At 40.2% G+C, this 277441-nt stretch overlaps 4 protein-coding genes and 1 long non-coding RNA gene across 15 annotated transcripts; 2 read left to right on the forward strand and 3 right to left on the reverse strand.

Annotated features, from left to right (window-relative positions):
• Positions 1-3116: 3116 nt before the first annotated feature.
• LOC139447663 (monocarboxylate transporter 14-like) lies at positions 3117-26336 on the reverse strand. 2 transcript variants are annotated; one of them, XM_071229090.1, is made up of 9 exons: positions 26249-26336; positions 20741-20839; positions 9534-9597; positions 8964-9187; positions 7941-8084; positions 6724-7653; positions 6260-6310; positions 4953-5079; positions 3117-4754 (listed from the first exon to the last, which is right to left on the reverse strand). In XM_071229090.1, the coding sequence occupies exons 4-9, from the start codon at positions 9154-9156 to the stop codon at positions 4724-4726; spliced, it is 1476 nt and encodes a 491-aa protein (XP_071085191.1). In that variant the 5' UTR covers positions 9157-9187; positions 9534-9597; positions 20741-20839; positions 26249-26336; the 3' UTR covers positions 3117-4723. The 2 variants fall into 2 exon arrangements, with proteins under 2 accessions (XP_071085191.1, XP_071085192.1); XM_071229091.1 differs by lacking the exons at positions 9534-9597; positions 20741-20839; positions 26249-26336 and having other exon boundaries at positions 8964-9292.
• Positions 26337-60326: 33990 nt separating this feature from the next.
• On the forward strand, positions 60327-167884 carry LOC139447451 (tyrosine-protein kinase Fgr-like). 7 transcript variants are annotated; one of them, XM_071228804.1, is made up of 9 exons: positions 60327-60412; positions 147955-148375; positions 156660-156763; positions 159939-160103; positions 160627-160791; positions 161255-161514; positions 162586-162751; positions 163576-163707; positions 164885-167884. In XM_071228804.1, the coding sequence occupies exons 2-9, from the start codon at positions 147966-147968 to the stop codon at positions 165055-165057; spliced, it is 1575 nt and encodes a 524-aa protein (XP_071084905.1). In that variant the 5' UTR covers positions 60327-60412; positions 147955-147965; the 3' UTR covers positions 165058-167884. The 7 variants fall into 7 exon arrangements, with proteins under 7 accessions (XP_071084905.1, XP_071084904.1, XP_071084902.1 ...); XM_071228803.1 differs by lacking the exon at positions 60327-60412 and adding an exon at positions 76437-76549; XM_071228801.1 differs by lacking the exon at positions 60327-60412 and adding an exon at positions 100280-100639.
• Positions 167885-174551: 6667 nt separating this feature from the next.
• Positions 174552-182932, reverse strand: LOC139447505 (opine dehydrogenase-like). Of its 4 annotated transcripts, none has more exons than XR_011652026.1 (5): positions 182674-182932; positions 182142-182200; positions 180902-180980; positions 179682-180153; positions 174552-177120 (listed from the first exon to the last, which is right to left on the reverse strand). XR_011652026.1 is itself a non-coding variant. In XM_071228908.1 (5 exons), exons 4-5 carry the CDS (start codon positions 179921-179923, stop codon positions 175937-175939), a joined length of 1245 nt encoding a protein of 414 aa, XP_071085009.1. In that variant the 5' UTR covers positions 179924-180153; positions 180902-180942; positions 182142-182200; positions 182674-182932; the 3' UTR covers positions 174552-175936. The 4 variants fall into 4 exon arrangements, 3 of the variants coding, with proteins under 3 accessions (XP_071085009.1, XP_071085008.1, XP_071085007.1); XM_071228908.1 differs by having other exon boundaries at positions 179863-180153; positions 180902-180942; XM_071228907.1 differs by having other exon boundaries at positions 179863-180153; positions 180909-180980.
• A 72-nt stretch (positions 182933-183004) lies between these two features.
• Positions 183005-189350, forward strand: LOC139447506 (uncharacterized). Its single transcript, XR_011652027.1, has 3 exons — positions 183005-183263; positions 183518-183599; positions 188854-189350. It is a non-coding gene; the product is annotated as an uncharacterized lncRNA (long non-coding RNA).
• A 16615-nt stretch (positions 189351-205965) lies between these two features.
• LOC139448735 (opine dehydrogenase-like) lies at positions 205966-207144 on the reverse strand. Its single transcript, XM_071230276.1, has one exon. It carries the CDS (start codon positions 207142-207144, stop codon positions 205966-205968), a length of 1179 nt encoding a protein of 392 aa, XP_071086377.1.
• Between the last annotated feature and the right edge of the window lie 70297 nt (positions 207145-277441).

Genomic DNA, 277441 nt, shown 5'->3' on the forward strand with positions numbered 1-277441 from the left:
TGCTCCATTACGTATTAAATAGATCGTCAAGCTCTCTATGATACCCTTCGTACAGAACCTTCAACACAGACCTTAAACGAGCACTCCAATGCAAACGCTTTCTTTGTTGTTACGGCCAACACACGTGGCAAACACCGAAACACTGAAGTCCAATAGTAGCTGAAAGTGTGACATCACGTGGCTGTCCAAACTGGCATTGATGCTGAGGGTGATTGTCAAATAACGTTATGTAATTAAGAACAGGAAACAGTCAAGTACAAACATGTTTACTAAAATATATGGGAATCTTAGTGAAAAAAGTATATGATACAACAACAATGATTACTGTGTCCAGAAAACAACAACCTCAAACAAACACAAAATGAGATTCATACTGATCCAGTTAGGTAACATAAAGACTAATCTCAAGATGAGCAGGGAGATAATTCTGTAAAAAAACAAGGTGCAACCAAGGCGTATTTCAGGCGTCACAGAAATTATACACTCAGCGTCATTTTTGAAGGGTAATCAAGGTTTGTAGGGTGTCAAACATGAACATTTGCCAACATGTGTCTATGTAGACAATGTGATTAACTGTTGAGTGAGTGAGTTTGATTTTACCCTGCTTTTGCTATATTCCACAAATACCACAGCGTGTGACACCAGAAAAAGGTGATTAGCTGTTCAAAAACATTTTGTTTGTGCCCCCGTCATACTGATTGGATGCTGGACAAATCGATGACTATTAAACACAATGAAAAGTGCAAGATTGAAGGTGATTGAAAAAGCTACCCAGAGCACACGTCTGAACACAACCAGCGGTTTAGCCCATGCACGTGCAATACATAAGAAACAGTCAATGTGGGAATTAGATGGATCATTCCAGATGCAACTGAACTTCACTCTTAGAAGTTGAAAATGCGACGTTTTTTAATACTTTAATCCCTCATAATCTGCGTGACCCATCAATTACGACGCTGTGTATAGATATTCTGCTACTCGCCTACGGGATAAGATTATATGTGGCACTTAATAATTCAAACACAACAAATAACTATTAAAACAGCCGACCCATAGAAAAGACAGCGGAATAAATCCGTGTACTATTCATAGGTTCAACAGACATTTTGATATAAAAACAGATGAGGTAATATGACTTTGAGCCTAAACGATAATTGGGATATATTTCATGATACGACTTGATGATTTACAGACCGCCGTCATGTCATCGTTGCAAGAACCTTTGTGGATCAGCTTCCAACTGTACTAGATAACCACAAGACATTTTGTGTCTGGTGCCTTTTTGAACAGATGTCAGAAGATCGGGTGGTCAGGCTCGCTGAGTTGGTTGAAGCATGTAATCGATTCCAATTGTGTGGATCGATGCTCATGATATTGGATTGTCTGGTCCAGTCTCGATTATTTACAGACCGCAGTCATGTAGCTGGAATATTGCTGAGTGTGGCGTAAAACAACAAACAAACAATCCCACCATGCCAGGAAATCGAGATGAGATCATAAAGGTACCAGGTGATGTTGTATCTAAAACAGCAGGTACACCATTACACTTCATACACACACTTGAATATAACAAACGATCACAACCAACATACTCTAGAGTATTAATTCAAACACCAAAAGAAACAAACAACACTAATGGTCCCTTTGGTTTGGGATATCGTACCAGGGATTCCTTCTGATACACTACGACACACCGACAACCATGCCTGATTGGTCATAGTATCCCTCTTATAATATCATAAGGTCACACAGATCACAGATCCAGATGATTCTGACGTCATCACGAATCTGTAAATATCTAAATATAGGTTAACGCAAAAGAAACAAATTAAATCCAGCCACACACTTCGCAAAATATCAGGAGACGCTCTTTTTAACTTGCTTTACGAATTTACTTAACTGTAAATTTCATTGAATCAAAACAATATTCTGAATTTGCTCTTTGTTTATCCCGCCGATAAGTTGATAGCCTATAGTACACTCAAAATCGAAAAAGGTTTGGGTCTTTGAGTGAGTGAGTGAGTGAGTATGGTTTTACGCCGCTTTTAGCAATATTCCAACAATATCACGGCGGGGGACACCACAAATGGGCTTCACACATTGTACCCATGTCGGGAATCGAACCCGGGTCTTCGGCATGACGAGCGAACGCTTTAACCACTAGGCTACCCGACCGCCCCTTTGGGTCTTTGAAAGGCATTTAGAAGTGATACAGAATTTATGGAGGTCAATTTCTTTATTATGAGGAACACAACGTTTCGGAGTATATGACTGACTGACTGATATAGAAGATTTAACGTGCGCTTTCCGACTGCAGCGTATTTCGCACACGGGCCTGGTCAGACCATTTAGTGTATTCCGAAAAGGGTGAAAGTGGTGTGTGCAACCCAAGAGGGGGCTTTTGGGGGTTGCTTATATTGATTTTTTGAAATTTTTAAATTTGGAATAAATGCCGAGGTGGGTGGGGGAGGGAACTAAGGGAGCCGGGTGAGGTGGGTGTTTGTATGTTTATTGGATTTTGGATTGGTAGAGTATATGCTTATGTTACTCCTTTATCAGGTGAATGAATGACATATATATGTACATGTAAGAACAACAAAAGTAATAAGATAACAAATGGTGGAAACTAACAAGAGAAGCCAACAGATGATTGGCTCTGAGAGGTGATTAGCAATAGACAATAGAGGCCAACACTTTACAGTAATTAGCGCTGATGGTATTGTGTAGAAGCAGTACTTAAGTTATCATAGATAGGTTACAGGCAATGGACAATGGGCAAACGGGAGGTCGGGTAATTAGAACTGATAGGTGAAGAATGCAATGGGTAGGTGGAAGCCAGCTAGATAATTAGCAGTGACATTGATAAGATGCATAGATGCACTTAGGCGTATTCTTAATAAAAACGGAACTAATAATACGCATCTAAAAACACAATAACCTACCAAATCAAAATCACATAAACAAACAAACATCTACCATACCCAGCTCCCTTAGTTCTCCTCCCCAACCCCATATCAATCTATTCCAAATCTAAAAATTCCCCAATTCTATATAAGCAACCCCTAAACCCCCCTCTTGGGTTGCACAGACCACTTTAGCCCCTTTCGGAAACACATTAAATAGCCTGGCCGGGCCCGTGTGCGAAATACGCATCAGTCGGAAAGCGCACGTTAAATCTCCAAAGTAAGTAAGTAAGTAAGTACTGCAGTGTTCCCGCCTGATTCGTCAGGTGTACATTGCTCAAAGCAAAAGCAGTGTTGCAAGTTTTCCTCACACACATAAAAAACATTTTCACTATTTTACCAGCCTATGTTTGCATTTTTTCCTCACCTACCGACTCGAGTTACGTTCCTGTAAAAATCCGTAAAGCAAGTTAAAGAAGTTTGGCCTAAAGTCAATGATACTTTCATCCACAAAAATGCAATCCTCCAACAAAGGGAACGCACATCATGTTCAGTCAACAACATGACACCTCTGACATAAACCTTGTCCAAGCTGTTAGTTTGTCTGATGGAGACTTGGCATCGATAATCACAGACATCACTTCTGGTAAAATATAATCTGTCCATTATCACAAGCATACGTGGATGCATTCATAAGGCTACTTGTGGCGTCTTTGGCACTGACGTGATTCCGTCTGGAATTTGGCGGGCTGCACTTTACTATTACTATGACACCCAATACTATGTCTGCATTTGTCCGTGGGTAAATGAGGGAAGGAGTTGAGCTTAACGCCGCTGTTAACAGGTAAGATGTGATGACGGTCTCAGACGTTGACCACTTCGGTGAAACCCATGAGCATGGGTATGGTGCTGACAAACCTAGAAACAAACTCGGGGCAAGCCAGGATTTGAAACCACAATCTTAGGTTTCTGGCTTGCCTAAGGGACGCAATTCTGCACAGCGAATTAGACGAGTGAGGAGGAACCATACATGGCTGTACATGCGTGGGAGTTCTTGACATATGTGTAGTTCCGTTTGTTTATGTGAACAAACCTATGCTACTCAACGTTTATTAGGGATAAACATATCGCATTCTATTTAAATATACACTTGACATATAATGAGAATCTGTTTTGTGTATCATGGAGATGAAAATATATATGAAAAGTGAAGTAGGATATTCATGGTTCTGCTTGTGGCATTCTGACAAACCTAGAAACATAACCGGGGCGAACCGGGATTCGAACCCACAATCATAGGTTTCTGGCGCCTTGGACGACTGAACCAACCGTAACTCAGCCGCAATCAGCAATATTCCAGCTATATGACGGCGGTCTGTAAAATAATCGAGTCCGGACCAGACAACCCAGTGATTGACATAATAAGCATCGATCAACCCAATTGAGATCGATGACATGCATCAACCAAGTCAGAGAGCCTGACCACCCGATCCCGTTAGTCGCCTCTTACGACTCGCATTGTCGCCTTTTACGACAAGCATGAGTTGCTGAAGACCTATTCTACCCCGGATCTTCACGTGTCGATACACCGTTAATACCACGCAACATCATCTTCCTCAACACCACCAGGCTAATGCCGGCACTCGTAACTACAGATAAGTCGACTATTTTCCATTGTCAAGAGGACTTGGAGTTATCAAGGTTTCAGGGGCCAGACCTTTGTATTATAACCTTGAAATACTCCGTCGTCAAGAAATTATGAGCCGTACAAGTGTAGCACACTCACAAGTACGGGATTGTAAGGCGGATGAAGGCAATGATCAATCTACCTCCCTTGTATGCATCTCAGTACTGAAATACAACGGAAAGACGTTTTATCTCCATTAAGTTTCCCTGCATACGTAATCAAGACTTGGTAAAACAATAACAAGAATTGTTACTACATGTACTTATATTCATTTTCCTTATTACATCTTAAATATTTTGTCATGAAGCAATTGATAGAAATGGGTAAAATCTGACTCGCGTAAGAAAATGATACAAATTTACCCTTCATCATTTTTCTCCGCATCCTCAATGACAACTGAGTGGTCTCTTCGAATATGGTACTCGTTCTTAGACTTGATTAGTTGTGGCACCACCAACCCCAGAAGAACAGACAGGAACATCAAGACACCTTGAAAGGAACATAAAACATCAACGTCAGAGAATAGCCAATCAGGAGTATCCGCGGAATAAACGTCTTTGGGCGTTAAAGGCAAAATTGCGGTCCAAAATTCTATGAATGATCACTGAAAATCTGCGATGACCCCGAGTGTGTACGAACACATTAAACATTAGTTTGGAGAACAACATTTATCTTGTGTACAAGTATCTAAAATATATCCATTGCACTTAATTGCAGAGTATCGCAAACACTAATGCCTACACACCATCTTTGATTGCACTATTTTTTTAAATGAATAAATATTCCCGTGTCTGAAACTACTTTAACTATACTGTTAATTTTAATAAGTGACAGAAAGTTGGTTGGTTGCTTTGTTGTTTTACGCCGCACTCAGCAATATTCTAGTTATATGACGGCGGTCTGTAAATAATCGAGTCTGGACCAGGCAAGCCAGTGATTAATATCATGAGCATCGATCCACGCAATTGGGATCGATGACATGCATCGTCAAGTCTGACCACCCGATCCCGTTAGTCGCCATTTACGACAAGCATAGTCACCTTTTAAGGCAAGTGAGTGAGTGAAAATGGTTTTACGCCGCTTTTAGAAATATTCCAGCAATATCACGGCGGGGGACACCAGAAATGGGCTTCACACATTGTACCCAAGTCGAGAATCGAACCCGGGTCTTCGGCGTGACGAGCGAACGCTTTCACCACTAGGCTACCCGACCGCCCCTCTTTACGGCAAGCATGGGTTGCTGAAGACCTATTCTACCCCGGAATCTTCACGGGTCGAGTGCAGAAAGACACCAATTGTGTATTCAGATGTATTATCCCGTTTTGTTGCGTGGACTTTGTGATATACAATGTTTGTTCGTCTGTTCTTTAACGGCGCACTCAGCAAATATTCCAGCTATATGACGTCGGTTTGTAAATAATCGAATCTGGACCAGACAATCCATTGAGCATCTTGAGCATTGGTCTACGCAAATGGGATATGATGGCTTGCTTCAACCAAGTCGGAGGGCCTGACCAGTCGATCTCGTCAGTCGCCTCTTGCTACAAGTAGAGTTGCTGAAAACAATTCTAACCGCGGTTATGTGCGTTAAGTAATCAACATGATAATATGAAACCGACATTTCAAGATAAGTGTACACTATCTGTGAACACTATGTGCGATGTCTCACCTGCTAGATACATACTGTAGTCGTACGAGCCTGTTAAGTCGACAAACCACCCTGAAACAGACACGTGTTGTATTGAAAACGTCGTGAGTATACTTCGTTCTGAATCTTCTGGGGGAGATTTGACGTTAGAATATCACATGTAAACAATAAAGACAAATTCACAACACAGATCAGCGACATTGGTCGAGGGGGATTATTCTTATGAACTAGTGAGTGAATATGGTTTTACGCCGCTTTTAGAAATATTCCAGCAATATCACGACGGGGGACACCAGAAATGGGCTTCACACACTGTATCCATGTCGGGAATCGAACCCGGGTCTTCGACGTGACGAGCGAACGCTTTAACCACTAGGCTACCCGACCGCCCCTTATAACTAACAACTAAAACGTGTTCTGTACTATTTAGCAAATTCCATCTTGGTCAACATATGTAAATATCGGATATTTTGTAATGGTCGTACCTGCTATAGGCGGCGCCACCAGCCACCCAGACCCAGCGCAGATCATGGTTACACCAAACGCTGACGCAAGCTTCTTCAGACCAACACATTCTATTGTCAGGACAGGCGGTAGAGAATACGAACCCCCAAGATATGTTCCTATGAGAATTACAGCTATCAGCTGAGTGACGTATGTCTTCGCAAAGAGCGGCATTAAACAGAATATTGTACCGGAAGTCAACAGAACTCCATAATATAGGACCCACACATCCCTCTCGCTGGCGTGTGCAAACGCCCCCAGCAGGATTCGCGACACAATGTTGGCTGGGCCGTTAACCGAGAGGACCCAGGAAACCCGCTGAGCGCTGGTACCGTAGGATTCACAGAAAGCCGGCAAATGGATGTTGAACACGCCACATGCTGCGTTCACCATTATCTGATTCACACAAAACACAACAAAAGCCACATTCTTGAATATATCCAACTGACTTTCTGAAGTCCGATTTCCTTCGGTAAACAATCCATTCTCGGTTGCTTCGAAGTCGTCTTTGAGAATTATACTTCCATACTTATCCGTCTCATATGACGTAATCCTGGAATGATTAATGTCATTATCTACAGCTCCATTGAGCAGCTGGCTAGATGCGAGATCTTCTGGCAGATCAATTGGCCTCTGTTTCCGGCACTTGGAGAAAACCCGGCCATCCTTTCGTTCGTGTATCGGAAACATAAGGGCCCCGAAAAGCGTGACATGAACACAGATTCCGGCCAATATGACCAGGCATTGTTGCCATGCATAGTTGTCCAGTAGATATCGGAACAGTAATGGCGCGATCAAGAGTCCAGTGCCGGCGGCTGAAAGGGCTACACTCGTCACAAGCGTCCGTTTCTTTTCAAAGTAGTAGCTGACAATGACGATAGAGGGCGTGTAACTTAAACCTAACCCAAGACCTGTGGGGAAATAAAGAGCATCATGTTGGATTATGGCCATCAAACAATGATTACAATGAACACCGTCTGTCCGTTCATTCGTCCGTGCAAGATGTCGTTTACCGAACAGATATTAAAACCCGTACAATATCCCTTCACCTAAATTGGCACAAAGATAGCTCTGGTGAACTGGTGCCTTTTTTTAGTTTTTGATTTTCCGAAAAAAACATCTTTCCATGGCAACAACTTTGATTGGAAATGGGGGTATGCAGTTTAATAGGTGGTCAAGAAATGCCTTAAATAATCACCTGCAATAATACCAAAGGACACGAATAGGGAGCTCAAGGATGTTGCAAAACTACTTCCGGCCAGACCCCCTGCGAGCAGCAGACCGCCGAGCATCACGGACGTCCGGCAGTCGAAGTAGGAAGTGATGACACTCGCTAGAGGTCCTGGAAGTAAACACGGTCATCAGTGAACAAGAAACAATACCGAAGATTCCCTACATCCTAGGTCACACCTATTGCAGTAGATAATAACATATGTCCATGATTATTATTCCGAGAAGCTTGGATTGCCTTGTGGCTAAAGCTTTGGCTCGCCAGACCGAAGATCTGGGTTCATGTCCCCCCAAAGGCTATTCTTTGTGTTCACGGCTGTGAATATAGCTGCACTACTGCTACAGCGATTCATATTCTTTCGAATAATTAGCTTTTACGTCGTTCGTGGATGTTTTCAAAAACCGTTTCTGGTTTTCGTTTTTGATATTGAATCCTTATTCAAATTATGCGTATTGTTCATACATGTATAGAAACGACGAACATTGTTGAAAAAGAAAATCGAGCGAGACCTCGTGGGATCGGCAGGTTGCGTTTATGAACAACAGGCTTTTTGTTCTTGATTTGGAATCGTAAACGAAGTTTCCTTTAAATAACGTTTACATATAAAGAGGTTTGTGATAAACCAAAGCAGTTTTCCAATGAGTGAGTGAGTTGGGTTAAACGCCACTTTTAACAGCATTACAGTTATATCGCGACGAGTCAGCTTAATGTGGGAGGAAAGCCCGAAGTGATGCAGATCTCAGACGTTTACCACTTCGAACCCACAATCATAGGTGCCCAAGGGACGCAACTCTGCACGGCGACTGGGCCATCCGTGCCCCCAGTTTTCCAGTGAGTCACAAATGTAGACCCCAGTAGTTAAAAATGACCAGCGGACAATAAAGAATGAATAAATGTAGGGATATGATAATTGCAGCTATATGTCAGTCATAAAGACACACCTACATGTATATACATTGGTGAATGGTGAAGACACTCCAGTAGACTCACCTGCAAACAACATGAGTGAAGCGTACACTGACGTGACCCAGGCTGTGAGACCCACGCTCTGCTTGAAGTGCTCCAACAGAACGACCTGGAACATCCCTCCCATGTAACACACTCCCGACAGCAGGAACCCGTTCATATAGGACGCCACCAGGACCACCCACGCCCAGCCTTCGTCTACGTCCTTCTTCGTCATCACGTCAACGGCGTCGATCTGAACGTCACGTCTGGAAATAGGATGCACCTTAAGCACCAACGTTCACTCGTCACCAATACTCGGGCTTTCGTCGAGGTGAAAGGAGGCGGGGTGGGGTTCAAGGTCAAGTTCAAGAAACTAGACGAACACTGCGATTCCAAGATCGCGGAAAGAATTTAAAAAAATGTGACTCAACGCAGAATTGCAGGAAAATCGCGGAATTTGACATTTTTTATCAAACAATACAATTTGTCATTATTTTCAAGCTTTATTTTCGCATTTTGCATTCCAATGATGCCCTAATATTTAACATGCAAATCAAACATACAAAATATGAATGCTACAATAAAACGGAATTTGAAATAAATTATTCTCACCTTAAAAAGTTCTTGTGGTATTTTGACGATCAAAAGTTGACATGCTAAACCAAACCTGAAATGTCTAAAGACAAGAGATTGAAATTAGTAAAGATAAAAATGAGTTTGTATTAATTTTCGAGTGAACAGCCTTTTGGTAAGTTTACCTCAGCAGTTTGATCAAGTTTACTGCAGAGTTCACCTGGGACTGCTCTATGCATGGATTAATTGGACAGACAGAAAGACAGACAGAGACAGACAGACAGACAGACAGGTCTATTCAGTATTATGGCCATATGGCCTAAATTAATATTGATACTAACTCCTAATATGATGTCACGTACATATACAGAAACTACATCTTCTTGAATCTAATAGTAACAACAAGCTTTATATAAGTAGCCACTGAAAAGATAACATGTTAATTTTGTGAGTTGATAACATTTATCATTAACATTTCAGATTTATAGTCATTATTCAAGAAAGGAAGAAATGTAGATCTTAACTCTTAATACTTGTTACACTTAAATAAGACATGGAATTCATCTTCAATTTCACCTCTGTCACAAATGGTACAAGCACTGTTAACAGCATCAACATCTTTCGATTTACGACACATATTTAAATTGAAATTATATGATCAGATTCTAAATATACCAAACGTTTTTATTAATGACTTGTCTGGTAAGACAGATAGATACATTTCCTGTTGAAGATGTGACTTTAGTTCACTATAATTGCTAGGGTAATGCGAAGATGAAACAGTTTCAAACCGGTTTTGTGCAAATATATCTTTCCCTCGCTGCTTAAATATTCCCATAAACACTTGAATGTTACCAATTTCCTGTGCGATTAACAACAACAAAAAAACCACATGTAAATAACAGATTTCTTACTTCAGATACCCCAACTGCTTTAACGGTTTATAACATTGAAGAGGAGATCTGCATTCTTCCATTCTTAGTAACTTTATCCAGTATTTAACTACTCTTACTTGGCTATGCACAAACATATTGCAGCGTCCAGTTTCACCAAGAATTCCTTTATTTGAGGCATATTTACCATTTCCAAAAAAACGTTTGAAGTATGAAGCATAATATTTTGTTTCCCATATTTCCGAACCATATAATAATACAGGTGCAATTTTACAATCACAAATATTGCCTTCTGTTGAAAGTGATATACACTTATTTTGTTTAAACAATTTATACACAGACACACATGCTCTTGAAGCTTCAATAGCAAGTTGTTTACATGCTACTGACCACATTAATATAGAAGAAAACATGATACACAAATATTTATAGTAAGTTTTGACCTTCTCGGAAGTCCATTTTTCCCCTTTTCAAAAGCCAATTATGTTTGTTTTATTTTAATTTACCTCCAACCCCCATCGAAAACATAACAATATCATCAGCAAACAATAGAATCATAATATCAACGATATCCTGATGCACAAATATACCATAATTACATGGTTTATGAATTTCAATAACAAGTTCATTGATAAAGAAATGAACAAAACAGGATTCGAAAGACATGCCTATCTTACACCTCTGGACGTTGAAAAACAGTTTGTTTTACCCTTTTCAGTTATTACACATGCTTTTACTGCTGAATACATACTTTGCAGAACATTAAACATTTTCCCACGACAACCCAAGTAAATACAATAACTTTTGTCTATTCTCAAAATCGAAGGCTTTCTTAAAATCAACGATAGCACAGTAAAATCGGCCCTTCGATTTGCATATATATTTCGAGCACAATGACAGTAAAACGTACTCATTATCTATGGTAAAATAGTTACAGCGAAAACCAGCATGAGATTGCGATATAAAATCATTAATTTCCATCCATGTTCTCAACCTTTTTTCTAACACAAAAGTGAATAACTTGTTCTGTAATTATTTGGTTCCACCTTTTTTCCAGATTTGTATAACGGGATAATCATACCTAAGTTCCACGAAGAAAGGAAAATACCAGAATCTAATACTTTGTTACATAGTAATTTCGAAAAAGTAATGAGAAAAGGTCTCCCGCACTTAAAAAGCCCTTGAGGTAATCCGTCCTCTCCAGGTGCTTTGCCGGGTTTTAGATTGGAAATGGCTTCTTATATTTCGTATGAAGTGATTTCGGCCGATAAATGATCAATAAAATATATACTACAATTTTCACAAGAATGGTTATCAGGGAATTGGGAAACCGAATGATCAAATTCAGAACAATCTTCTGCAGTTGCAGGGTTCAATAAGTTTTTGAAATAGGATGCCCAAACGTCAGGTGATATTGTATTACTAGAGTTCTTGTATTGTAGGGCACGTTTAAGTGTATCCCAGAATCTCTTACAGCCATCGTCCTTTGCTGCTGCATTTATCTCATCAGTCATTTCATATTACAGATGTTCTTCTTTCTTTCACAGCACATTCAAAATCTGCCTTTGTTTCAATATATTTTTTGCACTGTTATATTTTCTGAACTTGTTCAGAAGTCTATATTTCTCAGATTTGAATTGGACACAGTCATCATCAACCAAGGAGGTTGTGATCTTTTTGTTTGCTCAGATGCTGTATCATAAGCTCTTCCATTTAGAGCAGTATCAATCATAATTTCAGATAATTATTCAACGGCTTTGTTAACGTTTTCATCTATTATCACGGAGATTGTTCAGATATAATCTGACTTGTAGTATTCCGAAGACATTGTAAGTATGACCCCAAGTTTTCATCTGGTAGAATATATCTAGGAACAGTCTCCACTATACCATCTGTGGTTTCTGGTGATTCCATGACTTGACTGTATATTACATTTTTAATTGTACACATGACGGGTATATGATCTGAATCTGTAGGCTGGATAACTGGCATATCAATGACATTTGGGAAAAGATCAGTGGAAGCTATGAAATAGTTTACAGTACTACAGCCTGTATGTGACACACATGTGAAGTTGCTCGGGATATCCTATGGGGCTCTGCCATTTACAATAGTCCAGGAAAGCTCTACCAAAGTGATTTGTTTTGTAGTCACGAACACTTCTTGTAACTGAAAAAATATCTCTAACATAGTGTGGATCGATTGGTAAATATTTTACATCATCATCAAGGATAAAATCCCGGTCACATCCCGTTCTTGCATTAAAATCACCACATAAGATGAATATACAGGACTCACCCTAATCATGTTTGATATATACTGATTTTCCAATCTATCTGTACCATTTTCTGCACACTTATTGTACAACGGAGATGATTCAGGATGAAAATAGACAAAGGCAATGAAAACGTGCATTAGACTATCAGCATTCACAATCCTGAAAAAGATAACATTTTCCCCATTGGAGTAAACTCTCTCGAAAGATACTGCCAAACAGTGTTTAATGCAAACTGGAATTCCACAAGATAACCTCACACGGTCGGAGAGACGGTCTGGATCACAAACATAATTATCATAGTTACTGAATACTTTCGTTAATACATCACAAGAATCTGTACACATAGTTTCAACAAAACAGAATATTTCAAGATCCCAGCAGAATGAAATAAAGTCACCAAACTCAATTTTGGAGTTTAGTCCTTACACAGATGTACACGATGAAGATGATGACCCAGCAGCAGACGTCGATGATGTCTCAGTAGGATTGGGTGATGATCTTGTCCAGTTCCTACGCTGTCCAACTTGTCTGATTTTTGTGTCGTCGTCTCCCAGAACAAAAATAGAACCATCAACTACCAGTTTATCGTAGCTCAAATAGGCAACTTTGTTCTCTTGTCTGGCCCTCATCATAAGGGGAAACAACTCTGACAACTCTGGAATCAGGGTACAGCCGTTGCCCTGACAGCTATCATATTTCTGCGTCAGTGCCGTGTTTATTGACCTCGATAATCTGTACGCTCATGGCCTTGGATGCTATACTGGTCAGGCCCAGTCACAGGTGCTCCAAATATAGATTGATCCGAATGGACAAACGCTCCTATTTGTATACTCACACGCAAAAGAAACGCAAGTCGAGTATGCACTATACATGTTATTTATTTTCAACAGTAAAGACAAGAAATACTAATAAGGCAAGATTGACAAAGAATTGACTGAAGACAGTTTAATGGATTAAAAGGCAGATGACATAATTGTTTTTTTCAAATGTTAAGGGCTTACAGAGTTTCGGGTCAATACCCCAAATGTCAGTCAATACCTGGTGTGACCACCATTAGCATTGATCACTGCCACACATCTCCTGTACATTGAGTGGATCAGACGATTTGTGGAGGCCCTAGGGATCCTCCTGCACACATGCAGAGCAGCTGTGCGTAGTTCATCGGCAGGTTCAGGGACTGGTCGCACATTGTGCAGACGCCTTTGAACCTCATCCCACAAGTGTTCGATGGGGTTCAGATGAGGACTGAGGGCTTGCCACGGTAGAACACAGATGTTGTGTTGTTGCAGAAAGGCCATGGTAGCTCTGACAACATGGGGACGAGCGTTGTCCTGCTGGAAAATGTGTTGTTGATGTTGTGCAAAAAATGGAACAACGTGGGGTCTGATCACTTGGTCGATATACCGCTGAGCAGTGACGCCGTGTCCCCGACCTTGACCTACATTCAGAAAGCACATGGGTCCAAGTCTCGCATTAAGTCCAATCACTGCCCATATCATGACGCTAGGTCCACCCCATGGATACCTTTCCACAACGTTTCTGTCAGCGAAACGATCACCTCGACGCCGCCAAATTCTGACTCTTCCCTCTGCATGGGAGACACAAAAGCGACTTTCATCAGAGAAGATGACATGCCTCCCCTCACGGTGACGCCAATTGCGATGACCCTGTGCCCACTGAATGAGTGAGTGAGTATGGTCTTACGCCGCTTTTAGCAATATTCCAGCAATATCACGGCGGTGGACACCAGAAATGGGCTTCACACATTGTACCCATGTCGGGAATCGAACCCGGGTCTTCGGCGTGACGAGCGAACGCTTTAACCCCTAGGCTACCCGACCGCCCCTTGTGCCCACTGAAGTCGTACTTGTCGATGCCGTGGTTGAAGAACAGGACGACGTGCTGGTCGCCGACATCTGAGGTTGTTGGAACGGAGACGTCGGATCACAGTGTCCCGTCTAATGTGTCGATTATGTGTTCCCATGGTCTGTCGAGCACTTCCACTTGCAGTTAGGAACGGATGTCGCTGGTGTTGACGGGTAATCTGCCGATCTTGTCGAGGTGTGGTGACCATAGGAAGACCGCTCCGAGGAAGGTCATCTGTGGTCTGTGTAGTATTGTATCGATGCAGGAGACGGTAAATTGTGGTCATGTTAACGTTGAAATGACGGGCAACATCTTGGACAGACTCTCCAGCTTCCAAACGTCCGATAGCCTGGTTTCTATGAATTTGAGCTAAGCGTGGCATTGTTGACCAAGGAGTGGTCGGTCCAAGAATCGGCCACAGTTATATACCCACCTGAGTTCGTGACAGTTCGTGCATTTTCGATTTCGCGAGAAATGGGTGCATGATACCCACATATTCATTAAAAAGGTGCGTTTTTGGCGATTCGTTTTTTATGTTCCGTTTTCACTCGGGGCTTCCAAAATGCAACCAAAAATATTGATAACACCATCAGGCTTCACGACATGCTAAAACACGTATCAATTTATGGTTCCGTGTTTGTTACCTATTTGCTTAAAACACTTGCGTTTCTTTTGCCTGTGAGTATAATTACATCATGGTCAACCGTGAAGATATAGGGTACAAAAGGTCTTCAGCAACCCATGCTTGTCGTGAGAGGCGATTATGCCTGTCGTAAAAGGCGACTAACGGGATCGGGTGGTCAGGCTCGCTGACTTGGTTGATGCATGTCATCGTATCCCAATTGCGTGGATCGATGCTCATGATATCAATCAATGGATTGTCTGGTCCAGACTCGAATATTTACAGACCGCCGTCATATAGCTGGAATATTGATGAGTGCGACATACAACGTACAAACAAACAAACATCATAGTTCGAACCGTCAGTGTTTTGAAAATGCTTGTGCAAAAATATAGAGAGTAACAATCACTTTTTAACTTCTCTCCAACACAACTTAAAAGAAACGTTCATCATGTACATACCAAAATTGATGAAATAAGAATGGTAGGTGATCAAATGTTTGCAGTAATTGATTAATTAACGTAACTGGTAATGAGCATGAGTTTGGTTATGCAATTGGCTGTAATGTCATTGTTTCCAATAACACCTTTTCGTAATAAATTTGATTTTTAGAACACAATATTGTGGCACCTATTCCAACAAATATTTTTTGAGGAAATTATCACCTTATACTCGTATATGCAAATGGGTCGGCGTATGGTTCTCAGTAGGAAGTGACAACTTGGAGACGATGGCTTGCGGTATATACAATTTTACTTTATACAGGTAGATAGATATATACATACAAAAGACACTATGTGCCAGATCAGCACATAGAGGTGGTGGTTGTTGTCTAGGTGCCCCGGAGCACCCAGCCTAACCCTAGCTAGGCTAAGGGTAAGACTCTGTCTGTCTGTCTGCCTGTCCCGTGTCTCTCTGTCTGTCTGTCTATCTCGTTGTAGCTCTCGCTCTCTCCTTCCTTCACTTTCATCTCTGGACCAAGGCTTATATAGCCAAGGTCACCTGACATTTAGTAAGTCATAAATATAAACAACCGTATTTCATCAGCGACATACTTGCACATTTCGTTCATGATGGCAGACGGTCGATATACAATACAGTGGGGATTAGCAATTGGGATTAGCATCTTATAAATAACGTCAATTAAGTGTTTCAAGGCATATAGATGTCATGTCTCCAATTAGCCTTGGAATTAAATGTTTATTCAGACAATTTTTGTCGTAAATCGGTCGCTATGACAACTTCCCTCCGTTCCGTGAAGCTTGGACCCCAAGCTTACATGAGTCTAAATTGATGTGGTTGATGTTTTACACCAACGGAAACAACAGTGCAAATGTGAACATAATCAGTTCGATGAGTTCATGTTGTCGTTGAAATCGCTGTGTACCAAATGTATATATTGAAGTGATCATCTAGCCAGTTTTATTTAGTGACAGTTTAAAAATTAACCAAGTGATATTTGTAATATTCTATTTCACTACCAGGTAAATACCACTTTGCGCAGATTCAATAAATATATCACTGAAGGTTCTTTGAATTCAGGAGTCTCACGGTGCGACTCAGTACCGAATAATGACAATGATAATCAGTAATGTGATTAAAAGTACAAATTAAACATCTCAACAAATATTTCTCATAAAGAAATTTGAAGCGAGTCTAACTTTACCGCGCGAGTAAAATGGTACTTGTGGGAGCTCTTCCCGTGTCTTTGACGGAACTTGCCCATATATTGTGGGTGCTATGCCCCAGAAAAATAATAATCCTTAATTCCGACATCAAAACTCTGAAATCCTTAATATTGCTTTGCTGTTAATTATTTAATACTGACATATAATACACACATGTGTGGGGTGGCTCACCCAAGAATAGCCCCAATCTGAATCCAAAGTCCTAGACAATACATTCAATTTTGTACCAGACTGTGCACATTAATAACTTGTAACAACTTGTAACAAATGACAAATTATGTTGTCTAGATTTTATAAATTACGAGTCGAGCTTTAAATTTGACTCTGTATCTATATGTCTGGCGTAGCCTAAAGACATTTCAAAGATTCCCTGCACAATAACTTCAAAGATGTAGCTTGACTAAAGATGCAATTTGGATTAAATTGCACATATACAAAAAAAAAATTTGGAAAGACCCATTTGGCATTAATATACTGGCTTTGATCAAACATACCTCGTTGCACTTATAAACAGTCACACATATATCCTGGATTGCGTAAGTACAGTAAACTACGGTTATAACGAACTCAAAGGGACCACTAATTTTAGTTCGTTATAACCGTAGTTCGTTATACGCATATATACAGCATAACTACAGCAAATTTAGGGACAAAAAAGTAAGTTCGTTATATCCGTCAGTTCGTTATAAGCGTGTTCGTTATAACCGTAGTTTACTGTACACACAAATTAGTAAGTCCCAATGAGATATATTGTACACAGTGTCCATCTCGTAGGTGCCCGTGAGGCGGCTTCTGTATTGTGCAGGGTCTGCATGATGATGGCTGTGGTCGCATCTCTGTTTCATGCCAGCCTTGTCCGATTTGTGGTATATATAATTATGCAGCTTATGTCTTTCATTCTGCCACGCAAAAGCATCGTGGAGTATATTAGAGCTACATTTTCTCCGGCTGACTTGCATAAACATGTAATTCCTTACCTCAGAATCGTTCACGATTATGCATTTCTGAGTCATAACATATGGCATGGAACTTTTATGCTCGTAATATGTATGGATGACGGATAAATATTCCTGGTTTGAAAATGGAGTGTGAGCGACGCTGACATCCCTCACATACAGCTGTTACACTCTATTCAAAGGGTTAATTGGATCCCATGCATAACATAAACCTCCAAACTCATATACCACAATGTGTCGCTGTTAAAGCAGTAAGTTAATATTATCTCCAATGATACTGTTACCGAATTACACAAACTCGATTAATCCTTTCCTATAACACTTGAACCTGCTTCACGACCAACGTATAGCCCTGTTGGTTACGTCAGCGACTTGTCAGATTAGATTAAGCTCTTGATGCTGGCATAGTGCGGTGTATACAAGGGGATATAATATGGGGAAATTCAATCCTCGGAGGAGCCGTACGATTTAAATATGTTTAACAACACATTAAAGGATAAATACAGAGGCGACAAAGTGGGTCGGGTGGTCAGACCCGGTGTCTTGGTTGATTACATGCCACCTGATCCCGAATGCGTGGATCCGTTCTCATGAGTGAGTGAGTATGGTTTTACGCCGCATTTAGCAATATTCAAGCAATATCACGGCGGGGGACACCAGAAATGGGCTTCACACTTTAAACCCATGTCGGGAATCGAACCCGGGTCTTCGGCGTGACGAGCGAACGCTTTAACCACTAGGCTACCCGACCACCCTCCGTGCTCATGACGATTATTATTAGGCCGCGTTAAAGAACAAACAAACACAACACACAAACCTATGAACTAGTACCTATATAAGTAGGAGTTTGTAGTTGACTAGACAGTTGTGCATACGCATCTGTCAGCGAGTTCAAGTTGATCAAGGGTTTCAGCTGATTGAGAGAGTGACACGCCGAGAACCCGAGAGTGGGTTAAACGCCGCTTTTAACAGTAATCCAGTTCTATCACGGCGTGTCAGCTTGATGTGGGAAGAGAGTCCGAAGTGATGCAAGAAACCCACGAGCACATGAATTGTGCTGACAAACCTAGAAACATAATCGGGGCGAACCGGGATTCGAACCCACGATCATAGCTTTTTGGCGCGCTCTAAGGACTCTGAAAATGTCACCACAATCAAGGCAGATGAAACAGTGATTCAAGTGCGAAACGTGTCGTTACACACTACCACAGCAAAAACTGTCAACTAGAATTTCGTAAGGAGACAAGACATTTTATCAGTGAGTGAGTTAGTTTGGTTTTACGCCGCTTTTAGTAATATTCCAGCAATATCACGGCGGGGGACACAAGAAATTGGCTTCAAACAGTGTACCCATGTCGGGTATCGAACCCGGGTCTTCGAACGCTTTAACCACTAGGCGACCCGACCGTCCCACATTTTATCAGCTACAGCTGCCAAACCAGTATATTTGTAATCAAAACTATTAGCCTCAATGTCTTTTTTTTCTACAGTCTGAAGCATAGTTTTTTGTTCGAGCGTTTTCGGGGCCAACTCGTTTATTTTTTATAAAACCCTAGCGATGTCTGAGCCTCATATTGCTAGTTCGCGGCGCATCTCACAGTAGAGACCACATTCCATTGCAACAGATACGTCAGCAAAGAAGACAATATCAGCTTGTTGGTTTGGTTTGGTTTGGTTTGTTGTTTTACGCCGCACTCAGCAATATTCCAGCTATGTGACGGCGGTCTCTAAATAAAAGAGTCTGGACCAGACAACCCTGTGATTGATATCATGAGCATCGATCCACGCAATTGGAATCGATGACATGCCTCAACCAAGATAGCGAGCCTGACGACCCGATCTTCTGACATCTGTTCAAAAGGCACCATACACAAAATGTCTTGTGATTATCCAGTACTGTTGGAAGCTGATCCACAAAGGTTCTTGCAACGATTTGAGACTACGAAACCTGGGTTCGCCACTTCCAAAGAAGGCGACGACTGTCCCATTATCTGGACAGGTTATGACCTCCGTGTCTGGGATACCGAGGGTCTCATCATGGGGAGGGAGGGGGGGGGGGGGGCATCTTCCAAAAGGTCAGACAATAAACAGAACATATTATGCTTCACTTCTAAGGCAAGTAAGACTAAGAGACGTGGGAAGCACAAATCAGTCATTGACATGCCTACAATCCACTCATGTGGCTTTGAACTCCCTTCATAACCCATCTTATTCTCATGGTAGCCTATTCACGAAGCTGTCTTAGCGCCGAGATAGACGTCAAGGTGTCGTAGCGAAACACATCTTAGCTGAGCCCATTCTCGCTGTATTGGCGCGAAGTTATCTCTTAAGACAGGGTTGCACCTTTCTTATGAACTTATACTTATACAAATAAAATGACTGCCCAAAGACGACATGTTGAAGAAATGGATTCGATAGTATGGGTCAATTAAATCATATCTGACCACAATCTCAAGCGGTTTCTACTTTCACTTTCAAAACATGAACAACAGATCCTAGCAAACACCGCTAACACATCGTAATACCGGTTATGATGTATGCAGCGCGTCGATAACAGTTGAAAGCTGACAATAGTTCCATACAAAATGTTACGTGAAACAACATACCTTTTTCGTTTGTTTTGGTTTTTCAGTGAGTATGGTTTTACGCCGCTTTTAGCAATATTCCAGCAATATCACGGCGGGGGACACCAGAAATGGGCTTCACACATTGTACCCATGTCGGGAATCGAACCCGGGTCTTCGGCGTGACGAGCGAACGCTTTAACAACTAGGCTGGCTACCCGACCGCCCCGTAACTTTTTCATGTCAAGGGCAGTAATATTAACATTTATGTTAAATTTGGGCGTGAGGCATTTGAACGCACGCACGCCACAAGCATGCACGCGACGCTAGTCCTGGCTCTACCTTGTGTTTTATAGTGGAAACACGCACCTGCACTTACCCGCGGCTGGTGATGATGACGTTGCTGTCTAGGCTGTGGTTGTGGGACGGACGTTGTGTGTCAGCTGGCTAGCTGCTGCTGGTGAACCAAGGGCTGCATCTGAAAATCATGTTATCAGTATAACAGCCTATTGCTGAGGTCATTTGGTGAGGTCGAAAATGTAGGTTTTGGGTCATGTTCCGATGTTTGACCTTGTGTCAACAAAATCCAAATACTCAGAGTGCGACAAGGTTTAGCATGTGTCATCATTTCGAAAGGTATATATACCCTATTATATCGTGCGGAAAATTTAATGAGTAGTGTAGTCTAAGCTAATCCCAGCGTGGTTGAGAGAGAGATAGAGGCAGACAGACAGTGAGGAAGGGAGAGACGGACAGAGAGAGACAGACAGGCAGACAGAGAGAGAGAGAAACAGAGAGAGAGAGAGAGAGAGGTGAGGTGAAATTGGGTTTAACGTCGCGTCCAAAATTATTGCACTGCACGTGTCTGTGTGTCTGTGTGTGTGTGGCTGCTTGTACTAGACCGGACTGATGCCGATTTATAGTGCTAGCTCACTGAGATAGAATGCCGCAGTTTAACATGAATACCCAACTCAGACACTGTATACTGACTCCGAGCCGACAAGTCCTTGTTTTAGCGTCTTTTGGTATGACGAGGCCGGGCATTGAACCCGGGACCTTCCCTCTCCGGGCGGACGCTCTACCACAAGACCACGGAGGCGGCCAGAGAGAGACAGAGATGTAAGATGTGATCACTGTGCTTGTTTAGAACAATAACACGTCACTCTATCCATTCAACTAAGTTGAAAAAATAATGAAAGGGTTTTAGAAATTGACAACCTGATTTGTGCCTCACCCACATAAACGTTACATTTATTTATAAACAACGTGGTTAGAAAATGATATACAGAAGGACAGGTGAAAATAAAAACAATGTTGAGGATTTAGCATGAGTGAGTGAGTGAGTTGGGTTTAACGCCGCTTTTAACAGTATTCCAGTTATATCACGGCGTGTCAGCTCAATGTGAGAGGAAAGCCCGAAGTGATGCAGGGTTCATATGTTTACCACTTCAGTGAAACCCAGGATCACGGGTATGGTGCTGACGAACCTAGAACATAATTGGGGCGAACCGGGATTCGAACCCACAACCATAGGTTTCTGGCGTGCCAAAGGGACGCAACTCTGCACAGCGAATCGCGGCGCCTTAGACGACTGGGCCACCCGTGCCCCCGGATTTATGATATGATAATAACTGGGGACAGTTTTACTACTCACACTATCCTTCAGTAACAAAATCGCACGAACAACGGCGAGCACAATCTTGACTGTGAATCGTTGATTTGGATAGGCCCTAAGACCCGTAAAGATCCGGGGTAGAATAGGTCTTCAGCAACCCATGCTTTCCGTAAAAGGCAACTATGCTTGTCGTAAGAGGCGACTAACAGGATCGGGTGGTCAGGCTCGCTGACTTGGTTGATGCATGCCATCGATCCCTATTGCGTGGATCGATGCTCATGATGTCAATAACTGGATTATCTGGTGCAGACTCGATTATTTACAGACCGCCGTCATATAGCTGGAATATTGCTGAGTGCGGCGTTAGACAACAAACAAACAAACATTTCCTATAACAGTTACTGTTGTTCAGATGCGACAGGCACATGAGCAACACTTCAAGTAGACACAATTTTATGGATAACAACTTCGTTTAATTCTGTAAAGGCGACGTTTCGGTATAGATCCTTATACCGTTGCCACGCAAGTCTTGCTTGTCATTCGTCAACTTCTAAGTAATCATGCCTATCAAACAATTCAACTTCAAGTTCTAGTTAGGTACGGGCACATGTTGATGTCACCGAGTATAGTCTCGAATAGCCGACTTGTAACACGGAAGTGTGCAAAAAAGTCGTCGAAGTGCTCTGATAAGTCAAACAAACGAATGGCATTTGCCATGTACATTCGAACCTTTGGTATCCAGTTTCTCGGTTCAAAACGTTCACTAACTGCTATCAAACTCCAATTCTTCCTGTTCTCAGTCAAAAGCAGCTTGGGTGATTTGGACAGGTCAAACGGACGCCCTACATGCCTCATGGACTGGGCATTTCCAATATAACAGAGTGCAACCGGTAACTGTTTTTTTATTCTTGGACTTTGGGATTCCCTTCTAAAAGTTAGTCTCTTGCTGATTTTTCACAGCTTGTTCTAATGCCTAGGATCTGTAGGGATATGATATACATAAGAACTGATGCAAAGTAAATGTAAGTGTATTTATCAGCAGTTATAATAGTTTGTATATGGTCACATTTAATGAAATGGTATGATATGATATTACAGTAAGCGTATATTTATGTTATGTCTAATGAATGTTTTACAATTGTTTCACGGTTTAATTTATAAGTAATCAGCGAGTAAAACCTGTGTCGGTTCATAATGTAGGGAGTGACGCAGGAAGGCGAACTAGCCTGAGACCTTAGTCTCACGAGGGTGTTTTGAGTCACGAGACCTTAGTCTCACGAGAGCGCCATAAAGTCACCAGGCCTTAGTCTCACGAGAGCGCAATAAAGACACGAGACCTTAGTCTCACGATTACGCCATAAAGTCACGAGAGCGCCATAAAGTCACGAGACCTAAGTCTCACGAGAGCGTCATAAAGTCACGAGGCCTTGGTCTCACGAGTGCGCCACAAAGTCACGAAACCCTTAGTCTCATGAGAGCGCCATAAAGTCACGAGACCTTAGTCTCACGAGAGCGCCATAAAGTCACGAGACCCTTAGTCTCATGAGAGCGCCATAAAGTCACGAGACCTTAGTCTCACGAGAGCGCCATAAAGTCACGAGAGCGCCAAAAAGTCACGACACCTTAGTCTCACGAGAGCGCCACAAAAACACGAAGCCTTAGTCTTACGAGTGCGCCATAAAGTCACCAGACCCTAGTCTCACGAGAGCGCCATAAAGTCACGAGGGTGCTATAAAGTCATGATGGCTTCATGACTGGGGACCCAGCACGGCGAGTTGCGTCCGGTACACCTCATGGCAACCTGAGCCATGTTCAAGTGAGTGAGTGAGTGAGTGAGTATGGTTTTACGTCGCTTTTAGCAACATTCCAGCTAAAAATCACGGCGGGGGACACCAGAAATGGGCTTCACACATTGTACCCATGTCGGGAATCGAACCCGGGTCTTCGGCGTGACGAGCGTACCATGTTAAAGAAAAATACACATAATGTTGATTTCATTATCATACATGCAACACACACTACACTAAATTTAAACTTCCCTCAAGTAACTAAATGCGGTCTTGTCAAGGTAAACACGATTGAGTGGAACAATTATGCCTTTGATGACCTTGATTTTCTTTATCCTATTAATCCGCTACAGATTACTTAGACTTGTTTACGACTTAGTCCATGATGACATCCTCGTTAGGGTCTGAAGGAAAGTGATTAGGCAGCCCTGCTCATGTATATAAAACACTGACCACTAAACCTTATGCACGTAAAAGTACGTAAACGTCAAACGGCACACTGTATCAGTCGAAACACTAAACATTCGGGTCAATTCGGCTTAATCCGTTACCTGTACATAATATCTTCGGAAAGCAACGAAGTTATGACATTGCATGTTGTCCGTGTAATCATGTAACGCCAGATCCAGCTACATGAAGTTTGTACAAAGGGCGTGTTTGAGAAAAGCCCTTATATTAGAGTATACTATAGGTACGACTGCCGCCAGATTTTGTTGCATCACGTGACAGTCAGGAGAACATAAGATATATACTTGCGAATTCAGTTCCAAGATGGTGGTGGTGGTGAAATGGGGTTTAACGTCGCGTCCAAGATTATTGCACTTATATAGCGACGTGCATGTACGTGTGTGTATTTGTGTGGCTACTTGTACTAGTTCGGACTGATGCCGATTTAGTGCTAACCCACTGAGATACCATGCCGCAGTTTAACATGAATATACCACTCAGACACAGTATACAGACTCCGAGCCGACCAGTCCTTGTTTTAGCCCCTTAATGCCGAGCGCCAGACAGGGTAACAACAAGTACCATCTTTTACCGTCTTTTGGTATGACGCGGCCGGGGATCGAACCCCGGACCTTCTGCTCTCCGGGCGGACGCTTTACCACTAGACCACGGAGGCGGTCAGTTCCAAGATGGAGTCTCGTGGACTCGTCCATAAAAAGCTGAGTTCGAACCCTCGAGGAAATACACATTTTTTTTCAATAAACGCAAATACGTTTTTGAAATGGCGAAACAAGAATAACTGCCTTTTTGCTGCAAGATAATTAACCTATCTTAAACATAAAACATCAACGCCAAAGAAGAAGCAATCGATTATCCGCCGAGGGGACACCAGAAATAGGCTTCACACATTGCACCCGTGTGGGGAATCGAACCCGGGCCTTCGGTGTGACGAGCGAACGCTTTAACCACTTCCCGATACACTCACCGTACGATGGGAAGCTGGGAGGGTGTCTCGACATACAAGATTGTGTTGATACGCTGCGGATGTGCGCGGCAGTTGTTGCTTGAGTATATCATATTCATGAAATGATGGTCATAAAGATAGTATGTAATGTACTTTTCAATTGGTAACATCTGCTCTCCCATAACCACACATTGTCATACTCAGTGTCGTTTCGGAGTTAATGCCACTTAAAAAAGAGCCGTGTGACATCCGTGCGACAATATAATAACTTACAATATAACAGGATGATTCTGATTGGATAAGGTTGTGACACAAGAACAGAGTTATATTTCTATAGAAAAACTGCCTGCTTATAAATGTGTATATTAATTGCTTACATTTAAGCTTTATTTTGACAAAACGTATTTTCTACTTTTTATAATTCTCTTTGGACATATCTCTCGAAACATTGTCAGATGCAGTTTTTAAGTGTATCGTTTCCAAGGCAACAGAACATTTTGCAGCAGCGCAGATAACATCCATATTCATAACACACTGATACGAATATTAATTTGTATTCAGACTTAATGTAATTTTTCTGTGCTTTTGGGTTTGGAAAATATTATATAATCTTATGATACAAACTGCTTCTTTTGAGATTTTCGGATTAAAATGCGAACTAATTTGTAAAACGTGTGATATTAAACTATACTACAGTTTCAAAATACCAGATTTCACGGGCGGGTAACAACGCATGCACCGTTCTAATAATACTCCTGCAACGCGCGTGTGCCAGGCCCTTGTTTTCAAACGACAGCAGAGATTCTAAGACGTCCCCAAGACTACAAGAAGTTGATTACATGTTTATAACACGATGCTGAATTGGATTGGTATCAGAATCTACTCATCCCGCGCGCATATTCAGTCATCCGTAAGATAAGCCTTCTCAATAACAGTCGTATTGTGCATGTACGCTTCCCACAAGAAAAATTAGGTTCACGAATCATACTGTTTTACTTGCTATCATTAGTATCAACACCTGTGAAAATTTAGTGTTTGATTGTTACAATGGCGCATAGAAACACTAACACTCACCCAGATTGTGAGGGTTGCTGGACTGTTGTATTCCAGCCACAAGCAGCTCGCAAGTGATCCACTGTATTCCGGCTGCAGTCGACCGGTGTTATGGGGATTTAGTACCTCTGAGAAACCGTGTATTGATCGTGCCGCGTGGTCATAGCCTTGATTCAAGCCTCCTAGGATTTCGGTACATCCGCTGTTCGTCTTTTCAAAGCAGATAGTACTTGGACTTGGACGGGACGGGGAACTCGGGTCAGGTGGGTACTGAGTAGGACCCGGGTACCCACAGGACTACCCGGACCCGTGGTTAGACAAGTGATATATTGTTTAATGTCAAAAATTAACTAGGACTCTATGTATGGTTACACTAGAAGTGAGTGAGTGAGTGAGTGAGTGTGGCTTTACGCCGCTTTTAGCAATATTCCAGCAATATCACGGCGGGGGACACCAGAAATGGGCTTCACACATTGTACCCATGTCCGGAATCGAACCTGAGTCTTCGGCGTGACGAACGAATACACTAGAAGTGACCCATGTTTGCATTTCTTTCTGACAATGCACGCATTCTTTCTGACTTGACTCAGTATATGTCTGAATAAAGATAAAACTTCAGTCATCTTCCGTGCAGGCATGACCAGATCGTTATATATACGTGTATCTAAATACATTTTGCCAGGGATACTAAAACTTATTCCTGTGTATATCATACCGAAGATGCTCTACACTTCTTGTTTGTGTGTACAAATTACTATGCTCTCCGAAATAAAATGTATTTTTACCAACATAGTTATTCTGTACAAACAGTACCATGTGGAAATTCGAATTTGAGTAAGGAAGAACAAATCCAAACATTAGATTCTATTCAAAACTTCATATTAAAAACTGGCAGATTTTCAATGAAGTAAATGAATTGTTTAATATAAACTGCAAATATATTTTTTTATATACACATCTAGCTTGGCATGAACAATTCATGTGTTTCATCTAACCTTCATTGATGTATTTATTGTATCATGTCTCCTGTGTAATGGCGCGGTATTAACATAAGCGTTGTTGTTTACCAATCCATTTTCACACTTTTGTGAAAATAAATATGTTTAAATAATTTTACCAGGGATACGGTCAAACTGTTCCCAATAGGACATTTTGTACGTATCTCTTGAGACCTACAGCGGGTACCTGGGTAGGGTCGGGAAATAGGAGGGTGGATACCCGGGTAGTAAATTTGGACTCAGCCCTACTCTGTATATTCCGACACTGCTGGGGTCCGGGGGAAATCGGATTAGACAGGTGTCGGAATGTACAGTTCCATTGCTGATGTCACCCGCCGTTCCTTAAACTTGTAAATGTGTGCCTATACAGTACATATATACATTGTATGCAGGGGAAAAACATACATTGTATGCGGGGAAAAACAACAGTATTATATGAATACATGTATAACAGTCAGAATTTTTTCATCATCAAAAGCATTGTACCATATATGTATTAAACAACAATTCAGGAACTCGGACTAGCTTGGCGTCTCATATTGTTTCTCTGGGGCGGTCGGGTAGCCTAGTGGTTAAAGCGTTCGCTCGTCACGCCGTAGACCCGGGTTCGATTCCCGACATGGGTACAATGTGTGAAGCCCATTTGTGGTGTCCCCCGCCGTGATATTGCTGGAATATTGCTAAAAGCGGCGTAAAACCATACTAACTCACTCATGTTGTTTCTCTCTAATCATTGTACTGTGAACTGGCATGATTCACTCCACTAACTCCAGCCTGTTAATTAAGGAAACCATTATGGATTCACCCTGTGTTGAACGAAACATGAATAAACATTTTTTAATAGCTACTCATGGTTCACGCACGGATACCTGAAAGTTAATATAGGCATATACAAACTGCAGTATGTGATGCGTGTATACCTGGGGCAGTGTGTTCATGCATTTATTCGACTGTCACGGGGAATGTTAATAATATAACACAAATAATGTGCCTTTTTCTTGCAGACTAGGTTAAAGTGTCCCAGGAACACGGCTTGTTATTTCTTTATACTAGAATTTGTTTTGTTTTTATTAAGCAACGGTTTTTGATTTAAAGACTAACTGATCTGCTTATCAACAAAAGAATGCCGATCACACACACACACACACACACACACACACACACACACACACACACACACACACACACACACACACACACACAAGTATTCATGATCTTTTTGTTCAGTAAATATACGGCCGCATCGCAGCGGAGTCTCTTGTTTAAGACCACGGCCTGGGCCCACTTGCACAAAGCGATCTTAGCGCTAAGACTATCGTAAGCCTATGTTTAAGTATGGGAGTTACGATCATCTTAGCTCTAAGATCGCTTTGTACAAGGGGGCCCTGGATCTGGAGAGAGGCAATTTAGCGAGTGCTCTGACCAATAACCGCTGATGTTTACATCACACAAACGGCAATATATTGCAATTAATATTTCTCGTGTGATATTCAGCCGGCTTGCCGCCATCGAAACTACATTTTGATTCTTGTCGGGCAGCGGTATAGGATTCGCACGAAATTGATGCATGGGGTACGGAGCTTAACGTACGTGTGTGTGTTTCTGGTCGGCTCGGAGTCAGTATACTGTGTCTGAGTGGGGTATTCATGTTAAACTGCGGCATGGTATCTCAGTGGGCTAGCACCATAAATCGGCATCAGTCCGGACTAGTACAAGCAGCCACACACACACACACACACACACACACACACAGACACACACGTGCATGCACGTCGCTATATAAGTGCAATAATCTTGGACGCGAAGTTAAACCCAATTTCACCTCCCCTCACTAACCTATAGGATGATCATTGTCACATCATGATCACAGCAGCTGTGCCCCGTCCACGACACCCACACGCTACAACCCATAAAATTAATTTCCATGTTTGCAATTACAGGTTTATTTCCCGTCCTGACACTCGTATTGTCGGATCTGATAGAAATAAACAAGTGTGTATGTATTAACATCACGTTGACCCGTATTTAGTCCATATTGTGTCCATCGTGATGTGCCCAGTATAAAATATCATATCATTGATATTTTGTCCAGATTCCTGTATCTGTTTTGAATGTACGATTGTAGATGCAATTTCCATGTACGTGAATTAATTATCATATATTGTTCTTTGAGAATGGAAATGAAAGTTTAGACAAGAGGTAGAATCTCGAGCACGGATATAATCACTGAAGAGTCCTCTATCAAGTCTATGTGTATCGGGACACGGAGACATGCACCGCTCGACTGTGGAGAGGTCGTAGCCGTGACAATGCATAGAGACTGCTCGCCTGTCACAAAGCAGAGCATCACGAGTTCATTCGGAACAAATCGTGAGCCTCCGTATTCTTTATTCAGGGTGCTATTTTGATGCAGATAGTGCAGGGTATATTATATATCATAGTTGTGATTAGTATACAAGAATATAATGACGTATGATTACATATATTGTGGTTGTGGATGTTCCTTGTCGGGATGACAAGGACGGGGACGGGCAATCACCTCACGGTGCCCTCGCCTTAGTGTTCTCAGGTACATATGAAGTTAGAGGTGTTTGACGGGCAATCACCCCACGGTGCCCTCGCCTTAGTGTTCTCAGGTACATATGAAGTTAGAGGTGTTTGACGGGGACATATATGTCACAAAGTCCATCACAAGGTGACGTCAAACACTCGAAAAATCTGCTCGTTTTCAATTTCATATAGATTCCTTTTCAGAAAGAAATCGGCTTTCCTGCCACATTAAGCTAACACCCGTGATATAACTGGAATACTGTTCAAAGCGGCGTACGTTAAATCCAACTCACTCACTCTTTGCCAGGAAGATGGGCCCAGTGGTTAATGCGCTCGTTTGATCGATGATCCGGGTTCGATTCCCCATGTGGTTCCGTGTTTTGGTGTCCCCCGCCTTACTGGATTACTGCTTAAAGCAGCGTTAAACCCAACTCACTCACTCATAGTGGGTAGCACAGTGGTTAAAGTGGTCGCTCAACGCTGGTTCGATTCCCCACAAGGTGCTCTGTGGCAGTTATTCGTTGCCGGATACAAACAGTGGTACCAGTTAAACTCACGGTTCAAATCCAGTGCTTGCGTTCTTTTTGAAAACCCATGACGACCCAGGTGAACCCGTGTTGAGCTAGGTATAACCCAGGTTAACCTTGGTTGACCAATATTAGCTAATGTTAACCGATAAACTTTCTTTGTTTGTTGTTTAACGACGCACTCAGCAATATTCCAGCTATATGACAGCGGTCTGTAAAATAATCGAGTCTGGACCAGACAATCCAGTGATTGTCATCATGAGCATCGCCCCACCCAATTGGGATCGATGACATGCATCAACCAAGTCAGCAGGTCTGACCACCCGATCCCGTTAGCCACCTTTTACAGCAAGTATGGGTTGCCCGGAATCTAAACCGATTAACCGGTTGACCTAAGTTGTCCATACCTCGTGAACCCCTGGGGTGCCGAACTGTAGTCGGGGGCACGGGTGGCCCTGTCGTCTAAGGCGCCGCAATTCGCTGTGCAGAGTTGCGTCCCTTGGACACACCAGAAACCTATGGTTGTGGGTTCGCCCCTATTATGTTTCGAGGTTTGTCAGCACCATACCCGTGCTCGTGGGTTTCACCGAAGTGGTAAACGTCTAAGGCCTGCATCAATTCGGGCTTTCCTCTCACATTAAGCTGACACGCCGTGATATAAGTGGAATACTGTTAAAAGCGGCATTTAATCCAACTCACTCACTCACGCACTCATTCACTGAACTGTGGCATCCACGTGACGTCATCTGTAAAGCTAAATAATGTGTTTGTTTGTTGTTTAACGCCGCACTCAGCAATATACCAGTTATATGACGGTGGCCTGTAAATAATCGAGTCTGGACCAGACAATCCAGTGATTGACATCATGAGCATCGATCTACGCAATTGGGATACGATGAATCAATCACGAACAAAAACAGTTTGATGGATAAAATTAACTAGGTCTTGATGGTATACGTGTATTCTGAAAACCGTCTTGGAAATGTAACTTTCGTTTGTGCTACAAATACTTTAGAATCAATAATGCAACTTTGATAAGGATTTTGGATCGTGTTTAGCAATATTCCAGCAATATCACGGCGGGGGACGCCAGATATGGGCATCAGACACTGTAGCCATGTCGGGAATTGAACCCGGGTCTACGGCGTGACGAGCGAACGCTTTAACCGCTAGGCTACCCGACCGTCCCTTTAAATAGAAAAGGTTACCATGGCTGTTGTGTTTCTCCTTCTCCTGGCCTACATCGTTGTATCTAAGGTTCAATTGTATGCGTTTTATTTCGTTTGCTGCCCTAAGTTGTCCTTCATTAAGACTGGTCAACCCAGGTTGAATCTAGTCATCCCTGGTTGCCAGGAATGTGGTAACTCAGGTTGTCTCAGGTTTTGATAATTGAACACACGTACTGACAACCGGCAGCCGAGATGACTGGGCTCATGTCTGTGAAAAATTATATGTTCATAGCTGGCTGAGCAAAGCAACAGTGGGACCAGTTTATCAGCCGACCAATAGTGTTTTACGATTCTCGTTTAGAGTAGCATGAGTTATGCCCCTTGAAACTCGCTTCTGAGGGTTTTGGGATAAGGCTCTTCAAGCGAGTTGTTCAATATAATAATATTGACATGCATTTCGGTAAACACGGTAAAGTATATTGTCTGTGTATTTAATGAATGATTTGTAAGCAATATGCTGTGATATAGAGATTGACCGTATATTTTAGAGACGCTTCATTCAATCTCACCCCGCCCTTACACACCGATACGATACCGCTTTGAGTGGAGAAGCTCCGAGGACACCTCCATAAGAAGTGGCGTCGAGTGATCTTTCTAAATTCTCGCTGGTGGTATTTTACCTGCGTTACGATCAGTAGGTAGGACGCCAACTCTAAGGTAGTTTGTTTGTTTGTTGTTTAACGCCGCACTCAGCAATATTCCATCTATATGCGGTCTGTAAATAATCGAGTCTGGACCAGACAATCCAGTGATTGACATCATGAACGTCGATCCAAGCAATTTGGATCGATGACATGCACCAACCAAGTCAGCGAGCCTATCCTCCACATTGCCCACTCTCCCAGCTGCAACTCAATCCCGACCTCCTCAGCTACACATAGCCCGCTCTCCCAGCTGCAACTCAACCCCACCCTCCTCAGCTCCACATTGCCCACTCTCCCAGCTGCAACTCAACCTCACTCTCGCTAACTCCACATAGCCCGCTCTCCCAGCTGCAACTCAACCTCAACCTCGCTAACTCCAAATAGCCCGCTCTCCCAGCTGCAACTCAACTTCAACCTCGCTAACTCCAAATAGCCCACTCTCCCAGCTGCAACTCAACCCCGACCTCCTCAGCTCCACATTGCCCACTCTCCCAGCTGCAACTCAACCCCGACCTCCTCAGCTACACATAGCCCGCTCTCCCAGCTGCAACTCAACCTCATCCTCGCTAACTCCACATAGCCCGCTCTCCCAGCTGCAACTCAACTCAACCTCGCTAACTCCAAATAGCCCGCTCTCCCAGCTGCAACTTAACCCCACCCTCCTCAGCTCCCCATAGCCCGCTCTCCCAGCTGCAACTCAACCTCACCCTCGCTAACTCCACATAGCCCGCTCTCCCAGCTGCAACTCAACCCCACCCTCCTCAGCTCCCCATAGCCCGCTCTCCCAGCTGCAACTCAACCTCACCCTCGCTAATTCCACATAGCCCGCTGTCCCAGGCGCAACTCAACCCCACCCTCCTCAGCTCCACATAGCCCACTCTCCCAGCTGCAACTCAACCCCACCCTCCTCAGCTCCACATAGCCCGCTCTCCCAGCTGCAACTCAACCTCACCCTCGCTAACTCCACATTGCCCACTCTCCCAGCTGCAACTCAACCCCACCCTCCTCAGCTCCACATAGCCCGCTGTCCCAGCTGCAACTCAACCCCACCCTCCTCAGCTCCTCATAGCCTGCTCTCCCAGCTGCAACTCAACCCCACCCTCCTCAGCTCCACATAGCCCGCTCTCCCAGCTGCAACTCAACCTCACCCTCGCTAACTCCACATTGCCCACTCTCCCAGCTGCAACTTAACCCCACCCTCCTCAGCTCCCCATAGCCCGCTCTCCCAGCTGCAACTCAACCTCACCCTCGCTAACTCCACATAGCCCGCTCTCCCAGCTGCAACTCAACCTCACCCTCGCTAACTCCACATAGCCTGCTCTCCCAGCTGCAACTCAACCCCACCCTCGCTAACTCCACATAGCCTGCTCTCCCAGCTGCAACTTAACCCCACCCTCCTCAGCTCTACATAGCCCGCTGTCCCAGCTGCAACTCAACCCCACCCTCCCAAACTCCTCGTTGCCCGCTGTCCCAGGCGCAATTTAACCCGACGCTCGCTGACTTGCCCACTCAGCAATTATACAAATAGACTGACTATAGTTAATGTGTCAAATACTGACAAAGGTTAAAATTAATGTTCTTTCTATTGAGGGAGTATTGTTCCATCGCCGGACTCCAATAGGAAGACGAGGACTGACAGTACGAAACTGTGTCAACAGAAAAAAATACAACATTTATTTGCGCTAAACTGACCAGTGAACCACTGAAGCCTCTTGTTTTGTTTGTTAGTTAGGTGTTTGACGCCACACTCAGTAATTTCACTATATCTTCCGTTGCCAGGCCTTTTCACATTATATAGTCCAACAAACTATCTAACGCGGTCCAATATCCACTGTCTTAAACGTTGATTCTGTTTTAACTTCTTAAAGGATCTTAAACCTTTAGCAAAATGTGTCACGATTATTATGCAATCTATTAAGCAATAGCTGCGTAAACACCATCTTGATGTACATATATGTATTATATGAATAATCTTGTTAACACTTGTACCACCGTGGGTGGTTTATAGAGAAAAACAATTAATTGAATTGAAAAATATATTCCAGCTATATTACGGCGGTCTGTAAATAATAGAGTCTGGACCAGACAATCCAGTGGTTGACATCATGAGCATTAATCTACTCAATTGGGATAAGATGAGATGTAAATCAACCAAGCCCAAACACCCGATCCCGTCAGATGCCTCTCACGACAAGTACGGGTGGCTGAAAATCAATCAACTAACCCGGATCTTCACGGGTCGAAGCCTCTTGTACATCTGTACATTTTTTGTGTTAACGATTTCAATTATGTTTACGTGTTTTATCTATGAGACAACGCACTTCCCCCAGTAATAACATCCACGTGTTTGGGGCGTTACCTTTGAATACAGAGACCCAAGAGGAGTTTAGCGAGAGGTTTAACTTCCTCGAGTACGCATATCAGGTTGTCAGTTTGAAATATCTGGCTGACAAACACGAATAATCATTTAATATTCCTGCCTTGTACTTATGCAATGGCCCCTCGATGACATGCAACAGTAAACCACAGCCATCTGTATACCAACCATCCGTATTGGCGTATGTGGCGCGTATTTGGTAAGAGGGGTCGTATCATTGAGAACAAAGTCGATATATAACATGTCAGATGTCAGACTGGAAGCTTGGAGTTAGGTATGAAAATGGAAACCAATTATTAATCAGTTAATAATCCGTTGTACATTTTGAATTTATCTCTGTGCGTAGTGTTCATCATCATTTTTTTATCGTTTCTGCCATCTTTCAGATTGAATTCTGAATGAAAAGTAATAATGATGGGTCTTCAGCAACCCATGCTTGCCGTAAAAGGTAAAGATGCGACTAACGGGATCGGGTGGTCAGGCTCGCTGACTTGGTTGATGCATGTCATCGTATCTCAATTGTGTGGATAGATGCTCATGTGTTAAAAATCAACATCACTTCGGGCTTTTCTCCCACATCAAGGCGACCCGCCGATACGTAACAGAAATACTGTACAAAGTTCACTCATTACGATTGGCTATCAAAGTAAATCGATTCATCGTTTGAGATCGCCCCCAGGAAAACAGCAAACGCACCGGAGCGGAGTATGTTTAATATATCATCAAAAAAGGGCGTTTCACACAAGTGCCAAGGGAGTGTAATCCATTTCTATTTATTATGTAAACCATTTATATCCAGACGATGTAATGCTGTAATCTCAATGGCAATATAATCGCTGGTTAGTGTGAAGCGAGACAGATCATTTGTGAACATATGTTCCTATCAACGTGATAAGACATCCAGTCTGATACATCTCCCGGGGAGCGAGTCAAGATCTGTTGACAGGATTACATATATCTGAAATGGATGCTCCACTTGAGTCGTCACTAGGCCTGGGCATACAGGTGTTCTGTTCTCTAAACATGGGATGAACGACTTCTCCATGCGTGGTGTGACTGACATTGTCTTCATTTCACCATTCGTCACAGTTCGCATCTTTCCGGAACCAATCGGGGTCCACGTAGACTAACACTTAGTCCCAGAAATAAATGTATCTTATTTAAAAATATATATCTGGACTAACGGGATCGGGTGGTCAGGCTCGCTGTCTTGGATGATGCACGATATTAATCCCAATTGCGTGGATCGATGCTCATGATGCCTCGATTATTTACAGACCGCCGTCATACAGCTGGAATATTGCAGAGTGCGGCGTTAAACCACAAACAAACAAACAAAACAAAATAAAAAAATCCAAATGGAGCCCAGAACAAAAAAGATTGTTAAGGGACTTAGGTCTGAACATGAAACTTCAACACTAAGGCTTGTGCCGGAACGACTAGACTGACATCTAGTCTCAGAAATGAAAATATTTTACAGACAAAAACAGTTGTTAAATCATCGTATAGAATATAATAAAAAGGAGCCAAGACTTTGCTCATTTTCAGATACTGCAGTATTCTAGACTTGCCAAATATTATAGACTTGCATGGGCTGTATCTGATATATTTGTTTCAGGGTCTGTATGGCAGACTACGGAACGACACGAGGAGTAACGAATGTACAGATTATGGAAGCCATTATTGAATTTGGAACAAAGGTGAGTGAGAATATTTTTATCACTGATTATTTGACAAATATAACACCTCGCTAAAGTAAACTTTGTAAACATTGTAAACATTACTTTGAGATGTATGAAATCTGAATTTGTTTTCTAGTGAACAGCTCTTTCGCACACGCACGCATGCATGCACACACACACACTCACGCACGCACACTAAACATTATACGAGTACATTGCGCACACATTGTGTGCGCGTGGGGGGGGGGGGGGGGGGGGGGGGTGCGTGCGTCGTGTGTGTAAAATGATTGCCGGGAGAGTACTGTAAACTAGAGAACAGCCGTCTAATATTATTAGAAAATCATAAGCTGGATACAGGGCTCAATACCCACTACTGACCACATATTTTTTTATTACCGACGCTAATCCAGAAATACATTGGAAAGACGAGAGGTAGATTTTACTGTCTCTTCAGCCACTTTCCCAAGGCCATTGACTCATGTTCGCTTGAAATATTTGTTTGCTTTTTTTTCTCAGCCGCTATAGCTATATGATGGCTGCCCGTACATAATCTAGTTTGGACCAGACAATCCAATGATCGATATTGCAAGCAACGCTCTCTAAACAAGTCACAACAACCCTGACCACCTGGTCCAGTTTGTCGCCTCCTACGACCAGCCCACTTGCACAAAGCGATCTTAGCTCTAAGACTATCGTAAGCCTATGTTAAAGTATGAGAGTTACGATTATCTTAGCGCTAAGATCACTTTGTGCAAGTGGGTTGCGGGGGACCAATTCTCACCCGGGATCACCGCAGAGATTCCTGGAAATGACTATATGAAGTTATTTCAGTGTTTTAATCGTAACATCGACAGCAGCCAACCAGTTATGTCCTGGCATTGGAAGGTGGCCAAGGTATTACTGTTACATCTGCCCATAATGATTGAGCTCCCGTCAGTTTGCTGATGATGTCTGTTTGAAACCAACACTTTCCAGAGACAGACACACGGCACCTTCCAGCATGATAAGAGGTGTCTGTTTTATAAATGTTCCTGTGCCAATGCCTGTGCCAGTGCCTGTTCCTGTGCCTTAGCCTGTGTCTTTACTACAGACAGTCTCTCATACACCCCCTGAACAAGCATGACTGTGGGGAGATACGGGTATAAAGTCCCCAAGTAAGCTGTACCTATCGTCAGAGGCGACTTAATGGATCGGTGATCTGGCTTGCTGACATGGTTGATGCATGTCATCGTATCTCAATGCATGGATCTGATGCTCGTGGTGTCAATCACTGGATTGTCTGGTCCAGGTTCGATTATTTAGCTGGAATAGTGCTAAGTGTGGCGTTAAACAAACAAACAAACTGAACAACAATTCCGAAAACTCCAATGTGTCAGTTTCTGAAATTAAAGACAAACTTTGGGCTCCTATTTAAGCTTAACCCATGCAAAAAATCTCGTTTTCATTTCAGAAGCTTAATAACTCATCCCCAGACTAAAATACTTAAAATACATATTCATTGACATCAACTAAATCCCCTCCCACAGGATCTACAATATGGCTGGGGGTGGGGGTGGGGTGGCTGGGGTAATCATTATGTATGGTTATGAAATATCATCGCGGAATGTGTGTTTTCAAGAGCAATAGTGATATTGCAGGGGTTAGTGAAGAAAGCACTTGGCGACTCCTACCCAGATGTCGTGGATCGGAACCGTTCTTCATGACGCACGAACTCGCCCTTCCTATACCGCCCCGACCTACAGCTACAAACTCAGGCAATCACAATTTACTCGAACTGGAACAAATTACCTCAAAGCATCCAGACGGCGACTTCGAGGACACAAGCCCCATGGAACAGACATTATCGTGGTGGCAGATCCCCTCTAATGGCGGATGTCGCCAAAGGTCATCTGATATGACCTCGGAAAATGAGGATGCGTTTACTCAATTCAATTTGACCACCTGTTGATAAATGTCAGATAAAAACCGTCTGGTATTATTTATTTCCCATCCACTGTGCAAGCTGATGATTTGATGAGGCGGTGCGAGGTGGGTGCTGTTTAAAAGGTCTGCACTGGTCTGGGTTGTTGTGTGTGAACTGTTAAAGGTTCACTGTTAACTGTTTGTTTGTTTGTTGTTTAATAGAGAATCTCACCCAAGTGTCTTTTGATATCGGGGGCACGGGTGGCCCAGTCGTCTAAGGCGCCGCGATTCGCTGGGCAGAGATGCCCTTGGGCACGCCAGAAACCTATGATCGTGGGTTCGAATCCCGGTTCGCCCCAATTATGTTTCTAGGTTTGTCAGCACCATACCCGTGCTCGTGGGTTTCACCGAAGTGGTAAACGTTCGAGACCTGCATCACTTCGGGCTTTCCTTCGACATTAAGCTGACACGCCGTGATATAACTGGAATAATGTAAAAGCGGCGTTAAATCTCTCTCTCTCTCTCTCTCTCTCTCTCTCTTTTGATATCAAATATATCAACACAAGTTGAAAAACTCCGAGGCTTGCCACAATCATCTAAAGGTTACCGTCTTGTTTAATAAAAACACAGGGCATACAAAAAAATTCACAGTTAGGCCTTTGCGAAAGACGTGTGCAGAAATAGAATGCCATTGTGACGTATATACTTAGACCATTGTTTTTTTATGTCTTCCAGAGGTACGGGTGACCCAGTCCTTGCGTCCCTAGGGCACGCCAGAAACCTATGATAGTGGGTTCGAATCTCGGTTCGACAATATTACGTTTCTAGGTTTGTCAGCACAATACCCTTGCTGGTGGGTTTCACCGAAGTGGTAAACGTCTGAGGCCTGCATCACTTCGGGCTTTCCTCCCACATTAAATTGACACGCCGTTATATTACTGGAATGTTATTCAAAGCGGCTTTAAACCCAACTCACCTACTTATGTCTTCCAGTCTTTTGTCATGGCTCGATGACTACCTTTACTTTGTCGGACCGTTATTACAGTGGGCCTCGTTCCACGAGAATCTTAGCGCTACGACTGTAGTAAATCAATGATGATATATGGGAGTTACCGCCTTCTAAGCTCTAACATCACTTTGTGAGAGTGAGTGAGTTGTGTTAACGCCGCTTTTAACAGTATTCCAGTAAAATCACGGCGTGTCAGCTTAATGTGGGAGGAAAGCCCGAAGTGATGCAGGTCTCAGACGTTTACCACGAGCACGGGTATGGTGCTGACAAACCTAGAAACATAATTGGGGTGAACCGGGATTCGAACCCACAATCATAGGTTTCTGGCGTGCCCATGGGACGCAACTCTGCACAGCGAATCGCGGCGCCTTAGACGACTGGGCCACCCGTGACCTCCACTTTGTGAGAAGGTTCCCTGGTCACTATATATGTGACTGCAGAATTACTGACGTTACGTCCCACTCGGAATGAGTGAGTATGATTTTACGCCGCTTTTAGCAATATATATCACGGCAGGGGGCATCGGAAATGAGCTTCACCCATTATACCAATGTGGGGAATCGAACCTGGGTCTTACATGGAACACGAATCGCTTTGAAATGCATATACATTTTTTATACCCTGGGTAATTATTGAAAAGCTGTAGGATATTATGGCGGATTATATTCTTCACCAAACATATCGCTTTCGTTCATTTTATAAGAAAAGGGTGAAAAAGGTGGGTTTTTTCTCTGGATAACTTGTCAAAGCTATTTCACGCTGAAGGATTTGGATAACTTACACACACTTACAAACCGCCCGAGTGACTTCGACAGAAATGTGATAAATGTGCACAGAAAACGTCAAACCATTTCAGTGAACGTTACAGCAGTTAAGATGCATGTTAATCTATCTATTCTCCTTACGAACACAGTAAAAAACGCCAAGAGCCGATTGTTGTGGAAACATATCCAAAAAGCGACTTTTAAAAAGACATATTTGGGATTATCTAATCCCCGACCCATCGTGCCATGAGATAATCACAGCGGGCGGGGATTAAGTTAATCCACCACGACATCCACTCCAACTCGGAGATACAAGATGGCGGCCAACTTCAAAGGTTGACGTGGATGGTGAAGCATGCAAGGTGTCAAAGTTCAGATTTGGTGGACTTGTACTTCGGTGACGATTTTGTCGAGTTTTAAGCCGTGAATGGGTGAAACACATTGCCTAATCCCCCCCTTCACGTTCCTGCAGCCCCCCTGCCGTCGCCATCATCGGGACATAAAGGCGTTTTAGGGACATATACAAGTAAATAGTCTCCGAGAAAACTTGACAGTCATGGTTACGGGTAGGATTTCGCTTATGACAAGACTTGAGTGACATTTTTTTCTACACCTCTCATACACATTGCATATTGCTTCACAGACTGCCAGTTATATCGACGCAGCCGCTGACTTTCCAGCGTTAAATATACTTGTTTGTGAGTGAGAGAATGAGAGAATGCTGTTTAATGCCGCATCCAGTTCTATTCAAAATGAATAATCGAAACTTGGCGAGGAATCCATGGTCGCCCAGGTAAAATGACACACAATCAACCAAGTCAACCACATTGATATCACTGATCATCATTTACGTCGGTATTTCGTGAAGATCCGGGTACAATAGGTCTTCAGCAACCCATGCCATAAAAGGCGACAATGCTTGTTGTAAGAGGCGACTAACGGGATCGAGTCGTCAGGCTCGCTGACTTGGTTGATGCATGTCATTGATCCCAATTGCGTGGATCGATGCTCATGATGTCAATCACTGGATTGTCTGGTCCAGACTCGATTATTTACAGACCGCCGTCATATAGCTGGAATATTGCTGAGTGCGGCGTTAAACAAACAAACAAACAAACATACACTATCATTATTATCAGTTTTATCAATACGTATATATAATCATAGCTCCCTTTCGCTTATATTTGTTAAACATTAGGCAAAAAGTCTAATAATTTTTTTTTTCGATTTTCCAAATCTAGCATTCCAAATTTAATCCAATAAATAAAAATAATGACGTAAAAATAATTATGTTACTGTGGTACATTTTCAGGTGATTTCTTTTTCTCTCAGGTGTGTTTGCAATGGGTGCCAGTGATGAGGCAAGACACGCTCACCTATTCGCAAATATCTGGTATTATCACTATTTGATAGTGATTCATAAACACATGCTTATGATATAGTCGGATTCATAAATCGACTCTGCTGTCAGCAGATATTTCTTATAAAAGTGGAAAAGGGGTTGTCGCTTATATTTACGTGTATATTTAGTTTCATTTTTCTAAATAGAATGTATCTGAGCTGGCTCGCATCATGAAGTCGCAGCGAAGTATGTGTCATATGTTCATGTCAAATGTCAAATGGCTATGTGTCTAGCCATTAACTTGAGAAAGCCATCCTAAATAGCATCATTCTAATCCTGTCTCCACGATGTTCTAACATCACTGCTGGTTTTTTTGTACGTTCATATTATTTAAAGGTCAATCAACAGATATACAATCAGTTGCAGTAAAAGTGTTCGAATGTTCAATAATATTGGTCTCTGCAGACAGATATTTTTTCTTGTGTTTGTTTGTTTTTTAAAGCCACACTCTGTATATTCGGGCGTGTTGACGGCCCCTTTAAATAATTGAGCCTGTAAACACCGCCGGTACAATGACACCCAATCAACAAAATCACCGAGCCCCAGCGTCCAACCCATTGAGTTGCCTCGTAGATATACACATAGACTTACACATAGTCTCTGAAAATATACACTTCTGATGGAAACAAACAACTCCATTTATATTAAAACGGGGCCCCAGTGAAATGGGAGAGGGTTAACATGTGGACAATTGAAGGCTCCAGCATTGCAGTAAGGGCTGGGCGGAAAAGAAGTGAGTGAGTATGGTTTTACGCCGCTTTTAGCAATATTCCAGCAATATCACGGCGGGGGACACCAGAAATGGGCTTCACACATTGTACCCATGTCGGGAATCGAACCCGGGTCTTCGGCTTGACGAGCGAACGCTTTAACCACTAGGCTACCCGACCGCCCCAGGGCGGAAAATATAATAATATGGTTCAGGGACTGTGAGACAGTCTAGCGTGCAGAGGTTGCCAATAAAATATATAACTGTTTATATTCTCCATTAGAGATTAAAACATTTTGAAAGGAAAAGAAAAGTTTAGGTGTGACTTATTTTTGATCCCACTAGTTTTAAAATGATGGGCGAGTGAGTTGGGTTTGACGCCGCTTTTAACAGTATTCCAGTTATATCACGGCGTGTCAGCTTAATGTGGGAGGAAAGCCCGATGTGATGCAGGTCTCAGATGTTTACCACTTCGGTGAAACCCTTGAGCAAGGGTAGGTGCTGACAAACCTAGAAACATAATTGGGGCGAACCGGGATTCGAACCCACAACCAATTCGTGACCAACTCGTGTTATTCCGGGACAAGCCGAAAAGCGACTCGTGCCCGTCTCGTGGCCATTTTTGCGGCCGGGTTCCGTCTTAGCGCAAACGGGCGTACCTAAAACAATTGTCAACTCGTTGCGTAATCGTTCACACATTTTCCCAATATATTTATATATCCCAGATGCAATTTAAAGCATATCGGGACGTGCGGAATTATACAGTATAATTGAACACATTTAACTGTGTCTTTGGTATACTTTTAGATGCAAGACATATGTAAAATCAAAAAATATTTCTGAGGGATTCTTTGGCGAAGAATTTGAAATCATACGCGCATTCTGATTGGTTTGTCGTATTTTCTCACATAACATTCATCGATAGGGGGACGAGTCTTCTTGCAGGTTACGGAAAGGGGCGAGTGGGGACGAATGACCCACAACCATTGGTTTCTGGCGAGCCCAAGGGACGCAACTCTGCACAACGAATCGCGGCGCGCATCAAAATGGCATGAAGCAACCATTGGGTGTCTTGCTTGACAAGTGGTATGTGGGTAAATGGACGTGTTTATAAAACCATATAGTCCAAATTATCATTATTGTTATTATAAGTTTTGATTTCTCAATACTTATATATATAATCATAGATACCTTTAGCTTATATTTGTAAAACTTTGGGCAAATAAGTCTAATTATATTTTGTTTTCGATTTTCCAAATCTTGCCTTCCAAATTTTAACCAGTAAATGAAAGCAATGAGGTAAAGATGTAGAGAGTAGGTTTAGCAATAAATCACGAACGACATTGCTATCCACCAGACAGTGCCACTTCGGAAACGAAATTAACTTTATAAAACTGAGCATAAAAATAACTTTAGGGTCTGGCCCATCTTAGGTCGGTCTGTGACGAGAAAAGCAAGCTACACGTTCTAGTATTCAGCGACAGAGGGAATACCCAAAGGATACATCCAGACCCCTATGTATTACATGGACCCGTGAAGATCTGGGGTAGAATAGGTCTCCAGCAACCCATGCTTGTCGTAAAAGGCGACTAACGGGATCAGGTTGTCCGTCTCGCTGACTTGGTTGATGCATGTCATCGTATCCCAATTGCGTGGATCGATGTTCATGATGTCAATCACTGGATTGTCTAGTCCAGACTCGATTATTTACAGACCACCGTCATATAGCTGGCATATTGCTGAGTGCGGCGTTAAACAACAAACCTACCAACCAACATTTTTAGATGCAAACAGTGCATGTTCTGGCAATAACCACTGACGGCGTTTTTAGCCTTGCTTGACTTGAGTTCACAAAGGCTTGTCAGATAGATTTCCGGAAACGAATGTCATCGTGCATGTAAGTATATTTGATATTTGCCCTGAGAACACATAATGAGTTTGTGAAATGCTTAGTTGAAATAGGAATACATTCAGCCCTCGGTTGATATTCGTGCATTAAGATATTTGAAAGTATTTTTTCATATATTTTAAACGTTTGGCTCCGGAAACGAAGAATGGCTGATGGGCGGAAATAGGTTTTTAACAACTTTGTCTTGGCGGGAATAAAATAAAAATATAACTTTTTAACATGAAAACCAAGTCATCTATATCGCCCACCACTACAGAGTTATTTTAGTGTTATTAAGGCATCTCAAACTGTTTTTCAGCTGTGCTTCGGGGATGAAGTTTGACGTTTTGAAGAGACGGAAGGAACTAACATCATGTAAAGTCGAGTGCATGCTTACTACGAACTATTAAAACGATTCATACACTCACAAGTGAGTGGGTGAATGAATGTTGTTTAGTGACACAGCAACACCACAGTAGCCTGTCAGTAACCAATGCCATTCAACTGTGACTGTTTGTTGTTTAACGCCGCACTCAGCAATATTCCAGCGATATGACATGTCTCAACAAGTCAGCGAGCCTGACCACCCAATCCCGTTAGTCGCCTCTTACGACAAACATAGTCAGCTTTTAAGGCAAGCATGGGTTGCTGAAGACCTATTTTACCCCGGATCTTCACGGGTCTAAGCCCGCTTTGAATACAATGTCCATCATGGAACAGCACGTGAGCTTCATGAACAAGAAAGCGGCAGGTATTTGACGTTAAGCACTTTGGGCGACCCACAATCGGCGGATCCTGGTACAGAGGGACACCGCTTCCGTTGTCTAGTGGAAAGGGGGTTGGTGGAAAGTCGGAGTTTTGATACCTGGCCGCGTCATAGTGAGTGAGCGAGTGTGTTGGGTTTAACGCCGCTTTTAACAATATTCCAGTTATATCGCGGCGTGTCAGCTTAATGTGGGAGGAAAGCCCGAAGCGATGCAGGTCCCAGACGTTTACCACTTCGGTGAAACCCATGAGCACGGGTATGGTGCTGACAAACCTCGAAACATAATTGGGGCGAACCGGGATTCGAACCCACAGTCATAGGTTTCTGGCGTGCCCAAGGGACGCAACTCTGCACAGCGAATTGCGGCGCCTTAGACATCTGGGCCACCGGTGCCCCCGGCCGCGTCATAACAAAAGATTTGTTAAAAATGGAACTTTATTTACTCTGCCTGGCGCTCGGCATTAAGTGGATATACAAGGACAGGTCGGCTAGGAGTCAATATACTGTGTCTGAGTAGGATATCCGTGTTAAACTGTAGCATAGCATCTCAGCGAACTAGCACACCCACGCACGTACGCACGCATGCCATAAACTGCGATAATCTTGAACGTGACGTTTTATCTCACAACCCCATTTCACCTCACCTTACCTCACCTTACCTCATCAAGGCACATAATTTTCCCATTTCGGTGAAAAATAACAAACATCAAGGGTCAAGGACAATAGTTCAAGAGAGTGCAACATCCGAACCGGCAACATCTGATCCGAGCAGGCAAGGGAAGCGCTGTTGACCAACAGTAGCATTCGGCTCGTCGCAGTCAAATTTTGTAGCAAGCAAAATGATCCAAGTGTACCAGATAGCAATAGCTGGGCCGCCATCCTGTGCACCCGTTCCTTTCCGAATCTACATCAGATTACGAAAACTGTCGAATGTGGTCTGTCGGCTAAAGCAATGTGGCGATTCGCCACCACTCGCCCGTTTCCGTAACTTGCAAGAAGTCTCGTCCCCCTATCGATGAATATTATGTGCGACAAACCAATCAGAATGCGCGTATGATTTAAAGTTCTTCGTCAAAGAATCCCTCAGAAAAAGTTTTTGATTTTACATACGTCTTGCATCTTAAAATATACCCAAGAAACAGTTAAATGTGTTCAATCATACTGTATAATTTCGCATGTCCCGATGTGCTTTATCTGCATCTGAAATATATATAATATATGGGGAAATATATGTGCACCTTTACCCAACGAGTTGACAATTGCTTTAGGTATGCAAGTTTGCGCTAAGACGGAACCCGGTCGCAAAAATGGCAATGAGAGGCACGAGTCGCTATTCGGCTTGTCCTAGAATAACACGAGTTGGTCACGAATGCAATACTGCAAACTGGCAGCCGACACGGGTCCCTCTGTTGGATCGCGCAGCAGGCTTTAGACCCGTTTAGTTCGACAAGGAGACCAGTCAAGTATTAATCTTATAATCGATTAATCGATTTTGTGTTTGTTTGCTGTCGTACATATGTGATTTGTTTGTTTGTTTGTTTGTTTGTCTTTTAACGCAGCACTCAACGATATTCGAGCTTTATGACGGCGGTCTGTAAATAATTGAGTCTGGACCAGAAAATCCAGTGTTTGACATCATGAACATCGATCTAAGCAATTGAGATACGATAACATGCATCAACCAAGTCAGCGAGGCTGACCACCCGATCCCGTTAGAGTCGCCTCTTACGACAAGCATGGGTTGCTGAAGACCTATTGTAACCCGGATCTTCACGGGTCCGTACGTATGTGAAGACCGAATTAACAGTAAAGTCAAAATCTAGCACTTGAAACGCAGAATCGGTCAAAATCAAGTTGTAATCCCCGTTTTGAACATTCCAGGATCCAACATTGCTGTTGTCGAAAACAATGCAACGCGAAGCCATTGGCGAAGGCCTTAATACCTTTTTCTTCAAGTACGACCAAATGTCACATTTTGCACGGACTGCACGTGCAGCATACAATCATGTGGAATTTATCAGGATAAATGTAACTCACGTGATCAAATAGCCGATTGTTCATTGGACATGAGCTTTATGAGGCGTGCTTTAAATCGTAGAAGGTGTTTCTTTCAGTGCCATGCTTTTCAAGTGCATGAACGGGAAAACCCAGCGGGGCTTATCCAATATAAAAGGGCATGTACCGAAGTGGTGCGGTTTAATCCCATTGCAGACAGTTATCGCAAAGTTAGACATACGTATGTACAGTGTCTTTGTGTTTGTTCATAAATACGATAAATATAAACCCACGCCACCAAGCACCAACACAATACAAAAAATACCATGTTTTATACCTTGTCTGGGAAATATTAAAAAATCACATTCACGTTCAGCGCAAACACATACAAATCTAACAATCACGTGCAGCTACCACAATCTAGATGTCATTAAATCCGACAGTTTTACCAAGGGAGTCGACGAGAGATTAAATGCTTGAAAATACGGGTGTATTGACAAAAGAAAATAAAGTGGTAATTAACCCTTAGGCGGAAACGGGTTCAGCGTAAAGCTCATTTAGGCGAAGAACCCTTCGGGCTGTAGAAAGGCCAATATCCTGACAGGTGCGCCAGCGAGGAGATCGTGAGCCCGTGCACTGCGTGCGAGATCTTGCCCAGTAATTGGATCGAGAAGAACATGCAAACGTGTATGTGAATTATAACGGATATTTCGAAAATAAACATGTTTTATGATAGCCAGTCATTCAACTAATGCTCCTCATTGATAAATTTTCGAAAGAGGCAAGTCTGGTTGGATTAATTTATTTGGAAACATCCGGCAGTTTATTTGTACACATGTTTCCTGCAATTGAAAGTTTTCGACACGCATGTTGTGGATTGTTTTGACTTTGAAAAATCTCACGGAATGCCCTTTGAGGAAAGAATATTCTCGTGTTTCACACTCAACGAAAACTTCCCAAACGTATTCAGTATATTTATAACAATTGTTTGAAGAATCGTGTGTGTTTTTCACCTGGGGTAAAACATTGTATTAGGTAAGCCTGTCCTGATAGCGACTATAAGAGACTCCAGTGGGAACAGTGTTTTGTGTAACATATGATTATTGTCAGTGTTTAATTTATGTTAGAGGAAGTAAATGTTTTAGATTATGAAGAAAACAAAAGTATGTATTTTAAGTAGTACAACTCATCATATCCCAGCCTACCTCTTTAAAACTCCACTAGACCGCCTCCGTCGTAGAGCGTCCGACGGGGCAGCGGAAGGTCCGGGGTTCGATCCCAAAAGACGTTAAAAGATGGTACTCGTTATTACCCTGTCTGGCGCTATAGCAAGGACTGGTCGGCTCGGAGTCAGTATACTGTGTCTGAGCGGGGTATTCGTGTTGAACTGCAGCATGGTATCTCAGTGAGCTGGCACAATAAATCGGCATCAGTCCGGACAAGCACAAGCTAGTCACACACACAAACACACACACACACACACACACACACACACACGTGCATGCACGTCGCTGTATAAAAGAAATAATCTTAAACGCGACGTAAAACCCCATTTCACATCACCTTAACTCCACTATAAGTAACGAATGTATGAAAAAAAATTATATTCGAGAGGACGCAGTATATTTTTTATTTAAAATGTCCAGACTACACTCACTTCCGCAAGTCCAAACATACTCTCTCTCTCTCTCTCTCTCTCTCTCTCTCTCTCTCTCTCTCTCTCACGCACGCACCGAAAGAAAACACAATATATATATAGCCCTTAGTGTGTGATTTATAAAAGAAGATGTGTCATTTTTCATCTTTCTTCGTATACTATTAAAATATACACATACGCCCTCAAAATGTTAAAATAATATTTTTCAAAATAATTCCGTAATTGAAATACAAACATATCGTGTGAGAACGTCCTTATTCACTCAGATTACATTTCTGAACGTGTTTACAGAACCCCAAGTCACAAGCAGCAACACAAGGTCTAGATTCTCCTATATTTTTCCTCCCCTCGATGGACACAAAAAATCTCATAGCTTACTTCCACGTTGATTTCAAGAAAAGCGCCAACAGTGCCACTCGACCGCAGTCCGTGTATACAGTATCAGCGAGACGAGTCCACCTCAGTCTGAACGATATCCGCCAAAGCCAAGGTAAAAACAAGCTTTTCTGATAAACTGGAAGTCGGACAGATTGTTCAGTTAGCAGTTCTGAGCGCGAGCTAAGGAAGTTTGTCGGCCAGCTAATTAAACCATGCCTTGTCACTCCTCACATCAAAGGGAATATTCGGGAATCGACTTTGCCGTTTCCGCGGATAGGCCTCGCCATGCGGTAGACACGAAAGGTGAAATGCATTGCTTAGTACTGAAGTCGAGGTGAAAGGGGTTAGGCTGTAAAGAGATCGCCATGCAGAGTGCACTTCCGACATGCTCGGTGGCCGGTGGGCTGATTTATAAAACATTTCCAGAATCTGTTGGTAGGTGTGGTCTACATGTATGTTACTTATAGTGTAATAATGTATGTGTATATAGCTGTAAAATAGGTTTGTGCATACTTGTACGTGCTCTATGCTTTTGGTTGAGGACTGAGTGATTTGGGTTTAACGCCGCTTTTAACAGTATTCCAGTTATATCACGGCGTGTCAGCTTAATGTGGGAGGAAAGCCCGAAGAGATGCAGGTCTTAGACGTTTACCACTTCGGTGAAACCCACGAGCACGGGCACGGGACATCGCACGTTGAAGCCATGTGGGGGTTCGAACCCGGAGCTACGGCGTACGTGGCCAGCGAATCTTTCACCCACTAGCCTACCCAACTTCCCCCGCAAGTTAAACCCATAAACCCATGTGGTGGTGGTGGTGGGGAGGATCTGGCGTGACTAGCGAATCCTTCTGCCACTAGCCTACCAAACTGTCCCCACACATTGAACCTATGTTTGGCATCAAACTCGGGTCTTCCGCATAACGTGTGGAAACTCTTCAACTATTGGGCCGGTGGGGTAGCCAGGTGGTTAAAGCGTTCGCTCGTTACGCCGAAGTCCCGGATTCGATTCTCCAAATGGTACAATTTGTGAAGCCCATTTCTGGTGTCCCCGCCGTGATATTGCTGGAATATTGCTAAAAGCGTCGTTTAAACCATGCTCACTCATTTACTCACTCTTTCAATTCGTGTCCCTTACTCAATCACTCATTCAAAAACTATTTCTTCTGAAGAATGACAGATTATTGTATTTGGTGTGATGACTTGCCACATTCCAAGCAGTGACTGATGAAGCGCACCTGCATGAATCTTCACACCGGGTGTGATTGCTCCTGTCATCTTTGACCCAAATATGTTTTATGATGATTTGGCAAGGAGAGATACATTTACCCACTAGCAAACAGAATGGGTTTGTGTGCGGTTTTATTCCGCTTTCGGCAATATTCCAGACATGTCACTTATATGAACACACAAAGGGAAAAAAAGAAACTATTCATTGAAAATACCATTCAGTCTTCCACTTTCTGTTAACTGACTGTAACAGTTCAATTTCCTTGCCGAACTGGGCTGGAATTTCTGGGTTCGATTGTAGCGCCAACAGTGACTATTACGAGTTATGTCCCTTCTATGTCCCTTCTATGTCCCTCTTATTGACCAATCAGATTCCACCTCTCACATCACTTGCCTTTGTTTCAAACAAAATGGCGGCGATCTGCTCGATAATCAAGATCTAGATTGTAACAAAACGGTTCTTACTGCGCGAAGTGCACCAAATCACGTCAGCACCTCCATTAAAAACATGAAAAGATTTGGAAAATATCTGTAAACGCTAAGTTGACGGTACACATGTTTTTTTCAAATCCTGCAATCGACCGAAACCTGCAGGGGAGTTTACGAACCTGGGTGCCGTTGTACAAAACAACCTTAGCACTACGACTGTCGTAAGTCTATGTTAAGATATAGGAGTTAGCCTTAGCGCTAAGATCGCTCTGTGCAACGGTACCCAGATGTTTCGTTACGCGATTTTGATTTATGCATAGACTCGTTAGTCCAGCCAAAATATAACTCCATAATTAACACCCACTCACCAACACACCCACGTATCTCTCACTCACCAACACACCCACCCATCTCTCACTCACCCACTCACCAACACACCCACGTATCTCTCACTCACTCACTCACCAACACACCCACGTATCTCTCACTCACTCACCCACTCGGGGGCACGGGTGGCCTAGTCGTCTAAGGCGCCGCGATTCGCTGTGCAGAGTTGCGTCCCTTGGGCACACCAGAAACCTATGATTGTGGGTTCGAATCCCAGTTCGCCCCGATTATGTTTCTAGGTTTGTCAGGACCATACCCGTGCTCGTGGGTTTTACAGAAGTGGTAAACGTCTGGGACCTGCATCTCTTCGGGCTTTCCTCCCACATTAAGCTGACACGCCGTGATATAACTGGAATACTGTTAAAAGCGGCGTTAAACCCAACTCACTCACTCACCCACTCACCAACATACCAACGTATCTCTCACTCTCTCACTCACCAACACACCCACGTATCTCTCACTCACCCACTCACCAACATACCCACGTATCTCTCTCACCCACTCACCAACACACCCATGTATCTCTCACTCACTCACTCACCAACACACCCACGTATCTCTCACTCACCGACTCACCAACATACCCACGTATCTCTCACTCACCCACTCACCAACACACCCATATATCTCTCACTCACTCACTCACCAGCACATCCATGTATCTCTCACTCACTCACTAACCAACATACCCACGTATCTTTAACTCACTCACTAACCAACACACCCACGTATCTCTCACTCACTCACCAGCACATCCACGTATCTCTCACTCACTCACACACCAACACACCCACGTATCTCTCACTCACTCACTCGCCAACATACCCACGTATCTCTCACTCACTCACCCACTCGCCAACATACCCACGTGTCTCTCACTCACTCACCCACCCACTCGCCAACATACCCACGTATCTCTCACTCACTCACTAACCAACATACCCACGTATCTCACTCACCAACATACCCACGTATCTCTCACTCACTCACTCACCAACACACCCATGTATCTCTCACTCACTCACTCACCAGCACATCCATGTATCTCTCACTCACTCACTAACCAACATACCCACGTATCTTTAACTCACTCACTAACCAACACAACCACGTATCTCTCACTCACTCACCAGCACATCCACGTATCTCTCACTCACTCACACACCAACACACCCACGTATCTCTCACTCACCCACTCACCAACACACCAACGTTTCTCTCACTCACCCACTCACCAACATACCCACGCATCTTTCACTCACTCACTCACCAACACACCCACGTATCTCTCACTCACCCACTCACCAGCACACCCACGTATCTCTCACTCACCCACTCACCAACACACCCACCTATCTCTAACTCACTCACTCACTCACTCACTTTCCCATCCACTCCGACGATACAACCAGTTCCTTTAACGCGTCCTCCCAGGGTCCATGAACGCCAAATGATTGATAACCCCCAAGAGATACAGTTTAATATAGGTATATGATCCTTTAGAACAACATCGACAAGCGAGACAACATACGTGCATGTGGCCACAAGCGTTGGAGGTTTGAACACACACGACGCACGCTATGAAGCAGGCCGTCACTCCGGATCACGGAATTCCCAAATGTCACAGGTCCTCACAGTGAATGCAAGTCATGATAACAAAAACACAGAAAAAACTAGTGACATTTACCGCACGGCGCAAAGGAATGTCGGAAATATACAACGGTGGTGTTATTTTTCCAAACAAATAAACAAACGGTATATTAAGTCCAGTTTGGATAAAAATTTGTAAAATTTCAAGATTTGTTGAATGGACATCGTGTCTATGTAGGAGATATTAGAGATTGTATGTAACCTAAAAGAGAAGAAAAGAAAGTATACCGAGTTTGTTTTTTATGTAATTGAAAACTGAAGGAACTGTTGTTAAATTGTAACATTTCTATTTAACCATCACTCATTCCTGAAACAGTTTATAAAAAGTAATCTGTGTCTGCGTCATTTTGTGTTAAATAAATTGTTTCAGTGAAGACCGGGGTAAGAATTTGCCACCACATGATGCCTAACATGTTTTAAATGTTGTAAAATTGTGCAAATGTAATACAAAACAGTTTTTCCAAAGATAAGATGGCTAAGATACGCATCAGCAGTTGTGTATTATACGAATTTCTTTTAATTTAACAAAAATCAAATCAAATTATATTTAAAAAATAAAACCATGTAGCAAGCACAGGTCATTTATTTTCAAATACCGTATTCGACGTAATAAGCACCCCCCTCTAATAAGCGCCTACGGCGATATTTCTTTATGTTTTCGTTGGTGAACAATCCCAATTACCACCCCTTTCGATTGATCAATGTACACTTATTTATTCGTGTATAATACGCACTCGTGTGTTATATGCACCCTTAATCATGGGCAATTAAATTCTGGAAAATATATGTCGTGTATAACACGCACAGATTTTTCTTTTGTATTATTTCAGGCTGTTAGCATAAACCACGAAATTAACGACCTTTCAGCTCTCTTTTTTTCTCTCACCAAAATAATATTCTAAAAAGAGCCCCCAATTTCTAATTTTGAAAGCGCCCTGGGCGCTTAGTACGTCGAATACGGTAATGTCGCTATTCAGTTGAAAATCAAACATGATGCAATCAACTGAGATGTTTAGTTTTTTTTACTCCTCAGTATATTGGGAATAAATTGGATTGTTCAGAGAGACTACACGTGTTTTTGGAATTACATCTGTATGTGAAGTATTAAAAAGCGTTAAGACGGATCGCAGCGAATGTATATGACTTTAAAATGATTAAGCAATATTCTATATGACACTACAACTGTCTAAGCAAGCTGTAAAAGGGGTGACAACATAGGTTAGAGTGACGTTTGTTGACAAATGTACATGTTTACGGTGTATTGTCGCTGTCACACGTAATACCCTGCAGGTGTGAATGTCGGATGTCGGAAGCTCCGACACGTGGGATTAACGTGTATGAAAACTGTCCCAACGGTAAAAAAGCCGACAGGCTTTTTCATGAAAACGTGAAATGGGGATAAAAAGATAAAAAGAGAATGAATGTTTTGACTGACATGTATAGGCCACTCGTTGTCTACTAAATAATAGTCCATGTAAGCTTTAGTCTGTCTTACAGACCCTGATACAAATATATCAAATACAGCCCATGCAAGTCTGAAATGTTTGGCAAGTCTAGATTACTGCAGTAACAGGAAACTTCAGAAGTCTCAAGGCTCCTTTTTATTATATTTATATTAAGATAATTTAACAACTGTTTTCTTCTGTACGATATGTTCATTTCAGAGACTAGATGTTGGTCTATGTGAGCTTGTTATTTATTTTATATGCTGTGTTTTGCAATGTACGTAAAAAAAAGGAGGGTATATTGTTGTTTGTTGACGTCCTAGTACTCGCAGTCTACATACGTAGATTATTAATTTTGTCTCATTAACAGTCCATCTCAGAACTAACATTTCCACTGCCTAAAAACACACACACTTCATATATAACAAATCATATAAGTAATAAAGTCATGGTTACGAAAAGAAATGATGAAAACAAAAACATATATTTATCCCCAAAACCGCAACCTAATTTAAACACAAAGGATAACAGAGAGTATTTCTTTCATTTGTCCTAAACACTAGCCAAACAGTTTTAACAGCTTTCGATAATTTCATTTAATAATATCGAAAATAAAAATAATATGCGACGATGAAAATACAGTTTTCAAATGTGACAAATGCCATAACGGGTAAATCCACAAACGAAAATAATGATGCGCACAATTCAATTCATCGTTAACGTAATGTTAACACTTCAAACGGAATCACATCGCATGCACAAACAAAAATATATATATTTCCATTATACCTAAATAAATATACATAGAGTAATAGGGAAAAGATAGATTTTTTTCCGTGGATTTAATGTAATTGTTCAGCTCAAGCGAGACAGTTAATATTTTCTGTGTTAAAGTGAAGTACACAGCCAGGGTCTGGAGCATGTGTTTTGAATGACATTTTGTGACATATTTCTCTTGACATGGTGTCGTCAACGAACCCTCACGTGCCACGCACAATAGCTACATCCGGCGTGCTTCGTGATGGCCTGCTCGTGATGAAAAATAATCAATTTATGACTGACAAAAGCATATTAAAGCGAGTAATTTAATACTCTGTCAAACACCTGGGCTGGAAATTTATATCTTACACAATAGGCGTTCTGTTATTTGTGAAAGCTGGATTATGAAGGGACATTTAGTAATGATTAAAACTCACCTCGTTAAAACACTTCCGTTTATCGGTAATTTAAGCAAAACTAAAACCCGTTAAACGGTTAAAGGATCGAATGAAAAACTTAAGAAGGCTTGGAAACCTCCCCGACCGCATTCTCAAATTGAACCCTGAAACTATTGAGATGTCAAAGTGCCTTGTTCTATTGCTATCGCTGACACTAATTAAATAAAATGTTTAATAGTTTAGAAGACAACACAAAAATATACTTGACAACCGTATTGTTAAAAATGGTCGAAATGCTTTTGTAAAAAATGTCTTATAAAAATGGGGAAATGTAATCATCGAGACAGCAAATATTTCACACAAAAGCATATAATCTTGATGAGCTCGCAAGCGGGGAACTATTGACATATAGCTGAATATTTTTGCTGGCATGCATTTCTAATATCCTTTCTTCAAGTCTAAGATACTGAATTAAGTGCACGCGATGGCATGCTGTTGGGTGTGTCGCTCGCCTTCTCTCCACAGATCGAGTGACATTCAATGTGATTTGAACCCAATAACCTTGAACATATCGCACTGATTGCAAAAGGTGTATTTCGCCCTATTGAGCTCAAATGAAGGCAGTATTTCAAGCCCTTTGATCGTGATCAGTCTGTGTGCATGTCGAGGGAGGGTGGGACCGACAGAGTTAATCATACACATCAACTTAACAGATGAGTGCAGTGCTAGATCTGTGTTTAATAAAGTAAAAACATTTGCAGATGAAATCACAAAAAGGCTCCTCCCAATGTGCATATGACTGTGATTGTGTGGATAGATGCGGCGGTCTGCATGTTAAACAGGTTATGTCAATGTTACTACCTCATTAACCTTTAGGCCTAGTCCAGTTGTTGATGTTACTACTACAGTAGTTGATGTTACTACTACAGTAGTTGATGTTACTACTACAGTTGTTGGTGTTACTACTACAGTTGTTGGTGTCACTACTACAGTTGTTGGTGTCACTACTACAGTTGTTGATGTTACTACTACAGTTGTTGGTGTCACTACTACAGTTGTTGGTGTCACTACTACAGTTGTTGGTTTCACGACTACAGTTGTAGATGTCACTACTACAGTTGTTAATGTCACTACTACAGTTGTTAATGTCACTACTACAGTTGTTGGTGTCACTACTACAGTTGTTGATGTCACTACTACAGTTGTTGATGTTATGACTACAGTTGTTAATGTCACTACTACAGTTGTAGATGTCACTACTACAGTTGTTGATGTCACTACTACAGTTGTTGATGTTACTACTACAGTTGTTGATGTTACTACTACAGCTGTTAATGTCACTACTACAGTTGTTGATGTTACTACTACAGTTGTTGGTGTCACTACTACAGTTGTTGATGTTTCCACTTCAGTTGGTGATGTTACTACTACAATTGGTGATGTTACTACTACAGCTGTTAATGTCACTACTACAGTTGTTGGTGTCACTACTACAGTTGTTGATGCTACTACTACAGTTGTTGATGTTACTACTACAGCTGTTAATGTCACTACTACAGTTGTTGGTGTTACTACTACAGTTGTTGGTGTCACTACTACAGTTGTTGATGTTACTACTACAGTTGTTGATGTTACTACTACAGCTGTTAATGTCACTACTACAGTTGTTGATGTTACTACTACAGTTGTTGGTGTCACTACTACAGTTGTTGATGTTTCCACTTCAGTTGGTGATGTTACTATTACAATTGGTAATGTTACCAGCCATCTTTCGATGCTACCTCTTAACTCTACTCGCGGTCACCAAATGTTACCGTTACATTTGCCCGTTCATCATTCTTTCAGACATAGGGATACCGAGTGACTTGAGGGTCGCTGACTTGACTGCGTGTCATCACACACCGACGGCGTGAATCATTCCTAACAATTTTAGTTGTTGGAGTGCCTGGTCCACTCTGGATTATGTACAGACCGCCGTCATACAGCTAGAATATTGCCGAGTGCGGCGTTACACAACATACCTGTGTTGTTACTGATGCACGTACATCACAGTTCAAGCAACCTTTCTACTTTAACTGGTTTAGGAGAAGTGTTTCTATAAAACGATGCTTTTTCTGGCGCCCGTTATTTTCTCTCCAAATAACTCTTAAATTTGAACACACAATGTCATTTAGAAAGTGGTCAAATGTAACAAGTGTTATATTTGGGATAACACTTTCTTGGTAAAGTACAGATTTTCGTACTTTGTTAAGGTTGAGTCCCAACTTGGATTCGAACCCACACTGCCAGAGTGAGGCACCTAATCGCCAGCACACAAAGTCAGGGTTCTAAGTGGGTTCGAATCCCGGGTGGGACTCAACCAATTAACATGTACGAGAATCTGTACTTTACCAAGAAAGCGTTATCCCAAGTATAACCTTTGTACTCTTAAATAGTAATTACAACACTGATTTCATATGCATAACGGGAATTTCATTGTGACGCAGTGAGGTCACGTGTTACTTCGGGTCTTTCAGTCTTTGGAGGTCCCTCGATGGCTTCCTTTGACAGCCAGTTTCAGTGCATGGAGATCATAGTAGAAATTAGGGGACGGGGAAATGACGATACAGTGAAGCCCCGTTACTCCGGACAGGAGTACCCCCACTGAAATTGTCAGGATTAACATATTTCCGGAATAACGAGTCATTGTTCTGGGGAAATATCACTACATTTGTTCTCACGTAATTAAGCGTCAGCAGCGGTAGTCGTCCGGAAGATTGGGTTTCCAGATTAACAGGGTCCGTAATAACGAGGTTTCACTGTATATTACTTGCTAATTGTTGTAAAGATGTTTTTTTTATACAACATCCCATCATCGAGAATTAATTTTAAATTTTCATTTTTTTAAAAACACAAAAAAACACGTATCCCCAACTTTCTTAATTAGCCATGATGCGACGAAGCAGCAATGATTCTAATTACATGCCAAATAAATAAATCAGTGTTTTTTCGGTATGTGAGCATATCACAAAAATTAAAACTAATACATCCAGGTGTTATTAGGCGGTTTTTTGGTTATTAAGGGAAATGCGCATGTGTTAGCCAATTAAAAAAATAATTGTTTTTTTTTTATTGAAAACGTGTCACAAACTGATAAAATTATGTGTTTTTTTTAGTCAAAATGATAGCATGCTACAAAAAATGGTGTATGTATGACGGTTCCCAGTTTCCACGATGCATCTTCCCCGACAGGTGCACCCAGCAACTCCACGTGCACGCTACTGCAGCCCCTACCGCCGTGACCATGCACAGGTGTTACAGAGAGTGGCTTCTAACATTACCTTGTATTGTGTGTCTATGATTAGTGTAGCTCGATATGTGCTTTCTTACAAAGCGGGTATTTAAATTCGGAAACTGAATTTCCGTGCCCGCCTGAAATATTGTGATGTCGCATTATTTTCGTAATTATAACAGTCGACTGGTATTGATATTTCCCTTGAGTTCTGGTTATATTTCGTCCTTTCTTTATTGAGGGAAATAATGTATAGTAAATTAATATTATGAAAAAATCTATAAAACAAAATTATCTTAAAATGTCCCAATGAAGGGTTTCAGCTTTAATATGCTATTCTTTTAAATCAAACATCACTTGCTCAGAAATAATACTTCGTCTTTCTTGGATGGGGGGGGGGGGGGGGGGGGGGGGGGTTGTTGTCGGTTGTGTAGCCTAGTGGTTAAAGCGTTCACTCGTCACGCCGAAGACCCGGGTTCAATTCGCCAAATGGGTACAATGTTTGAAGCCCATTTCTGGTGTCCCCCGCGGTGATATTACTGGAATATTGCTAAAAGCGGCGTAAAACCATACTCACTCACTCACTTTCTTAGAGCGCAATGACATCTATATTCATTCATCAGCTTTGACCCAACTCTGGCGTGCGTACGACAGGCTGCCCAAATGTCACCTGATCTGTGAATGAAGTGCTTGTGTTCCTGGTGTCCTACTAGCTGATTTATTGGGCCATATTGGTTCCCGCTGAAGTAAACATTCCTTGCCTATGAACCGGAAGCGAGAGATAATAAATTTGCTAAAATTAAATCTATCTGAAAGTTTAGTGCAAAGGGCAGTGGAGGTAACACACATTCCCTGTCCCACGTACTGAGTCATCGTGACGACATTCTTATCACCCGTCACCCCCACCTCTCCCTTTCGACCGCGACACAATAAGTCTAAAAGTGGGTATATTTTCTACAATGTTTAATCGTTTTCCCCCAAATAATTTTGTTCGATTTTTGTCGCATTCGTCAGTATTCCAGCTTTATATGTGGCGGGCTGTAGATAATCAATTCCGAACCGGACAGTCTAGTGATTGATATTATGAACAACGCCTACGAGGTGAACTACGATTAAACAAATCACCAAACACGACCACCATATCTATAAGTCCGTTGCCTCCTACGACGAGTGACCCGTGAAGATTCCGGGATAGAATAGGTCTTCAGCAACCCATGCTTGCCGTAAAAGGCGACTAACGGGATCGGGTGGTCAGGCTCGCTGACTTGGTTGATATGTATACATGTCACCGATCCCAATTGCGTGGATCGATGCTCATGATGTCAATCACTGGATTGTCTGGTCCAGACTCGATTATTTTACAGACCGCCGTCATATAGCTGGAATATTGCTGAGTGCGGCGTTAAACAACAAACAAACAAACAAAATCCTACGACGAGCATGTGTATGGCAGGAACTATAATGGCTGGTCGGTGATGTTCGCGGATACTAGGGTGACGTCATAATGGACAGTTATGACGTCATATACAACACACACCTGTCTGAGAATGATCGTGTGTGTGTGTGTGTGTGTGTGTGTGAGAGAGAGAGAGAGAGAGAGAGAGAGAGAGAGAGAGAGAGAGAGAGCATTCATGCACTCAATGTAGATCGTTGTTGAAAATGCTGCATTGTTCTTATATGATTAAAATGAATAATCAGGTATTTATGTAATGTCACCTCAGATTTCTTGTGTTGTAAATGTCGAATACGACACTTGACTAACATGTAGATATTTATAGCTCAATGCTGAGACGATGACTCGATCCCTGGTGATCGGGTAATGCAAACGCTGTGACCATTCGTTTACGTGAAGTTTCGATTTGGTTAATTGCTTATTACAAAACACTGAAAAAATAACAGTGAATCCTATAACAAACGTCTTCCGTGATAAATTCGACATTTCCACTTGTCGGAATGTCAAGCGTTTTGGAGTATTTTCGCGGGAACCCCCAAAGAAAGGAAATACATGACGTCATAGGGGATACCCCACTTTTGCGACCTTGACCCGTAATTTACATCTCTCGCCAACTTACACGAGTTCATGGACTCGACTTAATGGAGTCCGGGATGCTTATAACAGAACGTAATGGCGTGTATTCGGAGGTAAGAATTGACTATGTACACATCTTGTCACCTCACGTTTTGCTTCAGTGCAATTCATTTCAGGACTAAATGACACATGATTTCTTTTTTTGCGCGAGAACCCAAATATGTCAAGCTCAAGATGGCGAACATGACTTCCTGTCCCACGATGGGACTTATATTCATGTGCGAACTTAGCAGAGGTGTCCCTCACAGGAATGTCTTACATCGCTGACATATATCCAGTGCTTATCCATCATTTACCGAAATAATATGGCAGATTCATGGGTTAATAATGGCGGGAGCTATTCCTTAGTGCGTACATCAGTCGCAAGGAAATGTGACACACTTGTCAATGTCAGACGAAGCTTAAGATGTGACACGATACTCGTCAGTTCAGTGACAGCGATATTTACAATGTATTTTCACGACACAAGGGTGTTTTTATGTGTTCACAAGCACTGCTACTTAGAAATATTCGCGTGTTCGATCTCTTTTCAAAATTGCAATTGAATGTCACTCTCGAACGAATACACGTGGTCGAGGGATTGGAAGGTGTGGCCACTGGTCCGGTGTTGTAATATCTTGTGTACATACTCCTGAGTAGGCGGGGAGATTTGGCGGGTATATTTAACTATTAACCACATCCTACCACGTGTGCAACGTGCACATTTTTTGGATTTTGAATAAATTGATATGAATAAAATATGAACGTTATCTGATGCAGATTACAAGATGACAATGGCAAATAGGGATTTCATCATTTTTGATTCACGAATCTGTTGAATAGTGGATATATAGCCTTCAGCTATTATTCCAGCTGAGTAAATATTTTTTTTATTATTGCTGGGTGTAAATTTACCGTATTCACCGTAATAAGAGTCTAGAAAATTGACTGAGGGGGTTGCTTGTTAAAAAGTACACATGTTAAATTTGTTATCAGTGATCGTGTTGTTTCTGATGGCCGCGCTTGCTGGTAATATTTTGTTTTCATTTCCGAGAGTCTAATGGCATAACTTTGATGTATATTGACATTTTAGAATAGCTTCTGATAAATCTGATAACCAATAATTAAAAGTCATGTATAATTGGGCCAGTCATATGTATCTAAGATTGTACTAAATTATGCAGAAATAAACATGCTGAGAAGAGGAAGTGCCCAGTGTACATTGTTAAGTCGTAAACCATATACTGTATTCAACGTAATAAGCGCCCCGCTCTAATAAGCGCCCACTGCCATATTTGCTGATATATGGGCTAGTGAACAATCCCAATTAGCACCCCTTCCGATTGATCCATGTACACAAGACTTATTTATTCATGTATAATACGCACTCGTGTGTTATATGCACCCTTAAATATGGGCAATTAAATTCTTGAAAAATATATGTGTTGTGTATAATACGCACAGACTTTAATTACCAGTTGATTGACTGAGACCCGTCCAGGTTGGTCAAACGACCCCCCCCCTCCCCGTATCTCAGGTGACCATCCTGGACAGATCGGGAGGTATCACATGTTTGTACACAGGAAAATACAGCCTGTCATGTAATTTACCATATTCGAAGTAATAAGCGCCCAGGGCGCTCTCAAAATTAGAAATATGGGGCTCGATTTAGAATATAATTTTGGTGAGAAAAAAACCCAGAGTTGAAAGACTGTAAATTTTGTTGTTTATGCTGACAGCCTGATATGTTTCCAAAGAAAACTCTGTGCATATTATACACGACAGATATATTTTCCAGAATTTAATTGCCCATAATTTAGGTTGCCTGTAGCACACGTGTGCATATTACACACGAATATATAAGTCTTGTGTACATTGATCAATCGGTAAGGGGTGCTAATTGGGATTGTTCACTAACCAATATATTAGCAAATATCGCTGTGGGCGCTTATTATGTCTTAGTAGGAAGCACTTGTTAGAATTACTTACAGACTGGTATACTGGTATAGAAGTTGGTCTCGGGGCAATTATTGGAACAGGTGTGCTAAATACGGGAAATAAAGTAACTTGACCAATGGTGACACGGTATAGAGTATTAGCCTTAATCACGTATAGGGCCTATGTATGGAAACTCTTTAGGGCTTTCAGCGCTACTATTAGCTGCCATGTTAGGAACTGGAGCAAACATTGGATTATTGCTGTGAGTTGAGTTAGCCTCCCAAAGGGCTGATGTTCAGCAGTAATCCTTAGCTGTGTCATTTTACATTCTCAGTTTGTGTTTAAAGACTGTTTAGGCATGCTAGGAATGTTGTCATCTTTTTCACGTAATTTAAACTTCAAATAATGAAGGTCAGTTCATGTGCAGAATAAAAAAACTAGAATTAAAAGACATTAAATTCATGTGTTAATTTCTCTAAATGTTATTTATTGTTTAGGGTTCATAAAATATCGCTATATATACACAGTAGGGCTGTGCGATCCGATTTGTATCACGATAACTTGCTCACGAGACGTATCGCGATACTTGCATGTGCACTTATCTGTGGTGCGTAAGCCACCTTTTTCATGCACGGGATTGCCAAACACCTGGCACACTGATGTCTCACAGTTGGCAGTGTCAGGTATGGGGCAATGGATGAACATATTTACATCTAGTTTCACTACTCAGTTTCACTACTAATTAGTGTTTGGTGTTATACTTATTCAAGAAAACATTTATGTTAAGAATCGATACTTGTAACCATGGTTACTTGTGTAACTGTGATCGATCGATACTTGTATTGAGAAGTAAAAAAATCGCGATGCATCGGTGTATCGTCCCACCACTAATACACAGTGTTCAAAATTAAACATAATAAGCCAGGGGTCTTTGTTATGAAACTGATATTAAAATGTCACGATTTAGGGGCTCCTTAGATTCAAATACTGAAGACCTAAGGGCATCAGGTTGCTTGGTTTATTGTTTCACGTAATATTCCAGCTATATGACAACGGTTTGTAAATAATCAAGTCTGGACCAGACAATCCACGCAATTGGGAACAATGACATGCTTCAACCAAGTCACTGAGCCTGAGCACCTGATCCTGTTAATCGCCTTTACTATTCTAACCCGAATCTTCACAGGTCAAAGGCATCAGGACTCCCCTTAATTAGAATTTTGCTGAGTAGGGCCTTCGTCAACAAACAATTGAATACTGCATAGTCATTACCTTTGAATGACACACGGCAGCTTAATTGGTACAGCTTATGGTATACAATCAATATATTATGTGTATTCAAGATTGTCTATTCACTGACATATGATTGTTATGTGTTTGTGATGACAACCTGTTGCGTAAAAGGCGACTACGCTTGTCGTAAGAGGCTACTAACGGGATCAGGTGGTCAGACTCGCTGACTTGGTTGATGCATGTCAACGACCCCAATTGCGTGGATCGATGCTCATGATATCAGTCACTGGATTGTCTGGCCCAGGCACAATTATTTACAGACTGCTGTCATATAGCTGGAATATTGCTGTGTGCGACATCTGCTCAAAGTACTTGTCATGACTGTGTTTGATAAATATTTTGAAATACCTGGCATTACAGTGGTTATTATACAGATGGCCGTGATTAATCACCCAGATTGATGATCCCTGACAGCAGATCCCCGAAGAGCTGTCGATACCACTGTTGACACTGTAGTCCCTATCTGGGGCTTGTGTTTTTCGGGTGACATTATCAATAACAAGGTGGGCTCACCGGATATTCCTCATCACCCTGCCAAGTGGGGTTGACAAGCGTCTGTGGCTCAGGCCGTAGTGTTTACAGCACGGTGATAACATTGTGCCGCTATCTGTCCCCAGTGTTAAAAGTCTCTCCCACACTAAGTGGAAATGAAAATGTCCTGTACATACGATTTGTTTCGCCTGCTGAAATGATAAGGGTCCTAGTTGGGAAGACATTCCTTTTGTCATCTTTGACAGATGTCATGTCTGCATGGCATTGGTGTCATGAGCACGATGAGTGACGTGTATTTTATTGAAGAAATGGACTCTGTGATAATGACGATATCACATCTTCCCAAGAATGGTACAATCCGTTTTATTACAATATAGATCTTGATTTTTGGTCGGATCGTCTTGACTGGGCGGCACATTTTACTTGAAGCAAAGGCAAGTGATATGAGAGGTTGAATCTGATTGGTCAATTGGAAGGACATAGAAGGGACATTACTTATAAAAGCCACTGGTGGCGCTATGATCGAACCCAGGAATTCCAGCCTAGTTCGGCAAGGGTGGAAACTGTACTTTTGTAGTCAGTTAACTCCCTTGCCTCGGGAAGATGAAATATGACATACTGGGGTTCACTGTCCAAATAGTGATACCACAAAAGGACACCTCCTAATAACTCTAAAATGTCTCGCGGAGTTGCCCTGGGGGCACAGGTGGTCTAAGGCACTGCACTTCATTGTGCAGAGTTGCTTCCCTTGGGCAAGCCAGAAACCTATGATTGTGGGTTCAAATCCCAATATGCCCTGATTATGTTTCTAGGTTTGTCAGCACCATTACCGTGCTTGTGGGTTTCACCAAAGTGGTAAACGTCTAAGACCTGTATTACTTTGGGCTTTCCTCCCACATTAAGCTGACACGCCGTGATATGACTGGAATACTGTCCAAAGCCATGTTAAACCCAACTCACTTACTCAATCCCATATTCCTCTTTCCTGATAGCATTTGGTGTGGTTAGAGAGAATTTCAGGATGGTGTCATGTTTTGTTAGTACAGTGATCGCTCGCTATAACGCTACCAATGGGGTCCAAATAATTGGTGGGCGTTATAGACGATGAGCCGTTTAACCGAGGCCGAGGCGCGCGCTCGGAAAATCGCAGATCATCAATATGTGTTTATCTCACGTCACATCAAAATGGTATATATTTTTATGGACCTAGATCTACCTGTAATATCATTCATTTATTAAATCTGTCACATTTCACAATGTCTGAAATACGTATTCCATTTAAATTTATCATTTTTAATCGATAAATTAAAAAATTATTCACTATTTCCCGCGATGTTATTGAAAATAAAATTCTCGGACACACATTTCGACAACGGGTCCACATCAAAGAGCAAAATAAAGACGTTTTAAACAAATCTTTCAATATATTATACAAAGTGATAAATAAAATCAACAAAAATATATCTAAAAGTAATCAAACTTACATCTAAGTTATTATTTCCATCGTTTCGTGCGATCGCGTGTAATGTAAGTCAAATGACATCTCGGCTTTCGTCGCCTTGAATTATCGGCACGGACACAATGTTTAATGCAAAAATATATGCATGAAAAATCTTTGTCACAGCTCGTAACCTAGCACGATACATTCGCGAAGTTCCATATTTTTAATATATATCGTGATTTCCTGCTTAAAACGTTCAGATTAACACGATTTAACAAAAAATCTTTCGCCAACTTCTGAAATTTATCAAACACGAGCTTGGTATCACAGCTATAATTTGATTGGCTGCCTGAGGTCACGTGCTCAAAATTGACCAATCACGAAACTTGTAGTAGATTTCGGCAAGAAAGCGTCATTAGAAACAAATTTTAATCCAATGAAATCGCTTGTTATAACTACGGAAAAAACCAGGCGATGTTACGAAAGCGCGATTACGAAATGAATGACCGCCGTGTTGTGACAGCAACTACATGTGTGTGACAGTGTCGCCTCAAATTGGATTGCCCACTAATTAAGAATATAAACTTCGCTTGTGGTTCTCTTTTATTGCATGCATGCGCTTCTAAGATCAAAGGTCGATAGTGTGAAAAGTTAACTAGTTGAACAATCGTATTTCCGGGACTTGCCGCGGATGTTTTCAAACAGATTATTAGAACTCCATTCAGCGATAAACGGTTGATTATGCAATGAGAAGCGTTATGTGCAAATGAACAACGAACAACAATACAAATATGTCTGTGTAAAACTATCAGTAATAAAAGTGTACATAAATTTTGGGAGCCATGCGTTACTGCGCGTAGTAACCGAAGTAGCGCTTTATCGAAGAGCGCAATAGCGAGCGATCACTGTATTATCAGTGAAAGTTATATGTACATGCAATGATTGATGCATATATCTAGCTGTCACGATTATCTCAAGTCAAGATAAATGTATCATAATGTCTATATACCTGGCATCTTGCTCCCGATAACATGGTTGTTCCATGTAACCAGTTGATGACGCTCACGCCCGGCATGAAGCATGTGGATACTGATATCATTGTCGGCCATGCACCAGATGCCGCTTGTGCATGCCGTATTCGACGTAATAAGCACCCAGGGCGCTCTCAAAATTAGAAATAGGGGGCTCTTATTAGAATATTATTTTGGTGGAAAAAAACTGTTGAAAGATAAATTTCATGGATTATGCTGACAGCCTGAACTGTTTATATACGACAGATATATTTTCCAGAATTTAATTGCCCATAATTAAGGATGCATATAACACACAAGTGCGTATTATAAATAAGTCTTGTGTACATGGATCAATCAGAAAGGGTGCTAATTGGGATTGTTCACTTGCCAACATATTAGCAAATATTGCTGTGGGCGCCTATGAGGGCGGAGCGCTTATTACGTCGAATACGGTAATAATATACTTGACAGTGGGTTCACTCCTACTTTGCAGCTTTCATCAATTATGTATTTCACACATTGATCAAAGGCATTGTTTGAATTAGCTGCATGCACCAGCAGTGGAATCGCAAGTGCAGCTGCACACACCAGCAGTGGCGTCACAAGTGCAGCTGCACACACCAGCAGTGGAACTGCAAGTGGGATAGTTTTGTGAAAATTCTACACCATGTCCAACTATAGAAACATTTTTCTTTATCTTTAAGATGACATATATAGCAAAACCCTTAAATGCAAATGCCTTAAATGTTAACCAGTGGGCAGTTTGGCAAGGCTAGTTCCAGTCCTGTATCAGTCATTGACACATCCTGGACAGATGGCGATGAAGGCTATGACAACAGCCTTGAACTTGTCGAAGGCTGGAATGAGACTCGGATAGTTTGAATGGAGGCTTGTCTGAAGTTTCGATGCAACACTTTTTGTGAAGAAAACTTGTTTCCACCTTGTAATTGTAAATCTCCGAGGCAAAAAATATTTTATTTTTCTGATTATTAGACTCTTATACCAATCTAGAAGAATGACAAACTGATTTCTTATGTCACATTTCACCTGAATTGTCTTTAAAATTCCATATAAAAACCAACAAGTGAAAATCTGTTTGAAAGTCTTGAAATGAAATTCATGACTTTTTTTTTTTATAACCTCTCCATTCTTTACAACTTTCTGCCAAGAAAAATGGGATATTTTTATCCACAGCCGAAAAGAAATCTGTTCTATTCCTGAGTTCGTTCATATGTTCCTTAGAGAAATGTTTACAAAAGCGTATCCGTGCTCCCGGATTGTGTGGAAGGTTGGACGAGTGCCTACCGTGTATTCACATTCTGTGTTTTCAATCACTTACATGCACAAGGCCAGCATGTGGGATTACTTCGTAGAAGAAACAAAAATGTCATTCTTGGCATGGGGAAGTAGGCTTGTGTATTCCGCCTTGTCAGAAACACAGGGAAGGCAAATTATCGGGAGACGGAGATGAATTCAAACTTACCTCACAGGAAGTTGGGAGTGGGAGCCTACCTCACTCTCATCCCTCTCCCCCTCACTCCCTTCCTCGTCCCCGTCCCTCCCTCATCCCCATCCCTCCCTCAACCCCTCCCCCCCCTCTTGCTGGTGCTGTTGATTGATGCTCTCCTACCTGTGGCTTTGCCATCATCAATGGTGTACCCCTCCAGATTTCTTCTTGGGAGTCGGTGTTGGTTGTAATTATTGTCTGCCTCGTTACGAGTAATGAAGAAATTGTGGAAGATTTTCATTATGTTTATGGTATGATGGAATGTGTTGATGTTTATTTGAACTATGTTGGAATGTGGGCTGTTAATGTATCTGGGTTTGTTTTCTGTTCGTTCCAACTTTATGTAATGTGAAGTATGTTGCTTGGTAAGAAGGTAATGTCAGCGGATTGCGGTACTTTGTTCTTTATTTTACAAAACAGATAACAAGCCAAGTATAAGGTCACTTGTGATATAAGAGGATTAAGAATGAAAAAGTAGAAGAGCTTAAGTGGTTTTCATATAGATTTTTTTAATATGATTTTGTAGTTAAAACCATGTTAATTTTCAAACAGAGTGTGTATTTATTATAGAGGCAAAATAAATCCTTTTTTTTTTCTTGATTTGTCTTGCTGATTTATGTTGACTATTCCAAATGGTCATAGGGGCGGTCGGGTAGCCTTGTGGTTAAAGCGTTCGCTTGTCACGCCGAAGACCCGGGTTTGATTCCCGACATGGGTACAATGTGAAGCCCATTTGTGGTGTCCCCCGCCGTGATATTGCTGGAATATTGCTAAAAGTGGCGTAAAACCATACTCACACACTCGCTCCAAATGGTCATATGATCAAAACAGATGAGCTTAATGATCAGTGTGGGGTGGATAAGAACCACCAGTTTTCAGTGTGTTCTGTTATGTTGGTCTGTTTTGTTTGACGCCACTCAGCTATGTTCCAGCTTTTACAATGTTTAAGATAGTGGCCTGTAAAAATTTGAGTCTGGATCAGCAGCAGTGGTGCATGGTGGTGATGATGATGATGATGATGACGACGATGATGATGATGATGATGATGATGATGTTGGTGGTGGCAGCACTAGTGATGATGATGATGATGATGATGACGATGATCTTCTCCTTTTCCCAGAGACAAATATTTAACTTATATTCTTCTAGTTCAATAGTGGATACTCCTCTATAACTTTTGAAATTCAACATTTTGAACATAAGTTAATCATATCACGTGAAGGTTGGAATCTGAGCTTGACCACCAAACAATATGGACTGCCTAAATTACTGAAGACATCCGACCCAGTAGGCAAACATAGTAATTTAGGTTGATTTACATGTGCAAGTAGACTCTCGTGAATAAACATATCTTAAACATTGACAGTGAAACCAATTCTCCCCAGGGGAAGAGAGGTGTATTTCTAGGTATATATATTCCTACCATGTACATGTGTATGTAGGGAAGGGATCAGATGGTTGCTTGGAAAGGTTCTGAGGAGAGGTTCCACTAGGGGTGTCGCTATAAATCAAAATATCGATATATAGAGAATCTCACCCGAGTGTCTTTTGATATCAAATATATCAACACGAGTTGATAAAAGTGGAAAAATTGGCTTGCCGAGGATTTTTGCCACTTTTATCAACGAGTGTTGATATATTTGATATCAAAAGACACGAGGGTGAGATTTTATTTATCATCCAACATCATTCTTTCAACTTTTTCAATTTGTAGACAGTAATTAGCAGTGTCTTCAGTGTAAAAAGTACTGCAAACAGCTTCAGTAGCAGAGCCATTAGTGATGTCATTTGATTGTGACGTCATGGTAACCAGTGATGTCACAATGGTCTGCAAAGCATTGTGATGTAATTTCATTGCAGCGATATCTACAGTGGGAGCCAGTTTTGGATGATAAATTGCTATTGGTAAGCACTTAAAGTCAATACATCGATTGTAAAATCAGTTTCCAATCATTTGCCAATCAATAGTATTGATATCAGTTAGGAATATCGATAGTTTCGATTGTATTTACCATATCATTAAAATACATGCAATGCTGTTCAAATTTGTTTTTCTTTAGATCATGAGTGGTAGTAATTTACACATGGTAATGTGGTAGTTTCTTTTTCTTAAATTATTAGGGTAAAGAAAATACAAATCAGCAGCGTTTTAAATTGGCACTAGTCCTGTAGTCCTTGTCAATCTGCCCAATAGTTAAGGAATCGTAAGGACTAGTAGAAATTTGCAATTTTTAAGGGTCTTGCTGTATGCATGGTATGTTATCATTATTAAAAACTAGTGGACTAAAAATGTTAGTTTCTACCGCTGATCAGTCATATCTCAAACTTTACTTTTTATTTGTTGTTATGGTTATCACATTCAAAGGAAACTTCAGTTCCAAGGTTTAATTCAACTCTAAAATCCATCTAAAAATGACACACTGAAAACTATTGAAATTAATCGCAATAGTTGCTTGCAATGTCAATAGTTATCGCAATAGTCTCTTTCAATAGCAATGGTTATCGCAATAGTGATTTCCAGACCAATATAGTCACCCCTAGGTTCCACGTGGTGCAAAGGTTTGATTTGATAAGGTCAAGAATCACAAGCCTGTCTGGTGTCGTACACAGTGCAGTATCCTATGGAAATATAAGCATGGATGGAGGTAAACCCAACTGTAACAGGAGAAAATCTCTGTTTGCTCTGTCAACAAATACATGTTTTCATAGAAGTGGTATCTCCCAAGTTGAAACAATCTGAAGATTAGGTTTATTGTGATGTCGTTTCCCAGTCTTTTCCTGGCTTACGACCAGGGCAAAAACTAGGGAGAATAATGAAGGTTTTACTCAATTACACAAGCTCATTTTTTCGGCTTTGAAACGGGACTCCTCGTCTCGGTGGAGGGATGGCATGGAGAATGTTGATGTTGGTTTCCTGGAAATAACGTTTTGCTGATTAATGGTCCATTTATATACTAAGCATGCCAATATGGATGTGTGTTTTTTATGTAGGATAGTTTTTGTATATTTTGCAAGAAGTGTATTATATGTGTGTTATATATTTAGTTGAGTGCTTGAGGAGTTATGGGTTGTTATATACAGTCACACAGTGAGAACGCATAATCAACTTTCGAGGGACAAGAAAATGATTTAGGCAGTAAATATTTACTCGCATGACAAAGAATGATGGCTGTGACTAAATGACATGTGTTTGATGATCTTATGTCTAAATACAATAACAAAAAATGCAGCAAAGAGGGTTTGGGTGATCCTGGCACAGTCAGGATGGTTAGGCCCATCATCAACTCAGAGCCCTTGCCCCCTCTACACGCAGCCATTATTATTATTATTGTTGTTGTTGTTGTTATTATTTCTGAGCTTACTTTGAACATCATGCCAGATTTGTTTCATTGTGTGCTTTTTGACGCAGCACTCAGCAATATGACCACGTCCTGTAAATATAAATAACTGCACCAGGACTAGACAATCCAGTGGTTAAAATTATGAGTAACGATCCCTTTGCTGGTGGGAAACGATGACTCAAGACCTGTGAAGATCCGGGTAGAGAATAGGTCTTCAGCAACCCATGCCTGCCGTGAAAGCTGACTATGCTTGTCGTAAGAGGCAACTTACGGGATCGGGTGATCAGGCTCGCTGACTGGGTTGATGCATGTCATTGTATCCCAATTGCAGAGATCGATGTTCATGATGTCAGTCACTGGATTGTCTGGTCCAGAATTGGTTATTTACAGACCGCCGTCATATAGCTGTAATATTGCTGAGTGCAAGCAAAACAAACAAACAATGACCCACCCAATCAATTAAGTTGCTTCGTACAACAATCATAGGTTGTTAGGAACATCTTATCAGAGTGAAGGTGGAGCATCGTCATTGTTGCCATGGAGTGCAGTGTTGCTGGCAGCTGAAGCAAGCCTCAGTGTGTAGTACCTCTACAGAAAGATCAGACTTTTAATACAAGAAGATCTTGTTTCGGAGAAGGGTCTTTCAGCATTTAAAAAAAACATAGCCGTGAAAAGATGACTTTCACCAGAAGAAGCCTCTTTCTGATTGCCTAAAATACCCACGAACCGTCTCCAAGTTTTAAAGCCAAGTATACACCTGGTGGCCTATTCACAAAGCTGTCTCAGCTGAGACAAAGCTTACCGACTTACAACCTAAGTTACGATTGCCGTAAGAGCTATTCTTGAAGCTTTCGTAAACCTATCACAGCCTAGCCTTCTGACGATTTTTAGCTATGACAATGAGTTCATTGTGATGGAGGTAAAAAATAAGCTGGGGTAGGGGGGTCCCCAATGATGTGATCGATTTGTCCGGGATTTCCTTTGATATCTTATGAGCATCCTGCTTTTAACTGTCACTTTGTAGGACCTCGCATGTTTTTACACGGAAACATCTACCAGGACAAGGAATATGAGCATAATATCAGTTTTTGTTTGTTTGTTGTTTAACGCAGCACTCGGCAATATTCCAGCTATATGGCGGCGGCTGTAAATAATCAAGTCTGTACCAGACAATCCAGTGATTGTAGGGACACAACAGGAAGGATATATAATTGCCAGGGGGCTGTAACTGGAAACGTTTTGGTTTGATCAACATGTAATCTGAAAACACATGTGACTTGCATATGGTTTTAATAAGCGTCTCCTTTTGTCATGGCAATTACCGTGATTACAGTAAATGTTTTTCAAACAGCATGCTGTCCATTTAGACATAATTGACATTGTAATGCTATCATCTGTTATTGACTCGCTGTTAGGCACAAGTCATCTGTAAATGGGATGTTTGTGGTATTTGCTTGGATCTGTTGTTCATGTTTTGTAAGGGCAAGAGGAAAACACTTGGTTTTGTAGTCAGAAAGGATACAGTAGACCCACGCTGTCCGTTGTCCACCATCTTACCTGTTGTAGGCTCCTAAGACAGGTCGGGGGCACGGGTGGCCCAGTCGTCTAAGGCGCCGCGATTCGCTATGCAGAGTTGCGTCCCTTGGACATGCCAGAAACCTCTGATTGTGGGGTCGAATCCCGCTTCGCCCCCGATTATGTTTCTAGGTTTGTTAGCACCATACCCGTGCTTGTGGGTTTCACCGAAGCGGTAAATGTTTGAGACCTGCATCACTTCGAGCTTTCCTCCCACATTAAGCTGACACGCTGCGATATAACTGGAATACAGTTAAAAGCAGCATTAAACCCAACTCACTCGAACCTAAGACATCTTAATTTTTGTCGTATACTTAAGGTAACTTTGAGAATAGACTTGGCTAAGATCTTTTTTACTATGACTCCTTTAGGACAATCCCATTGCTAAGACAGCTTCAAGAATAGACTTGGCTAAGATCTTTTTTACTATGACTCCTTTAGGACAATCCCATTGCTATGACAGCTTCAAGAATAGACTTGACTAAGATCTTTTTCGCCTCGACAACTTTACGACAATCCTAGAGCTAAGACAGCTTCGAGAATAGACTTGGCTAAGATCTTTTTCCTAATGATATCTTTATGACAATCTTAGAGCTAAGAAAGCTTAGTGAAAGCTGGGTAGGAAGTAAGAGACCGTCCATTCTCCATTTCCATCTGTTTCATGATGTTGATGTATAGCCTTCCATAGTAATACCATTAACATGATGGAACAGTTACAAAACCTGTCATCTGGTAATCGGTTTCAGTTACTTTGTTTAAGTATGTCACTTTGTAAACAAAAACAACTTTGTCTCATCTGAAAATCAATAGGATAGGATTTAAACAAATGGCTATCGTATAAATATTCAGTGATGCTTAATATTTTTTCAAGTGTATATTTAGAATTTAGAATTTAATATTTGACATGAAAGTGACTATATTTCTCATATTAGACCATATCAGAGTATGAAAACATTTGAATGTTATAGTCTGAACTCTATTCTCAGAACCATGGCAATGATGTTATGATTACATGAATATATGCATATACACTGAACAACCTTTCAATGATTTCTTCTGATCCATGACTTTCCACGTCATAGAATGATTACTCTATCAATAATTCCAGTCCAGTCCCTACCAAAATATTATGTGGCAATATTGGTCATAAAAATACAAAAAAGCCAATCAATATGATGAAATCAATACTTTCATACGCAGATTTCTCAAAAAGCGTAATAAACCGACCACATGGTACCTCCTCAAGTCAGGGGTTGTCTTTTGGCTTCTTGTGCCAAAATTACCAATAACGAAGGATAGGCCTGCCACAGAGTCGAGCAGCGCCCCCTATGATATCCTATTGATTCATGGAAATAAATACTTGCAACATCGCTGACTGCGATAATGTAGGTTGTTACTTCCAGCATGGTCGGATCATAATCATAGTGGTACGGAGATGGGGAGGATGACGTCGGATGGAGTTGGATGGAGCCGCATCACGGCGTGACTCAAATTATCTTCGTTTTTTTAATGTTTGGTTGAAGGGTTTATCAGTAATGCTCCTGTGAATGACGTTCCCCCTCCTCAGCGCTAGGTCGGGTATAGAATTGTGCCGTATTAGTGTAATTGTTTGAAATGTATGTGCTTGAAAGGTAAATTCAACTTAATGGTGAGCGTAACAATGGCTATTATGGAAGGAGGGGATGCTATGTGCCAGGACGATGTTCTCATGGGAATCGTTAAGTGGGGTATTATGGCTGTTATCTCTGGAGTGGATGACACACACAGTTTAACCCAGTTGTTTTCAAGTTGAGTTTCGATAAAGGAAATATGTAAACAGCTCGTTATCATAGGTTCTCAGTTCATGCGGAACTATCTAGGATGTTTGTGATGAGCACTGATTATTGATTTGGGTTAATTATTTAGTTTTATGTCTGAAAATGGGAGATAGACTTTAGGAAGTCATAGATTACAGTAGTCGGGGAGACAGCTGGCCCATGAAAAGTGTTTTCCAGACGACTGACAACAAGTATTGTTATCATAATTGATTGTTCAATTGACTAATCCTATTTTTAACAAGCCCGTAATAACAGGTGTTGCACACTTGCCATTTTTTTCTAATTTTACAAACTATACCGTTACTACAAATGTTTTTGCCAGTCAACGGATCTTGATTTTGAAAGTGTGTGTACTTGGAATTATATAATGATGATAATTGAGACTTTTAAGCCTGACAGTTTGTATTGGATATGGAAGTTTAACAAGGTGTGATAACACTCAACGATTGATGATATGACAAAACCGTGAACTAATTTCACATCATTGAACGGGAGTACTGTTGGGCTTGCTTTGTAAAAAACATCAATTCTATTAAGTTATTCTGCATTCAGTAATAGTCACGCTGATTATCTGGGTGTGTGTCCATGTTACATTGGTAATTATGAAACAGAAATTACTCACTAGAAAGACTTGTAGTCTGCCCATTGTACAGCAACACGTAGCAGTAATTTGCTCGCTCATTACGAATTGATTCGTGTTCATTATGACGATTCAGGAATTATTAGTGGTTAATTATGACGGTGTTCTGGAAAATGGTAGTTAGGCGGCATTTTTATAAAAAGTATGAATTAAATGCCTCTTAAAGAAACTGCTGATTATATAATCTTAAATAAATGTTGTACAAGTTGTCAATTCTTGTTCTTCGAAATGTGTCGCGTAACGGGATCAATTTCACAGTTGGAGATTTCAAATGTGTTATCCTTTCATTAAGGTTTCATGAGTTTGTTTTTAGTTTGCGCGCCAAAGTTGGTGATTCAGAATGAAACTATTGCAAGTTATGACAGAAATTTGATCAATCACTCACCTAAAATGAATCATTTATTTTGTCATGCAAATACATGCAGAATATGTCCTGGGTGGCGTCTCCAATTTTGCTCGGAGAATTCCGGTTAATAATTGATCGAAAGAATATGAATGCATTGATGACAGCTATTAAGACGACTGAAAGTAGGGTTTCAATTTCCTTGATTAAAATTCACAAATCAATCAAGTGTCATTTTCAATGAATACAGGACAAGAACCATGCTGTAACTTTCACACCTGAATAACAATACCTGCAATTAACACCTTAATTAATTCTGGCATTATCCCACCTTTTCCAATAATGACATATTGGGAATAAAAATTTAAATTTGAATAAATTAATGCCCACATGTAACCATTTATCGATTCAGTGCCACTGCGAATGTTTAAAGTTTCAGAAAGTCCTTGTATATTAAAATGAGTAGCACTGTGGGGTATAATCGATCTACAGAGTTCACAATGCTCACCTGAATTTGAAAGTAGCGTGAGGCTGATATTAATGCGTGTTTTGTCCGGACAATTCATTATCCAGCCATACAGCTGTGGTTATGCAATTGAGAGTTGATTGACTCTTTCTGTATTGATTGGATCACAATACTGGGAATACGCAGTAGAGAGCGTTACGAGGCTAGCGTCAGCATCAGCATCAGCTATGGTTTGGGTTACCTCGCTTGTCAAACACCCACTGTCAAGTGAAGGATGTACTCCTGTGTATTGTAATCTCTCGTCTTGAGCTCACGTCAATGGATATATGGCTGCGATTTGGTGTGGTAAGCAGTTTCTCTGTTGATGAAGTATTTTGCTTTGTTAAGCTGTTTTGATCTTAATGGGCAATACATTAGTGTTTTTCATGCCATGTTTTGAACTCTTGCTTTTCGTCAGCCCTATGTTGAAGTGACTTCAGCTTATTGATATGAGTTGGTAAGATGAGCTGTTTACTGTTGATAGAACAATAAGCTTGTTATAATTGTCATTTTCTTGTATTGGTTATTTTTATGAATTTTTCACGTGAACTTTTTTGTGTTTGTGTATGTGGGCTATAACAATTTGAAAAATACAGCCTTTCTACAAAGACATGCTTAAGGTGACATTTTCGGTTTCTTGTTGTCGTTGGTGCTGAGAAACTGTTATTTTCCATCAAAATATGATATTGTCCATCATGACATGATTTATTAATCTGACGTGTTCTTTGAAGTAGCCGGTGTGGGGAGTGTTCTGATTAGCTTCTCTTCTCTGTTAGCTGTAATTGCCTGAAGGAAGCCAGCTACTTGTGATTATCTTCATAGTACTTGTGGGGCTCATGTTTGTCATGAATTTACAATATTTATCTGTGTTGTTTTACCCAGGCTGTCTCAGCACCATGTTCAGGAGACGGGATTATCTTTTTGTCACCTGTTCAAAACACACAAATATTGCTGTGAAAGGAGACTAACAATTATGCAACTCAAAGAAATAAGGGCTACTCCATTCTATCATGTATGGTGAATCATGCCATGACATATTAACTATATCTATATGAAAGAATCAGGTGGTCCTAAACTTATTTTGAGTAGTTTTTGCCATGACACATTAACTATAATAATATGAAAGAATCGAGAGGTCATTAACTTATTTTGTGTAGCATACCACAGGCCTCAAAGTTTAAATTTTTACCAAGTAGCCATATGGCTACAAGCATTTAAATAAACAAAAAAATCAAGCCAATATTGTAGGTAGCCAAAAGCATTTGAAATTGTCTTTTATCAGATAACTATTATAATATGTACAAGTCGTAGCACTAGTCTTGGATTTGTATGTTAGTGGAAGCTGTTCTAGATTTTTGTAACTTGTGACTCGAACAATGATGCAATTTATGTTTCTAGATCATATAGGTATATCCTTACTTATCCAATGAGCATTGTCAGCTAAAGTAAAATACTAATTACATTTATATTTATGTATTTTGGTTCATTGTCGTCTTTATGAGGATATATTTGTGAGTACAATTATTAGCAGACATGTTTTCCACGATCAGCTTATTTATTTTTGTGTCTACATATGTGTAGCAATAGAATTTAATCGCCACAAAATATTTTTCAAGGTAGTCATTTGGCTACCTCTGAGTTTTCGACAGCAGACAATTTGAAATTTAGGTTGCAGTAGTCGCAACTTTGAGGCCTGTACAATAAAATGCTCACACTTTGTCATCTTTCCATTTCCTGCTGCTTTCAGGGGTGGTCGGGTAGTCTAGTGGTTAAAGCGTTCGCTCGTCACGCCGAAGACCTGGGTTCGATTCCCGACATGGGTACAATGTGTGAAGCCCATTTCTGGTGTCCCCCGCCGTGATATTGCTGGAATATTGCTTAAAGTGGCATAAAACCATACTCACTCACTCACTCCTGTTGCTTTCAGCAAGTTCTTTGTAATCTTGTCTACAGGTTTTTGTTCGATGCCACTGACATAGTTCTCCCCGGCTGGTCAGGTGATTGTGTCACTGTGTAGTCGTCACTGTGTCGTCATGGTCGGTGATACCCTACCAGGACAATGACCCCTTCAAGGTGGTTCATGCTATTATGTGTCTAAGATTACCAAAAGAGGCATTTTTAAAAAATGTGGACACTATTGTTGGTGGTCCTGCTGGGATATGATGCAAGGTTGATTTATTTTTTTTAAAATCCTGTTAAAAAAATGGAATTGCTTCTCGCTCTGTCACTCTTGGATAATGGACAGTTTACACTGACAGTCAGTAGCCAGACATGAGGTGCAGAATTGGATGTGACATTCTGGTGGTTGGAAGTTATTAATAAAAATAATCTATCCTGAAATCATGGGAAAGGTGGGTTTTAGAGAATGAAAATTTGCTTGCTGGATGTTAGGGAAATTATTTTGTTAAACTTGACAAAATATGTTTGATTTTTCTTTTCTTCTGATGAATGGAATATATTCATAATTCTGAGTGTTGTGTTACTTAGAATAGGTCTACAGTAACCCATTGCCAAGTAACGGGATCGGGTGGTCAGGCTCACCGACTCCGTTGATGCATTACGTTGTATCCCAATTGTGTGGATCGATGCTCATGATGTCAACCACTGGATTGTCTGGTCCAGACTCGATTATTTACAGACCGCCATCATAAAGCTGGAACATTGCTGAGTGCGGCGTTAAACAACAAACAAATATGTGTTTCTAAACATGAGGATCTGAACACGTGGGTCTGAACACATGGATCTGAAACGTGAGGGTCTGGACATGTTGGTCTCCACATGTAGGTCTGAATGTGAGGGTCTGAACACGATCTGAATGTGAGGGTCTGAACACGATCTGAATGTGAGGGTCTGAACATGTGGATCTGAATGTGAGGGTCTGAACACGTTCTGAATGTGAGGGTCTGAACATGTGGGTCTAAACAGGTTGGTCTGAATGTGAGGGTCTGAACATGTGGGCCTTAACAGGTTGATCTGAACATGTGGGTCTTAACAGGTTGGTCTGAATGTGAAGGTCTGAACATGTGCATCTGAAACGTGAGGGTCTGAACATGTGGGTCTGAATGTGAGGGTCTGAACATGTGGGTCTGAATGTGAGGGTCTAAACATGTGGGTCTGAATGTGAGGGTCTGAACATGTGGGTCTAAACAGGTTGGTCTGAATGTGACTGTCTGAACACCTGCATCTGAAACGTGAGGGTCTGTACATGTTGCTTTCCACACATGGATCTGAACGTGAGGGTCTCAGCAAGTGGATCTATAAATTTGAATATTTCCTTATGACTCAGGTTATGGCTCCGAGTTCTGTGGTTGAGTGGCCTGATATTTACATGTCTGAAATGGCCACACAATAAATCTGATAAAGAACTGGGGTACAACATACAGTGTATTATCATTGTTGACAGTAGGATAGACATGTCATATTGTCCTACCAGCCAGTCCATTGTGATTTTGTAACACAAAGCAGGTAATCTGTTTGATTCCGATAAACGGTAAATTTGGAGACCAATAAAGTTGTAGTGTATGTTTGTTGATGGGGACGATGGATAAGACCTGATTAATGACAGCCAAAATGTGGCTGTATTTGTCTTCCCGGGGGAAAATGATTAACGATGCAAACATTTCCTATCTGTATTCAATAAACCTTGATGTGAACATTTGATATTGGAAAAGTCTGTGGATGCTGAATTGATGGTATCTTGAAATGTCATGCAACACAAACAGTGCCATTTCACTGTAGTGCAAATATGTAGGTTGTTATGAATATATGATGATATGCAAATAGGAGATGTGTGAATAGGTGACATGAATAGGTGATGAATTGTGAATAAATGATGATTTCTGAATAGGTAATGATTTCTGAATAGGTGATGTGTGAATAAGTGATGAAAAAATGAATAGATGATATGTGAATAGTAGATGATATATGAATAAGTGATAAAATATGAATAGGAGATGATATATGGATAAGTGATATGAATAGTAGATGATATATGAATAAGTGATAGGAGATGATATATGGATAAGTGATATGAATAGTAGATGATATATGAATAAGTGATAGGAGATGATATATGGATAAGTGATAAGATATGAATAGTACATCATACTAGATGATATATGAATAAGTGATAAGATATGAATTGGAGATGATATATGAATAAGTGATAGGATATGTATAGTAGATGATATATGAATAAGTGATAGGATATTAATAGTAGATGATATATGAATAAGTGATAGGATATGAATAGTAGATGATATATGGATAAGTGATAGGATATGAATAGTAGATGATATATGGATAGGTGATAAGATATGAATAAGGGATGATTTATGGACTAGTGATATGATTAGGTGATGATATATAAGTGGTGAGATATGAATAGTAGATGATATATGGATAAGTGATATGTGAATAGGTGGTGATATATATCAGAAGAGTATTAATATGTGTAACATCATTTATACAAGGTATTTCAGTCAGCTTGAAGTAGATGGGCCACATGGTCTCTGACTTGGTTTAAACCCTGGGCTACTAATACATTGATCGCAGTATAATACCACTGGCATCTGTGAATAAGACCACTGTCGGCTACCTTCAGCAGCCGGCATCTGGGCAGTGTTTGAGATTAAAAAAAGTGTCTGGCTGCCATCAGGACCCTCATCAGAAGCTGCAGGCCATGACTGTAATCTTCAGGCTCTAATTTAAAAACACTGCAGCTTAGTGTGACAAATAAATTGACATGTAAATTTACTGCAGGCCATAAGGACCCATACACATTTCAAACTATGGCTCAACATGAGATAAATCTACCTGCCACTGCCTATGGGGAGATGTGAATTTCTAAGACAGCATCTGTGTATAAGACCACTGTCAGTTATCCTGTGCAGTTGGCATCAGGGTATAAGACCATTGACAGTTTGCCTTAACAGTTAGCATCTAAGTATAAGAACACTGTCAGTTATCCTCTGCAGTTGGCATCTGTGTATAAGACCACTCTCAGTTATTCTGGGCAGTTGGCATCTTGGTATAAGACCACTGCCTGTTATCCTGTGCAGTTGACATCTGGGTATAAGACCACTGCCTGTTATTCTAACCAGTTGACATCTGGGTATAAGACCACTGTCAGTTATCCTGTGCAGTTGGCATCTGTGTATATGACCACTGTCAGTTATCCTGTGCAGTTGGCATCTGGGTATAAGACCACTGCCAGTTAAGTGCAGTTGACATCTGGGTATAAGACCACTTTCAGTTATACAATGCATTTGGCATCTGGGTATAAGACCACTTCCAGTTATCCTGTGCAGTTGACATCTGGGTATAAGAACACTGTCAGTTATCATGTGCAGTTGACATCTGGGTATAAGACCACTGTCAGTTATCCTGTGCAGTTGGCATCTGGGTATAAGACCACTGCCAGTTATCCTCTGCAGTTGGCTTCTGGGTATAAGACCACTGCCAGTTATCCTGTGCAATTGACATCTGAGTATAAGACCACTGCCAGTTATCCTGTGCAATTGACATCTGAGTATAAGACCACTGCCAGTTATCCTGTGCAGTTGACATCTGGGTATAAGACCACTGTCAGTTATCCTGTGCAGTTGACATCTGGGTATAAGCCCACTGTCAGTTATCCTGTGCAGTTGACATCTGGGTATAAGACCACTGTCAGTTATCCTGTGCAATTGACATCTGGGTATAAGACCATTGACAGTTTGCCTTAACAGTTCTTATCTGGCTATAAGCCTACTGCTAATTAGCCTCATCTGTTAGGTCATAGCTGTAGAAAGTCTGTCTCCACAACCCTAGAGATAAATTAAAAAAGGAGTCCAACTGAAGTCTAGAATGATTTGGCAAGTCTAGATTGCCTTATTGAAATTAAGGGTTGCTCTGTGATTTTAATTGTTTTATTTTGTAGATATATATTTTTAAATAAGATAACTTTATTTCAGGGACTAATTTAAGTCAATCTACACAAATGGATAAAATTGAAATATGAGAAGTGTGCTTGAGTTTGCACCTTGAATGTGTCATCGACAAGGTCATGTTTGCCATCACTAGGGCTGGCTATCGATGTGGATCATAGATCATAGAGGTTGATAATCGTTAGCTATCGATCAAGTGTCAATTAATATCAGAGAAGTAACTTTGAGCAAATATACAAAAAGCTGAAAGAGAAAACGAACATATTTCACACCACTGGTAAGCAACATGGTGAGTGGTGACGCAAATTTGCATGGATCACTTTGTGGACATTTAAGGTATAACAAAATCAGTTGCTTTCCACCTTCAGCAAAGAACAATAAAAAGCATGCTTCGGTCTATTCAAACTTTATTTCATCACAATAGTTTAACTTGTTTATCGATGACACATCTTTCATGTCAAGCAGACCCGTGAAGATCCGGGGTAGAATAGGTCTTCAGCAACCCATGCTTGCCGCAAAAGGTGACTATGCTTGTCGTAAGAGACGACTAACACGATCGGGTGGTCAGGCTTGCTGATTTTGTTGAAGCATATTATCTATCCCAATTGCGTGGATCGATGCTCATGATATCAGTCACTGGATTGTCTGGTCCACACTCGATTATTTAGAGATCAGCGTCGTATAACTGGAATATTGCCGAATGCGGTGTAAAACAACCAACCAGCCAATCATGTCGATCATTGTTGTTGTTTCTTCCCATTGATGATGGGGCGGTCGGGTAGCCTAGTGGTTAAAGCGTTCGTTCGTCACGCCGAAGACCCGGGTTCTATTCCCAACATGGGTACAATGTGTGAAGCCCATTTCTGGTGTCACCCGCCATGATATTGCTGGAATATTTCTAAAAGCGGCTCACTCAAAGCACTCTTCCCATTGATGATAATTCCCATTTTCAATCTTTTTAGCCAGCCCTAATTCGGGTTAGTAGATGTTTTGAGTTTACTTTCCATCCTTGACTACCTGGTGGCAATAGTCGGAGTCAGTATGTCTTATGGTGGAGGTATAGGACTGTTGATATTGCAGGCTTTTCAGATGCCGTCCTTATGTTTCCGTTCGCACTAACCATCATTTTGCCTGAGGGGGGCAGGGGTGGCCCAGTCGTCTAAGGCGCTGCGATTCCCTGTGCAGAGTTGCGTCCCTTGAACACGCCAGAAACCTATGATTGTGGGTTCGAATCCCGGTTCGCCCTGATTATGTTTCTAGGTTTGTCAGCACCATTCCCGTGCTCGTGGGTTTCACCGAAGTGGTAAACTTCTGAGACCTGCATCACTTCGGGCTTTCCTCCCACATTAAGCTGACACGCCGTGATATAACTGGAATATTGGTAAAAGCGGCGTTAAACCAACTCACTCACTCACTCTGCCTGAGACTTCCTGCTGCTGGAGAAGCACCATCTACAAGCACTCTCTACAAGGGACTTACTCTGATTTGTAGGAGGACCAGTGGGAAGATGAGATGAAGCCCACTCCGGGAGGGGGGAACATCAACTCACATCACTGAAATGGTGGACGTAGCACTGATTAGTTGAAAAATATAATCCTTTAATGTTTTTGTGCATTCTGGATCGAAAAAATCACTTTAGTAACAGTTTTCTATTTGTTTGAAAATGTAAACTATGATGTAATGTGAAATACAGCTAATTAAATTCGACTGTTGGAATGTGGTTTGGTAAGCGATCAGACCAATATTTCTTTTAAACAATGTATCTATTGGAGTGAGCAATATTAAGGCTATATTTTCAATTCAAAAGAAGTTAAACAGACTCTGATTTTTTTCCATATGATTGCAATTGGTCTCCTTCTATCATGATTAATATTATCATTTTATATACGATAATGAAGTTTATAGTTTGTAATTGGATGTTTTTTAACTTCTTTTGAGTAGTTAGGCAAAACTCACTCACTCACTCACTCACTCACTCACTCATCCATATGGTTTCCCAGACACGATGTAATGTGAGCCTTGTTACTCCCTAAGATAGACTGTGTGATCAGGTAAGCAGACAGTGATTTTGGTGTCAGTTGAATTGTGAAGATTGCTGAAGACTGTGGGCGAAACTAACGATGATGAAGATGAAACAAGCGTGATATTGATCACGCTAATGGCGCTCGTGTATGTAATTTCACCTTGGACAAGTATGTAATCTGACTGCTATTAACGAGGGGACAATCTGCCATGTCTGCTTTGTATCAGGTGAGTTTACATGCAAGGGTGGTATGTTGTGCTTGTGAATGCTTTTATGGCTACTATTTCAGTAGCATACACAGTAATTTGATGACCGAGCCCTGATGCTTTGTAACATAGCAAATACAGTGACAGTACGTGGCAGTGTCGTGTGTGGAAGCATACAGTGGACTGATGCAGAGATGGTCAGACGATGGTGGGGGATCATAAGGATCAGGATGGATCATGACTATCATAGACGTATTGATCATCATAGACTTATCAATCATGATAGACTTATTAATCGCCATAGACATACTAATCTTAGTTTGTTGTGTTGTTTCTGTTTCTTCATGCGGAAGTCACGACTATGTTTGTCGTAAGTGGATCGGTGGTCTGGCTTGCTGACTTTCTTGATACATGTCATCGTATCCCAATTGCTTGGATCGATGCACATGATGTCAATCACTTGACCCTCTGGTCCAGACTCAGTTATTTACAGACCGCCATCATATAGCTGGAATATTGCTGAGTGCGGCGTTAAACAACAAACAAACAAATGTGGTGCCTGATGTCGCAGACGACTTAGCTTCTGTCACATTCATGTGTAATGTGATTGTCAAGGTTGTGTGTCAAGTGTCCTGTGTCTCCGGACTCTTCCAAGCAGAGATGGGGGCACGGGTTGCCCAGTTGTCTAAGGCGCTGCAATTCGCTGTGCAGAGTTGCGTCCCTTGGGTACGCCAGTAACCTATGATTTTGGGTTCGAATCCCAGTTCGCCTCGATTATGTTTCTAGGTTTGTCAGCACCATACCTGTGCTCGTGGGTTTCATCGAAGTGGTAAACATCTTAGACCAGCGTCACTGCGGGCTTTCCTCCTACATGAAGCTGACACGCCGTGATATAACTGGAATAATGTTAAAAGCGGCATTAAACCCAACTCACTCACTCACTCACTCACTCAAAGCAGAGATTAGTTTCTGATAGGCTCAGTGATTTTGAGTAAGGGATCTATTTGTTGTTGCTCACTTGAGTTGTGCTGAGGTTGCCCGGAACAGTTTTGTTAATGTTTTGTTTGTTTGTTGTTTAACGCCGCACTCAGCAGTATTCCAGCTATATGACGGCGGTCTGTAAATAATCGAGTCTGACACAGACAATCCAATGATTGATATCATGAACATCCATCCACGCACTTGGAATACGATGACATGCATCAACCAAGTCAGCAGGCCTGACCACCTGCTCTCATTAGTCGCCTCTTACGACAAGCATAGTTGCCTTTTATGGCAAGCATGGGTTGCTGAAGACCTATTCTACCCTGGGTTCCTCTTGGTACCTTAATCATATGATGTTTGGCTAGGGCTATTGAATTGGACAAGATTTTTGTGTTACAGTGAGTGAGTATGGTTTTACGCTGCTTTTAGCAATATTTCAGCAATATCACGGCGGGGGACACCAGAAATGGGCTTCACACAATGTACCCATGTCGGGAATCGAACCCGGGTCTTTGGCGTGCAACCGAACTTATGTTTTATAAGGTAACAGGTTTGTTATCGTGCTTTCATAGGTCTTTGTGCCCCTGCTTATACACCTGGAGAAATTCAATATGATCTATTCATGGGTAACCTTTATCTTCTTAAATTGTTCATGTGTATAATGTAACAGGATATTCTATATGATAGTTCCGAGTTATGTGACAGAGCGCAGCATAATGTCAATCTATATGGATGAGCGCTCACACAAAAATATTCCTCGTGTTACGGTTGAATAAAAAGAAGTTTCAAAGTGCACTCCAAGCTGCCATCTTCATCAAATGTAATTATAGCCTAATCATGTTTGTAAAGGAATTACAGTTCTATGTGCAACACTCGTAACGTGATGCGATATCACGATGCCAAGATATTAACATGAACTGTCCATGATAGGGATGCAGGGTTCATCGGGAGTGCATGTTCTGATAACGGCCATCTTTAATTTAAGCTGGCATGGATTTAGACTTTCTAATTTTAGCCTTTCCTTATTACAGATAGCATGAATGAGTTTCCATGTATCTTATATCTCCCCAAGGACTTCATCGCTACCCGACTGGCATGTTTTGGATGAAGCTGTGTCAGTGGTGCATTTAGTGGAGCGTGAGGATGGGAAATTATGGAATTTGGTGGGAATGATCATAAAGGAAAAGGTGGAAATTCATAGGTTTGAATGGGAAATGTAATGACTTCATCGTCAAATTGATTGAAAGTCTTGAAGAACTCCCTCATGAAAAGGAGTGTAGTTCTTGTGAAAGGGTTCGTTAAGATTTTTGCTGTCAGGCTCAATTTGTTTAATCACACGCCTATAGCGATTGACATCAGTCCACGTCAAAATGGTCTGTCGAAGATAGATTGAATTTCCCTGGAGTAATAGTTATTGTTTGGGGACTTTCTTCCTTTCCCAGTATTTTGTATCATATGCGGGCATCAAACATACTGGGTTTCGGATTGCTTCCCTTGAGTGTGCAAGGATCCTAAGATTGTGGGGTTGAATCGAGATTTGCCCTGAGGAGGATTGGTAAGGATCATTCCCCGAGCTTGTGGGTTTCACTAAAGTGGTAGATGTCTAAGACATGCATTAGTTCAAGTTTTCCTCCCTCATTAGGCTGACATGGCATGACTAGAATGCTAATGAGGTGTTAAACTCTCTCTCAATTATACTATCTCATCATGAAGTGAGTCGGTCTGTAATGACCAAGTTACCGTGGTTCTACACGGTCTGTGACACAAAATGTTTAAATGTAACAAACTGAATTTGTGTCTGAATTAATTACCCAAACAATCTAATGAAGCTAGAATATTTAGGAAATATTTGGAAATCCTTTCAACATAAGCCAGTGTATCTGCAAGTGTATTGCCGTGTAGTATCACAATACAGTTCGTGGCTTTTCAATATTTAGAAAATTGGAAATGGACGTAAATCTGCTTGTCCAAAACGGGTTTAATTCAGGAAGGACTCGTAAGATTTTCTTATGTATTTTACCCAGGGCCTGCAGCTTCTAAAGTATTTGGACCCTGAAGGCAGGGTGCTGTTTCTTTCTTATTTCAAACACTGGTTACAATTTTGATAAATTTCTATGGTACTTGTCATATGTGTCGCCTGACCAGATTTGTTTGAAAAATGTACTGTCCTGTCATATTACGACTAGCGGTGTAACGATATGGCGATATAGTATTCCATGATACAGTACATCGATTTAGAACCCCTGCATCACGATACTGCAGTACATTACGTTATGAGTGATACAGGAGTAAAAATAGGTGAATAACAACAGTCTAAGGCACCGCGATTCGCTGTGCAGAGTTGGGTCCCTTTGGTACACCAGAAACCTATGATTGTGGGTTCGAATCCCGGTTCGCCCTGATTATGTTTCTAGGTTCGTCAGCACCATACCTGTGCTCGTGGGTTTCACCGAAGTGGTAAAAGTCTGAGACCTGCATCACTTCGGGCTTTCCTCCCACATTAAGCTGACACGCCGTGATATAACTGGAATACTGGTAAAAGCGGCGTTAAACCCAACTCACTCACTCAAGAACTAGCTAACGCAGATTCTCTTGTATTTCTCGGTTGGCTATTAATAGCATAACATTCACAGTGCCCTCTAGTGTATATCTTTCTGCCCTACAATATCCCATCTTCGATCTCTGATACTTAAAAACAAATGATTCAGGGTTGGGATTTACCTGTAAAAAGAAAGAATATTAACTTATGAAATATAAGTAGTGAATCAGGATATGCATCGGGATATGCATCGGGATATGAATCATATCGCACCCATAGTATTGAGATACGTATCGTATCGCGGCACCACCGTATCGTTACACCTCTAATTATGACTGGTCACATGGCCAGGTGAAACACTGGATGCTGATAGTAAAACCTCTGGCTGGCCAACACCCGAGCGATGATGTCACATTAGCCGTCTCAGTGTCAGCTACATCCTATAAGCCGATTGTCAGCGCAATACAAACCGCTCTGACAACGCAGCACAATGACAGTCGCCCTTGACAGTAAGTGGGATCAGAAGGCTGCATGAATTTGAAAGAAACACATTCTAGTGTTTGAAGTGTCCTCTGTCACGGGTTGTTTGCTCAGGTATTCAAATGAGGAAGTGAGGTCGGGATGGCATGGCGGACAATAGGGGAACAATTAATACCAGCACAGACAATTGTTTACCTGCGGAACATGTCCCTAGAGATAGGTCTCGGGTAGGGCTGGGAAGTAGGGCAAACATATCTGTCGGACAATATTGTCCTTGTTTTTCAAAGTGAAAGTTGATGATAAGGGTTTAGCGAGGGTTGGAACATAACACTGGGGTTGTGTAGCTTGCATTTTGGATCATGTGTCAGATATGGGAGCCCCTGAAGATTCCGGGGTAGAATAGGTCTTCAGCAACCCATACTTGCCGTTAAAGGCGACTATGCTTGTCGTAAAAGGCGGGATCGAGTGGTCAGGCTCACTGACTTGGTTGATACATGTCATCGATCCCAATTGCGTGGATCGATGCTCATGATATTAATCACTGGATTGTCTGGTCCAGACTCGATTATTTTACAGACCGCCGTCATATAGCTGGAATATTGCGGCGTTAAACAACAAACGAACAAACAGATATAGGACCGGATAATTAAGAACTTTCGCTTACTGTAATGACATGCTTGATGATGAGTTGACAATTTTCTTAAAAGTTCATTCTTTGTTGGTAGTAGGGTAATTCCTGTCTGATAGCTTGTCGAAGATTAGATTAGTTTGGGGGAAGACCACAGCATGGGGAAAACATTTGACATTTGCCCACGGAATGGGTCTGTCCAGTGTCCTCAGGGCAAGGAGAAAATTAAGTTTATCTTTGGCTTTCCTGCGGTAATTAATCGGTCATGTTGTTTTTATTGAACCTGTTTTCAAACATTGTTGCGTGAAGTAAATGTAAGACCCCTTTTTTCAAATTTTTGTTCAACGACGTACCCAAGAATGGCAACAAAGAGCGTTTAATGATGACCAGCTTCGTGTTCCTGCTTCATTTGCGGAGACTACAAGACGTGTTTGTGTAATACAGGATAGGGTTGACATGAACCGAGGAGAGTGTTCTGACAGTATCTTTCACTGCCAAGATAACCCAGGCCGGGGCAACCTCTTCAGTGACCTCACGTGTTGATTTTACTCATGGGAAGATGTTCATGGATTCTCATTGCAGATGCGGACTGGTATTCTGAAACAAATTTAAGTCAATTTATATAAATATAATTTTGTTTCTGATTCTAATGACGGAGCTAAATATGTCGACTAGATTCAGAGTCTCCAAGGCGTGTACAGTGTTGTTAAATGTTGTATTTTTGACATCAAATAATGAAATTCTAATATTTGAATTTAAACCCCACACAGGAGATACTGAGACGGGGATGTTTATGCTGCATTAGTTCGGCACCGTGCAGCCTCTCCGTACACGTTTGCCAAGTTAGCGTACTCAATAGTGCACTCGCTAACCGCACAGGGACAATCTCTTGTTGTTCTAACACATTTACTTTGTTTAAGGTGTGTAATTGTTAAATGTTTAATCTGGGAGAGGAAGCTGTCCACATCGACAGTCCCATCCGCATGAAGCTGCAGTCTCTGGCAAGGTGCTGATGAATGGAGGGCCATTGTCCAAAGCCAGACCCTTATAGCAACAGGTGGCCCCCTCACAATTTCGAGGACTTGAGTAATTTTACGGAGAGTTTAATTGGATTGTGAGGAATCACTGGTATTTGTCCACGTTTGGGGTGTCCCCTATATGGACATGCCTGTACTAGCCACTGGCAATACCACTGGTCATCCTTTGAATGAAGTGGGGCCCTCAAGGACGTAGGTGCTCGCACAGACAGACACTTTTTACAATTTGAAGGATATATGTATTTCCCACAGTTTTATGTGCGGTGAGGAAGCACAAACATCGTCTTCATTCATGAGATGAAGGATTTTCTCATTTGTGTTCTTAATGACGGCCGTGGCGGTTCGTTCCTAATGACTCCTCCCAGAACTGCATAGTCAGGTAATATTTGATCAGCCTCTTCCAAAGTGTTAACGATTTGGATTTTTCTTGCCGTGTTGTGACAAGTTGTGCCATTTTTATTGAGGAAACAATACTTGTGTGATTTGAGACTTGTTGAGGTTGTCAGATTTCCACACCTGAAAAACAATAGATTGCAAGGTGCAGGCCTACTTGTGTTTGCATTATTTACAGTTGATGAGTAATCCAAACCTGAAGGTGAGTGTATAATCCCCTGAAGCCTAATTAAACATGGTCGATCGGATTTGAGAAATGGTTTTGTACCAAGTTGCCAGAGCTCAGGTGAAATATTAAGCCATAAACTGAAACCCTGCAAGCTAAAGTTTGGACTTTAAGGGAGGCCATTAACATCCGAGCATGTTGTTCAAGTTGTAACAAATGCAGACTGTTGGAAACCAGTGATATAAAAGAAGTATCTCTGACGTCATAACGTTGATTAATTGTGACACAATTTACCTGTGTGGAAAGTGAGGTGCTTTTTCATCAACAGATGGGGATGATATACTAATACCCTCATGACAGTTTGCGTTTTGAAAAGTGACATCAGACTTTGAACGTCCGTGCAGAGTGTGTTAGAATCTGATTTGTGTGGATTACATTATTACGAGGCAGGAAAGACTTTTGAATTTATCGCCATGTCTTACTTTTCAAAGACCAAGAAGCTCCGCCTGCCAGAGAAGATAAAAAAGTCCATTATATGGGGTGAGTAAGGATTCAGGTGAAGGTGTCTGTGTTTTGGTGATAAGTTGTTTGGAAAATAGGTTTGGTCACCAGAATTAATGGGACATGGCGTAGCTTAGAGGTTTACATGTGTCTGTGAGATGAAGCATTTTCCTTCATTTTCGCCTTGTTATCTGTTATGTTACCTTTAAACAGGTCATTCTTAATCAAGATGCGGTAGGTGTCTGTTCTGACTGTGAGCCTTGAGATTAAAGGATTTCTATTAAATGGCTTTGTTACTAGAATCCTCATCTATTTGTGATGCTTTTAAGTCATTATTAGATATACAAACCTGATATGCTCTTGAAGAACATCAAAAAGGATAAATGTGATAATACATTCACCCAGGCAGACCAATTTGTGTCTTGTACGATGGATGAGGACTCGTAATTTCAGAAGAGGTTTGTAGACTTTCAACATGATCAAGGCTTTCTCTTATCCACTGAATAAAGTTATTAAGTGGTGGGAAGTTATTAAGTGCAAACTTCCATTACATACAAAAAGTATCTTGTCTGATTTGTAGAAGGAATGAAACATTTGGTGGATGATATTAATTAAAGCTGCATTGAACATAACATCACTCAATGATCTAAATGGACTGAGCCTGACTATATTTTATATTATGGCTAGTCTGAGACTGTATTTTATATTATAGCTAGTCTGAGACAGACTGTTTTATAACATGGCTAGTCTGAGTGACACAGTGACAGTGTTTTACCACGTCTAGTCCTAGACTGACACAGTCATAAGTGTCAGTGTTTTATATCATGTCTAGTCTTAGACTGACTGTTTTATAACATGGCTAGTCTGAGTGACACAGTGACAGTGTTTTTACATGTCTAGTCTTAGACTGACACAGTGACAGTGTTTTATATCATGTTTTGTCTGAGACTGTCTGTTTTATATGATGGTTAGTCCAAAACTAGAGAATATGTAATATTATTTGTACATGTAGTCCATGATCTTCTAGTTTGTTCCTAATGATGGTCAGTAAAAATAACAACAATTAGGGGATTGTCATTCCACTGAATCATTCTTAAACTGGATCAATTTTTTTTACAAAGGAATTTTTTTATTATTATCATTGGATAGATCCACAAAGACTTTTTAACATACTAAGGTTGACGACCCGTGAAGATTCCCGGGTAGAATAGGTCTTCAGCAACCCATGCTTGCCGTAAAAGGTGACTATGCTTGTCGTAAAAGGCGACTAACGGGATCGGGTGGTCAGGCTCGCTGACTTGGTTGATGCATGTCATCGATCCCAATTGCGTGGATTGATGCACATGATATTAATCACTGGATTGTCTGGTCCAGACTCGATTATTTACAGACCGGCGTCATATAGCTGTAATATTGCTGAGTACTGCGTTAAACAACAAACCAACCAACCAACCAACCAACTGTTAAAAATACTATAGTAGACTATTAAAACAGCCATGTTTCTGTGTTAAGACTTTGTTGCATTACTTTGCTGTCCTAAGCACAAGTAAAACACAGCACTCTTGTTCAAACTGCTGCACAGACATGCTGACTCAGTGTGTGGATGTATCTGATTCAGCAATCTAATTCTTCATCCGTTGATCAGTTTAACTGGGGCCAAATTACACACAAGTAGCCTGAAAAGTATGCTGTCAGTCACATTTGTGTTGTCCCCATTTATTTACCTGTAATTAGAATACAGGTGGCAATAAATCTCAGGTGATGTGTCAATGTGCAGAGTTGGCAAAAACTCAGGGTAAATATTTAGGTATGTTTAGGGGAAAGGAAACACTGGTGAAGTCGGAAAAAGATGAACGTGGGAACGTGATTACAGAAATGTTGTCACAAAATCCCTCACAGTATAATCCAGCATCGTGACGGACATTATTGTCCTGTTTTGTATCTGCGCCTCTGGTTGTATATGTTATGTTTTAATGTTAACAAGAGTGTATTGTCTCTTTTTTTTATTGATCCATGAGGATCTGGGGTAGAATAGGTCTTCAGCAACCCATGCTTACCGTAAAAGGTGACTATGCTTGTCGGGAGAGGCGACTAACGGGATCGGTTGGTCAGGCTCACTGACTTGGTTGATGCATGTCATCGTAGCCCAATTACGTTGATCGATGCTCATGATGTCAATCCCTGGATTGTCTGGTTCAGACTGGATTATTTACAGACCGGCGTCATACAGCTGGAATATTGCTGAGTGTGGCGTTAAACAACAAACAAACAAACATGCGAACAAATCTTTTTTTATTGTTGTTTTGTTGAAAGTGTTTTAATGTTTTCCATTCAGTGTTGGTACAGAAATCTTTTTGGTCACCCACTCACTCACTCACTCACTCAATCACCCACCCACCCACCCATCCACCCACCCACCCACCCACTCACTCACTCACTCACTCACTCACTCACTCACTCACTCACTCTTTAGGAAGTTCTGATGTCTCCAGCATGGGTCCTTAGATGTCCAGCTAATATGTTTGGTTACATAGCACTTTCTGATAATATTTTTGAAGCTATCGGTTCCTGTTGTTGTTAATCATTCTTCTTTTGCCCTTCCTTTAGAATCCTGATAGCCGGCAGGAAAAGTCAATCTCATGATAGGGCTGTGCTTTGGCCCAAAAATTCTATTGCAATATATTGTGATACAGGTATCTGAATTGCAATATGTATTGCGATATATATTAGGACCTATAGTGTTTTACAGTGCTTGACACTGAATGTAAATGCAGACCCTATTTTCTACATCCAGATGGCCAGTTAACTAAAAATGACTGTGTGACTGTGTGACAATCTACTGTGGACTAGGGCTAGGATGAGTCCAAATTTACTACCTGGGTACTCACACCCCTATTACCCGACCCCACCCGGGTACCCACTGTTGGTGTCAAAATAGAGGTACAAAATGTCCGATTGGGAATAGTTTGACAGTAGCCTGATCAAAATGTATGTAGATACACATATAAAATGATCTGGTCATGCATACACTGAAGATTTATCTTTATTCGAACATATATAAGTCAGAAGGAATGCAAACACTTGTGACTTGTGTAACCATGTGGTTACAGAGAATTTTTGTCATTAAACAATATATTACATGACTAACCATGGGTCCGGGTAGTCCTGTGGGTCCCCGGGTCCTTCTCAGTACCCACCCTGCCCGAGTACCTGAGCTACCTGTCCCCGCCCCCGCCCCCGCCCTACTATGGACATATGTGTCTTTCTTCACTATGACCGGAGCTATGGAATAAGTGCCAGTTTCTAAACTCGACATCAGGATTAGAAACTAACAGTTTTTGTCCACTAGTCCTAACAATGATAACATATAGCAAAACCCTTAAAATGGGTCAATTTCTACTGGTCCTTAGGATAACATTACTATTGGGCAGTTTGGTAAGGACTACAGGACTAGTGCCAATTTCTAACGCTGGACATGTTGTGATACCCTAAGATTCTTGTGTCTGAGACCGGCACTATATAGAGACGCCAGTGTTGACACTGTTATCAGAGTGTTCACCCATCCTGCCAGCCCATCTTGCCTCCGTCTCCCATTGTCAAACACCAGCGTATTTTCAGAACAATGTTACAGTGACGTCTTTGTACTGACGGTGGTAAAACTGTCCAAATGTTGATTTTCCACAGTTTGAGTACTGGGATCGGGAATTCATTCTGAATTCGGATTCAGTATAGGTTGAGAAGGTATGAATTACTTTGTGTTGTTGGTGGCCATATTGAAATATTAGATTTGTGCTTTTTAATTTCCTGTTGTTGTAAAATTGATCAATGGGTATTCCATGAGTTATATTACTAGAATTAGATTGCGTTTCTGGCCATGCTGACAGATTGAACTATTAGTTCACTAGATTGTCTAGTTGAGGGTTGACTACACTCTGTTATGATATAGCTCTAGTATGCAGAGTGAGTGAGTGAGTTTTAATGCAGCTTTGAACAGTATTCCAGTTATATCACAGAGTGTCAGCTTAATGGGAGGAAAGCCCCAAGTGATGCAGGCCTCAGACGTTTACCACTTTGGTGGAACCCACAAGCATAGGAATTATGCTGACAAACCTGGCGATCATAGGTTTCTGGCGCACCCATAGGTGCACCTCTGCACAGCAAATTTCAGAGTTGTGGCGTTAAACCCAACTTACTCACTCCATCTCAATGCTAATCAAGCAGATCAAAATTGCATTCCTCACTCATCAAACGGAAGATAGTCTCTGACATGATTTCATCTAAAGGATGATAGGGGCGGTCGGGTAGCCTGGTGGTTAAAGCGTTCGCTTGTCGCGCCGAAGACCCCGGTTCGATTCCCAATGTGGGTACATTGTGTGAAGCCCATTTCTGTTGTCCCCCGCCGTGATATTGCTGGAATATTGCTAAAAGCGGCGTAAAACATACTCACTCACTCACTCACTCACTCACTCACTCACTCACTCACTCACTCACCCACCCACCCACCCACTCACTCACTCACTCACTCACTCACTCACTCACCACCCACCCACCCACTCACTCACTCACTCACTCACTCACTCACTCACTCAAGGATGATAAATTAAAAGTTTGATTCCCAAATGCAGAAAGCCATGGTGATACTGTGGACATGTTATGCCGAAAACTGTCTAAATTTTGTCCTGTCATTCTCACATGATTTGGCTGTGTACCTTTAAATGTTTTGAGAAATGAAGGGTTTGCCATGTGGTTGCATGACAAAGTGACATTGACTACATCATGACCTAGATGTGGTTTCCCATCCTGTGTCATCGAGGTGCAACACTTCCTTTGATAACCACTGCAAAATACGTTACCACAATGTCATTTTTTCAATTCAAATGACCCCATGTTGTCTAATAAAATACCTATTTCTGGTGCCCGGTTTCACACTTGATGATTTCAACAGCAATTGTCGTGGCCTCTATCCAGGCCTATTTCATCTCAGTATGTAAACAGGAAACCAGAGGTCACTGTTAAAGAAATGAGGCTGCATTAAATTGTCTTCTACTCACCCCTTGAAGGCTCATCTGACTATCTGTGGACATACATGCATAAACGCAGAAGGGCATCGCTTTCCTTTGAGGGGTCGTCGCTTAGATAATACCCAATGTAGCTTGAATAATACATCCTATAGAATCTTTACAATATATTCGTAATCACATTCTCTCTGTCAATAAAGGTTGATAACTCTGGCCAGCCCTTGTGGTGTTAGTCACTGCAGCCCGTCATAACAGTCGTTACATTAGCCATGGTCACTGGAGCTCTAGTGTTTATTAATGGATAAATATGGCCACCTCGTTGCCATGGTGACTGGACAGTGATGAAGGTAGGCCCAGTGGTCATCCAGGAAATGCCTAGGGTTGCTGTGCACTCGGTAATTTGTGGCGTCCAGTTGTCTATTGACTTGAATTAAATGTTTCAGAAGTTTTCAATTGCAGCCCATCAAAACCCTGATGAAGGAAATGGGATGGTTTTAATGGAAGCTGGCTAATGGATTAGGTAATGCAACCTTGAGTCTTAAAAGGTTTTGCTTATAGAAATATTATATTATATGGAGAGAAAACTAAAAGAGTTTGCCTTTTAAGTATTTAGTAACACATGATAGGTCTTAATTATAGAATGTATTGATTTTTTAGGTTAATCAGTGCTAATACTTCCATATACTTTGAATGTTGAACATCATCAATATTATGAGATGAGGCTTTTTAAGAGACTGTGCTTAGTACTTTTCTATAGTTAGAGATGGTGTTTGAGGTTAAAAATCTGTGAGATGGTGTCATTACAAGTGATGATGGGTTTTATCATTGGTCATAAATGACTCACAATTCTATCTTCACATAATGGGCCTTGGATTTTCTTCAAGACAAATGTTGATTTCTTTCATAAACTTTTGAGCTCATGCAATTTTTTTCCTGTCAGTTAGTTTTATTTTGAATCATCCCTAAAAAACTGGTATGAAATAAGTTTGAAAACAGAAACGTGCGAACTTAAAATGTTGTGTTGATATCACAGCTAACATGGCTAATGGTATTGAAATGTGTACTGATAAAAATTTACTTGTACTCAAAAGAAGTTATAGAACACCCTATTCTTTTGTCTTTCTATAGTTAATCTGGCATGCCACGATAGATCACTGCAGTTATATGAAAGAATTGGGTGTCCTTTAACTACTTTTGGATAGTATGCATGTTTGTAAACCTCAATATCCTTTAGTTATCATACCTCCTTGCAGTGTGTATCTGCTATTGTGATATTTGTTCATAATACACCTCCAGTATTGATATACCTACTTGATTGCATCGTATCTTGTAAGCACGTAGGACACTTCATATTCCATGTGACACTTTGTTCTTGTTGAGGGCTTTAATACTGGTACTACATTTGATCCCTGATAGTTACATCATGTGGTGACATTTTGATGTGACTGAACATAAACACAGATAAGGATACATGTTCTGGAATTTGTTAACACCCACCTTGAATAGGGAGTTTTTACCAGCCAGAGTTAATGGACCATTATCAGGTCTATTTGGAAGGATAAGAGATTGCATAAGTAGCTGGATAGTGTCAGAATATAATCAGATACCTCAATATTTAGCCAGAGGTCTTTGATTCCGATATGTAGGCTGTTAATCAGTTTATCTGACAGGGTGTGTAACACTGCCTCACAGGATATCCTGTGGGGGACCGAACCACTGTGTGTGGAGGAAGATGTAGGGGAGGGGGTGGGGATGCGAGCTGTGTAATGAGGGCTGTTGTAAGGAAATTGCCACCTATTGTGATGGACAGCCTGGATTAATGACATAAACATTGATGGCATCCATTTCCTGGATGTAGGGGGGTGAGGGATGAGGTGAGGGTTGGGGGATGGGGGTGGGGGTGAGATGAGGGTGGGGTTGGGGTGAGGTGTGGGGTTGGGGTGAGGTGTGGGGTTGGGGTCTGAGGATGGGGTTGGGGACGCGGATGTAGGGGAGGGGGTGGGGATGCGAGCTGTGTAATGAGGGCTGTTGTAAGGAAATTGCCACCTATTGTGATGGACAGCCTGGATTAATGACATAAACATTGATGGCATCCATTTCCTGGATGTAGGGGGGGTGAGGGTTGGGGAATGGGGGTGAGGTGAGGGTGGGGTTGGGGTGAGGATGGGTGTAAGGGTGGGGTTGGGTGTAAAGATGGGGTTGAGGTGGGGGCTGGTGTAAAGATTGGGTTGAGGTGGGGGTGGGGGTAAGGGTGAAGGTGGAAATGTGGTGGTTTTGAGGAGCCTTGTATCAGTCCTGAAGGGAGGGGTATTTGACTAGGTGGGACTCCAGGCTGTTGGTTTTTCTTGGTTTTCCATGAAGCAAAAATGTATACAATGGACGCAGAAAATATATGTATGGTAACCCATGGAAAACACAAACATAGTCATTTTGCCAAAGTCTTGACAAGAAATATAAAGGTCAAGTAATTAATTTAATTATCAAATCTTGCAATACAGTACATGACACTACACCATTTCATCATTTAACAGGACCCTCATACTTCCTGTCAGGACCCTTGAAATTAATCATTGGAGGTCTCCCGGGCTTCTAGTTTGACTGATTGTCATCCAAAATGATCTATTTGTTTCAAATTTGGTAATGTTACAGGAGAATGTCATTTAGAAAGTCATGTTGTCTCCAGCAGTGTACCAGAGGAGAATGAATAGAGGTTCCTGGGGGGTAATGGGGTCTTGTGGATGTGGGGGCATTTTGTTTTGAAAGTTGGTGCAAATGAAATTGGATAATTGTTATGTAGAAAAGAAAGTGGGCTGTGTTTTGGATGAGTGCCCCAGAGGATTAGTATGGATATGGGTTTGGGATAAACTAACAATAAATATTCATTTGTCAATTTTCATTAAACGCCCACCCAAATTTGTAGAGCAAATACTTCTAAAGCTGCCGAAAGCTCTCTGTTTAACGTTATCATAATCTGGTAAAGCTTGTCCGAAGCCAGACAATTGCTTGACAAACATGTAAAAAATGCCCACAATTTTGCAGGTAACTGTGGTATTCCGTCTTCCAAGGGTTATTTGTACTTTAAATGAGGGAATCAAATCTCATGAAAAACAACAGACACAGACGAAGTGCTTCTGCATCCTTGATAAGGAGGGGAGGGGGGGTGAGGAAGGGGGGAGGGAGCCATTGTGTGGGCCCACCTGTGCCGGACTGTTTGTATCTGGCCTTTGCCTCTAGTTGGCTCCGTCTCTCAAGACAGGAAGTTTTCCCCCCGCATCCTGTGAGATGTTTGGGGGGAAGTAGACTCGTATGGATACAGCTCTGTAGACGAGTGTTTGAATCGGTGGTGGCTGATGGGTGATCGTATTCATGGCATGGAGTAATGTGTAGGATTAGCTTGGTGTTCTTCTGCGCAGGAACTTAGCCAAATTTTTTGAAAGTTCTGTCAAGGATTATTCCATTTTTCAGGATGACTGATTGTGATACATATCTTTGTTTATGATGGCGGACTTCAGTGTGGATTTAACAAAACTTGGACTGATAGTTGGACTGACGTTTGTGTGATTCGTGTTGCAAATGTGGACTTTTTTAAAAGAACAATTTGTATTTGAAGTCATTCATCTTTAATCGTTAGGTGTGACATAATGTTGGCACAGTTTCCTCTTTGTGAAAGTACACGTCACCTGAACAAATATTAAGGAATTTGGCAAATTGTTTACAGAAAGAAGGTGCACTTTTCTCCAACAGTGAAAAAACAAACCGGCTTCAATGTTAGAATAGAAAAACTCAACGTCATCTTTGAACAACTTTGTGACTTCGTAACAAGATCCTTATTAATGAGATCTTGCTCAACAGTCAGCCGGCAAATTGTTTGAAATCAGCCTCAGTTCCTGTCGGGCGATGTAACTATCTAATCTAGATAAGTGTAAAGTCGAGATAGCTGTGTTATGTAATTTCCCTTCCTCTTGAGAGGACAGACAGAAGCTAGGGGGATTTCCACCTGGTAGCATCCTTAAACATTTCAGTCTGGACTGGTCAGAAAACTCGAGGATTCTGACAAACTTACTGACACTATTGTATATTCAGTCCTTTTGTGGCACCCTCTGTTTGTGTGGACCGTAAGATTTAATTCAAACGTCCAGGACAAGTTCTATAAAAATAGCTTGACAACTGATTCAAGAATCGGATCAAGATCAATGGGGCTCAATCTGGAAAAACTTGTCTTTAAATTGTGTAAACTGGATTGTGAATTGACAACTTTTGAGAAAAACAATTGATCCTAATTCGTTGAAGACATCAGTTCAAGAGAACCATCGTCTAGAATGCTCAAGACCACAATGCGTACAATTTGATCACCTTGTGCTGATGTTGTAAGTTACCCTCAGGATCATTAGTCTGTGAAACAAGTCCTGGGAGCTGGGGGCACTGAAACAATGCCGTGTCTCGGCCTCAAGATGAAGCAGCAAGATCACCTGGAGGGCATCAACATCATGTCAGGTACGTTCTCACTCTGACGTGTTCCATGGAATTCCGCTCGGGGATTATTTCATGTCGTGAGGAGAGTACCTCCAAGCTGATCATGCTCAGTACTTCGTACGTCTGTGTCTTTATCCAGTACTCTTTGAAACTGCATTGAAGACTTTGAAACCCTGTATACTTCGCGTCCACTTTGGATCGTACAATGATCTTTTCAGGGTTAGAAATTAACACCAGCCTGCAAGCCTGAGGCTGGTACAAATTCATTAGTAGAAATTTCCAAATTTCCCCATTGTTTTAACATAACAAGGTCATTTTATCTTGACCCGGGCTGGTAAATCTTTTCCGTTTAGTTCTAACTGGGCTTTTTTATCTGCTTTTTTGTTTGAATTTTGTATCTGGAGGGCTTGAGAGTCTGTTACACTAATATTTAGTCTCTGAAATCTTATATTACACAATAGCCTTCTTGACTCTAAAAATATGAAAAAAATCCCTATGCTGATTTCAGAGCTAGCTTGAGCTGGCTAGACTTGCTTTTGTATGCATTTCAAGATTTTGTTTTTTCATACAATGAATATATTCCACGGTCATGGTGCAGGACTAGGAGTCTGTAAGGTCATTGTTAAGTAAGTAGCATGGGCCCAGTGGTATGTGTGTTCACTTGTCATTATCAAACATAGGTTTGAACCTTATTCTCTACTTTGACATGGCTTCTGTATTGTGAAAGTGTCTCAAATCCAATATTTCTCACACTGGTATCTTATTTTGCGTTATGTAATTTTGCATCATGGAGTTGTATCAGTGAATTATTGTGGTTTAAAATGGATGATGTCAGTTCAGTACTTTATTGGAAACTTGGCATCTTGACAGGGTATCTTTTCAGTTATTAAGTAATTAGTTTCCTTTACTTTCAAAACACAATAAAAACTTTCTTTCTTTTGATTATATTTCATGATTGGTTGTTAGTGTTTGAAATTAAGGACAAATGTCAGTTGGATCCTGTCTTACTTCATTATGGTAATTTAGAATGAATTAATACCCCCCTCGATTCCTCGCATGGAAAATTTTCAGGAAAGACAAATTGATCATGGACCAATTAAATTAAGAAAGATGGACTTCTGTTAAACATCATGTAAATAAATTAAAAATATTGTGATTATTTCCCATGCAGACCATTTGAAGTAATCACAGATGTATTCTGTTATCCAGAGGATGTTGGAGGAATGTATATTATTTAGTAGACAGGGATCTTACGGTGGATTTGCATCTGTGTTTTTGGTGGCTAATTGAGCTGACTTCCCATATCCTGTCTTCAAGCAGGGCGCATCTTGGAGGTATGCTTGTTAGAAGGCTGCCTGCTTCCTCTCCATAGGCTGGGTAGATGATTTACCTTCCGACTTCGGCCGACATTACACTCAGGTGAAGCTGCAGCTTTGGATTCAAACTGAAGTTATGCGGAAATACTGATATTTTCCAAATGCATCATTTGCAGGTTTAGACATAGCCACTTGTCCATTGAGAGACTTGGAAAATCTAGAGGAACTTGTTATTTTGTACCTAAATGTGGTTATTTTCTCCCTAATTGTAGTTATTGTACATGAAGAACTGGTCCAACAGTTGCTGTGGAATAGTTGGATATGACTCATAGTGTTTCCCCTGTATATTGTGTGAATATTGTTAGTGAAATGTGGACTTTTGAAACATTTTGTTGAAATCGGACGAACCTTAGGTAATGTGTGCATATTGTTTGTGAAATGTGTACTGTTGAAATATATTGTTGAAATCGGAGGACCCTTAGGGTTTGTATCAATGTGATAGTATGGTGAATATATATACATGCATATATAATGATACTCTTTCGGGATGGGTGGGGTAGTTTTGTGGTTAGGGCATTGACTGGTCTCACTGAAGACCCGGTTTGATTTCCAATATGGTTATGCATGGAATCCACTGATGGTGTCTTCCTAGATTGACACTTAATCAAGGAAAACATTTCTTTCAATATTTTTTTTGTTCTCAATAGAACTTTAGCTCCTCTACTGTTTTCATGTGGAATCAAGGAAACTAGACTTCACTTGGTTTAGTTCGATCTAGACTTGCCTTGGCATTCAGTAAAATATATTTTTAAAAATAAGAACTCCATAGTCAGAATGCAGGACTGGGGACTCCTCGGAGGATGTGGATGGATAGATGCCCCAGCAGGCTAAAAGCAAACTCATTCCCACTCGCTGGTTCTTGTTCTGCTCCATTAAAGACCCATGCCTGAATCGCCTGACCTCCAGGTCGTACAGTTTAGTCCGCTGACCCATGTTTTATGTTGAAGATGATATTCTTAACTCAATGAATTTAAAATACAGAATATTTTTGTTATGTGATAGAAATTATTATATCCATAATTTGAGGTGAGGTGAGGTGAAATGGGGTTTAACGTCTACCTGACCCGTGGTTTGTCATATGATATATTGTTTAATGACCACAAAAATGATCTAGAAGTCACTAATGTTCGCATTTCTTTCTGACTATGTACACATTCCTTCTGACTATCATATGTTTGATGAAAGATAAAGCTTCAGTCATCTTCTGTGTATGCATGACCAGATCTAGTCTGTCTTACAGACCTTGATACATTTATATCAACTACAGCCCATGCAAGTCTATAATGTTTGGCAAGTCTAGATTACTGCAGTATCAGGTGAAGAGAATCACTGGGCTCCCTTTTTATTAGATTTTTATTTTCTGTATGATATGTTCATTTCAGAGACTATATGTTAGTCTAGACCAGATCATTAATGTAGGTGTATCTAAATACATTTTGCTAGGGCTACGGTCAAATTTTCCCAATCAGACATTTTGTACCCATCTCTTCAGACCTACAGCGGATACCCGGTTGGGGTCAGGTAATAGGGGGATGGGTAGTCTGGCAGTAAATTTGGACTCGTCCCAGCACTAGTATTTAAACATTTTGTTTTGCAAATAGACATGGTAGATGTTCGCTTGATAAACGTATAGTGTTGGCCAGACAGGTAATTTTAGCCTGTGTTCTCTAACATGGAACCAGTGTCCCTGGCTATACATACCTATTTATCTAGGTCTCAAATGTCCACGATGATGTAGTTACCATGTAATAATGTTAGCTGTTGCAGACACAGTGGATTTAGAGACATTTGTTCAGCATCGCTGTATGTTAGATAACAACCTTGAAGGAAGACAAGAGATGGATTGCATCTGCTGAGATATGATTGTGTAGGTAATGGATGCTGGTATTGCTGGAGGTGTCTGTGGCTGCATTGTGGGGGACAGTGATATAGAGTGATGGTGTCGTACAGATTCTTTCTGCTTTTTTAGGTATGCCGGACATAGATATAAAAGTACAAATCATATCTCACCCTGAAGTGCTTCTAATTCTGTTGTTTTTAGAAATGTTTGACTTGAAGTTCATGTCATTGTTAAAGGCAAACCAGTATTATTTCTTGTCGATCAATTTCTGTTCCAGTATGCCAAGATGTAGAAGGAATATTAATATACCGTATTCGACGTAATAAGCGCCCAGCTCTTATAAGCGCCTACGGCGATATTTGATAATTTATTGTCTAGTGAACAATCCCAATTAACATCCCTTCCGATTGATAAATGTATACAAGACATATATTCGTGTGTAATACGTTTGTTATATGCACCCTAAATTATGGGCAATTAAATTCTGGAAAAATATATCTGTCGCATATAAACATTTCAGGCTGTCAGCAGAAACCACAAAATTTACGATCTTTCAACTCTGTTGTTTTTCACCAAAATAATATTCTAATAAGACCCCCCTATTTCTAATTTTGGGAGCGCCCTAGGCGCTTATTATGTGGAATACAGTACCAGGGCATAAAGTGGAACGGTGTAATTGTTAGTCTGTGTGGAAAATGTTGAATCTACTAGCTCCAACTTGGTTCCTAGCATCATTTTCAGTTTGCCTGTTTGTTTGTTTGTTTGTTTGTTTGTTTGTTGTTTAACGCCGCACTCAGCAATATTCCAGCTATATGACGGCGGTCTGTAAATGATCGAGTCTGGACCAGACAATCCAGTGATTGACATATGAGCATCGATCCACGCAATTGTGATCGATGACATGCATCAAGTCAGCAAGCCTGACCACCCGATGCCGTTAGTCGCCTCGTACGACAAGCATAGTCGCCTTTTACGGCAAGCATGGGTTGCTGAAGACCTATTCTACCCCGGATCTTCACAGGTCTCATTTTCAGTAGATTTGTGAGTTATTATGTAGACTATTATCAGTGCTTATTAGTCAAGCTTAATTTTATATGTCTCTGGCTATGGACTGTGGCCTAGGCCCCCCACCCACCCCAAAAGGTATAATGTTTGTTGTCTTTTTTGTTTGGCCTGAAATGACACGACAGTCTTTTTTATTTTCTTCTTTACTTTTCTTTTAACAAGCTGGTTTGTATTACTCTGGCAGTAGTCTTCACATTGAGGAGGAAAAACTGTGTTGTCTCCTGTCTTTGAGGGTCGGTCGGGCAGCCTAGTGGTTAAAGCGTTCGCTCGTCAAGCCGAAGACCCGGTTTCATTTCCCGACATGGGTACAATGTGTGAAGCCCATTTCTGGTGTCCCCCGCCGTGATATTGCTAGAATATTGCTAAATGCGTAAAACCATACTCACTCACTCACTCACTCACCTGTCTTGGAATGCCCTTTGAACAGCGATTCATAACATTTCAGTAGAATGATTTCAAAACTGCCCTTGTGGAACCCAAAAGGCTTTATAATCTTCCCACCCCATCAACACACATTAACCTTGCACATATGACATACCTAATGTGTCAGCTTCAGTTTGTACTTTCATATTTGGGATATCACCTGAGCGTTACATACGTTTGGTTAAACATCCAGACAGTAAAAAGCCCAGTGTTTTTTTGTTTGGGCCTTAAGCCACAGACTGATGGAACTTACCCTCCCTGACTCTAGAATGATGTCAAAGAAGTTTTGTAAGTATTTAAAAAGAACAACGAATAAAAATGGAGTGTTTTCTACAAAGTATGGACAATGAAAGATTCTTGAATGCTAAATAAGATTCTCATCAGATAATTAATTTGGTTATTTTGTAAGGATTCACAAGTGAAACACAAGTTTGTCTTTGATAAACAGATGAATGCAGTTGATCAGACGCCGTCTAGATTCGACTCGACAGAGGCAGATTTCTGTAGCAGAATGTGATTACGGATTTGATAAAACTCAACCAAACTTGTCAGTGTTAATCATATTGTGAGTGACTATGAATCAGGAATCGTCTTATATTTTTTATGATTTCATCAGAGTTTGAACCTTCATTGAAGGACAAATTGTATGACCATGAGGCTGTGTAAAAAAACGGAAAGATGTTTCTTGAAACGATAATTAATGTTTGAAATTCAGTTGCCATGTTGCGTTGCAGAGCTCACAGGTAATCAAATTATGCACCATGTTATGAGATGAATCAATAGGTTTATTTCTGTATGATGACTGAAAGGGGAAGGTGGATTATGTTGGATGGTTTAATGAACAGTGTTAGGACGTCTCAGAAAAACCATCAATACTGTTTTGTCACCTGATACGTTTTTATACATTGATTCATAAATTAATAATTCTTATATAAGGGGGTCCTGGGGGTCGGATTTCTCGTTCCTATGGTGTCCTCTAGACTAATGCTAGTCTCTGAAAATCTATAATTTTGATAGGGACAAGCAACTACTTTAAATTGAAAAGGAGCCCCAGTGCTAGTAGATGTGAGAACCTGTGGAAATCTAGACTTGCTTCATTTACGGCTGTAGTGTTACAGTAAGAGCTGGGGGAAGGGACAATAATGTGGTTCAGGACTGTGAGACAGACAAAGGTGTTCTATACTGCAGAATAAAATGTTGGCTATAGTCTGTCATACAGACCCTGAAACAAATATACCCAATACAGCACATGTAAGTCTATAATATTTCGCAAGTCTAGATTACTGCATTATCAGGAAAATCTGAAAATGAAGAGTCTCTGGCCTCCCTTTTATCATGTTTCATTACTATAATTTAACAACTTTTTATCCGTAAAATATGTTCATTTCAGAGACTAGATATTAGTCTATGTTAGCCCTGTGTTTGGGGAATGTGAGACAGTCTAGGTGTTCTCTGCTGAATGAAATGTTGGCTGCAGTATGGGATAAATCAGTGGCAATGTTTCCTCCATAATGGAATGTCAGAAACCATGATTGGGAACTCTTTTACCTGGAGACTCTATGAACAGGACAGTTCTCTGTGGCCTTACTCTGTTTTGAACGGCTATGGGTGGCCCAGTCGTCTAAGGCACTGTGATTCGCTGTGCAGAGTTGCGTCCCTTGGGCACGCCAGAAACCTATGATTGTGGGTACGAATCCTGGTTCACCCCAATTATGTTTCGGGGTTTGTCAGCACCATACCCGTGCTCCTGGGTTTCACCGAAGTGGTAAACGTCTGAGTGCATCACTTCGGGCTTTCCTCCCATATTAAGTTGATACGCCGTGATATAACTGGAATACTGTTAAAGTTGGCGTTAAACCCAACTCACTCACTCATTTGAACGGCTGTGATGATGAATACTTTGTGTGTCTATTGTTTAGCCTCCCACTCTGCTGTATTCCAGTTATATCATGGCACCCTGTTAATAATCTGGACCACACAATCCAGTGATTGCAGCGATAGAAATTGGCACTAATCCTGTAGTCCTTGCCAAACTGCCCAGTAGTTAAGGTATCATAAGGACCAGTAGAAATTTGCCATTGTTAAGGGCTTTGCTATATGTTATCATTATAAGGATGAGTAGACTAAAAATGTTAGTTTCTAACAGTGTGATTGATGTTATGAGCAACGATCCCCACTGTTGGGCTGCCTTGACACACCATCATCAAAGTCCCTGAACCTGACCACTCAATCCATTAGTAGTCTCTAATGAACACTTTGTGACGAACGCCTTCTTTTTAGGGGGGCAGTTCTGATGCTGAGGCAATCTATACTTGCCAAATCATTCTAGACTTGCCTTGGATTCCTTTCTTAATATATTCACAACAGTCTGGGAGACAGGCTACACTTGGAGCTGCGATGTTTCTGTAAGTTGAAAGATCCTTCAGATTACGTCACCCAAGTCCATCCATGTTTCACAGACTAGGCCTTCTTCAAATGTAGGGTTCCTGTCTTGAAAAGCAGTGCCAGTAAACTTGAAGTGGCTAGCATAATTTGAGCTGCTGAAATGTTGGTTGTCTTGTCTTGATGGGAAAATTAAACTTGTAGGTAGCAATATTTTTTTTTTGATACCCAAAACTTACTTGAAGTTATGACTATTGCACATATCGCCCTTTATCATGTTTATGCTTGTGATCTGCCCCCGACAGTGTTGAGAGTTTATATCCCCTAATGGTGTTGTGAGTTTGTGATCTGCTCCGACAGTATTGAGAGTTTGTGATCTTCCCCAACAATGTTGAGAGCTTGTGATCTGCCCCCAACAGTGTTGCGAGTTGGTGATCTGTCCCAATGGTGTTGCGAGTTTGTGATCTCCCCTAATGGTGTTGCGAGTTTGTGATCTCCCAAAATGGTGTAGCGAGTTTGTGATCTGCCCCGACAGTGTTGCGAGTTTGTGATCTGCCCCGACAGTTTGGTGAGTTTGTGATCTGCCCCAACAGTGTTGCGTGTTTGTGATCTGCCCCAACAGTGTTGCGAGTTTGTGATCTGCCCCCAATGGTGTTGCGAGTTTGTGATCTCCCCCAAATGGTGTTGCGAGTTAGAGATCTGCCCCCCAACAGTGTTGCGAGTTTGTGATCTGCCCCGACAGTGTTGAGAGTTTGTGATCTGCCCCCCAATAGTGTTGAGAGTTTGTAATCTGCCCCCCAACAGTGTTGCGAGTTTGTGATCTCCCCTAATGATGTTGCCAGTCGGTGATCTGCCCCGAAAGTGTTGTGAGTTTCTGATCTGCCACGCCAGTGTTGAGAGTTTGTGATCTGCCTCGACAGTGTTGAGAGTTTGTGATCTGCCCCGACAGTGTTGTGAGTTTACGATGCTTTATGCAGCTTCAGCATGTTTTTGCTGTCGTTACTATCTAATCACAGCATACACGGCTGTGATGTTGCCAATATTATAGGAAACTTAATTTTCTTTTATATCTCATCAGCGTCAGACTTCTAATATTTTCTGACATTACGATGTACTGTTTTGGCGTCTGGGATTCTACATATAGACATGTATGGAACTTTTTATGCTTTGGTGAAACATTATGTGTGTGGTGATGATATTTTGGAAATTTTCATTAACGAAATATGAGGAAGAGTTTTTTAGGAGGTAGTTTCAGTAACAGATGTAGTATGATAAGTCTGTTTCCAGATTGTGAGAAGCACTATCGTGTTGGCAAGTTTCTTAACTGGTTTTCATTTTGTTGACATGATTTATGTCATGTTAATAAATAAAAACTCAGCAAAGTGTAAAGCTTAGACCGTAAATAAACATCAAGTTAAAGATATGAAATACCTTTAAGAAAATAGTCAGTTGAACATAACAGCAGGCATCCTCTCCCCCCAAACAGTCTTGCTTATTATTGAGGCAAGTACTGAGAAAATTCATTTTCTCTCCCTTAGACTAACATCTAGTCTCTGAAATGAACATATCTTTGTACAATGCTAAATTTGTAAAAAAAATATAATAAAAAGGAGCCCAGAGACTTTCTTCATTTTCAGAATACAGTAATCTAGACTTGTCCACTAATATAGACTTGCATGGGCTGTATTGGATATAATTGTATCAGACTCTGTATGACAAACTAAATGTCCCTGTACACTTAGAGAAATTAAAATATCCATTCTAAAGGAATTGAACATGTTGTTAAACGTGAGTATAGGTTTGCCTTAAACATGTTAAAAGGTTAAAAAAACCCAGAAAAAAACATTTTACTGCGATCACCAAGGTGATGGAGAAATTAGCTCAGCTCTTTTGGGGTTTATTTTGAAATCAAAGTCAGACGAAAATTCACCCTCGACTTTCCTATTCCGTCTCCAGAAGATACAATGTCTTCCTACAAAGCATTAAAAGTTGAAATGGCATTTTCACCTCGCCATTGTCCCATCAATCTTGTGAAGGATGTTATCGATGCAGCATTAGCAGTGTGAGATAAGGTTAGCCGATGTACAAGAACGATACACTTGGACAACTGGGGTCAATGGTAATGCTGCGGCTACTGAGATTCCTTTGGTAATTGACATCCATACATGTAGATTGCAGTGTTGCTTATATCATAACTGATTGCAGGCTCGCTGGTCAGTGACAGGAGAAATGGCATCCTGCTTGCATGCAGATTTCTGTCCATCTCACAGTGTAGGTACTAATTTTGCTAAGTGCACATCTTCTGAAATTGGGAATGTAATGCTAAGACTAGTAACAGCAATGTAGATGTAGAATTTCGGGGCACATTCATTTCTTCTGCTTTCTGTCACTGCAGGTTTTGTTGCATCTGTGCTTTAAATAAATGCAGGGCTTGATTTGGCAATGTGAAGCATGCATCGGTGCAAGCTATTATTGAAAAATGCAACCTAGAATTGATGTCTACTTGCACCAAGTGCATGTAAAAAAGCCCTTACTGTAAAACCTGTCCGATCTTTGAACATACTCAATACATGTAAGCTTTACAGTAATCTACGGTTATAACGAACTCAAAGGGACCACTAATTTCTGTTCATTATAACCGTAGTTTGTAATAACCATATATGCCGCATATATACAGCAATTGGACGGACCACAAGATAAATTTGTTATGTCCGTCGGTTCGTTGTAGGCTAGACTAACATATAGCCTCTGAAATGAACATATCGTACATAAAAAAACAGTTGTTCAGTTATCTTAATAAAAATATAATAAAAAGGAGCCCAGTGACTCTCTTCATTTTCCTGATACTGCAGTGATCTAGACTTGCCAAACATTATAGACTTGCATGGGCTGTATTTGATATATATTTGTATCAGGGTCTGTAAGACAGACTAGTTGTAGGCCTGTTTGTTATAAACGTAGTTTACTGTATTTACCATACAACATTAACCCCTGTGTTTTGTGTAATTCATGACACATGGCACAATTTTTCCAAGACCTGAGGTTTTACTTTTTTAGTATTGTTGTATGCATGAGTTTCAACTTTGATAAGTTTATGGGACCAGGGTGCAACCAGGTTTTGTCTGGTGCAACCAGGTTTTGTCCGGTGCAACCAGGTTTTGTCCAGGGCAACTAGGTTTTCATGTCACCCCCACTTGGTGCAAGTTAAATCAAGTTCCTTAATCGAGCCCTGATATGTATTGATACGTGCTGCGTGAGGGGTGCAAAAAGGTTGAGAAGACTAATTTTTTGTTAGATTGAAATCCATCATGTATTTGAGAGTTGTATTTTTCTAGTTAAAACTAGTGCAATCAGTTGATTCGTTGCATAGAACATGGCAATGAATTCTTGTGGTCGTTCAGATTTTCTTTTTTACCTGATACAGTTTTCTCTATCAGTGACCAACACTTTAACATGGGGGTGCTATAAACTGAGCTTGCTCATTAGAAAGGAATTGAACTACAGACCATGGACAAAAGGCACATATGTCTATGCAAATCTAGCCATTGAATGAAGTCATGAAGGAAGGAAGAATGAAAAGTTGTAGAAGAAGAAGAAAATGTTTTGTACATAAACACCATGGGGGCAGAGTACAAAACATGTGCATGACTCGTTAAATTAAAAGTTATAAACACTGATACACACAATGGAATACAAATATTGCTATGCAGATTTTCTTTGCATGAACATTTTATAAATGAAATAGGAGGTAATTTTTGCATAAGGCCCTGGTGGATTTAGTAGTATTTTCAGTGATACTGGGTGCATAGCTAAGGTGATGAATTTACCTGAAATCTCATACAAAATCGACAAATACAGTAAGAATGATGCTATGTTGTCAAAGGTGTTGGTTGATTCAAGAAGGTATGACTGTTAACCTCAGTACAAAATCCCATTAAATTCCTAACACTATTAATGTTTCTACATGATAAAAGTCCCATGCAATGTTAGTGAGTCAGTGTGGCCTCTTATTTCCCGCGCAAAGCCCTGAGATGATCATCTCGGCGATCGAGTGTCTCGACACGTTGTTACATCACTTATCTATGGTGATTGTGGGGGCCTAATCCCAAAGTCAATAGAGCAGAGAAGCAGGACAATACAAGGTGTCGGAGACACGCCCCCACCTCCCCGCCGTATACGAGTCTGTACGGGAGACACTCCACATCCCGCTTTGGATCACTATCAGCCCCCTGAATAGGGACAGGAAGTGGAAGGTGAGGTCACCCATTGTTGCCGTGTCACGGGCAGGGCTCACAACCAAAATGATGGGACCCGTGGCAAGTTTTCCGTTAGTACTTCGCTGTGTGATTTTTCAATAAAGGTTTGGGCGTTGGCTCTTTTGGTATAAAATTATCGTCGGATATTCTTTGAATTTGTTTTGATTTTCGGGGTGGTGATTGATGTAGAGTATGATCATTTTGAATTATTACTTTTTCCTGTAAATGTTTTTTTTTATGGAAGACAGCCTGTTGTCCAGGAAATTGAGTTGTCTCATTGCGAAATGATGCAAGAAAAAGGATTGTTTTTGAGAAATTTGGTAGTATTTGATGTGTTTGATCACAGTGATATTGTTTTATTGTCTCTGCTAAATGATGGGTAGTGGTTAAATGAGGATCTCCTATTTGCATATTTTTTACCTGGAATGTAGTTACCAGCGTATGTGCTGTGTGATCAATGGGAAATGACAGCCCTTTATGCTGACTTAACCACATCCTGTCCACCAACTTCACCTTATAGTGAGGAGATCCCCTTTATAGCGCAATAAACAAACCTAACCGAACACAACAAAAGAAAAATCATGGAAAATTACTAAAAATTATTCTTAATGATACTGCAAAGAATGAGTGCATAAAATATTGTTGTTCAGCGGAGAAGTGTGGTTATAACGTTCAGCGTTATAAAGGGATTGGTTGCTATTCCCCCTTTAGATACCGGGAGTTGGGTGAGCATGTATAGGAAGGAGCCTGCGAGCTATGATTGTAAAGCCGGGTTAGAGCCAAGAAGACTGGTGTTCAGACTGGAGAGACTTGGATAATCTTTTGATACTCTCTCACCCTCTAAGTCCCAACTGCGATGAGACAATGCATGGTTTTGTTTTGAGGAAAGGATAAACACTGTCTATTCCATGGGATGGGGGATGAGTTGAAGAGAGAGAGAAGGACGAAGGATTCCCTCCGTTACCACGATGAGGATTTGCTGGAGAACTAGGTAAGAGGCAAAACCCAATCCCTTTTCCCCTCAGGGCTCTGAGTTCCTTACTGGGGTTAACTTTGATCTTACTTTATTTTCTTACACGATTTGCATTCAAGGTTTTGTTTTCGGAGATACCATCTTGAGAACTACGCTTGTTTAGATGAGTTAGGGGAATCTCGGTGACTTTTATTGAGCTTTTACAGCGGAAATGATCTAATTTCAGGGATTTTTTTGAAAAGGCAATTATAATGTGTATTGTGTACGTTGCTTGTGTGTGGCATTGTCAGCCAGGCAATGGTGTTTTTATTTAGGGATTAAGTATTGTGACATTCTTAAAATGATGGGTTTAATGTGAGAGCTAAGTCATGTTGGTATTTAGGAGAGGGAGCATTGTTTTCGGGTTGGTTTGATTTGGGAAACAAGTGTAATGCATTCAAGTTTGTGTGAAATTATTTTACATTTAGATAAAGTGATTTGTCTTCTTTTTAATATTTTACTTTGGTTGGTTGGTTGCTAAGGTCCTTGTATTCCTTTAGGGTTATCCCCATGGTATTTGTATGTAGGGTCACTCCAACTCTTACCTTTAACAATGGGGTTATAAGGACGACCCCTCTCCTTTCATGCCTAGTTTCGAAGCAATCATATGACTTAAATCAGGGTAAGGATTACCGTAGAACAGAATGAACAAGGGGTAGGGACGTAGCTGGAGGTGAATTTTGGAAATGCCTGCTGTTCATTTCCTGATTAATTGCAGCCATCCGCTCACTGTGATGGGAGCCATTGATTGTGTGAAGTACACGCCACTGAAATCAATTGGGATATTGATGACCCCCTTGACCTGTGGTCAGTGATCTCTGGTGACACATTGGTCAGCTGTTTTGAAATCAAGTGTTTATGCATAGCAATGGCTTGATGACACCATGATTCTGACATAGAAGTTACTAAGACCATTACAATGAGAGCAAGCTTGGGGTTATAAGGGTTGTAATTGATTTATATTACCAGGAATGACAACTCTTTTGGGGCTAGTGGTCTTAGTACTGACTCAAACTGTCTGTCTGTCTGTCTGTCTGAAGCAGCCTTTGTCTCTTGTCAGTTCACATTTTTTAATACCTCCTCAAAATTATCTCACAAAGTACTGTACGGACTGTACAGCATATCCGAATTATGCTTCTTTATGAGACTTTTGACTTCTTTTATCTTAAACTTGCTTGTGATTCTTAAAATTGCTTGAGTCATGATGGTCGGCATGGTAGAAACTTGCTGTATAAGGATCTAAGTGTTCTTTCATAACCCTAAGTGATTACAATAGACGATTTAGAGGGTCCATACACCGAAGTACTATAGCAGATAACCTTGAAGTCACAGGTCTTCCGGGGCGGTCGGGTAGCCTAGTGGTTAAAGCGTTCGCTCGTCACGCCGAAGACCCGGGTTCGATTCCCGACATGGGTACAAAGTGTGAAGCCCATTTCTGGTGTCCCCCGTCGTGATATTGCTGGAATATTGCTAAAAGCGGCATAAAACCGTACTCACTCACTCACAGGTCTTCCTTTCTTTCTGAACACCAGTTTCACCTGACCATTTTGTTGCACTTTGTGACAGACACCCTTGTATGCATAGGTCTCAACTGTTTGATGGTGAGAGTGCAACGACTGTCTGTTATAGTTGAAACTAGCACTGTTTATAACATGCCAGATGTATAGCCAAACGGGTAACCAAATATGCCTTTTGTTTGGCAGTAAACCATATTGACAATCCTTATTACCCCTGTTGATGTCATGGATGGGAGAATTAACATGGTAATGAGAAATGCTCTTTTAAACATGTTAAAGATTCAATTATGCTAATCCAGTTTGTTTGGTATTCCTGGCAGTGACTAAGACTAAATCTAATCAGCATGGGTAATGAAATGAATACCAGGAAATCCATACCAGCACAGATGATGACCGCTGATGGCTGTATGACCACTGACTAACTGTCTCTAATGAACAATAATACTGTGTACTGGTCAGTGAATGGTCAAAATACTGCAGTAAACTGACTTTGTTATTCACCAGTGGGTTGATATAGACGTGTGATATGTGACAGCTGTCATACTGATATTGACATGTGATATGTGGTTGGTGGCCTGAAATGGACAATATTCAATTTGATGATTAATTGGTATTTACATGGCTCATTGGTAATTGTGAAGTGGACACCAAGTTAATCAATTTGGAGTTAAAATGACCTGAGGCTATCCAGACTGTTTAATGGTCAGTAACGCCTTGTTATTTGTACCTTACTGCCCATCAAGAGGAGATAATCATGCCCTGGCAGCACACTGCGTCCAAAAATAGCACCGTATACAATTTCAAGTTATTTGTAATTGATATTTGATAACTAGTCATATACCAACAGTATTCTTGACATTGCATGTAAATTTCGCTTTTGATTGATGCGAAATCAACATCAACCGTCTTTTGATACAAGCGATCATAACAGTGGGTTGTCAGCGCTAATGAACAAAGGAGACGTTATTTGTAGATGCGTGCTAATTAATAGCCAGTGGTCAGCTTGAAGCTGTAAGTGACATTTTGGCCAGGCTGTGATGCTGGTTTGGTCAGTTGATTGACACGAACTGGACCATACTGGTCACATCTGGTCACATCTGGTCACATCTGGTAACAAGGATTCTCGCTGGATTTGTCCTTTGATAATGGATCAAGCTTGATTAAGTTTGGTTGGGTTTAACGAGAATTAATTTTCGTTAAGTGTTTCTGTATCAGTGTTTAGTGTGGAATGTTGTTTCTTGGTGTGATACATACTGAACAAGATAAGTTAGGGATCATGGATATTTTTCGGTATATTTTTAATTTTTTTAAGTGAAGGCTGAGCGCAATTTCCAGTGTTAGAAAGTAACATTTTTGGTCCACGAGTTCTTATGATGTTAACATATAGCAAAATACTTAAGAGGCAAATTTCTGCTAGTCCTTATGATAACTTAACTTGTGGGCAGTTTGGCAAGAACTACAGGACTAGTGCCAATTTCTAACACTGATTTCATAAAGGTATCCCCCAAAATATTCATGGTCCCTAACTCTTTTTTTGTTTGTTCCGTATAGAAATGAAAGATAACTCAGCTACGATGCTACTGTTGATATTGATTAACTATGTGTGAGCAGAACTACCTTGACAGGGCAAGACACAGCCACCCGTCTGTGACTCCCAGCCCAGTGAAAACCTGTCAGGGTTAACTGTCTTCTCGGTATGCTGTAATGATAAATAAAAATAAGAAGTGGCAGAAAACTTTCCATCATCAATAGAAATCTCCACTATAAGCAGAGTGTATTGTACAATTCCGACTACATCATGAGCATGTGTTTATGAATCGCAACCAACTGTTGGCAATACCAGGTGTTCGTGAAAAACTAATCTGAAAGGAATTGTTGACAAGTTGGATTAAACGGATGGTTTGTACTTGTACTCGATGCTGTCAATGCTAATACCCCTGATTTTCAAAGCAAGTTTGTCTTCATGAGGATTAAGCAGTAAGAAGCGTTGCTTTGAAAGCACTTGTTATGTTGACCATATAAGGGTCTTACATTGTCCGTTATGTTTTTCTTTAAGGGTGACATAAAACCAGATGGAATTTCTTCGATTGTATGGAGCTCATGGTTTCCACTACCGACCCCTATATAATCAATTCTGCCTATTATCACCCTCGAGCCTGCAGCTATATTAAGCCCCTGATCAATGGGGATGATAATGGTATTGACCATGAATAAGATGAATACCACTTGCATAGGTACCACTGTGATAAGACTCTTACAGGCAGTGTCCAGAAGTGGTCAGTATAAACCTAATCTGGCCAGACCATTGAGCTGCCCACTCCAGACTTCTTCGGTGTAAACCATCAATAAAATGCCCGGAATGTCCTGAATGGGGGAATAAAGCCGACCTTGTGGTAGATAGGTGATACTGTGATCATAAAAGTTCTATAGTTGGAGACGGCTGGGGGTTGAGGGCTGGGGGGGAGGTTGTGGGGTAGTGAGAAGTAGGAGAGTGGGAACTGGTAGTGTGATGTAGGTAAAGTTTAAGGGAGAAGTTGAGATTTGGTGGGTGGAGAGCATAGGTGGGTAGTAGGCTCAGACAGTTGGGGTTTGGGAGAGGTTTGAGAAATAGGGCACGGGTGTTTAGAGCAGGGTGGCAATGTTAGCAAGTTGTGGGGTTGGGGTGGGTAGTTTTGTGGTTAGGAGGGGTAGAGTGTTAGGAGCAGGTTGAGGACATCTTCCTGAGGCAAGGGAGTGAACCGGCTATGAAAGTCCATTTTCTCCCCTATGCCGAACTAGGCTGAAATTTCATGGCTCTATCGTTTCGTCACCAGTGGCTATTATGAGTTCCGTCACTTCTATGTCCTTCCTGATCACCAATCAGATTCCACCTCTCCTATCACTTGCATTTGCTTCAAACAAAATGGTGGCACCCGTTCAAGATGATCTGATCGATAACCAAGTAGACCTTTGTTGTAGTAAAACGGATCTTATCTTGCGAAGTGCATCACATCACTTGAGCACGTTGATAAAAAACTAGAAAACATTTTGAAAATATCTGTTGAGGCCAAGTTGACCGTACATGTGCTTTGCAAATCTGCAGTTGACCGTAATCAGCATGTTAAAATCCATGTTGTTTACAAACCGGATGTCTAGTTCGTTGGATTTAACTATGCATAGACTCGTTAGTCCAGCCAAACTATAACTCCCTAATTCCAGTCCAGTTGGGCAAGGGTGGAAGCTGGACTTTAATAGTCAGTTAATGCCCTTGCCTTGGGAGGATGGTTGAGGATGGTGGTTGAAGGGACATGTTCAGGAGTGTGTGACTGGGAGTAGTTTTGGGGATTTGGGATCAAACCCTAGTTGTGGGGTGTGGTGGGAAGAGATTGGAGGTAGATCTGGAAGGGCACTGTGGAGGCGTGGCTAGGTAATGTGCAGTTGTGGGCAGTGTTGAGGACGTCTGGAGGATGGTAAAGCATTTTAGCCACATATATCTTGACAACCGATGTGAAACAGATGAACCTGAAATTATATCATGTTTAGAACTATCATTACACCAGAAAAATCACTAAAACCGGTTGCTTTGAAGTTCCAAATCTCTCCCAAAAAATATTTGACTAAGAACTTAATCTGTCAAGATAAACATCATGCTGCCAGTTTTACAGAATGTGTTTAACAATTTTGGAATAAAATTATTACCTGTGTCATAACAACCCGCAGACTGCAATATTTTAAAAATGTAGGCAAGCAGCGAGCCAACCAATGAAACGCCTGTCAGCTTCAGCCATGGTCGACGTTAACAGCTAACAGGTGAAGCCTAGCCTATTATAACCTTCCATGCTTGTTCCAAAAATTCTGTATAATTTGATTTCCGAATATTGGAATTGAGCTTATGAAAGGTTTTCTTGTGAAAGTCCCGAAGTGCCTCTATTGTAACGGTAGGGTTCGTCAATATGTTGCGGTCGATTTCTCCACGATAAAAAATCTCTCAGAGTTGATTGTAGCTTGTCAGGAAGTCAATGTGAAATTTGAGACATCTGAAGATGTTGTTATTTATTTTTTTGTACCTGATGCAAGAATTAGGTAGAGCGGAAAAGTTGTGTATTTTTGTTATTTAAATTTTTATTCAGTATTTCTCCCTGGGTCATATTACAGAGGCAATTCCAATTTTGAAAGCAAACATTTCATGGACAACTTGTTGGGCTGTCTTGTGAGCCCATCAAAACTGACATGCTGTACAATGCCTAAAGAACAAAATGCAGATTCATTCTCGCTTAGCGAGAACCACTTGCTTATCACTATGAGAAAGTGAGTCAATCTGGGGCAAAAACAGTGTTGTAATCCTGATTAATCCTGAAACATTAATGGGAGAAGTTGGATGATTCACACTTTTTGTTGTTTGTTACGGATGAACGGTTCGTGGGACCGCCATGAGAGTGTTGATTCCTGCTGAGTAACAAATCGTCTTTCTGTGAAATCGTTAACGTTTTAGAAAAATCTGTTGCCGTGTTTTAATTGAGGACCTGTAAGTCACTGTTACTGTTGCATAAATCTGTTGGTATTCGTAATGTATAATCTTTAACAAACGAAGGAAAATATGATACACTTTGTCACTTGAAACTAGAAAAAAGCATGACAATTTTTAAAAAAAAACACCAGACCATATTTCAATGTGTTAAACATCCAAGTTGATATCTTCTCTTTGTCAAACCTGTTAGCGTTCGGTTCTCCCCGATTATGTTTCTAGGTTTGTCAGCACCATGGAGTTTCAGGCATCCATTTATATTATTTTCACCACTAGTTTACCTTTTACGTCCAATGGAATCTGTTTGGAAGATAATCAAGACTGATTATTCTCTGTCATTGACAATTTGTTAAAGAGCATAATATATTTTCATGACTAATATTTTCCTTTAAACGTGTTAAAAGTCTAACCTTCAATGGTATTTCTCAAAATACGAATGTCTGTGAAATGGACTTGGCATGAAACACTTCAGTCATTTACTAATTGAACGCTTCAACAAGTGTCGGTGATGCAAGTGGCTGCAGCAGCCCTTTGTCTCTCCCAACTGTTCGGAATGACTCAGATGACTTGGCTCTCACTCTTGGTCATGGTTCTCTGTTCCTGTTGCAAGACAGCCGCAGAATTTCAAGGATGAGGAAGCCGAGGGAACGAGACTTTGATGATGACTGTAAGATTTCCCCCTGGGAAAAGCCACTAGAATTACTAGGACCAGCTTGTGCTCCCAATGGCCTGAGATACATAACCCTGTAAAGACGAGGTCGCCCGCTATAAAAGTCAGACTTGTTAAAACTCTGGGGCATATTATGTCATCTGATATCTTGATTTGTGTTTATTTGAGTTTTCAATGTGTGCTGTGAAATTGTGTTGATAAGGCAGAGAAGAAATAAGCACAATTTGTGAGATGATTTGATATTTGGTTGTGCAGTGTTTCCACGGGACTCTCTTCCGTTGCTTGATGGTTGAATGTTATGCTGATAACTGCAAACTGGAAGTGATCGCCTGAGATAAGGAAATTGAACAGATTGTTGGAGATATAGTTTACTATATGATAAATGCCCTCTTATTCCTAAAGGTAACATGCTCCGAACATTTTGAATCCATTAGTATATCCTCTCTGGCATTCTGCCGTTTTACATAACGTATTTCGACGTAATAAGCGCCCCGCTCTAACAAGCGCCCACGGCGATATTTGCTAATATATTGGCTGGTGAACAATCCCAATTAGCACCCTTTCCGATTGATCAATATACACAAGACTTATTTATTCGTGTATAATATGCACTCGTGTGTTATATGCAAATAAATCTGTCGTGTATGATACTCGCAGATTCTTTCTTTTGTATCACTTCAGGCTGTCAGCATAAACAACAAAAGTTACAATCTTTCAACTGTTTTTATCTCACCAAAATTATATTCTAATAAGAGACCCCTATTTCTAATTTTAAGAACGCCCTGAGCGGTTATTACGTTGAATACGGTATCTCAAAACGTCTCTCTGTCTCTCTGGGGTGTCTGTGGACATTCCAATCCCATCCCTTGGTTACTCTTCCAACCAACTCTAAATCAGTACCTGTCCATCCCTATTCTTCAATCCCCAACCTCTGACCCCACCTCTTATACCTCCCCTCTTATACCACCCTAACTTGGTCCCTAAATCCCATACCTCCCTCCCCATCTCTCGAAGCCCACCCCTCCATACCACACTAACTTGGTCCCGAAATCCCACACCTCCCTCCCCATCTCTCGAAGCCCATCCCTCCATACCACACTAACTTGGTCCCTAAATCTCACACCTCCCTCCCCATCTCTCGAAGCCCACCCCTCCATACCACTCTAACTTGGTCCCTAAATCCCACACCTCCCTCCCCATCTCTCGAAGCCCACCCCTCCATACCACCCTAACTTAGTCCCTAAATCCGACCCTTGGCCGAACCTAAGGAATCCTTTTCACTCCAGCCCTTTGCCCCACTTGATATCGTCAGCCCAATCCAAATTTACCTAAAAGTGACCCGTTTCATTGATTCAGATATCTGTAGTCGCCACCTAATTAACCTAAGATGACCTTGTCTTGCCTGTAGAGCCACCTATCCCCCCACCCTAACCATTCATGAAAACTGACTCCAGTCCTCCCCTCGCTTGTGGATCCCCACCCCCCATTCATCAGACCTGACCCCTCCCTCCCATCTCCCTTCACCCCCAGCACAGTTCAGCATCATGCCATATGCCACGACCTATTGTCCTGCCTCAGCTTCAGACTTCACACCTTGCCCACTGCCTCCGGACCCCCCCCCCCCCCCCCCCCGTAAAGGTCATTACATACCTGGCCAGCCCAGTCGTCCTCCTCCACACCCCACCTCTACCCTTCACACTTGATCAACCAATTATTTCCTATAAAATCATCCGCATGGACAAGCCCATGGCAGCGAGTTATGAATTGGGATATGCTTGAATTTGGGGAAATCATTTACATTTGCTTGGAAAGAGTCGATAGCACTCACGGTTGGCACCTTATCTGTTCCACTTGACCTGCAGGTATCGTGTGTCTGTGTATGTAGGGAAATCAACAATGATAACTTATCTTTCTTTCCTCCCCTCCACCTCCCCTCCACCTCCATCCCACATCAGCGGCAGAAACTAACTGTTTTTAGTACACTTGTCCTTACTGTCATTGATCCCAATTGCGTGGATCGATGCTCATGATATCAATCATGGATTGTCTGGTCCAGACTCGATTATTTACAGGCCGCCATCATATAGCTGGAGTATTGCTGAGTGCGGCGTTAAACAACAAACAAACAAACAAAATATAATGATAACATAGCAAAACTCTTAGAAATGGCAAGTTTCTAATAGTCCTTATGATACCTTATCTATTGGGCAGTTTGGCAAGGACTATAGGACGAGTGCCAATTTCTAAGGCTGCTCATCATGTGTATTTGAAATCTGGTTGTTTATTAATGAGCTGCCATGTGTGTTACGCCATCCCATAGCAAGGCAGGTTTGATTCCCCAGTACAATCATTCTAAGTGGCCCGCCCATTGCTCTGTTCTAAAAAATAACATAAATCCTTAACTTTAATGTATTCCATGAGTGAAAGAATCCCAATTATTAACTTATCTGATCAGACTATCCGTAAAAGGTTATTTTCTAATAGCTTTGTCAACTACCCAAGTATGTTTCCTTTAACAATGACCATACTCGTGTGTTCATCCCCATCCTTTCATCAGTGAAACATCAAACTAACATCATATAGAGCCTTTGCCTTTAGACCTTGTTGAAACTCAAGTCAATCCATAGTCCATTCATCTTAGAAACAGCTACCAAAACACATGCCATATGTAGATATGACCTTTCTCATCTGGGCCACGATTGGCTGACAAAACCCCATGAGCACCTGCTGTGAAATGGTGTCTTGCTTTGCTGCGGTCTGATTGGCTTGAGTGTCAGAGGTCAGGAGGTGTCTTCTCATCCCACCCCTGTCAGTGATTGGCCGAGGTTGATGCCCAGGTTCTGGTTGAAGGATACCACGACTGTCTTGATGGAAGATAACATGGGCATGAATGAGTTCTAGGCTATAGTAAAGCTAAGGCAGATGGTCCCTTAATGAGGGGTGAAGCCGGGCATTTAGGCTTTTGTGGGAGCCCTGTTGTTAAGTGTTATCGGTTACATCTTGTTGAATAATTTCTGAAATTTGAGATTGTCGGGGCACACTGCTGTGAGGGAACACAGGACATGTAAATGAGTTTGAAGGTGTAGGAAAATCTTATACATTGGTTGGAACAGTGTTATGGGAAAGACTGACACGTGCAATGAGTATTTGGAGAAAATCAGAGATAAGAGCTCTTTTGTGCCAGACATTAGACTAATATTTAGTCTCTGAAACCTTATATAACACAATATCCTTCTTGACTCTAAAAATAAAATAAAATTCCCTATGCTGATTTCTCGGAAAAGAGCTAGCTTGTGCTGGCTAGACTTCTTTTGTATGCATTTCTAGATTATTTTTTTTCATGAAATAAATATATTCCACGGTCATGGTGCAGGACTAGCCAGACATGAGCGAGAACAAATACAGACCATTCCTGAAACCTGAGGAGACAGAGGGTGGACTTCCATGTTCCATGTCCAGAACACTTACGTCCTCCGATTCTTTAGGAGTAATCTTTTTGATCAGTATCCGAACTGGAGAATTACGATTGTTGAGAAAGTATTTGAACACAGTCTCAGGTTGAAATCAATTACTGAGAGGGCAAGATATAATAGGGGTTTATTGCCACCATAATTAACCAAACGGTTGTTGGAAATCAGACCAGGGCCCCGTTCCACAAAGCGATCTTAGGGCTAAGTTGATTGTAACTCACTAAGTATGCGATCTTAAATTTTTGTTACGATCAGCCGCCCGTTCCACAAAGCAATCTTAACTAAGAGAGTTGTAAGTTAAGATCAAAATGCTAAGTTGCTCCGGACCAACTTAGGATTGCTAAAATCGATCTTAAATATTGTACCATAACAACAAAGATGGCGACTTTTATTATGGTGTGCAAGGAAATGCGTCGTCTGCTAAACATGACCAAGGGAGGCCACTCCAAGGGAAAATTTCGTATCTTCATGGCTGAAGATTCCGATCTTTGTTAAGATTGGCTACTTAAGAACTTGTAAAGTTACAATCGCCCTAAGATCGCTTTGTGGAACGGTTGTAAACTTTAGCTAAGACAATTTTAGAATCGATGTAAGTCTCCAAGATTGATTGTAGTTAAGATCGCTTTGTGGAACGGGGCCCAGGAGCTTGACATTGGGGCCTAGCCGGTCCTTCCCCACCCTACCACATTCCAGGCACCCAGCCCCATATCATTCCTATTGGCCATGTCAAACAGGTTATGTTTGTACGGTGCGATATGGTGAAATACAAGTACTTGACTCCAACATGGAGGCCCTCCCCAGGAGAGGAAGTTCTGATCCACACTTCCCCTTCACCTTTGACCTAATCAACATCAAAAGTAACATGGAGGCTAGATGCTTCTACCCAGCATGCCTTGTGCTGTCAGCTGGTCAAATGGAAGGAGCAGACGGACAGCAGCCATTGATGTGGCAGGCTGTGCACATGGAGGTGCATTATCTGGCATGTGCATGCGTTATTGTTGGGTGCAGTAGACTGGTCATGCAGGTGTGCATGCATCTGCTTTGAGAGTTGCTCCATATGTGTTTTTCAAATAGAGCCCTGTTGAGTTAATTTACATTTTGATATTTTTTCTGATACATTTTATGGAGTTTGTGTTTCTATGCAAATACAACCAGTTTTGAACTTTTTGGCTGCTTCATTTGTTTTTGACATTTTGGGAATATAGACGGTTGAATTTCGTTATTGAAGGAGAGAATTTGTCAGTTGTATAAATTGTGTGTGGGAGTTGGCTTAACATATGTAAGTGAAATACTTTGAAACTGTATCAAAAAGATTTCATTAGAAAGCCCAATTTGTTGCTTTTGAAATGAAAGCACACATTTGACTTTGTGGTGTTTGTGATTCCCAGTTTGAATGTTATTACGGAAGCGAATGTATGAAGTACATTTGGAGGGGGGAGTTGACACAGGTGTAGGGGCAATTCATCGGAGGACTTCAGGGTGGGGCCGCAACATGCTGCGGCGTTTTTGAAAGAAAGTGTCAAATATCTGCGCCATGACAGGAAAATGTTTGACTCATTTATACAGGTTGTCGTATTTGTATGCAGCAAACACTATTTCCCTATTTCACACCATCAATGCAAGGCATAGGTATCACTCATGTATTCTGTAATTAGTACGGGGCGGTCGGGTAGCCTAGTGGTTAAAGCCTTCGCTCGTCAGGCCGAAGACCCGAGTTTGATTCCCGACATGCGTACAATGTGTTAAGCCCATTTCTGGTGTCCCCCGCCATGATATTGCTGGAATATTGCTAAAAGCGGCGTAAAACCATACTCACTCACTCACTCACCCATTATTTCAGCAGGAGGATAATTAAGTCTAACTGTCAATTAAAAAAGTGAAGCGGTCCAATCTGAAAGTCTCCACAGATATCTGGAATACCCTGCAGATGTCTGGGAAAGCTCTCTCAGATGTCTGACATCCGCTAGGCAGCTCGGTATTGCACTGGATGACTCGCCCCACGGGGAATACAGCTCCTTGCAGATGGCAGACGCATCTGGAAACCTAGACACTGTTTGTTTGACAGTTTGCAGATGATGAGGGACATTTTGAGTGTCTAGTGCTGACAGCCATATGTATGGTATTCAGCCATAACACTGATTCACAGAAGCTGCTCAAGCCTGCATGTTCGCCAGACTGTGTTTGAAAATATTACCCCCATTTCAAGATTACACCATTCTCCAAGGGATTGCACTGCAATGTTTTATGTGTTGACATCAAACCATTAATAGCTTTTGGTATGTTCTGTGTTCAGATGCAACCATGTGATGTTTCGAGCACAACTGTTTCCAAACTGTCCATATCTTTTATTAGTTTCAAGGGTACACATGTGTGTTGTAAGAATAAACAGTATCTGTCTGTTTGTTGATTAATACCACACTCAGCAATATTCCAGCTATATGACGGTCGTCTGTTAATAATCAAGCCTTGACCAGACAGTCCAGTGATTGACATTATGAGCATCGATCTACCAGTTGGGATACGACAACAAGGATCAACAAAGCCTGGACACCTGATCCCATTAGTCACCTCTTATGACAAACATAGTCGCCTCTTAGGGCAAGCATGGGTTCCTAATCTAACCCTGATCTTCATGGGTCGACTAAACAGTGACTGAAATTAGTCTCTGAGGTCTTCATGCCCTAAAATAACTCAGATCGGTGACTGAAGCCGAGGGAATGACATAGCTCTGGCTTTGTGTCTCATTGAGCCCTAATGCCATTGGTCATTTCCTTGGTCAGTTTCTGGCCTCTGGTCTGGCTGGTCCAGAACCGACAATAATATGAAGGCTGCTTATGTGTCATGTGAAATATTTGAGAATATGGTTGACAAGGGTGTACAATCCATTAACACTCTGATTGATGGGTGCTGAACAGAGCTTTACATTTCTGGCACTGTTCTCACCTTTAAATGAGTTTCTGCTGAAATAATAAGTCACTAAGAATCTGACCCGATGACATTATATTCATTAATACTCCCTCTGGAATGCGTAATGGCCTTGGTCTCTTAGTCCAAAGGTCACAATTTTCGAATCAGTTCATGCAATTATCCCAGTATGTCGTCATAACCAACATATCTGTGGCCAGTAGTCGCATTAATTGCAATTAGGGGACCTCCGCGTTTGCCTATTACCAGGATATTCCTGGAAGCCGGGCCCGGATTAAGAGACTGATGTAACTTGTCCATCTCCTGTGTGGATGCTGTTACACCGTCACCATCAGTAAGTGCAGGGGAGGTGTTGCGTAAGGAGAGGCTGTAGACTCAATAGACTGGATAAGGTGTGACATAATCGACCACAAGCCATTACACATCACAGGATGTCTCAGTGTTGTAACTGATGCTGCTGGACTGGTGATAATTGACTGCGGTTGGTGTGGATTAGTGGGATGATGATGCTGATTAGTGGGCAGTGGATGAATTATTTGTCTGTTCCTGAGGCCGGGGTGGCCAGTGTCTCCATCAAAGGCTCCTGCCGATGAGGGTGGCAGGAAGTAGAGAGTTGCTGGAGATGATGCCCACGGAATGCCTACTAAAGGCCAGGGAGAGTAGATCTACAGCCTCTCTGGTCAGATCGAGATGACTGTTTGCAGAGCACAGGTATGCTCCTTTTTACCCACAAATTGAAATGTTGGTCCAGTTCCGCATATTTCTAGTGATTGAAAGTAAGCTTGAAAGTCAAGGGGTCATTGTTATTAACCTTATAATAAAGCTGTAGAATTGACAATGCCCCTATATACCTAGGTGTAATTACTTTACAGTTGAAAACTACATGATCCCTCGAGGCCATCCTTTATTTCCGACTTCATCACAGTACTGATCTTCCAGCTTCTGTCTGTCACGCCGAAGACCCGGGTTCGATTCCCGACATGGGTACAATGTGTGAAGCCCATTTCTGGTGTCCCCCGCCGTGATATTGCTGGAATATTGCTAACCATACTCACTCACTCACTCACTCCAGCTTCTGTCCCAACCAAAAAACACTTGTTGCAACAGTTTGAACAGCTCCTTTCCGTGTTTGATAATATTTGACCACTCACATTTACCAACAACAGACAATTCTCCCCAGTTATGTTTCTTGGTTTGTCAGCACTATACCCGTGCTGGTAGGTGTCGTCCAAATGGTAAACTTGTAAGATCTTCATCACCTCCATCTTTCCTCCCACATGAAGCTGAGCAGTGACATGACTGAAATACTGTTCAAAGTTGGTTGGTTGGTTGGTTCTTTAACGCCACACTCAGCAATATTCCAGCTATATGATGGCAGGCTTTAAACAATCCAGGATGGTCCGGACAATCCAGTGATTGATATCATGAGCATTGATCCACGCAATTGGGATAGGTGACATGCATCAACCAAGTCAGCGATCCTGACCACCCGATCCTGTTAGCCGCCTCTTACGACAAAGTTAAACAAATGCACTCACTGAACAAGAAAACAAATTTGTCAATCTAGTGTTCTTCAGGATCTCTATCATATTGAAGTAGATTCCTTCACAATACCGAAGAGAGTGTTCGAATGTCTGCTACGAATGTGTTCGTCATGACCGGTCCATTTCATTGTCCTCTGCGTCCTCTGCATCTGCATGATGGATGTGAAGGTCAAGAGGAACAATTAATGTTGTCACCGTGAGGTCAAGTTCATGACCTCAATTGATATATATATTTGTTATATCAAGTGAATTGTTGAGATGGCCACCAATGGTCACTTTCAAACGATGCAGAGGTCAGCCAGATTGGATAAACGGGAATTGAGTTACTCACAAGGAAATGGATGTGAGGGACGAGTGTCCTCTTGTCATTTTCGGATGCCGATTATAGCAATATGATCAGATAATGTGTCCACTGAACTCGGGGAACAATGCCTCAGGTGACTTATTTTTAATTATCAAGGGACGGTGATGGATGGATACAGCACAAATTAAATGGAAAGGACCAATGGCTTGAGTTAATGCTGTGATGTCTGTTGAATATGAGCGCCTGGAAATATGTTTAAAATGTCTGAAAATAGGCCATAAAACATGTAATCGACTGTTTAACGTTCTGAGTAATGTGAAGACCAGTAATTAATAAAAAGGAAACATTGTAAACAACCATTTAGGGAAAAGCGTAATTTGAGCATGACTGAACAACTAATGGTTAAAATGTGGATGGAGAGTTTGAGCCAGAGTAAATGATATTTAATCACCAACCTACATGAAAAAACAATTAACAGTTAAGAAAGTGAAAATGACCGTTTTGCACGAGTCTCCGTTACAATGTTCCTTTGGAGAGAGGTTCTCTTACCGCATCTGTTAAAGCCGATAATGATAGCGGAGAGACAGCCGAACATTCCCCTCAGGATTTATCTTATATAATGTGTGGTTTGACCTGTGCATTCTTGTGTATTGCCTCGGCACTAACACCCCCCGATAAGTTGCTTACTGTATGGTATTTGTATACTTAGCATGCTGATTTTGTGTTACGAGTTAATGAACTGGCGTAGTAGGGGAGAGGGAAGTTAATTGTGAAGGGAAGGTAATATGGCTTTCGGGAGCTTTCAACGTCATTTTAACCGGCAAATGTTCTTCTAAATGAGTTATCAGAATAATAGCTGCTGAAAAGTTGCATTGTAAGTCTGTATTTACCATGTTTACTTTAAATGATTGGCCGAATTAGCATGATGTATTTCCAAGCGGACCATTGAGTTAAATTAGCTCATGTTTAAATTTGACTACGGGTTCTAATACCTGCCAGACACCAACTGCACAAAGAAGTTACAACGTTGGTTGGTTTGTTGGTTGGTTTGTTGCTTTACCCAGCACTTAGCAATATTCAGCTATATGACGGCGGTCTGTAAATAATTGTGTAAATAATTATCAATATCATAAGCCGGAGTTGAGATTATCGTAATGTTCCTTGGATCTCGTGAAGATCCTGGTTGGAATTGGTCTTCAGCCACTCATGCTAGTTGTAAGAGGCAACTAACAGGCTCAATGACATGGTTGATGCATGTCACTATCCAAATTGTGTAGATGGATGCTCATGATGTCAATCACTAGATTGTCTAGTCCAGGCTTGATTATTTACAGCCTGCCTTCATATAGCTGGAATACTGCTGAGTGGGCCAACTTCTTTTCAGTTTTGGTGTCAATTCTGACATCTTAAACATAGCTGATGTTTTAAAAGTGTCTGTCACGACACCTTAAGCAACGTAGTACCACCAAATTGAAATTGACCAAAGACCAGGTAATCCCTCCAGCATATTTACATTATTACCTACATCCAGGTCCTCACATGTCTGTAAAGGATTCCCCCATGGCTGGATAATAGAGGTGATATGAGCATTTAACTTGGATTGTTTACCAGTCACAAAAGGATTGAATTTCATCCAACAAGCTCCGACATTGTCAGTAATGAGAGAAGTATTCCCTCCTGGCGTATCATTTCGCGGACAACACATATAAATTCCAGCTCATTTCAGCAGAAATCCCATGATGCAGTTCTATTCTGGCTCTTTCGTTGAAAATAGATTTGAATGGGATTCCCTTGAAGTGATAGAATTTTGACTTTACGCACATGTTGAAATGCTAAAGTAGGGGTCATCTCAAATCTGTTTACAAGATAATTGTATTTTCTGTTGTTCTTTATAGACTTCAATGAAAAGATTGTACGTATGTAATAAATGGATATGTCATTGTGTCATAAAAAATCTTTGTTCAGTAATAATTAGGATTGGAAAAAAGATCGCAAAACTTTAACCGAGACAGCCACTGAATCTTCCAACAAATATTAATGAGAAATAGGACTGGTCAGGACACGCAATCACACTGTGTTGAAACACATATTCATCTGTAGGGTAGCATGGTAAAGTTGATTAATGGCTACTCCTGTTTGGCTGAAGACGAACATTTATCAAAGAGAATGAAATGAGAACATAATGCGTTAATGAACTAAGTTGGATGCATCACTGGGTAGAGAACCGATATTTCTATGAAACGAAATTATTCCTTCATTTCAGAGGTTGTTGGTTATCAGATGAAAACAAGGTTAAACCATGACAATTTCAGAAATGCTAAGTATGTTATGAATCTGAGTAATGTTTATGAACATAGGTCCTTCTTAGTTAGAAAATAACACCTTTAATGTGTAGCAGTGTTGAGTCACTGAGTGGATCGTAAATACAGCCAATAAGGGTTATCCAGTATTTTGGCTTGCAAGACACAGAAATGGAATACTTCCAAACAGGTGATGAAAACCTGAGCCTCTCTTTCATGTCACATAGAAATATCAATGGCTATTCCCCCAGTCAATGATGCATTATGCTTGGGCCATTTTGATGATGTCTCATGGCCGACTGAACCTATTCAGTGTCAAAATCAGGATTTTTTTCGCCATTTATTCACTGTATATGAAATAATTCGACATATTCGACCAACCAAATCCATACCGCCTCCACAAAATTTTGAAAATCAGTTCGTGTTGTTTCTTTGATGTTTTCGACTGAGTGTGGCTGACACATGGGAATTTCTGTAGCCATTTGGTTTTGTAGAGATTTCTTTTAAATTGGTCTACCCTTTGAACTCGGTTGGGTTTGTTTACGAGGCTCTCCGAGTCAAAAGGCTCAGGAGATTAGGACGGGGTTGGTGTTTATTTGTTTCTGTTTGTGTGTTTATGAAGGGAAGTTTTGTCTTGGCCCTAGGTCTGTATGCATCTGTATACATCGTAAGATCTATGTAGATTAAAGGGAATGAATGGACGAGAGAAGGAAATATCACGTGAAGATATACGTTGCTGACGCGGATATCAGCCCTTTGAAAGTTGTGAATGGCTTCTGTACACCTAGTGCTGCACGTGGTCAAGATGTTTTGATAATTTGTGTGTTTCCATCATGTCAGTTTGATGAGTTTTTTTATTATTTAATTTTTTATTAAGAAAGCAGTGCTATCATCTTGAATGGAAACAACTTTGTGGCTTCACGGACAGGTGACGATGACGCAGCGTGTTGATATGGTCAGCCCGATCTGGTGTAAAATGAAGTAATTGAAGTCTCATGGGGTAATTTCTACAGGAAGGAAATCAGAAAAAAACCAACATTTTTCTTTTTCTTTATTTTGTCAGAAAACAATACATGACAAGGTTCAAGCATGTTTAGGAAAATGTGCAACTCTTTGAAAAGCACATTTGTTTCTCTGCAGATTTTGATGAGGGAAGGGAAAAAGCTGTTTTGAAACGAACATGATTTGCAAAGTTATGCTTCAATTTAAGAACAGTGTAGAATGCTAGTTGTAGGCTTCACAATAGTGCTCTAAGTGTCACATGTCTTGGGCAGTCGGGTAGCCTAGTTGTTTAAGTGTTTGCTCATCATGCCAAAGGCCTGGGTTTCATTACCCACATGGGTACAATGTGTGAAGCCCATTTTTGGTGTCACCGGTCGTGATATTGCTAGAATATTTATAAAAGCGGAGTAAAACCATACTCACTCACTGGAGTGTTTACAAGGTTTGGTGTAATATTACTCACTACTGGAGTCTTAAGGTTGGGGATGGGTAGTCGGGTAGCCTAGTGGTTAAAGCTGGAATATTGCAAAAAGCGGCTTAAAACCAAACTCACTCACTCACTCACTCACTTAAGGTTGGGTATGGGTAGTCCTGTGGGTAGGAAGCTTTGGCTTGTCATAGTGAAGTCCAGGTTTGATGCTCCATTTAAACAGAACATGTTAAGCTCTATGCGTCCCCAGTGGTGATAGTGCTGTGATAGTGCTGTGATAGTGCTCAATGCCTACATAAACACTCGCTCACTGAACACGCTATGCTGACATTGTCTAGCTGCAACTTGAAAAGATCCCCACGAGCCAGAGAGCTTCACTAGTGTAAAGAAGCCTTCATAACAGACAGGTTCCATGCACATGAAGTGGTAGCTTTGAAAGCTGAAATAGTTGGCTGTGGCTCCCAAACCACTTTCTTCAATGTAAAGAAGGTATCACAGAAGCCAGACTTTTCTATCAATGATGGGCCTCCAAATTGTGGATACAAACTTAGAGCTTTCTATACCACTCAAAGGAAGATAAGGGACACCCGATTCTTTAACATGATGACAGTTGATCTGTCATGGCGGGACAGATAAGTTACTGTAATAGGAAAGAACCTGTTGTTCTGCAACTTCTTGTTAGTTGTATATGTTGTGTGTACATCGATTATAATGGTAACATCGTCACATACATGGCTTCAAAGTTGAGTATCCGCTGTCATGTATATCATTGTTTGACAATCAAACAAATGTCTCTTCATTGAGAAAAACTTCTCGTCAGCTTCAAAGTTACAGTGACCATTCGATATTGTATTTTCATGACTTAATAACCAATTGACAATTCGATGACGTGTTTGTCCATCTCTTGGTTGACTCTGGCACTGCGCTGAAATACACGGCACATTGTCTTGGGTCCATCTCTTGGTTGACTCTGCCACTGAGCTGAAATACACGGTACATTGTCTTGGGTTCATCTCATGGTTGACTCTGCGACTGAGCTGAAATACACGGCACATTGTCTTCGGTCCATCTCTTGGTTGACTCTGCCACTGAGCTGAAATACACGGCACATTGTCATCAGTCCGTCTCTTGGTTGACTCTGCCACTGCGCTGAAATGCACGGTACATTGTCTTCAGCAACCTAAATGAGGCACAGCCTCATGTAATTCATAGGAATTCCAAGACTGCGGCAGTTAATGAGCCACATGCTAATGGGATGGGAAGAGGGGGTGATAGAGGGGGTTGTTGAACGTCCTGGCTTGTCTGGACTTTGATGACAAAGTTGACCAGAGCTGTGTAGGATTCGGTCTGTTCTAATGTAGCCTACTGTGTATGTCAGGACACATCAGACAGTTTGTCCTTGTGAGGAGAGGATGGACCAAAGTGGGTCACGATATGGACAGCGTTGACAGTTAGGGTGTACAGCATTGATTTAGTTACAGTTTAATTAAGTTTCGGAATATTACTTTTCAGAAAAGCTCTTTTTGATCTTCTATATATCATGAAAGCTGTTGAAATGGTAAATATTTAAGTAATATTAACTTGGAATTCTGTCACACTTTCAACGCAAGCAGCACTTCAAACAGCCACTAGAACTTGCTGTTTAATTCCTGTATGATTGATTTTAAGGTATCTGGCTTTCTCTGTGGAAATGATATCTGAAATTCTTGTGAAACTACCGTAGTGCTACCGTTTTCTAAGTGCTTCATATTTTTATGAGTGGAACTAAATACAAGCATGTGAACGAACATTCCCAAGATAGATACGAGTTGCGAGATAGTCCACAGAGTCGGCCAAGGGAACTGGTCCACGGTATGGGGCTCATACCAACAGGGTCACAGTGTCATGGGGTTCGGTACACATCCTCTCTATACGGAGGGCACGGGGAAACATCCTCGTTATAAGGGGTTACCTGGACGCAGCAACAGTTGTAATGTTGTGGATGGAAGGGGATTACTCGGGGGGAGAGGTGGAAGGTATAATGCCAGCAGGTAAGGGATGCTTCAGTGTTTTAATTCAACATGTAGTCGACCTTGATGGTTGGAAAACCAAGAACATCCATGTAAGATCCAGATAGGGACTAGTTCCTGGTGTAAAGGGGGCCTGAGATTGCAGTGTAGACTGTAGTCATTGATAAACTAAGGTCTCAGAACACATTGAAGGACCCGCTGACGAGTCATGTGCTGCTCTTTCTGGTTCTGTGTTTCTATGTGCCTGTAGTTTTGTTTTTTTGGTGTTTAACGTCAAACTCAGCTGTAAGATAATATTTATTGCAGAAACGTTCCATTACGGATAGATGCAATTTTAAAAGACAAGACATTATGATTCATATATACATATATACAGACATACATAATTTACATTCCTGTAGACACATACCGCCGCTGTATGATGGCAGTCTGTAAATAGTCATGTCTGGACCAGACAATCCAGTGATTGACTTTATCAGCATTGATCTATGCAATTTGGATATGATGACATGCTTCTGGAAAGTCAGCGAGTCCGACCGCCCAATCCCGTTAATCACCTCACTGTAGAGATTGATGTACATTCTGACAGGGATATCAACAGTATGACTGAAGCATCTTAATTTTTCTGTGGCCTGTTACGTAGTTTGTGGGGATATGATTAACCCAAGCCTGACGTACCTGAAGCAGTCTACCCACATTGTATGCTTCAGCCAAGTTAATCTCTGACTTCAACTAGTTTCTATATGGATATGTAGTGTTATTGCTGTAGTAGGGATGCATGTCATCGTATCCCAATTGCATGGATCGATGCTCGTGATATTAATCACCGGATTGTCTGGTCCAGACTCGATTAATCACAGACCGCTGTCATATAGCTGGAATATTGCTGAGTGCGGCATTAAACAACAAACCAACCAACCCTTCCATGGATACTAACTGGCTGGTTCACTTACCCTGTGATCTAACAAGAGAGTGTCTCCAACTAACATCCCCTCCACCTCCCTTCCATGGATGCTACCTGGCTGGTTCACTTACCCTGTGATCTAACAAGAGGGGGGGTGGGAATTAATGGGTCTGTAGCTGTATGACATGCCTTATTGCTTCTGGGTCTCTGCCTGACATATCTTGGTCTCTGCATGGTCGTGTTTGAGGAACTGTTCTGGCTGTTGGAGATACCTATTGTCTTGTCACATCTCATCATTGTAGGTTTAATGTTCGTAATTCAGCATAGTGATGATATTGTACTCGTCCTAGTTTCCAAGATGTACTGCACAGGATGCTATCAATATTAGACCAAGTGAACCAAGATGATAAGGTTTGGGTTCAAATGTTCCGAGTGGCGGTCGGGTAGCCTGGAGGTTAAAGCGTTCGCTCGTCACGCCGAAGACCCAGGTTTGATCCCCGACATGGGTACAAAGTGTGTAGCCAATTTCTGGTGCCCCCGCCGTGATATTACTGGAATATTGCTAAAAGCGGCGTAAAACCAAACTCACTTACTCACTCCCCAAATGTTCTGGGGTCAAAATGATCCGGGTTCAACCAGGGAAAGGTTTCCAAGAGGAGAAAGTTTCCATTGAACACCGGCTTATGAGCAAGCCATGCATCGAGAGTTGTGATCCAGTTGTCCTGAGGATCTGCCACTAATGGTGGAGTGGGTGTAATGGAAGTGGACTGTGATATGTAGTTAGTGGTGACTTTACATTAGGGAGGTCGGTGACTTAAACATCTGTTGCTATGATACTAGTGCTTGGGGCTGTTGGAGAGGGCACTCCTGTTGGTCCCTTCTCTCTCTCCATCCTACACATTCCTTCTCTCTTTTCTGTGGTTGAAAAGCCAGCCTATCCTTGATGCACTGTACATGGTTACATTCCTTTATCCATGTACTTTACTTATATGTTTTAATGGTAGGACATGTCGGTATTCCTTGATTAGACTACATCTAGTCTCTGAAATGAGGTGTGGTGAAATGGGGTTTAACGTCGCGTCCAAGATTATTGTGCACGTGTATGTGTGTTTGTGTGTTTGTGTGTGTGTGTGTGTGTGTGTGGCTGGCTGCTTGTACTAGTCCAGACTGATACCGATTTATAGTGCTAGCACACTGAGATATCATGCCTTTTAACAACAAGTACCATCTTTTAACGTCTTTTGGTATGACGCGTCTCCGGGCAGACACTCTACTACTTGACCACGGAGGCGGTCTCTCTGAAATGAACGTATTTAACAGAAATGAGATATTCCTCTGCTATTCCATGCAATTGTGATATGATGACATGCTGTTGGGATTCGATGACATGCTGTTGGGATTCGATGACATTAACTCATTCATGTTAATACAATTAGATTAATACAATTACATTGGGAGGTATGTGCAGAAATGTTTTTTTCATAATTATCATAAAGCCTATTGCCCAAGGAAGAAAACCAGCTTGCTCCAGGTAATTTATTTGATCAAATATTCTCCTATTTACTCTGCCACTGAGTGAATGAAGAATATGATCTCTACAAAATCCTTGTTGCAGAGAATGAACCTGCGTGAACCCTGTTGACGTTCACGTTTCTAATTTGTGTACCTTTCCCTTCCCATTGCCTCTGCAGCCAAAGCTATTCTAAGTCCAGGGCAGAGATGTGGAGGTACTGTGTGGTAGTACATCCTTGTCATGGAAGCCTTCCAAGAAGTGAAAGCCGGGTAAACCACTCACTGAGTTGTTTAGTATTGATAGGAGCCAGGCGAGGTGTGCTTGTTTGTATAAGATCTACCGGATGTGATCACCCGCAAATGATGCTTCAAGTTATGAACTAGACTGCATGCTCTTGACTTGCTGAGACTCCTCCACTGTGTTGGGCTCCCATGATAAATGTCTGTGTCCTCCTGGGAGAAATTATATTAGGCTACATTTTTCACCTGTGGTTATCATTCACAGGTTTCAAATGGAGGGGGATTTATTGATAAGGTATCTTAAAGGGTTTTAAATGATGTAAGGTTGATATATGGAATTGCTTAAAACTAGTTCACCACTGGAAGCAGAATCTGGGAAGTACAACCTGTACATCATGGTCAATAAAACCTGTTTATCATGGAAAATACAACGTGTGCATCATGTACAATAAAACCTGTGCATCATGTACAATAAAACCTGTGCCTCATGGTCAATAAAACCTAAGCATCAGTGTCATTAAAACCTGTGCATCATGGACAATAAAACCTGTGTATCATGGTCAATAAAACCTGTGCATCATGGTCAATAAAACCTGTTTATCATGGACAAGAAAACCCGAGCATCATGGTCAATAAAACCTGTGCATCTTGTACAATAAAACCTGTGCATCGTGGACAATAAAACCTGTGCATCGTGGACAATAAAACCTGTGCATCGTGGACAAAAAAACCTGTGCATCATGGTCAATAAAACCTGTGGATCATGGTCAATAAAACCTGTGCATTGTGTACAATAAAACCTGTGCATCGTGGACAATAAACCCTGTGCATCATGGTCAATAAAACCTGTGCATCATGGTCAATAAAACCTGTGCATCGTGTACAATAAAACCTGTGCATCATGTACAATAAAACAAACCTGTATTGAACAGGAAAAATAACCTGCATCCCACAGTCAGTACACTCATGAATCCACAGTCAGTACAACCTGGATCTTGTTCACAGCACAGACAATACATTGATTTAATGACAGACTATAAAATCTTGTTTTGTGCTCATCACTGATCCCAATCTATCTCTAGAACAGACCAGAACAAGTGTATCTATTCAAACCTGGATATCCAAAAAACAAAATCTTTGTTGAGACTGTATGGATCTGTAATCTGGCCGTAATGAAGCGACTCAAAGCGCACAAAGCGGTGAGGCTGGCGACAGCTTTATGGCCACCCACACAACAGCGCCTACTACTGCTACCTGCTGCTGCAGGAACAGTTGGCAAAGACTGTGGTTGGAAGCTCTGTGATGGAGGCTACCTGCATGGTGTTCCCCTTGGCACCGGGGCTGAGTCGGAGCAAGGATTAACGCTGGCTGAAATCACACCCTCACCCCTGGGTCAGTGTCAGGGACTAATGGTGTTCTTCTTGGCAAAGGGCCGAATCGGAGAGCACGGAGAGCAAGGATTAACGCCTGCTGAAATCGCATCTTCACCCCTTGGTCAGTGTCAGGGACGAATTGTTCTTGACAGGAAGATTGGATGGGTTTTATGTTTGTCTGTGCGGTAAATGTTCACGAATCAGAAATGAAACAACCCAAATTCCTCTGATTGTATTATATTAGTTCTAGATTTGTTTGAAGCAGTTCGTCGGAGTGTTAATACTGTTATGTATTCCCGTTATATTAAAGATTTCAAGAGCCGCTGCTGATATTCAATGGGGCAAAGGTAATTTTGTGTGCTTATTCTGGAGTGAGTGAGTTAGGCGATTTTGTCCTGAAATTGTATCACCTTGGTGTTTCTCCGTCTCTGTCTGAAATATCGGAATAGTTCTGGAAGTGGAATGGTCGCTAGAAGTGGAACCATACAAGAAGCTGAGTAAAACTGGACTGATATACTCACTCACCTGTAACATTGGGGGTTGGGGGGTTGATCATGAAGGTTTTTCAATATACCGTATTCAACGTAATAAGCGCAGAGGGCGCTCTCAAAATTAGAATATTATTTTGGTGAAAAAAAGTTGAGTTGAAAGATGAATTTCGTGGTTTATGCTGACAGCCTGAAATGTTTATGTACGACAGATATATTTTTCCCGAATTTAATTGCCCATAATTAAGTGTGCATATAACGAGTGCGTATTATACGCGAATAAATAAGTCTTGTATACATTAATCAATTGGAAGGGGTGCTAATTGGGATTGTTCACTAGCCAATATATTAGCAAATATTGCCATGGGCGTTTATTAGAGCGGGGCGCTTATTACGTCGAATATGGTAACAATAAGAATATTCCTTGGTGTGGAATAAACAAGAAGTAGTGCCAAATATTAAACTGTAGTTGTATGTTTATACGTTTATGGGGTTAACATTGGGACATTTTAGGCTCCCTGTTTGATCCTTATGGGGATACCTTAACTGAAATTCTCATATGGATCTGAAGCCTGCTTGAAATTTTCCCCAATTTTGCGGCCCCTGGGGACATGTTAAATGTATAAGTTTTCTTTCGATTTACGTGATTGACTTATCATGTGGCTCTCTGTCAGTGAGGCAATATTAGAGATTGTATGCACCAAACTGGCAGCTGTCATGGGGTTATTTTGGGTGAGCTAAGAAATGTAAAAAATATGATGTGAAAACTGCAAGCTAGAAATCATTGGTTGGATGGGGGAATGAGGAAGAGCAACATGGGGAAATGGATTAGCATGTATTGCAGTCGGAGAATATGCTGAAATAATTGTCTGTATAGTCAAGGAGGAAAACATTAGGTTCTTGTACGTTTTGAGATTGCCTCCGTGGTCTCGTGGATAGGGCATCTGCCCGGAGAGCGGAAGGTTTATGGTTCGATCCCCGGCCACGTCAAACCAAAAATTACGCCACAAATTGGGGTTACCAGTTTGCGAGGTCAGAGTTCACCCCCGTCATAATATTTGACTCATGATTCGCAATTTGGGTTTTTATTCATAACTTCGCAGAATCAAAATTCTGAAAAAAGTAAACTGTGAGATATTTAGCTCGCGAAATTTGAAACTGGCTAGTAACATTTAACGTCAAGAAACAGTTGTGTTTTCTCCGTGTAGGCTACGTTTGTACCTGTCAAAGGATACAAGAAGATAGCGATCCAAGATGGTTGGGAAAACTGAAACCTCTAAAAGTTGGAAGTTTTGTAGATGAATATTTTGATCACATGTTTGGCTTAGTTCAAGTCACCTTCACTTAGAACACACACATGGCACAGCTTGAGAAAAAAAATGGTAAAAAAATTCTGAAAAATGTTGTATGCATCTGTTCCCAGCCATACACAGGCAATGAATGCTGCATTTCAGAGAATTTTTTTTTATGGGTTTAGATCTGGTACGCTTCAGATTTCCCTTCCAAGGTTGTTCCTCATGGATAATCTAAGCCCGAATTTGTCCGCAAAAAATATCTGTGAGAATAGCCAATGTTGATAATGTTATCTTTTGACAGGATGTAATTCAAGGAATGATGGGTAATTAAGGCTGCTTGGTCCTTGGTGGGTGTTAGAGCACAACATTATGTGGGAGAGCCCCTGAGACTGTTCGGCTGTCATCATCGTGATAATGGGGATCTGAGCAAGATTTAGGAAGGTCTGGATCATATCTTGAACAAGATTTGGCAAGTGCAGACGTTGAGTCCTCTGTGTGTATATTGGGCACGTTATGAGTGGAGCAGGTCTGACAGGCACTACTAGAGGGCTTGAAGTCGGCGGAAGATAGCATGGAGCTTGAAATGAGCTAGTTACAAGTTTGTGTCTGGAAACTTTGGCAGATGGTCATTTTTACGTATGATGCATATGTCTTTTGTGGATCCTGGAAGAGATGTCGGTTGCGTCATGTTTTCATGATGGAGTGATGGAAACAGATGTTGGGTGGAGCCATAGCAGACATCTTAGACTGTCGTCTTACCTTATGAAGCTTAATCTTGATGAGGAGTGATTGAGGATTAGTGGCGATGATTTCTGTTTGTGAATGGCTTTAGGAGTTTAGGATGTGTACATCTGAATAATGTTGGAAGGACATGGATCAACTAATGAGCTGATGAAGTGTTTCTTTGACCTTGATACAGAGATGAATATTGGAAGTTCTTTATGATAGACAGTTGCATACTTGACAGTCTAATTTGTCAGATCCTTTGGGTGAAGATGTTTTGAAATGCAGTCAAGGGCTTTGGATAGGTGACTTTTGAATGTACACTTCTTGGTGAGATACTGCTCAGATGCAAGTCTTTTCATGAGAGTTTTTGTCAACTTGCACAATATTCGTATTGTCTTATAGAAATTTAGAATGCATCAATGGCACATGTTAATTCACACATAACAGAGGACTTTTACAGTACAGAACGCCATTTTGTGATGGAATTTCTTACAAGAAATTGTCACTTGGTATTTTTAGATAGGGTTTCGGCTTTGTTTATTTCACGGCATTATCTTGAACAACAATCTCTTTTGGTTGTGTCTGTAATGCTTACATTAAGAATCACCTGATTTATTGCCTTGATAAGTGACATTTACATTGCAGAACACTGCAGTTTATTTATAAACCCCACACAGAAATGGTTGACAATGAGTATTGATCAACACAGAAACTTTCTTTGCCTTTGTTCAAACATTAATAAACATGGACCGTGGGTATCAGCTGGGAGAACATGTTCATATTTGATGTGACATTTTAAATTTGACATGAGTCAGTGATAGAAGCTCCAGTGCCAGGACACTGACACAGTGTATATGGATTCCTTGGTCCCCAGATGCGAAGTACACGATCTGGTCGATTGTGTCCAAATTGTTGTGTTTCATTCAAGCTTGTCATAGTGTCCTATAGTTCACTTGTTCCGGCTCTGTTTCTGTACATGTGTGATGTGGCCAGGATTGACCTGAATGTCAGGTGGTGCACAGTGGCTATCAGATGGCTGGCAGACGGTATAGACACAGTGACCCTGGACTACTTACAGGTAAGGGGCGGTCGGGTAGCATAGTGGTTAAAGCGTTCGCTCGTCACGCCGAAGACCCGGGTTCGATTCCCGACATGGGTAAAATGTGTGAAGCCCATTTCTGGTGTCCCCCGCTGTGATATTGCTGGAATATTGCTAAAAGCGGCGTAAAACCATACTTACTCACTCACTTACAGGTAAGACTTGCCAGGTGCGTCACTACGATGACCATTTTCTGGTCTCAAGACTTGCAGTTTTAAGCAAACGATCTGTCCACATGTGGCAATGTGATGTCATAGGATATATGATACCGAGGTATATATAGAGAACAAAATCATGACTATTGGGGGGATCTTGTTATTAGCTTGTGCTCAAACTTCACTACAAAACAATATCCCCCAAAATATACAGGATCCCTAACTTTTTTGTTCACTACATTTATGCTGATTCATACCAAGTCAAAATCACCTAGCATTCCTTCGTTAGGGACTTGTTGTTATCATATCGACCACTAGTTTGTGTGATGAGGATTGGTTGATTTGTTGCAAGACTGCTAGGATATAACTGTCATATTGCTCATGACAGTGAAACAACCCTTTCATTCAGTCACCCTTTGAAACTATTTCTTCAAACAGAAATTCTCACCTCAAACCCACAAAAAGAGCTGATGTCTTTTCATATAATTGTTCTATTTTATCACCACATAATTATAATGTGCTCAACTATTACATACAACTGGGACATTTAAAAGCAATAAAAATGCACATATCACATTGATGTAATTCAAAACCAGACGCCACAACTCAAAAGTTTCCAGAATGGGGAGGCAAGCTTTTCTTCCCATTTTCAAGTCAATCAAATCGAAAGATATAATTGGGAAGAGAGGTCAGCTGTGTTCAAGGTCATTGAAAGCTAATTGCCCAGTTTCTGATCTGCTTATTTGGGGTCCATTCTGACTTTTCTCCGACTTGGCGCCAGGAGTGATAGAAGCTCCTGCTGGTGCTGGAATTCATTGAGAATGGTGCATGTGTTCTGCATTTCCTCACTGCCCAACATGTAGCCTCATTCTTCCCTACTAGGGCGATACTGTAGTTATACACTTGGTGATAGTTGGTCAAGAATTTGAAAAGTATACATGTGTACAGATATTTGTTTGATTACATCTGTACTGCTCTACATGTGCTAGGGGTGTACTGACTAGTAATAGTAAGGCCACGCTGATAACATTTAATGCGTGTTAATAATGTAAAATATCTTAGTTGTGTTAATATCTCTATAAAACAAATTAGTACTTGGAGAGGTATATGATTCAAACCAAAATAACTACAGAATACTATCGGTTGAAGTGTATGGCATGGTGACAAGGACGAAGGGAACCTTCTTGTTATGAATTCATCGCGATGCATTCAGAGGTATTTGTTTTTAGTGGATGTGATTTTTGTTATTGCTGTGGTTGAATGGGGAGATATGTAAAGGCAGGGGGTGGGTTAACTTTACCGAATGGGGAGATATGTAAAGGCAGGGGGTGGGTTAACTTCACAGGATGGGGAGATATGTAAAGGCAGCGGGTGGGTTAACTTCACAGGATTGGGAGCTACCGTACGTAAAGGCAGGGGTGGGTTAACTTCACAGGATGGGGAGATATGTAAAGGCAGGGGTGGGTTAACTTTACAGGATGATGAGATATGTAAAGGCAGGGGGTGGGTTAACTTCACAGGATTGGGAGCTATGTAAAGGCAGGGGGTGGGTTAACTTCACGGGATGGGGAGATACGTAAAGGCAAGGGTGGGTTAACTTCACAGTATGGGGAGGTAAGTAAAGGCAAAGGTAGGTTAACTTCACGGGATGGGGAGATACGTAAAGGCAAAGGTGGGTTAACTTCACAGGATGGGGAGATATGTAAAGGCAGGGGGTGGGTTAACTTCACAGGATGGGGAGATACGTAAAGGCAGGGGGTGGGTTAACTTCACAGGATGGGGAGATATGTAAAGGCAGGGGTGGGTTAACTTTACAGGATGGGGAGATATGTAAAGGCAGGGGGTGGGTTAACTTCACAGGATTGGGAGCTATGTAAAGGCAGGGGGTGGGTTAACTTCACGGGATGGGGAGATACGTAAAGGCAAGGGTGGGTTAACTTCACAGTATGGGGAGATAAATAAAGGCAAAGGTAGGTTAACTTCACGGGATGGGGAGATACGTAAAGGCAAGGGTGGGTTAACTTCACAGGATGGGGAGATATGTAAAGGCAGGGGGTGGGTTAACTTTACAGGATGGGGAGATATGTAAAGGCAGGGGGTGGGTTAACTTCACAGGATGGGGAGATATGTAAAGGCAGGGGGTGGGTTAACTTTACCGGATGGGGAGATATGTAAAGGCAGGGGGTGGGTTAACTTTACCGGATGGGGAGATATGTAAAGGCAGGGGGTGGGTTAACTTCACAGGATTGGGAGCTATGTAAAGGCAGGGGGTGGGTTAACTTCACAGTATGGGGAGATAAGTAAAGGCAAAGGTAGGTTAACCTCACGGGATGGGGAGATACGTAAAGGCAAGGGTGGGTTAACTTCACAGGATGGGGAGATATGTAAAGGCAGGGGGTGGGTTAACTTCACAGGATGGGGAGATATGTAAAGGCAGGGGGTGGGTTAACTTCATGGGATGGGGACATATGAAACAGAGCTCGGAGGTGGAGTAGATTCCCAGGTACTAACTGTGTATAACAATGCTGGAGGGTCAGGTGGTGAGCCTGCCAACAGCTCTAGGTCACACAGGTAACCTGAAGCTATCACAGGCTCCATTCATAATGCTGGAGCACCTGTACCAAACATGTTCTAATAAAGTCACATGGATAGGGAAATGATTACGGACATGAGTGGAAGACATTGACAGGTGGGTGTAATGTTTTATATAGAAGTCATCATACATCTTGTGCCTCATCTGCCAGGGCCTTCTTCAAGACAGTGAAACTAGTTCTGTGACTTTGTTTCTTCAATTCACCCCAGTTAGGATTCTTGGTCTGCATCTCCGACCTGCCCCACTTCAGCCTCAGACTGCATCTCTGTCCTGCCCCACTTCAGCCTCAGACTGCATCTCTGTCCTGCCCCACTTCAGCCTCAGACTGCATCTCCGTCCTGCCCCACTTCAGCCTCAGACTGCATCTCTGTCCTGCCCCACTTCAGCCTCAGACTGCATCTCCGTCCTGCCCCACTTCAGCCTCAGACGGCATCTCTGTCCTGCCCCACTTCAGCCTCAGACTGCATCTCCGACCTGCCCCACTTCAGCCTCAGACTGCATCTCCGACCTGCCCCACTTCAGCCTCAGACTGCATCTCCGGCCTGCCCCACTTCAGCCTCAGACTGCATCTCCGTCCTGCCCCAATTCAGGCTTTTCTCCCACATTTAGCTAACACTTTGTTAAAATCATAATACTGTCCAAAGCATCACAATATATCGTATTTTACAGGAGAACTACGGTATGTGTGACCGGCACACAGATAGACCCTGCAAACGGATATACACCCCATTTTTCAAATTACCTTGAGGCTTGTAGCCTAGGAAAGTTGATCCGATTTTGGTCCAGTGCAATGTTGACTTTATTTGTGTGGGGGGCGATGGGTTGTGTAATGTAGTGCTTGTCATAAATGTCAGCATTCATTGAAAGACTTTATCCTCTTTCTCCTGGTTGTGTTCTCATCCAAGTCAAATGTTTGCGAAATGCTCTCCAGGAGAAACCCCACAGCTCCTCAGCTGGAGGTCTGAAACAGACTGGCTTATTAACTGTGATGTTTCCCTTAAAACTAATGTGGTATATTATTTATCGATGGTCTACCCGTGAAGATCGTGGTAGAATAAGTCTTCAGCAACCCATGTTTGCCATAAAAGGCGACTATGCTTGTCGTAAAAGGCGGCTAACAGGATCGGGTGGTCATTGCAGGCTCGCTGACTTGGTTGATGCAGGTCATCGTATCCAAATTGCGTGGATCGATGCTCATGATGTCAATCACTGGATTGTCTGGTCCAGACTCGATTATTTACAGACCGCCGTCATACAGCTAGAATATTGCTGAGTGTGGCGTTAAACAACAAGTAAACAAACAAACAAAATTTATCGAAGGTCAATATTTAGAAACTCTGTGACAAATATGTCCATTGTTTTGAATGGATTAGAATGGAATACAAGTTTATTGTACAGAATGTCGTCATAGGACAGGGTACAAGCATATCTTTAATATCTGTAATATATTTGGTACAATAATACTTGATACGTTGATACATACAGAAGTGACATGTATCATGTTACATTTAGTTTTTTCTAAATCGGTAACTAATGCTTGCATTACATTTTACCGATGCCCTAAACAAACATCTGGTATATATGGCATTTGAAACACTCGTACAAAAACAGAGGCAGGATTGGGGATATATGTTAGAGATGTTACTGAATCCAGACTTTTGAGTGATTGTGGGTTCCAGCTTGAGGAATAATATGGGGACGTCATGGTAGAAACTGTCCAAGAAGAAACATAGGACATTGCCCTCATTCCTTTCTTTAAAATACCTTTACATAAACATCATACAATAGCAAGCCATGAGACATTTTTACATGGTGTGATCTTTTGTATCTAAACAGGGCACAAGTATGTATTATCCTGGTCGTAACTATCCTCATATTTATTTTACACACAGACGAATAATAACTTTGTACCCTTGGCAAACAAGATGAGAATAGACGATCATGCTGGTGTCATCTTCTGTCGTGATTTGGTCTTTAAGAGCCTTAGATTCATTCAATCTGTACGCTATATCTACTAAAATATCTACTAAAATATCTACTAAATATCATGCCCCACTCCGAGGCATGTGTATCTGGGCAAGCACTATCAGTTTATGTTGTTTGGAGATGAAATTTATGGTGTTATGACTGATACCATGTTCCATAGGGCTCCCTATAATGAACGTCTTTCCATGGAGGACAGCTTGAGTTTCACATCATAAATATTGCCCTGTCAACCAGCTGGTGTTTTTTGTGAAATATACGTATATATAATGTTCTTGTTTAGATGCTTACTTCCTACATCGGCTAAGAAACAAGCCGGTATCCAGTTCGCCTCATTTCAGTGCGTTGAGTTGACATTCTTGTGAATTGTTTTCTTTAAATTGTATCTATTTCATACCCTGATACTTGTTGCAGGGGAATAGTATGTGAACTGTTGAACTGTTGAACCCAGTTAAGCACTGCTTCAGTTACAAACTGTTTTCTTCCATTCATAGGGCGATGGGATTTTATGGTGATCTGTAGCTATTTAAAATGTCATTAGCTTGTTTAAAGACAGCAAAGCAAATATATGATGCAGTTATATAAGTTAGTATCAGTTATTAAATTGAAGAATAAGAATACTACTTTCCTAAATAGTTTGACATTGACAGTATGTCGACTTCTTGGCCAATGGTGATGATGATTAATTCAGCCTTGGCATGCCTCAGAATTTGAGTGTTGAGTGAATAGGCTACGCTTTGGGTTATTGTGTAACCATCCATTAATAATTCATCACTGTCATAAGCATAATTGATTCTTAATTGTTGTGACAACAGATGCCTGACAACCTCTCGGTACGAAGCAGTAAGCGCTGGTCTGACTTTGGTTATTATGTCAGGTCCTGAACGAGATGTTACTCCTGTAGATCATGTTTTCACGCCACCGGACCAGTGTCAGGTGGAGGTAGTCAGTTCGAGCCAGGGTCTCTGTCAGTGATGCAGGCCCAATTGTTTAGTCATTCATGGGGAAGTACGACATTGCATGAAATGGAAACATATGTTTTGAAAGGTTAGTTGAATTTGTGAAGTTTTGTATTATTCCAAAACTTTCGAATTGATGTGGCATATCTTGGAAATTTGTGCCAAGGCTGGGTACTGTAACTACAGACCAGGAGATCTATCTATATCATGCTATATATCCTATCTATTTATCCATGCATCCATCCATCTATCCATGTGTACCAAGCATAGGCTGTGTACTGGTAAAATAGGACCTGGAGATCTATCTATATCATGCTATATATCCTATCTATTTATCCATCCATCCATCCATCCATCCATCCATCCATCCATCCATCCATGTGTACCAAGCATAGGCTGTGTACTGGTAACATAGGACCTGGAGATCAACCGCTGATTTCAAAAGTCGTACAAACTTATAGATTACCTTGTTTGTCCCCAAAATAACACAAGACCACCGGACCTGCATTTAATTCATTTTACTGGTCCTTAAGGAATCTACTGACTGGGGCAATACTGATCTTGTTCAGGAATGAAGGGTCATTTGTTGTTGTAGGCTTCAATGATTGAGGCCCTCTTCCAATTGAAAGCACTGAATATTCTTCTTTTTCATATGTTTAGATGTGTTATACAATGTGTGTATCAGTACTGTAAACAGTTGTAGGAAATATTGATTTTCAGGTAGGAGTATTTGAGCGTGATTTTGTTATATCCGTTGTGTAGATTCTAGACCTATTATTTTTTATTTGGGACCAAGTTCTGATGGGTTTTGGCAGCCCTTTATTTTTTTTGATACAGGGGCTTTTGATGTATTTATCATGTTTATATGCACATTGTGTGAAAAGGTTTTATTTGGAGGTATTTGATACCTCATTTTAGCCAATCTGAATCAAGCATTCATGGTAGAATTCTGTTCTAATTCCAAACTTCTTGTCTTCCAGAATGGCTAAACATGGCCAAATCGACGACTCCAACGCCGACCAACCGCGGCTCCAATAGTACTCTGAAAGAGAAACTTCAGGAAGAGTTCCTCTCCTGCAAGATATGCCTTGATCCCATTCGCCGCCCCAAGGCCCTACCGTGCCTCCATAGTTTCTGTGAACACTGCCTCAAGGATTATGTGCGACGGACTCCAGGGGGACGCCCCGGATACTTCCCCTGTCCGATGTGTCGGAAAGAAACGTATATTCCGGAGCGAGGGGTGGAGGACTTTCAGGACAATTTCCTGTTGATGAGTTTATCGGATACCCTAGATGAAGAAATTTGGGAACCTCCTGGATTGAATAATATAAATCATCAGTTGTCTCCCCCTAGACATTTGTGTCCGCCTTCACCGCGGGAAGTGAACCTACGAAATCATGAGTAAGTATTGTCTGTGTATATAACCACATGTACTATGCCTACTGTTTGAATGTGTTCAAGAATGCCGAAGAGATCATACTGTCCACTTTACCATGATAGCCTTGACTGTTTTTGGAGTATTTTAATATAGTTGACATTTCTCAATCATTTTCTCCGTGAAAGTTGAGATGCTTGTATCTAAAGTAATGTATATCCACAGTGATATATATATTACTAGAAGCTAAAGAGCACCTCAATCTTTCCTATTACTATACAGCTTTACCCACTGGCAGTAGTGACCTGTGCAGAGTAGTTTCCCTTGGTTATCAGGATTGTGCTGATTGTGGATTTGAATGCATATTTACTTATGTCCTGAACGTTGAGATGCTTGTATCCTAAGCAGGATCTGCTGATTGTGGATTTGGATCCAGATTTGCTTATGTCCTGCTGTCTAGTATCACCGTTGCAAGTGTTTCAACAACATGCTCAGGGGTAGAAACTAACAGCTTCAGTCCACCAGTCCTTATAATGATAACATATAGCAAAACCTCTAACAATGGCAAATTTCTACTAGTCCTTATGATACAATTACTAGTGGGCAGTTTGGCAAGGACTGCAGGACTAGTGCTGAATGCTGAATGTCTACAGTCTACATCTCTTGCTGTTTCCCCCTGCAGTGAGCTGACATGCCTGAATCCTGGTGAAAGAGGCGCCCAGCCCCATTCCATCCACTCCGTCAATGTTTCGGAAATAATCTCTAACCCTGTTATGTCCGTCTTTAGTTTGAAGGATTATGCTATCAACCAATCAATTTACACCATCAGACGTCAATTTACGCCCATCAACCATCAACACGTATGTTCTCCTGCCTGGAGACATCCAGGCCATCACCTCCACCTCATCTTATCATCATGGACAGACCTTTATCTCTCCTCCTAATTGTACTGAAGCCTTACATAGACAATGTGATGATCACGTCACAAGGGCACGCAGAGGTCACTTATCATGGTCACTGGTCAGCCTAATAAGACCTGGGACTAAGATGATGTGACTACTGGTCAGGATAATTTCCTTATTTTGATGAAATGGCAATGGCTGGTCAAGTTTGGGATTATAAGATTTGTGCTGGCGTTTTGCTGACTGGATTGTGTCGTCATGTAGCTGTGTTGAAACCTTTTCAGGTTTGGCTTCAATAAGTTAATTACTGATCTCATCGGAATGGTTTTCAAATCTAGTGAAGAGGCAGGTTACAGAAAGAGCCAGTGTCTTTGTATTAGACATGGCAGCCTAGATTGGCTAGAGAGGCTATGAACTAGAAACATTCACTGGCCCTGTAGTCATGTACTGGCCCTTATCTATTTTGTGCACCCGTGGATCTGGGTAGAGTACGTCTTCAGCAAGCCATGCTTGTCGTAAGAGGCAACTAAGCTTGTCCTAAGAGGCAACTAAGCTTGTCCTAAGAGGCAACTATGCTTGTCCTAAGAGGCGACTAACAGGATCCTGTGGTCAGGCTTGCTGACTTGGTTGATGCAGTCCTTGTATCCCAATTACGTAATTCCATAGTCCCTGCATATTTGATGCAAACATTCCTGAGATTTGAGTTGAGGTGGAACTGATGCAATAAATCCGGTTCTACAAACCTTCAGAATTAAATGAGACTGAAATAAATTAAAAAACCCAGAAACTTTGGAATGTCCACGACCTATATAAAAACTGTATTAGTGTAAAGAAATGGCTTCTAAATTAAGAAAGAAAATTATCTCTCCCCCCTCCCCCCTTAAAAAAGCCTTCATCCTTCTTGACTGCTAATTTTACAAGGCTATGTAATTGGGGTGTTCAATACAAATGGTATACCCGTATATATCCAAACTCATGTAAACAGCACACACTTCACACTGTCCACGTTACCATTCCATATTGATGACGTAATAGGTAGTCTTGTCTATCCACACTACCCATCTTGCAGTCTGAAGTCTAGATTATTGAATGAAGAAGTACACATATATCATGTACATGTATACATAATTTGGACCCTAATACGTATTGCAATATGTTTCGCAATACAGCTCTCCCTATTGTGATATACTAGTATTGCAATACGATGTTTGTGCCAATATGCCAACCCTACTGTAAAACCCTGACGATGGAACATTGTCGTTTTAGATCTTGGTTCTGAAGGTTTAAGCTTCCAGCACCAATACTAATAAAAGCTCTGTGTTAATATGACACTAATGCCCTCATCAAGTTGTTGTTTGGCATTGTGAGGGCTCCGACATGATAATGTGTGTAGTATGTGCAAGTGACAGTCGATGTTCATTTAATGCGAAGCTTGTGGGTGATACATACACCGCGTGCATTTCAAGGTGTAATATGCAATTCACGTGTCACATTTACCAGGAATTCCCTCACAGTTATCACATTTAGCGTTTTTCTGTTTTTCTGAATTACTGCAATAACATTGCTGTCACAACATACCGACTGTCTCCTGTGTTGAACACAGAATCTCCTTGGAGAGGAGAAACGTTTCTGTATCTGAGCACAGCGTTAGGGTCTTGGGGATCATCCTGCACTAATTGTGATCAGTGTCATATTAGCTGCAGAACTTTAGATGCCATCATGTGGTCATGAAATCAAAGTCCAAGAATCAATGTAGAGTTAGAAGTGAACATTCAAACAACATAAAAGTTGACACCCTAAAGATCCGGGGTACAATAGGTCTTCAGCAACCCATGCTTGTCGTAAAAGGTGACTATGTTTGTCGTAAGAGGCGACTAACGGGATTGGGTGGTCAAGCCTGCTGACTTGGTTGATGCATGTCATCATATTCTAATTTCTTGGTGGATGTTCATGATGTCGATCACTGGATTGTCTGCTCTGATTATTTACAGACCTCCTTCATATAGCTGAAATATTGTTGAGTGGCGTTAAAAAACAAACAAACAAAACAGAAACTTGAAAGATAAGCTTTCTTCACAGATTCTATTGAAATCTAAGGTAATGTGTACAAAACTGTGCACAGGGCTTGTAGTGGGTTTCTTCATGGCTGGCAAAAAAGTGGCCGTGTTTTGAATTATTGCGGAATGGTGTTGACATTCCAGCTGGCTGTTTTTCCCACTGCATCATGTTCACTGACATACATCGAGGAGGCGAATGTTGAGAATGGAGGTAGTGGTACTACAGCCAGTCCTAATCTTCAAAACAAGATGCATGTCTCTTCACTAACGTTTCTTCAGTGTTCTGAGATTCTACATGGGTGTGTTCTGTTGGTTAAGACATTAGTTATATATAATGATTAACATGGGTGTGTTCTGTTGGTTAAGACATTAGTTATATATAATGATTAACATGGGTGTGTTCTGTTGGTTAAGACATTAGTTATATATAATGATTAACATGGGTGTGTTCTGTTGGTTAAGACATTAGTTATATATAATGATTAACATGGGTGTGTTCTGTTGGTTAAGACATTAGTTATATATAATGATTAACATGGGTGTGTTCTGTTGGTTAAGACATTAGTTATATATAATGATTAACATGGGTGTGTTCTGTTGGTTAAGACATTAGTTATATATAATGATTAACATGGGTGTGTTCTGTTGGTTAAGACATTAGTTATATATAATGATTAACATGGGTGTGTTCTGTTGGTTAAGACATTAGTTATATATAATGATTAACATGGGTGTGTTCTGTTGGTTAAGACATTAGTTATATATAATGATTAACATGGGTGTGTTCTGTTGGTTAAGACATTAGTTATATATAATGATTAACATGGGTGTGTTCTGTTGGTTAAGACATTAGTTATATATAATGATTAACATGGGTGTGTTCTGTTGGTTAAGACATTAGTTATATATAATGATTAACATGGGTGTGTTCTGTTGGTTAAGACATTAGTTATATATAATGATTAACATGGGTGTGTTCTGTTGGTTAAGACATTAGTTACAAACTCTGAAGACCAGGGTTTGATTCCCCACGTTGGTACATAACACACTGCTGACTTGGTTGATGTAGGCCATCATATCCCATTTGGGTAGATCGATCGATCGATGCTCATGATGTCAATCACTTGATTGTCTGAACTCTGGATTATTTACAGCCTGCCGTCATAGCTAGAACATTGCTAAGTGCGGCCGACTTCTTATCAGTTTTGGTGTCGATACTAACATCTTAAACATAGCTGATGTTTTAAAAGTGTCTGTCATGACACCTTAAGCAAAGTAGTACCACCATATTGAAACACCGTCAACATGGACCAAAGACCAGAGTGTGGCGCTAAACAACAAACAAACAAGCTTCATCATGTTCATCATGTTCACGGTTGATTTGTTTCATTTTAACCAAATACAAGTTTTTAGCAAATTCTACTGATGGTAGTTTATTGACTAATTATATAACTTCCAGTGACAAGCTTAATGTAGTGGATGTGTTTATAGGGTTCCAACCCTTCGGGTGACATTTGGGTCACTTAAAGCGGATGTGGTCAGACTCTGTACTGTCAAGGACATTTGTTCCTGCCTGTAGTCAGACTCTGTACCATCAAGGACATCTATTCCTGCCTGTAGTCAGACTCTGTACCATCAAGGACATCTATTCCTGCCTGTAGTCAGACTCTGTACCATCAAGGACATCTATTCCTGCCTGTAGTCAGACTCTGTACCATCAAGGACATCTGTTCCTGCCTGAAGTCAGACTCTGTACCATCAAGGTCATCTGTTCCTGCCTGTTGTCTAACTGTACCATCAAGGACATCTGTACCTGCCTGTGGTCAGATTCTGTACCATCAAGGACATCTGTTCCTGCCTGTGGTCAGACTGTACCATCAAGGACATCTGTTCCTGCCTGTGGTCAGACTCTGTACCATCAAGGACATCTATTCCTGCCTGTAGTCAGGCTCTGTACCATCAAGGACATCTGTACCTGCCTGTGGTCAGACTCTGTATCATCAAGGACATCTGTTCCTGCCTGTTGTCAGACTGTACCATCAAGGACATATGTTCCTGTCTGTTGTCAGACTCTGTACCATGAAGGACATCTGTTCCTGCCTGTGGTCAGATTCTGTTCCATCAAGGACATCTGTTCCTGCCTGTGGTCAGACTGTACCATCAAGGACATCTGTTCCTGCCTGTGGTCAGACTCTGCACTGTCTTGGAGGCCATGCAATTCTATTGCTGCTAGCTGTGTAAAGAGGTATAGCAGACATATTTCCGAGGTGGTTTGTTTTTGTCAGATGACTTACGATAAGATAATTTGTTATGACGTATTTTCACATCAGTGCATTTGAAGTACAGATGTTTGTAACAGATTTGATGACATGGAGCTCAGACAACATGTACATTTAACAAGTTAGCTGACTTGGAAAGGCCACCCATTTGCTTGTAATTGATGGCATTTGAAAATGGTTCTCAGGAATCAATTCTGTCTTCATTGTTACTACAGCTTCTTAAGTGCCACCGAAAGACATTTCTCAGATTCGTACCAACATCTCATGATTTATGAAGCATTGAATGTCTGGTATATTCCAAGCAATGATGTCATTATTTAACAAGATGTACATTTGATCCCATTTTTAGCAGGACCACTATGGTAACCCTGTTGTAAATCTATTCTCAGCCAATTATTTAGTTTCAGATGAATAGGTCATTTGTTTTTTAAAATGTTCCATGTGAAATATGTTAGGTGAGCCACAGAGCCCTATCTTAAAACTTAAACTACAGGAACAAAAAACTCTCTTAATTCCACCACCGAAAAAAACCCCTTGGTTCTGAAATGTTCAAAACAAATGACTTTTTTATCGGCAACTTGTCACAATATTGGACACATTTCGTGTAAGGGACATGTAGATCTGTAATTGTGAGTCATGTAATGAGTTGTAAGGAAAATATCAGCTAGCACCATCAACTGATAGACCAGTCACCTGCTGTGTCTGCCCAGCTCCGTGACAGAGCTCTTTGCGCTGGTAATGATATCCGTATTTGAATGTTAGTGGCATTTGATTTAAGGGAATGTGCCTTTCAAAGTTAATGGACATTTTGTCAAAAGTTCTCAGCAGATAATTGGGGCTACAGGAAGGGGAACGAACCATTTGTATCATGTTTAATATTTGATAAATATCCTATATGATATTCATATTAAATTATGTTCAGCACTGGGGTTCATTAATTGAGATCTGGGACAGTTGTGATGTTCTTGGCATGTGGCAGGTTACTTTGATCATTGCCATGTCAACTCAGACCTGTGGTGAATTATCAAGGACATGGGATGTTTAATATCTGCTCAAGATGGAGATATTATTTGTAGAGATGTCAGTCAAATGGAATAAAAGCCACAAGCGCCTTTAGATATTCATAAGAAAACTCTGCTTAAAGCAAAGTCAATTGTACGATGCTGACTATTTCACAAGCTTGTGAAGATCGGGGGTAGATTAGGTCTTCAGTAATCCATGCTTGCTGTGAAAGGTGACTATGTTTTTCGTAAGAGGTTGGTTGATGCTTGTCATCGTATCCCAATTGAGTGGATCGATGCTCATGATGTCAATCACTGGATTGTCTGGTCTAGACTCGATTATCTTTCAGAGCACTGTCATGTAGCTGGAATATTGGCGTTATACAACAAACGAACGAACAAACAAACAAACAAACAAACAAACAAACAAACAAAGGAGCATTTGTGTATGAATCACTGTCAAATAGTGATGACCCCAGGTGTTCCTTTACAAAATCCTCAGGTTCAGCGTTTGCTCAGTTTGCTCATGCCGTTGACCACTGATTGCCTTGGCCCGTTCGATAAATAGTAAGTAACTATTGATTGCGGCACCACACAATACCATATCCAACCTAAATTAGAAAGATATTGTCAGTTTAAATCCAAGATATCGCCAGTTTGGAGGGATGTCGTGACACAGGTGTCACACGATACAATACGTATCTTGATACAGAAGCCACGATACCATATGTATCTCAATACTGCATATACAGTATTTTGTCATTTGACTGAGAATCGAGTCCACAGACTCGCTCATACAGGTAAAGAAGGACAACTGACTAATACCCATCGACATGACACAGAGTCAAGTGAACTATTTTGTATGAGAAAATAATATAGTGAGTGAGTGAGTTTGGTTTTACGCCGCTTTGCAATATTCCAGCAATATCACGGCGGGGGACACCAGAAATGGGCTTCACACATTGTACCTATGTCGGGAATCAAACCCGGGTCTTCGACGTGATAGAACAACACTTTAACCACTAGGCTACCCGACCGCCCCTGAGAAAATACTAAGAAACAAACAGTTTATGTACTGTATTATGACAGGCAGCAAGGAAAAGCTGGTTAGTCTTGTTATCGGACCAGTTTTGTAACCGAAAGTCGACCTGGAAAGTTGGGAGGAATTAATAACATTGTTTGTACTTGTTTATTGATATCGAAGCTTTATCAACATGGACAATCGATATGGGGTTAAATGTGAATTGTTGCCATATTAAATGTATTGGGTATCGTGTTGTAAGAAGTTTGCTGACAATGCCCGGTGTACCATGAATCGCGACATCACTACAAGTTTGGCGTGGTCTTTGTTGAGTACGACATGACTGAAACTAGTGTGATGCATGTAGGGCTTTGAATTGAGGTTAAGCCATGGAAATCTTGTTAATCCACTATAGTTTTTCTCAAGATTAATTTGTGTTTTGCTGTCAAGACAGTTTCAGTCTGCATGGTCCTGTGTTCCCCATTGCCCTACAGTTCAGGTTTAGATGGTTACGGCCTCGGACTATCTCCACTTGAATGTTTGGCTGGTAGCAGAGATGTCCCTTTCTTCAAACCTGACCTTGGGGCGGTCGGGTTGCCTAGTGGTTAAAGGGTTCGCTCGTCACGTCGATTCCCGACATGGGTACAATGTGTGAAGCCCATTTCTGGTGTCCCCTGCCTTGATATTGCTGGAATATTGCTTAAAAACGGTGTGAAACCATACTCACTCACTCACTCACTCACTCACTCACTCACTCACTCACTCACTCACTCACTCACTCACTCACTCACTCACTCACTCACTCACTCACTCACTCACTCAAACCTGACTTTCATGGTCCAGTATTCATGTGGTCTTAATGTGTCTATATTAGTGGGCAAGTCTAGATTACTGCACTATCTGAAAATGAACAGTCTCTGGGCTCCTTTTTATTATATTATTATTAAGATAATTTAACAACTGTTTTTCTCTGTAAGATATATATATTCATTTCAGAGACTAGATGTCAGTCTAGGTCCTCTATTCATGTGTTGTTTTTGTTATTTTCAGATGGTATTTCGGTAAAGTGAGTCGAAATGCCTCCGAGGAGTGGCTTCTGTCGCCAGGATATGCCAAAGGAACATTTCTTGTCCGACAAGGAGAGGCATCGCCAGGTAAACATGGGTTATGTCACAGTTGTCCATTTGGCAGTGATGAATATGGTCATTGATGATGAGAGATATCATGCTCTTTGTAGGCCAGGACGATTGTTTGAAATGTTTACTGTGAATCTAAAGAAATAATCCAACAGCAATGGATTTTTTTTAAAGCATGTTTTCACCACATACTTCCTACAAGAAAGTGTTTGTGAAAATAGTCAAAACAAGTTGTTTAGATAAGCTGTAAGTGTATTCAATTTTCTGATACCTGGGACTCTTGCGATAGAATTACATACCGTAAAATGAAACAACTCTTATTATATGAAAAGCTCTGATGCAAGTAATTTCTGTGGTTTTAACCATTCAACCTGTCTGTCTTTTAAGGAAAAAATAGTAATAATAACAATATTATTCTTGATTCATGTTTGGATATTGTAAGAAACAAGCATATTATTGAGTGGTAAAACTAGTTGATTGTCAGCGAAGTGTATTGACAGATTTAATAACGTAGGCGAGCTGTCTGTCAACGTATTAATTGATTTTGCTGGCAACGTGTTTGTTTTGTATGATTTCCCTTGTCAAAACGTGTGTTTCCATCATGTCCGCATCTATTGATTGTATCAAGTATTCTCTTTGGATAGATGGATATTTCTGTAATTTGACATTGTATTGAAGGAAAAGTACCTAATGATTATGTATTTTATTACAAGTAATAGTCTCTCTATAATGGGTTGTGTGTTTTGCCCTTTTAGCTTGATTGTGTTCATGTTTGATACGGTATCTTGGGAGATATGTGGCGTCAGACTTTTAAATGGTCCTGTGGGGATTCCTTGATAGACCTGGTCCCTGTAACCTGTGTCATCTTGCCCTGATTGATATTGGCTCATGGTATTGCCGAGTTTAGACTATTTCCACATTGACATGATATTCCTGGAACACTGCTGTCTGTGGCGTTAAACGTCATTCATCAGTCAAGACTCAAGTGATTATTGCATAACGCCACATCAGCAATACAGTGTTAGAAATTTGCCCTAGTCCTGTAGTCCTTGCCAAACTGTCCAATAGTTAAGGTATCATAAGTACTTGTAAAAAATTGCTATTTTTAAGGGTTTTGCTATATGTTATAATTATAAGGATTAGTGGACTAAGAATGTTAGTTTCTACCCCTGCAATCAAGTGTGGGCTGTTGGGTTGCCCATCAAACGTTGGTTTGTACCCAAAAGCCATGAACATCCTGGCCATTAGAACCAATGTTTATAACAAGAAACCCAGGACATTTCAACATGTCTGCAATCCCCTTGTACTTGGGGTTGATTCTCAATTATTTTGAAGTTGGTCTGAATTACCCCAGTGTGGTGTGAATGAATCTCCGTGGTGTGAATGATCCTCAGGGCTGAATGATACTATCGTCGGATCATAGGTTTTCAGACGATGTTTATCGTGATTACTCACGCGATAACAGAGGGTGTAACATTACACAGACATTGTAAATACTCACATGATGGCTTGTTTTTGTTAGAGAAAATTGTCTTTTATAAGTGAATGAGATGTTTTTCAGTTCTTAATGTGGTTAAAGAAAAAACTACCAATGTTTCTTAAGCAACTGAAAACCCATATCAAGGGGATATTTTGGTGTGAATGATTCCTCTGTTGCGAATCTGTGTTGGTTGGAATGATCCTGATTTCCGTTGGTCGGAATAGTCAGTTTGTTAGTTGGAATGAAACATATATTGGTCTGAATGAATCAGTCATTTGATTCTCCCTATGAATGATCTATATGTTTAACTGAATGCATGGTCTTCATGGCGTGGAGAATGTTCTCGCTGGCAATGAACATGCCCTTTTTTTAAAATGACCAACTTGCCTATTTAAGCATGATATTTTGATGCGCAATCATCTCATTATGGCCCATAACAGCTGCAGGTGTCAAAAGTTGCCCGGCATGTTTGTAATTGATTACCTGTACGTAGGAAATAAACACCTTTCATCAATTTCATCGCCCATTACTTGTTCCGGAACTTGGTGTTGATTACCCGTGGGTGTGTGGCAGTGGACTAAACACGTGGCTATCAGTTGCATATTTCATGATGCTCCTATCACAAGTTCTTTGATCTTCGTCATTGTATCAGTCAGTGTTATAGGCATTTGTTCAATTCATGTGATAATGCATTCATACATTGTCTCATGTTGATGACTTGTGTTTGATTGCTGTCAGTGGATGAGTTTAACATGGTTGTGAATGTGTTAGATATTGCCTGGTTTAACAGTGGTTGATGTTTGGAAATTGATGTCTTCATTGACTTTATTGGTTTGGAGTGAAATAAATAATTTGTAGGATGACATTTTGTTGTAGTAAAACACCATTTACAGTCCGAACATTTATTCTCACGACTTAACGACATATAATCAATCAGTTAGTATACCGGTACATACAGTAAATAGTTTTGGAAGATTATGATTTATTGGTTTAGATTATGCGAACAAACATTATTTGTTTTTCACTTATAATAACGCTGAAATTTGGTTTCAATATGAGATTGGTCTTTGGTATTATATGATATATTGTTAGAGTCCTGGTATATGGGATAATATGAAATGTGGTTAGAGCCCAGAGACAAGATTAGGTATGACACAGTGAGGTATGGTATGACACAGTGAGGTATGGTATGACACAGTGAGGTAATGTGTCACACAGTGAGATATGGTATGACACAGTGAGATAAGGTATGACACGGTGAGATATGGTATGACATGGTGAGATATGGTATGACACAGTGATATATGGTATGACACGGTGAGATTTGGTATGACATGGTGAGATATGGTATGACACGGTGAGATATTGTATGACACAGTGAGGTATGGTATGACATGTTGAGGTATGGTATGAAACGGTGAGATATGGTATCACATCGTGAGATATGATATGACACGGTGAGATATGGTATGACACAGTAAGATATGGTATGACACAGTGAGATATGGTATGCCACGGTGAGATATGGTATGACACAGTGCAATATGCCTTGATGCATGGTCTAACATGATACAATATTGTATGACATGGTGTTAGTATTCATTGATACATGGTCTAACATGATACAACATTGTATGACATGGTGTCAGTATTCATTGATACTTGAATAACTTGATAAAACCTTGTATTCCATGGTTCTCCCTGTGTTTTCAGACACGTATACCTTGTCTGTGCGAGACTACGATGAACTCCGAGGCTATCTGGTCAAGCATTACAAGATCTTCACCAGCCGATCTGAAGACTCACTCAAGGAATTCTACTTCATTTCTGCTAAAAGAATGTTTCGCTCTCTGCCGGAACTGGTGAACCACTATAAAGGTACTATATCATCCTTGCTTCATGGAGACTACGATTGTTACACATGTGGGACAGCGCTCTTCATCCTGATATGATTCGTAAATCTTATTATAACATGTTGTTAACAAATACTGGTGGTTTAGAGTGTAAGGTAAGTTACCTCCCTTACTTTTTACATCATGTTCACATGAATGCATTATTTAAAGCCATCTAGTTTAATAATGATGACAGGGGGCCCAGTTGTCTAAGGCGCCGCGATTCGCTGTGCAGAGTTGTAGAAATCTATGATTGTGGGTTCGAATCCCGGTTCGCCCCGATTATGTTTCTAGGTTTGTCAGCACCATACCCGTGCTCGTGGGTTTCACCGAAGTAGTAAATGTCTGAGACCTGCATCACTTCGGGCTTTCCTCCCACATTAAGCTGACAGGCCGTGATATAACTAGAATAATGTTATAAGCGGCGTTAAAAACAACTCACTCACTCACTAATAATGATGACACCTCATACCAGAGTCGACCATTACGAGTGCTTTCTCTTCTTTCAGAAATCATTGATGGACTGTGCTGCAAGCTTACACAAGTGTGTTCTAAGCCTCGGTCTCTTCTGTGGGCAATGGAGCGGGGCAAACAGGACGAGTACCTCACACTGAAAACCACCCTGGTTGTTATCAAACGTCTAGGAAGTGGACAGTTTGCAGAAGTGTGGCTAGGTATTTATGATGATATTTAGATGGTATTTAGATGGTATTTCTTCAGCAACCCATGCTTGCTGTACACATGGTGTGATGATGTTTGTCTCGGAGTACATTAATGTTTCACACAAGGGCTGGGTTTGGTTGGAACTTGAAACAAAATGTGATCCTATATACATGGTGTGATGTTTGTCTCGGGGTAGATTAATGTTTCACACAAGGGCTGAGTTTGATTGGAACTTGTGGTAGAGTCTCACTGAGATCTCCATGTCTTCACTTGGACACACGGTGAAAGCCACTGTTAGTGTTCAGCGTCCATTCACTTACTGAACTGATGCGTAAATACTTTGATGGCCGGCAACTCGCCTCGTTCTGAGAATGAGATAGTGTCTCTGTTTATACATAGCAAAAATACATCTCACTTCTCACAGTTAATAAAAATAGGACAGTATACCAACATTTGGATTGTTTTGTATTTCAGGAAAGTGGAATTCATCAAAAGAAGTGGCTGTGAAGATGCAGAAACAGGACTGTGTAACTACGGCAGCATTCCTGGACGAGGCACAAGTATTAAAAACATTACAGCACCCAAACATTATCAACATCCTGGGAGTGTGCTGTGAAAACGAACCAATTTACCTTCTCACGGAATACATGATGAATGGCCGATTGTCGTTGTATCTGCGGGAAGGCAAGGGCAAGGATCTTGCACTCAGTCAGTTATTGTGGATTGGAGCACAGGTATTGAACACAAAGTGTTGACAATGCTTTACATATTGAACATTTGGTTTTTATTTGAATGTGTAAATTGTGTGATTATGAGACCAAGAGTCTCTTGGCTGTGACAGAATTGTGTGCTCAACCTCGAGCACTCCTTAGATAAGATGTCTTCTACCACTCTTTATGTGATTTGAAAGGAGAGTCCTGGGTAGACTATATCTATCTACTTGTCAATCACAGTAGTTGTCGCTCTCTCGGGGCAATCTAATTATTACCGTATTTGCCATGTTAAGCACTCTGTTCCTCCCTCGGGGGCACAGGTGGCCCAGTCGTCTAAGGTGCCGCGATTCGCTGTGCAGAGTTGCGTCCCTTGGGCATGCCAGAAACCTATGATTGTGGGTTCGAATCCCGATTCGCCCCAATTATGTTTCTAGGTTTGTCATCACTTTGGGCTTTCCTCCCACATTAAGCTGACACGCCATGATATAACTGGAATACTGTTAAAAGTGGCGTTAAACCCAACTCACTCACTCACTCACTGTTCCTCCCTCACTTACTTCTAGAATAATCTGTAATCAATATGAGTAAAAGGTGACTAACAGGATCGGGTGGTCAGGCTCGGTGACTTGGTTGATGCATGTTGTCCTATCCCATTTGCGTGGATCGATGCTCATGATGTCAATCACTGGATTGTATGGTCCAGAATCAATTATTTACACGCCGCCGTCATAGCTGGAATATGGTGAGTGCGGCGTTAAACAACAAACCAAACCAAAAATCCTAAGATGGACAATTTGCATGACACTCTGAATTTTCTTGTGTATATTACATATTTTTATTTTTTTTTAAAATGCAGAAAGGGTAGATAATTGGCCGGTAACTATTATAAAAAAACACTCAATGTTTATAGTTTTAATTAACACATCTCCTTTGTCAGTTTTCAAAGTGCCTGGGATCTTATTATAATGACAACGGTGTGTTTCATTATTTTAGGTGAAAACAAGCTTCATTTGTCCGACAGCTGCTTGAACCTCTGTTTGATCTTGGACAGATACTCCTAGATTTGTTTTTATAAAGTTGTTAACATTTCAGATTGCTGATGCGATGGCCTACATGGAGAAGGAAAAGTTTGTACATAGGAACTTGGGAGCCCGAAATATTCTGGTTGGGGAACACAACAAGGTGAAGGTCGCCGGCTTTGGCATGACGAAAGCCATGGATGATCCTGATTTTAACTTCAGGAGAGGTAGGAATCAAGGTATTACCGGAAGAGGGGAGGTGGGAAACGTAGCCTAGTCGTCTGTGTAGATCTCGTCACGTAGACTCTTCCTTTCTCTGTGTGGTGTCCTTCTGGAATAATGGAAAGAAGAGAGAAGTACTGTGGAACTCTCCTGGTATAAAATCTTTTTTTTCTTTGTATGGTGTCCTTCCGTTGGGGTTCAGCTATTAAAGTATTAAGTAAACTAGATTCTGTAGAGGTCTTGCCTCACTGTGTGTGGTGTCACATTCGGTTATGAAAGATGGAGTAAGTGGAATTTAGATCTTTAGTAGACGTTTGCTTTTTTCATGTAATGTCTGTTGATCTTCTGAGGTAGATAGATTACTTTCTCAGGTGGCAGATGTATCACCTAATTGAGGAATATCGTGATAATGACATCAGCCTTCTGTTATTTATTCTTGGCATGGGGGTGTTTTTAATATCTGTTCTTTTCTATTCTGTTTGCATGGAATAATCTAATAAGAACTTGTTCGTTAAAAATACGATTTTTATACAATGTTTTTATAACAATGATCAAAGCTTGATTATCTTACCAGAAATTATTGACAAGTCATTTGTTTAGATATGCGCATAAAATTATTGAAAGTGCACGTCCATTACTGTATGTAAGATTCATGTCCCTTCCAGATTTTTAGATCCTGGGTATTTTTCCTACTTGTAACAAATAAACTAGTGACAAAGTTATATGACACAAGTACTGCCAGCCTATGGATTTAGTGTTTGAGTTAAAAAATTAATGTAGTATGATTTGTGAAAAATACTATTTTGAATCAAATTCCAAATGAATGTTTTTACTTGTGCAGGTCTGAAGATGGCCATTAAGTGGATGGCGCCGGAAGTATTATTATATAACAAGTACAGCACAAAGGCAGATGTGTGGTCGTTTGGTGTCGTGCTCATGGAGATTCTCACATACGGCAAAGAACCCTATGAAGGTGTGTGATTGTTGAACAGCCATTTGCAGTGAATACATGGAGGCACATCCCCATGAAACACCCTCTTTTAGTTTTTTCATACAGACCTGCACTCCCCACCCCTGGCCAGACCTGCACTCCCCACCCCTGGCCAGACCTGCACTCCCCACCCCTGGCCAGACCTGCACTCCCCACCCCTGGCCAGACCTGCACTCCCCACCCCTGGCCAGACCTGCACTCCCCACCCTGGCCAGACCTGCACTCCCCACCCCTGGCCAGACCTGCACTCCCCACCCCTAGCCAGACCTGCACTCCCCACCCCGGCCAGACCTGCACTCCCCACCCTGGCCAGACCTGCACTCCCCTCACTGGCCAGACCTGCACTCCCCACCCCTAGCCAGACCTGCACTCCCCACCCCTGGCCAGACCTGCACTCCCCACACTGGCCAGACCTGCACTCCCCACCCTGGCCAGACCTGCACTCCCCACCCCTGGCCACACCTGCAATCCCCACCCCTGGCCAGACCTGCACTCCCCACCCCTGGCCAGACCTGCACTCCCCACCCCTGGCCAGACCTGCACTCACCACCCCTGGCCAGACCTGCACTCACCACCCCTGGCCAGACCTGCACTCCCCACTGAATTACGTGGGGAAGGTAGAGTCTGTTTAGCCTAGTTCTTCCCCACCTGAGGTGAAATCAAAATTTAAGAGGGGTTGGGAAAAACTGGCCAGGAGAAGGTTTAGCCTTCTTACCCCCTACCCCAGGACCCGTGAAGATCCGGGGTAGAATAGGCCTTCAGCAACCAATGCCTGCCGTAAAAGGCGACTATGCTTGTCATAAAAGGCAACTAACGGGATCAGGTGGTCAGGCTCGCTGACTTGGTTGATGCATGTCATCGTATCCCAATTGGGTGGATCGATGCTCATGATATCAATCGCTGGATTGTCTGGTCCAGACTCGATTATTTACAGACCGCCGTCATATAGCTGGAATATTGCTGAGTGCAGCGTTAAACAACAAACCAACCAACCAACCAACCAACCAACCAACCAACAGTGGCAGTACCCACCTGGAATTGACTACTCGCAGCTAGAAACTTATTTCACTCATATAAGGATTAGATACAGTTTGAATTTAAGCAGACCAACCAATTTGGTGCTCCATTTGTATTTTTGATGGTGTTTTGTTTTCTTCAGGACTGCCAAGCAAGGAAGCCTTTGAACATGTGCAACAAGGCTACAGAATGCCCAAGCCGGATATCTGTCCAAGTGAAGTGTATGATGTCATCCTGACGTCCTGGAACACTAACTCTCACTCGCGGCCATCCTTTGACTTTCTAAACACATTCTTGCATGACTTCGGCAGTTGATTCTGCTGACAAGCATGTAGGGATTTAATAGCCAGTAAATTCGTCCTGCGTCGATCGCCAAAGGGCAAGCACGATATGTAGCAAAGACTACTGGTGGAGAAAGTTGTACGCTGTGCTTGTGTCTGTTACCATGGTTACAACGCAAAGGGAAGGAAGATAATCATGGAAGAAAGAAGAATTTTAGGAAATGGTTTTAACGTGGACCGAGTTGGTGATGTGACCCAAGAAAGTTGTGATTAAACTCTCATCTGTGTTGTGAAATACTTGGCAGCACCTGTGCATGTGCTTTAAGACACTGAATTGTCTCAGTGGTATGTTGACAAAGACCATACAGATAATTGTTCTTCAGTTTCTGTTGTAGAAACCTTGTTCAAACTCAGTTATTGCATTTAATGAAAGTGCTATGATGTGGAGACTTCATGGTGCAAGGGAGGTAACTCTGCCAAATAGACCCAAACAGACTATGAGTTCAAAGAAGACTGTTTCGCATTTATCTTTATCAATAAGTTCATCATTTGTAAGTTAGTGTTCAAGTGGAAGCATGCATAGTCACATTCATATTATTCATTCATTGTCATTGACCGTTTGGTGTCAATATGGGGCCATCACCAAACTGTAAATCTCTCCAAAAGAAACACGGTTCACAATGTAACTTTATTTCAGTAAGACCGTTTGGTGTCAATATGGGGCCATCACCAAACTGTAAATCTCTCCGAAAGAAACACGGTTCACAATGTTTATTGAAGTAACATTAGGGTTCCACTTATCGATGTGTATACTACAAATGTTCAGACATAGATCACTTGAAACACTTTCTCAGTGTCCGAGACTTGACTACACTGTCATGGAGTAGTGGTCACACACGTCATTCAGCTATTTTTCACACAGTTTCTCATACTAAGGTTAGACTCAGGTTTATATCGTTTAGTGTCAATGATTATGTGCAGAAAACTGTCAACTTTAACATAATGTAGAGTTCAAACCAACATTAAAAAAACAGTACAATGTGCCACTATTTCACATATTGGAATGTTTGTCGTAGGAGCCGACTAACGGGATCGGGAGGTCAGGCTTGCTGACTTGGTTGAAGCATGTCATGATCTCGATGCTCATGTTGTCAATCACTGGATTGTCTGGTCCAGACTCGATTATTTACAGACCGCCGTCATATAGCTGGAATATTGCTGAGGGCGGCGTAAAACAACAAACCAACCAACATATTGGACACAGAAAATATGATTCAGAAATTAAGCTAAGGTATCAGGTCATGTGCATGTGGAGTGGATTCACTGATAAGTACCACTGTGTTTAACATCTTTAGATTTCTATTCCTCATTATCATGAACAAAGGGGTGGTCGGGTAGCTTAGTGGTTAAAGCGTTCGCCCGTCACGCCGAAGACACGGGTTCGATTCCCGACATGGGTACAATGTGTGAAGCCCATTTCTGGTGTCCCCCGCCGTGATATTGCTGGAATATTGCTAAAAGCGGCCTAAAACCATACTCACACACTTTCCTGAACACAAATTTCAGTCATTTTGATGATACTGTATTAGGAGGAAGGTAGGTGTGCAGACGGAAAATAATTACTAGAAACTGCGACATTTTATGTTGGGAAATCCTGGTTACTGATTGGAAATTCCAACTCCCCTCTGTGACCAAACAGTTACTTCACTTCTACTTCAGCTCCTGTGGAGATGCTATGTCAGATTTACTTTGTTGCATGTGATTAATGAGTGAGTGAGTTAAAATTTTACATCGCATCGGCAGTATTGCAGCCATATTGCGATGAGAACAAGGTAGTTTCTACAATTAAAGACCTGTCGACAAAGGACAGAAAACAGTAAGGTAAATATCATAGTTTAGATATAAAACAAACCTAAGCAATAATAATCAAAGAATTTTTTAGCAGATTATTTCCTATTAATTAAAACCAGGCTATAGACCACTAGCAACCAAAGCTAGACCACCTAACTGGGGATCATGGGGACTTACAGTGCTTTTGCTTCCTGCATGATTCCCGGCAGGATTTATGCCGTCACGAGTGGTTGTATGAATTGCTAACCAATATTAAAAAATATACGCACAATCAATACATTAAAACACTAGTTGACATTCAACACTTCAACAAAGATGGACTTATGTGCCACTGTCTGGGGGACAAGCATGTGATTTATGCCTTAGCCAGGATATTCTAGAGTCAGGATGAGGACCCCCACTACACCTTGACACTGCCTTAGGATCCATTGATTTGCTGTTCGATATACCCCCTGCAAGTTTGTTCAGCCACATACATGACATTTCATCGACTTCATTTGTCTGTCATCATTTTCCTGTCTGTTTATTGTGTCCAATTTCCATCCTTTTCATGTAAATACTTCATCTGTATATAACTCACCAATCATGCTAAAGAGACAGCTGTAAACTGCTTGTAAACACCGCAAATAGCTGCTTGACTGTTCCCACGTGCTTACATAATTATGTAAATTTATGCAAAATAGATTGATCATTATACAGGGAGTACTATTTCACTTTGTGGCAATGTATTTGAGATAGATGGTTCATGTATCTAGAATCGATATTGTGTTAACACAAGCCTGCATATTGTGGTCCCGAGGATACTTGACGCTGGTGACTGTGACTGCAACAGAGATTGTCCATGTATACTGCATTTACACATTTGCTCAGAAAGGACAATGAAGAGACAAATTTGAGAGATAATAGTATTATTGACTGAAACTACTCTGTAATCAATGATATGAAATCATAACCATTATGCATTGTGATCAGCTGTAATATATCAGCTGTTAAGGGGCCGACCATTTGATATTGGGGGTGGGGGTGGGGTGGGGTGGGGGGTGGCGGATTTTATTGAAAAATATAAATTGCACCCACAATTGCCAGATAATAAAAAAAATGTGCTTTAGAACTGTCTGCCACAAAAATACATTGTTGTAAGATGGTTTTAAACAAATACTTGGTTTTGCAGCTTTAGTTGAAATATATCTAGTCTCCATACACAACCCAAGGCCCCCTTCAAATATCAAATAGTCTGTCCCCCACAAAGAAAAGGGCATTTCATGTGAATTATCAGAAGTTCTGATACCATGCTCAAGGCGTCATCGATACAAGTCATTATGATTCTAACAACCAGCTCATTTGCATAATTATTGTCCTGTGTTCTACTAAGGTGTATATACTAGCAATGTGATATCGTTTGTATCTCACTCTAGGTGTACATATTACATGTTTTCTGTGCATATAACATCAGTACTGAAGGAAGTTGTAAGAACTTCTAACAGATGCATACTTGAGAATGATTATTGTGCTGGTGTATAAAATATTCATCTTTAATTTAACATACCATAGTGTGAGTGTACATACAGACGAGGTGGAAATATTAGGTTGATCCTTTTAGTATGGATAACAGGAAATATGTTTCTATGTAAATTTATATTTCTGATGGGATTTTAATTCAGAAACGTCCTATGGATATTGAAGTCTAGGAATGAAATTCTGCAATATGTGTTTTTGTGAAAAATGTATGTTTAAAGTAAGGCCCATGTTCATAGGATATAATATATTTTTCTAAATCTTTAAGTGTCTTCTACTCGATGGCAACTTTGTGCCATTTTTAGAAATTTCTTGTAGTTATGAAGTGTCTATTGAACCTCAAATTCTTCATAAAAATGTTAAATATGTTTGACACATATTTGAAAGGCTGCATTTGACATTTGTAGGTATTTTACAATGATATTGATTTTTTTTCTACTTCTCAAGTTCGGTCTTATTTCTTTAAAGCTTGCAAACACTGAGACCTGTAACAGTAAAGGTTAATAATATGTTCCTATTAAAATGTTTGATCTCATGTTGAGGGTATAGATCGGAATATGCTGTATTCATAAGTAATGGTATTTTCTCTTGAAATAAGGGATGTGCTGAGAACAGAGTGTTATTTTGATGGGTCATATCCAGACTATCAGTGATTAATTATCTTCACTCATGCTGTAATTCACAGTTCTCAATTTGTTTTTCCAAATCAATTGCTTTTTTTCCAAGATAGAAATTATTCTTTCATGATTCCTGAAAAGTAGAATCTCTGTTTTCTGAATGGATTATTTCTACGTTTATGAACATTTAGTTTGAAGGAATTGACCCTTACATTAATGCATATTTGTAAATAACACTGGAATCCACTGCATGATAAGTTACAGACATGTACAAATGATATCTATTTCATGTCCATCTTATTTCTGGCCTATTTCCCTGTTAATAGAATGATGTGCATATTTGTGGATCTAGGCTGTACCTAGGGCACTTGTTATGTTGTCACCGGTTGGTCAGTGATCGTCTGAACACTTGTGATGTTGTCACCGATTGGTCAGTGATTTGCAGGTCACTGTAAACTTGTCACTGATTGGTTAATTGATATGTGTCACTTGAGCTTTAGGTGAGTCTCTCAGGCTTATTGCCGCTGTAGATTATACTTAAGTCATATCAATGTCAGTGTCTCATCATTGTGTATAAAATGTTACAGAAGCAGAGCTGTGTTGTAGTTTTTTGTTTTAAAGATATTCTGGATGCTGAACAGTGGATTCTGGAGCGCATCAGTGGTATAGGGACTATACCGCTACTGCATCACCTAATTACCGATTGAAACAAAACCAACAACACACCTATGAGCAATATGGATTCAAAGGCATAATTCCATTATGTTTAGGGGCGGTCGGGTAGCCTAGTGGTTAAAGCGTTCGCTCGTCATGCCGAAGACCCGGGTTCGATTCTCGACATGGGTACAATGTGTGAAGGCCATTTCTGGTGTTCCCAGCCTTGATATTGCTGGAATATTGCTAAAAGCGGCGTAAAACCATACTCACTCACTCACTCACTCTATTATGTTTAGAATAGCTTTAAAATTGCTGATGAGTTGTAGTTATGTTGTTTTTTTTTTGTTTATACCAAAGTCAGCAATATAACAGCTATATAACCTATCGAATGTAGACCAAACTTATCAGTGAAGAGCTTGGTTAGAATAGGTCATCATTAACCCATGATCAGGTGGTCAGTCTTGCTGACTCTGTTGATTCATGTCATCGTATCCCAATTGCGTAGATCTATGCTCAGAATATCAATCACTAGATTGTCTGCCGCAGATTCAAATATTTACAGACCACTCTCATATAGGTGGAATATCTCTGATAGGGAGTTTAACAACAAAGAAATCTGGACCAAACTATCCGTGTTCAAGTTCAAGTGAGTGAATGAGTATGGTTTTTTGCCGCTTTTAGCAATATTCCAGCAATACCATGGAGAGGACACCAGAAATAGGCTTTACACATTGTACCCAATTGGGAATTTGAACCCAGGCCTTTAGTGTAATGAGCAAACACTTTAACCACTAGGCCACCCCCTACCCCACCACTGTACCAATACTAGGGGGTGACTGGCGGACTCAGTGGAAGTGCCCCTGTTCTTTGGCCATGTGACATACAAGTGGGTGCCCCTTCACCCATGTTACTTTTTTAATATCACCACTGGCTGGTTTATCTGGTCCAGGCTCAATTATTTACAGAAAAAATGTTATATAGCAGAACTAAAGCTAACAATAACAGTACAGTATAACATGGACATGGAGGTAGTAAGGGAGATGCCGGCCACGTCGCCCTGTCATCAATGCACGTCCACTCCTCGGGTGACATCTCTACAGAGTGTCTGAAAATCATCCTGTTAGTGTCCTTGCTACATTGTTTCACAATTTATATCTCCAAAGTTGCATAAAATCTCAGCTACGTCCCTGTAAGACAGTTAGTATTATCGTTAGTATTTAAGACAATTAAGTTGGAAATAATAATTATCCCAGTAATGGGTGTAGCTCCTCGAGGGTTAAGTCTGACTCAATTAATGACTGACAAGGGCAACGCCATGTTTCTTTGTAAATACAGTGAGTAGTACCTACATGACCTTTCATATTTGCATTTTTGTCCGTGGTAGATTACCCCAAAAGAACACTACCCATTATATGATAACATGTCACCTTCTGCGGTGTTTGCAGTTAACCATTTAAACCAAGGGGTCTTTGTCATAGTGCTAATGTTAATGGCTAAAAATAGGTTGTCTTTAGATTCAAATAACCAAGGCATGATATGAGCATACCTAACAGACCCCAGAACCCACCTGAATTTCGAACAATGAATAAATATGTGCTTGCACTCTTATTTTAGCAACATATATAAAACCTGCTGTTCAAAAGAGTACAGAATTCATGTAAAAATAAATATTTCACATGTTTTTAATCATATTGTCAATAAATACACAAAGTGTCAACTAAATATCTTCAATGATGACAAAGATAAGGTAAATCAAACACTACACTCACAAGATCAAGCCTTAGACCACAATAATCTTCCTTCTTTGCTATCTACAATAACATGACAGCTGCTGTCAATAAAAGCAGACTTTTGGGGCTTATGTCACGATGTCTGTTGTGATTATTTACATTTTTTATGTCTGCTTCAAATCATTTTTTCCACCTCAATAAAGTAAGAGGAGTTACAGTTATTTTAGATAAATGGCAAACACAAGCGAATCACCTCTGTACAGCAAATTGTGACAACTTAGACAAGAGGACCACCTGTGCCCCTGTGATGGTTTGAAGAAATGAGATTTGTCACCAGACATGTCTTTTTAAAGACGTCTCTTAGTGTTTTAAATGCACATGGGTGTCAAGGCTTGTGAGATGAGGCACGCTCTCTTCGATTTCAATGATTTTCTGATGTCACATCACTGCATGTTTAGAAGCCTAAAGCCTAAAATAGATCGAATTTCACCATCAGATTAAAAAAATCAAACAATAAAACTGAAAGCTATGTATTTCTTCATGGAATAGAAATGCCATTTACATTTAATATATAATTTACAATGCAGATTAATTAGTTTATTTGTTTCAAATAGACAAGTAATATATGTACATAATATAAAGTTTTTGAATACATAGTCTCGAGTTACCCAGAGTGAGTGAGTGAGTGAGTGAGTTAAGATTTAACGTCACATCGGCAGTATTTCAGCCATATCGTTACGAAAAGTACATTAATAATACATATATCAATACAATATAAAAAAGCTGTCAACGATGGACAGTACAATGACTAGAATATCACAGAGTCTATTTAAAACTAGTTGAGAATATATAAAAGTCATCAGTATCAGTGAACAACAAAATATAAAAATGGGCTAGAGATCGCCAGCAACCGAAGGTAGATCACCATGCTAGGGTCCATGGGGACTTACAGTAGTTTTGCTACCTGCATGGACCCCAGCCGGATTTACATCATCCCCTCAGCTGTTGGCGATTATTCACAAATTTAGCCAGATTAAACGAACACACATTCTACAATTAAAATTGTGGTGGATTTTTTTTACTTCGAATGACGTGGTCTGACGTACCCTTTCTGGGGGGCCATCATTTTACACTACTTTAACCCCCTTCAAGGGTACAGCCACTAACAATCTCAGTTAACATGTTTCTTTCTACCAATTCTAAAATGTTTATTTATCACCATCCTTGGATCCATCAGTAAAGATAGATTTATAAGTATCATATTCACTCCTTAACTGATTGTATTCCTGTTGATATTGTAGTTGATTAGTGTCCGATTTTTTTAGTTTAGATAATGTAAGATCCACCCGTGGCTTTACCAATTGCCAAGGAGGTGAAGAAAGCAGGCGGAAAGGAGATATATTTTCAAGATTAATATCGGCAGCAGAAATTAAAGGTTTTATTCTTATTCCGAGAGGCGGAATAAGAGAGGACTTCTTACCGTACAGATCCTCATAAAGAGGATTAAACACACTGTTGTACGCGGGGTTAGATGGATTAGAATATAATTTTGTGATATACTGCAAAGATAGTTTAGTTCGGCGTAGTTTTAGTGGCGGCTCATCGGCCTCAACGTACAGACTGTCAATAGGAGAAGTTCTGAACGATCCAAGGCAAAGCCTTAGACCCTGGTGATGTATGGGGTCGAGTAGTTTAAGGTTACTCTTACAGGCTCCACCATAAATGATGGAGCCATAATCGAACTTAGAACGGACAAGTGATCTATGTAAGTAAAGGAGGGTCGTTTGATCTCCTCCCCATTTGGAATTAGAAACAACCTTTAATAAGTCTAGTGCCTTCAGACATTTAGCTTTCAAATATATTCCAGCTAGGTGTAAATCTGGGTCCCATGTGGTTTATATTTTCGACAGAAATGAATGCAATTTGTTTTAGACGTAGAAAACTTGAATCCGTTCTGCTCTGCACAAACATTGATTTTATTAAGACAAAGCTGCAGCTGTCTCTCAATCGTGTGCATATTTTTACCTCGACATGATACATTAAAATCATCAACGAACAAAGACCCGTCATGAGAGTCATTTAAAACCTTGGATAAACTTTTTATTTTTATGCTAAACAACGTTACTGATAATAAGCTACCTTGTGGCGCACCTTGATCTTGATCGTAAAAATCAGACATGGTGGATCCCACACGAACCTGGAAATGTCTATATCTGTTAAAAACTGAGATACAAAATTAGGCAAACGCCCTCTCAAACTCATGTCATAAAGATCTTTTAAAATTCCATGTTTCCAGGTGGTATCATACGCTTTTTCTAAATCGAAAAATATTGATACCGCATGTTGTTTATTTATTAAAGCATTTTTCACTAATGTTTCCAGTCTAACCAAATGGTCAACTGTACCTCTATTTTTTCTAAAACCACATTGAATATTTGTTAAAAGAATATTGGTTTCTAAATACCATATAAGTCTGTTATTTACCATTCTTTCCATGGTCTTACATACACAGCTAGTAAGCGATATCGGCCTATAATTCGAAGGATCAGTATGATCACGGCCAGGTTTTGGTGTAGGTATTACAACAGCATTTCGCCATGATGAAGGAAAATTCCCGGTTGTCCAGATATGATCGAACATATTTAATAATGTTTCTAAGCATGACTCGTGTAAATGTTTGAGTAACTGATAATGAATATTATCAACACCCGTGGCTGTATCATGAGCTTGCCCAAGGGCGGTATGCAGCTCATGTATGGTGAAATGTGGGCGAAATATCCAAATTTTACTCATCAGTGACAAAAATAAAGTCGGATGCAATTCCCTATTTGGACTTGTACAACATGTCCCGTGTTCTATTCAGGTGAACAATTGATGTGACTGTGCATGTGTTTGCGACGAGTGCCATCGACGAGGCAGGATACGCTCATCTTTTGCGAACACCTGGTATCATCACTATTTGATATTGATTCATGCTTATGCTATAGTCGGAATCTTACAATCGACTCATTCTTTTGAAAAGGGTTTTGTCACTTTTATTGTAACATTTTCATAGTCTTTATAAAGTACAACAACAACTGGCAGCACTTCTTGGATATACATGACCATGTGACAATTAATTGACAACATAGGTGGTATACAAGTACCCAAAACCTTGTTTACCAAAACAACCTGAACTCAAAACCCAATGAAAAGATGTTTAACTACAATAATCCAATGGCTAAAGTCATGACAACCATGGATAAAATCTATGTTTGTGGTATCATACATAAATGCAAGGACTACCTGCATGTACATTGTTACCTGTGTGAGGCCCTACAAGGGTGGTTGAATGTAACCAGCTCTCTTTACAAGTACAGAACTTGAGCACTGTAACATATATATAACCTTAGCTCTAACAAGCTATGGGCCTTAGTAACCCTGCTACGAAACATTGAAATATAAACCAAAAAAATGTTTTTTTTCTGCTGACCACTTTAGAAAATAAAAATATTGTTCCACACATCCCCACTTTGTTGAAATGACGTCAAAATCAGTTCACACCTCTACTCCAGAGATGACAGAAGGATCAGCCTCACGAACCACGGGTATTAAATGACCCCTTTTGGGCAATGACACAACGAATATTAATTGTTAAAGTGGCATGTAGTGGCCATAACATTTCTGATTCCCATGATGGGATTCGAACCAGGAACTTTCTGAACAAAGGTCGAACAAAATCAAAACAAGGGAATTCGGTCAAGATTTTTTACTTAAGCTTCAGATATATCAATGATTGGATATTGTTAGAAAACATCCAACAGACAGTCCCCTTCAACTGACTTACCCACTTGAGCTAGAAATAACAGAGATCAGTGAAGCCGATTTATCTGTTTATACTTATATCTATGTATGATGGTGCGGGCTATCAAGACCCAAGACGCTCGTTGGACAGGTGTCATTGATACATTTGGGACTTTCTGTTCCTTTGTATTGTGATTACAATCTATATACATCCATTCAATGACATGATTGTGCTTGAATAAAATATGATCCACTATGTGCAAAGGGTGACGACTGACGTCAGTGAAATATGATCCACTATGTGCAAAGGGTGACGACAGATGTCAGTGAAATATGATCCACTATGTGCAAAGTGTGACGACAGATGTCAGTGAAATATGATCCACTATGTGCAAAGGCTAACGACAGATGTTAGTGAAACATGATCCACTATGTGCAAAGGCTGAAGACAGATGTCAATGAAATATGATCCAATGTGTGCAAAGGTTGACGACAGATGTCAATGAAATATGATCTACTATGTGCGGAGGCTGAAGAAAGATGTCAGTGAAACATGATCCACTTTGTGTAGAGGACGAAGAAAGATGTCAGTGAAATATGATCCACTATGTGCAAAGGCTGAAGACAGATGTTAATGAAATATGATCCACTATGTGCAAAGGCTGACGACAGATGTCAATGAAATGGTGACATCCATTAGGACTATCAGGGTGTTGTGTTTGAAGCGTACATAGACTTGTGGACCAAGTAAGTTGTGGATCTATATAAAGGTTTCTAAGTCTTCCAGGGTCTTGATGCCATAAACCTGTGGGGCTCTTGTCTCGTGTAAGTCCTGGCCACACAGTTTGGATCCCACGATATATATCTTCCCTAATTTCTGCTGGCTCCAGTGTAAAACTGTATCTATTGCAGGTGTGTATAAACCAACAATCTGTGCTAAACCTTTGAATACTACGAGGCCAAATGGAACATCCTCCTTTAAATACCGGCTCTTAAAATCCGGTATGAACCCTTCTTCAGTTGTAATCATGGGATGAAATAATCCCTCATACCCCTTGTTTGTTGTCAAAGCCTGTTTGAGACTGCTTGAATCAGTAATGGACGATCCATAACTGTCTAAGAGCCACTGAAGTGCACTTGTGGTTTCATTTGGTCGTTCCTGTAGTATGTTCAACTTTATCATGCTGATTTCACCATCAAGGCGACTGATCCATTGTGCTTGGATGTCATCTGTACCATGGTAGAAAAGAGGGATCTCGGATTTAACAGTTGTGTCCCAATCTTTCCATTTGCCATAACAAATTCCAAGATGCAATACACAGGAGTCAGTTAGTCCTAGGCTGTGACTGACTTGCCGAATAACTGGAAACGTTCCCCAGATGTGTTGTAATTGACGAAATGGATTGAGCAAGATTTTGTCATCATTGTGAATGATAACCATCCTCAATAACTCCTTTATGCCAATTACATCTACCTTGACTCCATACACAGATATTCTACAGGCCCAGGGAAGGGAGTCCGCCGATATGATAGTAAGGTCATATAATTTATTTCGAAGAATGTGACATGCTTGAAACTCAAAACCTGCCTGTCCGGGCAAGGCAACAAGAATGGTTTTCTTCTGTATATGGGGTTCAATGGCTGTCAGGTACTTCCCATGGGAACATGCAGGAACAACCAAGACAATGATGTCTGCTCCTGGCACCACTTCTGCTGGGTTGTCAGATATTGTATGGGGGTTAGCTTTGTATAAAGTTGACTTGCCGTTGTTGGCAGGGAATGAACAGGTCAGAATGTTGTTGGCTGCAGATTTTGCCCACTCCCGAGCCTGCGAAAGTGCAAGGACGCAACATGTCATGTCAGGTTTTGAAGACACTAACGCCGCCAACACATGGGCTCCGTGGCCACCACCACAAACCAGTACTGTTACAGTCATCGTCAGTTCTGTAATAGAAAGAAAACATGTAAGACCAGTCATTTTTTTGCATAATTTGGAGCTATGCAGACATATAGTTGTCCTCACACGATGAAGTAACTGAAGTAATAGGGACATTCATATTTAGAAGATACTGAAACTACACTGAAATCAAATATGTTTCATATGAGTGAGTGATTGAATATTGCTTAACGCTGCATCAGCAATTTTGCAGCTATTCACGGCGAGAAATGTCTTTTGTGTAATCACATATAAACCAATACAATAAAAGTGAATCACTTACAATTGTAATGGCAAAATAAATACATTGATAAATCCAATTTCTGATGAATTCATGTGAAGTTTTCAGCCTGTTTCATATCGTTGACATCCAAAGTCGGATTCAAAATCGTAGTCTTTCCAGGAATTCCTCTAACACCCTAATCTTAACCCCATCCGTTTGCCGAAAGCTTTCCATCCGACGGAATATCACAGCAAAGTGTCTTGCAACTGCATTCTGTTATTGGCCAGGTTAAATAATGCCTTTTAAGCGCATTTATTTAATTTTTGTACCATGTCCACTTTATGAGGTATGTCCCCCAGTTGTACCCTATGATTGTGACATTTATTGGCAAGGAACCAGGATGCGTTAAAAGGAGCATGTTTTAAGTGTGGAAAGTGCAAGATATCTATGTATAATTATCGACAATTTCCAGTATCTTTCCCCCACAATATAAAATTGATTTGGTGGATTTGGCTGGCCCCCTTTAAAGAATAATATTTTGGTTTTTGAGATAATGACGTTAAGCTTCCACAAGTAATACTGATTTAAGAAATCTAGGGGACATGGGTGGCCTAGTCGTCTAAGGCGCCGCGAATCGCTGTGCAGAGTTGCATCCCTTTGGCACGCCAGAAACCTATGATTGTGGGTACGAATCCCGGTTCGTCCCGATTATGTTTCTAGGTTTGTCAGCACCATACCCATGCTCGTGGGTTTCACCGAAGTGACCTGCATCACTTCGGGCTTTCCTCCAAAATTAAGCTGACACGCCGTGATATGGCTGGAATACTGTTATAAGCACAGCAAAAAAAATGTAGGTTTCTGTCTTCCGGAAACCTTCCGGATACCTAACCATTTTGGATCCGGCCCGGATACCTTCCGGAAACCTTCCAAAAAAAATGTCAAAATTTGGGGGGTGCATTTTGTTCACTTAAGTGTGAAACACACAAAAAAATTAACTTGAAAATACCAAGCAATTTGAAGGTTGCTGAAGGCATCTGGAAGGTTTCCGGAAGGTATCCAGATGCAAATTTTCTTCATGACTTGCTTCTGGTAAAAAATGTTAGCCTGTGCATTACAGGTAGCGGTTGTAATATTCTGGGTTACTTTAATGGTAAATATCCTCCTAAAACATTTTTGGAGAAGACAATTGTTCAATTTCATATATTGTCCTTTTCAGATGTTAATGGTATTTAATGAACAAACATCAGTTCGCCTATAATGATATCCTTAAATTTCATGTCCAGACTTCCAGTTTGTACTGAGAAAAAGAAAAAGTCATTGACAATGTGCTCACATGGGCCTTTGGTCCTAGTGAGATGATAATAAGACTATTTGTAACGGTACATGTACTTGTTATATCCAAAATACTAACTTCATTGAAATTTGCCTCACCCTAGTTTTAAGGTACTACAGTAAGCTCTTCCTCAGTTACTGTGAATTCTTTTATTAAAAGGGATTGAGAGTTAATTTGACACTGGAGTTGTAACCACTGCACATATATGTGTATTCAAATAATATAACAACTATGTGCTTAATACTTCACAAATATCTCCAGAAATAGGCATTTTAGTTAAAATTGCAGAAATACTTTATGAATAACCCCTTCACTATTGCCTTGATCTTACACTTCAACCCTTCAAGAGTTATCACTTTTGAGTGTGAATTTGACCTTCAATATCATTGATAAATATTTCAAAAACATTTCAAAGAGCTATCCAGCACATAAACCAAATATGCAGTCCTTTGGTAGAATTCAACATATCATTGACCAAAATATGGAAGTAATGTAACCAGTATATGTATAAGAGTTACTAAGACTTCTGCAGAAAAGGCAATTTAGGGGAAAATGTAGTATATATAGATCACACACAACCTTTTTCCAACTTCGACCCATGCCCAAAGGAAGAGTTAGACCACAAACAAACTTTTTGTCTGGTTGTGACTTTGACCTTTGACATAACAGACCAATGTGTCATCAGACGTTTTCAGAGCAAAGGAAACATGTGTTATTTTTCTTGAGATGCCCAAGCAATGCATGGTTTCATAAGATAAGTGTGGCTATTAAACTGAGGCAAAATCATGAAACATCCCCATTTACACAGCTGGCAAATGAAACATAAGCAACAATCAAATTATCAATTTCTTTTATTCATATGCCTATAGTATATCGCACATTGAACAGTGTTCACATGATGGTTCCTGATGCAGTATGCAATTTCATCCTATTCTTCAATACTCATAACAGAGTGTGATAACTGTTTGCTGGACAGTACCTACGGATTATGTTCACCAGTTCAGAGAACTTACTTTCCCTCAATCCTCCTTTTCTTTCTATATTGCCATGGATGAACAGAAACCAGGATGAGGGGATATCAGTTAGACTCTATCTCTGCTGCATTGTGTTAGTAAATTGTGAACTTTCCATTTGGTGTTTGGGTCCACATTTAAAGACAATAAGTCCCATTTATCATTCCTTTCAAGTGTTTACCATATGGCTCAAGACAAGAATTTCCTGAATGTCCTGGAAGAATTCCACTCCAGCTTGGCATTGGTTGGTCTTTTCACATTAGCCAGACCAGCCTTTGTGTGTCCCAGTACCATTTGGCATACAACTTCTCGGTCGGCCTCCAATGAAATAACAGGACCCTCGTCATCGCTGTCTGCAAATCACCTCTGATATCTGAAGGGGTGCAGCCTCTGTTTAGGACTCCCTTGTCTGGTCCTTCCAGACTGTCAACCTGGAGTACTCATCCAGGGATCTCAAGCAGGACTTCAGTTTCTGCAGCATTATGTAAAAGGATTTTAGCAATCAAAAAGAATTGTTGCCACATGTGCTTACAGATAGAAGGCAGCAAAATCACTTAAGTTGTCATATGTGAGTCTTGTTATATGCTTAACATTTAAGATAATCACATCTCAAATTTCAACCAGACAAACCAGTGACTAATGTTATGAACTCGGTCCAGACAAACCGATGATAACTATTATGGACAATATCCCACATCACTGTGGTATGATTACATGCGATCAATGAGCCTACTCAATCACTACCTTATCTATTAATTAGGCTTGGAATGCTGGGAATCTTTTTAAGAGATGTCATTTAGTGATTGTTTCAACTCATCAACATGGAAAAATATATATTTACAATCCTTGTCATATAGCCAAACTATTGCTGGATGCAGTGTTAAATATATGAGTTGGCTTTAACACTGCTTTGAACAGTATTCCAGATATATCACCGCATGTTAGCTTGATGTGGGAAGAAAGCCCTAAGTGATGTAGGTCTTTGATGAATCCCACGAGCATGTGTATAATGCTGACAAACCTAGCAACATAATCGGGGAGAACCAGTATTTGAACCTATGACTATAGGTTTCTGCTAAGCCCAAGAGATGCAACTCTGCACAGAAAATTGTAGTGCCTTAGATAATAGGACATCCGTGCCTACAGCGATAAGGAACAAACTGAAGACATATTTGCAAAATAACCATATGAACCAAACAGAATAATTTCAAAATATTTACCACTCACTGTTGCTCTTCTATGGTCTTTCTTTGCATTGATGCTGCACAGATGACTGTCTCATTTATTCATCCGGACATTCTACAAACATAAGTAGCATTCACATCACAGAAAAATGTCCAAACTGTACATGTTGTACATTTGATTCATATGAAAAGACCCCGGTTGTGATCCCGACTTAAAACTACCCTAATCATAATAATTCATGTCAAACATTCAGAGATGACATTTATCCCCATATTTAACAAATGTCAAAACAATATTTTGACAACCAAGTCAGGGTCATTCAACACATACATTACATAGGAAATAACCTGTTCGACAACGCAGAGAGATCCTCACCGAGGTGAATATCATTCCATGAATTATTGCCAAATTTTCTTGAAATGCAGATTAATACAATGCAGTATTTACTTTTATTTCTAGGTTATTTGTTTGGCTTTTCCATGGCACTGTTTTGACAGAGATCTAACCTTGATATGACACTTTGTTCAGAAATGATATAAATAAGAGAATACTTTATTATTCCCGAGAAAATTTGGGTTGCATTGTAAAAGCACAGAGAAACAAGTATAAGATTCATGATTTAAGTTAAATACACTCGACCCGTGAAGATTCAGGGGTAGATTAGGTCTTCAGCAACCCATGGTTGCCGTAAAAGGCCATTATGCTTGTCGTAAAAGGCGACTAACGGGATCGGGTGGTCAGGCTCGCTGACTTGGTTGATGCATGTCATTGATCTCAATTCTGTGGCTCGATGCTCATGATATCAACCACTGGGCTGTCTGGTCCAGACTCAATTATTTACAGACCGCCATCATATAGCTGGAATATTGCTGAGTGCGGCGTTAAACCACAAACCAACCTAAATACACTCATACATGCACACACAAACACAACATCCAAACACCAGGGTTAGAAATTGGCACTAGTCATTTTGACATTTTAAAGGTTTTGCTATATGCTATCATTTTAGGACTAGTGGACTGAAAGTGTTAGTTCCTACCGCTGACAAACGCTAATCAACTAATGAATTGGGTAGTCAGACTAGGTTGTCATCATACTCTGAGGGCATGGATCTTTGCTGATAATAACAATCACTAGATTGCCTGGTCCATGTTCAATTATTTACAGGCTGCCATCACAGAGCTGGACTATTGTGAGTGTGATGTTTCACACTGCATTGAAATATACCATGATGAATACATGTAGTTTGTATTTATCACAAACAAAAATACTCACTCAATACTTGGTATCCTCCCTGAGGATGTCTGTGAACCTCCCCACAAACCCTGAACATGCTGAAACAGAAAACAACTAACTTGTCTTTATCCTTTCAATGTTTCTATGTGAATTTGTTAAAGATTGATAAGCTGTCATTATTCATTGTGATCCATATCTCACTTTAAGGCGGTTCAGGTGGCAACACATGATTGGAATTGAATGCCACATTTTGTTTGACATGCACTTTGCCAGATTTATACCCTTGGTAAGTAACCCTCATCATCAAATCCCAGCGTTATGTTGAGAATAAGGACACGGCCCTTAAAAGTCCTGCACCTGTAGCTCTTATGCAAGCCCAAATAGAAATACCATGTCACAACAAACACTTGATCATAATAATAACAAAGGGTTTCCGAAAACAACAAAACTAAAAGGCCCTTGACGTTTAAAGTAGTAACATGGAGATAAGGAAAATATCTAAATCAATCCCTTCCATAAGATCTCTGTATAGAAATCATGGAACATTATGTCTCGAAGCCCTGCTACGTACCTAGCATCTGCAAGCTGCTCTACCTTCCTTCGGCTGCCAATCGAGTTTTCGAAATACTTGACGTCCTCGTTGTGGATGGCTCAGGTGGATTTCGACCGGGATTTCCGTGTTAGAGGTGATTGAGAACAATGTATCGATACACGAGGTAAGCATATCGCAATCAAGCATCACGGTGTACATCGATTACACGAGGTTTAAGTGTTTGTTTACATTTGTGTTCCAAAATGGCGCCCTCGGCCATACAGGGAGTTATGGGTAGACTTGCTTGTCCCGGAATAACACGAGTTGGTCACGAATGACGAGCGGTCATTTCTGCAGCAGTTACGGAAAGAGACGAGGTTGGCCGATTACAGTTCATACAGGCCATATTGGGAGCCGCGGGGATTTCGACAGTGTGTATTAGGAAGTATATCTATGTGGTGTATGGAATATGTGTTTGCCTACCATGCCAGGCAGTTTGACAAGGGATGTCCCAGCGGATGTAATATTTCTACAGCAGAAATGTTTCACAACCTCGATTGCAGGGAGCTGAAGTGACATATTCAGACAGAGACCATAACACATAGACTGTTATATGGTCTCTGATTCAGGTAAGAAATATGTTAATAATATTGATCACGTATTAAAGTTATTTATCCTCAGTAAGCCACTTATTCTGTTTAATATATGTTAGTAAATGTGTGATTTAATTTTTGTAGGATAAGCAATCTACCTAACTTATGTTAATCCTTGCTAATGTATATGATGTAGAAATATGTTTGCTTACTTATATTCCTTTATCTAGATACTCTAAAGTGACTCATTTTTTAAGTTCATACCGTACCGACTAAACTTACTTTTGCAGGTGTGAAGAATCAAGAACAAATTAAATGACAGGAGTTTTGCAACAGTGAACATTGTGAAGTGGAAGATAAGACATTTGAAAGGTATTGATATTTTCACTTGAACTTGTTGAAGAATACTGTGATGACAACTTTATCATGACAGGAATTTTGGCGGTGGGGTAGCCTAGTGGTTGAAGTGCTGAAGACCAAGGTTCGATTCTTGTCATGGGTACAATGTGTGAAGTCTATGTCAGGTGTCCCTTGCTGTGGTATTGCTAAAAACAGCGTAAAACCATACCCACTCATGTGGGGATTCCGGGTTGGAATTGGTCCCCATCAACCTATGCTAGTTGTAAGAGGGTTATACTATAAAGGGAAATAGCACCTCGCCTACTATTGCCTGGTGAAAACAGCACCTTGTTATTTTTTTTACCTTGGGTCTGAATATGCTCGAATACATGAAATTAAACTTGCATGGTCACTTGTAAACACAAATAACTGAGAAATGTTCTAAAAGGTTTACATTAAAAACTAGCATCTACTCGCCGACTCTGATTTGGAGATGCAACTAAACTTATTGTGAAAATATAATATGATTTGATTTCTTTGAAGTAAAATAAATGCAATTAAACTTGCAAACACAAATATTTGTTAGATGTTAATCACCTAAAAATAGTTTACATTAGAAATTAGCCTCTGCTCAAATTTACTCATGATTCTGATTGGGAGGTGCAACTAAACTTATCATTGAAAGATCACATGCTTTGAAGTCTTAAGTAGCTTTACTCAAATTAGCTCAATGTCAAGCTGAAACTGAGTCTGGCGAAAATGTCAAGAAACTGGACAACAGGTATACTATATATGTCATATTTATTTTAGTAAGTAGGAAATAAATAGTAATTTTATAGAAATTTCATTTATATATCTTTCGGCCAGAAATCAACATGTCTCTCCAGATAACAGATAACAATTAGTAGCCATTTTTGCCAAAACAATGTGCTGTTTTCGTCTGAGAAATCAGTGACATTTTGCTGAGGTGCCGTTTTAGCCTCACCCATAAGAGATAACCTAATAGATCAGGTGATCAGGCTCGGTGACCTGGTTCATGGCATCTGACAGTGACCACCTAACTGTGGATTGATGTTCACAATATCAATCACTGGATTGTCTAGAATTTTTGGCCTACCTTTAGAATACAGTACCTAACTTTTCAAACAGGTCACAGTACCCTGTGGTGTAATTCATAGTATTCTGTTGCCTGACACACTGGCAAAACAATGCCTTGTGATGTCAGGGGTCATTGGATGTGCATATATATGCTCTTTTCAGTGGTCTATCGTCTCCACACGCTATGTTGTTGCATAAGTTTTAATTATTCGTTTACTAAATATTGTATTAAACATATTTATTTCACAACTTGTGAACTGGGTGGGTAAACAAGCAAAAACTTATTTGAATACTGCTCCAGAATTAGAGTCAGTCAAGGAATACAATTATATACATGTTCTTATTATAGAAACTACGTTTTAAGTAGTAATAGTGTACTGCAATATACGGCAAGGAATAGTATTATAAATTTAAGATGCTAAGTACAATCACAAAACCTATTGGATATCTGAATGTAGTCTTGTACTAATTTAAGAATTTCTAAGTTTATTTTTGACGGCCGTTCAGGATTACCTAAATAAATTGAATTTAGATCATATCCCTTAACATAATAGTACATATTCTGTCTTAAATCATTGTAATTTGGGCATATGAGAAAGAAGTGAAGTGCATCTTCAGTGTGATGGCCACAGCTACATGCAGGATTATCTTATAAACATTGCCTGCGGATGCACATTTTATAACAAGTGCTTGTTTATTTTCTATATGCTTTTATTTCAGTTTTTACTTATTACAGTGGTTAAAATGATTATAAATATAAATTGATGTGCAATAAGCGGGTTATAGCTGAAACGACACCTTAACAAAACGGCACTGACTGGTGAAATACTCGCCAAAAGCGAAAACGGCGATTATTACTTGACGAAAATGATACCTTATTTGTTTTTTACCTTGGTAAAATAAATGAAATTAAACTTGGATTGATAACTTGCAAAGACCAATAATTGTGAAATGTTAAAACAAGTTTACATTAGAAATTAGCCTCTACTCCAACTTATCCTATACCCGACTCAATTTATTGTGATAACATGCTTTGAAGTAAAATATATGGAATTAAACACACATCGTCTCATAAAAACACAAATACATGTAGTTGTTAAACGTTGAAACAAGTTTACCTTCGAAATTAGTCCCCTACTCCAATTTACACACCGACTCTGATTGGCAGACACAGCTCACTTGTTGTGAATTTATTTTTCACTTTTTAGTTTAAAGTACTCAATGTCAAGCTGAAACTGTATTTAAGAATCCTAACATGGTGCTGTCAGATTACAATTTTTCACAATGGCCTTTCGATGTGTCATTTGAACATGTTGAAAGGTTTTACAAGGGATATTTGTCAGTAATAACTGATGCTATTTCTGCCCTTACATTACAACAAATTAATCAGCCTATATGGAACTATTTTATAGATATGTGGCAACAAACATACTTCAGGCTGTACAGTTTACAAATGGGTTAATATCTATGTCATCTTGTTCCTCCTTATGTCTGGGCAGTTGCTCGCTAACTTCTTTACAGTTACAGACAGAAAATACCAGAACCGTTAACTACTACAAATCAAATACTGTATGGGTTTCACTGAAAGTGTCGCCACATCTGAAAATCTTCAAATACCTGTATTTGACTATAACTTTGACTATTTTTTTTCTGTTCCTGCCTATTATCTATTCCTGCCTCAGGTAAGGATGCAGTGATTTATTTAAGTGCACACATATATCACAGATAAACACCTGAAGTCTATGAAAGTTATTTACAAGTTATACACATAAGGACTTAAAGGTGGAGAATGTATTGATGTCAACTTTATTATGATGATCACAACATTTCGGGGTATGTACTTACTCCTTCATTAGGTGAATATTCACAATTCTGCTCCAAATTTAGATCAATGCTCATATTGTCAACCATATTTGCCATTTTTATATCATATTCATGTGTATAATACATTTTATTTCTAATAATAGCGTAATTGGGACACACAAATATAAAGTAACCCAATACTTTCCGTAACGGGCGACAATGCTTGTCTAAAGAGTTGACTAACGCCATCAGGGGGCGATCAGGCTCGTTGACTTGGTTGATGCATGTCATTGATCCCAATTGTGTGGGTCGATGCTCATGATGTCCATCACTGGACTGTCTGGTCCAGACTCGATTATTTACATATAGCCGGAATATTGCTTGAGTGCGGCATAAAACAACAAACCAAATCATAAGTGCGGGATGAGTGATTTGAAATTAGCAAGTTTTATGTGACCTTCAATTACTACAACCTGATCTGAGTCATGAAAAGATACGACTTTGATTCAGTGAAAATTTGCATCATGATAGTTTCAACTGTAGATACAGTTAATCTGTTTTTTGTACAGTTTCTGTATATCAATATATATGTTGTTCAAATAAGCTTTGCCTCTTCACCAACCCTATTCCTCTTTTGGAATAAATAGTGTCTAATAATTCAAACACCATCACTACTAATCATCCTAGTAAACACAACAAAGAAATGCACATCAAAAACGTCATTATTATTATTTCTGATCTCTGATAAATTAGAAAAAACTGTTATCCAGCAAGATACATTTCCTTGGTCCCAAGAAGCATGTTACATAGTAAACTGACTCGATAAGTTGAATAGCAGTCATCGTGGTTGTAAAGGCACAACTGACTAAGCCGTCACTACTCAATTAAGTAATTAACAGACAATTGCAAGTACTAATACCCACCCGACAATTGCCCTGTTAATCCCTAGTCCACAATGAGTTGACATTGAGTTCATTTTGCTAATTAGCTGTTTTTAGAGTAGCAAGGTAATAAACATCAAAGGTGGGGCAGGCTTTGATCATGTGTTCTGTAGAAGAGATGATGTCACTTGTTTTATGTTTATTTAGGATTAGCTACATCCCTTGATGCTACCAAGGCAGCCCTTGAGATTATCAGACAGTTTGGCTAGACACAAACTGATGTCTCCCTTGTAGCACACTATGTGTCAGACACAGACTTTGACCACTCTGTGCAGATGCATATCAATGCATAAAGAACATTGGGTAGATGATTCAACAGTGCCACAAAAGTCACTGTATTTAGAAACAGATGATGGATCCAAAACTTTATAACAGTAATTATGATTAATTTAAACTTTGCCAGGCCAATATTTTGACAGATTTGCATGTTATTGTTAATCTTCATTTAGTTAATTCTCAAAAAAGATAGGATAAATGATAAAATATGATAATGAGTCATGAATATTTGAATTCAGATCAGAACAAACAGGGAGGGTCACCCCAAAATGTGAGAGTCTCTAGGGGAGGCTTTTGACAAAATGGACAATAAAATATAAAGTGCTTTGCATTTTCTTTCAGGGAGGGTTGTGTCAAAAATGAATGAGAACATACCGGTAATGCATGACCGGCCCCTTTAATGTAATATACATAGTTTTTTAGTTGATGATTGTACTTTTCAGTTGAATTTCTTATCACTGTCTATGATGGACTACCAATTAACGGTAGATATTAAATATCCACAATAACTTAGATAAATGCTTCTACAGTCTCATCCTAATTTGTCAAAATTTGAATATCAATATAGCTTCCGTTAATGAATTAATGAATTTGGTGAGAATATCTATTGTCTGAATTCCTAATATACTTTCTTTTGTATTTGGTGTGCAAGGGTAGCCTAGTGGGTGAAACAGTCTCTGAAACCCGGGTTCAATTCACCACATGGGTACAATGTGTGAAGCCCATAGCTGGAATATTGCTAACAAGCTGCATGAAACAATACCAACTCACTCGCTCATTATGTTGTATTTTGAGATCACTTACATGACATGTGTTTTGATAATTATGAATAGTTGCATTTATGTATTTATGTATAAGAACCTATGTAACTTAGTTTTGCATAGTCTTGTTTACCCTTCCTTACATTTTGATGTAATGCAAACTTTCAAGCAAAATTCAGGTGAACCTTGTGGTATTGTTTTAGAAGACCGGATACATTTTTGTATTTTCTGAACACTTTTCTGTTTGCAATGGCTTATTTACATGTTTAAAGATTGGTTAAATATCAGTTGCAAGATAAATTGTCAATACCTCACTGTTCGAGAAAACAACTTTAAACATTTGTAAATATGTGTGTGTTTCATAACTTTTGACTAACAAGTTTCTAAAGATGTTATGAAATGTTTCAGGTACCTGGATTTCACAATCTGACACCAGCTACATTTAAGAAGATCTTGCTCACACAATTCAGACAAGGGACTCGCCGGATGATGAACAGTACTCCTGATAACAACCAACAGATTCACCTCAGAAAATGATGATTCTGAATTTATAATGCCACATCAGTGTTACTGTAGGTGGTTTTATTATGACGCTAATGAAGTCTGAATGAATTTATGCCAAAGCACTGGGACTATGTCCAGTTTGTGTACACTGATGCTGACTATACAAATCTGAATGACTTTTGTGGTTTACTGCAGAAACATAATTGACTTTAGATATTCTTCTTCAATAAAATTCTTCTGAGATTTGACTAATTTGTTTATTTAGAAAATGGCATTGAAGCGTCTGTTCTGTAAGGCCTTGCAAACACCACTGGTTACTTTATGCTAGTTCCTCTTCTTGCTTGATCAGATTTCAATTTGTGATATGTACCAATGAAATGCCATATAATCAATAAATAAGATTTTTTTCCAAAAACATGATTTGTTTTGCTTCATTAGCATAAAGAAATATAATACTGATCAGCCATAACATAGGTGCTGAACAAATATAAAATGTACTAATGCCCTGAATGTTTTCCTGCTATAAATACAGCTCACTTAACAAAAGTTGTAGTTCCACCTTAGTAGACAAATGACATTGATATTTTTTCTGTACTTTATTTAGGTCTTTTCTATGGATGCCATTAGTCTTATGCACCAATTTGGGACAATTGTATTCTGTTTTATATTCCCATGAAACTACACTGTCCCGATATAACAAGTACTGATACCGTTCCAAACTAATCTGTTAATCTCACAAGGGCCAAATGCCAAAGCACATAGCCAATGACTTTCCATTTTTTTCTGAGTGAGAATGCTGTTTTGCCACTTTTAGCAATATTGCAACAATATCATGGTGGGGGACACCAGCAATAAGCTTCACACATTGGACCCATGTCGCGAAACAACTTGTGAACAATGCATGCCCACATATCTCAGTTTGAGGAGGATATTTACAACTAAAATAACACAGAATATTACAACAGGTACCTGTAATGCACAGGCTAACATTATTTACCAGAAGCAAGTCATGAAGAAAATTTGCATCCGGATACCTTCCGGAAACCTTCCGGAAACCTTCCAGATGCCTTCAACAACCTTCAAATTGCTTGCTATTTTCAAGTTAATTTTTTTATGTGTTTCACACTTAAGTGAACAAAATGCACCCCCAAATTTTGACATTTTTTTTTGAAGGTTTCCGGAAGGTATCCGGGCCGGATCCAAAATGGTTAGGTATCCGGAAGGTTTCCGGAAGACGGAAACCTACACTTTTTTTTGCTGTGAAGCGGCGTTAAACCCAACTCATTCACTCACTCACTCACTCTCTAGTGTACATGAGCCAACTACCTCAGGATTATTTAGATGCATCTCTGTGACAGCAACATGGATTTCAAATATATTTACAACATCCAAATGATGTGTGTTTGTATTGGGATTACAAGAGAGCATCTGTAGGCTAATCAGTAATAGAAGCATCTGCAATGGTGACATCAGAAACAATATGAACAACATCTCTCAGGCATTTAGAAGTTGGAGTACTTAGTAAGGATAAGATATATGGATGAACAACTTCTTTATCTAAATTAGGAGCCACGTTTTGGTGTAGGTTCCAACACTGTTCTATAACCGTGATGCAATCGCGTTACTCAATACAACCCAAAATGAACTATATATAAGGCGACGTTTTTCTAGTAATTCCCTATTTTATGATACCAATAATTCATTGACTGATACCAAAAATTGAATTTATATCATGATATATTTATTGATATTGCAAACCTTTACATATGAATTAATATTGTACTAAGTTTGTTTTTTGATTGTTTGTTGTTTAACGCCGCACACTACAATGTTCCAGCTATATGAAGGCAGTCTGAAAACAATCGCGTCTGGACCAGACAATCCAGTGATTGACAACATGATCATCGATCCACGGAGTTAACCAATTCAGCAAGTCTGACCACCAGATCCCGTTTAGTCGCCTCTTGCGACAAGGATAGTCATTTTTGTACGGCAAGCATGGGTTGCTGAAGACATATTCTAACCCGGATCTTCACGGGCTTATTGTACCGTGACTTTATTATTTAAGTTCGTTGTAAGTCCTGGTGGGACAATTAGGTGTTATTCTAGTGCCTGTGAATCTGATTTCCACATCTCTTTTCAATATACATTAAACATCTCATCCATACTTGACTTAAGTCTGATGAAATACACTTTATTAAACTTGTTTAAATGTGTTTTAATTCTAAACATGTTTTGATTATGGGAATTGTGCGTCTAGGCTGTGTTTAGGCTATGAGGAGATAGCTCATTTCATGTGTTCAGACGCTAAAAGTATTTAGATAGAACACACCAAATGTTCATAACGTTTAGGATTGAAACATTCCTAAGCATGTCTTATATGTATTATAATTCTCAATACAATTTTACAGTGTGGTTTAACTAGTGCATTATACTTATTTAATATGTAATATTTAAAATCTTAATCCTTGGTTGCTTAATAGATACACATGAACTTGTAGTCTGTAAACCTGTAACAGTTAATTTGTGACTTTCCTCCTCAGCTTAAATCCGCTTCTCTTGGGCTGTTCCATTTCCGAAGAAAGAAGAAAGAGCTAAATTATAATATAAACAAACACCCACACACCCACACACCCACACACCCACAGTCCTAATACACAGTCCTAATGCACATATACCCTCATTTCCAACCAGGGACCGGACGCGAATCTGTTGTCTGAAATACTCTCTGCCGTAGTCACGCACACTCCAGGTACAGTCTCAGCTGGGGATCGAGCTACCTCATATACCTCTCACAGCTACGTCGGGCTTCTTCTCAGATACACCAGGGAACACATGACATGCTCAATCTTGTATGGTATACATCTCATGTTATTTACAGGCTTACCAAAGACGAGAGCAATATATCAACACAGACTGTACAGGCATACAGTGTGGTAAACACCTTATGATGCATGTTGTAAAACAGGTGGATAGGGAACAAAGAGCATGGGAGGCTAATATTAAGCTGCAGATCACTAGCATACAGCAGATCATTTTCTATTCCACAATAGGGGCGGTCGGGTAGCCTAGTGGTTAATGCGTTCGCTCGTCACGCCAAAGACCCGGGATCAAATCCCGACATGGGTACAATTTGTGAAGCCCATTTCTGGTGTCCCCCTCCGTGATATTGCTGGAATATTGCTTAAAGCCGCGTAAAACCAAACTCACTCAGTCACTATTCCACAATCCCATCACAAGGGATAAATATTTCAATGTCAAAACAGTTAAGGACATTTTTAGTAAAGTAAATTCACATTTAAGCATTAACTTTTTAAAAGATAAAGAACTGATTCACAAATTTTGATGTAAAAAGTTACATATTTTATAAATCGGCAGTGTATGATTATTAACTAAGATTGTTCCTGGCTATGCCCTCGACGGGGGTTGAAATAGCGTAAAATCATTATCCCCCTGTGAGGGTATGTAAGACCACCTCTTTCAAAGTATATTTATATCTACCTCTATTTTAACTGCAGAATATTTGTTGATTTTAATCTCTGGCTAAACTTGCAACAATCACCAGTAACTTGGGTAAAGGTGTACATCCTGCTGGGGAACCATGCATGTAGCTGAGGTACCGTAAGTCCCCTTGGTCCCTAGTATGGTGACCTTAACCTTGTTGCTGGTGATCTATAGCCTCATTTTTATATCGTATCGTATCCTAATAATCAGATAGTTTTAATGTTCTACAACTTGCTTTAAGTCAATCTGTGATATCTTGCTAGTTATTATACTGTCCATCGTCAACAGTTTTTTTATTAATATTTCCTAACTCGTTCAAGTCACATTACGGCTGAAATATTGCCGACGTCACTTTAATTAAACTCACTTACTCACTCACTATTCCACAATCACTGTTTTTCATTTGCAAATAGAGATCCTTAATATAAAAAGCAAAGACAATGGGTGATATAAAACAACCCTGTTTAACACCACATGACAGAGCATGATAGTTAAATGTCAGTGAAATGGAGAGATCCATCAGGACTATCAGGGTGATGTGTTTCAAGTGTACATTGACTTGTGGACCAAGTAAGTTGTAGATCTATATAAATGTTTCTAAGTTATCCAGGGACCTGATGCCATAAACCTGTGGGGCTCTTGTCTCGTGTAAGTCCTGGCCACACAGTTTGGATCCCACGATGTATATCTTTCCTAATTTCTGCTGGCCCCAGTGTAAAACTGTATCTATTGCAGGTGTGTATAAACCAACAATCTGTGCTAATCCTTTGAATACTACGAGGCCAAATGGAACATCTTCCGTTTAATACCACCTCTTAAAATCTGGTATGAACCCTTTTTCAATAGTAACTATGGGATGAAATAATCCTTCATACCCCTTGTTTGTTGTCAAGGCATGTTTGAGACTGCTTGAATCAGTAATGAACGATCCATAACTGTCTAAGAGCCAATGAAGTCCACTTGTGTATAAGCAGTTCTCAGGCGGTTGACTATTTGAAAAATAATTTGAATATAAAGGATAATATATCAGATGGAGACTTTGTTTCCTTTATTCAACATTACTTCCTCAAGATATAACTGTTCATAGTTATGGTGATAATAATAATACTCTTAATAGAGGCATATCAAGTGAAGAAATAGTTAAAGCTCTGTCTACTTTAAAGTGTGGTAAAAAACGCTGCACCTGATGGAATTCCTTCTGAAATGTGGAAACATGGAGGTGAGATGTTACTGCCATACTTACATGTTGTTTTTTTATAGTGTCTTTAATTCCGGTGAGTTTCCATTGCATTGGTCTTAAAGTTTAAGCTTTCCTCTTCACAAGAAAGGCAATACAAATGATGTGAATAACGATACAGGTATCTCTTTAATGGACATCTGCGGTAAAATATTAACATGTGTTTTAAGTAATAGATTTAAGCTAGATTTCGTACTGGCTAATCTACAACTGGTAATATTTTTACTCTACAATCAGAAATCAGAAATATTTATACAAATACAGGGTATGATTTTGATTGTAAGGTTTGTTGTTTATTCGTAGATTTTCATAAAGTCTTTGATTCTATCAATAAAAATCTTTTATGGTATGTGTCAGCTCAGCACATATTAAAGGCACAATGCTGAATTTAATTCTTGGTATGTATTTTAAGACAAAAAAATGTTAAATATCAAATGATAGCATTTCCGAATATTTTGATTGTTCAAGAAGTGTTTGTCACGGTTGTATTCAAGGTCACATTTTATTTAATATGTTTATAGACAAATTTGAAAATAAAGTACAGCAGCATGGCCACACTCAGCAATATTCCAGCTATATGACGGCGGCCTGGAAATAATCGAGTCTGGACCAGACAATCCAGTGTATGACATGAGGAGCATCCATCTACGCAATTGGGATGACATGCATCAACCAGCGAACCTGAGCACCCGATCCCGTTAGTCGCCTCTCACCATGAGCATGGCTGCTTTTTTACGACAGACACGGGTTGCTGAAGACCTATTCACCACCCGCATCTTCATGGGTCACACCATACTCTGAAAATGAGAACAAGCAATGATTGTGAACTTACCGCGAATAACTGGATTTCCTGACTGGTGAGCTCTAAGTAAAAAACTCTTTACACTTGATGAAAAACTCTTCTGATCTCTAACTGAAAATGCTTTACTACTAATAAACTGCTTCTGCTAACCGATATCTGGGAAATCTTTTTCCATTGACACTCAAGAATACTTTATTGAGATTGGTCAAAATCATGACACTGTAGAAATGATTCTGAACTATTTTGGCAGCCATGGACAAAGGAAGAGTAACACCAGTACGCGAAAGCGCTGGGTTCCAAATTAGACAAGAGGTGTCAAATCTACATTGGAGCGATCACAAATTTCAAAACGGTAGGTTTATCTCCTGTCAGACTGTCTGTTTGCTTGTTGTTTAACGCCGCACTCGGCAATATTCCAGGTATTTAACGGCGGTCTGTAAATAATCGAGTCTGGACCATACAATCCAGTGATTGACATCATAGGCATCGATCCACGCAATCGGGATCCATGACATGCATCAACCAAGTCAGCGAGCCTGACCACCCGATCCCTTTAGTCGCCTCTTACGACAAGCATAGTCGTCGTTTACGGCAAGCATGGGTTGCTGAAGACCTATTCCCACCCGGATCTTCACGGGTCGGTTTATCTCCTAATTGTATTTCCAATCATGGTTATCCTTCCTACTGTGTCGAGTGATGTAATTATACAGGAAGACTGATCAAAGACTTATGGAATGAGATGCAAATTTGCCCCACGCACATGGCAGCACCTTTGACGGATGTTTTAAAAGCAACAACGATCAATGGATAATCCACTCATTGATTATCGGACGCAAGAGCCATTAAACATGCTAAAAACAAGAGATGCGTTTAATTACCTATGTTAACAATTCTAACTATGGTGACTACATAAAACCACCCATAATCCCCCTTCTCAAAACAAATATTACACTGCCATTTGAAAGGTACAGTATCCTACCTAGAGCTTGGACGATGTGAGTCGTGAATGTTTATGAAAAGTAGCTCAGTTGTGTAAGGTGAGGTGAGGTGAGGTGAAATTGGGTTTAACGTCGGTCGGGTTTAAAGATTATTGCACTTATATAGCGACGTGCATGTACGTGTGTGTGTTTGTGTGGCTGCTTGTACTAGTCCGGACTGATGCCGATTTATAGCGCTAGCTCACTGAGATACTATGCCGCAGTTTAACATGAATACCCCACTCATAGTATACTGACTCCGAGCCGACCAGTCCTTGTTTTAGCCCCTTAATGCCGAGCGCCAGACAGGGTAACAACAAGTACTATCTTTTAACGTCTTTTGGTATGACGCGGTCGGGGATCGAACCCCGGACCTTCCACTCGCCGGGCGGACGCTCTACCACTAGGCCACGGAGGCGGTCACAGCTGTGTAAGGAGAATGTGCTTCACAAGAGTATTCACAACCCTTTCTTATGAAAATAGTTAAGGCACCCGTCAACAGAGATGCTAATTGCTAATCAGACAAAAGAGTGGACATGGAACGATATTCATTATTATCGACATACGGTGAACTGTTACTTCTTATGAATTGAAAATTTAACACTATTTCTTTGATACGGTACTCATTACACACGGAAATAGACAGCGAAATTGACAAAAGCACAATGGTTCAAAGAAATGTCATTCTCGAATGCACACCATATATGTTTTTGCCAACAAACTGTAACACGCAATTTCATGTCCTATAACTTTATATATATTCAATTATGGTTTAACCCCATTTTGTCGAAGACCTCGAAATTTGATAAGTACAGACTCTCCGTTCCGGCATGCCAATGAAATGAACAGCTGATGGTGGTAAACACGTGTACTGAACGATCTATACGTGTACTCTCGAATAATTCCTCCTGAAGTCGACAATAAACAGGAATAGATAATTATAAATGTAATTCCTTCTAATGTCGACAATCAGCAGAAATGCATAAAAACTAATGTATTTAGTATTTTATGTCAGTTGACAAGGCTCATTATCCAATAACATACACATATGTTTGAATATTCGAAGTTGATTAGTTACCGTATTCGACGTAATAAGCGCTCAGGGCGCTCTCAAAATTAGAAATAGGGGGCTCTAATTAGAATATTACTTTGGTGAAAAAAAACAGAGTTGAAAGATAAATTTCGTGGTTTATGCTGCCAGCCTGAAATGTTTATGTACGACAGTTATGTTTTTCCAGAATTTAATTGCCTATAATTAAGGGTGCATATAGCACACGAGTACGTATTATACGCGAAAAAATAAGTCTTGTGTACATTTATCAATCGGGAGGGGTGCCATTTGGGATTGTTCAGTAGCCAATACATTAGCAAATATCGTCGTGGGCGCTTATTAGAGCGGGGCACTTATTACGTCGAATACTGTAAGTGTTCGAAAATATGATACGTGAGGATGTATCTATATTAATTTGGTAACATTACTTGCATCGGTCCCAAATAATTTTAGTCACAAATAATGAAATCAAACACTGTTTCCACTGTTTAAAGACGAAATTTCCTTGATAATTGGCAAAATCTCATCACACGCCAAAAATATCATTGCTTTTGGACCAGAGAAGAGTTTTTCTTTCAAAGGTAAATTAATCCAGGATGATCCCTGTATATATGAAGTCACAGACAGCATAGATAGGCATAGGGCCCGTGAAGATCCGGGGTAGAATAGGTATTCAGCAACTCATGCTTGCCGTAAAAGGCGACTATGCATGTCGTAAAAGGCGACTAACGGGATCGGGTGGTCATGCTCGCTGACTTGGTTGATGCATGTCATCGATCCTAATTGCGTGGATCGATGCTCATGTTATCAATCACTGGATTGTTTGGTCCAGACTCGATTATTTACAGACCGCCGTCATATAGCTGGAATATTGCTGAGTGGGGCGTTAAACAACAAACAATCAAACAAACAAAAATAAGCATAGTTTATTGATTATCATCCTTTATATCTCCAGGGCTAGGATTTCGGTAAACCAACGCTAACCCCTCGAACCCATCCTCCGGTTATCTGCCCTTGATTTTCATTTGCAGAATTGGGTTGACAACGCTACTGGGTCCAACGTACCAATAAAATTGTGAGTTACAAACCAGCCTCAATTTAAGGTTGGCCAGTCCCACTGATCATGATCAAGTTTGCGAGAATTCAAGATTAAAAAGATGACTAACACGCAAAAGAAAGACCTCAAATATTTGGCGGTGGGTTGGGTTTCTAGGTAATACGAGTTACCTCCCTTACCCTTTCCCCTTGACGTTTGATTGGTCGGTAAAATGTTAATGAAAATCAATGGCGGGTAATTTGCTATCGCAAGAACCACGCGAATGGATCATGGGGTTCGTGTAGGTTTACCGAAATGCCAGCACTGGAGATACAGAGGATGATTGCTTATATACATATCCCCTAACTACATTCAGTAACGTCCCTTATATATTGGGCAAGTATCATGGGTGATTTGGCAGTATGGAATGTAGTTTTTAGGCAGAAGACATGTTCCTAGGGTTTAAATCTTTTTGTTAGACATTCTCGAGAATATACTTCCTGGCAATAGAGCACATGTAAATTTGACCCTGCATATGAAAACTTCCATAATTTGATACAAAATATGTGTATCACTTGAAACATTTCTCTAAAAAAGAATTCCTACATGTGTTGCACTTCTTGGGCTATGCCACCTTTGCTTGGTTACTCACACTTCACACAAATCCAGCAGTCCCAAAAATTTGTTCAACTTAGAAGCTTCGTTCACAGCACGTTTTGTTATTAACAATCCTCCTGCAATATTGATCCCAAAATGAACGTCAATGTAATGATGAATTGTCAGTTGAAACATCAATTCCATACACACAGAATGTCCTTTTTGTAATTAACATTTAGCACAAAGTCAGCACAATAACTTAACGTGACTATCACTATATGATGTGACTGTCACTTAATTTTTACGACCCGTGAAGATTCCGGGTTAGAATAGGTCTTCAGCAACGCAAGCTTGCCGTAAAAGGGGACTATGCTTGTCGTAAAAGGCGACTAACGGGGTCGGGTTGTCAGGCTCGCTGACTTGGTTGATGCATGTCATCGATCCAAATTTCGTGGGTCGATGCTCAATCACTGAATTGTCTGGTCCAGACTCGATTATTGACAGACGCCGTCATATAGCTGAAATATTGCTGAGTGCGGCGTTACTCGACAAATCCACCAACCAACCAACCAACTTAAGTTTTTCCATATTCAAAGCATTATATATAAAAATCTGGCTCAAATCATGACCTTCATCAACAAAAGAACAGGCTGAAATGAGAAATTCCACCAACTGTCTCGAGAGAGGGTTGCCACCCAAACTAGCGATGATGTGATAAAGGAAATTTAAGGCACAAACTCTTTATATCTGTTTACAGACATCTCTTGGATACATAGTTTAATAAAAACAGTTTAGGCCTGAAAACTCTAACAGGGGATAAATGGCCATAAAAAATAATCTCATGTCGTAGCTTTGTGTTTTGCAGTATGTTATTCCCTGAAACGAATATAACCACGCAGCTGCACTATGTCATTATCACCATGTGTCCACAAAGTTTATACTAACAGATAATATCGATTAACTGGTAACATATCCTTTTAGGTACACTGAGTATATGTTTTATATCTAGATGAGCCAGGTGCTATGTTAGCCGCCATGTATAAACAATGGCACTTCCATTGATACTGCTTTCTGCGCATGTGTCAAGTGGTGAGGCATTCTCTCCGCAGTGTAACTACAGGTTCCACAAGATAACGTTAATGCAGAGCATAAACGTTCCCCGCCATATGTAATGCCACAGAAATGTATCATTGAGGATACCAATACATCCCTCCCATACTATCATATTTTTCACCCTGAGTCCGATATTGCTCAGCCCTGAATCCCGAATACTACTTAACACGAATCAAACGGGTGCAAACTGAAGTTAAATTTCTGAATTTTGTTTCGAAAAAACAAGATATGTGATGGAATCTTTTTATATACACTATTACTATTTTTTAAATGTTGAATCTGCCTACCTAATACGATTTTCTCTGCTGAGTCCCGAAACCCGCATACCGAAAGGGTGCATAATTATGATTATACTGAGGTGAGGAATAAACATTAAATGCATTGCAAATTAAAAGGAGAAATGTAGCTTGAATATACTACACGGCGGTCTGTAAATAATCGAGTCGGAATCAGACAATCCAGTAATTGACATCATGAGCATAGATCCACGCAATGTAGATACGTTGACATGCCTCAACCAAGTCAGCGAGCCTGACCACCCGATCCCTCTAACGACAAGCATAGTCGCCTTTTACGGTAAGTATCTACTGCCATGGAAACCTTTTGGTATACTTGCAGAGGCAAATTTGAATGTAAAATAAGTGAAGCAAGTGGAAAGTGGTTTGCAAGGAGTGGCTGGGCAGCCGTGACAAGCAGGACCATTGGCGTTAATGCTTTTGGTGGCCGTCCAAGGCGCGGAGAGAGGAGAGGGCCCATAGAATAGACCTCTGTATTGAGAACAAATGCTTGCCAGATGAAGTGAAGTTGAAGTGAGCCATCTCTGCCACAACAGTTCTTGTGTAAATCTGGACCACCTGGCTGTCGAGTCCCATGATATTAATGTGGAGAGAATTCACTGACAACAACAGAGCTTGTGTTCTGACATCTGTGAACCCTACTGTTTAGTTCGTTCTGCTTGGGGCCCTTTTTGTGCACTGATGGTCCTCTTCTTGGTGTACATTTCTCAAATATGCATTTTTCTCAATAACATGTGTTTCCAATAATGATTTATTTACAATGATGAAGTTTGAATAATTCTAGCTTTTTTTGCGTATCGGTTCTTACTTTTCTGGGATTTCTTGTATGTCTTAGCTTTAAGTATGGTTTTTGCTAATCTCATCATCTATTTTTCCATTTGCAGCACACCCAAGCCCTAATCGAAGCTTCAATATTGCCTTAGCTGTATTCTTTGAGTTTATGCTGTGAACAGCACTGTGGGCTCCACCATGGAATTTACGAGCAAAGGTTGTATCACGAGGTAATGACCGGCGCATTGTCTTGTTTGTTGCTTCACACGTTTTATTATTGAGGTTGAATTGTGTCTTTTAGGACCGAGACGAAAGTCAGTGCCATATGTTAAATATAGAAAGTTAACTTCATTGTGACCAATGTTGAAGTTTTCATCTAAATACTTACTGTGCAATAACCAATTTTGCTTCCCCCTTACAAACAAATGACTCCTTTCAGCATTTTGTGTGATCCGCCATGCAATAGTTTGCAATAGCACCAGAAGAATATGAGAAGGACGTCCTAAACCTTGGCACTCGCTCACTCACTCAATTAATCAACTTGAAATATGAAGGGATAATTTGTTTAGAAATTCGCAGCATCGTTTATCAGTCAACTATGGAATTGACCTGCGACCCCCTCTTTTTGTGGAGCAAGAATAAACGACAAAGGCCTTTGTATGGTCATAAAAAGTTCTTTATTAATACAGAAATGCATTTTATAATAAGTTGATAAACTCTTAATCATGTAACTTCTACAGTGCACCTGTAGAAATTGTGTCTACAGGTTCAATTACACTAAATCAGAGTCAGTTATTCCCGAGTCGTTTTCGTAATAGCCATCAATGCAGATTCGAAAAAGCTGACAGCCCTGATTGGATGATATTGTGTCAGATTGTTATGATTTATAAATGTACATCCATCCTGTAAGTATAATTGACCATATTTGTCAATATTTAGTGTTGTCATTTTTAATAAGAATGATGACTCATGCTAAATGTGTGCACAGACATTTTCAAGTAGGTGACATTTGGTGGGGAAATGGGGTAGGTGTGTTCAGTTTCCTGTAATCGAAAACGTAACTGGCTAAACTGTCCACCCACTGCAATGCCACTAGAAGTAACTGTACTAGCACAGTACGTGACATATCAACAAATTAATTTCTTCTTCTTCGTCTGAAATGGATCAGCCCAAGAGAAGTGAGTGAGGTTTTACGCCCTTTTTATACCCACGTTTACGAAGTAAATCGGGGGTATATAGCGTTCCATCCGTCCGTCCGTCCTTGCGTCTAAGCTTTTGTACGGCCGATAACGTTTTAACCATGCACCCTAGCTTCATCAAACTTGCTACACACATTAACCACAATGAGTACTTGTGCCTTTTGCTAGTTTGAAGATTCTGAACTTTTAATTTTTGCCGTTTCCATGGACACATTAAGAAATTTAAACTTTTAGGGTGGGTGTTTTGTACGGCCTATATCTTTTTAACTATGCACCCTAGCTTCACCAAACATGCTACACACATTTGCCACAATGAGTACTTGTGCCTTTTGCTAGTGTGAAGATTCTGATTTTTTTAATACTTTTTGCCGTTTCCATGGACACATTAAGAAACTTAAACTTTTAGGGAGGGTGTTTTTTAAGGCCCATATCTTTTTAACTATGCATCCTAGCTTCATCAAGCTTGATACTCACACATTTACCACAATGAGTACTTGTGCCTTTTGCTAGTTTGAAGATTCTGAATTTTTTTATTTTTGCCGTTTCCATGGAATCATGGTGAAACATAAATTTTGGGTAGAGTTTTTGTACGATCCATGTTTACAATATTATGTATCCTAGCTTCAGCAAACTTGCTACATTAACCACTATGATTTTTTTTAATATCTTTTATAAGATTCTGAAATTTCTCTTTTGCTGTTTTCATGGAAACATGATGGAATTTAGAAATATTGATGACTGGTTTTGTATAGCTAATATATTTTCCAAAATTGTTTCCACTCATGTAGATCATCATAAGTATCTTTACTTTGTGTTAGTTTGAATGTATGAATTCTTTACCATATCTGCTAAGGCTAGATGGAAATTATTAATTTATTGATTTACTTATATGATATTGTTCCATTTTTTATGTGTTGTTATCTCAACAATTTTTGTCCTTTTGATAATTCTTCTTATGTAACTCCTCAATCAAATTTTTATTCAAAGGTGTTCATGGTGATCTACTTCCTCGTAGTAAACACTGGTAACATGGGAGATATGGGGGGGGGGGGGGGGGGGGGGGGTGGGATGTCAATTGTCACTCGAACTCAATCTTAGTTTTTAAAACATTGAAGTTAAAATCAGTTAGAAATATGGAATATGACATGAATATAACCCGTGACAATGTAGTCTTCTGCGTGACGAGCGAACGCTTTAACCACTAGGCCACCCAACCGCCCCCAAAGAGAAGCGATTAGAGGAGAAGCAGACGAAGAAAAGCATATATTCACAGTTACATGTGATCAATCAGGTTTATGTCTATCTATTAAAGCAAACAAGGGTTAAGAATTTGATGTTGGGACAAATACAAGAAATAAAACACATGCAGGGGTAACAAATTAAAAGTAAGTTTAAATAATCAAAAGATATAAAAGTCTCCAACTAGAATAGTTGTAAAAAATACAGGTATAAAAGCATGCTGATAAACAATTCACACACCAAATATACATAAATACAAACATGCAATACATAAATGGCAATGTTTTGAACAGTACTATACATAGAGTAACATATTTTTCTTCCTGGTATTGAAGTGTAACTGTACATCACAATCAAGCTCCCCCTCAGAATAGCAAATGGTCGTTCCCTCACCTAATTAAAACCAAATTAAACGGTAGGACGTAAATGCCGTACCCCACGATGACAAATCCTCTCGTGAAATTAATCATCTTCTCTCCCACGCTGAACATCAGCTTGTCCTGTCGTCAGTCTGGGACGCTAGATCAAAGGCTGGACTCCCTTTCCAGCAGTGAAGACAGAAGCTGGTGACGTAACAGGTGATTGGAGCTGATGTTCGTTAAACAAAAGCTTGGCGTTGTGAAACAGCCAATTCCTTTAAAAAAATTATACCCACTTGAACTAGGAATGAAGGAGACCAGTGAAACCGCCTTGTCTGTTTCATATTAAAATATGCAGGTGCAGAGATTAAATAAAACCATTTACAATATTCCCTCAATCATAATACTGATATCAGATATTAAACATGTTCACATGTAAGTGACCTCACCCACAAGATTGGTAATAGAACCTTCCTTAAAACCCTTTTTTTACTAAATCTGAAAATAAAACAGTAGGGCCAATTATTAACAATGATTAACAATTAAAAACCTTCACCATTTACATGAGGAAATGCTGTCTGATGTTTACTGTGTAAATAATATGTGAAATACTGGACTTCCTCATTGATAACATCTATGTAAAAAAACAATTTAGGCTAGAAGTAGGCATCACCATGGGCACCAATTGCTTTCCTCTTCTTGCTGATCTGTTTCTGTTTGCATATGAATCGGAATATCTTCTATGATTTGCAAAGTCAAAACAAGGTAATTCGGCCCAAAAGTTTAAGTTCAGCTTCAGGTATATCTATTATTAGGCTTCGGTGATCTAAAAGCAACCAAAACATAGGCAATTCCTTCCACTGATTTACCCACCTGAACTAGGAATAAAGGAGACCAGTAAGTCGGCCTCATTTTTAGATGTGTCTAATGATTTAGAGTGACAAAACACTTTCCACAAGACTGTATGACAAGAGGGGCGACTTCAACTTTCCAAAAGTGAACTTTTCATTGTATGCCGAGCAGTATTTCTGAAGCTCCATCCTTCGATGTTTACATTTCATAACCTTTAAGGTGCAATCGAGCATGTTCATTCAACCAAGATTTTAAAGTGCCCAATTTTCTTGCTCATCAGTTTTTTTAAGCTTACAACATTCAAGTCTCAGTAAAGCTTAAAAAAATGTATGGTGAAATGTGGGCGAACTATCCAAATTTTACTCATCAGTGACAAAAATAAAGTCGGATGCAATTCCCTATTTGGACTTGTACAACATGTCCCGTGTTCTATTCAGGTGAACAATTGATGTGACTGTGCATGTGTTTGCGGCGAGTGCCATCGACGAGGCAGGATACGCTCATCTTTTGCGAACACCTGGTATCATCACTATTTGATATTGATTCATGCTTATGCTATAGTCGGAATCGTACAATCGACTCATTCTTTTGAAAAGGGTTTTGTCACTTTTATCGTAACATTACATAATCTTAATAAAGTACAACAACAACTGGCAGCACTTCTTGGATATACATGACCATGTGACAATTAATTGACAACATAGGTGGTATACAAGTACCCAAAACCTTGTTTACCAAAACAACCTGAACTCAAAACCCAATGAAAAGATGTTTAACTACAATAATCCAATGGCTAAAGTCATGACAACCATGGATAAAATCTATGTTTGTGGTATCATACATAAATGCAAGGAATACCTGCATGTACATTGTTACCTGTGTGAGGCCCTACAAGGGTGGTTGAATGTAACCAGCTCTCTTTACAAGTACAGAACTTGAGCACTGTAACATATATATAACCTTAGCTCTAACAAGCTATGGGCCTTAGTAACCCCGCTACAAAACATTGAAATATAAACCAAAAAAATGTTTTTTTCTGCTGACCACTTTAGAAAATAAAAATATTGTTCCACACATCCCCACTTTGTTGAAATGACGTCAAAATCAGTTCACACCTCTACTCCAGAGATGATAGAAGGATCAGCCTCACGAACCACGGGTATTAAATGACCCCTTTTGGGCAATGACACAACGAATATTAATTGTTAAAGTGGCATGTAGTGGCCATAACATTTCTGATTTCCGTGATGGGATTCGAACCAGGAACTTTCTGAACAAAGGTCGAACAAAATCAAAACAATGGAATTCGGTCAAGATTTTTTACTTAAGCTTCAGATATATCAATGATTGGATATTGTTAGAAAACATCCAACAGACAGTCCCCTTCAACTGACTTACCCACTTGAGCTAGAAATAACAGAGATCAATGAAGCCGATTTATCTGTTTATACTTATATCTATGTATGATGGTGCGGGCTATCAAGACACAAGACGCTCGTAGGACAGGTGTCTTTGATACATTTGGGACTTTCTGTTCCTTTGTATTGTGATTACAATCTATATACATCCTTTCAATGACATGATTGTGCTTGAATAAAATATGATCCACTATGTGCAAAGGGTGACGACAGATGTCACTGAAATATGATCCATCATGTGCAAAGGCTGACGACAGATGTCAGTGAAATATGATCCACTATGTGCAAAGTGTGACGACAGATGTCAGTGAAATATGATCCACTATGTGCAAAGGCTGATGACAGATGTCAATGAAATATGATCCACTATGTGTAGAGGATGAAGAAAGATGTCAGTGAAATATGATCCACTATGTACAAAGGCTGAAGACAGATGTCAATGAAATATGATCCACTATGTGCAAAGGCTGAATACAGATGTCAATGAAATGGTGAGATTCATCAGGACTATCAGGGTGTTGTGTTTCAAGCGTACATTGACTTGTGGACCAAGTAAGTTGTGGATCTATATAAATTTTTCTAAGTCTTCCAGGGACTTGATGCCATAAACCTGTGGGGCTCTTGTCTCGTGTAAGTCCTGGCCACATAGTTTGGATCCCACGATGTATATCTTCCCTAATTTCTGCTGGCTCCAGTGTAAAACTGTATCTATTGCAGGTGTGTATAAACCAACAATCTGTGCTAATCCTTTGAATACTACGATACCGAATGGAACATCCTCCTTTAAATACCGGCTCTTAAAATCCGGTATGAACCCTTCTTCAGTTGTGATCATGGGATGAAATAATCCCTCATACCCCTTGTTCGTTGTCAACGCATGTTTGAGACTGCTTGAATCAGTAATGGACGATCCATAACTGTCTAAGAGCCACTGAAGTCCACTTGTGGTTTCATTTGGTCGTTCCCGTAGTATGTTTAACTTTATCATGTTGATTTCACCATCAAGGCGACTGATCCATTGTGCTTGGATGTCATCTGTACCATGGTAGAAAAGAGGGATCTCGGATTTAACAGTTGTGTCCCAATCATTCCATTTGCCATAACAAATTCCAAGATGCGTGACACAGACCATGTGAGTTAGTCCTAGGCTGTGACTGACTTGCCGAATAACTGGAAAGGTTCCCCAGATGTGTTGGAATTGACGAAATGGATTGAGCAAGATTTTGTCATCATTGTGAACAATAACCATCTTTAATAACTCCTTTATGCCAATTACATCTACCTTGACTCCATACACAGATATTCTACAGGCCCAGGGAAGGGATTCCGCCGATATGATAGTAAGGTCATAGAATTTATTTCGAAGAATGTGACATGCTTGATACTCAAAACCTGCCTGTCCAGGCAAGGCAACAAGAATGGTTTTCTTCTGTATGTGGGGTTCAATGGCTGCCAGGTACTTCCCTTGGGAAAATGCAGGAACAACCAAGACAATAATGTCTGCTCCTGGCACCACTTCTGCTGGGTTGTCAGATATTGTATGGGGGTTAGCCGTGTATAAAGTTGATTTGCCGTTGTTGGAAGGGAATGAACAGGTCAGAATGTTGTTGGCCGCAGCTTTTGCCCACTCCCGAGCCTGCGAAAGTGCAAGGACGCGACATGTCATGTCAGGTTTTGAAGACACTAACGCCGCCATCACATGGGCTCCGTGGCCACCACCACAAACCAGTACTGTTACAGTCATCTTCCGTTCTGTAATAGAAAGAAAACATGTAAGACCAGTCATATTTTAGCTATGCTGACATATAGTTGTACACACGATGAGTGAGTGAGTTAAGGTTTAACGTCACATCGGCAGTATTTCAGCCATATCGTGACGTACACACGATGAAGTAACTGAAGTAATAGGAACATTCATATTTAGAAGAAACTGAAACTACACTGAAATCTAATACGTTTCATATGAGACAACATGTAAGACCAGTCATATTTTAGCTATGCTGACATATAGTTGTACACACGATGAAGTAACTGAAGTAATAGGAACATTCATATTTAGAAGAAACTGAAACTACACTGAAATCTAATACGTTTCATATGAGTGAGTGAGTGAATATTGCTTAACGCCTCATCAGCAATTTTGCAGCTATTCACGGCGAGAAATGTCTTTTGTGTAATCATATATCAACCAATACAATAAAAGTGAATCACTTACAATTGTAATGGCAAAATAAATACATTTATAAATCCAATTTCTGATGAAGTCATGTGTCATGATTTCTGACCTGAAGTTTTCAGCCTGTTTCGTATCGTTGACGTCCAAAGTCGGATTCTAAATGGTGCATACATATATCCTACCTGAGCGTAGTCTTTCCAGGAATTCCTCTAACACCCTAATCGTAACCCCACCCGTTTGCCGAAAGCGTTCCATCAGTTGGAATATCACAGCAAAGTGTCTTGTAACTGCATTCTGTTATTGGCAAGGTTAAATCATGCCTTTTAAGCGCATATATTTAATTTTTTACCATGTCCACTTTACGAGGTATGTTACCCCGTTGTACCCTATCAGTGATCCATGTGGTTGTGACATTTATTGGCAAGTAACCAGGATATGTTAAAGTGAGCGACATGTTTTAAGTGTGGAAAGTACAAAATATCTATGTATAATTATCGACAATTTCCAGTATGCCCCCCCCCCCCCCTCCTCCCCCCTAATATAAAATTGATTTGGTGGATTTGGCTGGCCCCCTTTAAATATTAATATTTTGGTTTCTGGGATATTGACATAAAGCTTCCATAAGCAATACTGATTAAAGAAATCTAGGGGGCACGGGCGGCCCAGTCGTCTGAGGCGCCACGATTCGCTGTGCAGTGTAGAGTCCCTTGGGCACGCCAGAAACCTATGATTATGGGTTCGAATCCTGGTTCGCCCCGATAATGTTTCTATGTTTGTCAGCACCATACCCTTGCTCGTGGATTTCACGGAAGTGGTAAACGTCTGAGATCTGCATCACTTCAGGCTTTCCTCCCACATTTAGCTGACACGCCGTGATATGGCTGGAATACTGTTAAAAGCGGCGTTAAACCCAACTCACTCACTCACTCACTCACTCTCTAGTGTGCATAAGCCAACTACCTCAGGATTATTTAGAGGCATCTCTGTGACAGCAACATGGATTTCAAATATATTTACAACATCCAATTCATGTGTGTTTGTACTGGGATTACAAGAGGGCATCTTCAGGATAATCAGTAATAGAAGCATCTGCAATGGTGACATCAGAAACAATATGAACAACTTCTTTGAGGCATTTAGAAGTTGGAGCACTAAGCAAGGTTAAGATATATGGATGACCAACTTCTTTATTACAATTAGGAGCCACGTTTTGGTGTAGGTTCTAACACCCTTCTATAACCGTGATGCAATCCTTGTGGGTCACCCTGTACAATCAGGAATGTGAGCAATTTAATGACATGCCAGTCTGTGTATGACAGTGATTCATTTGTTAATATGTAATTCAGAACGTGATGAACCAAGACATATTCAAAATACTTTACCTGCAAATTTGTAATTGTCATTGTTCCTGTACAAAAAATATTTAAAAAAGCCTCCCTGAAGTATGTCTGATAAAATTTTGGTAATTTATTTAACATTAGTTTTATGAATATATTGTTGACAAAGTCAAATTCAATTCTTTGAGCACCATTACACAGCATTCGATCCCGAACTTGATAATGGTCCTGGTGATTCTGTTTCAGGGTTAGCTCTCCATTGCCAGTGTGCACCAAGTAGGGAACTGTGATATTTGTTATTAATTGATCGTTACATGTATAAGGACATTTAACTTCTACAAGCAACCTCACATCAACACCATCCACAACTCGGTCAGGAGAACTTGAAAGGTGTGGGTAGTCCTTACAAACGAACAAACCACACTTTTTAGTTATACAATTTGACACTTATTCAAGACATTTAAGTGCTTTAGCTTCATTCTGCCTACCATGTGCAATAGGCTTGTGAGATGATTTGTCTTTCATATCTGTCAAACTTGTAGCTGGTCCTTTTAAATTTGTTCTCTCAGTGGCATTGCAAATTTTACCAAACATTGACGACCCAATTCTAATCTGTTTTTGTTCAAACCACATTGTGAGTCAATCTCTCATGTTCTGAAATAGCCCTATCAGAGATTTCTGATACACCTTTCAGAAAATGTTCATTTGGGGATAAACTTAAGTTATCATGGTCATTGACAACAGCATATGGATTAGCTGAAAAAATAGTCGAAATAATGTCTTTTTAATTGAAATAACATTTCTGAAATAATCTCCATAGCCTTCAGTTGTCCGATAAAAACTAGATCTTGGATCACAATCATTATTTGGATTTTCCCTAACACAGATTTCACAGGTGATCCAAGATGCCTTCTGCTCATATTAAGACTTTGCAGTCTATCTGTACATGTTAAACAAGTTGTATACACCTTGGTTAATGAAAACTGGGATAATCCAAACAAGACAGCACATACATGCTTACAGTGTGCTCCTTGTCCCATACTAGCAGCACATTCACACTGTGATTCCAAAATGTCACCACCCTCACTACAAGTGATGTCAATCACATACGATACACCTAACTTCATCTGTGCACGACAACATGCCTTGAAGTATACAATACATTTCCCACATGTACTTCGGATGTAATCAATATACTTTTAAGTGTAAAGATCTTGGCAGTTTTGGTCAAGTTTCTCTTCAAATTGTGATAAATAAATAGAAATGCTTTCAGTGCTGGGAACATTCATGTCAGCATGTAAACCCTTGAACATGTCATGGGTTTGATACTTTCATTCTGAAATTGAATAATAATATCTTTAGTTATGTTGGCTCTACTTTAAAACATATAAACATTGCATCATGTTGGGGTAGAATGAAATACAAATATGGGATAATTTACTTTAATTTGTATGTAAAACCAAGATTGAGACATACACCAAATATTAATTTATGTCTGCATACGAATCTAACATAAATATTATCTTAACATTAAAAGAATAAGAAATGATGAAAATGAACACGTTTCCAAATACATTAATTCTTATATTCAGTCACAGGGTCAGAGGCCACCGAGGTTATAACCGGTACTCGTCCTCCATTTGTTCTGTGTGACCAAAGTTGTCATTACGGGCGTATCCTTCAAGCCTGAAAAAGATAAAATTAAAAAAAACAAAAACTGCAAAGATATTATATGACGATATATCAGAGAAGTACGTAACGAGCTGGTAACCCGCTGACAAACATCTGCATTCCCAGTAGATGTATAGGTCGATCCTTTACTAAAGGATCGACCTATACATCTACTGGGAATGAGGCTTTAGGCACAGTCAGCGTAATAACTACAAACAATTTATAACTTATTTTCTATCATACATATTCATATAGATAACTAATTGAATTTGTTCTATTATTTTTATTATTACCTTGGACCATTATTATTATTCCAGGATAACGGGAACTGGTGAATTCAACATTGACACAGGAAAATACCCTTCGAGATGGCAAGCATTACTTGATGTCTTACCTTTCGACCAAATCCACTTTCCGCCATGATACCTTCGCTCCTCTCTTTCTTAATGCTGAGTTCACCTCTGGCACGGACAATGAACCATGCCAGGATGCCATGGTAACTCACGACAAAGCTGCTGTCAAGGAAATAAATGTTGCTCAACCGCGAAGCTGTAGCTAAGGAAGCGATGAGCCCTTAAACTGGAAGCGGGTATGGACCGTCGCTTACACCAATGCAAAATGAGAGTTGTCGCCCTTTTTATAAAATAGACCGCCCACTGAATCGTTTAAAAGCTTTGATAAACTGTTGCGTTTGATGCTGAACAAAATGACAATCTAAATACTGTCTTGCGGGGCACCCTAATCCTGATTATAATGATCAGACAGGGTAGAACCCACTTGGACTTGAAATTGTCTGTGTGATAAAAAAATGGATATCAATTGAGGCAAATGGTCTCGCAACCCAACGTCAGGTAACTCATTTAAAATACCGTGCTTCCATGTAGTGTCATAAGCTTTTTCTTAATAAAAAAGATGGACACTACAATCATGTTGTTTGTTTATATGGCATTTTTAACGAATGACTCCAATTGAACTAAATTGTCATTGTACCGCTATTTTTACGAAAACCACATATATTTGTGATTAAGTTATTTGATTCTAAGTACCATGTTAATCTATTATTGACCATGCGTACCATGGTTTTGCAAACACAGCTGGTCAATGAAATGGGTCGATAATTGGAAGGATAAATTTGATCACGTTCAGGTTGAGGGATAGGAACAATTATAGCTTCATAGTTAGACGAGGAAGAATGTTCAGCAAGAGTTACACCAAGTGTTTTGGCAATATCTGATTTATGAGTTAACAATTGACCCCATCTTTAAGATGGTGAGTGTATGCTTGATTTAGTTCCCTTACCTTTGATTTCTGAATCATATCCCATACCTTGGACATAGGCGTCAAAGATGTTATGAACCTTTACAAGGATTGTCAACGGAAATGGCACCGTTATGTGTTTTAGGGTTCTCAATGCTTTTTTCTTCAATTGCTTCTTTTCCTTTTTAGTAAGGTGTTGAGGTTTCGTAAATGTTGTCTCAGTTGCAGGATCAGGGACTTCTTCAGGTTCCGACACAGACACAACAACCCTCTAACAGAGCCAGACCCGTACAGATCCGGGTTAAAATCGGTCTTGATGCTTGTCGGAGGAGATGACTAACGGTATCGCGTGTTCATGTTCGCTGACTCGGTTGATGCATGTCATGGTATCCGATTTGCGTAGATCGATGCTCATGATGTCATTCACTAGAGTGTCTGGTATTTACAGACTGCAGTCCATTGGCTGGAGTATTGGTAAGTGCAGCGTTCAACAACACTCATATAAACAAATGACAGATGACATTGTAGTCATTAAAACATCTAAAAACTGGCACATAATAGCAACTGATTACTTTGCTCAAAATAGTCAAGTCTTGACCAGTAACTGATATAATGAGCAACGTCCAACCTCGTCTGGCTACTGTTACGTGCATTCAACTGAGCCTCATCACCCGTCTCATTGAGTCGCCTTGACTATTTGGATGTATTCTAACCACGAATTCAGCTGGTAATACTAATAAGGCACAATGTTTTATCGTGAAATAAACACGCCTCATTCTTCATTGATCATTCATTCTTCATTTTATCGCGTAGCTATCTTATATAGCAAAGTAATCTTGCTATTCCGCCTGTAGCTTTGAGAGAGGACTAAAGAGCAATGGGGGCCAGTAACATTAATATTTCACTATTGATTAATATTTGTTTCAAGTTTAAACCTCGGCCATGAAAACAAGTATTTTAATGGGTGAGGAAGAGTTCGTCGACTGCACAAAGGTCCTGGATACGATGATGCGGGAAAGGACCGCCTGTGGTTTAAGAGCAGCTTGTCAGAGACCTACGTTGGCCATCAGAGAGAAAGAAAACGTTTTCATCATGAATGTCAGTAAAAGTTGTTTCTCTGCAATGCTAGTTTTCATGTTCATTATGTCCTTACCATCAAATAACAGAAAGCAATCATGCTACATTGTATAAATACATGAAGCATTTATGTAACAAGTAATTTGATATTTGAAACAGATGCATGTGTGTTGTGTAGATTTATGCATCCATACGACGTGTGTTCAGGCCAATTGTAACAATTAAGCTCGATTTAACTTTGATTCAACTCTTGGAGCTACCAACTGATATCGAGACACCCAATCAAAATAGAGTTAAAATATTTAGGGTCGGTCAGAATCAGACTTTATCAAGATGTTAGTCACTAATGTGTTAGATCTGCAAATGTCCTCCACGTGCCTACCACAATACGTTTTGAAAGCTTGACTGAGGCCGTGAATGTCGTAACCTTGTTCAAACAACTTTTTAACAAGAGTCGAATGGCGCTTTTGAAGTCCTCATAGAAAGAGCATGCTCGATTGTACCTCAAAACTTAGAAACGTATACACCATACCGGTAGATGCCGCATCGAAAGTTCATACATAAGAACAATGAACGTAATCAAGTTATCACAACTGTATGATAAGCAAAATCATTAAAATAGATAGAAACCAAAGATGTCAGTTGTTGCCATTCTTATATTCTTCTTCATAAATGATCCAGTTGAATGTCCGTCTATTGATAATCAGAGGTGCAGTGATATTGATTTGGTAGAATTATTTATGTTACTCGTTGACGATGCCATTGTCCTTTTCAATAGCAACGTCAGAGGCGTACAGAGAAAAAATGATAAGTAGTCTGTTAATTGTCACATCAGACAATAAGATAAGAGTAAAATAATACTATTTAGAAAGGTGGTAGATTTTGGCAATATGGACTGCCCCATGGGTACAGTGTCTTGTTATCTAAATACTTAGTTCATTCCCTACTACTGGCTGTTGCATCATATGCTCTGTTATCATGTGTACTTTGGGGATGTAAATGAGATTTTGCTTTCCCCAAAAGATGTGTTCATTTTGGAAATGTAGGTAATTATATATTCCTTTCAAATGAGAATGTTCTTGGATTCTTGTATTGTAATACATAATAGTTGTCACCAAGTGGTTAGTTACAAATTTGCAGGACGTTAGCTCTTAGCGTGATTGTTTCTATTGGTGATTCCCAAGTCGGACATATTTATCACAAACGTAAATCAAATCGGACCCCTCTCGGGACATGATAACATATGTAAAAAGGATATTGATGGGTGATAATCGGAAGATGACTTTAGTGTGGAACAATGCTATATTCACAGTTATTTGGCCCTATATAAAATCTGTGTACTCACTATACCGCTTGACCTTGGGCATTAATGAAGTACTCGCAATGCGATGTGATCTTGTCCAGTAAAATTGCATTTAACCTTATTTCTGCTTTTGGTATGTGACACTGGTTTTTGATCTGTCACTCAAAAGACATTGTCACATTAGGTTGTCAATCTTAAAAGGCAAATAAAGTGAAAACGATTATTGCGATTTTGTTACGAATATACGTTTTCCTCAATACATTTAATCCATTTCTGAGAGAAAAGATAAATCAAAACATTGTAGAAAGTATTTAAATGTCCAAATGAATATGATAAAATTCACGTGCGTGAAGGCAATTGGTACATGTACCTCTGCTTATTAGCATTTAACAAACTATATGTCCAGTTCGTTTCCAACAACATTTGTCTACATTCAAACTATTTGCAAGAAAGGAGGATTTCCACAGTGTTGCCTTCACTGTGAACACAATATATCTACAAATATCTATATTTTCTATGGATATCAAAATGAAAACATTTTCACCCTCGAAATGTCATTAGAAGACTGATGCGGTCAATGTCAATCCATATGAACGAGTGTGTGACCAATCGAGGTGGCAACACCCATTATTGTTTTAGTCATGTCAAACGTTCATTTGTTGCAACACATCCCTTTCGTCTGTCTTGGTTGTTTGCACCCTTACTTTAACAACTTTGTCCTGAGAAACCTATACGTTAAGTGATGATATTGCACATGTTATCTAAATGCATAAAAATGGTACGATTCTAAATCGAATTCAAAATAATTATGGTCCATTTACAACATTGACCAGGTCTTATAATGTAAAAAGGCGTCCACGACAAATTGTTGTTACGTTTGTTTGAAAGCATTTAAATTTTTAGATTTTACTTTTCCTCGCCATATTTGGCGTTTAGAGTTTTTTAATTTATCTATTTGTAAAGGCAATAACTATTGCGTGCCTACATCAGAACAACCCCTAATTTCTACATTAAAAATCTAGTTGTTTCTTACATACCTGGTAGCTTCATGGGGTTATAGCGGTCTTCTGATGAGCAGTTGGCTGTTAGTGAGGCCCACGAGACAAGTAGAACATACAGTATATTTCGTGAGACATATCGTCAAACCACGGGAAACCTATACAGTCAATGCATGCTAATGAACTATACCTTGAACGACGCACATGTTTGAATAATCCGTTTCGTGTGTCAGGACTGATGCATTACCACATTTACATAAACAGATGGGATACTGCGATGCCACAGAATATCGATTTGGGGCACTTGACATTGGTTCTCACTGTTCCGAGACAGATATATTCAATCTCCGAAAACATTAGAGAAGGCAGCCCTATCTGAGTCTTCAGCAATCAGCAATTTTGCAGCCATTCACGGCGAGAAATATCTTTTGTGTAATCATATATCAAGAAATACAATTAAAGTGAATCACTTACAATGATAATGGCAAAATAAATACATTCATAAATCCAATTTCTGATGAATTCGTGTGTCTTGATTTCAGACCTGTCGTTTTCAGCCTGTTTCGTATCGTTGACGTCCAAAGTCGGATTCCGAATGGTGCGTACGTATCCATCCTACCTGAGCGTAGTCTTTCCAGGAATTCCTCTAGCACCCTAATCTTAACCCCACCCCTTTGCTGAAAGATTTCCATCAGTCGGAATATCACCGCAAAGTGTCTCGCAACTGCATTCTGTCTTTGATCAGTCGTCCTGTATAATTACATCACTCGACACAGTAGGAAGGATAACCATGATTGGAAAAACAATTAGGAGATAAACCGACCCGTGAAGATTCCGGGATAGAATAGCTCTTCAGCAACCCATGCTTGCCGTAAAAGGTAAATGCTTGTTGTAAAAGGCGACTAATGGGATCGGGTTGTCAGGCTCGCTGACTTGGTTGATGCATGTCATCAATCTCAATTGCGTGGATCGATACTCATGTTGTCAATCACTGGATTGTCTTCGTCCAGACTCGATTATTTACAGACCGCTGTCATATAGCTGAAATATTGTTGAGTTCGGCGTTAAACAACAAACCAACCAACCAACCAACTTAAGTTTTTCCATGTTCAAAGCATTATATATATAAATCTGGCTCAAATCAAGATCATCATCAACAAAAGAACAGGCTGAAATGAGAAATTCCACCAACTGTCTCGAGAGTGGGTTGCCACCCAAACTAGCGATGATATGATAAAGCGAATTTAAGCGCACAAACTCTTTATATCTGTTTACAGACATCACTTGGATACACAGTTGAACAAAAACAGTTTGGGCCTTAAACTCTAACAGGGGATAAATGGCCATGAAAAATAACCTCATGTCGTAGTTTATACTAACAGATAATATCAATTAACTGGTAACATAACCTTTTAGGTACACTGAGTATATATGTTTTATATCTAGATGAGCCAGGTGCTATGTTAGCCGCCATGTTTAAACAATGGCACTTCCATTGATACTGCTTTCTGCTCATGCACCAAGTGGTGAGGCATTCTCTCCGCAGTGTAACTACAGGTTCCACAAAATAACGTTGATGCAGAGCATAAACGTTCCCCGCCATATGTAATGCCACAGAAATGCATCATTGAGGATACCAACCCAACCCTCCCGTACTATTATTTTCATTCAATCGGAGTCCGATATTGCTCAGCCCTGAATCCCGAATACTACTTTACACAAATCAAAGGGGTGCAAACTGAAGTTAAATTTCTGAATTGTGTTTGGAAAAAAACAAGATAGGTGATGGAATGTTTTTACACTATTACTCTTTTGTTAAATGTTGAATCTGCCGACCTAATACGATTTTCTTTGCATATAATGTACTCAACTGAGTCCCGAAACCCGCGTACCGAACGGGCGCATAATTATGATTTTACTGAGGTGAGGAATGAACATTTAATGCATTGCAATTAAAAGGAGAAAATGTAGCTTGAATATTCTCCATGGCGGTCTGTAAATAATCGAGTCGGAATCAGACAATCTAGTGATTGACATCATGAGCATTGATCCACGCAATGTAGATACGATGACATGCATCAACCAAATCAGCGAGTCTGACCACCCGATCCCTCTAACGACAAGCATAGTCGCCTTTTACGGCAAGCATGGGTTGCTGAAGGCCTATTCTATCCTGGATATTCACGGTGCTACCATAGAATTCTGAGGGAAAACATTTGGCATTGTGTAACCTGTAGGGTCAGTGCATGTTTCAGCGATTCAGAATTTATATTTTCCCCTGAATATCTACTGCCATGGAAACCTTTTGGTATACTTGCAGAGGCAAATTTGAATGTAAAATAAATGAAGCAAGTGGAAAGTGGGTTGCAAGGAGTGGTTGGGCAGCCGTGACAAGCAGGCCCATGGGCGTTAATGCTTTTGGTGGCCGTCCAAGGCGCGGAGAGAGGACAGGGCCCATAGAATAGACTTCTGTTTTGAGAACAAATGCTTGCCAGATGATTGTTTCAAAACTGACCACTTTGGCAACAAAGTTGAAGTGAGCCATCTCTGCCACAACAGTTCTTGTGTAAATGTTGACCATCTGGCTGTCGAGTCCCATGATATTAATGTGGAGAGAATTCACTGACAACAACAGAGCTTGCGTTCTGACATCTGTGAACCCTACTGTTTAGTTCGTTCTGCTTGGGGCCCTTTTTGTGCACGGATGGTCCTCTTCTTGGTATATTTCTCATATGCATTTTTCTCAATAACATGTGTTTCCAATAATGATTTTTTTACAATGATGAAGTTTGAATAATTCTAGCTTTTTTTTGCGTATCGGTCCTTACTTTTCTGGGATTTCTTGTATATCTTAGCTTTAAGTATGGTTTTTGCTAATCTCATCATCTATTTTTCCATTTGCAGCACACCCAAGCCCTAATTGAAGCTTCAATATTGCCTTAGCTGTATTCTTTGACTTTATGCTGTGAACAGCAGTGCGGGCTCCAACATGGAATTTACGAGCAAAGATTGTATCACGAGGTAATGACCGGCGAATTGTGTCTTTTAGGACCGAGACGAAAGTCAGTGCCATATGTTAAATACTCCAGTATAGAAAGTTAACTTCATTGTGACCAATGTTGAAGTTTTAATCTAAATACATACTGTGCAATAACCAATTTTGCTTCCCCCCTTACAAACAAATGACTCCTTTCAGCATTTTGCGTGATCCGCCATGCAATAGTTTGCAATAGCACCAGAAGAATACGAGAAGGACTTCTTAAACCTTGGCACTCGCTCACTCACTCAATTAATCAACTTGAAATATGAAGGGATAATTGTTTAGAAATTCGCAGCATTGTTTATCAGTCAACTATGGAATTGGCCTTCGACCCCCTCTTTTTGTGGAGCAAGAATAAACGATAAAGGCCTTTGTATGGTCATAAAAAGTTCTTTATTAATACAGAAATGCATTTTATAATAAGTTGATAAACTCTTAATCATTTAACTTCAGCTCTGCTGGTGCAAAACATTTGTATACTTGAGGCATACAGACATGTCAGACAGGAAAAAGTATTGAACTTGGACCAATTTCCATTTGTTTCTAAGAAGCTAAGCATATTTACAACAAATACATCACAAATTTGCTTAGTGCACCTGTAGAAATGGTGTCTACAGGTTCAATTACACTAAATCAGAATCAGTTATTCCCGAGTCGTTTTCGTAATAGCCATCTATGCAGATTCGAAAAATCTGACAGCCCTGATTGGATGATATTGTGTCAGATTGTTATGATTTATAAATGTACATCCATCCTGTAAGTATAATTGACCATATTTGTCAATATTTAGTGTTGTCATTTTTAATAAGAATGATGACTCATGCTAAATGTGTGCACATTTTCAAGTAGGTGACATTTGGTGGGGAAATTGGGTTGGCATGTTCAGTTTCCTGTAATCGGAAACGTAACTGGCTAAGCTGTCCACCCACTGCAATGCCACTAGAAGTAACTCTACTAACACAGTACGTGACATATCAACAAATTAATTTCTTCTTCTTCGTCTGAAATGGATCAGCCCAAGAGAAGTGAGTGAGGTTTTACGCCCTTTTCATACCCCCGTTTACGAAGTAAATCGGGGGTATATAGCGTTCCATCCGCCCGTCCGTCCTTGCGTCTAAGCTTTTGTACGGCCGGTAACGTTTTAACCATGCACCCTAGCTTCATCAAACTTGCTACACACATTAACCACAATGAGTACTTGTGCCTTTTGCTAATTTGAAGATTCTGAACTTTTAATTTTTGCCGTTTCCATGGACACATTAAGAAATTTAAACTTTTAGGGTGGGTGTTTTGTACGGCCTATATCTTTTTAACTATGCACCCTAGCTTCACCAAACGTGCTACACACATTTACCACAATGTGTTCTTGTGCCTTTTGTTAGTTTGAAGATTCTGATTTTTTTTTACTTTTTGTCGTTTCCATGGACACATTAAGAAACTTAAACTTTTAGGGTGGGTGTTTTTTAAGGCCTATATCTTTTTAACTATGCATCCTAGCTTCGTCAAGCTTGATACACACACATTTACCACAATGAGTACTTGTGCCTTTTGCTAGTTTGAAGATTTTTTTTATTTTTGCCGTTTCCATGGAATCATGGTGAAACAAAAATTTTGGGTCGAGTTTTTGTACGATCCATGTTTACAATATTATGTATCCTAGCTTCAGCAAACTTGCTACATTAACCACTATGATTTTTTAAAAAATCTTTTATAAGATTCTGAAATTTCTTTTTTGCTGTTTTCATGGAAACATGATGGAATTTAGAAATATTGATGTCTGGTTTTGTATAGCTAATATATTTTCCAAAATTGTTTCCACTCATGTAGATCATCATAAGTATCTGTGCTTTGTGTTAGTTTGAATTTATGAATTCTTTACCATATCTGCTAAGGCTAGATGGAAATTATTAATTTATTGATTTACTTAAATGATATTGTTCCATTTTTTATGTGTTGTTATCTCAACAATTTAGGTCCTTTTGATAATTCTTCTTATGTAACTCCTCAATCAAATTTTTATTCAAAGGTGTTCATGGTGATCTACTTCCTCGTAGTAAACACTGGTAACATGGGAGATATGGGGGGGGGGGGGGGGGTGTCAATTGTCACTCGAACTCAATCTCAGTTTTTAAAACATTGAAGTTAAAATCAGTTAGAAATATGGAATATGACATGAATATAACCCGTGACAATGTAGTCTTCTGCGTGACGAGCGAACGCTTTAACCACTAGGCCACCCAACCGCCCCCAAAGAGAAGCGATTAGAGGAGAAGCAGAGGAAGAAAAGCATATATTCACAGTTACATGTGATCAATAAGGTTTATGTCTATCTATTAAAGCAAACAAGGGTTAAGAATTTGATGTTGGGACAAATACAAGAATTAAAACACATGCAGGGGTAACAAATTAAAAGTAAGTTTAAATAATCAAAAGATATAAAAGTCTCCAACTAGAATAGTAGTAAAAAATACAGGTATAAAAGCATGCTGATAAACAATTCACACACCAAATATACATAAATACAAACATGCAATACATAAATGGCAATGTTTTGAACAGTACTATACATAGAGTAACATATTTTTCTTCCTGGTATTGAAGTGTAACTGTACATCACAATGAAGCTCCCCCTCAGAATAGCAAATGGTCGTTCCCTCACCTAATTAAAACCAAATTAAACGGTAGGACGTAAATGCCGTACCCCACGATGACAAATCCTCTCGTGAAATTAATCATCTTCTCTCCCCCGCTGAACATCAGCTTGTCCTGTCGTCAGTCTGGGACGCTAGATCAAAGGCTGGACTCCCTTTCCAGCAGTGAAGACAGAAGCTGGTGACGTAACAGGTGATTGGAGCTGATGTTCGTTAAACAAAAGCTTGGCGTTGTGAAACAGCCAATTCCTTTAAAAAAATTATACCCACTTGAACTAGGAATAAAGGAGACCAGTGAAACCGCCTTGTCTGTTTCATTTTAAAATATGCAGGTGCAGAGATTAAATAAAACCATTTACAATATTCCCTCAATCATAATACTGATATCAGATATTAAACATGTTCACATGTAAGTGACCTCACCCACAAGATTGGTAATAGAACCTTCCTTAAAACCCTTTTTTTACTAAATCTGAAAATAAAACAGTAGGGCCAATTATTAACAATGATTAACAATTAAAAACCTTCACCATTTACATGAGGAAATGCTGTCTGATGTTTACTGTGTAAATAATATGTGAAATACTGGACTTCCTCATTGATAACATCTATGTAAAAAACCCATTTAGGCTAGAAGTAGGCATCACCATGGGCACCAATTGCTTTCCTCTTCTTGCTGATCTGTTTCTGTTTGCATATGAATCGGAATATCTTCTATGATTTGCAAAGTCAAAACAAGGTAATTCGGCCCAAAAGTTTAAGTTCAGCTTCAGGTATATCGATTATTAGGCTTCGGTGATCTAAAAGCAACCAAAACATAGGCAATTACTTCCACTGATTTACCCACCTGAACTAGGAATAAAGGAGACCAGTAAGTCGGCCTCATTTTTAGATGTGTCTAATGATTTAGAGTGACAAAACACTTTCCACAAGACTGTATGACAAGAGGGGCGACTTCAACTTTCCAAAAGTGAACTTTTCATTGTATGCCGAGCAGTATTTCTGAAGCTCCAGACTTTGATGTTTACATTTCATAACCTTTAAGGTGCAATCGAGCATGTTCATTCAACCAAGATTTTAAAGAGCGCAATTTTCTTGCTCATCAGTTTTTTAAGCTTACAACATTCAAGGCCTCAGTAAAGCTTAAAAAATGTATGGTGAAATGTGGGCGAAATATCCAAATTTTACTCATCAGTGACAAAAATAAAGTCGGATGCAATTCCCTATTTGGACTTGTACAACATGTCCCGTGTTCTATTCAGGTGAACAATTGATGTGACTGTGCATGTGTTTGCGGCGAGTGTCATCGACGAGGCAGGATACGCTCATCTTTTGCGAACACCTGGTATCATCACTGTTTGATATTGATTCATGCTTATGCTATAGTCGGAATCGTACAATCGACTCATGCTTTTGAAAAGGGTTTTGTCACTTTTATCGTAACATTACATAATCTTAATAAAGTACAACAACAACTGGCAGCACTTCTTGGATATACAAACCTTGTTTACCAAAACAACCTGAACTCAAAACCCAATTCAAAGATGTTTAACTATAATAATCCAATGGCTAAAGTCATGACAACCATGGATAAAATCTATGTGTGGGGTATCATACATAAATGCAAGGAATACCTGCATGTACATTGTTACCTGTGTGAGGCCCTACAAGGGTGGTTGAATGTAACCAGCTCTATTTACAAGTACAGAACTTGAGCACTGTAACATATATATATCCTTAGCTCTAACAAGCTATGGGCCTTAGTAACCCTGCTACAAAACATTGAAATATAAACCAAAAATTGTTTTTTTCTGCTGACCACTTTAGAAAATAAAAATATTGTTCCACACATCCCCACTTTGTTGAAATGACGTCAAAATCAGTTCACACCTCTTCTCCAGAGATGATAGAAGGATCAGCCTCACGAACCACGGGTATTAAATGACCCCTTTTGGGCAATGACACAACGAATATCAATTGTTAAAGTGGCATGTAGTGGCCATAACATTTTTGATTCCCATGATGGGATTCGAACCAGGAACTTTCTGAACAAAGGTCGAACAAAATCAAAACAATGGAATTCGGTCAAGATTTTTTACTTAAGCTTCAGATATATCAATGATTGGATATTGTTAGAAAACATCCAACAGACAGTCCCCTTCAACTGACTTACCCACTGAGCTAGAAATAACAGAGATCAGTGAAGCCGAATTATCTGTTTATACTTATATCTATGTATGATGGTGCGGGCTATCAAGACACAAGACGCTCGTAGGACAGGTGTCATTGATACATTTGGGACTTTCTGTTCCTTTGTATTGTGATTACAATCTATATACATCCTTTCAATGACATGATTGTGCTTGAATAAAATATGATCCACTATGTGCAAAGGGTGACGACAGATGTCACTGAAATATGATCCATCATGTGCAAAGGGTGACGACATATGTCAGTGAAATATGATCCACTATGTGCAAAGGCTGATGACAGATGTCAGTGAAATATGATCCACTATGTGTAGAGGATGAAGAAAGGTGTCAGTGAAATATGATCCACTATGTACAAAGGCTGAAGACAGATGTCAAAGAAATATGATCCACTATGTGCAAAGGCTGAAGACAGATGTCAATGAAATGGTGAGATCCATCAGGACTGTCAGGGTGTTGTGTTTCAAGCGTACATTGACTTGTGGACCAAGTACGTTGTGGATCTATATAAATTTTTCTAAGTCTTCCAGGGACTTGATGCCATAAACCTGTGGGGCTCTTGTCTCGTGTAAGTCCTGGCCACATAGTTTGGATCCCACGATATATATCTTCCCTAATTTCTGCTGGCTCCAGTGCAAAACTGTATCTATTGCAGGTGTGTATAAACCAACAATCTGTGCTAATCCTTTGAATACTACGATACCGAATGGAACATCTTCCGTTAAATACCGGCTCTTAAAATCCGGTATGAACCCTTCTTCAGTTGTAATCATGGGATGAAATAATCCCTCATACCCCTTGTTTGTTGTCAACGCATGTTTGAGACTGCTTGAATCAGTAATGGACGATCCATAACTGTCTAAGAGCCACTGAAGTCCACTTGTGGTTTCATTTGGTCGTTCCCGTAGTATGTTTAACTTTATCATGTTGATTTCACCATCAAGGCGACTGATCCATTGTGCTTGGATGTCATCTGTACCATGGTAGAAAAGAGGGATCTCGGATTTAACAGTTGTGTCCCAATCATTCCATTTGCCATAACAAATTCCAAGATGCGTGACACAGACCATGTGAGTTAGTCCTAGGCTGTGACTGACTTGCCGAATAACTGGAAACGTTCCCCAGATGTGTTGGAATTGACGAAATGGATTGAGCAAGATTTTGTCATCATTGTGAACAATAACCATCTTTAATAACTCCTTTATGCCAATTACATCTACCTTGACTCCATACACAGATATTCTACAGGCCCAGGGAAGGGATTCCGCCGATATGATAGTAAGGTCATAGAATTTATTTCGAAGAATGTGACATGCTTGATACTCAAAACCTGCCTGTCCGGGCAAGGCAAGAAGAATGGTTTTCTTCTGTATGTGGGGTTCAATGGCTGCCAGGTACTTCCCTTGGGAAAATGCAGGAACAACCAAGACAATAATGTCTGCTCCTGGCACCACTTCTGCTGGGTTGTCAGATATTGTATGGGGGTTAGCCGTGTATAAAGTTGATTTGCCGTTGTTGGAAGGGAATGAACAGGTCAGAATGTTGTTGGCCGCAGCTTTTGCCCACTCCCGAGCCTGCGAAAGTGCAAGGACGCGACATGTCATGTCAGGTTTTGAAGACACTAACGCCGCCATCACATGGGCTCCGTGGCCACCACCACAAACCAGTACTGTTACAGTCATCATCTGTTCTGTAATAGAAAGAAAACATGTAAGACCAGTCATTTTTTAGCTATGCTGACATATAGTTGTACACACGATGAGTGAGTGAGTTAAGATTTAACGTCACATCGGCAGTATTTCAGCCATATCGTGACGTACACACGATGAAGTAACTGAAGTAATAGGAACATTCATATTTAGAAGAAACTGAAACTACACTGAAATCTAATACGTTTCATATGAGACAACATGTAAGACCAGTCATATTTTAGCTATGCTGACATATAGTTGTACACACGATGAAGTAACTGAAGTAATAGGAACATTCATATTTAGAAGAAACTGAAACTACACTTAAATCTAATACGTTTCATATGAGTGAGTGAGTGAATATTGCTTAACGCCGCATCAGCAATATTGCAGCTATTCACGGCGAGAAATGTCTTTTGTGTAATCATATATCAACCAATACAATAAAAGTGAATCACTTACAATTGTAATGGCAAAATAAATACATTTATAAATCCAATTTCTGATGAAGTCATGTGTCATGATTTCTGACCTGAAGTTTTCAGCCTGTTTCGTATCGTTGACGTCCAAAGTCGGATTCTAAATGGTGCATACATATATCCTACCTGAGCGTAGTCTTTCCAGGAATTCCTCTAACACCCTAATCTTAACCCCACCCGTTTGCCGAAAGCGTTCCATCAGTTGGAATATCACAGCAAAGTGTCTTGTAACTGCATTCTGTTATTGGCAAGGTTAAATCATGCCTTTTAAGCGCATATATTTCATTTTTTACCATGTCCACTTTACGAGGTATGTTACCCCGTTGTACCCTATCAGTGATCCATGTGGTTGTGACATTTATTGGCAAGTAACCAGGATATGTTAAAGTGAGCGACATGTTTTAAGTGTGGAAAGTGCAAGATATCTATGTATAATTATCGACAATTTCCAGTATGCCCCCCCGCCCCCCTAATATAAAATTGATTTGGTGGATTTGGCTGGCCCCCTTTAAATATTAATATTTTGGTTTCTGGGATATTGACATAAAGCTTCCATAAGCAATACTGATTAAAGAAATCTAGGGGGCACGGGCGGCCCAGTCGTCTAAGGCGCCACGATTCGCTGTGCAGAGTAGAGTCCCTTGGGCACGCCAGAAACCTATGATTATGGGTTCGAATCCTGGTTCGCCCCGATAATGTTTCTATGTTTGTCAGCACCATACCCTTGCTCGTGGGTTTCACGGAAGTGGTAAACGTCTGAGATCTGCATCACTTCAGGCTTTCCTCCCACATTTAGCTGACACGCCGTGATATGGCTGGAATACTGTTAAAAGCGGCGTTAAACCCAACTCACTCACTCACTCACTCACTCTCTAGTGTGCATAAGCCAACTACCTCAGGATTATTTAGAGGCATCTCTGTGACAGCAACATGGATTTCAAATATATTTACAACATCCAAATCATGTGTGTTTGTACTGGGATTACAAGAGAGCATCTTCAGGATAATCAGTAATAGAAGCATCTGCAATGGTGACATCAGAAACAATATAAACAACTTCTTTGAGGCATTTAGAAGTTGGAGCACTAAGCAAGGTTAAGATACATGGATGACCAACTTCTTTATTACAATTAGGAGCCACGTTTTGGTGTAGGTTCTAACACCCTTCTATAACCGTGATGCAATCCTTGTGGGTCACCCTGTACAATCAGGAATGTGAGCAATTTAATGACATGCCAGTCTGTGTATGACAGTGATTCATTTGTTAATATGTAATTCAGAACGTGATGAACCAAGACATATTCAAAATACTTTACCTGCAAATTTGTAATTGTCATTGTTCCTGTACAAAAAATATTTAAAAAAGCCTCCCTGAAGTATGTCTGATAAAATTTTGGTAATTTATTTAACATTAGTTTTATGAATATATTGTTGACAAAGTCAAATTCAATTCTTTGAGCACCATTACACAGCATTCGATCCCGAACTTGATAATGGTCCTGGTGATTCTGTTTCAGGGTTAGCTCTCCATTGCCAGTGTGCACCAAGTAGGGAACTGTGATATTTGTTATTAATTGATCGTTACATGTATAAGGACATTTAACTTCTACAAGCAACCTCACATCAACACCATCCACAACTCGGTCAGGAGAACTTGAAAGGTGTGGGTAGTCCTTACAAACGAACAAACCACACTTTTTAGTTATACAATTTGACACTTATTCAAGACATTTAAGTGCTTTAGCTTCATTCTGCCTACCATGTGCAATAGGCTTGTGAGATGATTTGTCTTTCATATCTGTCAAACTTGTAGCTGGTTCTCTCAGTGGCATTGCAAATTTTACCAAACATTGACGACCCAATTCTAATCTGTTTTTGTTCAAACCACATTGTGAGTCAATCTCTCATGTTCTGAAATAGCCCTATCAGAGATTTCTGATACACCTTTCAGAAAATGTTCATTTGGGGATAAACTTAAGTTATCATGGTCATTGACAACAGCATATGGATTAGCTGAAAAAATAGTCGAAATAATGTCTTTTTAATTGAAATAACATTTCTGAAATAATCTCCATAGCCTTCAGTTGTCCGATAAAAACTAGATCTTGGATCACAATCATTATTTGGATTTTCCCTAACACAGATTTCACAGGTGATCCAAGATGCCTTCTGCTCATATTAAGACTTTGCAGTCTATCTGTACATGTTAAACAAGTTGTATACACCTTGGTTAATGAAAACTGGGATAATCCAAACAAGACAGCACATACATGCTTACAGTGTGCTCCTTGTCCCATACTAGCAGCACATTCACACTGTGATTCCAAAATGTCACCACCCTCACTACAAGTGATGTCAATCACATACGATACACCTAACTTCATCTGTGCACGACAACATGCCTTGAAGTATACAATACATTTCCCACATGTACTTCGGATGTAATCAATATACTTTTAAGTGTAAAGATCTTGGCAGTTTTGGTCAAGTTTCTTTTCAAATTGTGATAAATAAATAGAAATGCTCTCAGTGCTGGGAACATTCATGTCAGCATGTAAACCCTTGAACATGTCATGGGTTGGTACTTTCATTCTGAAATTGAATAATAATATCTTTAGTTATGTTGGCTCTACTTTAAAACATATAAACATTGCATCATGTTGGGGTAGAATGAAATACAAATATGGGATAATTTACTTTAATTTGTATGTAAAACCAAGATTGAGACATACACCAAATATTAATTTATGTCTGCATACGAATCTAACATAAATATTATCTTAACATTAAAAGAATAAGAAATGATGAAAATGAACACGTTTCCAAATACATTAATTCTTATATTCAGTCACAGGGTCAGAGGCCACCGAGGTTATAACCGGTACTCGTCCTCCATTTGTTCTGTGTGACCAAAGTTGTCATTACGGGCGTATCCTTCAAGCCTGAAAAAGATAAAATTAAAAAAAACAAAAACTGCAAAGATATTATATGACGATATATCAGAGAAGTACGTAACGAGCTGGTAACCCGCTGACAAACATCTGCATTCCCAGTAGATGTATAGGTCGATCCTTTACTAAAGGATCGACCTATACATCTACTGGGAATGAGGCTTTAGGCACAGTCAGCGTAATAACTACAAACAATTTATAACTTATTTTCTATCATACATATTCATATAGATAACTAATTGAATTTGTTCTATCATTTTTATTATTACCTTTGACCATTATTATTATTCCAGGATAACGGGAACTGGTTAATTCAACATTGACACAGGAAAATACCCTTCGAGATGGCAAGCATTACTTGATGTCTTACCTTTCGACTAAATCCACTTTCCGCCATGATACCTTCGCTCCTCTCTTTCTTAATGCTGAGTTCACCTCTGGCACGGACAATGAACCATGCCAGGATGCCATGGTAACTCACGACAAAGCTGCTGTCAAGGAAATAAATGTTGCTCAACCGCGAAGCTGTAGCTAAGGAAGCGATGAGCCCTTAAACTGGAAGCGGGTATGGACCGTCGCTTACACCAATGCAAAATGAGAGTTGTCGCCCTTTTTTATAAAATAGACCGCCCACTGAATCGTTTAAAAGCTTTGATAAACTGTTGCGTTTGATGCTGAACAAAATGACAATCTAAATACTGTCTTGCGGGACACCCTAATCCTGATTATAATGATCAGACAGGGTAGAACCCACTTGGACTTAAAATTGTCTGTGTGATAAAAAAATGGATATCAATTGAGGCAAATGGTCTCGCAACCCAACGTCAGGTAACTCATTTAAAATACCGTGCTTCCATGTAGTGTCATAAGCTTTTTCTTAATAAAAAAGATGGACACTACAATCATGTTGTTTGTTTATATGGCATTTTTAACGAATGACTCCAATTGAACTAAATTGTCATTGTACCGCTATTTTTACGAAAACCACATATATTTGTGATTAAGTTATTTGATTCTAAGTACCATGTTAATCTATTATTGACCATGCGTACCATGGTTTTGCAATCACAGCTGGTCAATGAAATGGGTCGATAATTGGAAGGATCAATTTGATCACGTTCAGGTTGAGGGATAGGAACAATTATAGCTTCATAGACGAGGAAGAATGTTCAGCAAGAGTTGCACCAAGTGTTTTGGCAATATCTGATTTATGAGTTAACAATTGACCCCATCTTTAAGATGGTGAGTGTATGCTTGATTTAGTTCCCTTACCTTTGATTTCTGAATCATATCCCATACCTTGGACATAGGCGTCAAAGATGTTATGAACCTTTACAAGGATTGTCAACTGAAATGACACTTCTATGTGTTTTAGGGTTCTTAATGCTTTTTTTCTTCAATTGCTTCTTTTCCTTTTTAGTAAGCTGTTGAGGTTTCGTAAATGTTGTCTCAGTTGCAGGATCAGGGACTTCTTCAGGTTCCGACACAGACACAACAACCCTCTAACAGAGCCAGACCCGTACAGATCCGGGTTAAAATCGGTCTTTATGCTTGTCGGAGGAGATGACTAACGGTATCGCGTGTTCATGTTCGCTGACTCGGTTGATGCATGTCATGGTATCCGATTTGCGTAGATCGATGCTCATGATGTCATTCACTGGAGTGTCTGGTATTTACAGACTGCAGTCCATTGGCTGGAGTATTGGTAAGTGCAGCGTTCAACAACACTCATATAAACAAATGACAGATGACATTGTAGTCATTAAAACATCTAAAAACTGGCACATAATAGCAACTGATTACTTTGCTCAAAATAGTCAAGTCTTGACCAGTAACTGATATAATGAGCAACGTCCAACCTCGTCTGGCTACTGTTACGTGCATTCAACTGAGCCTCATCACCCGTCTCATTGAGTCGCCTGGACTATTTGGATGTATTCTAACCACGAATTCAGCTGGTAATACTAATAAGGCACAATGTTTTATCGTGAAATAAACACGCCTCATTCTTCATTGATCATTCATTCTTCATTTTATCGCGTAGCTATCTTATATAGCAAAGTAATCTTGCTATTCCGCCTGTAGCTTTGAGAGAGGACTAAAGAGCAATGGGGGCCAGTAACATTAATATTTCACTATTGATTAATATTTGTTTCAAGTTTAAACCTCGGCCATGAAAACAAGTATTTTAATGGGTGAGGAAGAGTTCGTCGACTGCACAAAGGTCCTGGATACGATGATGCGGGAAAGGACCGCCTGTGGTTTAAGAGCAGCTTGTCAGAGACCTACGTTGGCCATCAGAGAGAAAGAAAACGTTTTCATCATGAATGTCAGTAAAAGTTGTTTCTCTGCAATGCTAGTTTTCATGTTCATTATGTCCTTACCATCAAATAACAGAAAGCAATCATGCTACATTGTATAAATACATGAAGCATTTATGTAAAAAGTAATTTGATATTTGAAACAGATGCATGTGTGTTGTGTAGATTTATGCATCCATACGACGTGTGTTCAGGCCAATTGTAACAATTAAGCTCGATTTAACTTTGATTCAACTCTTGGAGCTACCAACTGATATCGAGACACCCAATCAAAATAGAGTTAAAATATTTAGGGTCGGTCAGAATCAGACTTTATCAAGATGTTAGTCACTAATGTGTTAGATCTGCAAATGTCCTCCACGTGCCTACCACAATACGTTTTGAAAGCTTGACTGAGGCCGTGAATGTCGTAACCTTGTTCAAACAACTTTTTAACAAGAGTCGAATGGCGCTTTTGAAGTCCTCATAGAAAGAGCATGCTCGATTGTACCTCAAAACTTAGAAACGTATACACCATACCGGTAGATGCCGCATCGAAAGTTCATACATAAGAACAATGAACGTAATCAAGTTATCACAACTGTATGATAAGCAAAATCATTAAAATAGATAGAAACCAAAGATGTCAGTTGTCGCCATTCTTATATTCTTCTTCATAAATGATCCAGTTGAATGTCTGTCTATTGATAATCAGAGGTGCAGTGATATTGATTTGGTAGAATTATTTATGTTACTCGTTGACGATGCCATTGTCCTTTTCAATAGCAACGTCAGAGGCGTACAGAGAAAAAATGATAAGTAGTCTGTTAATTGTCACATCAGACAATAAGATAAGAGTAAAATAATACTATTTAGAAAGGTGGTAGATTTTGGCAATATGGACTGTCCCATGGGTACAGTGTCTTGTTATCTAAATACTTAGTTCATTCCCTACTACTGGCTGTTGCATCATATGCTCTGTTATCATGTGTACTTTGGGGATGTAAATGAGATTTTGCTTTCCCCAAAAGATGTGTTCATTTTGGAAATGTAGGTAATTATATATTCCTTTCAAATGAGAATGTTCTTGGATTCTTGTATTGTAATACATAATAGTTGTCACCAAGTGGTTAGTTACAAATTTGCAGGACGTTAGCTCTTAGCGTGATTGTTTCTATTGGTGATTCCCAAGTCGGACATATTTATCACAAACGTAAATCAAATCGGACCCCTCTCTGGACATGATAACATATGTAAAAAGGATATTGATGGGTGATAATCGGAAGATGACTTTAGTGTGGAACAATGCTATATTCACAGTTATTTGGCCCTATATAAAATCTGTGTACTCACTATACCGCTTGACCTTGGGCATTAATGAAGTACTCGCAATGCGATGTGATCTTGTCCAGTAAAATTGCATTTAACCTTATTTCTGCTTTTGGTATGTGACACTGGTTTTTGATCTGTCACTCAAAAGACATTGTCACATTAGGTTGTCAATCTTAAAAGGCAAATAAAGTGAAAACGATTATTGCGATTTTGTTACGAATATACGTTTTCCTCAATACATTTAATCCATTTCTGAGAGAAAAGATAAATCAAAACATTGTAGAAAGTATTTAAATGTCCAAATGAATATGATAAAATTCACGTGCGTGAAGGCAATTGGTACATGTACCTCTGCTTATTAGCATTTAACAAACTATATGTCCAGTTCGTTTCCAACAACATTTGTCTACATTCAAACTATTTGCAAGAAAGGAGGATTTCCACAGTGTTGCCTTCACTGTGAACACAATATATCTACAAATATCTATATTTTCTATGGATATCAAAATGAAAACATTTTCACCCTCGAAATGTCATTAGAAGACTGATTCGGTCAATGTCAATCCATATGAACGAGTGTGTGACCAATCGAGGTGGCAACACCCATTATTGCTTTAGTCATGTCAAATGTTCCTTTGTTACAACACATCCCTTTCGTGGTCCATTTACAACATTGACCAGGTCTTATAATTTAAAAAGGCGTCCACGACAAATTGTTGTTACGTTTGTTTGAAAGCATTTAAATTTTTAGATTTTACTTTTCCTCGCCATATTTGGCGTTTAGAGTTTTTTAATTTATCTATTTGTAAAGGCAATAACTATTGCGTGCCTACATCAGAACAACCCCTAATTTCTACATTAAAAATCTAGTTGTTTCTTACATACCTGGTAGCTTCATGGGGTTATAGCGGTCTTCTGATGAGCAGTTGGCTGTTAGTGAGGCCCACGAGACAAGTAGAACATACAGTATATTTCGTGAGACATATCGTCAAACCACTGGAAACCTATACAGTCAATGCATGCTAATAAACTATACCTTGAACGACGCACATGTTTGAATAATCCGTTTCGTGTGTCAGGACTGATGCATTACCACATTTACATAAACAGATGGGATACTGCGATGCCACAGAATATCGACTTGGGGCACTTGACATTGGTTCTCAGTGTTCCGAGACAGATATATTCAATCTCCGAAAAAACATTAGAGAAGGCAGCCCTATCTGAGTCTTCCAACGTTTGTCGTCCTGCATATAAAATATGAATGAAACGGTTACCTGAATCACGGGCTTGTAATAACGGTACTTTTACATTGTTTTGCTCAAGGATCGGGCAACGTTCTTGACCATTCATTAACACAGGCCATGATCAAGGGGGTCATCCCTTGTGGAACAAGCAAGCAAATGTTCTTTATTGCGTTAGATCCTGAGATAACTTGGACAACTTAATATGAGAATGTGATAAAATCTAAAATAAATTGTTCAGTTTTCGTTTAATCAGTTGCATGGTGATAAACAGAGATATTGGGCATGCAGTGACAATGAGGTTTCCTCATGCACACCACCTACAGCAAGGAGTATCTCGGCGCTTCACATGCCAGTACATTGCACAAACAACCTCCAGGACTGATGAGTCTACTCATGTGGGCAAGCCTCGGAGTTTTTCCACTTTTATCAACTTGTGTTGATATATTTGATATCAAAAGACACTAGGCGAGATTCTCTATTTATCATGTAAACTGCTCTCCACAGGAGATATTGCTTGGTAAGATCAAGCGATCTCTCTCGGGTGTTATCTCTGGAGTGAAATTGCATCACAGTGCCTTGCAGATGATGCCCTGTGTATACACCCAATGGGCATACATGAGAACAATGTTCGCGGCAACATCAGTGATTCGGGTGGCTTGGCTGACATCGAATCAACGTATCACGATGCCTTTTGGTAATGCTATAATATCAACCTTTGGAATGTCTGGACCAGATTCGATTACTTGCTGGGTACAATGTGTGAAGCCCATTTCGGATGTGCCCCGCCGTAATATTGCTGGAATATTGCTTAAAGCAGCGTAAAACCAAACTCACTCACTCGATTACTTGCAGACTTACAGAAACATTCGTGCATACATTATGTACGCACGATATAATGAATATGTTTATTTGTGACATTCACTGTATTTTATGTTTAATATAATTTATTTTATGAGTGCCGTTACTCTTACACACCTGTGGGAGGGATAACCATTTGAGATAACTGGTATCAAATATATGTGTGAGATCAACTTCCAGGCCCGAGATTGGCTACTCCATGGTGATGACCTGAGGTCAGATTATGACGGACTACTTTCCTGATCATTGATTAGTTGCTCGAGCTTCAGTGAAATGTCCACCAACGTCTCTGTTCACGGCGTTATTTACTGTGTGTTTAGAAATCTAAACATCGACTATTTAGTCGAACGATTGAATTTCAAAATTAGCATATTAGTGATCATGGAAATCTGTTTTTCACCAAGTCACTAATGACAATTCTTAAACGTCGCCGATGAGACTAGAACCGTTTAGAATGTTTTGAAAAATACTCAAATACGAACGCCAGAGTGCACTTTCCACCATATCGGACAGTGTTTACAAAATCCCGTTTCGAGTATTCCGGTTATGAGACGCCTATCATGCAGATCACGAACATTTCAAACACAGCTGCGATACATGCATCCCTGATGTCCTCATATATTTTACAATTAACTGACAATGGTGTTTGTCACCAATACTAATGATCTAGATGGAATAAAGCGACATAAATTAGGTGTGGAAACGAACAATGTGACAGGAACATCGTACTTGTCGAAATGTTAACAAAGCAATACTAGTATTTAGATTTTACGCTGTGAAGTACAGTAAACTACGGTTATAACGAACTCAAAGGGACTACTAATCTTAGTTCGTTATAACCGTAGTTCGTTATAAGCATATATACAGCATAACCACAGCAAATAGTCGGGACTAAAAAGTAAGTTCGTTATATCCGTCAGTTCGTTATAAGCGTGTTCGTTATAACCGTAGTTTACTGTAGTTTGTCCTATTTTGATAGATCCATTCGTCTAATTGTTGCATACATTGGCTGGTGCGTTTGAGAATATTCTTTGGAAGAGTGAGTTAGAAATATATGCATTACAGTAATCAGGTAAACTCAACAGAAATTGTAAAAGTTTCCGTCTAGAGTGACGCCATAGCTGACGCAAACACGCACAACGACGACGGTAGTTATCTGCATTTTTGAGTAATTCTCTTGGTTACATTGGACAAAAACAACAAATAACATTTCGCTCATTGTCAGAATATTTCTGTTTACTTGAGTTACACATTTATGTATACTGAACCGCAAACGAAACGTCCCCATGGATAGATATATGAGAAACCTTATTTGTCCAAACATACTTTGAGACATATTACAAAGATGAAACTTGGCAAAACTGATCATCAAGGTTGAAATTAAAGTGTCAAATGTTCTTAAAGTGAAACACAACACGAGTCTCTGAGAAAATGGCACAACAAGTCAGTATCTCGTGTGTCCGCCATGTGCATTGATGACTGCCGTGCAACGTTGATACATGGAATGGGTGAGGCGGTTGATAAAGGTCATAGGCACTTGAGCCCACACTCTGAGGAACGCCTGTCGCAGTTCAGCTGCAGTTGTCGGTCTTGGTCGGACGTCATTCAGCCTTCTTTGAATCTTGTCCAACAGGTACTCAATGGGTTTTTAATCGCGGCTGAGGGCAGGCCATTGCATGGTTCTGATGCTGTCGCATGTTGCTGTTGCTGTCGCAGTGTGGGCACGGGCGTAATCATGCTGCAATTCGTGGTTGCGGCGACGTGCCAAATGAGAGTATGGCGTGTGGTCTCAAGACTTGATCAATGTACCGAGCTGCTGTGACACCATTGCCTCTACCCGGACCGATGTTCTGGAAGACCACAGGGCTGACCCTCTGTGCAAGACCAATTCAACCCCACACCATGATGCTCGGACCACCCCATGAGTCTCTCACAACACAAGCATCCGATTAACGTTTCCCACGGCGTCGCCAGACTCTGTCTCTGCCATCTGCTGTAGAAATACAGTAACGGTCCCCAAGGTCTGTCGAGCAGTTCCCGGAGCAGTAACAAAGCGATATTGAAGATACTTCGGGTGGTGACCCTTGGTCTTCCACTATATGGTCGGTCATCTGTAGTGTCGGTGGTCTGGTACCGTTGCTGAAGCTTGTATATGGTCCTTACGTGGACTTAAAATGCATTGGCTACATGCCGGGCGGTTTGTCCAGCTTGCAATCGTCCAAGGGCTTGGTGTCGCTGATTTCTTGTCAATCTTGGTATGTGGTAGCAATTCAATAACGAATGAATGTCATCGGATCTGGGTGGATGTTTATTGGGCAAGAAATGGGGGAACGCATGTGCAGTTCAATTTGCACGGAACTTGCGTGCATCGTGTTACCATGGCCGTTGCCGTGATGCGTTGAGGCGATCGGTTTTATTGTTATTGCTGTGTTTTTTTATCATCAAATTTCCTTTTTCCGGACAAGGTTATGTTAAAGTTTAGAAACCAGACAGCCCCGTGTTTGATTTCATGAACATCGATCCAAGCAATTGGGACATGATTACATACGTAAACCAAGTTAGCGAGCCAGACCACCCGATCCCGTTAGTCTCCTCTTACGGCAAGTATGGGTTGCTGAAGACCATTTCTAATTTTGATTTTTAACCTTACAAATCATATCATTATCATAATGGTTGTTGAAATTGGACGATGGATTGTTAGATCAAAATATTATATTTCTGATATATCTTTCAATTATGGTCCAGTAGCCAACTTGCTTTCACCAAGTTACCCTTCTGATCAAGGAATAATACTTACTTGTTAAACGTCCTCATATTTTCAAATTTAAATCTATGCCTACAAATTCGTTTTGTGGTCCGGTTTGTTGTTTAATGCCGCACTCAGCAATATTCAAGCTATATGGCGGCGGTCTGTCAATAATCGAGTCTGGTCCTCACAATCCAGTGATTGACATCATGAGCATCGGTCTACGCAATTGGGATACAATGACATGCATCAACCAAGTCAGCGAGCCTGACCGACTGATCCGTTAGTCGCCTCTTATGACAAGCACAGTCACCTTTTACAGCAAGCATGGGTTGCTGAAGACCTGTTCTACCCCGGATCTACAAATTCGGAGTGACACAAAACTATCCACAAGACTGTGTGAGAAGAGGGATGACTTCAACTTTCCAATAATCAACTTTTCCTTCATGTCGAGCACTATTCATTAGCTCCAGCCTTTGGTGTTTACATTTAATAACTTTTTAGGTACAGTTAATCATTCTCCTTCTGTGAAGATTTCTACCAGGGTCATACGACTCTTGCACGTTTGATCAGACTGACAAAGTTCAAGGCCTTAGTAAGGCTTTCAAAACGTTTTATGGTAGACATGTGGGGACATTTAAAAAATTGACGTATCAGTGACCAAAATGATGTCCCAGTGTTGTTCCAGGATAATATTTGTCTTGCCTTTACACGTGTTTGTGACGAGTTAGCGAACAGGGAATTATGTTGGTCACTGACGCATCAAATGTGAATATGTCCTCAACGTGCTGCCATAAACCTTTTGAAATACAAGCGACAAAATCCTGTACAAAATCATCTGAAAGCAAATTCAGTTGTATGATTCCGACTGTACATCATAGGTATGTGTTTTCGCGAACCCCTGGTGTCATCACAGATTTTACTCTGATCCATCCTAATATTTTTTACGGCTGTTTTGCCTTTTCTGCCAAGTCGGGATCTGATTACATTAACTTGTGGGGCTCTTGTCTCGGGTAGGTCTCTACCTCTCATCTCAGATCCCACTATGTATATTTTCCCTGTTTCTGCTGATGGCAACTGCAGTGTAACACGTTATCTATTTCAGTTGCATTTATCAGGACTAAGCCTTTAAATACTACGAGATTAAATGGTACTTCTTCAGAAAGATACCGGCCCTTAAAATCAGGAGTGTATCCTCCTCCCCCTTTCAACATAGGATGTAGTAATCCAGCATATGCCTTGCTGGTTGTCAAATCATATTTTAGGCTGTTTCGGTCAGAAATGAACTGCCAGTAGCAGTCCTTCAACCATCGAAGGCACATGGTAAAGCATATGGTCGTTCCTGAAGCAATTTTACCTTTACTTTTCTGACCTCACTATCAGGGTCACTCACTGTATTTGGAAGTCGCATGTTGGTTGGTTTGTTGATTAACGTCGCACCCAGCAATATTCCAGCTATATGACGGCGGTCTGTAAATGATCGAGTCTTAACCAAACAATCCAGTGATTGATATCATGAGCATCGACCCACGCAATTGGCATCGACGACATGCATCCACCAAGTCCGCGAGCCTGACCACTCGATCCCGTTCGTCGCCTCTTACGACAAGCATAGTCGCCTTTTACGGCAAGCGTGGATTGCTGAAGAACCATTCTACCCCGGATCTTCACGGGTCGGAAGTCGTATTTACCGTGGAAAAAGGAAGTCGTATGTACCTTGTGTTACGTGTGGATCCTCTAAACCGTTTCCATACATAACAAGGAGAGATCACACAACAATTTAAAAATAATTTAATACTGGCAGTCTAATCAAGATTCATATTATTTACAAACAGCAAAAGCAAGTATCAATCACAATAAAAACAGTCTTACTTTATGATGAAAAATCACATCATTTCCAAACAAGATCCAGTGAATGTTTCGTGTAATCCATAATACACCATAGTTCACAAATTGCCGACATGGCATACACAATTAAAGTTTAAAATCTTGCCGACATGGCATGTCAGTTAACACCTCCAACCCGACCTGGGAACTGACCACTTTGTCTACCTGTCGAGCAATAGCCAAGCCACAATTGCATAACATCAGCCTTACCTTGGCTGTGAGCTTACCAGGGCTTACATATAGACAATGTGAAGTGAAGTGTGTAATTGGTCAGTGTTGATCATGTTCCACAGTTTGAAAATATAGCTGGTTTTGCTTTTCAGTTCATAGGGGTGAATGTAAATTGTCACCTCCGTTCACACTGCATGTGAGAGTGCATCAGCCAATATATTGTCTTTTCCCTTGATGTGCTGAATGTGCAGATCAAAGTTCTCAAGCTGAATGCTCTAGCGCATTAGTCGCTGATTCTTGTTCTTTAGTTTCTTCACAACACAAGCGGATTGTGATCTGTGAACACAAGTATTGGTGTCACCGTTGTACTAAGGTACACTTCAAAGTGTTGGAGAGCTAGTATCAGGGCCAGAGTCTCTTTCTCTATGGTTGAGTAGTTTCTCTGATGAGTGTCAAATTTTTTGCTAAAGTAGCAAATGGGATGGTCTATCCCCAAATCATCTTCTTGCTGTAGCACTCCTCCTGCCCCTATGTCACAGGCATCAACATAGAGCTTGAAGGTCTTGTTGAAGTTTGGCACAACCAACACAGGTGCATTAGTTAGAATAGCTTTGATCTTCTCAAAGGCCTGTTGTTGAGACTTTTCCCAGTTAAATTTGCAGTCTTTCTTCAGTAGATTGGTCAATGGAGCTGCTACTTGAGAAAAGTTCTGACAGAACCGGCGATAATATCCAGCCATCCCTAAGAATCGCATCAGTTCTTTCCTGGTTGTAGGTTCTGGAAACATGTTCACAGCTTCTACTTTGGCCTGGACAGGTTTAACTTCACCTTGTCCCACAACATGTCCTAAATACACCACTGTGGCCTTCACGAATTCACTCTTGGACAAGTTGATCGTGAGTTTAGCAAGGGTGAGAGAGTCAAATAACATTCTCGTGGTCTTCATCTGATCATCCCACTCAACTGTAGCCACAATGACGTCATCAATGTATGCCTCACAATGGTCAATACTTGCTGTGATGGTGTTGATAAGTCTTTGAAAGGTAGCTGGGGCATTCTTCAATCCAAAAGGCATTACATTATACTGATATAAGCCTTCTGGTGTGACTAGAGCTGATACTTGCTTTGCCCTATCTGTTAACGGGATCTGCCAGTATCCCTTCAATAAATCAAACTTGCTTACATACCTAGCATTTCCTATCCTATCAATACAATCATCTATTCTAGGCATTGGGTAAGAGTCAGATTTGAAAAGGGCATTAACACGTTTGTAATTATTACATAGACGAATGCCACCCCCCAGCCTTTGGTACAAGAATACATGTTGAACTCCAAGCACTGGTGCTGGGTTCGATGATATTATTGTCCAACATATACTGAATCTCTGTTCTAAGATGAGCTAACTTGATAGGATTCACACGATATGCGTGCTGCTTGACAGGAGTTGCATCCCCTACATCTATGTCATGAAAGATACAATCTGTCCTAGATGGCACATCTGGAAATAAATGTGAGTACTCATGAATTAACTCTTCCAGTTCTATCTTCTGTTCACTGGTCACATGTGATAACTTAGCATCCAGATTGTTTAAGACATCTGAGTTATTAAGCTTCACGTCAGGTTTTCCCTTGCTCTTAGTACAAGTGTCTCTAGTTAATGTGACCTCCTCAGTTATCTCTACTGTGTCTATGGTGCTAACACTCACAGTCTGTGACACACTTTCAGCACACCTATCATAGTAAGTTTTCATCATATTGATATGACAAACTCTTTTGGACTTTCTCCGATCTGGAGTCTCTATGACATAATCTGTGTCACTCAATTTCTTGTGTACAAAATAAGGGCCATAGTACCTAGCTCTTAGTGGGTGTCCTGGTATTGGTAAAAGAATGAGGACTTTATCACCTGGTGCAAACTCCCTATGTTCTGCCTTTTTATCATACCAGGTTTTCATCTTCTCTTGGCTAACCTGCAAGTTTTGATTTGCCATGCTACAAGCCTTAATGAATCTCTCTTTGAAGTTTGAAACCTAATCTAGCAAACTGATTTCCCTGTCATCATCTAACCACTTCTCTTTTAGGAACTTTAATGGTCCCCGAACTGTACGTCCAAATACCAACTCAAAAGGACTGAAGCCCAGTGACTCCTGCACAGATTCTCTAGCTGCAAACAACATGTATGGAATCCCTTCATCCCAATCTTTCTGATTGTCCTCACAATAAGCCTTTAGCATGTTCTTCAGAGTTTGGTGGAACCGCTCTAAAGCACCTTGTGACTCTGGATGATATGGACTTGAACTGTACTGAGTGATATCCAACTCATACATAACCTGCTGAAATATTCCAGACATAAAGTTAGATCCCTGATCTGATTGGATTGACTTTGGTAACCCAACTAAAGTGAAGAACTTAATTAAAGCCTTGATAATGAGAGAAGCCTTAATATTCCTCAGTGGAATAGCTTCTGGAAAACGTGTTGATGCACACATTATTGTCAACAAATAGGCATTTCCTGTCTGTGTGCGAGGGAATGGTCCGACACAATCTATTATAACCCTGCTAAAAGGTTCTTCAACTGTTGGAATTGGCCTTAAAGGATATTTTGCAATCTTCTGATTTGGTTTACCAACCATCTGGCAAGTGTGACATGTTCTACAGAAATTTCTGACATCATTCTGATCTCCTGGCCAATAGAAGTGAGTTAAGATCTTTTGATAAGTCTTGTTAACTCCTAAGTGCCCTGCAAGTAGAGTATCATGTGCTAGACTAAGAACTTCCTGTCGATACACTGGTGGAATGACTATCTGGTGCACTATTGTCCATTCTTCATCTGCTGGAGAGTCTGGTGGTCTCCACTTCCTCATCAAAATATCTCCTTTCAGATAATAACATACTGCCTCCCCATCACTTTCTTTTTCTGAAACAGCTTTGTCTCTTAACAACCTAAGTTCTGGATTCATCTTTTGTTCTTCAATAAGTTTCTCCCTAGAAATAACTCCACTTGAATCTTTCCCAAAACTGTACTTATCACCTTCAGATCTAAGCCCTTCAGGTAAAAATCTGCCCCTTTTATCTGATTCATCCACTTTTCTGACACTAGCAGGAGACATTTCCATATCTTCAATTTCCTCAGGATCACTAATAAAAGTCTCTGATAAATCAATTTCGCTGGATCTAGGGAAGTCAGACTTAGCTTTCTGTTGAGCCCTAGCCCTAGTAACAGCACACGAAGGATATACATCTAACTCTTCTCTCTCTTCCTGCTTATCGGTTGGTATCTCACTAACTTTAGGAAGATCAGATACAACCTTATCTTCTGCAATATCATTGCCCATGATAAGTGATACACCTGGCACTGGTAAAGTTGACATGATTCCAACTGTAATACATCCTGTCACCAAATCTGATTTCAAATGGACTACATGAAGAGGTACCTTAATGTAACCACCTATTCCTCGCATGAGTACGCTGGTTCCAGTGAAAATGGTAGATCATCTTCTAGCATAAGAGTCTGGAGGGCTCCAGTATCTCTCAGGATATCTACTGGTTTTGAGACAGAGCTATCATCCACTAAAGATACCAATCCTCTGGACATAAAAGGTGAATAACCCTTTTCAGAATTAAAGGCTGTGTTATTTACTTTCACAGCTTCAGCATCAAGTCCAGACATTTGGCGTGATATCACTGAAGCCAGAGCATGTGGCACCTGTTCATTCTGATCTTTGTTTTTTAGTTTCCAACATGCACTTATCAAATGTCCCCTTTTCTTACAATATGAACAAACTGGTCCTGAAATCATCATTCCTGTCGACATGGATGTATTTTTTCCCTGAGGAGAACAACTTGCCACCCCTGACACCTGGTTATTGTTAGGGCCTTTAAATGATGACTGAGAAAATCCACGACCTGTAAAGTTACGACCTCTGTCATTTGACCATGAAGAATTACTCCCTGTAGCATTTGACTGACTGAAAGAACTAAACCTTCCTCTACCAAGGTAAGCTGCACTTCGCAATGAAGCTTTATGTGTAAGTGCATAGTCATCTGCTAGAGTAGCTGCTTGTTCTAATGATTCAGCCTTTTGTTCATCCAAATATGTTTTAATGTCACATGGAATACACCTCTTGAACTCCTCAACTAGCATAAGTTGTTTCAACTTCTCATAGTCTTTGTTTATCTCTTTGGAGGAACACCATCTATCAAACCTCATAACCTTTGTTCTGGCAAACTCAACATAAGTCTGCCCTTCATGTTTTCTGCAGTTTCTAAACTTTTGACGATATGCCTCAGGAACTAACTCATAAGCTTTCAATATGACACTCTTAACCAACTTGTAATCAGAGCTCTGCTCAATGGATAAGGCTGCATAAACTTCCTGAGCTTTGCCTGTTAGAACACTCTGAATAAGTGTAGTCCATGCTTCTAATGGCCATTTTAAATTAGTAGCTAACTTTTCAAAGTGCGAAAAGAACTTGTCTACCTCGTTTTCCTGAAAGGGGGGTATTAGTTTTACATATTTTGCCACATCAAATCCCTTTTCCTTCTCACCAGTTAGACTCTGCTGCTTTATCTTAAGTTCTAGCTCTAATTTCTGAATATCCAATTGCCTAGATCTCAGTTCTCTTTCTGTCTGCTCTTTTTCTTTCATGCACTCAAATTCCATTAGGATTACTTTTTCACTCTTATCTGTTGACTTAAATTCTAGACTCCCATCTAAAATATTTTCATCCACTAAGTATTCTATAACGAGGTTTTGAATATGGGATTTCCTGGCTAATGGGTCGATTTCAACCTGAAAATATGTTGCAACCTGTATTACTTCAGATTTCTTCAAAGCAAGGATACCTTCTACACTAATTGTCTCTACAAAATCCTTCACTTTGAACTCCATGGCTACTAATTGTTGTGCTTTCTCTATTTACAACAATTAAGATCAATAAACAATTTGAATTTGGAATTAAAAACCATTGGAAATCAGTAAGTGTTTTAGTTGCACAATATTTTTTTTTTTTCATCTCCCTTGATTATGCATTCCAAATAATGATATGAACGATCCCGGACGAGCCCCCAATTTGTTACGTGTGGATGCTCTAAACCGTTTCCATACATAACAAGGAGAGATCACACAACAATTTAAAAATAATTTAATACTGGCAGTCTAATCAAGATTCATATTATTTACAAACAGCAAAAGCAAGTATCAATCACAATAAAAACAGTCTTACTTTATGATGAAAAATCACATCATTTCCAAACAAGATCCAGTGAATGTTTCGTGTAATCCATAATACACCATAGTTCACAAATTGCCGACATGGCATACACAATTAAAGTTTAAAATCTTGCCGACATGGCATGTCAGTTAAAACCTCCAACCCGACCTGGGATCTGACCACTTTGTCTACCTGTTGAACAATAGCCAAGCCACAATTGCATAACATCAGCCTTACCTTGGCTGTGAGCTTACCAGGGCTTACATATAGACAATGTGAAGTGAAGTGTGTAATTGGTCAGTGTTGATCACTGGCAATCTGTAGACAAGCAACATAATATATGAAAAGGTAGGAATATACATTTCATGATAACAAAGTACATTTAATATATTCTACATATACGTATAGTAAATATACATGTATAATGGATTCTCATAACACTTGGTATAAGAGTGGATTCACGGGTAGAGCATTGTGGTTCCAATCTTTCCATTGGGCTATCGGGTGAGCTCCAGGCTATGGCTGACCTGCTTTAGGACTGGAAACACCCCAAAGATGAATTTCAACACACAAAATGATTAAGCCAGTATTGTTCCTTTCGAGTAGAAAGAATACACACGAGAATGACTATTACGCTATAATTTCTCCTGTTATAAACCAAGAGGCTAATTCTGCCCTCGGCCAAGCAATAGAGGTGAGAGCACAGATTTATCAAAAGCTTGATCGATGTACATATGCTCATTTAGCGATTGTTTTGATCAATATAAATTGGTCGTTTTCGAATGGGAAGTTAATCATATTCTCGCTGCTGAACACATGTATCTGTATTGACAATGCCAGTAAACGATGTCACGCTTTTTATTCTCAGTTAAAACCTCCAACCCGACCTGGGATCTGACCACTTTGTCTACCTGTTGAGCAATAGCCAAGCCACAATTGCATAACATCAGCCTTACCTTGGCTGTGAGCTTACCAGGGCTTACATATAGACAATGTGAAGTGAAGTGTGTAATTGGTCAGTGTTGATCACTGGCAATCTGTAGACAAGCAACATAATATATGAAAAGGTAGGAATATACATTTCATGATAACAAAGTACATTTAATATATTCTACATATACGTATAGTAAATATACATGTATAATGGATTCTCATAACACTTGGTATAAGAGTGGATTCACGGGTAGAGCATTGTGGTTCCAATCTTTCCATTGGGCTATCGGGTGAGCTCCAGGCTATGGCTGACCTGCTTTAGGACTGGAAACACCCCGAAGATGAATTTCAACACACAAAATGATTAAGCCAGACTTCGCCATCTTTATAAACTGTGTACATAGGCAATGACGTTTTTAGTACACCCACCGTTAGACATTACTCAAATATTCTACATGCCTATGAAAGGGATTCAGCTGATAAAATAGTGAGGTCATTGATGTCTGAAACTCAAAACGCGCCTCTCAATGCAAGGCAACGAGGCTAGTTATCTTCTATTTGTAGGGTTCAATAGCTGCCAGGTACTTCCCATGGGACAATGCAGGGACAACCAAGACAATGATGCCATTGTCTGCAAATGGAACCACTTTTTGCTAGACTTGGCGTCATTACAAGGAAAAGAACAGGACAGGATTTTGTTTGTGGAATCATCTCTCTATTCCCAAGCAAGGAAACGTGAAAAGCCACGACATGTCTTTTCAGTTTGTGAAGCTACTAAAGCTGCCAGAACATAGAGAATCTCACCCGAGTGTCTTTTGATATCAAATATATCAACACGAGTTGATAAAAGTGGAAAAATCCGAGGCTTGCCGAGGATTTTTGCCACTTTTATCAACGAGTGTTGATATATTTGATATCAAAAGACACGAGGGTGAGATTTTATTTATCATCCAACATCATTCTTTCAACTTTTTCAATTTGTAGACAGTAATTAGCAGTGTCTTCAGTGTAAAAAGTACTGCAAACAGCTTCAGTAGCAGAGCCATTAGTGATGTCATTTGATTGTGACGTCATGGTAACCAGTGATGTCACAATGGTCTGCAAAGCATTGTGATGTAATTTCATTGCAGCGATATCTACAGTGTAGATATCGCTTGATCTCATCCAAGCGATATCTCCTGTGGGAGCCAGTTTTGGATGATAAATGAGCTTTGTTTCCAGGTTCACAAACCAGTATTTTTCCTTTCGAGTAGAAAGAATACACACGAGAATGACTATTACGCTATAATTTCTCCTGTTATAAACCAAGAGGCTAATTCTGCCCTCGGCCAAGCAATAGAGGTGAGAGCACAGATTTATCAAAAGCTTGATCGATGTACATATGCTCATTTAGCGATTGTTTTGATCAATATAAATTGGTCGTTTTCGAATGGGAAGTTAATCATATTCTCGCTGCTGAACACATGTATCTGTATTGACAATGCCAGTAAACGATGTCATGCCTTTTATTCTCAGACTTATTGTTGCTACAAAACTAATCGCTGCTTACCATTCATGAATATTCATCCTGCTTGAAGTTAAATTTACGTCACAGGTATTTTTACTGTTCACCCGGCCTAAGACATCAAGCAGGATGAGGTAAATGAGGTCACTTGTACACCAGTGACGATTTTGCTTGATAAGTAGAACAAGTTCGTTGTAAGTCCTGGTGGGACTTATCTGTTGTTCCAGTGCCTGTTAATCTGATGTCCACATCTCTTTTCAATATACATTAAACATCTCATCCATATTTTACATTAGTCTGATGAAATGCACTTGATTAAACATGTTTAAAGACATATAACTGTAAACATGTTTAGAGGTGTTTTAATTCTAAATATGTTTTGATTGAGGGAATTTTGCGTTTAGGCTGTGTTTAGGCTATGAGGAGATAGCTCATGTGTTTAGACGCTTAACGTGTTTAGATAGAACACACCAACTGTTCATACCGTTTAGGTTTGAAACACATTCCCATGTCTTGTATGTATTATCATTCTCAACACGATTTTACAGTGTGGTTTAACTAGTGCATTATACTTATTTAATATGTAATATTTAAAATCTTAATCCTTGGTTGCTTTAATAGATACACATAAACCTGTAACCTATAAACCTGTAACAGTTAATTTGTGACTTTCCTCCTCAGCTTAAATCCGCTTCTCTTGGGCTGTTCCATTGCAGAAGAAGAAGAAGAAAGGCTAAATTAAAATAAAGTGATTGATTGATTGAGTGAGTTGGGTTTAACACCGCTTTTAACATTATTTCAGTTATATCACGGCGTGTCACCTTAATGTGGGAGGAAAGCCCGAAGTGATGTAGGTCTCAGATGTTTTCCCACTTCGATGAAACCCACGAGCACGGGTATGGTGCTGACAAACCCAGAAACATAATTGGGGCGAACCGGGATTCGAACCCACAATCATAGGTTTCTAGCATGCCCAAGCGACGCAACTCTGCGCAGCGAATCGCGGCGCCTCCGACGATTGGGCCACCCGTGCCCCCAAATTAAAACAAAACAGACACCCACACACCCACAGTCCTAATACATATATGCACATGTACCCTCATTTCCTACCAGGGAACGGACGAAATTCTGTTGTCTGAAATACTCTCTGCCGTAGTCACGCACATCATCTACCTCTCACAGCTACGTCAGGCTTCTTCTCAGATACACCAGGGAACACATGACATGCTCAATCTTGTATGGTATACATCTGATGTTATTTACAGGCTTACCAAAGACGAGAGCAATATATCAACACAGACTGTACAGGCATACAGTGTGGTAAACACCTTATAATGCATGTTGTAAAACATGTGGATAGGGCATAAAGAGGATGGGGGGCTAACATTAAGCTGCAGATCACTAGCATACAGCAGAACACTGTGACTTCATCATTTTCTATTCCACAATCACTGTTTTTCAGTTGAAAACAGAGATCGTTAATATGAAAAGCAAAGACAGTTGGTGATATAACACAACCCTGTTTAACACCAGGTGACACAGCAAGATAGTTAAAAGTTATTGAAATGGTGAGATCCAACAGGCCTATCAGGGTGAAGTGTTTCAAGCGTACATATAATTTGTCTTCCATGTAGGTTATTTTTCGGGATTTAATCCTTCGGGATGCGGGTTTTAAATATCATAACAACCCTCGGACGTGTTTTATCCTATACATATAATTGTCTTCCAAGTACGTTTGGGTCTATATAAAGGTTTCTAAGTCTTCCAGGGACTTGATGCCATAAACCTGTGGGGCTCTTGTCTCGTGTAAGTCCTGGCCACACAGTTTGGATCCCACGATATATATCTTCCCTAATTTCTGCTGGCTCCAGTGCAAAACTGTATCTATTGCAGGTGTGTATAAACCAACAATCTGTGCTAAACCTTTGAATACTACGAGGCCGAATGGAACATCCTCCTTTAAATACCGGCTCTTAAAATCAGGTATGAACCCTTCTTCAGTTGTAATCATGGGATGAAATAATCCCTCATACCCTTTGTTTGTTGTCAAAGCCTGTTTGAGACTGCTTGAATCAGTAATGGACGATCCATAACTGTCTAAGAGCCACTGAAGTCCACTTGTGGTTTCGTTTGGTCGTTCCCGTAGTATGTTTAACTTTATCGTGTTGATTTCACCATCAAGGCGACTGATCCATTGTGCTTGGATGTCATCTGTACCATGGTAGAAAAGAGGGATCTCGGATTTAACAGTTGTGTCCCAATCGTTCCATTTTCCATAAAAGATTCCAAGATGCGTGACACAGACCATGTGAGTTAGTCCTAGGCTGTGACTGACTTGCCGAATAACTGGAAACGTTCCCCAGATGTGTTGGAATTGACGAAAGGGGTTGAGCAAGATTTTGTCGTCATTGTGAACTATAACCATCTTCAATAACTCCTTTGTGCCAATTACATCTACCTTGACTCCATACACAGATATTCTACAGGCCCAGGGAAGGGAGTCCGCCGATATGATAGTAAGGTCATATAATTTATTTCGAAGAATGTGACATGCTTGAAACTCAAAACCTGCCTGTCCGGGCAAGGCAAGAAGAATGGTTTTCTTCTGTATGTGGGGTTCAATGGCTGCCAGGTACTTCCCATGGGAACATGCAGGGACAAACCAAGACAATGATGTCTGCTCCTGGCACCACTTCTGCTGGGTTATCAGATATTGTATGGGGGTTAGCTTTGTATGAAGTTGTTTTGCCGTTTTTGGAAGGGAATGAACAGGTCAGAATATTGTTTGCTGCAGATTCTGCCCACTCCCGAGCTTGCGAAAGTGCAAGGACGCGACATGTCATGTCAGGTTTTGAAGACACTAACGCCGCCAACACATGGGCTCCGTGGCCACCACCACAAAGCAGTACTGTTACAGTCATCGTCAGTTCTGTAATAGAAAGAAAACGTGTTAGACCGATCTGTGTTGTTGGAGACACAATCAATTCAAGTATTTAGTCTTATTCAGTGTTTATGCATCTTAACAAAATCTCACCATTTGCATACTTTGGAGCTATGTCATATAGGTGTCCTCACACAATGAAGTAACTGAAATAATAGGAACATCAATATTTATAAGATACTGAAAGTACACTGAAATCCAATACGTTCCATATACTTGTATGTATGTAAATAATAACACCATATTACTAAAATACTATGTGTAGAGGTAAAAACCCATATAACATTTTATCTAGCATTTACACTAGCAATGTCTTAAGAACATTATAAACTATTTTTTATGATTTTTATTTCTTTTTGGAATACACAAACAATAAGTTTACGGAATATAGTTCAAAGGCAATCTTATTATGCATACAAGTTTCAAAGTATATCTATGGATTAAAACAAACCATACTATTCCAGAGTCAGGATGCTAAGACATCTTTCGATGTTATAAGATAAGGAAATTTGGTATAGAGTCGGAAATGATAGATTTGAACATGTTTTGCTTTGTTACAGTTATAATATGACTTAATACATCATTTCGCGTTTGTTGATATCCTAATAAAATTGTCAATATTGAAAATTCTAGATCTATTACAGTTTTATCTTTGATCCATTTTGCAAGGTTGTTCTAGACATGTTTTACAACTTCATAATAAAAGAATTTTTGCACGAAGGTTTGTTTTTCTCGTTAACAAGAATAGCCAAAATATGATTCTTTATATCCCATTTTTTTTGTACAGTAACTCGTTAATTTGTTGGTATAATTCTATGAACAATACCATTTTTATTTGGAGGACACATTATATCTGTGGGGGCTACGATTAATTGTTTGCCAATCTTTTCCTGTCATGTTAAGGCCAAGATCTAGTTCCAATCTTGGACCCCCCCCCCCCCCCCCCCCCCCACACACACACACACACACACACCTCACCACTAAGTTTTCAAGGAAGTATAGTATTTGGGGCAGATGTAACTTAGATGCTGGAGATATATTCTTCCGCTTGAGATATTGTTTTATTGCTTGGATAAGACTAGAATGTTCCAACAATTGTGTTATACACTCTTAAAAAAAGAAAAGAAACGCACTTCTAGATTTTTAGTAAACTTATTGTACCTAATAAAGTCGATATATTTACTATTATATCATAGATACATAAGGCCACACAGTTGCGTTGAACTCAGTATCTCGTATGACCACCCCGGGCAGCGATCAAGGCCCTGCATCTACTCGGGCATGACTGGATAAGTGTACGAATTCTGTCCTGTGGAATTCTGCGTCATTCTGCTTGTAACGCGTTGGCCAGTTGTGGGAGTGTCTGCGGCGTGTTCCGGCGTTGACGTACACGTTGATCAAGTTCATCCAGGAGGTGTTCGATTGGGTTGAGGTTTGGAGATCTTGACGGCCAGGGCAAAACGTTGATGCTGGCTTTATGAAGGTAGTCTACCGTGACACGAGCTGTGTACAGTGGAGCGTTATCCTGTTGAAACAGCTCCCCCTGGCGGTCAATGATTGGAGGAAGGTGAGGTTGAAGATTTTGCTTCATGTAGCGATTTGCTGTCAAATTTCCCTGAACCACAACCAAGTCAGATCTCGTGGTGGAGGACATGGCCCCCCACACCATAACACTACCGCCATCGCATTTGTCGACAATGTGGGGCAAAACGCTCATTTCGACAACGATAAACACGTTGTCTTCCATCTCGACGGTGAAGTAGAAATCGTGATTCATCGCTAAACCACACGTGTCTCCAGTTTCTCAAATTCCAAGGCTGTAAGGTATGGCACCAACGCAAGCGTCGCTGTCGATGAATCTGTTGCAAAACAGGGACGATAACTGGTCTTCTGGGTCGGATTCCAGCCTCGCAAAGATGGTTCCTGACAGTCTGGTCCTCCTCATGATCAAACCAGGCATTGCGATGTCGTAGGAACAGTCGAATGTAGTCGAATCTTGGTCGGCCGGTTCTCTGACGGTCTGCAGTGGAATTGAACTGTGTGTATCGGTCCCAAAGGCGGCAAATGTTGCTGTGGTGGACGTTGAAGTAGCGTGCAACAGAAGACTGCGATTCCCCTCTTTGGATACGTCCTATGGCGATGTTCCGATCGGCAGCGCTGAGTCTCGGCATTTTCGAACTTGAAAAATGTTGGCAATTGAATGACAAATTATTGACTTATGCTTGCCTTTTTATAACCGGTACCACGTGGCACGAATGCATGTGCATTTTGCTACACTGTTTTCTCCCATGACATTATTTAACACGTGTGAAAACAATGCCGTTTAAGACATTGCAAATCGACAGTGGCTGCGTTGTGACGCACCGATTGTCGAATATTAGGCCACCAACATTTTCCTATCCCCGAAGATCCGAAGTAGAATAGGTTTTCGGCAACCCATGCTCGCCGTAAAAGACGACTGTGCTTGCCGTTAAAGGCGACTAACGGGATCAGGTGGTCCGGCTCGCTGACTTGGTTGGATGCATGTCATCGTATCCCAATTGCGTGGATCGATGCTCATGATGTCAATCACTGGATTGTCTGGTCCAGACTCGATTATTTCCAGACCGCCGCCATATAGCTGGGATATTGCTGAGTGCGGCGTTAAACAACAAACAAACATGAATCATGATAAATATAAATTTAAAACAAGTGTGGGAGCTTCTGATTGCAAGTTGCTGTTTTATGCCAGAAGTTTATCATTCTTTCAAAAACCTTGATTTTGTATTAAGGAAAACATTGCTTTTGAACCATTTTCTGACAAACCGTTGATTGCACTTAGCAGACCCCGATTCCAATATAGCGTAATCCTCAGGTAACTGTAATCGCTAACGACTTCAAGTTCGCTTTCAACGCATGAAAATGTCAACGCTCCACCTTATATAACAATTTTACTTTTACAATTGTTAACTAATGTTACTCTCGCCATAAAGAACAGTATCATCAGCATAAAGTAAAAGTAATCAATAAACATACAGAAAAGTATTATCTTCGTCAACTTATAAAACAGAAAGTTTACAGGGCTTTTCATTTAGAAAATGTCTCAAGATCAAAGGTTTTTGTGACGTCAATACATGCGCAGTTTTTCATGAATTATATCAGCGTATTAATGATAAAAATATTATCAAGGGTTGATAATTGTTTTCTAAAGCCTGCTTGCGACGGGTTAAGAATATTATTATTACACTCTAAGAGTCCATTATTTATAATACTCGTAAAAAGTTGTGAGAGGGAGCAATTATTTATTTCGTTGTGCACATTTTTTTCGCACCAGTAATGGTATCTGAATGTGCATTTGTAGCATTTGTGATACTGTTTATGTATTAATTTAGAACTTGACCTTAAAAGTGACATTGAACTATAGGTGGGGAGGTGGGATGACTTATAACCATTTAAAAAAATCATACAAGTTGTGTGTAAAATGAAAATAAAGCACAAATGTATCATAGTGTGGCTTGTTTTTACTAATAACTCAATTTCTGCGAGGTTGTAGGCTTATAAAATAATATAATTCAAGTCTACGATGTGCAAACTATCACATAAATGATAAAAAAGGGACTTAATGCACACACTATCTTATTAGTTTTTTTTATGATTTTCTCTAGCTTTACAACAGAAATGTGCATTTTGATCAAAATACAGTATCTGCCCCCAATATATGTGACCACAAACATCATTTTGTGGTCTGTTGGATTAAAAAAACATAGAGAAAATCTAGGTTTTGTTTGTTCTACTATGGGGAGGAGGGGTATGTCGGCAGTTTGAGGGTCTGGCCACTACTCTTCAAATGAGAAGAAGGTGCGGTAAATTGTAATAACTTTTTATGTAAATTATAACATTTTTCATTTGTTCTCAGACATTGAAACATATATGGGCTTGACAATTTACGACTAACCACTTGGAAATAAAAACCTGAAGACAAAAAACTTTTCAATCATTGAATAGACAAAGCATATGTAACATTTTCAATTACTTGCTATGAGTGAAAAAGGATCTGGAAGAAATTCGAATTCAAGTATATTTTCGACAAACATCATTCTATATTCGCTCCATCTTGATTCCTGGGTCGTGTACATCATACTCATACTTTAGGTTACATACTAGCAATAGCATTAACACATTAATATTAGAAAAGTACAAGATGAGCACCATATATTAAAGAAAATCACTATTTCTGGAGTGGAAGACTGCCAGTTAGAAACTTACATCATCAATACTATACTGACCGCAAAAGAAACGTTACCATGGATAGATATTTGAGAAACCTTATTTGTCCAAACACTGTAAACATACTTTAAGACATTAAAAAGTTGAAACTTGTAAAAACCGATCATCTAGGTTGAAATTAAACTGTCAAATGTTCTTAAAGTGAACCACAACACTAGTCTCTGAGAAAATGGCATCACAAGTCAGTATCTCGTGTGTCCGCCATGTGCATTGATGGCTACCGTGCAACGTCGATACATGGAAGGGATGAGGCGGTTGATGAAGGCCACGGGCACTTGAGCCCACACTCTGAGGAACATCTGACGCAGATCAGCTGCAGTTTCAGCCGTCTTTGAATCTTGTCCCATAGGTGCTCAATGGGATTATACCAGGCATGAGGGCAGGCCACTGCATGGTTCTGATGCCATTCTGCTGGAGGAAGTCTCTCGTTGCTCTCGCAATGTGGGCACGGGCGTTATCATGCTGCAATTCGTGGTTGCGGCGACGTGCCAAATGAGGTATGGCGTGTGGTCTCAAGACTTGATCAATGTACCGAGCTGCTGTGACACCATTGCCTCTCCCTGGACCGATGTTCTGGAAGACCACAGGGCCGACCCTCTGTGCAAGACCAATTCCATCCCACACCATGATGCTCGGACCACCCCACGAGTCTCTCTCAACAACACAAGCATCCGAATAACGTTCCCCACGTCGTCGCCAGACTCCCTCTCTGCCATCTGCTGTTGAGATACAGTAACGGCTCTCGTCTGAGAAGAGGTCTCTTCTCCACTGCTGATGGCGCCAGTGTTGGTGCTGTGTTGCACACTGAAGACGGTCCCGGCGATGACGAGGTGTCAGAATGGGTCCTCGGTGTGACCCGTGAGAGTGGAGGTGTCTGCTCGTCAATCGTCGACGCACGGTGTCCGCACTAATGTGTCGCTGGTGTGTACCAATGGTTTGTCGAGGAGTTTCCACAGCAGTAACAAAGCGATCTTGAAGATGCTGTCGCACAATCTGACGATCCTAACGTCGGGTGGTGACCCTTGGTCTTCCACTACGTGATCGGTCATCTGTAGTGTTGGTGGTCTCTCACCGTTGCTGGAGCCTGTATATGGTTCTTACGTGGACTTGAAATGCATTGGCTACTTGCCGGGCGGTTTGTCCAGCTTGTAATCGTCGCTTGGTGTCTTGTCAATCTTGGCATGTGGTAGCAATTCCAATAACGAATCAATGTTATCCGATCTGTGTGGATTTTTATAGGGCAAGAAATGGTGGAACGCATGTGCATTTCAATGTGCACGGAACTCACGTGCACCAGGTTACCATGGCCGTTGTCGTGATGCGTTTGGGAGATCGGTTTTATTGTCATCTGCTGTGTTTTTCCCCCTCAAATTTCATTTTTCCGGACAAGGTAATGTTAAAATTTTAGAAACTTTGTTAAAAATTACCCAGATATTTAATGACAACTTTTCATGCAATATTTCTTGGGGTGAGTTTCTTTTGCGGTTCAGTATATTAATATACGTATACATTAGTGGAAGACTCTCGATAAGAATCTTAGAATATCAATACTGCTCATAGGCCGCCTCCGTGGTCTAGTGGTAGAGCGTCTGCCCGGAGAGCGGAAGGTTTGGGGTTCGATTCCCGGCCGCGTCTTACCAAAATACGTTAAAAGATGGCTAAAACAAGGACTGGTCAGCTCGGAGTCAGTATACTGTGTCTGAGTGGGGTATTCATGTTCAGCTGCAGCATGGTATCTCAGTGGGCTAGCACTATAAATCGGCATCAGGCCGGACCAGTACAAGCAGCCACACACACGCTATATAAGTGCAATAATCTTGGACGCGACGTTAAACCCCATTTCACCTCACCTCAATACTACTCATGAACATAGACATTAGGAAAGTATTATTTCTATAGCGGAAGGATGCCGCTTAATTGCGCCGTTAGTGACAAATTTCACTGAAAAGCAATGTTCAATACAAGGCAACATATAGCTGGACTACCTATACTATACAGCCACAGTGAGCACATGCTTATCGCGCGTTTGTTTGTCGATGAATAACTTGATTTGCTTACTTGTTATCTCCGATGGAAAGCTCTGCACACCTGATGATGAACTTCTCTGCTTGGTGGATATCCGTAACTGAAAGGTCTGCACAACTGATGAAGCAATATTCTGCTTACAGGTGATATCTAACTGAAACGTCTTTACAAAACTGGATGCCGGTAATTTCGTTTCCCGTGTGTCGTTCGCTACAGGAACTGTATTGGTTATCGCAATGATAATGCAGTAAACGCAGGTATATGGGATATTCTAACATTACACCAAACAATGCTTCATGTTGATTGGTCAATCCATGACTCTGAACAATGTTTGATTCTGATTGGTCAAAACCAGGTATCGAATCCCATTAGATACATCAAAAGCAACATGCCTTCGAATCGATGCATGTAACAGCCTTCGTATCAATGCATCCTCGGGGCTCATGCAATTTGTAAATAGCACTGTCGCCGTTTACGACTATACTGGCTGCCATGAACAGTGGAGAGTAACGGAAGTAAGCAAAAGCTCTCGGTTCCGTGTTAAAACAAGAGATATCGAATCAACAGTGACACGACCTCAAATTTCAGATCACCGTACGTTTATCTCTTATATTAATTGTAACTAATCATTGTCCCTTGTCATTGTCAGCGATCTATAGCACGTTTTTTATATTGTATCGTTATATATAGTGCTTTTCTTTTTAATAATTCCGGACTAGTTTTATAACTTTTTCTGTGATAAGTCTAGTAATTTTACTGTCCTTCGTTGGCAGATTGTATTGATTATGCTTAACTATTGATAGTCACAATATGGCTGAAATATTGCCGATGTGACTTAAAATTATAACTCACTCACTCACTCATTGTTAATCACGGTTATCATTCCTACTGTGTTGAGTGATGTAATTATACAGGTGGACTGATCAAAGAATAATGGGAAATACATCTATCTCAAGTAAGGAATTCTATAACATGAATATGTCATTACTACTGAGTATCACTACTTTATCATATGTAAAAGACTGACACATTTCACGATTATGATATTGATGCACTCGAAACGCGCATGAAAGTGTGCCCTTATGCTAATCATCATAGCTTTTGTTTATTGTCGACAGTCATGATGTGCACTACTGCCTAAAAGTTCATTCCCTTAACACGCGTTGAGAACGCGTGTAACACGCATGTGTTCACCAGACCATAAACACAAGGTCAGCCCGTCTTAATTAGTGTTCAGTTGCTGGAATTTCATGGCAGGAACCATTCCACGAGGGTCTAGTCTAGCCATTGTGGCTACACGACAGTAGAACAGTAGCGAATTTAGAAGCGAGTTTATTGCTAGGGGAACCTCGAGTTGACACGATTGTCGAGGGTTGGTAAATGTTCGCCATTAATGAAGTGATTGATTGTGGATTGCGGACATATTCGTTTTAAGTTTTGCCCACGTGAGTCATTCCAAGTGACTGCAAATATAACGTTTTTCGTTCGCCAAATTTATGCTTTAGACATATGTCCCATTTTCCCACAACCCACTTTTTCTGTTTGGTATTTTGTAAGAATAATTAAGAGAAAGTTGTGTGTGGGACTCTAACATTTATCACTTACCCTAAGAGGATATTGGAAATGAATATGAATATGTTGTCTCACTGTTGATAGAATTTGAGATCTTCACAATCACCGGGTGTGACCATGTAGACAGAATCTCGTTAGCGTTTGTGATTTTTACATTTGCCCAATGACCATGGTGAGTATTGTTGGGGATACCAAAGGTGATAGTTTACTATTAGAGGAAATTGTTTGTGATTGCTTATACCATGTGGATAGGATATTTTTGGGATTTTAATCCTTTCTTTCTCTGTGGGTAATCCTTTCACGTTGATGGAAGGAGGTCACTCAACCAGGTCATGACAATGGTTATGCGCTAGGCTCGGGATCGCGAAAAGATCACTAGAGGTGTTGATGGTGGCTGGACATACAGCAAAAAGCATTTCCAGCGTAGACTGGCACCTCGTCTTTGTTTCACACGGTATTAAAAACCTTGATATACAAGGCTACGGCCACTACGCCATTCACAGGTGAATTTGTCTATTTACAATGAAGTTGTTCAGCGTTCCCAGAATTTATATACTATCTCGCTGATTACTTGTTAACTGGGCATGAATACATTTTTATATTCATATTATTATAGTTAATCAAATTGTAAATAAAACTTTAATAAAATTGAGCTACACTCTCTCGAAAAAATGTATTGTCTGTGGGTAAGTTTAAATGTCAAAGTCACATCAGCATTTTTTCAGTTTTATTGCGGCGAAATAATTGCCAGGTTTTTGGACTACATGTTACACGGCTGCATTTACATTTCTTATAACAAGTGCTTGACTGCCGCAGTAGTTCATGATCGATTAGAATTTTGATTGTGTAAACAAATCAGTCACGTTTGCAACAAAAGATGAATAAGTTGATAAATTTGGACCGCAGTTAACGCTTAACAACTTAAGACACAGAGACAGGGAGTCGACATATAACAAAAGTTATGGTCCTATTAAGACGATTGACAGTTAGAACGTTGGAGTAAAAATGACCAAAAATTGTAGGGTCAATCGCTTTTGACATGTTTAAACTCACTTTGAGGCACACGACAAGTCAAAACTGGCCGCCCTTTAAAGTCACAGTTTGATTAATAGTACAAAAATAAGTGTGTTAAAAATATACCAACATTTTCCTTCATTGAACACAATATTTGAACTGTATTGTCGTAAATAATCTAGTAACTAAAACATGTATGTATTTATGATCTTCATATGCCACGGTCTATGGCCAGAAAAGCAAATAAAGTTGTGTCTTATGACCTCTATTATCCCTGCTGACGCTATTGTCATAGCCACTGATTTACGACACCCATTGTCTGAAGAACATTTAATTGCAAAGACTCATTACCCTGGAGCCATGACATCGATATGCCTTGAAACACTTAATTTCTGTTATTTATAAGATGCTAATCCTATTTGTTAAGCCCAATTTATGTGAAATTGTTTGTGAGTGCTTATACCATGTGGATAGGATATTTTTTAGGATTTTAATCCTTTCTTTCTCTGTGGGTAATCCTTTCACGTTGATGGAAGGAGGTCACTCAACCAGGTCATGACAATGGTTATGCGCTAGGCTCGGGATCGCGAAAAGATCACTAGAGGTGTTGATGGTGGCTGGAGATGCAGCATACAGCATTTCCAGCGTAGACTGGCACCTCGTCTTTGTTTCACACGGTATTAAAAACCTTGATATACAAGGCTACGGCCACTACGCCATTCACAGGCGAATTTGTCTATTTACAATGAAGTTGTTCAGTGTTTCCAGTATTTATATACTATCTCACTGATTACTTGTTAACTGGGCATGAATACATTTTTATATTCATATTATTATAGTTATACTGCCATCTTATACACAACCCCGCGCTCACGTCTACAGGTCTCTTTCTGTGGTACGGTAATTAGTAAAACCCTCTCCCCAAAGTGTATCCTCCATGATATAACCTACTCTCATTAATTAAATGCTGCCCTTTCCCAGCGTCACAGCTATGGAACTGAGACAAAGAGACCAAACCATCATAAAGTAATTAGGGTCCAATAAAAACAATGCTCCGCCAAACCTCATAAACATGATCACTGAAAGTCGTACTAATGTCAAATCACAAAAAAGCATTTGAATAGCAATAACATTTAACAGGATCATGTATTCTCTTAACACCATCGCAAAACATCATGTAGAAGCCACAACAATGCTCATATCACATCTAAAAACGAGACATCAGCAAGTACAAATAATAAAATGTGCATTGACATTTTTCGTCAGGAAATATCTCCTTGTTACCACCTCCAAGTTCAGGTAAACACGGGTCTTCCTTTGGTCAAAAGTTTGTTCCCTCTGTAATGAGTGTGTCACACGTTGCACACGAGTGGCGAACGGGGTGGACACCTGTGTTCAACGCGTTGCACACGGGTGTCACACGCGTGAAAAGTGAAAGTGCCTACCAGTTGGTATACTGATTGGATCCGGTCAATACACCCTCGCTGGACATCTTTAATTGCACTCGTTACTTACGTATTCTGCATTTGCTTAATAGTGTCATGACTGTGACGTCATCAGCATCAACTGCCGTCGTAGAAGTTGCCGTCCGCTTCACTGTATCCAGATGACTGCCACCATGGTAGATGGGCCCATAGATCTTTCCGGGGTATCACGTTGACAAGTTACGATGGACGTCTAAGACACAGGTGGGCACGCAATGTACACAACAAGGGAAGAACAGGAAATGGCAGAGTGTCGTGTTTCCTGCTGAGAAAAGGTTCCAGCTCTTCAGAGCGGATGGTACGTACGTGTACCTTCCAATAAACAGACGTGACTTAATACAGGACTCACGGGATGTTCACTGTGGTCGCTTCAGCTCCATCCATGCAGAGTGACTTTAATCTGAACCATATAGTGTTTAGAATGACTGCAAAATGACACTACACCCACATGTCCCGTCGGTCCTATATTTTCGGGGCCTGTGCAATATAACTCTGTATCATTGCTGCCAGTTGCCTTTCATGATACCAAACGTTAAATTTGGAAGGACGTTTTGTCATGTCTGATGTATAGCTTTGTATAGTTTTAGTTCCTCGTCGGTGAAGGTACTTCCCTTTGTTATATTAAAGAACTTCTTAAGAAACGGCCAAATTTGTCTTTTTTTTCTGTTCGATATATCTGGTAACAATACAAATAGGAATGGTACTGCGACATGTGTAAAAGATAATTTCAAATAATGTTGTTAAATTGGGACTTTCCGAGCCAATAGCTTCACACAGCTAGTACTATTTTAAACTGTTCAAATGTATGTCAGCTATTTATTTTCACCTGTCTAAAATAACTACCAACACTCCTTAACATCAGTCGTTTACCTCTTTGGTGAAACCCCCGAGCACGGCTCTGCTGCTGACAACCTGGAAGCATGGATTCGAGCCCCAATCATAGACTCAATACACTGTAACACAGCGTTTGTAATATTCTTGTAAAGGTGACGTGTTTCATAGCTGACACGATCAGAACTGGATAGTGTAACTGACTGATCGAGCAATCGTATGAGGTGATAGCGATGCTTACCTAATGTTATAGGCACTTTAATTTGTTCGATGAGCCTTGAGGAGAAAATGCGAGAAGCTCTTTGAAATCTTGGTAGAAAGAGCATGCTCGATTGTACCTCAAAAGTTGTGAAATGTAAACTCCATACAAGTACGTGAGCGTGTTTTACGCCACAGTCAGTCAAAGACTAACGCTGGCTGGTTTGATGATACCCAGTCTACCAGGTCATACACCTGGTATCGTCACTATGTGATGGGCACTCATGAAGAGCAACCTTCCCTTGGTGAGTGCTGGGTAACGCTGACAGCTCTTCCCCCGTGTTGACCCGGGGTAGAATTTGTCCACAGCACCCCATTGCTGGTCGTATGAGGCGACCTGTTTGCCATGGGTTGCGCCCCAGGGATTCTGGTGGTTGAGGGTACTGGAACCAGGAACAGTGTTCCCTTGCCCAACACACCACTTTTACCCTGACTTCATCTAGAATGGGTCCGGTTCTATCAATCGGCTGGTCACGCCATGCCCTGTGTGTGACACATGTTCATGTTGAAATATTTCGATTTATGTAAATGTTGGGTATGTATTTTAAGAATGCAAATTCTATGATATAAACTTGCCTAGAGTCTCATGCCAGAAGGCGGTGGCTCATGGGCCAATCTGGTACTATCGACCTCTGAGTTCTGTCTGTCTCAAATATCTTGTCATGGGCCGAACCAGCCTGGCATTTACTTTGGTAGACAAATTCAGCTATTCATGTTGCTTTTACTGGAATGTACCACCTCTGTATCCCTGATGTTTGCATGTTGGAGATCTGGTGCAGTAAAACATAGCTCTTTGTGGCACTCCATGGTGGATGGGGAGCAGGGGTGCTGAATAATTTACTTTCACCATGGCCAACAATCACATTGATTCAAACCGCAACGAAAAGAAAAGACGGTTAGAAGCCGAAATTTTCTCATCTGATGCTGCTTTAGATACTCCAGCATGTGACATTTCTCCACCATCTAAGATTATGAGTCAGGCTTTTGACTCAATCTTTACCAGCTCCAGAAATATCAGCTACTGTATCAACTGACACGTCAAGAAAACAAAAGAAAAAACAATACCGAAAAATTACAACAAAGATCTCGGCTCCTACTGAAACATCTGTAGATGTTCACAACTTCTTTGAACCTTTAGAGATGGATGTTACTCCATCCTCACATCACAACAACAGTTGTGACTCCTCTTCACGTTCACGTGAGCGATCTCCGGAGGAACCACCATGAACCATTCAAATAAACTTCAGTGGAAATGCAGAGGGCGTAGGCACAATTTTAATGAACTACAGTTATTAACAACAGATTTTATTCCATCAGCAATTTGTTTACAAGAGACGTACCTACAAAATACAGATAAATTTGATTGAAGGCAGTATAGTTCCTATCATTCCTTCTCTCCTCCGGCAGATAAAGCTACTGGAGGTGCTTCTATTTTGGTGCGGCGGGGCGTTGTTGACAGTCCTGTTCCGCTTGACACGAATCTGCAAGCAGTTGCAGTTAGACTTACACTGCATATTGCCTTCACACTTTGCTCCTTTTACATTCCTCCTTCTTCGAATCTTCAGCAAAATGATCTACAAAAACTATACGACCACCTCCCAGGGCCCTGTGTCATCATGGGTGATCTAAATGGGCATAATCCTTTATGGGGAAGTGCAATCATTAATCAAAAGTGATCGAGGATTTTGTTTCCGATAATGATCTATGCATCTTTAATGATGACTCCGACACTTACTTACACCCTGCTACTGTCACATATTCATCTCTAGATCTGTCTCTGATGGATTCAGTTTTGTTAAATGAATTCTCCTGGTCAGTCCACGATGACCTATGTGGAAGTGACCATTTCCCCACCGTACTTAAACCCATTAATCCCACTGATGATCCACCTTCATCTCGATGGAATTTTTTTAAGGCTGATTAGCTTTTATTTCAATCTTTATGCAAAGACAAATTACAACCTACGTCTTTTCAGAATGTTACTGACCCGATTCAGTTGTTCTGAGATCAACTGAATAAAATTGCTGACGAATCTATTCCTAAGTCCTCTGTCAACCCAGGCATTCGTAAACCATGGCTTGCAAACAAGCTGGGAAATGTCGTAAGAAGGCGGAGAAATACTTCCGTAAACATCCCATTGTCCATAATTTAAACACTGTCAAAACTTCAAATGCCAAGGCAAGACGTCTATTTAAGCAAAATAAACGTCAATCATGGAAAAACTATGTCTCAAAAATAAACTCTCGTACTCCTATGTCCAAGGTATGGAACATGATTAAAAAGATCAAAGGCAAGGGATCACATTCTACAGTTAACCATCTGAAGGATGGCGATACTTTACTAACTGATAAAACTGCTATTGCCAATAGACTTGGGAAAACTTTATCTCAACATTCGTCTTCATCAAAATACGTTCCTGAATTTCAAAAATAGGAAAAGAAAAAAGTAAAATTTACATCTGAAAATGGTGGAGATTACAATGAAGTATTTTCACTACATGAGCTATATACTGCCTAAGGGCAAGCCCATGATACAGCAGCAGGCGCTGATAAATATAATTTCTTTCGTTTGAGGGACGAATTAGAACGAAATTATTTTCTCCTTACATCGGAAAGCACAACAAAGGGAGGTAATCTGGTTTCGTAATGGGTATATAAGTAAAGGCGGGAAGTTGAAACTTCATTCTCAGGTGCGGTGCAGTCGGGCTGGCTATATTAAACATGTTCGGTTATCTATGATGCCGATTGGAGTACACGTCGGTTGAATCTATATTTTTTATCATTTATGTGATTAGTACCTGCGGCTGTCTATATGATGATCAGGATGTTATGCGTTGCTTGCAAGTTGTGCTGGCGAGCCATGATAATACGTCGAGAGATGGATCGGTATCCATGGTTGAAATCTCGAACACTCCAGTTGTGAGAGTTTGGATTTGGGATATACTCTGATGAGTATGCGCTGACGAGCCATTAGAATACGTAATAAGGCGTCGATGCCTGTGTATATGTATACGTTTGAAATATGAAGCATCGAGGCTTTGCTTTGGAGCCTTTAGAACGTCTCCCATTCATAGTCTATATATAGAAGCAGATGAGCCTTCTCTTAAACAACGCCGTCTAATATTATCTTTTCAATACATCACTAAATTATATTCTAATCAGTCAAATCCAGCTTTTGAATGCATATTCAATCCTGTCCACGAAGATCTTTACAATAAGAAATCAACACTCACTCCACCACTCGGAAATAGAATAAAATCTGCCACATCAGCTTCTAATATTAAACTCCAAGATATAGCTCCTACTCAACTTTTTTCATCTCCTCCTTGGCAAATGGTCAAGCCAGAGGTAGACCTGACATCAACAAAACTAAAGAAATCAGATTCTAACCAATTAATTTACCAACAGGAATATAATCAATTAAGAAACAATTATGACACTGATAAATCAATATTTACAGATGGATCCAAGGATGGTGGCGCAGTTGCTCGTGACACTGTCATTGGATCCAGAAAAATATCTTCACGATTACCTGATAACAGTTCCATGTTCACTGCAGAAGCAAATGCCATTTTTGCAGCACTAAAATATGTCAGTAACCAATGTAAACATAAACAATTTAAAAAAAATTCAAATTCCCTTTGTGCCTTCAGGCGATTAAAAATATGTCATCCAAACATACACTTTTAATCCAAATTCTCGAATTGATTAATGATCTTGCTACTGGCCAATATGACATCGTCTTTTGTTGGTTACCAAGCCATGTTGGTATCTTGGGTAACACAATGGCTGATGCTGCTGCAAAAGCAGCACTCAACAAATCTTTGACACCACTTCTAATCCCCTACACCGATTATAAACCTGTAATTAGATCTTACTTGGACACCCAAGTAGGTATCAATAAATGACATGGAATTAAACCAAATATTGGTTACACCTACTTGGGCTGTCAGTCCAGATTTGAAGAGGTCATTTTACGTCGATGTCGTATTGGCCATTCGAGATATACCCATGAGAATCCTCCGTTTTTTATCCCTTGTGATGAAAGAATCACAGTCAAGCATGTCCTGCTTGACTGTATTGATTTTTCCATCACAAGGGATAAATATTTCAGTGTTAAAACAATTCAGGACCTTTTTAATGATGTTAATTCTCGTTTAATACAAGGTTTTTTAAAAGAAATCGAACTTGTTCACAAATTTTGATGTGCTTAATGTATTATTTTATAAATTGGTAGTGCAAATTCATAACTTAGATGGTTAGTGGCTGTACCCCCGAGGGGGGTTGAAGTAGCGTAAAATTATTGTCCCCTTAGAGTGAGTGAGTGAGTTAAGATTTATAGTCACATCGGCAATATTTCAGCCATATCGTACATTAACAATACAGAAATATAGACATTAAAATCTGTCTACAAAGGACAGTAAAAACACTCGACTATCACAGATGTAGATTTAAAACTAGCATATCATCATAAAATTTGAACAATTCATAACAGTACACAAAAAATGAGCTATAGCTCACCCATAACCAAAGGTAGGTCACCATACTAGGTATCATGGGGACTTACGATACTTCTGCTACCTACATGGTAACCCAGCAGGATTTACACCATCGCTCTGGCTACTGGTGATTGTCAGTAAGTTTAAGCCAAATCAACAACAAGAATTCTACGATTAAAAACATGGAAAATGAAAAATACTTTGAATGAAATGGGACTTACATACCTTCTCAGGGGGACAATTATTTTACGTTACTTCAACCCCCTTTGAAGGTACAGCCACCAAAAATCTCAGTTATTAGTTCATTCTACTAAATTAAAATCACATACTTTTAACAATACATATCAAAATTTATCAATCAATTATATTTCTTTTAAAAACCCAAGAATTAAACGAGAACTTACAGTAAAAAGATCTTTTATGGATGAAACCTTGAAATAGTTATCCCTTGTGATGGAAAAATCGATACAGCCAAGCAATTGTTCCCCTAAGAGGATATGTAAGTCCCACATCATACAAAGTATTTTTATGCATGCCAGAATTTTAAAACGTAGTATTTTTGTCATTTTGATATAAGGCTTAACTGGTAAACTATCGCCAGTGACTGAAGGGTTGATATAAATCCTGCCGGGGTCCATGCAGGAAGCAAAGGCACTGTAAGTCCCCATGGTCCCTGGTATGGTGATCTCCCTTTAGTTACTGACGATCTCTAGCCTATTTTTATATTGTGTTGTTAACTTATTTTTGCTGCTTTTAGATGTTTCTCAACTAGTTTTAAATCTTATCTGTCTTATTCTAGTTATCATACTGTCCTTCGATGACAGGTTTATATAAAGTCTAAATATATGTATATTTAATGTATAACTTCTCGTCACGGTATGGCTGAAATATTGCCGATGTGACGTTATATATTAACTTTCAACAAGTCAAAAGTTGATAGTACGGATGCGTGGTTTTGCCATACTGACCTTATATGTGGTATTATTCAATATGTCACTTATATCAAGTTCTTTGATCATACAATTAATGTCGTGATGATTACATGTAAAGTCTGTTCCTTATCAGTAAGATCTGTTACATACTGTTTATAATGGGACTGCCTGGGGAGGATTGAACTTGATATTCGTTCCCAATTTACAGTTTAGATGATATCAACTCATCGACGCGGAAATAAAAGTTTGCTTTACTCCGTCACAGTAGATTACTTTTGGATGTACACAAAAGAACGGAATGTGCAGCATAAACTTCAAAGCATTTCTACATACATTATCGTTCTCGCCATAATTGTTCCCTTGTTTTTATTTACTGTTTACCCAACTGCATCTGTTCCGTTACAGCCTTGATGGCAGGTATACATTACAAAGCATTTGACGGTAGGAATAAATTACATAACCAATGTGTCATCTGTTGCTATAAAGTTAATTAACATAACAGACAACAGATGATAAACGACTGGGTCACCCACGCCTCCGTTAATCCATGAGAATATATTCTAGACACATATACTTTGGATGGTGGGATATGGCAAATTGGGATGGGGTTTAGTGTCGCTTTCAAAATTATTGCACTTCCATAACGACATTGATGCACGTGTGTGTCTGCGTGTGTGAACTTATGCCTGTTTTATAGTGATAGCCCTCTGAGATACCACGGCACAATGTATCATGGATGCCAAACGCAGGCACTTTATCCGCACTCCGAGCCGACCAGTCCTTCATTTCAACCCGTAATGGCGTACGACGGCAGGGTAATAACAAGTACCATCATTTAACGTAATTTGGTGTGACGCGACCGGGGATGGAACCCACGGCCTTCCACTCTCTCGATATAGGTAGCCATTTTATAAATGTTTTTTTTGTTTGTTGTTTAACGACGCACTCAGCAATGTAAGGGTTTACAATGCAAATACTGAGATAAGTCTGATGATCAAAACGGATGGAGTGTAACATTTCAACATGACCTTCACGAGAACTTTTCCTGTAGGTGCAGCGATTATTTTCACTTTAATTGGCGGTAGGCGATATTTAGTGTGAGATATTTAATGAATCAAACAAGCACAGACCTTTCAAAGAAATCCTGAGCATCATTTGGTTGTCAGTTTACAAAGTTTATAATATATATTTTGTTAGAAATGAGAAAGCGCTTTATCACATGTCTCATTGCAAAGATATCGAGCGTTTACCACAAGGGCATTATCAATTGGGTTTCTGGCTAAATATTTAAAATCAATCTCCTAACCTGATCCAGGTAGCAACTACAGCAAAGACAGATGTGGAAACAACTGGCATATGTAGGACTACATTGATGCAACGTTGTGCTTCATACAAATGTTATTTTCATTAATTTATATGACTTTTTCGGGATACGTTGGACGTCAGAGGTGTCCTGTATTTATAACAAAGACTACAATCTGTTGACCACGTCTCAAGACGACCACTTTACTCTTAGACCGAAGATTACATTTATGGTAACAGTGATGATTAAGACATTAATTACGTACTCATAGACAGTTGTAATGTGGCTTATCTTCCTCGGGTATTTAGTGAATCGTATTATTTAAGAAGTAAAGGACGAGTGGGAGTTGTTTATCGTCCATTAAAACACTGCAGGGAGAATAAACCACGAGGGGCGCAATTTTCACATCGCTTATCTGTACCTTTCCTCCCGATACCAATTGTCATATCTATCCCACTTTTGGTTGCGATCATTGCGTATATCTATGGGTAACAATTCACTGGTCCTTCCATCTAAAAATTAACGTCGCCCAATTTACGACGTCATCAAGTTGCGAGGCTATGTCCGAATCTCCAGAAATGACGTCATGATAGAACAATGATTCGTTCTTCATTGTTCTTTGCCTTTTATTATTTATATTACGATAAATGCCCCGCATCCGTTCAATGCGATATAGATCATCTTCATATATATTATCTATAATAGGCTGTTCTTAGCGTGGTGTTATTAATACCGGACCAAAACGAATCTTTGTATCGAATGGGCCCCGCGTATTTATCACATTAAAATTGATATATCATACTCTACATTATCGAGAATGTCTGTCAACCCAGATTACTTGGTTCAACCGACAGCGGACTCATACCTTGTTTCATGGATCACTACATCAGTACACTGGCTGCCGATGACGTATTTGAAGCTATCTTGTAGACAGGTGTGGAGAGATGGATCAGTTGTTGAGGACGATAATGCATCTAGACGTATTCGATATTTCCTGAATTTTGAAATATGTCGATGTAAATCATCCAAATTCCATTCCTCTTTTATTTGCAATACACAACAATGTGTTCCTTAAATAAAGCAGCAAGTTGCTTTTCGATTGCCATTAGACATTGCCAGTCACGTGATTAAACTGAAGCAAATTGTCATAAAAACTTAAATATTAATCCTTATTAATCCTGGGGTTAAAGATACACACAGAACGGGTAATATAAAGTGACTTAGTTAAACCATAAACTACAAATGTTTTATAGTGTTTTAAACGCCATTTGTCTTTTCAAGTAAGGGTACAGGCAATTAGGCGGAACGGCCCGTCAGTTAACCCTGTATGAGGATTTACAATTAAAGGGGCACTGATCTAACGCAATTCCCCGGGACTGGTTGTTGCCTTTGTTATTGTTTTTTCCCAGTGAGTACCCGGATGTATAGCAGAAATTAGTCACTTTTATGGGTAGTAATAAGGGCGTATGGTCACATTGATCAACAAAATGAAATACAGTTTTCGAGATAATAAGGAAATGTAGGTATCTTTGTGGGTAGCATCGGTAATGGTGACGAAGTTTTGATAAGTCACTTGCTTGGTAATTTTGCGATTTTCGTTTACACTATTTTGACTTGCAACACAAAGTAAATATTTCACCTGAGCATTGCCTTTTTTATTGTGTGTATATGTTTTTACTGTCAAATGTGTAACAAATTTATTAAACGTCTAAATATTCAGTTATTTTACAAAGTGACTGAAAAACATTTCCATCTGTATTATTATGATAACGAATTCCAAACATTTTGATGTTTAATGTCATCACCAAGAGACTGAAAATGTTACGTTGAAAAGTACATTTCTATGTTGTTTGGCTTCTAATCCTACATAATAATCTGTTGTGATGTTTGTAGGCCATTTTGATCGTCTGAATCACATTTTACAAATTGACATTAATATATACACGCTTACAAAGGAAATGACCTGTGAAAACAACGTCTATCGCTCATTGAAGAATTTCCCAATTAAGACGTAGAGAAACAAGAACGAATCGGTTCAAATGAAGGAAAACAAAATGCAAATATCATAATTACAACCTACCAAATTTATGTGTATAAATTTTAGGCAGCTTCCTTGTTCGAGGAATGTATCCGTGAATATCCACACAAAGGAACAATATCCCATTCGTCTGCAGCTGTACAAAGAAACTTATTTGATGCCACGTGTCTCAGTAACAATCAAATATCTTAAAAGATAGATATCGTTTCGGGATAGTATAACCCGTGTTCGTTTCTCAACTGATCACTTGGATTGTTTCAGGTGTTTTATATAGGTGTCAAGTCTCGATGGTCGGCTGAGAAAGCCCACGTGACAACTATTTTCATAACGTCCACAGTTCCTAAAAAATCCATTGAGTGATAGATAACAATGATCAATCAATCAACGTATTATCAGTTAACCCTTTGAACAAAGTATGTTGTTTTTACATGGGCACTTCACGCCATGATATGGGTGTATTCCCTTTGTTTTAGTAAACCTAGACATGTAAACACTCACTCTTAACATATCCACTGTGCAAGATAACTGTGATTAATCAATCAACGTATTTCCTGTTAATCCTTTGATGACTAGGAACGATCCGTTGATTTACAAAAAAAATAAATCAACTGATCATTTACCTCTTGCTTGGCTGCCACGTGCATATTACATAACACACATTTCACCTCACTTCAAACCTGGATTTAGATTGAATAATTACCCCAGACACAATAAATGCCAAATGGGAACCTTTGTCAGGTAATCTAAGTGGTGTTACCACTAATTGTACCTATAATAAATTCATTAACTGAGCATCAAGTGAATGACGACAAATACACACGTGTAGGGTTATACCAGAAAACGTGGATGACAACAAGGGAGTAGTAATCGTATTATCGACGCAAGCCGAAATCCGAAAATGCTTTCACTGCATGGATACTTTTTTTTAGTATTAAACTATAACCATCTGGGGTATTTCCAAATGACGACATCCGATGAGCTCTGCTGTTCTTTTTGTCTGTTTGTTTAGGCTGAAGAAATTAATTAACATGCGCCCTTTATCGAAATCTTTATAGATCACAGTTAACCAGTCAGTGTTTATGCCAAAATGCGTAAAACAAATATTTAAGTCTATTTAGCTGTCCTAGCAGACGGTAGCCCAGTCTCTGGTTACGTTCAGTTGCGTTGCGTATCATCCGGGTACTCACGGGGGAAAAAACAATAACAAAGGCAACAACCAGTCCGGGGAATTGCGTTAGATCAGTGCCCCTTTAAAGACACCGCTCATTACTGTCATGTTTGTGAAAGGAGGTATTTGTGTACTTAAGTCGGCGTCTGTACATTTCGTATGTTTAAGAAATAAAGTTTGCTCTTCCCCTATGTGTAGTGTAATAAAGTACAGTTTTGCTCTGAACTGTTATAACGTCCTCGTGCATTAACTATAATAGTAAAGGACGTGACGCAATGATCTTAAAGTGTTTACCCAAAGCGGCATCGTGTTAACTGTTTTTTATTTATCATTATAGAAAACTATATTCAGCAGATCCTTCTGATTCACATTGAAACCTCCATTATTTAATTTCGGGGAACCGTGGCAGGTAAACTCTGTCGTACAGTGACCAACTATATTACTAAGATACTTCTTAAATTGTTCTTTTCTCTCTATTTCTTCAGCATCTACCATTTGCCCAGCAGACTGGCATAGGGATGGAACCAACTGCTACTTCTTCAACCCTAACGGGACGGCCTGGTCTTCTGCTGAGGCTGATTGTCAACAAAGAGATGCACATCTTACAAGCATTCATAGCGAAGCGGAAAATATGTTTGTGTCAAGAAGGGAATACTGTAACGTGCATGTGTAATTGCTACTTAGTATCAATATTCTATCAAATGCAAAGATCGCTTTTCACATGATTATGACAGTGTGTCCTTATTGTAATCATCATAACTTTTGTCTATTTTCTTCAGAAAATCATGATGTACTTTGAGTCAAAATTCTTATTTTGGTGAATATCTAAAATCATTTTGAACAAACAGACACATTGATTATATTAGTTGCATATTATGTATAGCCAAAAGTCACTTCGGTCTAATTTGATCGATTCATAAGCTAATCTGTTTTAGGTTTTAATTCCGGTTTCCGTATTTGGATCGGTTTACGATAGTTTACGATTCATCTTTGTATTTTTATTTTATACACATTCAACGAGTGGTTGACGACACAGGACAGCTGTTACTGTGACACGACGGTGTCAGATCTCCAGGAGTTACTCTGGGCTCAGCAGTACACGACGTATACCGATCTCTGCATTATACGAACGAGAATCACAGACGGTACGTTAATGATACATTTGACGTCATCATATTATTTACCCTATAGTGAGTGAGTTTGATTTTAAGTCGCTTTTAGCAATATTCCAGCAATACCATGCTGGGGGACACCAGAAATGGGCTTCACACATTGTACCCATGTCGGGAATCGAACCCGGGTCTTCGGCGTGACGAGCGAACGCTTTAACCACTAGGCTACCCGAACGCCCCTTTACCCTATAGTATTCACTTTGTAATATTTAAATGAATGTGTATAGAATATGCAAACAATATATACACTGACGAGCAAAATCAAAATGTGGATTCGAACCAAAATGCAAAGCCAATCAGTGGTTTTGTTCACTGACAAAAGAAATGCGCGGCAAGCATGATCACAGGATATGTATGGGTAAACAGTACAATACATATATGTTCAGATTTCTACATTGACACTTTATCAGCATGTAAAAGAGAACGTGTCATACAAGTTGATATGCTGCAGTTGGGAGTCGGTCATGACACTTTGGTAGCACTGAGGCATTCGTGCTGCAATCCCCAGGCTGATATCGTGATACCGGCTGACGGGACAGGGAGTGGACAGAACACGTGTCAACGACACCCACACCTTCATTTGGTTAAGAGCTTTATGCCTGTGACGCCATCAAATGCCCCCGGACAGTTGCCACCCGCATCACTATCAAGGCGACTGCGCCACCTCCTTATTCGGGCCTGCAAATCGTTTCGGAGGATCATTTTAGCACTTTGGAGAAGATCGACGTAAAAGTAGGGCAGATCGGGAACTGGCAGAGTGGCATGTGTTCTGATAACAGGTAACAGCTCTTCAGAGCATGTGGTTGAGTTTGTATCGTCCCCGGGAAGAACGCTCGGGTCATTGGTGTGCCCGGCGAAATGATTTCAGCGGCATTTCTGGTCAGGGAAAGACGGAACTTGTGTTGAACATCTTCTCACATAACAACGTCACGTCCACGAGGTATTGCGTCTAATTGTGATACCATTCTCACAGATGAACCTTCGGATCTTGTTTCAACTTGACAACGCAAGACCACATACATAACGTATCGCCCGTCACTTTCTGCAGGTCAGTAACGCCAACGTTTTGTCTTGTCCACCTGGCACTCGTGCCGATTGAACACTTCTTGGAACACGTTGATCTTCAGATTATAGTATACGACATAACCTTCTTGCAATATAGACAAGAGTTAATACAGGCTTTAAGGATTAAATTGCCCCGAAGACAGAATGACGTCGTCGAACGATACTTCACGCGCGGGCGGACCGCCTCCGTGGTCTAGTGGTAGATCGTCCGCCCGGAGAGCGGAAGGTCCGGAGTTCGATCCCCGGCCGCGTCATACCAAAACACATTAAAAGATGGTACTTGTTGTTACCCTGTCTGGCGCTCGGCACTAAGGGGCTAAAACAAGGACTGGTCGGCTCGGAGTCAGTACAATGTGTCTGAGTGGGGTATTCGTGTTAAACTGCGGCATGGTCTCTCAGTGAGCTAGCACTATAAATCGGCATCAGTCCGGTCTAGTACAAGCAGCCACACACTCACACACGTACATGCACGTCGCTTAGTATATAAGTGCAATAATCTTGGACGCGACGTTAAACCCCATTTCACCTCACCTTCACGTGCGGGCGTACCTTGACGCCAGTGAAGGACACAAGCGATGTTCATTGTGATCATTTCAACTCCATCCATGCAGAGTGACTTTAATCTGAAACATATTGTGCCCTTGATGTCCTCGTGATCCCATACGTAACAGCTCTTAAAGCAACATGGATAAAGAGACTTGTTTCCTCAGGTGCTGAAAAATGGAAGCATCTATTTCCGATGCACGTGCAAAACAATTCTGTGCCATTGCTTCATGTTTGCTAATTTCGTGACAACAAACGCTGGTTTTTGGAATATCGTCTTGGTCTTTTTCTCAAGTCTGATACATAGTTTTGTATAATAGTATTATTTGTTCGTCAATGTGGTAACTTTCCGATGTTTTATTTAAGAACTTTTCAAATCGGGGCTAAATATATCTAGCGTATCATGATCATTGAAATATATGAGTTATGCTGTTTCAGGTTGACATAATCTTTTAAATTACAAATGGGAGTGGTACTGGAATAAAATGTAATAATGGTTTATGACATCAATTCATATATGTTGATAGTCAAACCTTTCCAGCCAAGACGCTGGAGTTGGTGCTATCGGTGTAACTGAGAGTTGAACGACTTAAATCACTTCTTGCCAGAAATGCTAATTTTTCATCGCCTAGTCTCCCCGTAAAACAAGTGTATATTGCTCAACACAGGTTCAAGGAAACCACAGATCTACTGATGACGTCATGACTTCACACCACCTTCTCCACTTTGGGCAAAGATCACAGACAGTATCCACCTCCACCACCTCTGACATGGATGACAATGCGACTCTGACAGTGTATTCATTAACCCACAATGGTTATGTAAATATAAATTATGAATGAGTGGCATTTATTTGTTGTTTTATCGAGTTATGAAACCTGAAATCGCATAGCGGATCCTTACAAATAAATGCATTAACAATCTTAATGAAAACATCCAAAATAATTATCAAAATGTCCAAAAATGAAGTATTTGGCAGATGTATATATCAAAATAATTACGTAAACTTGAATGGTCATGATACAGATCGGAGACAAATCAACCAATCAGTAGCGGTACATTCGCGTAATATGGAAATGACCGCCGTCAAGGGGCGTCAATTCTGTCACATCAGCTTCATACAGCTGACACTGCTTTAAACTGTTGAAATATATATTGGTCAATATTCACTAAAGCTTTAGACCGCCTCCGTGGTCTTGTGGTAGAGCGTCCGCCCGGAGAGCGGAAGGTCCGGGGTATGATCCCCGGCCGTGTCATACCAAAAGACTTTAAAATATGGTACTGTTGTTACCCTGTCTGGCGCTCGGCATTAAGGGGCTAAAACAAGGACTGGTCGGCTCGGAGTCAGTATACCTGAGTGGGATATTCATGTTTTTGTATTCACTGCGACATGGCATCTCAGTGAGCTAGCACTATAAATCGGCATCAGTCCGGACTAGTACAAGCAGCCACACACATATAAGTGCAATAATCTTGGACGCAATTTCACCTCACCTCACTGAAGCATTGTCAAATAATTGTCGAACTACCAGTGAAATATATTCGTAGCTAATCATAATCAACTGGTATAACCTTATCCACAAACTCTTTACTGTGCATGCATTAATACATGTACTTTGCTTAACTAGTATTGGTTATATCAATGGCAAATATCACGCTACAATATTTATTGTAATGACCAAGCACAGATGAACTATATGAGCTCCTGGAGATATTGCCAACACAGCGTTTGTAATATACTGGTAAAAGTGACGTGTTTCATGGCGGACATGATAAAAAAAGAATAGCATTACAGACTGTTTGGAGCATGTGTGACATGACAGCGATCCATACGTAACGTGATGGCTACGTACAAATTCATTCGTGTGTTGAAGAGAAAATGCTCGAAAGAGACTGAAGACGTAAATATTTTGAATGTGGGCGTGGCTTACGTGTTTTTTGTGTGTTTAATTCAATGATTTATGAACAAAAACGTTGTTTCATCATACGACAATCAATCTGGAGAAATATTATATTTTATTTCTGTGATAATGATATTCATATTTATGAAATTCAATTCACCCTAGACAATTTAATTTGTTTAATCTGATTTACAGACCGCCGTCATAAGGCTGGAATATTGCTGAGTGCGGCGTTAAACAACAAACAAACAAACAAACAAACAAAACTTCAAATGTAATTATATATAAGTTACTGGTGAAGATGCTGAATTGCTGCAGACTTTAGATAAATTCATATATACAGAATCTTGTTAATAAGGGATATATCATTGCGATATTGGCATGTTAACAGACATTTGAAATAACTAGCACTGAAGATACACAGAAACAGATGACGAAAACAGGGAGTTTGTGGATCGTCAAAAGTGATTTCATAACGACTAGTTATTTAAAGACCCACATTGACTATAAATAGCCCTATAAACAGAACCGAGAGTCGAGAGAAGCTTTTAGAAAATCCGTAGGCAAACAAGGTCACCATTGACCTTCAAACTTATCAACTTGTTGATAAACCTTGGAAACAACAATGGCTCCATATATAGATATAAGTCAATACATTTTCTGTAGCTTTATCATAAAAAATCGAATCGATCGTGTTTGCCGTCTGCATCACTCATAGTGGGCGGAGCTTACTTAGTGCTGCACTATAAATAGCAAAGCACATGGCCATGTTTACATGTGACACATTCGATGCATTTGTGGTCAAAGTGTATTGTGGTGTTTATACTTACGCCAGAACAGCAGCACAACAACAGTTTCGGTTGATGTAACAGTAACAATACATAAATACTAATTTGACGTTAGTTACATACGTATTAGCGACAACATTCTTTCAGTTCAATCCGAAAATTACAGATATTTGTTTAGTCTTGGTCACTTGCATTAAACAGTTAGATCTATACCACACAATAATCAGATTATATAGTATTACATAGACTTTTCAACTAGTGTTTAGGAAGAGGCCTAATTTTACGCACCAGAAGTTGCGCCAATATTTCTTAGCTTGACCACGATATATGAATATGTCACGCGTATCAACATAACAACGAACATAAGTAACTGATAAATACGTAACGAAATGTACGTGATGTTTTGACCAACATTAGACCTTTCTAGATAATATTATACTTACGATAAACTAAAACTCCAATACACATATTCCAAGACAACAATTATTATGAATTTCCTTTTTCTTCTCATAATTTTCACACACATAACTGAGTTTGATCGTTAGATCCACACTTGTCCCATGTATGTTTTGTTCGGTGGAATCGGGTACACTTCGCGCACAAGTTTGAAAATCACTTCCCGTTTTGTCCACACCAATCCTTCATCTGCTGTTACGTTGAAAAAAAAACGTTTCTTCAAGTCCGAGTATCTGCGATCTCTCCAAATAATTCGTTAATTTAGCTCAGTCCAAAAAGTTTTGGTAGCACTGTTTTCGAATCGAATTCCTGTCACACGGTGGCCACGATTGCCTGTGCTGTGACACGCATGGTTGTCAAAAGCAGTGTAAACAGACATATTCGCCTTCATCTGGTTCCACAATGAAATCTCGCTTTGACACTGATCCACTAATCCCAAGCATCGGCGCTGAATTTGTCAAAGTTTCCGTTGGACTTGGAAGAGCGGGAAGAGAGGCGCCATCTTGTTGATTCGAGTTGGCGGTCGGAATGATGTCATCTTGAATTGGAACTTTCTCCACGATAAAGTCATTAATGTCATAATCGAAATGCTTCACTGGTCATCTCGATCAACTCTCCATCAAATTAAGCGTCACACGAAAATGTTTTGTTGCTCATATTGAAAACAAACGAACATCTTGACAGTTGTAAGAAGCAATCAGACTCGGTCTGCAGAGTTGCGTCCCTTGGACACGCCAGAAACCTCTGATTGTGA

The sequence above is a fragment of the Haliotis cracherodii genome, unplaced genomic scaffold (genome assembly GCF_022045235.1).
Source record: "Haliotis cracherodii isolate W230 unplaced genomic scaffold, xgHalCrac1.p SCAF_7, whole genome shotgun sequence".
NCBI classification, from domain to species: domain Eukaryota; kingdom Metazoa; phylum Mollusca; class Gastropoda; order Lepetellida; family Haliotidae; genus Haliotis; species Haliotis cracherodii.

Coding starts and splice junctions, on each gene's coding strand:
- LOC139447663 (XM_071229090.1), bottom strand. CDS start 9,156: ATGACGAAGAAGGACGTAGACGAAGGCTGGGCGTGGGTGGTCCTGGTG. Junction 8,085..8,963: donor TTCACTCATGTTGTTTGCAG/GTGAGTCTACTG, acceptor GTTTACTTCCAG/GACCTCTAGCGAGTGTCATC. Junction 7,654..7,940: donor GTCCTTTGGTATTATTGCAG/GTGATTATTTAA, acceptor ATTTCCCCACAG/GTCTTGGGTTAGGTTTAAGT.
- LOC139447451 (XM_071228799.1), top strand. CDS start 137,713: ATGGTGTTCTTCTTGGCAAAGGGCCGAATCGGAGAGCACGGAGAGCAA. Junction 137,798..147,954: donor AATCGCATCTTCACCCCTTG/GTCAGTGTCAGG, acceptor CTTGTCTTCCAG/AATGGCTAAACATGGCCAAA. Junction 160,792..161,254: donor GTTTGCAGAAGTGTGGCTAG/GTATTTATGATG, acceptor TTTGTATTTCAG/GAAAGTGGAATTCATCAAAA.
- LOC139447505 (XM_071228908.1), bottom strand. CDS start 179,923: ATGCCAAGCTGGAGTGGAATTCTTCCAGGACATTCAGGAAATTCTTGT. Junction 177,121..179,862: donor TTCTTGTCTTGAGCCATATG/GTAAACACTTGA, acceptor TTTCTATTACAG/AACTGACGATGACTGTAACA.
- LOC139448735 (XM_071230276.1), bottom strand. CDS start 207,144: ATGACTGTAACAGTACTGGTTTGTGGTGGTGGCCACGGAGCCCATGTG.